This window comes from Miniopterus natalensis, chromosome 7, assembly GCF_054644295.1.
Source record: "Miniopterus natalensis isolate mMinNat1 chromosome 7, mMinNat1.hap1, whole genome shotgun sequence".
NCBI lineage: Eukaryota > Metazoa > Chordata > Mammalia > Chiroptera > Miniopteridae > Miniopterus > Miniopterus natalensis.
This window is the reverse complement of record NC_142087.1, coordinates 60,362,814-60,592,783: the sequence shown is the minus strand read 5'-3', so window position 1 is coordinate 60,592,783 and position 229,970 is coordinate 60,362,814. Positions and strand designations below refer to the sequence as shown.

At 47.6% G+C, this 229,970-nt stretch overlaps 2 protein-coding genes across 5 annotated transcripts; both read left to right on the top strand.

Moving 5' to 3' along the window:
* Positions 1 to 31,343: 31,343 nt before the first annotated feature.
* On the top strand, positions 31,344 to 72,365 carry ST8SIA5 (ST8 alpha-N-acetyl-neuraminide alpha-2,8-sialyltransferase 5). Of its 3 annotated transcripts, XM_016225122.2 has the most exons (8): positions 31,344 to 31,501; positions 40,621 to 40,728; positions 53,413 to 53,505; positions 62,694 to 62,780; positions 66,024 to 66,168; positions 69,831 to 69,943; positions 70,680 to 70,772; positions 71,897 to 72,365. In XM_016225122.2, the coding sequence occupies exons 1-8, from the start codon at positions 31,371 to 31,373 to the stop codon at positions 72,363 to 72,365; spliced, it is 1,239 nt and encodes a 412-aa protein (XP_016080608.2). In that variant the 5' UTR covers positions 31,344 to 31,370. The 3 variants fall into 3 exon arrangements, with proteins under 3 accessions (XP_016080608.2, XP_016080609.2, XP_016080610.2); XM_016225123.2 differs by lacking the exon at positions 40,621 to 40,728; XM_016225124.2 differs by lacking the exons at positions 40,621 to 40,728; positions 53,413 to 53,505.
* Positions 72,366 to 88,971: 16,606 nt separating this feature from the next.
* Positions 88,972 to 225,063, top strand: LOXHD1 (lipoxygenase homology PLAT domains 1). 2 transcript variants are annotated; one of them, XM_016225120.2, is made up of 41 exons: positions 88,972 to 89,101; positions 93,136 to 93,250; positions 99,550 to 99,630; positions 101,477 to 101,661; positions 122,478 to 122,576; positions 128,174 to 128,322; positions 135,739 to 135,862; positions 138,177 to 138,427; positions 139,514 to 139,649; positions 140,220 to 140,380; positions 141,389 to 141,475; positions 141,901 to 142,036; positions 148,110 to 148,264; positions 149,715 to 149,875; positions 155,446 to 155,522; positions 156,364 to 156,560; positions 158,947 to 159,139; positions 162,869 to 163,029; positions 165,208 to 165,670; positions 166,140 to 166,294; positions 167,650 to 167,783; positions 171,863 to 172,032; positions 172,901 to 173,005; positions 176,643 to 176,771; positions 177,911 to 178,075; positions 180,932 to 181,113; positions 185,719 to 185,835; positions 186,518 to 186,680; positions 190,014 to 190,168; positions 194,372 to 194,581; positions 194,702 to 194,837; positions 197,076 to 197,284; positions 198,090 to 198,275; positions 201,675 to 201,802; positions 202,959 to 203,076; positions 203,998 to 204,172; positions 205,810 to 205,995; positions 213,759 to 213,929; positions 217,908 to 218,040; positions 219,384 to 219,542; positions 224,583 to 225,063. In XM_016225120.2, exons 1-41 carry the CDS (start codon positions 88,972 to 88,974, stop codon positions 225,061 to 225,063), a joined length of 6,828 nt encoding a protein of 2,275 aa, XP_016080606.2. The 2 variants fall into 2 exon arrangements, with proteins under 2 accessions (XP_016080606.2, XP_016080607.2); XM_016225121.2 differs by lacking the exon at positions 198,090 to 198,275.
* Positions 225,064 to 229,970: the final 4,907 nt, after the last annotated feature.

Sequence of the window (229,970 nt, the reverse complement as noted above, 5' to 3'; positions counted from 1 at the left end):
GTTCCAGAAACACCTATATGTAGATATCCCAGTGATTTTTCACATAGTTTTATTTGCTCTATGAAGTAGCCCATTGCTAGGCTACCTATCCCAGTCTTACAAAATATTGACACTTGAAAATCATTTGCGCCTAGGGCTAGGCCTTAGTAGTGGCCAGCTCTCTTTTCAAGCTCTTCCTGTAGGCTCCATTTTGGCCTTTCTGAGCTTTCCAAAGCCAGCAGGACCTCCTGATCCAAAGGCAGTCCAACCCAAACTGGAAACGCGGTAAGGCTGAACCAGCTGGGCCAAACTTGGCTGATTTCACTTTGTACTCTTTCATGTTTCCAGTCAGATCTTGGTGTTCTAAGGGCAGCTGTGGGGGAAGGAAAACAGATTGCTCTCTTCAGGTGTTTAAGGGGTGTTTTCTCGATTGGCATACCACATCAATTATTTCCCAGCTGCTTTTTATTTTCTAGTGGCTTTTAAAACTTATTTTGAATTCTCAAAGCTTAACTCTTAAATGAAGAAGTGTTGTGTTAGAAATTGGAATATCCTCTTATTTTGGCCTTCATCAAACTATTCAACAAGCATTCAGTATGTTTGTGTGTGGAATGCGGTGGTAGAAACGATCTGGTCCCAGACTTCAAAGGACTTACAATCAAGTTATCAGAAATCAAGAATTCTTCCCTAACAGTGTGCTCAGAACTTTACAAAAATGTCTCATTCCTTACAGTAGCACTTCAAAGGAAAGTGGTATTGTCCCCATTTTACAAATGAAGAAACATTTAGGTAAGTTTTGCAGTGGACTTGGGAGTCTGAAATAGACCAAACCCAAAAGCCCTTTGACAGAATCGAAGTGGCATTAATTAGATGTGGTCTTTAGGAGACCGATAAGAGAATCTGGACATCAGTTATGGGAACTGATCTCAGACATGGCACAGGAGTAAGGAAAGGAGGCATACTAGAGCCATTTCAAAGGAATACTCAAGATCAGTGCGAAGCTATAGGAGCAAGGGCTGAGTCCATTTCTCAGGCCTGACCAGCCAGGCCAGTGGTGCTGTTTACAGAGACAGGAGGCAGTTAGAATGGACATTAGTCTTTCAGGGGCGACAGTGGTGAGTTTGATAAAACCATGAAATTCCAGAAAGGAAGAACCCATGAGACTCAGTTTTGCTGCAGTCTTTCAAGAAGTGCGAATTTTTGCTGTCCTCCGTTTCACTCTCACTTCTGTGTATATTCTAGTCACACCCAGTTGACCACCCACCCGCCCTCTCTCCTCCCTAAACCGTGCTCAGCTGCATCTCAGCCTTTTCACTTTTCTCGCCCCTGCCTTGCCATAACAAACTTGGTTGTCACCTGAAGTGCTACCATAGCCTGCAGCCCTCTCCAGTGTGGTCTGTGTTCACATTCCACGCGTATCAAGAGGTGGCAATTGCTGCCCTTTCTATCATAATTTCTAAATTTTTCCCAAGGCCTCTGACAAATATCGGCCCCTTTGCAGCCCATGCCAAGAGGTTATATTTTCAGCTACTCTTACCAAGTAACCAGACCACTCCCTTTGACTTGCTGAGGACTTCACTTCCTGACTCACGGAGGTACTATTTTCAGTATCTTTGTCCTTACGGATGTTCCACCCAACAGTTTAGCCTGTGACCTCCAACATTTTGTTCTACTGAAACTCCCCACGGCCATTTCACCCCTTGCTTTCTCTTTGAACATTTCTTCGGACCCCTCCTTCAGAGTCACCTATCAGTCTTTTGACTTGGGACTGCATGTTCTTTTGCCCATTCTCACCAATTGCACATAGCACTCCCATCAGACGACCCAGTACTTCAGCGTGGTTTCTTTCCACCTGTGCCTACCTTCATCTTTACTCCTCTATTTGAATTTCAGAGGATGATGTAGGCCTGTCATCTTCAGGACCTTCCTCGATCAGACTTTCCCTCTTCCGTGTCTTTCACCTCTACAGTTTTTGGTTAAAAAAGTCTCAGTCATCAAGTTTTTAAGATTATTATGAACCAGGCATTGTATCAGGCACTTGGGACACAAAATAGATAGGTACCTACTGTCACCAAAGTGTGTACTCCAGTAGAATATGTAGATGAGTGAAATAGGGAGATTAAAACGCAGCAGTAAAAGGCTAAGCATGAGGCAACTAACTGATTTCATGGGAGGAACATGCAAGAAGGAGCGGGAGAGTGGAAGTTTGTCAAGTAGAGAGGACTGGAAATACAATGGCTGGATATTTGTTCAGGAATATTAAGTAGATAAGAAAAGGAGGGCCTTGTAAAGCAGTGAAAAGTCGTCGAGTTCAGTCATTAACAGTAGTGAGCATTTACTGTGGTATCCCCGTTTTATAAACGCAGAAACAATCTGAGGGTAAGTTATTTGCCTGAGGGCAAGCAGCTTGTAAGTGGGGAACCAGGCATCAAACCCAGCTTTTAACCACAAGAGAGACCTTTCCTGATCATTCTATCTAAAAAGCAGGTGTTTCCTAACCTTATGACTTCACTGTGTTTATGTCTTATATGGCACTTACTACAACCTGTGTTTGTTTATATATTGTTTCATTGTGTAGTGTCTGCTTCCCTACTAGATTGTAAGCTCCATGAGGGTAGGGGTGATACCTTATTTCACTTGCATCACAGAGCCTAACATGGTGTGGTGCATAGTAGGTGCTCAGTAAATATATGGGAATGAGAAAATGGTGGCTAACTGTATTTGACTTACGCTGTCTGGGGAAATCATTTAATACCTGAGTAGCAGGTGTTCACCAAGAAGGGAAAACAGGAAGTACATGGTAGAGGTGAAAGGTGCTGAGGAGTTGGGATGAAGTCAGGGCACTGACCTAGACTCTAAGATCTTACAGGAGCAAGGCCTGGGGGTGGGGGATTGGTGGTAGGGCAGTGCACACAGTGGGGATAATGCGTTAGTATGTGCTGCATTAGATTTGAAAGCCTCAGTGACTCCTTTTAAACCCAGCCTACTCTATGTATAAGGCTGAGGGAATTCTGCATGTAATCTCTATATACCAACTACCACTCATCTAGGTCAGGTGTGCTACACTGAATTACACAAGACAGCTGTAGGTGTAAACATTCTACCATCCATCTCAAGGCTAACAACTTGACCCAAGTCATTATTGGGTTCAATACTTTGGCACTGGAACAAGAATCAGTTAACCTGATGTCTCTGGAAGTCATGCCCACATGTCATTAGATGAGCTACAGGCTTGTCCTACCATGGGTGCTGCTGAAACCACGAAAGTGCAACAGCTCATCCAGAGAAGTCGGAGCATAAGAGGAGGAGAGCTGGAAAACCAACATGAGGAGGTTGAGAAGGAGCAGTTGCCGCAGAGGGGGTGTATCACTCAGGTCTGCGGTGCCATCACAGAGGCCAAAATAAGAGTATTTCAGGAAGAGAATAGTCAGTGAGGTTAAAAGTTTTTTTGATATAATGTAAAAGTTTTTAAAACTTTTAGCATATTATATATTGCATTGTTATATATTAAAAACTTTTACATTATATTGCAGAAACACCATAATTTGAATCTACCTGAGTGATTATGACATCTTTATGTAAAGAAAGAAATTAAACTATGACCCATTGATTGTAAAGATGTAGCCCATTAAGATGTAGGAGAGAAGTGAATATGCATTTTAGAACTCAAGAATTATGATAATCTAGGTCTTCCTTTGGCTTTCCCAACCAGGCCAAATCTAATAATTCCCTCAAGAACAGTTTCAGGGGAACGATGAAGGTTGCTTCCAGGTTGCAGTGGAATGAGGACTGCAAAGTAATGGAGTGGGCAGGTGTGGGCAGCTGAGGCGCTGGCTGTGATGGAGGGCGAGGCTGTGGCAGTGGGACTGTGTGGTTGAATTTTTAAGGACAGGAGCACCTTGGGCCTTGCGTTTAAATGCTAATTGGATAGTGGCATGGAATCCGCGGGGGAGGTGAAAATGCAGGGAGTATGGGAGGGGTTGGCCGAGATCATCTGTACACTTGGGTTCCTGAGCAGGAGGGGGAAGCTGGGATCCATGTCAGAGGCAGATGAAGGGATGGGTATGGACACAGGCATGTGTGTCATTTGGGTGGCAAGAGTTGAAAGTTGTCATCCAATGGTTTTGCGTTCATGTCTGAGAAGCAAGTGATGTGGCCAGTTCTAGAAGTGGGGAGGGCCTGGTCCTTTGAAATACTGGTCCTTGAGAACGAGGGAGAGTGGACTTGCAAAGCACAGCAGTGAGTTGGACATCACAGATTTAGAGTGGATCCCTTTATCTGCAGGATTTTTCTTCAGCAATGCTCACTGTTAAAGCCTTTTTATTCAGGGTGGGGATTTTGTCAAGTGGATGCAACAGATGAATGACAGGAATAACATCTTGGGGATGCTGGCAAGTAGTTGACACGATGAAATCACACGCCTGAAATTATTCTTGCTGAAATAAAAATGCGCACGTAATTGTCAAGTTCCGTGGACTTGACTTTTACTAACTTGAAAATCTGCATTTGACACACTCCCTTCCATTTCTTGGTGTTTGTGAGAACAGTTCTTTTCCTGACTTCGTCAGGAACTTCTTTTCTCTCATTTCTCCCTGGAAATGTAAATGTGGGTGTAACATTGCTTGGTTAGCTGCCTTTCCCCAGCCACTTGACCCACGTGGAATGGTCCACACAGCCATTCCTCTAAAACATCCAGGAAGTCTAGGATGTTTTTTGTTTCTTCTTTTTGTTAACCATACTATTGCAAATGTCTAGAGTAGGTTTTGCTTTCAACTAACTATGCTCTTACACTTGAAGTGAGTTTCTTGTAGACAGCATATAGTTTGTATTTTTGGTAGCTTCATTGAATTATAATTTATATATTTTTTTAGTTTGCTAGGCTGCTGTAAAAAAAAAATTCCACAAATTGGGTGGCTTAACAACAGAAATGTGTTTTCTCACGATTTGGAGGCTGCAAGTCTGAAGTGAAGGTGTGAGCAGAGCCGGTTCCTTCTAAGAGCTCTGAGGGAAGGATCGGTTCCAGGCTGTCTCTTTTTGGCTTATATGTGGTCATCCTCACCCTATGTCTTGTCTTCTCTGTATGTGTGTCTGTGTTCAAATTTCCCCGTTTTGTCAGGACATTAGTCATACTAGATTAAGGCCCACCTTAATGACCTCATTTTAACTCAGTTACCTTTTTAAAGACCCTATCTCCAGATAAGGCCACATTTTGAGGTACTGGAGGTTAGGACTTCAACATACCTTTGTGTGTGTGTGGGGGGGGGGCGCCCAGTTCAACCCATATCATATACCATACAATTCACTCATACAATCTGTACAATTCATTTGCTGCTAATATAGTGTGCAACCATCATACAATCACTTTTAGGACATTCTCACCCCCAAAAGAAACCCCATTTCCATTAGCAATCGCCCACCCCCAATTTCCTCATTCCTCACACCCCCAGCACCAGGCAACCACTAGTCTACTTTCTGTCTATATATTTGCCCCTTTTGGACACAGTATATGTGGCCTTTTGTGTCTGGCTTCTTTCACTTAGCCTAATGTTTTTCAGGTTCATTCATGTGTTAGCAAATATCAGTACTTCATTCCTTTTTATGACCAAATAATATTCCTTTGTATGCATACACTACACTTTGTTTATCTACCAGTTGTTAGACATCTGGTCAGTTTCCATCTTTTGACTATTATGAATAATGCTACTGTGAGCACTTGTGTACAAATATAATTTTTATTTTCTTCTATGTACTTTGGATTTAATTTCTCCTCTTTTTCTAGTTTCCTAAAGTAAAAGCCTAGATTATTGATTTCAGATATTCTTCTTTTCTGATATGTGCATTCAATGGTAAAATTTACTCTAAGCCAGCAATTTTCAATCTTTTTCATCTCATGGCACATATAAACTAATTACTAAAATTCTACAGCACACCAGAAAAAAATTTTTTTGCCGATCTGACAAAAAAAAGGTATAATTTTGATTCATTCACACAGGACGGCTCTTGTGTTGGCTGTTGTCATATTTTTATTTGACAGTCTAAGGGAAAAGAGGTCAGTGCCCCTGACTGCATAATCAGGTACTGCATGTTTTAAATATTCTTGCAGCACACCAGATGAAAACCACTGCTCTAAGTGTTGCTTTTTGCTACATCCTATAAATTTTGATAAATTGTATTTTCATTTTGTTAAAAATATTAAACATTTTCTTTTGAAACTTCTTTGACTCATGTTATTTAGAAGTGTGTTGTTTAATCTCCAAGTATTTGAAGGGGGATTGCTATCTTTTAATTTATTGACTTTTTAATTTTATTGTGATCTGAGAGCATAATTTGAAGGTTTTCTGTTTTTCAAAGCTTGTTAAGCTGTGTTGTGGCCCAGAATGTGGTCTATTTTGATTAATGTGTCCTCTTTCAAATAATTATACACCCTACTCCTCCCTCCTTCTCTTATGATATTGCTGTTACAGTGGCACCTCGGTTTTCGAACGTCTCCATTGACCAACATTTTGGTTTACAAACATCTTAAACCTGGAAGTAAATGCTTCAGTTTTCGAATCCTCCTCAGAAGTCAAACATGCCGCACGGCTTCAGCTGAGTGCAAGATCCTGAGGCCTAGCTGTCGGCTGTTGATCCCTTGGTTTTTGAACATTTCAGAACTCGAATGGTCTTCCAGAATGATTACATTAGTAAACCGAGGTACCATTGTATTTAAGTTATCATAGCTATAATCACTGAATATTTTGTTGCTGCTATTATTTTGAACAGACTGTTCAAATAAGAATAGGAAAGACAAAATATTTATTCTACTTTCATGTATTCATTCTCTAATGCCTTTTTTTTTTTTTTTTTTTTTAAATGCAGACCCAAGTTCTTGACCTATGTAGCATATTCCTTTTCCTTTTTTCTGATTTTTTTTTTAAACATTTCTTGCTGGGAAGGTCTGTTTTCAGTTTTCAAGTAATTACCTTTATCTTTCTATGTTTGAGAAAGTTTTTATTTCTTACTCACATTTGAAGGATAACTTTGCTAGGTACAGAATTGTAGGTTGGTGGTTTGTTTTTACAACACTAGATATTTCACTCACTTTCTTTTTGCTTACATAGTTTCTGAAGAGAAGTCCAATGTAATTCTTATCTTGGCTTTATAGATAAGATGTTTTTTATCTTTGGCTTCTTTCAAGATTTTCTCTTTGTCTTTGATTTTAAAAATTTGAATATGTTATGCCTACATGTGGATATTTTTAGTATTTATCTTGCTTGGTGTTCTCAGAGCTTCCCAAATCTGTGGTTTGGTATCTGTCATTAATTTTGGGAAATTCTTTGTAATTATTGTTTCAAATATTTCTTTAGTTCCTTTCTCTTTTTCTTCACTCTCTGGTATTCCCATTATGTGCATGTTATATATTTTGTAACTGTCCCACAGTTCTTGGATATTCTGTGTTTTATTTTATTTTTCCATTATTTTTCTCTGCATTTTAGTTATGGAAGTTTTTATTGACATTTCTTCAAGTTCACTGAGTCTTTCTTCAACCATGTCTAGTCTGTTAATGAGCCCATAAAAGGCATTGTTCACTTTTGTGACAGTGTTTTTGATTTCTAGCATTTCCCCCCAGTTCTTTATTAAAGTTTTTATCTTTCTGCTTATATTGCCCATCTGTTCTTTCATATTGTCCACTTTTTTCATTAGCTCCCTTACCTAATTAATAATAGTTGTTGTAAATCTTGGTCTGATAATTTCAACATGTCTGCTGTATGTGAGTCCGGTTCTGATGCTTACTCTATCTCCTCAAACTGGGGTTTTTTTGGTGTTTTGATATGCCTTGTAATTTTTGGTTGAAAGCCAGACATGATGCACTAGGTTAAAGGAACCCAGCACTGGTTCCTTCAAAGTTTTCTGCTCTTGAGCTTCTTTTCTGGTTAGTTGTTATCTGCCTGTTCATCTCTCCCAATATTTGGGGCAGTGTTTTCAATGTGTTACTAGTTATCTGCTGGATCTAGGAAGAGCTGTTAAGTTTGTTTAGTTTTTTTCTCATTAGAGTGGGAATGACAGCTTCCAAGTTCCTTCCATGGTGGACTGGACTCTCTCCAACTTTTGAAGGAGACTGTTGGCCTCTCCCACATTCCCAGTCCTTGTCCTGTGGCCTGAAAATCTCTTGAGGAGGAAAGATGGGTCAATCATATGGCTCATCTGCTTTGTTTTCCCATTTCTCTGGGATCACTTTCCTTCACTGCCAAATGTCCAGTATCTTGAGAAAACTATTATTTTATGTACTTTGGTTGTTCATTGTTTTAGATAGAGGAGTAAATCTGACTCCTGTTATTCCACCTGAAGCAGAAGCAGCAGGTTTTATTTTCAATGTAATAGTTAATACCAATTTTCCTCCCAAACACTACTTATAGCTTTATTTCCTGGACATGCTGAATACTTTAAGTAAATAAGAGGAGAAATAAATAAAACACCACTTTCACTCCCCAGTGGATCTGTGTATGGGTCAAATTTGGCAACATTGATCTTTGGATAACCCCGCTTCCCTGGTCTAAACTCTTTTCTGCATTGGTTGTACTTCCTTTTGGCCAGGATATGAGAGCCCACAAGCCTTTTCTCCCATCTGCCCTCACCTCAGAGTCAATCCTTTTATGCCATCAAATGATAGCTAAACTCAGAAGCATCCCACCTATGTCATAAGTTAAAAAAAAATAAAGCCCCAGCAGTATGATCAGTTCCTCATAGGCATATTATTTTAATGGGGGAAGATGTAGCAATATTGTCATTCTAATTTTATTTCATTCAGATCATTGTCATAAAAATGTTCACATTCCTAACAATGTTAGGAAATAGAATAGGTCGGGTGATAACTTTTTAAGGCTTGTTTTTTACTTGAAAAATGCTATCTTAATAATAATCTTTCTGAAAAATAAAATCATCATAATTTTAACGGTCAGAGTATTGGCATGTTTAGCAATAGTGGGGTCATATTTCTATGCATTTAGCTTAACTAACTGCAGATGTTATATTCAGATGTTACAGCCATAACTCTGCCTTTAGGAAATTGACCTTCATATGCCAGAAAATCAAATGGAACACCATCCTACAAAAGTATCCCTTCCATTTCACATACTCATCACATGCTCTTTGCTCCTGTGTAATGTTTTCTGTAGAGAGATAACAGAAAGCTAATTGAGTTTTCTAGAGAAGTTGATCAGAATGTGTCTACTGCTGAGAGCTGGGATGCATAAAGGATGCAGCTCTAACAACAGATGCACCCACTGTCTGTAGAACCACTACAGGTGTACACTTGAAAAGCACAGGAATTCCGACTTTTTCTATTTTTCATAATCCCAATTTTAAAAAATCATATAGTGCATTTATAATCGCATATGTTGCATTATCTGCAAATTTTATAAATACATATGGCCAGGTGAACAGAGTACTAGGGCCCCCCTCTTCGGGCTCTTAAAGGAGCCCTGGAGCTTAAGCTCCTCCAACTTCATGGTAAAGCCTCCTCTTGAGTTAGAGCTTTTCACTGGTACCCTACCCTGGACCCAGGATGATGCTGAGTTTTCAGGGGAATACCTGAGAAGGAACTGCACTGAGCCCTGCTTATCAGGGCACATGGTCCTGTTAGGGGGAATAAAATATAATACCTCACAAATAAGGAACACAGACACAATCTCAAAATTGACATCTAGGCTCTAAGAGAACTTTGAAGGTGTCTCTGTCAATTTGGGATGATATAACAAAGTACCCCAGACTGGGTGGATAAGCAACAGAAAGGTATTTCCCACAGTTCTGGAGGCTGGAAGTCTGAGGTCAGGGTGCAGCATGGCCAGGTTCTGGGAAGGACCTGCTTTCGGGTTGCAGACTGCTGGCTTCTCAGTCTGTCCTCGTGGTGAGAGGGAGCTCTGATCTCTTCCCTTTGTAGGGGTCCTGATCCCATTCATGGGGCTGTTTTTCTTTTATCTTCTAACCACCTTCACTATTTGCCAAATTTCTGTACATGTTTTGGTCTATTTTTGTGCTCTCTGTTCTGTTCCATTAGTAATCTATCCATTCAAGTGTCTCTATCGTACTGTTTTTTTTTTTTTTTTAAAAATATTGTTATTGATTTCAGAGAGAGAGGAAGGGAGAGGGAGAGAGAGAGAGAGATATCAATGATGAGAGAGTCATTGATTGGCTGCCTCCTGCATGCCCCCAACGGGATCAAGCCCGCACCCCAGGCATGTGTCCTGACTGGGAATTGAACTGCGATCTCCTGGATCCTAGGTCAATGCTCAACGGCTGAGCCATGCCTGTTGGGCTCTACCACACTGTTTTAATGATTGAGGCTTTATAATGTGTTTTAATCTGGTTAGGCTATTTCCCTCTTGTGCTTCTTTTTCAGAGTTGGAGAAAAAGGTTTAATCAGAGTCACACATTTATGTAACCTGGACTTAATTTTTCATGTCCATGGTTTGCAGATTTGTTCCCCCCTTGCCCCTGGCCCAATTCTCTTTTCTTCCTCTTTGGTGAAACTTTTTCTTTCCAATTAAACCTTATAAGTAAATGAAGAGGAGTGGCGCAGGTGAAATATGGTGGGCACTGAAGCCTGTAGAAACCTCTGGTTTTGAAGAAGGGCCTGAAAATCATGACCCGTGTACCTATTCTCATGCTGCATCGTAATCTGCTAGAAATGGAGAGCGGTTCTTCTAAATAACTACAATCGATATTATCTTTATATCAATAGTTAACATTTTGTCTCTTCTTTGTAAACACTCTAATTAGTGACTTAATAGTATTTTGTTACCTGATGTCTCTCTTGTGTCGTCTCCCTCCCTCCCTCCCCCCCCCCCTTTTCTCAGGGCACAGACCCAGACCTTGCCCCATACTCCCTGAGGACTAGTGTTAGGCATGGCATGATTTCAGAGCAAGAGCCTCTTAAAGACCTTTCTTACTTATTAATGCTTCTCATTTCTTTGTTTCAAGAGGGAAAAAAAATATCCTTTCATGACATAAACGATACTGGCAAGCATTCGTGCGAATGAGCTTTACTCCAAGCATATGCGAATGCTTTCTTCTTTAGACAGCTACGAAGCAAAAAGCGAAGGAAACTGTAGAGGCCACTGAGGGGGCCATGATCACAGAAAAAGGAGGGTAGGTATGCAGCAGGCCGGGGATTTCACAGCCTTGTAGCGGCCTCTTGTTATCTTTCTACCTGAGTGTGTGCAGAGCGAGCATCGGCCGATGCTGGGGCCAGAAAGGTGTGGTGTATTCTTTGATTATGAAGCTTCATTTTTACCTAAGAGTAAACTGGCCTGTTCAGCCATTATTTAATCCAGCCGTCTACTGTATGCAAGGTGCTGTGGGGAGTATAGAGATTTTTACAAAGGGATGTTTCCCTTAAGGTTTTTAAGATTTCTTGGAGAATAGGCACAACCTTACAAAGAACAAAATGGATAAGTTCACTAGAAGATAAGGTGAAAACCGGAATGACCTTGGGCATGATGATGACTTGTAACACACAACATCAAAGGTACAACCTGTGAAAGAAATAATTGATAAACTGGATTTCATTAAACTTAAAAACCTCTGCTCTGTGAATGACACTGTTGAGAAAATGATTCAAGACAATGACTGGGAGAAAATATTTGCAAAAGACATATCTGATAAAGGATTGTTATTCTAAATATACAAAGAACTCTTAAAAACTCAACAATAAGAAAACAAACAACTAATTTTTTAAAATGGGCAAAAGGCCTGAACAGACACCTCAGTAAAGAAGACACAGATGTTACATAAGCATATGCAAAGCTTTTCAACATCATATGTCATTATGGAATTGCAAATTAAAATAACCTATTGAAATGGCCAAAATCCAAGACACTAACACCACCAAATGCTGCCAAGGATGTGGAGCTACAGGAGCTCTCATTCACTGCTGGTATGGCCACTCTGGAAGACAGTTTTGGTTTTCTTACAAAATTAAACATACTCTTACCATACAACCCAGCAGTCATGTTCCTTGGTATTTACTCAAAGGAGTTGAAAATTTATGTCCACACAAAAACCTGCACATGGGTGTTTATAGCAACTTTAGTGGTGATTTGCCAAAACTTGGAAGCAACCAAGATGTCCTTCAGTAAGTGAATGGATAAAGAAACTAGTATTTCAGACAGTGGAATACTATTCAGCACTAAAAAGAAATGAGCTGTCCAGCCACGAAAAGACAGGGAGGAACCTTAGATGCATATTACTAAGTGAAACCACTCTGAAAAGGCTGCATACTGTGTGATTCCAACTATATGACATTCTGGGAAAAGCAAAACTATGAAGACAGTAAAAAGATCAGTGGTTGCCAAGGGTCAGGGGGAGGGAGGCAGGGCACAGGTGATTTTTAGGGCAGCGACACTACTACGTGTGATATTTTAATGGTGGATATATGTCATTATACATTTGTCAAAACTTATAGAAGGTACACCACCAAGGGTGAACCCTAATACATGCTGTGGATTTTGGGCGATGATGTGTCAACATAGGTTCATTGATTATAACACATGTGTCACTGATGGGGAATGTTGACATTGGAGGAGGTTGTGTGAGTGGGGAGGGGATGGGCAGGGGTATATGGGAAGTTTCTGTACTTTCTGCTCAATTTTGCTGTGACCCTAAAACTGCCTTGAAAAATAAAGTATTTTTTAAAAGGCAGTGTACACAAGCAAATAGTTTAAACATCAGCTTAAAAAATTGCATGGAAATATGTCAACTCTCAACAGTTGCCTCTAAAGAAAGGAATATTGGGTATGAAAAAATGAATCATAGACCTAAATATAATACCTAAAACTGTGAAACTTACAGAAGAAAACAGGGAAAATATCTTTATATGTGTTAGGCAAAGATTTCTTAGATCAACACAATGAACATTCAGTAAGAAAAAAGATACATTGAGCTTCATCAAAATAAAGTTGTTTTTAAAGCAGTGTCGAAAAACAATGAAAAGATGAGTTACAGACTGAGAGAAAATGTTTGCAAAAGGCATATACATACCCAGGAAATAACTTCAATATATGTGTGTATATATAACCAAGAGTAAGAAAACAAGCCAGTCAGTTTTTAAGTGGACTAAGTAATCTGAATGGAAATTTCACCAAAGAGTAGATATAGATGGCAAATGATCACATGAAAAGTTCTTCAACATCATTAGTCATTAAAAATGCAAGTTACAGCTACAGGGAGACATCATTATACATGTGTTAGAAAAAAATTACAATACCATGCTGGCAGGTCCAACACTCACACATAGCTAGAGGGGATGCAAAAATGGTACAGCCACTTTGGAAAACAGTTTGGGAGCTTCTTATAACATTAAATATACACTTACAGTGTGACCCAGCGATCCCAGTCCTAGGTATATACATAAGAGAAATGAACATTTGTATTCCCATTAAAACCTATGTATGAATAGTTCAGCATTTTTATTCATAATTGCCCTAAACTCAAAACAATAGAAATAACTTTCAACTGGGAAATGGATAAACCGATACATCTGTACAGTGGAATATTTAGCAATAAAAAGGAAATACCGGTGATCTACAAAATAATATGGGTGAATCTGAAATGCATTGTTAAGTGAAGGAAACTAGGCTCAAAAGGTTACATAATCTATAATGCCATTTATGTGACATTCTGGAAAGGGTGAAACTACAGGGAACAAAGCAGATCAGTAATTGCCAGGGGATGGGGGTGGCAGGAAGGATGGACTACAGAGGGGCATTTGGAATTTGTAGAACTTTATTTTCATTTTCATGGTGTTTACACACTCTTTTGTTAAATCTCATAGACGTGTATAACTAAAAGGGTAAATCTTACTGTATGTAAATGTGGTGGTTAATTTTATGTGTCAGTTTGACTGGGCTAAGGTGGGTGTAGAGAAAGGAGAGAATTTAAGGAATTGGCTCTGGCAATTGTGGGGGTTGACAAGTTCAAAACCTGCGGGTAGGCTGGCAGGCTGGAGGCCCAGGGAAGAGTTAATGTTGCAGCTCGGATTTGAAGACATTCTGAAGGCAATTTCCTTTTCTTTGGGAGGTCAGCCTTTTTTCTCTTAGGTCCTTCAAGTGGTTGGATGAGGCCCACCCACATTATGAAGAGTAATCTGCATTATTGAGAGTCTACTGATTTAAATGTTAATCTCATCTCTAAAAATCCCTTCACTGAAACATCTAGAATAGCATTTGACCAAGTCTCTGGGTACTGTGGCTTAGCCAAACTGACACAAAATTAACCATCCCACGCAGCAAACATCGACTGAACATAACGTCGCTGATTCAGCCGTGAAGGAGAGAAGGGTCGCTGTTCTGTTACCCCACAATCTGGTCAGGTACAGCAGCGTGCACACATAGGCGCAATGAGTTCACCCTGCAGGTGGGCGCGAGGGAATGGAACGAGGGAAGGCTTTTCAGGGGAGGTGATGATCGAACTGTGTCTTGAAGGCTTATTCTTGTATTCTGCTTGACACATAGCAGGTGCTTAATAAACATTTGTGAATGAAGTTGGGAGCCATGGAAAGAGGTAGAGTAAGACGGTGGTAATCCTTGCTGAGGAGCTGCATGCAGTGGAGCTTGACTGATGGATTTTAAACAGTACGTGAGGTCAGCGTTTAAAAGGCAGGTGGCAATGTGCAGAATGGACTGTAGGGGCTGACTGGAGGCTGGAAGAACAGTTCAGTTCTGCATTTGACCAGCATGACATAAACAGGCGGCTAACTAGCCACCGGCAAGCCTAATCATCAAGGGATGGAGAGGAGAGAGGTTTAGGAGGCAGGACTGAACGTTGAAGAGGCTCCAGGCATGGACCCCACACGGGAAGGGCCCTCACACACCCTTATTTTACAGATGAGGACTCAGACCCAGAGGAGGGAAGCAACTTGCCCTTGGCCACACAGCACTCACAGCATATATTGGACCAGAACCCAGGTCCTACCTTTGGTCTGGTGCTGTTCCAGGGCCAGATGGCCTGTGTTCGCTCTCGCTCTGCTGACCAACCTTGTCCTCAGGAAGGTTTCCAGTGTCATCCCAGCCTCTATAGTGGGAGGCAATCCCCCAGGCCTCTGCACTCTGCGCCACCTTTGGCTGCAGAAGGAAAGGCCTTTGCGCTGAAGGTTGCAGAGCCTGTGGGGATGGTGATGGGGGAAGGGGTCACCTGAGGCTTCTGGGGCGCAGTCCTCATTCTGGAGCAGGTGCCTGCTCTGCATGACTGCGAGGCTGACCGGAGTGGCAGCTGTTATTTTAAGTAATTCATGTTGGAGGGAGGAAGTGACAGAGGAAAATGTGAAAATAAGTAGCTCTTGCAAGATGTATGTGACAGAGGAAATGGAATACGAAGACGATGAGGCGCATCTGTTATTTTTGCTCCTTTTTATAGCATCCTCTAAGTCAGACTTTTCACAAGAAGTAGGAGCCCCTTCCCTCCTGAGTGCTTTCCTGGCCCAAGCCCTCACTGGAGCAACCAGGAAGGCCAAGCGGGCATTTTCACGACTGTGGACACCGTCCCCTTAACATGGAGAAATACCGGCCTTCTCTCTGCAGTCATTTTTCCTTTTTTGCGAGGCAGATGGTGTGCCCAGTGGCCCTGTGCCAGTGGGGACTGGTGTAAGTGGCGGGGAGGGTGGAGCTGATGGATGGAGCCAAATGATTCTGAGCTTTTGTCGGGGGAGCTGGTCTCCTTTCTGAGGCCCATCAGCCGCTGCAAGGAAGGGCTGGAGGGGTGCACTCTCCCTGAAACAGCCCCAGTCGGCCTGCTCCGGCCTCCCACTTCCCTGCAGGTGCCTCCTTGGAGTGAAACGTCGAAGGCTCTGGTTGGAAACAAAGCATCTGGGAGAGTGTATATAGATTGAGCTGCTTGCTCTCAGTGCCTTGGCGCTTGTAGGTGCATTTCTGCTGCTGGGCGCTAAGCTTTCTTGTGGGATCGGGAGGAGCCGCCTGCTCAGGCCAGGGTGCGAGTCACCCCTGGTTGGGGCTGGAGCCGCTTCAGGGGACTGAGAGGAGTCCAAGGACAGGTGAGAGGGCAGACAGAGGCAAGACCTCTGCCAGGAACAAGGGCGGAAGCGTGCTTCAGGAAGGCGACTGAACACTTGGAAGTGCCCTGAGGCACGCAGGAGAGAGGAGAGGGGCGTGTGGGGCCCAGGGGGCTGGAAGCTGCGTGTCTGCAGGGTCACCTGCCAGCGTGGCAGTGGTATTTTCTCCGGCAGTGGGGACAGCCTGGATGTGGAAGCGATGGTGAAGTCATCAGTGGCTGTGGATTGGCCAGGCAGGTGCGGTGGTAGGACCATCCTCCCCACTTCTCCCTTTTATTTGGGACAGGAAGGATGCAGGGACCGGGTGTGGCCCTACGACTAGATTCTGGCTGATAAGAAAAGGTGCTGGATGGGAAGGCTCTAGAATGGGAAGACAGACTGCCGGGGCTCTCCCTTTTGTTCTTCCCTCTTCCTCCGTTGTGCTGTCTGGAATGTTGACACCATGGCTGGAGCTCAGGCAGCCATCGTGGGATATGAGACAATGAGCTAAAAATGAGCGAACAGCAAGAGAAGAGGAGCATGGGTCACTCTCCCACCTCTGGACTAGCTAACTATGGATTTATTTTTTTATGTGCTAGAGAAAGAAACCCTATGATTTTAACGACTTATCGTTTTGGGTTTTCTAGTATATGCCACTGAACCTAATCCTAACAGAAACAGACTAAGTACAGGGAAATTGTGGGTAATTATAAGGATATCAGTAAAGTGATTGACCGGGGGGTGTTAACCCAATAGGGAAAGAAGCCAGGAGGTGGCCGATACCCTGGAGAATGGGGCACCAGCCCTTGGGACAAACAGAGCACAGTAGGTCTTTACGAATGAAGAACAGGACGTTGAGGTTAGAAAGTGAAATTTCTGATTTTACAGTTTCAGAGTTTGCTTGACAAGATGTGGTCACAGTAAGTGCTAACATTTCCTACACGCTTCCTATGCAGCCTGCTCCCTTTTAATTAATTAGCGTGCCTAACTTCACTCCTCACCATAACTCTGGAAGGTAGTTTCTCTTTATTCACAAATAAAGAAACTGAGACTTAGAGAGGTCCAGAAACAACTGCGATGACAAATCTGGTAACTGGCTGAGCTGGCATTAGAACCCAAGCCTGTGACTCCAGGGCCCAAGCTCTTAGCAACACCCACTCTTCTGCCTTGTACCGCACTGGGGACCACAATCGAACCAGCACAGAGAGGTGAAGGCCTGTGCGGTGGCTGGTGGCCGCATCTTCTAACCGCTCAGTATGGTGGCCCGAGGTGAGGTTGAGGGGAAGGGAGTGAGCCGCAGTACCAGACATTGAGTTTTCAGACCAGGGCGAGGAGAGGGTGGTGACAGGAACCTCGAAAAGGTGCAAAGGAGCTGAGATCTGGCCATCCAGGAGCTCACCAACCCTGTCCCTGGGCCCTGGAGTTCAGAGGCTTGGAAAACAACACCCCACAGTGTGAGTTAGATTGCAGCTGATGCAGAAGGAGGGTGAGCTCTAGAGCCAGATGCCCTGGATTCAGATCCCATTTCCACTCTTACGCTGAGTCATCTCAAACAAGTAACCCAACCTTCTGTGCCTCAGTTTCCTTGTGCATATGGGCACAGTAATAGTTTCTACCTTGTAAGACTGTGAAGATGAAATGAATGAACACTGCACAGTGCCTAGCCCATGGTGAGCACTTGGTACTGTTGATGTTGCCATTTCAGAGCTTCATGGACAAGGTAAGGACCTGTGACAGCGGAGCAAGGTGAGGAGGGGCTTCCAGATGACAAGGAGAAACCATGGAGCTTTGCTAAACTGCCTCCCAGGGAAGGCTCTCACCCTTGTTCTCCGGACATCCGTCTGGACACATCCCTAGGTCTCTCAGGTTACTAACTTGTCAGTCTTATGTTTCTAATATGAGAAAAGAGCCTGGCAAGTGTTGCTCAGTGGTTGAGCATCGACCCATGAACCAGGAGGTCACATGCTCGGGTTTCAGGTTTTGGGTTCCATCCCCAGTAGGGGATGTGCAGGAGGCAGCCGATCAATGACTCTTTCATCATTGATGTTTCTATCCCTCTCTCCCTCTTCCTTCCTCTCTCTGAAATGAATAAACACACACACACACACACACACACACACATATATATATATATATATATTTTTTTTTTAAAGACTCAAGCCCTTCTAATTAAATGTCTGAACATCTTGGGGAGGGGAGGAGTTTTCCTCTGAGCCCATGTATCACCCAGCACCTGTACCGGGGTCATTGTCTAATAGTATCTGTTGGATGATGGCACGAACTACCCCAGCTTTGACAACATGGCCAGGGTGGGGCCCAACTGGTTCACTCCTCATCCTGCCAGGAGCCCTGATTGCCAGCTCCGGGCCTGGTCTCTGTCCTGGCTGCAGACACTGCCTTGGCTCTGACTGCTCACATTCTGTCTGCCCCTGGAGGGTCTCACCCACTCTTTGCAGGGCCAGCTATTTACTCCTTTGGGCCTGCAGTTATTATTAGACACCATTGGAACCCAATCCTACTAAGGGAGTCGTTTTTATTAGCAAGTGTCATAAGGTTGGCATCTGTGTGTCTGTTTAGGAAAACTTCTGGTGAGGCTGAGATAAGTTTTAGTGAGGATCACAGTGAATCTCTTAAAGAACCAGGCACCCCTGGGCCAAACAAACATCTGGATGGCCACAGGACTGTGGGCAGGTCCGGATTCCCTCCTGGGTGTCGGCAGCTCTGGGCCAGGAGGGTGCAGCTCCAGGTCACTCGTTGGCCCGGCCTCAGAGCCCAGGTCTCATTCTGCACTCTGCTGCTGACGTGCTGGGTGATGCTGGGCAAGTCATCTTGTCTGGGTGGGTATCATGGTGTCCATCTGTGAGATGTAAAGAATGAATGTTGCTGGGCCGGTGTTGCTCAGTTGGTTGAGCATTGTTTCACGCACCAAGAGGCTGCTGGTTCGATTCTCAGTCCGGACACAAGTCCGGGTTGCTGGTTCGATCCCCAGTAGGGGGTGTGCAGGAGACGTATGATCTATGTTTCTCTCTCTCCATCTCCCTTTCTTTCTCTCTAAAATCAATAAAAACATATTAAAAAGAAAAAGAATGAGTGTTGCCTGCCTCACAGTGCCTAGCACGCCACAGGTTCTTGTGGGAAGGACAAGAACCAGCAGGTTTGACCTTCAGGACAGCCCTTGGGATCAGAATTAGAGAGGCTGCGTCTCTTGCCCAGACTCACAAAGCTAGTGAGCAGAGGAGCTGAGATCCAGATCTTGATGAGTTTAATTCCAAAGGTCATGGTATTTTCTCTGTGCCAGAAGGTAAAACAGACTCAAAAAATTACCGCCTCCCAACCTCCCTCCCCCAGAGTATGTGGGAAGCCTGGAAAGTGAGGTGAGCAGAAGAGATGATGGGGTTAGGGCAGAGTTGGGAAGGAAAGGGGACAATAGGAAAGGATTTCAGATGACACATTAGCTTGGGAGAAGCACCAGGCAGGTTCTGGGGGCTGGCAGTTTCTTTCTTTCTTAGTGGTAGTTACATAGGTGTCTTCACTTTGTGATAATTCATGGAGCTGCACACCATGATTTGTGCACTTTTCTGTACATATGTTATAGTTTCTTAAAAGGTTAAAAAGAAAATAGGAACTTTGTAGCATACAGTTCTGGAGTCCAAACGTATTTTTAAAGTTCATACTCATACTATTACATATGCAGCTCTCATCTTAATCTATTCAAATGACATTAAAAGTCACCTGTAAGAATATGGACATATCCAGGTAAAATTCCCAAGAGTCTGGGTGAACGTACAGATCCCAGAACTGAAATTCTGGAAATTGCTGACCCTTCCTGTGGGCGACTAGCTCCTAACATGGAAACAGCCATTGGTCACAGGCCCTCCATTTCCTGCCCAGCTAGGAGACTGTTTCCTTTAGCTTCCCTTGAATCTAGATTAACTACATGACCTAGATTAGCCAATGAGATGTGAGCAGAAGTGTTAGCCGAGACTTTGGGGAATGTTCTCAAAGGGAGAAAGACCCACCTTTCTTTATCTCTTCCTCCATCTTGTTAACTGGACTTTAGATGTGATGGCTGGAGCTCTGGTTTCTACCTTGGAACATGAGGACAACTACATCCTTAGAATATTAGAGTAATAAGCTAGAAGGAACCCAGGTCGTCAAAGGCTTTTTCAAATGGAGCCACTCTCCTAGCCTTGGATTGCTTCCCTTACAATATCTGTTATATGACAGACCAAAAAAAAAAGAAAAGAAATTATCTATTAAATCTTGTCATTTGGAGGATTTTTGTCCCCTCAGAGCTGAACCTGATTCTAATTCATACTTCCCCCACGAAAGACACGGTGGCCTTTCCTTTTCTTCCTTGGGCCTCATGCTTAACCAAGGATCTCATGGGAACCCACTCTTTGACAGGCTCCAAGTCAAAAAGCCAAGAGGTCATTCACCACTCTGAAAAATGCCACTAACCACTTCCTGCCATTAAGGCCCCACATGAAAGTTGAATGGATAACTCAAGTGGAATGATTTTATGGGATCCAGGGAGTCTCCCAACTACCCCTTCCACATACATGGTGCCTGAAATTCCATCTTTATAAGATTATATAGCTATGAGAATTCCTCCTCAAATATTAATGAGTCTAGGGAGGAGTACATCATTTTAGCATGAAGTCATTATCTTAGAAGTAGAGACTGAGTTAGAATTTTAAAGATGAATGGGATCTTGGGGGATCACTTAGCCCAGTGGTTTACAAGCCCTCACATTCTGAGATGGTGCCAAAGGGCTGCCATTTAGGCCAATAAGGGGCGTGAGGGGAAGACACAGGGCACAGGGCTCCCTTTTGCTTTGAAGCCAAGTTTTCTATGCTGAGAAAAGTTTTAGAAACCACATCTCTATTTTATAGGCCAAAGGCCCAAGGTTGCCAATAGGTTAATCAAACCTGAATTCAGATGGCCTCTTAGTAGCAGATCCAGATCTGGAGTTTAGGTTTCTGCTTCTTACAACTGTGTCCTTGCCACTATTCCATACTTCCTTCAATTAGCTTCAGAGTAACAGGTAACCCTCAGACAGCTAACCTTCAGGCTTCCTAAGTGTATTAGGAAGATGAGAGATGTGTATTAAGGAGATGAGAGAGTGAGACTCAAGACATGGAAGTTTTGGTGGGGGGACAGTGAAGGGAGCAGATCCTGGCCTGGGCTTCTGTGGGGATGTGGTGCATCATGGACAGCACGCAGCCCTGGGCACATGCAGTAGTCAAGTGCTGATGGGGACAGAGGGAAGCCACAGAGGACAGCTGGCCATTGTCATAAATTAGTTGAAACTCACCATTTATGAAATCACTGCCTCTATCTCAGGACATAGTAAATAATGCTGTTTACCTTAGAAATGTGTAACTTTATAGTTTACAAAATGCTCTTACATTTAAACTTCAAAAACTCCTTTGAGAGAAAGTGTTATATTTTCCAGTATGCATGTGAGGACATCAGTGAGTTAGAGAAGGTCTTTCACAAGCTCACAACGCTGTGTCCTAATGCATGTCTCCTCTTGACTCTGGTCCTGAGATCTTTCCCACTCTCCAGGAGGTGTCAGCCACTCTCTCTAGCTTGTCACAGCCTTTGCAGCCAAACTCTGAGGCTTTCAGACAACAAACAATCTGTTTCCACACTTGTAAGTTGCCTGGCTTCTTAATGAGCTTGGTGTGTGTGTGTTTGGGGGGGATGGGCAGGAGACAGGGCCATGGTGACCCTGTACATGGTTCTGAAATGTTTCTGGGATGCTGGAGGACACATCTCCCCACTCTCTCGTTTCTCTGTCATCAGCATTACTGCACCACAGCATCCGTGCTCCATTAAAAGGAGGAAAGGGGAAACGAGTGGAAAAAAGTGCTGTCCTTGATGATGGCGGACATGGGGGTTAACTCTCCAGCATCCCTTGCATCTCCATCGGTGTAGCAGCAATATGATTTCTGGAAATGACCCCCGCTCCTGGGACAGCGGGGTCTTAGCAGATTAAGCCAACAGTGATAATCCCATTCTCTTGTCAGTGATTGGTGCAAGGACCCAAGTGTAAGCCAATCAGCGCTTGGCATCCCTCTGGTGATTGTCTCTCCCAGGTTGGGGAGAGTCTCTCTCTCTCTCTCTCTCTCCCCCCCCCCCCCCAGTTACTGCTGGCAATCATCATATGACCATGAGGACAGCCACTCTTAGGTAGAAGCCCACATTTTAACTTAGGACCTTCAGATTATGAGACTGACGCTCTGCGCATTGTGCCAAGAGGGCCATTAGAAGCCTACACTTTATTTATTTTCATTTTTAAGCCTTGTCCAAGGTATGTTTATTGATTGGGGGGGGCGGGTAGAAACATTGATGTGAGAGGGAAACATCAATCAGTTGCCTCCCGTACATGCCCCAAGTGGGGATTGAACCTGAAACCTAGGCAACCGGATCATGCCCTGACCGGGAGCTGAACCTGCAGCCTTTTGGTGTACGGACACGCTCCAACCCGTGAGCCACCTGGCCGGGGCAGAAGCCTATACTTTAGATGGCAGAGCAGAGGATGGAAAGAACCTGGGCTCTAGAAATACTGATTAGCCAATTGTGGGGCCCACCCCACCTCTAGTTTTTCTGAGATGTGGGAAAATAAATTTCTCTACAGTTCCTGTTACTTTAGTCAATTTTAATTGACACACTGATCTTCAGGACATGAATTCTGGACACAAGGAACACAAGCCATATTTATGCTCGGTCGTTCCTGGTGGCCGGGGCATGTATTATGAGACAGCTGGTCAAACACAGGGGGCACTTTACCTATGGAAATGTCATCCTGTGATCTCCAGGCTGCACCTCAAAGGTAAGTGAATCCACGCTAACATGTTGATGGTGGATAATGGATTATGATTTATCCGGCCTTTGTAGACATAATGCCTGCACATGGGAATGACTTTTACTGGGACTGTTCAGGTCAGTGGGCAGGACTTTTGCCCGGGGCTCTGCATATCACATGGTGTGGACCAGGGATAGCAAACTGCAGCCTGTGAGCCAGCTCTGCTCATGCCCACTCATTTCTGTATGATTTGTACTTTCAGACTGCAACAGCAGAGTGGGTTGCAACAGAAATCATGGCCCCAGAGCCTATAGAATTTACCATCTGGCCCTTTCAGAAAAGTTTGCTGACCCATGGGTTAAAGCATTGTCTACTTGGCCTGTAGGTAATGACAATTTGGGCAAGCCCACAACATAGCAAGAGAGGCTGGCCTATTGGTGACTACATTTGTGGCCGATGATCTGTTTATAGGATGTTCAGGCAGAATACACCAAATCTCTTATTTTTTGTGTATAAGTATTGACTTGTTGGATGACAAGAATTTTTTTTAAAAACAATCCTATTTCCGCCCGGCTGGCATGGCTCAGCAGTTGAGCATCAACCTATGATCCTGAAGATCACAGTTCGATTCCCGGTCAGGGCACATTCCCATGTTTTGGGCTCAATCCCCAGTGGGGGGGACGTGCAGGAGGCAGCCGATCAATGACTCTCTCATCATTGATGTTTCTCTCTCTCTCTCCCTCTCTCTTCCTCCCTCTGAAATCAATAAAGATGTATTTTTTAAAAATAAATAAAACAATCCTATTTCCACTAATTCCTATTATAACACCAGGTGTATGTTCCTCTAGAAAACCACTCCCTGTTAGATTGCATTGAAAATGTGTGAGGATGTGGTTAGAGGATGGTCACCTGTAGGTTTCTGTGCAGTGCTCTGAGTGCAGTTCTCATGAACATGACCTTTCTTGCGGGCACAGATGATACTTCAGTTAACTTTCTCTCCATAGGGAACACTAGAATATACATGAAAGCTTTCAGAGCCTTTTCCAACAGCAGGGTTTTCAAAGGAAGGGAGAAAAGAATGTTTTTGCACCAGGAACCTGTGGAGCAGAGGGAACCTCAGAAAGTGGCAAAAAAAAAGTGTTCCAGAGACAAACTTGGAGGCTGCCAGTGTCAGTGGAGCAGCCCTAGGTGACCACCCTTATGGATTTCCATGCATGTCAAATCAATTGGATGAAGAGGCAGTGATCCTCTGCCTCTCCCCCTTGCCTCTCCCCTGGAAGGAGGCAGAGAGTTCATGTTCAAGTTGGTACAATGAGGTGAGGGCCGCGGCAGCAGGGAGGGGTTTGATGCTTTCAGGGAAAGGAAGGATAAGCTGTTACTTCCATGCCTTTTTAGCCATTTCTCCCTCAAACTCTACCCTATGAACCTACAGATTGATTTATCTAAAATGCAGATGTGATCACATCATTTCCCGACTTAAAATCTTGCAATGGTTCCAGGGGTAAAATCCCAACTCCCTCTGTTCTGGCTCCTGCGCACCCAGCCGGCCCCATCTCTCCAGCCACACTGAGCAGACTGCCCTACGTCTCCCACTGCCAGCATTTGCCCACAGTGCTTCCTCTGCCCAGCTCACCTCACCCCACTCCACCTGGCTGACTGTCCTTACCCATCACAGTTCAGGCCACCTTCCTTACCATCCTGCTCTCTGCCCACCTCTCCACCCCTGCCACCCCCAATCTGGGTTAGAAGAACACGTATCCCACTATGGGGTATTATCTGCCTTCTTCACTGCACTGCAAACTCCTTTAAGGGCACAGACTATGAACTGCTGAACCTCATTTCCTTGACATATCACTCAATACCTAGCACACAGTTGACACTCCCACCATGTCTACCGAATGCCTGGAGCTTTTATTTAGAACCTAGAACGCGGCAGGATCTTTTAGTGAAGTGACACATACTTTGCTGTGGCCGTGGTACTAGTGCTGGGAATCTCCTGTCGTGCTTTAGACGTGGATGATCACAGTGGAGCACTCATCCCCCTTCTCTCCTCAGGTACCCAAGGGGCATTACACATTTCTAAGCAGCTATTTATAGGGCATTCTTTTGAAATGCTAGACTGTATAGACCACCAACAGAACATGCCCAGGGGCCTGCACTGGATTGGAAGTGACAAACACTCCCTCGGCTGGATTCCTCAGTATTCTTCCTCAAAGGGCAGGACCTGATCCCAGGGTTTCTAACTCGGGCCTCAGCCTTTACAGTGAGCAAAGGAGATTCCAGGTCCATTTTGGCCACCCTGTAATCTAAATGTCTTCTGAATGACCTTATTTTTTTTAAATATGTTTTTATTGATTTTAGAGAGAAGACAGAGAGAGGTAGAAACATCAATGAGAGAAAGACACCAGCAGGCTGCCTCCTGCATGCGCCTCACTGGGGATCGAGCCCGCAACCTGGGCATGAGCCCTGACCGAGAATCAAGCTAGGGGCCTCTTGGTTCATGGGCCGATGCTCAACCACTGAACCACACCAGCCAGGCGTGAATGACCTTATTATAAACAGTGCCTCTGTTCCTGGCTACCTGTGGGAGTCTGACATACCCATGCGGACATGAATCTTTCTGCACTGCAATGCATTGGATGCATAAACCATTATAGATTAGTAATAATAATAATTATTATTATGTCTCTACTCTTTAACAAACTGGATAAATTGGGGCAAATGTCAGAGAGGAATACCTGGGAGGTGGTGCTAAGACAGAGGAGGCTGTGAAATTAAGAAAAGATAATATTGAATGTCAACTATAATTGAAAAATAAAATTTAAAAAAGAAAATTTTAAAATTTTAAAATAAGTATACAGAAATTATTTTAAAGGGGAAACAAAACACAGAGGAGGATGTTTTTCAGATTGGGGACGTGAAGGTCAAAAGGTGACTTCATATCCGTGTTCAAGGTTATTTAATGTTATTTAGAACACAACTCGCACTTCATAAGGGAACCGAACAAAGGGGTTAAATTATAGTTCTATTTGGTCATAATAACTTACTGAAAACAAGGCTGATGAAGTAAAATCCAGTGTTCGCAGTTGACCATGTCACTGCAAACCCTGGCTCTCTGGATTATGGGGTTTTTCAATGGGCATTTCTGCTTAGTGGCCGCAAGACCCCCTCTTTGCAGACAAAGTGTCCTCAAACCAGGAATCAGCCTCTTGAAGCTTACCTCGTTAACACAAATATAATGAGACACAAGAACAGCATGATGTACTTATCACAAACTCCTTGAACACGTGGGTGGAATGTCACTTACATAATCTGGCCATCTGACACAAAACCTGGCTTTCTTAAACCAGTAGAAACCTCCAAGGTCTTTGTTAAAAAGGAATCTTTCCATTTTATATTGGAGACGAGGCTCACAGCATGAGCGATGCCCATCAGTTATCCGTAATTTAGCAGATTGTGCCAGTGTTGACATTTGTTCTTGCCTTAATTGTGTGTGAGTGTGTGTTTTAAACAATGACGCAGCTGTCCCCATTCCCGGCAATTAGGATGTAAAAATGGTGTTCGCTGACTCTGGCATGGTGATTGCTTATGCATGTGTTTACTCCTTTGTTTGCAAGGCTTTCTGAATGTTTGCTGCAGTTTTACAATGTGAATATGCTTTTGGCTTAAAATGGAACCCAGATCCATATTAATAGCAACAACGGGGACTGCAGACCTCCATGTTTTAAGATCTTCGGTGCCTGAGCCCCACAGATGCTTGTGTTTGTGTGCATGCCAAAGATGCTTCTTTGACTTGCTGTGAAGATAGTCAGAATTAACACCATTGGGACTAGAAGAGCAGTGTCAGCAGAGGTGCACTGGACAATGCCGATCATTTGCAGAGTAGCAAGTGATCCAAGTCCATCCCACACAGAAGACTGCCCACGGTTCTCACTGTGCGAATGTCAGCACCAGTCTTCTTCACCGCTACCCCATGGGCATGACTTGGCCATTGAGGAGAGTCAGTGCCAGGGTTTAAAGCTGTTACTTTCCCTGGACTATTTTGGCTCTTGGCTCGGTGGGCTTTTTGCTATTAGCCAGTTAATGGGTGTGACCAGTTCCTTATTAGGTCATGACAAGTCTGAAAAAATAACTTATATTTTGGAAAACTGTTTGACAATAGTCATTAAAACTGAGCATTTTCACATACAATGACCCAGACATTTCACTTCTAAACACCAACACCCAGCAGAGATGCATTCATATATTCATCAAAAGACATGCACTAGAAGTTCACGGCAACTCCTGGTGTCCATCAACAGTAGAAGGGATAAATAGGTTATGTGTGGTCCAATAGTGGCATGCTATGCAGGGGTGGGGAATGTCTGGCCCCGGGGCTGTATACGCCTGGGAAATCATTTGGTCTGGCCATGCCAAGGCCTCACCAAAGAAAAGCAGTTCCAACTTTCACATTAGGGGTGAGTTAATTAAGTGTTTGACCAAATATAGCAGGCTAATTTTTAAGTTGATAATTTTTTATGGCCCGTGAATGATGTTATAGATATCCAAATGGCCCTTGGCAGAAAAAAGGTTCCCCACCCCAACAGCAATAAGATCGAACAAACTTTAACCGTATCTATGAAGTATCTAAACTATAACACACAAGCTAGTGTTCTGTGTCTATGAAACAAAGTACCACAAACTATAAACTTAGGGGTGAAAACAAAACATACCAGCTCACAGGTGTGTAAGTCCTAAATCTGGGCACGATGTAGCTGGGTTCTCTGCTGAGGGCCTCGCAGGCTGAAGTTAAGGTGTAGGCAGCTGGAGCTCAGGATCCTCTCAAAATATGAAACGTCCAAACCGGTAGAGAATTTTTATGAGTTTATTTGAGTCAAACTGACAATAATTTCTGGGAAGCAAAATGCTCCAGAGAATGGCAGTTTTACAGCTTATGTTATATATTAGAATCAAAGAAGAAGATGTAAGGGGGTTATATGAAATCCGTTGGTTGTAGATTAGGGAGGCAGGAGAAAACAAAGGGGGAAATCTCTGAGACTGGGTAAAGAGTAAAACGGAGAGATAAATACTTCTCTTACATTGGTGGGTATAGGATGGTTAACAATTAATGTTTACAGCACACGGAGATGGGATTTGGGGGAACAAGATGACTAAGAGGGGTTCTGTGGCCTCTCTGGATGGTGGGCATGCCCTGAAGGATCTGGAAAAGGAAATTACTCTGACGTTCCAAAGGTCTGCTGTCTTAGGTGCAAAAAGTCAATAGACAGGCTCAGTTAAAATAAAGATTGACCTTTGTCAAGGAAGCAATAGGCCTAGGCCGTGACTGCTCACTTTTAGTTAGGAATTTTTATGTCCAGACCATCCTATGTGGTTCCTTTTGGTCTTGGTCTCTGTAATGTTGCCCCGCAGGCCTCCCCTGAGCTTGTCAGGTTCAGTATGTGGCCGCCTTTTTCATCCACGATCCTTTTCCAAGTTCATTCAGGTTGTTAGTGGAATTCAGGGTCTTTTTTGTGAGTGGAGGACTGGCTCTCATTTCCTTGCTGGCTGTGAGCCAGGGGCTGATCTAGGCTCCTGGGGGTCAGCACATCTCTTCCCATGTGGACCCCTCTGTCTTTGAAGCCAACAATGAAGAACTTCCCTCATGTCCATCCCTCTCATACTTCAAAGCTCTTTTGCCAGGAAAAGCCCAGGGCTCATGTGATCAGGCCCACATGAGAATCTCCTTAAAAACCGGGCCTTAATTACATCTGCAAAATGCCTTTACTTTACAGCAGCACCTAGATTAATGTTCCATTGACTAACTTTGAGAAAATATGTGTACAAGAGCGGCTGATGAAATTTTGGGGCCCATCTTAGAACTCTTGCCTACCACGCACAACATGTGGATGAATCTCATGATCAATGGTGAACAAAATAAGTCAGGCACGAAAGTATATATAATGTATGATTCCAGTTGTATGAAATGCAAGAACAAGCAGGAAGCGCTGATCCTTGGAGTTAGAAGTCAAATAGTGGCTACTCTTGAGTCCATGGTAACTGGAAAAGGAAAGGAGGGAGGTTGGGGGGGGGGGAACTGATGTTTTTGTTTCTTGGTCTTTGCCCTGGTTATATGGGAGTGTGCAGCTTATGAAAACACAGATAGTTGTACATTTTTAGAATAATCTGGATTGATTACTTTAAAATAGATTTTTTTCAAGGAAGTATGCATCTGAAGACAACTATCAGAGTGGGTAGCTGATGGGGTGGAGAATAAGTTGGGAAAAAAAAGAACCAATGATACATTGCCTGGAGTGATGAGGATGGTGCCTCATGAACTCTGCAGGGGCGGGCTGGCTAGGTAAAAAATCGGAACTCTGTCAACTTGGACCCGTGTGTGGAACCTGACACATAATCTGTGTGGCCCAGTGCAAAGTGAAGTGCAGGGCCTCCTTGTTCAAAACTTATGAACTCGAAGAGTGGAACATTAAGCCAAGCATGGGGGGTAAGAGTAGGCACTGGTCCTACTACCATGAAGCCAGCCCTGCCTGTATGTATGGGAGGAAGAGCCACATCTCTGATTCCAAAGATTTCTTGCTACTTTGAGCAAATAGAGCTTTGATCCTTTCCACTGTAAATGGGTCAGCCAGAGGCTAGGAGGTGCTAATTAATTGATATGTGCAAGAGCAAGTACTTTAAAAAAAAAAAAATTAGGATTTAAGCTTTATTGATTTGAGAGCGAGCGAGAGAGAGAGCAAGCACCTCCCTTACATGCCCCTACTGGGGTTTGAAACCACAACCTGTGTATGTGCCACTTTTTGGTGTATGGGAGGATTCTCCAGCCAACTGAGCCACATGGACCAGGGCAAGAACAAGCACTTTTTGATGTGTAGGACGCCAAAAAAATATCAGGTTTATTATAATAGTGGACCATCTAAATGTTTGTGTGTTATTTCTTCGATTGGTTAAAAACCCTATCCACGAGCTCCCAGGGCATTTTATTTGATACGTACACTCTTTATAGGTAGCACAAGGTCCATTTCTACCTTGTGAATTCACACGAATGGCAAGTTATGGGTGGGTCTAGTCTAACCGTGAGATTTAACCGTGCCTTTTCTCGGTCTTCCCAATTCAAAGAGGAAACTTGAATGTCAAGGCCGGTGCATTGGAGTCTGGGCACTTCTCCACCGAAGTTCTTTTTCTTGCCGCTGCTGGAGTTTCCGTCCAGTTCAGAGTTGAATCCCCGACTTGACTCTGGAACCTCCCTCAGTGGCGCAGGGTCCTGGGAGGGGGCGCCCTGGGAGGGGGCGCCCTGGAATCATCCATCGAGGGCTCGGAGGCGACGCCGCGGGCACGTGACTCCCCGGCGCCGGGAGACTGCGGTGTCAGTATGACAGGGCTGTCGCCTGGCACGGGGCGGGGTGTGGGGGGGGGGGGGGGGAGGAAAAGGGAGCGCATTTAGGGGTTAGGATTTCTGAAGAGGCGCGACTTGGCGCTGCATGTCTGTGTTTATTTTCCCTGGTGTTCCCTCTTGAAGCACAAACCTTTCTACTTAGTGACTTACTAAAGCTTCGGGAGACTGTGGTACTCGAAGGCGGCCAGCTGCCCGCCCTAAGATTTACGAGTGGTTCCAGGGATGAGACAAGGTCCCAGTGTCTCGGTGACAACAAGGTCTTTGACGAACAGCCAAGAGCTGCCGCTGGGAAGGGAGAGGAGGCCGAGAGCCCCTGAATTTCCTCCCGGTAGGAGTTAGGCGCCCGGGGCCATCAGCATGCAGGAGCCGCGCGCCGTCCTTGAAGGGCTGCCCGGCTGACCTTGCTCCGCGTACTCCGGAGAAATCTCCCCGAGAGCGCGAGGACGCGGCCGCGGCGGTGACTCAGTGCCCAGCGCGCAGCATGCAAATGTTCCCCTCCAGCAAGCCCAGCTCTGCAGCCGCGGCTTCCCTTTTCTGCCCCGTTTTTTAATTCCACGATTCAAACCCTGCGCTTTCCGTCCCGCCCCTCCCCCTCCCCACGCCCGCCAGCCAGACCGTCCGGGTGCCTTGTCCCCACCTCTCAGCCGCAGAACTGAAGGCCAATCTTCGCGCTCTCTCGCGGTGGCGCGGGGATCGGGGGTGGCCCGCGGGCGCAGGGCACCGCTCCCGGCGCCCGCGATCCCGGGCCCGACCAGAGGGGGCGGCGCGCCGAGCTCCGGGGCGCACTGGCGGACGGCGCCCGGCCGCGTTCCTCATTGGCCGCCACCTCCCCGGGAGGGGCCGTCGGGCGCTTGGGGCACCTGGCGTTGCCCCTTGCGGGGAAATCGGCGGATGCCCGGCACTGGCGCTTGGAGGTGAAAGCATAGGAGGGAAGGCCCGGGGCCGCAGCCGAGCTCCCTGCAGCCAGCCCTGCCCTACCCGTCACCCCGGAGCCGACGATGCTCGGATGCCTGCTACGCTGGCTGCACCGACCGGAAACTTTGCCCCAAGTCTCCACCCTCCTGACCGCCTAGTCGGTAGTGTGTTCCCCGGGGCCCCGGAGCCCCGCGAGTAATTGCGAGGACCCCCGGGAGTCCACGCCCCGCCGCGCGCGAACAGCCGCCAGGATGCGCTACGCGGACCCCTCGGCGAACAGGGATTTGTTGGGGAACCGAACTTTGCTCTTCATCTTCATCTGCGCCTTCGCCTTGGTGACTTTGCTGCAACAGATCTTGTATGGCAGGAACTACATCAAGAGGTGAGAAAGTCTGAGCGCGGGTGGGAGGGCTCGGAGCTCGCGGGCGAGCCCCAGGCGCCTGCAGCGCCCGCCGGGCGTCCCTGGGGTGAGTGAGCGTGGGGTCTGCGCTGAGGGCCCCCGACCACCGCCGCGTTAAGTCTGGGTCACGGCGGCGGTGCTGCGTAGCGCATCTCTCCCCCCGGCCAGAAGAGAGCGCCTGCCCAGCGCGGGCCCACAGGGGCCCAACAACTTTGTTCTCGTGAAAAATGGGGGACACGTTAGAATTCTGAGTGGCCACGCTGCCAGTAAATCCATCTGAATGCCCGAACGACCGCAGAGGCCAGATTGGTGTCCCCCAAATCTACAGCGCCGTGGACATTTAGTTGGAGGGGAGGCTCCCCGGAGTGGGAGACTCAAAACCAGAGTGGATTACCTTGCGAGAACTGAGCTTGTGTGGGCCCTTGGGAGAAAAAGCATATCCCTCCCTCCCCCAGGAACGTCGGGTTAGGTGGGGAGTGATAGTGGGCTGAGACAAGGCGACAGGGATAGTGAACTTATAAACCTCCGGGTCTGTGAAATTCACAACCGGATCCCTTCTGAAACAGATGGTCCTTTCTGATCCTTATGCAGAAGGTCAGAGCTGCAGACGAAGTTAACTCTCCCTTTGGGCTCTGCTCCCACCCCACCCCACCCCACCCCACCCCACCCCACCCCACCCCACCCCACCCTACACACCAGCAAACTCCATTAAGAGAAAGAGCAGAAGGAGTTGTGATTCAAAAACTGGGGCCCAGCCTCAGCCCCTCTGGCCGCTCTGCTGGCTGAGGAGAAGGGCTTCAGGTTACTCTGCCTGATTTCAGGGCCCGGGAGGAGCTCGGCCCTAGGGATAGATCTGCTCAGATCAGAACCTCCTTTGCAAAAAGCCCACCTCTCTTTTCTGCTGGAGGTTTTTTTCTTTGCTGTCAGTGTCTCCTTGCTCTCACTGTCCCTCCCCTGGGCTGATAGAAAACAAATGCCTCTCTAGCTATGTAAACATCCCATCTCTTCTCTAAACTTCCAAATAATAAAATGGTTGTTCTCTTTCATCCTTTGGGTTTCACATCAGTCATTTGTGCCCCCCAATCTGGGCTGCACTGGGAGCGGAGAGTGAGGATTGCCGCTGGGTCTGGTGCTCATAGCAGGAAAGCCCGCAGGCCATCTTCCCCTTCCATGTGTCAAGGGTGGGGAATGTGAGGCCCCTTGTCCCCGACATTGGCTTCCAGAATGCCACTGTTCCTGACTGTCCCAGGGAGTGTTTCGTGCTGGAAGGCAGTTGATGAGCATGGTGCTGGTGGCTTTAAAGGACATTCCCAGAGAATCTCCTGGCTTGCTGGAGCCCATTGGGCCTGCTTCCTGGCTTGGTTACTGTCCTCCCGCCATGTCCCTATGCAAGGACAGCTGGGCCCCAAATGCCCTGCTGCAGCCCTCCCCTGCTGCACTTGTTCCTCAGCAGGGTGGCTCTGGGTTCCTGCCCCCTGCTGGCACCTACCTAGAACTGTAGGGGCTGCAGGGACCGTGCTGCCTTGTCAAAGTGGGAGAATATCAGTGACCATGGCAAATGCCAGCTCAACTACTATTGCTTGCTTTGGCAAGCCCTCCCTGGTCCTGGGTGGGCGGGCTAGCTGCCCCGAGTTCAGCAGGCATACCAGTTGCTTCCCATCCTCCCTCATACAGAGACCCTGGACTCCTAAGTCTCAGATGCCACCTCACCCCAGCCTTACTCCAGGGACCTGGTTATCCATTCAAGCAAGCAAAACTTGTATAGGCCTGATTCTGGAAGGGTGCCAGAATGATGTGGTCCTGGTGTTCAGGGGGACTGAATTCTGTTTGGGGGAACAAAATGACCACAAATGAAATAGTTATGAAGTAAGTATTAAAATGTCTGAGGAGGGAGGCACCATTGGACTGAAGTAGTTAGGGAAGGCTTCCTGGAGGAGGTGGAAACTGAGTGGGCCATTGAAGGAAGGAGAAGATTTGGGTAGGTAGAAGGGAGAAGCACATCCAGAACTAAAGAAGGCAGCAGCAAAGGTGCAGAGATGTGGCACCACCTCTTCTCACCTTTCCCATGTCTGACCCTACCCACACTGCAGCACTTGGCCTAACCATTGATTAGCTCTTCAGGGAGCCACCCTGACCCTGAATCAGGTTCTTTTTCTAACTTCTTAAGTTGGATGCCTATCTCTTTAATTTCCAGTCTTTATTATTTTCTAATGTAAACTTTTAAGTTATACAATTTCCTCTAAATACTTTTCTAGTTATAGTCCTTATGTTTTGGGATGATGATGATGATGATGATAACAACTCAGAATTGTATTGCATTACTGTGTGCCAGGCCCTGGTACAAGTGCTTTGTATATTACCATACTGAATCCTAATAGGTAATAGATACTATTATTGTTCTCATTTTATACATGAGGAAGCTAAGGCACAGTGAGGTTAAGTAATTGTCCAAGATCATACACATAGTAACTACCAGAAGCACTTTCATGATTTTGAATTCCAAGTATTTTCTAATTTCTTTTTCTTTTTTTTAAATATATCTTTATTGATTTCAGAGAGAGGAAGGGAGAGGGAGAGAGAGAGACAGAAACATCAATGATGAGAGAGTCATTGATCGGCCACTTCCGCACACCCCCAACTGGGGTCAGAGCCCGCAGCCTGGGCATGTGCCCCGACCGGGAACTGAACCATGGTCTCCTGGATCCTAGGTCGATGCTCAACCACTGAGCCACACCCGGCCAGGCTCTAATTTCTATTATCATTTTTTTTCACTCATAAATTTAGAAATGTTCTAAAATTTCCAAATACTTTCATTTTTTACTTATCTTTTTGAATTTTGATCTCAAATACATTGTGGTAGGACAACATGGTATTTATGATGCTGATTCTTTGATGTTTGTTGAGATTTGCTTTGTGGTTGATTTTTGTAGGTATTATGTGTGTACTTAAAAAAGTGTGATTCTCTCATTATTAAGTGCAGTATTCTTATATGTCTGTTCAATCAAGTAGTTTTGTGTTTTTCAATCTTCTGTATCCTTATTGGCGGTTTTTTGTTGTTCTGCTTGCTCTATCAATTTCTAAAAGATGTGTGATGAAATTTTCCTCTGTGATAGTGGGTTTACCAGTTTCTCCTATCAACTTTTACCTTATACGTATTGGAACAATATTAGCAGATGCGTACTAGTTTAGATATAGCATCTTCCTAATGAACTGAATCTTCTATTATGATGTAGTGACTTTATTTCTAGTAATGCTTTGAGACGTTTTGTCTGATATAATATAGCAAGACAGCTTCCATTTGGTTAGTGCTTGCTTGTTATAATAATATAATGCCCATTAAAAGAGAAGCATGAATTATGGGGATTGGCAGATGCCCCTAAGGCAGCTACTTACTGGCTTTAGAACTCATCTACTACTTCTTTCCTTGCCAGATCATTCAGCCATTTAAGAAGGCATTTTATACACATTTTGTTATTTTAGTGGGTTTTTGTGTGTGGGAGATGTTGCAGAGCGCGTCCCCCAGAAAGCAGACTCTAAACCAGAGATTAGAGTGCAGCATGTTTAGTATGATGTGTTCTTGGATCCACATGTGAAGAAGAGAGGCTGAGCAGAGGGAGAAACTGAGCTGCTGTGCAGTCCCAGAGAAGGCCCTGGTCACCCCCATAGGGACCCTGGAGAGTTGCCTCAGGGGTGAGGAGGCCGGGCCTTTATGTGTTGAGTTTTCAGTCATGGGTGTGGGGTGCCTCTGGAGGAGGGCGTGACCTTGGCAAGTTGACTTTCCTCACATGAGATGATTCCCAGAGGGGCCAAGAGATGGGGGCTGCCATCTCCCCACACCCCCAGCAGGTGAGGAAAAAAGACCTTCATTCCTGAAGGGGCACCTGCCACAAAGGGTTTTTCCATCTGCCATTTTGCCAAAAATGGAAGCCCTTGAATATCTCCATTCCCTCCCTCCTCCCCAAACAAAAGTCTCACCCCCTGTGATCAGTCTGTACCTGAACTCCCATTCTTAAAGGAGAGCATCACTCCTGTCAGCCAGGGGTCTCTGACCCGAATCACCGCTGTCCTGACGCTGTGCCTCTACCCACCTGCTGTGCCCACTGCCGTGCCTTCCCAGCCGTCTCTCTGCCAGGCCAGATCCTGCTTCTCCTTCGGTTCCCAGCCCACTGTGTCCTTCCCCGGCTCTGAATTCATAGTTCCTGTGCTGTCTGGACTCGGCACATTCCGCCCAGCGCTGCTCTCTTGCTTTCTGTGTGACTGCGCAGGGGACAGTGGCTGAGCTGGGCCTGTTTTGTCCAGCCTTGTGCAGAGAGGACTCCCCTATATGCTGTCTTACCTCCAGCCTTTTTCTCTCCTGCACCTCGGGGGTGTCGATCTGGGCTGCCTGCATGTGGCTGGTGCAGGCCTGAGACTTGAGGATAAGAAACTGGGTCAAGGAAAAGTACAGCCTGACTTTGTGCTGTATCCAAAGTGTATATTCAAAGTGCTGTCACCGCTGAGCCAACTGTCCCCCCACCCCGGGACAGAGACTTTGGTTCCACTGCCCTGAGAAACAGGCACAGCCCCAGGAGATGGGGACCATAGGACAGAGGACTGATGCAGGGCTGGGACTCGGCTGAGGAAGCAAGGCACCAAGGGGACAAAATTTAAGGTGGCTCCCTCTTGGGTGTCGATCCTGTACTTGCACAAGACTGAGAGTGGGGCTGCCCTCAATTTTGGGCCCTGGGCGCCGTGCTTGCCTCATTCTTGTCCTGGCCCTGGCCTGCTGTGTCCCCAGCCATGGTAGATATTACCTTTCTGTCCCTTCCCTGAATGTCCCCCAGAGACACAGTGCTGCCCTATCTCTCTGCTCCCTTGCCCATTTCTCTCTCTAGTCTTTTTGACATTTGCACTTCCTGGACATTTTTACCTCTTAAAGGATCTAGCTTCTCCTCTTTGACTTACCCAGGTCCACTCACTTCTCATCTAATAATCTCTCACCCAATAATTCTGTAATTTAGCTTTTAACCTTATGTGTAGGGATCCTCTCACACACATACTCACATACAGGTGATGGATTTATCCCATAGTAATATTAATTATTAACACTCTGACCTAAGGAGATAATTCTGAATGAGGTTTATTACATTTAATCTTCACAATTATCCTGTTCAACAGATACAATGATCCTCATTTAATACTCAGAGATGGTAACTTGTATGGGATCACACAGCTTGTAAGACCCTTGTAAGAGATGCTTTACTCGTTTCTGAATTCCCAGGACCTAGCAAAGTGCCTGACATTAGTTGTTGAATGAATGGATGCATACAAAGGAAGCCCCAAAGCTTTTTTCTAACCACTAAGGAACATCCCTTACATACCCATTTAGCTTTGTGTCAGGGAAGAGAGGATGCTACTGAAGAATTATTAGGTGTGATTCATGTCTTTAAGGAACTTCCAGAACACTGAAAGAGACACACATGAAAAATGCATTATGCAGGGGCTGGGGTAGCAAGGTGGACCCAGAGCCATGCCTGGAGCTTGTCTGGTTTCTCTTTCTGGACCCCTTGCATGGCTGGGTGCCCTCGTGTGCCCCCTCTCCTGCCCCAGCCTTGACACTGCCAGCACTTGGACTCCCCCAGACCCTTCCCCAGCCACTTCTTAGCCAGGGGCCTCTGCAGAACCATGGTCAGCCTTAGAACCTGGGAGGCTTCGTCTGCTCACCTGCACCCTGGGTCCCTGGCCTGGGGACTCTCTGTCGCCTGTAGATCCTCCACCCACTCCAGTGCCTGCCACTTGCTCGGCCCCTCTCCTCCTTTCCCCTCTGTGGGTGGAGAGCGAGGGCACCAGCCTGACGCATGCCCCCCATTCCTCTCCTCCCTCAGGATGCTCTCACCTGCAGCATCTTTTCTGTTGACTCAAATAAAGGGCACAGGTGAAGCTGGGAGGTAAACCCACTTTCCTTTCCCCCTTTTCTGGGGGGAATGTTAGCATCTGGAGCTTCACTGGGAAATAATGTGAGTGCCTAGTGAGTCAGAGTGAGGACAGGCGAGGGGGACATGGAACTGGTAATTGTGCCCATTCATCCCTCTGAAAAGACTTCCCAGCTGGCAGGCGTTTCCGCTTTGAGCTGGGTGGGAAGGTCGCAGCACCTTCTCTGAGAGGTGTCTTCTGACCACCCACCCAGCTCCTTACGTGGACCTGGGGAGGGCAGAGGACCGTGGGAGGTGGAGGAGAGCAGTCTGGGCGCCCCAGGAAGGGCCCAGCACTCAGACTCCCGGGTGCCCCAGCCGAGTTCTCTGCTCCTCAGAAGATGGGGCCCACCTCCCTCCTAGGTGCCTCTGAGGGACCACAGAAAGCTGGTGCTGCTTCTCTGAACTGATGCCACATCACCTGCCACCTGCCTCTGACTCACGAAGCTCCAGTTGCACGGACCACCTTGCCAGTCCCAGAATAAGCCATGCACTGTCCCCAGGGCCATTGCTGGGACTAGTCTTCTTCTGGGGGCGTCCTTCCCCAGCACCCACCTGCTCCCTCACCACCCACTTCATGTCCTGCTCGGATGTCACCTCCTCAGGAAGAGGACCACCCTATGTGGAATAGCACCCCTTGCCCACCCCAAACCCCTGAGCCCCTTGCCTCCCATTTCTTCTTTCCACAGCATTTCCCACCACCTGACCCATGGCATATTGCGTTGCCTGCTGGTTTATTGTTGATGCATCTATGTCCCTCTGATAGAAATTAAGTGTCACGAGGGCAGGGCTCTTGTTAGTTTGTTCCCTGTTGAACCCCAGCCCCCAGCCTGGCATGGCCGTGCGATAAATATGGAATAATACAACAGCATAAATATTTGATATGTATACATATATAATAAAATAAAAATAGCACGAATGAATAAAGGAAAGATATTCTCAGTCAGCTGTGAGGTACAATGCAAGCGATTTGCTGATTAATAATAGAAGAGTGTTTATGCATTTTATTTCACCAGCTCGCTTTGAAAGAAATGGCTCGTTGCCTCATTTTCTTTTGATTAAGAGAAAGACTAAGCCTTCCCCATCAGCTGGTGGGAAATTTAGTCTATCATTACTGAGGAACCTTCCCTCCACCATCCCTCAGGGTCATGTGAAGGTCATGGAGACTCCCGAAGAACAAAGATGAGGGGACTCCCCAGGCTACCCCAACCTCAGCCAGTCTGCTCACTGTTCCCTGGAGGCTTCTAGGCCCTGGGTCCAGCTTCCTGAAGCCCCTAAGCATCAGTCTTTTGGGGTTCTGCTGTCCATTTAAAGGGAGACCTAAGGGAGAAACCCTAAGCCATCGTAGCGGAGGGAGCTTCCTGGGCTAGAGGAATTTTCTGCTCAGCTGTGGTCTCATCATTTCCACTCAGCCCACCCTAAGCCCCAAGGTCCTAGAATGTCCTAGCACAACTTCTTTCAGACCCCTCACCTCACATGGCCCCAGAGCACGAAAGAAAGCCAAGCTGCCTTCTTGCAACCGGGGAGGGAAAATACAATGAACAGTGCACTAGATTATCCTCCCAGGAAAGTTAAGTACTGATGTTTTGTGAATGATTTTCTTCTTTTATTATTATTTTTTCCAAATAGAGCTACCTCAAGGTTATCCTTGTAATCATAGCAGCTCGGTCATTTGCATGCCTATTGTATGCTGTGTGGAGTGGGAGGGAAAGGGGCTGCACAAAGGCCCTCTGGGCTTCCTCTGTGGGCGCCTTTGGCAAGGGTGAGCATGTCTATTGTGCATGAGGCTGGAGGCTGAGGTCACTGACCCAGCCCCTAGGAGGGAAGACTCCAAGGTGTGCTGTGTGCAACTGACTCCTGGGACAGGAGCCAGAACTTTGGTAGCCAGAGAACTGGACTGGGAGTCAGGACTCCTGGTTTCCAGGCCTCCAGCTGGCTTAGAGGTCACTTCCCACTGAATGCCTCAGTTTCCTCAGCTGTGATGGATGAGGCCCACTTTATTTCCCCTTCGGACTAAGGTCAGGCTCCAGCAAGGTGATGTAAGCGGGGGGTCGCCAGTGTGGATCCCAGGCTGCAAGGAGTATTTAGCCTGCAGTGTTTCAAGTTTGAATGAATGATCAGGGTTGGAAATTTGGGATAGTAAAAGTCTGTGGATTTTCAGCATCTTTTGGGAAACTGACCACAGTGGCATTTTGTGGTGGGGGCCTGTCCTCCCATATGGCAGCAGGGGAACTGCAGCTCAGGCACCTACCCTGGCAGGCAGAGCACACACCCTCACTTCTTCCACTTCCCTCATTCCCTTTATGATCCCCGGAGGCCTGACTTTGCTCCCTGGTGGAAGTGAAATACTTTGTGGGAACATAAAGTATTAATGCCTGGTTGGATTTTTATTGGATGTGATAGCCAGGGTGTGTTACAGTCTAAATGGTCCAAGGAGAACAAAGGTGATGAGTTGTTAAGGGAAAGTGAGCGTATTATGGGACTGTCCCTAACTTCCTGAGTGGTGCAAGGCGAACAGATTTGCTTCTCATGGACAGTCAGGATTCCACTCCCTCGGTCGAAGGCAATTACCCATCTGCTTTTCATCTCTCCAAATGTTGTCGCTAGCCCCTGTCTATCCCGGTCTCCGAGACCATGTCCTTATTTATTCCTTTGCTATCATTTCAACCAGGTTTGGGGAGGGAGCACAGATAACCTTGTTTCGAATCCATTGTCTTAAACCAGGAGCAGTGTCCTTTTGCATTGGAAACCTAGATTTCATTAAAAGCTTTGCAGCGTCGTCTCTGAGGACAGTGCCGGTGATCGGGAGCTTTTCTGGTATAAGTCTCTAGAGGCAGGAACTGAGGGACACACCACATGGGGGATAGAAGGGCACTGTGACCCTGATCTGGCTACGCCTCAGCTTCCCTGAGTGTGCAATGTGTAACCTCAGCTCTGCCAGTAAAGGTGCAATGAAAGGATGGGTGTAGAAGAGCAGAGAACACTGTAAGGGTTTATTATCATCTCATGGTTGGACATCACCCTCATCTCCACTAAGTGTGTGATCAAGGCAATGTGTCACTTGGCACACACGGCAGTATGTGGCTCTCTAATAGACAGGCTTAACCCAGCACATGAGCGTGAGTACCGACTGCCTCGTTCTCTTGCCAGAGGCCTCCAGGTTGGTTGGCAGAATGGCGACCATCTGGCCAATTGGACGGGGCTCTTTAATGTCACGGACGACCCAGAGTCACCCAGCGGCAGTGACTCCAGCTCCAGGTACAGACCCCGGCGAATAACCAGGGAGGGGGAAGCCTGTCCTGGGGTGACTGTGCAGCCCCCGTCCCGTGGCCCAGCCCCAGAGCTGCCCTCAGGGAATAAGCCAGAAAATGGAGCTCATTGCATTTTGGGATCCTGACTTGTCTCCTTTGACATGAGGAGTGAGGGCTAGGACCCACCCAAAACAAAGTAGGGACTCACCGGCCCCCCTCTGTTAGAGATGGGCTGAGGGGGGGTATCCTGGGTCTCAGGCCTCCATTTGGGGTGGGGGCATCCATTCTGTGCCTGCTGCAAGGATTTTGAATATCAGCCTGGAAGTGTGTATAGGTGTGTGTGTGGGGTGGCATCAGGGGTGGGTGTCAGCCATGGGCTCCCTGCTCCTCTGAAATTCCACTGTGAAGGCAGTTCCTACTCTGCCCACCGGTGAGGATGACCTTGGCTGGCTGGGGAAGGACCCCTTTCATCAAAACAGCACTGAGATTTGACATCTTATCATCACATGGTTATTTCTTCTCAATCTGTTGTAGTTTTTGGAGCTAAAATCAGTGATTAAGGGCACTCTGCATGCTCAGCAGTGGGAGTTCAGTAATTATTTGTTGAATGAATGAAAATGGAATATTCTTAGGCAGGAGGCACTCATCTCAGGGAGGGTATTATGGGGGGTTTTTTCCAGACAAGGCAGGATGTGCTCGCTACTTGGAGCTGGGTGTGGCCAGAACCTCCCAGCTATGGGTTTCCAGGGGCTGATTAAATTGTTTTGTTTCTCCATTTTTCCATCTCTAAGTACAGGTTAATTCTCAATCTGTTTCTCTGGGAAAGAGGCCTGAGTGTCTCTTGCTGTTAATATTGACACCAAAACATTAAACCGACCCTGCAGAGAAGTAGTATGTTTTTCAGGGCCCCCCAATACGTATGATTATGTTCAATGTTTTGTAAAGGAAAAGATATGGCTCCACTATAAAAAAACAGTTGGAGGAGGCGTCCACAGACAGCCTCAGGGTGTGGAGGTGGCTGTAGGCCATGGACTGGTATCAGGGTCTCATTCTGGCCCTTTAGGAGCTCAGTTCTTTCCAAAGTGTGTGCTGGATGCTCTGGCCAGCCTCTGGGGTCCCTGGGATGCCACCAAAGGAGAGTGAGAAGTCCAGAGTTGTCCCTTCCAAATGTTGAGGCTCCATCGTTGGCCCTTCTATTGTGTGACCTGCCCAAGCAGATGGGCGAGGGGCGTCTAGACAAGTCAGCAAGCTCTGCCTCCCCGGGAAGGAAGGGCTCAATGAAGAGCTCATCGAGAGGTTTTGGCTAGAAAATGCTAGTCAGCTGAGTAAGATGAGACAGGCTCCTGGGGGGCCATGTTGAGCAGCTTAAGTACTATTTCTAACTCTTCCGACTATGGGCAGCTTTCCTCTTTCCTCCCTCTTTCTGCAATGTTGTCTCTAATTTCTCTGCCTCTCTCGCCCCATCTGTTCTCGCCCTTTCTTTCTGCCACCCTTTCTTGGTCCACTTTTCTTACCCCGTCCCTACGTCCCTATTTCCTGCCTCTCTCCGCCACTTCCCTTCTTTCTACAACCTGTCTCCTGTCCCTCCCCTTTCTTGTCTCATCCTGTCTCAGTGCCTGGGCCAGCCCGCCCTCCCTGTGGGCTGGGCTCCCACAGGCCAGAAATCCTGATGGTGTCAGTTTGGTTTTGGAACTAAGGTGCCCTTTATTCTACGTTGTCACCAGCTGAGTCGATTTCCTTCCGGAAAGCCACTTTTGCACCAAGACTCCCTTAGAAATGTGATGACCACGCGTCCTAAGTTTTTCTGGGACAGTTCCAACTTCAGATCCCAACTTATGGTTGACCTCCACAGTACCCACACCTGGAGAAACCACAATACGTGGGAAGTTATGGTGAAGGCAATTAGAACTGACCAGTATATCCAGGAATTTTTATGCCAGGGTAGGAGCAGCTTGGCAGCAGGTCGGCAGGGCTTGGAACTGGGGCGCCACGGAAAGGGCTGTGCGGAGTGGAGTCACCCCAGGGCACGCCCTCTGTGCCTGCCGTGTCTGATGAGGTGGCGGCATCCTTCACCTACAGAGCAACTCCGCGCCTGCCATGCTTTGCTATGTGTAGTTGTGTGGTGTGTTGAAGTGTGGTACAACCCGTATCGTTCATCATTAACGGAGTTGGAAGGGAAGTCAGGATACAGTACCGTAAATATAACCAGAGGGTAAAGAGGGGCAAAAAAGCAAATGACTCATAAATCAGGAGCCACGAGGAGAAAGAGCAGGTCCCGGTCATCCATCTGGAAAATGGATCACAAAGAAACAGGATCACAAAGAAATGCAGGCGAGTTAGTGCAAGTGAAGGCTCTGGCCAGGTGTTCTCGTTGGACATGAGCTGGGGAAAGTCCAGCCCGAACTGGAGAGTGAGCGAGTTATAAGACATACGTGGACATATAGCCTTATTAATTTCAAGTCTAAGCCTAAAAGTGTTGTCCAATAGCGTCTTAGGGGAAGAGCAGATGGGAATAATTTTTAATCAGCACATGCTTCTATTTAAGTTGGTGCTTTGACGAAGCAGGAAGCTCTTCACAGTCCTCATCGTGTTCACATTATGTGCTAATGTTTCCATCTCCCCACTAGATAGCAATTGTGCCTCTCCATCTTCGAGTTTTCCCCACCCAGTATGGCATCGGCCATGCAGTAGGTGCTCAATAAATGCTACTTGAATAAAAGAAGGAATTAAGCAGGGACCATAGTAAAGACTACTGGTAAGAAAGCAAACTTCAATGTCACTGTCCTTGAATTCTCCCTTAGAGATTTATTCCTTTGGATTAAACCTTGTCCTCTCCTGGCACCATCTTTGAAAATTAATCCCCAGAAAGGGAATACACTTTGGAATCATAGACCCATTCACAGTTTGGAATGATCAGAGAATTTTCTCTTGAGAAGAGCAGGTAGTAGGGTGGTCTGAGACTTCTGCTGGGCAGGGTGGGAAAAGGGAGACTGAGGTGGGGGAGGAGGGTATAGGAGAGAGAAGGCATGAAGGCAGATTATGTACTTCTGCAATACCTGACTGAGAAACCCTCCCATCCACCCCGCCATGGAGCTTCACATTTCTGGGACAGGTAGATGGGGAGGGGCAGGAGAAGGGAGGGAGAGCATTGTCCTCCTGGCCAGCTGAGTGCTTTGACCCCTCTGGGCTGGCGGGTTGCCTGCCTGCCCAGTGACCACTCAGAGGGTAGCAGAAGGCAGCAGTGCCTTTGGTGGTCTTGGTTCCTGCAGGGTAGGCAGCGTTGCACCCCCTGCCTCAGGACATCCCAGAAGAAAAGAGCCCCTGGTCACGGGCTGAGGGCAGCTGAGGCAGGAGTCCCCCAGGCACCGGCTCTCAGCCTGGCCCACAGCCACAGCAAGAAGGGTTTCACTCAGCTTCTGCCAACTGCACCCTGCTCCACATCCAAGTCCTTGTCCTCCCGCCAGTATCCGCCTCCCACCCCACCTCCTCCCTGAAGCCTTCCCGATGGCCCCTTTAACTTTCTGTAAGATGTGCCTGCACAGAGGGCTATTTCTATCGTTATGCACACAGAGAACTCTCTGGCCAGAGCACATAAACCCTTCCGTGTTTGCTCAGGCATTCCTCTCACCCCAAGGAGCCTCCTGCCCTGGAGATCTGGGCTGGACCCTTGTGCATGCAGAGTCTTGTGGACCCTCTGACTTCAGACCAGCCCACAGGTGACCTCGCTGGCTGCCTCATCCGCCGCTTCTGCCAGACTTTGCACAGCCCTGGCCCTCCGGGTCAGGGATTGGATGGCAGGAGGGGGTGTGCAAAGACAACTTAAGGGATATTTTCTGAGTTCTGGAGCAGAGCTGGCCAAGCCGCCACCCACCTAAACTGCCTCTTTCTGGGGCAGCATTCTCCCTGTGCAACTGGGCTTCACGTTGGGATACAGGGGCTTCCTAGTGGGAGGGTAGCACAGCCGGAAGAGAAAAGAGCAAGCCCCAAGCTGAGTGTCCAACACCTGGGCCAGAGCCCTTCTCTCAGGTGAGATCTGCGTGTGTGTGTCTAGCTTACATTGCACAATATGGGGGTTGGAATAGTCATATTTCAGGGCAGGAAGGAACTTGATGGAATTCAATGCAGCACTTTATTATGCTGTATTGAATTGTTCCCTAATTGTTTCAAGACAGTATATAATTAGGCAATAAATTATGTGGGCCAGATGGTGAGTTCTCCAAGAGCTCAGTGTAGAAGTCACTGGCACTTCCGTGGAGGGATGAGACTTAGCTTGGATCTCTCTGGGCGATGCCTGTGGCCAAGCACTCCTGGGGGCTATGTGCCAGGCGCCTTACTGCATTTAATCCTCATACTCAAACCTTTGGGGTGGCTACTGTCATTGCCCCTCTTACAAGTGAGGAAACTGAGTCACTACTTCCAGGTGGTGGTAGGGGGGCTGGAACACACCCCGTCCAGTGTGACTCTGGGGTCCTAGTACTAACGGGCCATGCTGGACAGAGGGGTTCTTCCTTCTGGGCTGTGGATGGGTGGTCCAGGGTTGGGTTGGCTCTCCTTAGCTTTCCTTCCCAAGTCCCCTCATACTGTCTAGTCCTGCCCTCCGCCCCTGGCTGTTGGCTGTAATACAATGTCAATATTGATTTAAGTAGGTAATTATGCACATATTCCTTTCCTATAATGACTATTGTCCTCAACACTTACAGGCAAGGTGATCTGTAGGGTCTCTCATCTTCCTTCTCCTGTTCCCTACTTTTTATCTTGTGTGTCACCTTAGATCCCAGTCCCTGTGCTTTAGTATTTCCTGTTTATTACACAGCCCCCAAGTGCTTCCTTCTACCTACTCCTGGGAGTTGTGCCTTTCAAAGAGGAGCCTTTGGTGGCGAGGTTACCCCAAGGGAAAGAATTGTCCATAGTGGACCTCCAGATGTGGTGACAGCTGTCGGGGGCAGCAGTGGGCCTGCGCGCCTGCGCTGTGGTTGCAGGCTGGCTTAGCGTAAGCCTTTCTGGTCAGTTTCACTTCTGTGGAAAAAGACAAAAATAAATACATAAATAGAGGGACAGAGTTCTTGGGCTCCATCCAGCTGGGAAGAATTTGAAGGATCAGGTTTGGCAGAACGTTCTGGGCTGGGTGCTGGAAAAAAACGAACAAAGATGGCACTGCTTCCGCCTTTCTTCCCAGGCACCTGGCGTGGGCCTCGGGGGCTGACACACGGAGGGGCTGTCTGTGTGGGCAGGGCTGTTGGCACCCTCATGCTCCTCCTGTGGTGTCATTCCATCAGCTCCCTGGGCCCCCTGAGCATTGTGGCCCTTAGATGAGTCTGAATTGAGTGTCCTGAGCAAACAACCCCTTACATGAACCTTTCTGTGCCTTAGTCTCCTCATCTATAAAACCCCCACTTTACTCAGTCACTGGTGGGTTCCCTTAGTGGACCTTCCAGGTAGAGTCTGGCCCAAGCTTCGCCCCGACTCATGGCTGGATGGGAGATGCTTCCTCTTGGGGGAAGCTCAGATGATCACAGGTGATCAGGGCCTCGTCCCTTCCTCACCCCACAGCTCCCCAAGCCTTCCGTTACTCCCTTCAGCAGCCATCACCCATTCTCCCCCCTCTCCTTCTCCTTCATGGCTCCCATGCTTCCAGCCTCCTAGACCCTCTTTAAGAATTTTCTATCAGTCACTTAGCAAAGGCAGGAGGCCACAGAATGGAGTGAGAATGGAAATGAATCGAGAATGGAAAGAAAAAGAGTCTGGGTCTGGCTGGGAGGACCAAGCATGCACCCAATAACCAGTTTAGGGGGTGTTCAGGAGGTAAGGCACCCGAGGCTGTCCCAGTTTTCCGCTCCCTGTTAGCCACACACAGCCCACACCCCCTTCACCAATGGCCATGACGGAGGGCAGAGAAGGCTGCCAAAGGAAGCCGACCTCTGGTCTGTAGGAACTGGGAAGACACAGCGAGGAAGGGTATTGTAGGCAGAGAGACTAATCCAGGCCAGAAAGAAGACCAGATCGCGTCCCTGGCACTGGATGGAGGGAGGCCTGCTGAGGAAGTCGAAGTGAGGAGACTGGTGAGAGTGAAGAGGTCACTAGGATGCAGCTCTTGGCTTGGGTGCCTGGGCAGATGGTGGTGAAACCCCCAGGAGCAGTAGGACAACGTGCTACTTGACCAGAGTGTTTAGACACCTGGAGGCTCCTGGCTAGTGAGCTAAATTTTACTAGGGGAGCTTTTCAGGGCTCCCTGGTCTGCCCCCAAAATAAGGTCACCGATTATGTGCTCTTGTAGGAATGGGCTAGACAGGTGACCTGGGGCCCCCAGAACTGCTGGTTGGGTGAAGGAGGAGTGTCGCATTAAGCTTTGTCCCTGACCCCAGCTCCCACCCCATGGCAGGGATGATACTCCACTGAAGTTCACACTGGGAGCAGATTAGTCACAAGACTATCACAGGTTGTACTCAGAATATCAGACTCTTTAGCCTCAGTTCTGCTGTCTCCAAATAGCTCAGGGGATCCCTGTGGACAGATGAGGAAACTGGCTCAGACAGGGCCGTGGTTCAGGCAGGGGTCTGAGCCAGGTCTCTCCACCACCGGGAGCTGTGATCTGCATTTGTTAACAGCCGAGCCCTTCTTGCCTCTCTCTGCACCTATTTGGGAAGACACTCCAGTCCTTTGAGTTGTCAGGCTGCAATTTTCAGGCTCTGATTCCTGTGTGTTTGCTCTGACGGGTAGTGAGCTGTCTCGAGACTGCAGCTGTTCTGGCTCTAGAAATAGCACAGCTCACTGAAGGGGGCTCTGGGCCTTGGGAGTGGGAGGGGGCTGCTCACTGAGAAAACCCCAGTGACCTGGCTGTGGCTTATCAGAGTCAGAACTTGAGTTCTGGGCTCTTGGAAGCCCAAGATTCCCTTTCCAGTGCCACCATTTACTAGCTAAATGACTGTGGGCAAGTTATTTTACCTCTTGCAGTCTGAGTCTTGGGTATAGAATGGGGAAACAATGCCTGCCTCGTAGGGCAGTCAAGAGGATTAAATGAGACAAAATTAGAGTCACGTATCAGGCTGCCACATGCAGGGTGGGCACTACAAAAGCACCCAGCCAAGGGGCCATGTGGGGCTGAAATCCGGCTCACTCTCACTTGACAAGCCATGTACCTGGTAGGTGGCTTAATTCATCTGGAGAAAAAGGTGCTTTTTCCTAATTTGAGCAGAGGTGCCATGCCCACATGGGTTTCTACCCAGTGTGGGACAAATAAACTACTCTATGGTTCCTGGAGACTCTGCGCCAGGCTTGACAGGACCCCAAAGTTTCCACTGCTGAACTGGGACAGCTGCCCTGCTTCCAGGGCTGGTGGAGGCCTAATAGGCGAGCTCTTGGGCTTTTGTCCCCTTGAACGCTGTCAGGGTCTGGGGAGGAAGGGGAGTGTTAGATGGAAAGTTGAATGCAGAGGCCTCATCCTGTATCAGGCAGTAATTGCTGGGCTCAAAGTACTGTGGCCCCCCAAGGAAGACCCCATGGTCCTGACGAAGCTCTGGAGGGGGGATCAGGCTGACAGGGAAGCCCCCTGTGGGGCAGGCCCATGAGGAAAGGCTGGCAGAATGAGAGCCAGGCTGTCTGTACATTAGACCCTGGCCTGTAAACCTGGAGCCCAAGTCTGGGCGGGAGGAGGGAAATCAGGTTCAGGACCACCAAGGCTACCTCTGTCTTTGGTCTCTGCATTTGTCTGTTCACTTAGAGGAGCGCATCACCTGCTGATCAGGCAGCCAGGCTGTCTAGTGTTGCCCACCAGTCTTGAGGGCACAGAGACAGGGAACAGGACAGATGCAGCCTGGCACCAGCATCGGACTTGGCTGCCGGAAGCCAAGTGGCATCTGAGATGAGCTGGCCTCCTGATCTGACCGGCTGGGACTATTTATACCAGTGAGGTGCTGAATGTGATGCCAGGGTCCCCTCCCCTTGGAGCTGCATAGAGATCATCTTTCCAGAATTGAAAGAAGAGATAGTGACTAACTCACCTTGAAAGGCTAATGGAGTTAAGAAGGTGGGAGAAACTGCTTCTCACAATCTTCTAGCAAGTTAAGGGGAAGCTACAGCTACTTCGAGGGACATTTAGGACTTAAAATAAAAAGGCGTTTACTAGTGATTCTCAATAATAAGAGTCATAACCCCATTACAGAAAAGTATTTTTAAAATCACTTATAATTTTTAAAATCACTTGGAGAAACCCACTATTAATATTTCATTGTCCCTCCCTTTCCCCATGCATTCACATATGTACATATAATTCTTTTTGGTGATCACAGTTTTGTAGCTTGCATTTTCCACGCAATAGTATCATGTGAGCCTCTTCATATGTCATTACACAAAAAAATGTAAGCCTCATTTTTTTATGTGTGCATAATGGTCTATATCCAGACCAAACAGGGATTCCCATGGCTTCCTTCAGAAAACAGTCCTTGGGCATCCTGTCAGAAGCAGACTGGAGGTGATCTAGTGGGGTAGTGCTTCTGGCAACTTTATTTCCTCAAGTCAGTCCTCTTTAGAGATTGATGGAGCAGTATAGGCCCGCTCCCAAAGGACCCAGATAGGATGGAGAAGAAAACAAGGGCTATTAGTTCCATTTTCCAGATGGGAAAATTGAGACTTTAGAACCAGGCATGGAGCAATTTTGATGACTTTGACTTAGGTATCTCCTGGAGTGTTTTCAGGGCTCCTGGGAGAGTAGCTCTGAGTGTGAGAGAAGTTGATGAGGGTATGATATGAGCTCTGTATTGGTGGGTTTGCACACAAAAAGTGCCTTCACAGGGCCTTGAGTGAGTTAGAGGCCAGTCCTGGGAGGGGCAGTCTCTCCAGAGTCAGCAAGTTCCCAGATGTCAAAGCATCAGAAATAGTTAATCCATGGAATCTGTGGTAGATATGGGTGATCAAGGACATCCCCATGTCCATGCAGAACTCAGCGTGGGCTTTATTCACGGGGTGGCAGAAGAGAGGTTTACTAATAGCAGCAGAAGGAGGATCCAGGTGGTGGAGAAACTTCCTGAGTTAATCATCCCTGACTCAGCTCTGCCATCAACCAGCTGAGAGGGTCTGACTCCCTGGGCTTCCACTCTCAGCTCTTGCCCTTTAATAGAAGGAAAAAGATGGGGGAGAGTGAACATGTCTTGGGCACTTCCTGTGTGCCTGGCACTGTGCTGTTTCCCCTGATATTGTCATCAATATCTTATCTCAACCCTGTTGCACAGGTGTTGCATTTTTTTTAATGCTGATTTTACAGATGAGGAAACTAAGGTTTAGAAAAGTGATGGGCCTAGGGAGGCCTGTGAGGGGCAGAGAAGGGATGTGAGCCCAGTTCTGAAAACATCTCTAACTGGCAGCCACTAAGCACATGGCACAGGACTATTGGGGATCATTGCACTGCCTAGTTCCTTATAGGAATGATGTTGGGGATTAAGGAGAAAAGGAAGGCGAGTGGAGGCTGGTGGAGGTAAGGCAGAGATGGCCTTGTGGAGGCAATGGGAGGGGCTAGCTGATCGAAGGGAAGTGCTGATCAGTTTTAACTTCCTCCTGTTTGTGGACCATTAACTCACAGTTTCGATCTGCCTTGGTTAGAAAGTGGGAAATACTGAGGGAACCTTGGTATAGAATTTTAGTGCCAGGTGGGCCTTTAGATACCACCTAGCTAAAACAGATTGTTTTAAGGAGGAGAAAGCAGAGGCCCAGAGAGGGGAAGTGATTTACCCAAAGTCACACAGCTGGTTTAGAGGCATATCCAAGATGTGTCCACAAGTCTCCCAACTCCCTGAGCACCCTAAGATAGGTCTCCTCCTAATGATCTTCTGCATCATTTGAATCTGGAACTTTTCTGGTAGCAGACTGAGATCATGGCTTCAAATGACCCACTGGTTCCAAAGGGCTTGGTGCCACTGGCTCTGGTTGCAGATGATGATCTTTGTGATAAGACACCAGGTCTCACTTGCTGTTGTGTGACTGGAAAACGACATGAGTTAGAGCCAAGGTCATGGACTTTTTGTGTGGCCCCAGACTGACCCTTTGTTCTTAGTTGCAGATAACAGAATCCTTTTTAACTAATTCAAGCAGAAAAGGATTTATCAAGGGTACAACTAGCTCAGAATTGTTGGAGAGGCTAAAGACAGATACCAGGTAGAGCTTCCAGAAATGCCTCCCCAAATTACATTGTGAAATGAGGCCACCCTGAAAGCTGCTGCCTCCGATATAATCATGAAAGTGCTGCCACCACTACAGTTTCCAAGAGCCATGCCACCTCTTCCACATTCTGCACCAGAAAAAAACAATGCTTTGAGCCTTGTTCTTCTTCTTCAGTAACAGTCTCATGCAGGTGCTTCTGACTGGTTGAACCTAAACTTCATCTAGAACCCTAGCTGCAAGAGAGTCTGGGAAATGCACGTCTTTGCTTTCCTGTCTCCATAGTACAGAAGCTACAGAGATAACAAAGACAGAGTCCCCATGTTCACAGTTTGGAAGGGGAAACGGATATATAAACAGACTCTTTTAATACAATGTTATTTGCTCTAATGAAAAGACAGTATACAGAGGAACCCTGGAGGTGTAGGTCAGGAAGCCTTCCTAGAAATGAGGGCATTTGAACTGGGTACTGAAGGATCAATATGAGTTTTCCAGGTGGGAATAACAGAGGAAGAAGTTAAAAAAATGAGGGAAACAGAGAAAAGAGTGAGTGTGATATGTTGTGGATCCCAATGCCTAATTCTTATTAATTCTGCTTCAATTCTTTTATGACACGAGAACAAGGAGGTTACTTATTTTGTAAATAAGAGCCAATTTGTTATATAAAAAGTTCTAATATTTTAAAGTATTATTTTAAATTACTTAAATATATAATTATAGTACTTTAAAATGAACTATTATGTTATATTAAAATTAACAATGCATGTTTATGAATATAATATTTTAAAAGTATTAACTATGAAATTATATTTAAAACACAAATATTTTATTCTAGTATTTTAAATTACTTAAATATATAGTTATTTAAAATTAACTATTAAATTTTATTAAAATTAAAAATAAATACAAACAGAATATTTTAAAAAGTATTAAATATGAAATTAAAAGTTGTTTAGCACACAAATATTTTTAAAAAGAAACTGGTTTATTGGGTAGAATGATTTAGTATTTCTAAAGCAGCCTGTACATAAGTTTGCACAGGTAAGTTAGACATGTGAGAACACGTGCAATAACGGCTGACACATGTTGGGAAGATTTCTGGGAAATACCCGAGGAATGCTTTTATTTTAAATCCTTACTCATGGATTGCAGGGCCCAGGAGCAGCACTGGAGTGCCTCTCCCACTTCTGATTTTCCAGGGCTACCTGCTTCAAGGTCACTGATCCCACATTTACAGTGGCTTGACCCTGTAGGTTTCTTATCCTATGGTGTTGAGGCTGTCATGGGTCTGGTCTTCGAGCTTAATCTGCCCAGCCTCTTCTGAACAACCTCTAGACAGGGGCCATGAGGAAAGGGTGCACCTGGCTTTTGCCCTGGGAGGCCCCACCCTGTCTCCTTGGTTGAGCCCAACAGTGAACTACTGTGTTTTATCTTTGAGGGAACCTTCCCCCTAACTCATCTCCCCACCCTCCACCCCTAGTCAGGTAATGCTCTTCCTTCCTGGGTGTGAGAAGGGGAGGCCTTAAAGGTCTCCTCTCTCAGTGACTGTGGTGAGTGGACAAGAACATCCTTGAGTCAACACGCAGGTTCTTGTTGCAGCTCTGCCACCTGCTATCTACACGACTCTGGGCAAGTGAGTGAACTTCCAGAGCCTGTCCTGATGCTTATGACCATCATTTGCCTTATAGGCTAGTTATAAAGATCAGAAGTGGATGCCTCCATGTGAAGTGCTGGCCCAGCACTTGGTCTGTGGTAAGGGCTCAGCAATCATTGGCTGAATTGGATTTGTTACTCTGAATGAAGCTGCTGATGGGACCCTGAGGTGGCTCTGACATTCCTGGAGCCCGCTGGTGTTGGAAGGGGCTTGGGCTCCTTGGGATCTAGACCAAGCCTGGCTATGCCCTACACTGACAGTGGGACCTGGAGCTCCATCTGTTTAGCCTCAGTTTTCCCAGCTGCCAAATGGGAAGAAAGAAATGTCAGTTTCACCTAGTCACAGCCTGAGTATGAGAATCAAGGGAGCTAACAGAAATGGAAATGCTTGTACAGTAGGAAAAGCAGTAGGTCTCCGCTGTGCTTGTGGCTGTCATGGTGTGGCACTTTCCCAAGAGGAGGCTGAAGGCGCAGGAAAGGGCAGGACTGGCTGAGGCAGCAGCCTCACTGCCCGATCCCAGTGCTGCCTCCTTCAGTGACTGACCACAGAAGAGCCAGAGCAAGAACGTGCCCAGGGCATCCTCCTCCTTCCCCTCGCAGCCACCAACTTGGGACCAAACCTGCTTCTGAACGTCGTGATTTGCTGAAGTGGGGTCATGCTCCCATAAATGCTGGGTAGTGGGGGTGCTGTGAGTAATCACCTACCCAGTGATCAAGCCTGAGGCCCCAGTGGTCCTGGACCTTTCCACCCAGTCACCTGCTGGGTGGGGCTCGTTAGCTCTATTTATTTGACCAGGGCAGACTTCCCCACAACAAGGGTCCCTGAAAGTAAAGCACCTGAAAGTCAGGCCAACTTCTCTGCATAGTGACCTCTGTCCCTGTCGGTTCCCAGGTATTTTGAATTTTACGAGGGCCCTTTGGAATATAACTCCACCAGATGTCTGGAGCTGAGGAACGAGATCTTGGAGGTGAAGGTGCTGTCCATGTGAGTGCGGCCGGGGTGGGTGGTGGGTGCGTGGTGCATGTGGGCTTGGGGCAGGCCAGGAGGCAGGGTGGGGATTTGGGCAGAAGGAGACAGGAACAACAGTGGATCCCGACGAAACAAGAATTAGGTCTGCTTCCCAGGGCCCTGGCATTGAAGAGCTCTGGAGGCCTGCACGCAGAGATGATTGTGTTTTATGAAAAAAATCCAAGTAAGGTCACCTCTGGTGGCTTGGCCTTTCAGTCCCCAGCTCAGTTACCAGTCTCTGAGATTATCATCACCGGCTCCTCGAGTTCAGAAATCGAACAGAGCGCAGGAGCGTCTTACCTGAAATTTAGTCCTTTGTGCCGAGCGTTAAACATCGCCTTCTTACTATGGTTTTTTAAACATTTTATATTAATTAAAAATTTTTATATTTTTAAGTTAAATGATGCAACATTCAAAAGGTACAAAGAGGTATACAGTGAAAAGTCCCCTGCCCACAGCCCCCCAGCTCTCCTCAGAGGCAGCCCTTTATCCCCTGCATCCTTCCAGAAAGTCTATGCAAAACCCACACCTACTTATAGATGTTTTTCACTCTTTCTCCCCCCCCTCTTTTCAACATATATGGCAAAAGAACTGCGCTCTCTCCTCCCCACTCAACAATATATCACCCCTGGCTCTTTCTCACAACCTATGTGAGAAAAAGCACATTACATGCTGCACTTTTTGGCGTGTGTGTGCCTACCCCAGCTTTCCCTCCCTCCTGGGATGGCCATAAATTCAGTAGGCTCATTTAGAGGAATTGGTGTTGTGTTCATCATGACAGGACGTATATTTACTTGAAAACAGTTATATCTGAATATGGAAGAAATGTAGTTTATTGAGGCAGGCAATGCTGGGTGCTCATGTGGACTCATGGGCCCCTGACATGATCCTTGGACCACCGTTCATGGCCCACAGGCAGGAGCCATTTCTCCTTTAGCCATTTGACATGGTTTTCAGGTAGTGTGGGTCATGGAAAGAACACAGGCCCTGGGGTCAGGCAGACCTGGGATCCAAAGCCAGTGGTAGGCCTTACCAGCTCTGCATCTTTATACAAATGACTTAACCTCTCTGAGCCTTCTTTTACCTACAAAAATAGGGATACTCACACTTTGCTTTTAAGGGTTCCCATAAAGACTAGCTGAAATAGCATATGAAAGGAGTAGCCCAGCAGTCCACATATAGAGTAGCACACATAGTAGGTGCTCACTAAGTGTTCATGTGCCTCTTCCCTTTCCTTCCCTCCTCTTTCTGTCCTTTCTGGAACCACCATCATCAGCAGCAACAGCTTTTCTGGGCTGTCATTCAGACTCTGTAAGCTTAGTAACTGCAGGAAATTTCCAAGATAAGATGCAACATCCACTGGCATCAGCTGCGTTGTTTGTGGTCTCTGGACTAACCAAGGAGCTGTATACCCTCTCTAGAGAGAAACATGTGAGGCAGCTCACCCTCCCGTCAGTCCCACCCAGCCTTGGGCTGAGCACACAATGTGGTGCCTGCCCCCAGGAGTTCACAGCCCAGCGGGGGAGGGAGACAAGGGGGTGACAGGGAACTTGACTGGGAGGGGTTTTCAGGCAAGGCTTCTCTGAAGAAGCAATGTTGGTGCTCTGGTGTGAAGGGTGATAGGAGTTAACTAGGCCAGGAGGATTCCCAACTGAGGGAACAGTTTGTGCAAAGGCCCTGTGCCATGAAGGAGCCCGCTGTGTCCCAGGATGTGCAGGGTCAGGGGGCTTGAATGCCACAATGAGAGAGGGAAACGGAAGCAATGCTGTTAGAGGGGCAGGCAGAGGCCGGGCCTTGTGGGTTTAGATTTTGTCTTTATCTGAGGGCACTGGGAAGGGTTTAAGCAGGTGGGGGGGGGGGGGGGGTATGATGTGACTGGTGTTTGATACACTCCACCGAGGAGTTGGGATTTAGTGGCAAAGATGGGTGCCCAGATCTCAGTTAGGAGCCAAATCCATAAGCTCATAAGCAGAGAGCCTTTATCTTTTCCCAAAATTCAGAGATTGCAGACCCTCCAGTGCCGCACTGTGGAAAGCCAGAGCACTGTCATTGAGAGGACACTGTAGAGTTTTGAAAGGGTAAATCGTTCATTTTAAATATTATGAAATACAGTTTCTTCATGGTTACTTCAAGGTCAGCCCCGGAAGACCCGAGAGACCCCGTAGATTGGGCCTCCTATGTTGCTTCCCATTTCTCTCCCCATGTATTTTTATATGGTGGTGTTTGTCCCTGTACTGGTTTGCTGGGGCTCCCATCACAAGGAACCACAGGCTGGTGGCTTAACTGTATTTTCTCACAGTTCTGGAGGCTGGATATCTGAGATCAAGGTGTCAGCAGGGCTAGTGTCTCTTTCTTTGGCTTTTGGAGAGCTGCCTTCCCTCTGCCTTCACATTGTCGTCCTCTGTGTGACTGTGTCCTAATTTCCTCTAATGAGGACATTAGTCACAGTGGATTAGGGCCCACCCTAGTGATGTCATTTTAATTTAACTGCCTCTTTAAAGACTCTGTCTCCAAATACAGTCACATTCTGAGATGTTGGAGGTTAGGGCTTCAGCATATAAATTTTGGGGGAGACACTACTCAGCTCACAATAGTCCCTATCACACCTTCCATTTAGGGAACAAATGAGAAATCACCTGCGCCCTTTGTTTCAAGCCCAAATCACAAATGTGGGGTGTGCTGAGGTTCCTAATGTTTTCCCATGATCTGTGCCCACCTTTGTCCCTTGTCATGACTCATGTTGGTGGCATTTGGTTCTCTTCGTGTTTGGCTCTAGTTTTCATATCTGCCTTTGGGACACCTGCTCTGGTCCCCTGATGAGCAGCTGTCCTAGCTGGTGCAGTCTGGGCCTCCCACCACCCTGTGTCTCTATGAAAGTTGTCCTCTCTGTGAGTGTGGGCACTGGTGGTACTGAGGGTCTGAGAGGAGAGGAGGGGCTAGGGGCTGTTCATCGGGCCTCAGCATGTGAGCCTGATGGGACACTGGGGAGCAGTAAGCTCAGTGCCTCCTTTCCTGAGTCCTCAAGCTGAGGATCAGTGGGGCCTTCAGGGTTGAAGCCGGAGAGCCCAGAGCCCAGCCTCTGATCTGAGTGGCTCTGACACCGCCTGGGCACCTGCGGGTTTTGCTATGCTCCAGCCCAGAGCCGTGAGCATGGCTTATGGTGGAGACTGAGTCATCAGAAAAGGTTAAATCATCATCTATGAATGGAAGGGTCTGGATGGATGCGCTCGAGGCCCTTCCGGCGGGCACACGAATGTCAGCTGGCGTTCTGTCTGAGGAGACGGGGTGTGTGCGACTCGTCTGGGAGCGAGTCCCATCCAACGTTGCTCCTGTCAGTGGTGAAAGGCAGTCAGCCGGGAAATTCCCACACGGACAAGGCCTCGTTCCCTGACAATGTCAGATGCGTGAGGAATTGCGCTGTGATGATTTGTTATGAAAATGCATTGTCCCTGTACATGTAAAAAATATTGATGTTTGAATTTAGTCATTCTAGAGCCGATTTATTTTTAAATCAGCTGCTGCCTGTGTTCCCCTGCCAGCCTGTCTTGCCACACCTTCCCGGGCTTTCTGGGGCGGGGACCCTCACTGAGACAGGAGAGCGACCATGATCATCTCCTTAGTGTTACCATCTCTAGCACATGGCTAGAAAAATCAAGTAGAATACAAAAGCTTATAAAATAATAATAAAAAGTGACAGTCCCTGCCCCACACCCTCCCCCCCAGCCCTGCTCCTTCCAACGCTGGGCCGTTTCTGCTGGTAATTCCTCCATACCTCTCAGCACCACGTGCATGCTGCCGTCCCCTGACTTACCCTGTTTGCTGTCCCCTGACGTCCTGCTTCGGTGGGTGCTTCAGCTCCCTTACCCCACACCCAACCCCTCCCCACTTTTCCTGGTTGAGGGCTATTGCTATTTTTAGTTCTTCTATAGATTGCCTAAGTAACCTGTTTCTTATTCTACTAAATATTGACAGTGTCCGTGGATCCTGTGCTTTGCGAGATGAGGCTATTAAAGTTACCCTGACTTTTTAGTTGCAGCCTCTGCCTTCAGTTATCCATGAGTTTACCTTAAAAGTGTCTGGCCTGGTAACGTGTACATTCTATTTGTAACCGCAGCAAACCTTTTTGGGGTGGGGGGTTTTCTTTATAGGTTGACTCTAAAAGTTGAAGATCAGACAGTAGTGATTCCATTTCCTTTCTGTACATCCCCTCCCCCCCTTTTCCGGAAGCTTCTAATCATTTCCCCCTTGAACTCTCCTCTCCGTTCAGCCGTTTCCCACCCCTCCCTCTCCATCAGCCAGGCACCCCCTCGGGTTTCCCTTCCCCCTCCGGCTTCAACCCAAGAGGCTGCCCTCCCGACAGGTCACAGGCCATCTCTCCCGGACGCCCTTCTCTGCCTCCTTAGGTCGGTGTCACCGGGGCTTAGAGCAAATAGCTGCTTCTCTCTTGGTTTAACCCTTCATTGTGCTTCCACCCTTCTTTAAGCAAACCCCCCAAAATGATGGGTGGGAGGTAAACTTTGGAGTCCCCCTGTGTCTAAATGACTTCATTCTTCCTTATGCCTGAGAGTTGGTTTGGTGGGGTTGGTATTTTCGGTGGAAGTTGTTCCCCACCCAGAGCGCTGCCGAAGCCCTTCTCTGTCGTCTGCCAGCCTCCAGGGCCATAGGAGCGTGATCCTAGTTGTTCCTTGGGAGGTGACCTGTCTTTTCAGATCATGACAGTTCTGAAATGTCCCGATGGTGTGCCTGGGATGCACACCCGTTGGCACCTCTTAAGCTGGGGCTCATGTGCAAACACTTGAATGTTCTCTTAGATTTCTTCACAGTTCCTCCTCCTTACTTTCCTGTTTCCTCTTTTTAGTACATCTAAGAGCTGTGTGCTGGATGTTCTTAGTCGTTCCTCCAGCACTCATGTATTTTAATCTCATCTCTTGCTATCTCTTTGCCCTTTGCTTCTGCTTTCTGAGAAAATTTCTTGACTTTATCTTCTGGTTCATCTAATGAACATTTTCCCCCCAAGAGCTCTTTTTTCGTTCTCAGAGCGCAGTCTGTTCTTATTTTAAGGACGTCATGGCTTCTTGAGTATCTCTGGGGACACTAGTTGGAATATTTTTAAGTTCTATTTCATTCCTCCAATAGTTCTTTCTGTGTGTTTTTAACTAATATTCTTATTTTGTTTTATTTACTTTTGTGTGTAGGCACATACAGTAATTAATATGAAATAGTTTAATTAGATATACATGCTTTTATTTTGAAGAAATTTATGGCAAAAAAGAGTATAAAAAAATAATGAAAACATAAATAGAAAAAATAATACCCATAATTATAACATACCAAAAAAATCAAATATTTTATTTTTTTAAATTTATTTTTCAATTGCAGTTGACATACAGCATTATATTAGTTTCAGGTGTACAACATAGTGATTAGGCATATACATACCTTATGAAGTGATCACCCCAATAAGTCTAGTACCTATCTGACATAATTATGACACCCATATGATTTCTTACATAGTTATTACAATGTAACTGAGTATATTCCCCAAGCTGTACTTTATATCCCCATGACTATTTTAAAAACTGACAATTTGTACTTCTTAATCCCTTTCACCTTTTCACCCATCCTCCCAACCCCCCCCCCATCTGTGGACCACCAGTTTGTTCTCTGTATCTATAAGTTTGTTTCTGTTTTGTTTGTTCATTTATTTTGGTTTTTAAATTCCACATATAAGTGAAATCATATGGTATTTTTCTTTGTCTGTCTGACTTGTTTCACTTAGCATAATATCCATTCATGTCACAAATGGTAAGACGTCATTCTTTCTTATGGCTGAGTAGTGCCCATTGTGTATATGTACCGCATCTTCTTTATGCATTTATCTGTGGATGGACACATAGGCTGCTTCCATATCTTGGCTGTTGTAAATAATGCTGCAGTGAACAGAGGGCTGCATATATTTTTTCAAATTAATGTTTTGAATTTCTTAATAAATTCTCTGTGATCATTTTATCTGATGGTTTATCTTGGTCTGTTTCCTTCAGGATGCCCAGGTGACCCTTGGTTATCTGTTCATATTTAAATGATACAAAGCTGATATTACCCTGAGACTGAGAACAGGCTTTCATTGAGGGTAGGTGTTAAGATTGTTGCTGGCCCTTTTGCTGTGAGAACATCCAGATCTTTTCACTGGGAATGATAATTTTTTTAAAAAGCAGGAACTGATGATCTGATTCATTCCCTCTTCCCCCCTTTGCTTGACATTAAATGTTTGGCTGCTGTGGGGGTGGGCTTGATAGTTCTGGATATGGACTCACAACTGATCCTCATTTTAACACCATGTCCCTTCCCAGCCCTCCACCCACCTTTAAAATTTTCTGTGCATATCAGCTCTATCTCTGGGCTGTGCCATTCCTCCTTAGGTCACCCCTTCTCCTTCCGCACACTTGTTGAGATCCCTGCTTCACTGAGACCCATCCCATTATTCTATTTATCTGGTAGGCTTATATGTTTTTTATTCTTCTGGAATGTTAGTGATATCTGGGATCAACCCTTCATCTTTAAAGATGATCTGTGCATCTGTAAAGCAACTTAGAAAATATTTTTACAACTATTTTCTCATTTAATCTTCCTGACAGCCTTGGAGTTGGGCAGGGCAGAGGTTATTGTATCCATCTTACAGATAAAGCATCTAAGTCTCAGAGGGATTAAATGATTCATCCGAGGTCACATTGCAAGTTGGGGATGGAGCCAGGATTCAGGGTGTTCAGGCCCCAACCTTGGTCCAGAGTGAGACGAGAGCTTTGGAGGCACGGAGAATGGGACTCAGACAGTGGTAACAGTTGAACTTGGGCCCCCAGCCTGCAGTGTCGCCACAGCTGTGTTTCTGTGAGGCACTGGCAGTGTAGGGGCTGCTCTAGGGCCTGTGGGTTGCTGGAAGTAGGGGAGGGAAGCAGTGTATGAGCGAGGATACCACTGTGTAATGACACTTCTCTTCTGATGTCACTTGAGCTTGAGAGATGAGAGCTGCTGTGGGAGGCTTGGGAAAGCCAGAAGGAAGGGTCAAGATGAGAGGAGGGGCTGCTTCCATCTCTTTAAAGCTGCCAAGCAGGTCCCATAGTTAGGAGGTGTTTGAACTGGGTCTGAAGCCCAAGTCTGCCTCGGCTTCCCAAATTCATGTACTTTGTTGCCAACCTACATGACTTTTCCTGCAATCACCCCTCCCCCACCTGACATGTGTCCCCTCTGTAGCTGAGGCTTGCCCTGTTTGGGAACAACATATATCTCCCTGCAATTAAACACAGGGAAACAGCTCTGTGGAATGAACCTGTTAGGTTTTTTTTTTGTTGTTGTTGTTTTAAAAAAATATATCTTTATTGATTTCAGAGAGAGGAAAGGAGAGGGAGAGAGAGAGATAGAAACATCAATGATGAGAGAGTCATTGATCAAGCTCGCAACAGGGCATGTGCCCTGACCGGGAATCGAATCCTGATCTCCTGGATCCTAGGTTGCCGCTCAACTGCTGAGCCACGCCCGGCTGGGTTGTCTGTTTTTTTAATCTTACGGTTAAGCGAGTATTTGCCCTTTTTTTTGAATCATGGACGGCTTTGGGAAGCTGATGAAAGCTTCAATTTCTCCTTGAGATGTGCACAGCGGTGGCTAGACATGAGATTGTGCCTATGATTCAGAGGGCTCATGGGTTCCCTTAAGCCCTTCTGTGGACTCCAGAGTAAGAACCATGGTTACAGTAGTTTTTTTGATAAGGCCCAGCTCCTGGGGGCAGGTCACTTCCCCATTCTTACGCAAACCAGAATGACCTTTATAGAGCTGCCCTCTGTACCACGCCCAAGACCAGCCAGCTTCCGAACTGGTCCACAGCCAAGTGACCCTGAACAGCTGCAGGATGCAGGCCCTGAGAGGGAGAGTGTAGGTGGTGAGGAGAGGTAAGTCATGGCTCTGCTTTAAAGAACTAAGGATCTATGCAGCATTTCTCAGTGTTCCTAAGAAACTCCCGTCTGATGCAGTGGAAAAAGGGTGCCATGATCTAATGTTTTTTGCTGGTTTCAGTCAAAGGGAGAATCCCACATGATTTAGACATTCCTTTTCCTGAGAGCACCTTAGGGTATTACTGGCTGAGATGTTTAAAAACTAAGGAGTGTAAGCCTTGCAGATGGTTGTTCAGACAAAAGCAACACTTCTCAGGCTTCTCATCCCTTCCTTTGTGTCATCTGGAAATTGTGATCTGCCCTTGGGAAGGAGAAAGAAAAGGGCATGCCCTGTCATGAGCCCTACTGTGTGCTAAGCATGGTGTGAGTGATGTACAGACATTCCCTTGGGGAAGCAGTCTCTCACCCTTTATAGACATGTTCTTGGGACGTCTGGGCAGGTTCTTGGGGGTGGGCACTTGAGGAGGAATATTTTAAAATGTCCCCTGGATTTGTTTCAATCAGATATGGTAAGACACACAGTCAGGGAAATGATATTGCGAAGGAAGAAGTCCTTATACTCTCAGACCCCTAGAAACAGGAGGCACAGCCGGCCATCCAGGGCTACATGGGGAAGCACCAGGCTTGGTAGGAGGCAGAGGGGTGAGGGGAAATCTGGGTTGGAGCCTTCATGTGGTTCTCACAGGAAGGAATGGGCAAGGTGGGGTGGACAGGTTTAGGATTGGCTAGTTTGAATAATTTGGGTGGGCTCTGCAGCATAGGGACTGCCTCTAGTGGTCCAGTACCTGGCCCTGGAATGATTAGGGCAGTGAGCTAGCAGTTGGGTTGATGAAGGAGGTGGTTGTGGGTTTGGGCTCTGGATTGGTTGGTGTGCATATGAAAGGCGTGTTTGCAGGAGAATTGTTTGCCATCTCCAGGAATCAGCAACCCCCTCCCCCCCCCCACCAACGCCAGAGCATCAAGAATACAGAAAATAATAGTTAATACAAAGGACCAGCCCAGGATTTGGCAGATGGGGGAGCAGGAAGGGAGCATGCTTGGGAATGACAACACTTGGTCCAGGCTGGCCCTTTCATGGACTCTTTTTTTTTTTTTTAATTTTATTTTTGTTTAAAATATTACAGATGTCCCTTTTTCTCCCCAATGACCCACTCCACCCTGTCCCATCTCCCTCCCCAGTCCCTCTCCCCTCATGGACTCTTTTGTCTTCCACACCCCAAGGGTGAAGCAGTCGGAGCTGTTCGACAGGTGGAGGAGCCTGCAGATGTGCAAATGGGCAATGAACATCTCCGAAGCCAACCAGTTCAAGTACCTATGACTCGTCTGTCCTTTCCTGGGGGTTTTCTTCTTACCATCTTTGCAGATCCTCTTTGTCCTGCAAGGCCCAGTCCCAGGGCATCTCCCTGGAGCTGGCGCTGACCGGGCTTGGGAGTCTGGGCAATGGGGAGGTTCTGACTCAGCACCCAGGCTGAGATGGGCACCTGGTGGGTGTTGTCCTCCACATTGTCACCCCTGCAGCATCCCTGCAAGGTCAGTGGTGTTGTCTCCAATAAAGCTGAGGCTCACTGAGACTCATAAAGGCAAAGGGATTTGCAGGAGGTCTCCAGCAGGCTTATGCATTAAGGCACATTAAGGACCTTCCATGACCTCACCCTGTCTCCCTCCTCACTCCTGGGGCAGGTGCTCCAACCCAGCAGCCCCTCCTCTGAGCTCTTGGGCTCTGACAGCCTATACTAGATGTTTGAGTGCTGCTGTAGATTATTTCCTCACTGCTCTCTAACCAAAATTGACAGATTGTAAGCTCCCAGAGAGATAAGAGTTGTATCTTCAAGTACTCCAGTCTTTGAGAGCTAAGTAACTAGTGAAGTCCACTCTTTTTGATTAATGGTTAACTATAGGGATCCTTTCCACCTTGAAAATCTGTGAGTTTATGGTATTACTTTAGTGCAGGTAGGACTTATTAAATAGAATTGATAGGATCGTGGCAATGTGTGTATAAATTGGATTACAAGCTCATGGAGCCAGAGGCCTCTGTGAGACTGTGGAACCCAGCTAAGGCCTGACAGTAGTTTGCAAAGACCTGCCTATCGTAGAAGTAGAACGTGAACTTGAGTCAAATATAGGAAGAAGGGGAGCAGGTCCAAGGTCTGGGCTGCAAGTGCTGTCCCAAATCCACCCCTTCGAAAGAAGAGTTGCTGTGGGGACTGCACAGGCAGATGCTGCCCCCCCCTTGGGTGGGTGAGGCCTGAGGGCACTGAGGGAGTCGCAGGACGAGGTCAGGGAGATGCAGCAGGTGCTGTCCAGGCTGAGAGTGGACGGAAGCCTCATCAGTGGGATTCACAGTATAAGGAAAGAAATTAATAATAATAAGCAGCAGGAAGACACTGTGGCAGGAGAAAAACAGAGAGAAGGGCCCTTTGGCAGGGATTAGCCAGCAGTTTCCAGGGGAGAGACTCTCAGAAAACTCAGACCCTTCTGGGGTGGGGGTGAGGGACTAGTTTCAGGTGTGGGAAAGAGAGGTGACATCAGGTCTGACCATGCTCTAAAAGGAAAAACCTTCAAGGCCAGTCATCACTACCCTTTGCTCTTATTACAAGCTCATGGACCAATAAAGAGATTCTCAATTCAGGTTTACAGGAACCTGTGCAGTGAAGTGGGGCGGGGTGGAGAGGCTGTGCTAGAAGACGGGCATGAGCATTCCAGCTACAGGAAAGGAATCCTTTACCAAGGCCTTCCCTCACCCCATCGCCTACAAAGCAGACACATTGGCGTACTGGTTTATATATCAGGCACTTGGGAGTTTGGTTAGTATGTCAGTCTCCTACAGTGGGGTACTCTCCAGTGGGCTGACAAGATCAAGTTTACAGACCAACAAAGATAAACAGGTCAGATGCTGGTTTGTCAAGCTGACCCGTGACCCTTGCGTGGCCAGGCTTCTGGCCTTTCCTTGGGGACACCTCAGTTACATTCTGAAACCCCACCTTCCATTGGAAAGAATGTTCTCCATAACCAGTAGCCAGCTGAGCTCCCCTGTGAAATCCTTGCAAGAGATAAAGTCATAAAAAACTACTTGTATAACTTTCCTGGCTTTGGCAACTTGGAGTCACAGAATTTCAGAGGGTCAGAAGAGCCAGCTCTGTATTCCACAGATAAGGAAACTGAGGCCCAGTGAGGGGAAGAGACCTGCCCAAACCCCACAGCTGGTGGGGGCAGAGCAGAAACTAGAACCCAGGCTTTTAGACACCAGGTTGGCAAGCCAAGTTTCCATCCAGGGCCTTGGGTGTGAACTTTTCAGAAAACTCCTCCTGTTTTAATGGTCACCATCCAGGCTCCGTGGGGAAAGTGTTCCATTCCTCCCGTGGCCACCTGGACACCGGATGTGACTGTGCCTAGAGCCAGAGTCAGAGTCAGGAGAGGAAGGCCAGGGTGACCTCAACCCACTGCTGCTGTTTTAGGAGACAGTGTGTCCTCGTGGGCCCAAAGTCCCCAGTATGAGTGGACAGCAATTTGTATCCTTTGTCAAGCCCAGCCCCTCTGCAGCCAGGGCAGGGGGAGCAGGATGTGCCCAGGATCTGACCTCATCACCAGGCCTTGCCAGCAGGCCTGGGAGAATGCACTGCTGGTGGGATGCCAGCCGCAGAACAGAGAAAAACCAGGCTTCTCTGGCTGGCTGACTCCCAAGCTGGTCTCATCAGCCACATGCCCCCTTAGAGGGTGTTTGTTTAAGCCTGCTTGCCTCATCTCAGTGTTCACCCTTCTGGGAGCTCATATTTGAGCGTTTTTGTGAGTGAAAACCACATGGTTCTTTTTTTTTCTTTTTTTTAAATTAAATCATGAACTCTTGAAAACTGGTTTTGGCAACCAGATTCTGTTTTCTGCAGGAAGTCATCCTGAATGACCCACCATCCCAAATTTCTGACCCTCCCCTATTCCTAAACCAGTTTCTAAATGAGTGAAATAGCACATTTCTGTCGACAGTGTGTATCTTGGCTTTTTGACCCCGTCATACAGGGAACACGCCTTGTCTGGAGCCTGATATTGGGGCCAGGAGCCTAAGGAAGAGCTCTGCATTGCTGGGTTTCCACTGGGGCTCCTTTTCCATTTCCATTAGCCTGTGTCCGGGAAGTAGCAGAGTGCTTAGTGGATCCTGATGAAAGCCCAGATGAGGAATGATTTGTCCTGCAATTGGCAGGCATCTGGTTGTCAAAACACCTGTGTGACTGATATGCAGGATCCGGAGAGGCAGGGTCCCTGCCATCAAGGGGCTTTTATTCAAATGGGGAGGGGGTTGGCAGACTATGAGGTGGGTGGGACTCTGGAGGCCAGGGCAGGCAGTGGGGACAAGGCGACAGAGAGAAACCTGGCTCACACCTGGCCCAGGCGCTGGGAGGAGTATGGAAAGGGGAGGGGACAGCATGGGCAGAGGTGTGGGTGGGAAGGGGTGCGTGGGAGAAAATCGAGCTCCCTAGTCTCCCCGAGGGGCCTCTGTTCCTCGGGAGGCTCTGCTCTGTCCCGTGTCATCAGTCTGTCCTGTGTGTCTCCTGCCCACAGGTCCACCCTGTCCAGGTGCTGCAACGCCCCCTCCTTCCTCTTCACCACCCAGAAGAACACTCCCCTGGGGACAAAGCTCAAGTATGAGGTGGACACCAGCGGCATCTACCACATCAACCAGGAGATCTTTCGCATGTTTCCCAAGGTGCTGCTTTGGGCGGGGCGGTCTGGGTGGCGCAATGGAGCTGACCCAGCCTGGGCTCTGTGGCCATGCCTGTGTGGTTTGGCACTGCTCTGCTGTGCCCTGTGCGCCCAGTTGTCCCGGTCCTGGTTAGTCATTCTCTTAGGCTCAGTAGAATGCCTTCTGGGGCTCCTGGGGGTTCTGTCTGGCACAGTGAACTTTTGGGTGACTTTTGGCAAGAAAGTGGTTGTAAAATTTTCGTTGTTGTATTGCTTGTAGAGGACACCTGGAAGATATCTGGGAGAATGGTAGCATTTGTTCCCCACCCAAGGAAGGCACAAGAGCAAAAACATCCACGCAGATGTTGTGTGTGCACGAGAAATCACCAACCAATACAAAGCAAGGCACTGAAAGAGTGGTCCGGTGTTGGATGACCTTAGGTGGTTGTTTTGTTTTTCAAAGCCTCAGTCTGCCCATCTGTAACACTGGGGTTTGGACTAGGAATAGGTTTGGCTGCTTATAACAGAAACTCTAAAATATCAGAGATGTAAAGAAGATAGGCATTTATTTTTTCAATTCATACACAAGAGATCTGGAGGTAGCCGTTCATCCAGGGCTAGCACAGTGGCTCCCTGGTCATGGGGACCACAGAGTGAGTGATCCCTGAGAGTGAACTGCTCAGATCACTGAAGCTTAGGGCGATGAACTCACTTCTGGCCTGATTGCTGCATCAGACTCTCAGGGAAGGGGCCCCTGAGCTTGTATTTTCAGCTGATTCTCATGGTTACCACCAAAAGAAGAGGAAGGTTCCATGGGACATGTTTACTACCACCCCCTGGAGAGTTCTGGGCTCAGGGCATGACTTTGTGAGTCCAGTTTGTAGAAATGCTGATTGGGGGTGTGTTCAGATCTTTCTGGATGACATCTGAGGGCCTGGGCTGCCTGGTTTCTCAGGAGAGTGCTAATGAAACAAGGCCCAGGGTTTCTGGGCATTCTGTTACTCTCAGTGGAGTGTCTGGTAAGACTGGGCATTGTAGGGGCACTGGGGGGAAGTTGGAGGTGTCACATGTACTCTCTTACATCACAGTGCTGGACAACGAGGGGGTGAGAGCCATCCTGACCAGGTGGGTCTTGCAAGGCCTGGACACATGAGGTTGACAGCAGGTGAACTTGCATCGCACATAGGTAATGCCAGTGGGTGACACACAGCTCGGTTATGACATATGGGTCCAAGGAAGGCCATGGGCATGGACTGCTGAGGCCCAGGGAATTAGAGAAGGGCTTGCCAACTATTCTTTGGAAAGGGCCACAAAGTAAATATTTTAGGCTCTGCAGGCCATATGGTCTCTGTCACAACTACTCACCTTTGTCGTTCTTGCACAAAGCATCCTGAGACATGAGTAAACAAATGAGTGTGGCTGTGCTCCAATACACTTCAGTTCCTCTTAAACGCTGAAATATGTTTATATAATTTTTACATGTCACAAAATATTTTTCTTTAGATTTTTCTCCAACTATTACAAAATATGAAATCCATTTTTAGGTCTCAGGCTATGCAGAGGTAGGTGGTAGGTCAAATGTATTCTGTGGGGCCGTCATTTGAGACCCCCTGAACTAGAGTGTGAGACACAGAAATCTTTCCCGAACTTCCCCAAAAGTGTGTATCTCTTTGGGTTTGTAAAAAATAGAGTTTCTCAGTCTCCTACTCCTACTCTGAAGATTCTTGTTACCTGGTTCTGGGAAGGAGCCCAGGAACTCATATTTTCAGAAAGTCCCCACACCCAGGTAGTTTTTGATTTACAGAAGTTTGGGAAACACATAAAAAGCCTTTTATGGTCTCTCCAAAGATGACTTGGTGTTTCTGTTTCTCTGATAAAACTCAAACAGTGCAGTTTCCCCCACTGGTCATGAGACACCTTTGTTTTCCCATCTTCGCCCCCTGGCCCTGTCTCTCCAGGGAAAATGGGCCACGAGGAAGGAGAGTCTCCCATAGACGCTGCCCCATCTCCTTTAGGCTTAGCCCATTTCCGATGATCCTGTTGTAGTGTGATTTTCCATGATGCCCGCCTGGAAGTTAGTCCCAACGGAAGCCCAAGATGCTGACGGGGCCACTCTCCTGCAGGGCGGGCCAGCTGGTATGTGCTGGGAGGACAGCTGCCCAGCAGCCTCCTGGTGTCAGACATGGAAGGGACCTTCGGGGCCATCCAATAATAACAACCTGGTTCCCTTGCTGAGACCCCTCTGTGCTGAGCACTGCACTGGGCAGGCCTTTCACTGACACCAGTGGTTCTCCACTGAGGGATGGTCTAGGGATATTTGGCCATGCCTGGAGACATTTTTGGTTGTCATAACTGTGGAGTACTTTTGGCAGCTAGTGGGGTGAGACCGGAGATGCTGCAGTGCACCAGTCAGCCCAATAATAAGGCATGTCAGGTCCAAGGTGAGAAACAGTTGCCTGAAACACACATTATCATCCTAATTTCACAAATTGCAACACTTTAATTTATAACAAATTTTATAAAATTTACAAAACCAAATCACTGAGAACTCAGAAATCTTGTCCATGGTTCCCTCACCTCATTATGGGGCAAAACCAAGATTGAACTTGGGGCTTATGACTAGGGGGCCCAATTCTGGTTTGCCCAGACTTCCCCAGTTTGACCAAATGTAAGTCCTACATCCCAGGCAAAGTGCACCAGTCCTGGGAAGCTGGGATGTTTGGTCACCCTACCCTTAACTACAGGTCTGTGCTCCTGCCCTATGCCTGCCTAATGACATCTGCCTCAGGTAGCCCACGAAGGAATTGTGACCTCAAATGGGAACGTGCAAAAGCAGGTGTCCCAAGTCTCAGGCCAGTATTTGCTTTTTCCTCCCAATTGGCCTGTGGTCCCTTGAAAAGCACGCCCAGGGAGACTTTGTGGGCAGCCAGTACCCAGACAAAGGTAACCCCTCCCCATAGAGGTGTGCCAAGTTCAAAGCTCTCTGAGAAGCTCACTCCCAGTGCTCTGGTGAATGTCACCATTACTCAGGGTAAGTCCTAGGCTCCCCTGTGCTCAGAGCTCTTTCTTTGTAGAGATTCTGGGTGTCCCAGCCTCTTACTGGTCCCCTGACGTGGCCTTGCTTGCTCACCCCCAGTGTCTTGTCCCTGTTGCTGCCAAGTCCTGGCATCTATCCCAGTCTATATGACCTTTCTGTCCCAGGCCTGTGTCCTCCTCATGGAGCAGAGAGAGGCTCTGCACCTTGCCCTGAGCTGAAAGGGGTGAGGTTTAGGGCTTGGCCCCAGGGTGGCCCTGCACTCATTTCTGCTGCCATCATCCCCAGAACATCTTCATTCATCATTAAAATATGTATACTAACAGTCATAAAACGCCGAGCTTCCAAACATGGCGAAAACCAAAGGCAAGCAGGGCTAGCCATAAGCTGTCCTCTCTTCGCTCTGGAAACCTAGAGCAACCCGGGGCTTACTGGAAAAGGCTGTGGAGACCTGGCTTCCGGGCCCAGCTCATTTGTAATTGCCTGTGGAACTGAGAACAAATCTTTTGACCTCTTTTCTCATCTTCAAAGTGGAATAACCACTTTTCTCCAATGTTCCCTACAAGGCTGACTCACAGGGCCATGAGGAGCAGAGGTGGACGTGGGTATGGAGGTGAGAGCACCTGGTGAAAGCTGTGACCCTGTCTCCCCAGGACATGCCCTACTACCGGTCCCAGTTTAAGAAGTGTGCAGTGGTGGGCAACGGAGGCATCCTAAAGAACAGCCGCTGCGGGAGGGAGATCAATAGCGCCGACTTTGTCTTCAGGTAAAAGAACCACCCTGGTCTGCACCTGCCACTTCTGCCCCCACAGCCCCCCCCTTGTGCCCTTCCCTTGTGGTGCCCCACTCCTCAAAGCTGCCCTTCACATGATTAATGCCCTACTCTCTACCCTGCAGACCCTCATGCTCTGGGCCGTCCCTTCTCCTCTCCAGTGCTGACCCTTTGGGCACATTATGGAATGTCTCAGGTCCTCAGTCTCCACATCTGCATAATGGAAGCAAATGACAACAGATGTGAAGCTACTGAGGACTCATTGGAGTCCTGTGCAGATCTGGTTGGGTTCTAGTCTTCCATGGCAGTGCTTAGAACCGGGGTAGCCTTGTAGCTGGCACCAGTGTGAACCTCACCCTGGCTTTTCCTGAGCTAGAGACTGGTCCTTGTATTTCTTCTTCCTTAGGTAGAACCCCTTCTTATCTCTGGGGATCCTCACTTACGTCTTTAGCCTGGATAAAGAAGATGGGTTGAAAATAAGAGCTTAAAGCAGAGACTTGGGTTGAGGCTGCGTGGGCCCTCACAGGTTGTAGAGTCACAGTAATTGGGCTATTGGTGGGGGAAGTGGTTGAAGTGGCCCCTCCATGCCCAGGCCACAAAGATTCCAGCCAGCTGGCTGCCTCCGCATCGTTCTCTCATGTGATCCTCACCCCTTCCTTCCCCCTGCCCTGGCCCACGTCATCGGGAAAGACTGGCCACATGCCGTTGGGCTGCCTCATCTCTTCTACAGGTGCAACCTACCCCCCATCTCAGAGAAGTACACCGTGGATGTGGGAGTGAAGACAGATGTGGTCACTGTGAACCCCAGCATCATCACAGAGAGGTCAGTGGCCTTCTTTCTAGACCTGTGCTGTCCAATATGGTAGCCATTAGTCTTGTGGCAACTCGGCACTGAAATGGGGCCAGACTAGATTGAGATGTGCCATTTGTAAGTATAAAATACACACCCGATTTCGAAGATGTAATATAAAAAAGAGGATGGTCCCTATCTCATGAAATTTTTGTATTGATTCGATGTTGAAATGATAGCATTTTGAGTACATCAACTTAAATAAAATATATTATAAAAATTAATTGCACCCATTTTTCTACTTACTTAAATGTGCTTACTAGAACATTTAAAATTATATATGCGGCCTGCATTCTATCTCTTTTGGACAGCGCTGGCCTAGACTGTCTTCACCTAGTGATGGGTCAGAGAGCTTCCAGTGTGTGATGGGAGAGGGCGGCTCCCTAGGCAGTGTGTCCAGGCACCACTGGGGAGAAGCCTCCTGCAAAGATCTCAACCCCCACCTGGTTTCCTCCTGGGATCTGTCTGTCTGGGAGGCCTCGGGGGAGGGAGTTAAGGTATTAAAACTCCAACCCCGGCATAGTCACGCCATCCAGCTCAGATGAAGGGTAGGAGGAGGGAGAGTTGTTAAAGCAGGTCAGAGGCCCAGGACCACAGCCAGTTAGCAAAGTGAAGGAGCATTAGACACGAATGAGATGAGCCAACCCGAGGGCTGTTAAATGTAAAGGGAAGATGAGTGAGCGGCTGGGGGGTGGGGGTGGGGGCTGGGGGAAGAGAGGACAGGCAGCTGGTTTGCTAGTCACTGGGGATCTTAGGGAAGACAGTACAGGGGAAGGCCCGGGGAGCTCTAGGGAAAGCCTGCACCCCCTCGCCATTTCCCGCTGAGCCCACCGGGCCAGCCTCAGCCACCTGAGGTAAGCATTGCCCTCCCCTTGCAGCCGCACACTGGCTATTTCTCCCTTTGGGTCCAGACTCTCCTCTCCTGCACCCACTCACAAAAATATAACCGTCCCCAGGGACGGCTAGACGTTCATCTGCTGAGGTGACTGAGATGAAAAGAGGCGGGGATGGCCCGTGAACCAGGGTGCGGGGGTCAGGCAGCCAGGGCCCGGGCTCTGGGCGCGGGAGGCCCACCCGCTCCCCTGCACCCCGCCCAGGTTCCACAGGCTGGAGAAGTGGCGGCGGCCCTTCTACCGCGTGCTGCAGGTGTACGAGAACGCGTCGCTGCTGCTGCCCGCCTTCTACAACACGCGCAACACCGACGTGTCGATCCGCGTCAAGTACGTGCTGGACGACTTCCAGTCGCCGCAGGCCGTCTACTACTTCCACCCGCAGTACCTGGTCAACGTGTCGCGCTACTGGCTCAGCCTGGGCGTGCGCGCCAAGCGCGTCAGCACCGGCCTCATCCTGGCCACGGCGGCGCTGGAGCTCTGCGAGGAGGTGCACCTGTTCGGCTTCTGGGCCTTCCCCATGAACCCCTCGGGCCTCTACATCACTCACCACTATTATGACAACGTCAAGCCCCGCCCGGGCTTTCACGCCATGCCCTCCGAGATTTTCAACTTCCTGCACCTGCACAGCCGCGGTGTCCTCCGCGTGCACACGGGCACCTGCAGCTGCTGCTGAAGGCACGCCGGCTGCCTGGCGCGCCCCGACCCCAGAACCTTGCTCTTCCTTTCCCTCCCGCGCCAGGCAGGGCAGTCAGTGGAAAGGTCCGGCTGAAAGGCTGTCCCTCCTTCAGTAGTTCAGCTTCATGCTTGGGACTTGTGGGTTTGGGGCCGACTCAGCTCTGTGCCAGGCGTCCTGGGCCTCAGTCCGGGCCCTGTGCCTCTGCAAGCGAATAAAGCACATTTCCATTCAATTTTAGCATCCAAGAAAGAAGAGCACAAAGTGTAGCGGCCTTGTCACAGCTAAAGGAAGGCCCTGTGGAGAATGGAAAAGAGGGAGACTGGAGACGGGAACGTGTGAGCACGGGCAAGATTTAATTCAGACTTTTGGGTTCCTGAGTTTTATTCCAACTCTCAGTCCTGATTTGCTGTCTAGAATCTCAGAGCTTAGAGGCCAACCCAGCCACCAGACCTTCCTGTGAAGACAGAGAGGTCCAGAGACTCATCAGCTAGGGCTACACCAACTGACTGAGTCCCTTAAGTGATGCTTATGCAAGGCCTGCGTGTTAGGATCTTTGCAGAGACACCCTCGGCTGAGGAGAGCTGCACTGTTTCAAACATATCTTCAGATGCACACACAGTCTCGGTGCCTCCAGGTTCAATCCTGCATTTGATCTTTTGATGAGAAGGAAATAAACCAGACCAGCCATTTGCACTAAGGTTTTCAAACCAATGTTATTGACTCATAAGTGCTCAGTGATTTGCTTCCTCTCCTGGCTCCTTATTTTCAGCTCTGTTTTAACCAGAAGTTATTTATAAGATCCTTTCCTCTTCATGTTCCTGAATCCTGCAGATCCCTGCTATATTGAGCCCCTGAACAGGAACTGTAAAGCTCTGGGTGAGCCAAGTAACTGGTGAGCTTAGCGGCCAGAAGCACGTCATGACCTCTGACACCAGCATCACTGAAGGGTCTACTGCACAGGCGAGTCTTCCCACACAGCACAGCCTGGCAGCCTTCACACACATGGGCCCACAGGGCCTGGGCTTTGGGAAGTCAGCTGTGTCTAGGCTGAAAGGGGTCAACATGCCATTTCATATCTAAAATTCATTCCCTTTGCTTCCCCCTTGATGTTTCCACCATAATGCTGCCGTGCCTGATAGACACCGTTGGTAAATTGCCTTAGAACTTAGCTTTGTGGGATCATAGACTGTTAGTACTGGGGGGACTTCAGCCCCCTTCCTCCCGTCCTCCCTTCTTTCCTCCTTCCCTCTTTCCCTCCTTCCTTTCTTCCCTCCCTCCTGTAAACATGTCCACAGTCTGTTCTGCTTTAATCTGGGGTTGGGCTTGGGCGTGATGACAAATATGGACACATCTAGTTTTATTGCACTTCACAGATGTTGCGTTTTTTGCAAGTTGCAGGCAAGACCCTCCACCAGCAAAAAGATTAGGACTTACTTTTATTGTGGTGGTCTGGAACCAAACCTGCAGTATCTCCAATCCTGTGGTATCTCTGGCTTCTAGGGCTAGAGGGTAGACCGTGAGCAAATTTCAGCCCCACATGCTGGGTGCTCTGAGGAGGAGGAGGAACTGTGAGAGCACAGCAAGGAGCAGGACCTTTCATCTGATGCTTCATTTTACAGGCACAGCAACAGGCCCAGACAGCGAGAGACAGAGGAGAGTGCAGGTGCTGTCCCGGGCCTCCAGAGCTTTCTTCATCTTGGCTTGTGCTTCATGTTGGTGGGTTGTTATAGAGCAGGTGCTCCGTGCACAATGCTGTTCCACCTTTGTTCTGAGCTCTGGTCCTGACTGGGAAAAAGCTTCAGGCTGCTCTGAGCCCCAGCCTGCTTTTCTGCACGGCAGGGAAGTAGCCAAGGAGGCAAGGTAGGCCCAAGTCCTTGGTAAACAGGGGAAAACTGCACAAGGGCAGGGCTTGGCCATGCTTTCTTAGGTTCTGCCTATGTCTCCCAAGGAAGGAGCTTCTGGGGAAGATTCTGGTTAACTGAGGTTTCCAGCCACTTGTTTGTGGTTAATTGAGCCCAGTTCTTGAACTGTGAAATGTCAGAACTGGAAGGTTCTTAAAGATCATAATATCCTACTTAAGGAAACAGGCCCAGAGTGGGGAGGTGAACAAGGTCAAGTCATGCCTGGGGCTCTACCGAGTGCCTGCTGTGGACAGACCCTCAACCAGAAGCATGCTCTAGTTGGGGCAGTTTGGGAGCTAGATCCTGGGAGAGTCACACACCAACCAGGGTTCTTGCACCAAGGGTGTAGTGGGCTGGTGTCTGTCCAGCCAGGGCCCCTGTAGGAGCTGGGTGTGAAGCATGAAGATTCACTCCATGTAGGAGCTGGGCTTCATGGCTCATGTTCTATTTCTGCCTGTAGGTCTTACAGCAAGTGTCTTTCTCTCCCTTAGGTTCTCAGTTTCCTCATCTAAAACTAGAGGCTTAGATCTCTAGTGTCTCTATAATCTCTAATTTTTTTGAGGCATTCATGATGTATAGGTCTAAGCCATAAATATTTATGATTGTAATAGCTAAGATTTACTGTGCTCTCATTCTGTCTCAGGCCCAAGACTGGTTACTTTCTTTGCATTATCTCCTGTAGTCATTACAGGACTCCCTTAGGTAAGAAGATTCCCATTGGAAAGGTGAGGAGACTGAGGCTCAGAGCGATTCTGTGACTTGCCCATGGTCAGGGACCCAATGGAGAAAACTGCACTCAGGTCTGTAGAACCCCCAAGTCCGTGCCCCAAACCTCTGTCTTAGCTGCTTCCCAGCCAGTGTCACCAGGGCTGGAACAAGAAGGATCCTGATTGAGGTGTCACTGCATGTACTGGTTCCTGCTCTAGGGACAGATGCTCTGGGAGGCTGTCATGGGTCTGGAAGACAGTTTCTGCTTGTAGGTGCTCCCCTCCCCCAACCTTCCCTCTGGCACTGGAAGGGAGCTGAGACCATCTCCACATTTTGCAGGTGATCAGAGATGCCCAGGAAGAGTACACATTAAATGGTAACATGGTGAGTGACTTGCTCAAGGCCACATGGCCAGCTAGTGCCTCAACTGGGATTCACCCCATCTCCTGACTTCCAGCCTGCACTCTTTCTCCTACAGCCAGTGTTTGTAGGAAAAACATTTTCAAAGGCTCAGAGCGACCTGGGCATTGACTCAGAAGCCCCCACCGTATTCCTTGCATCCCTGTCACTATCCCACCCTGCGGTCTAGACTACCAGTTTAATTCTTATTTAGAGGAAATTGATGCTCCACAAACAAAACAAAATCACATCTTCCTTTGTGCTAAATCCACTGCCCCAGGGTTGAAAGGCAGCAAAAACAAGTAAATGACTTGGTGCTTAGCAAAGCAAAAAGGAAGGTGGCTCCAGGTCAGATGCGGCCTCTGAGACCAGTCAGCAGTGCTGCCACGGCAACTCTGCCCGCTTGTCACCTGGGGCTGCAGGGAGCCCATCGACCTTGACTTTGCTGAGCATGGGGAGGAGGCAGGGGCAGTGCTTTCTGACAGTTGAGGGCGAGCACAGAACTGGCTTCAGCCAGGCGCTCAACCAGTATTTATTGAGCACTCATTTCGTGCTGGGCATTGTGCCAGGTGCTGGGGAACTATAATAGTGATGAACAGAACAGCCCCTGCCCTCCTGGAGGTCGCAGTCCAGTGGCTGGGTCCAAACACTGAACCAGGAATTCTGCAGGCACCCATGAGAGCTGTGCTGAGTGAGTGCTACCATATCCGGGCTTGGGGACAGTTATCAAGAGAGGAGGACAACGACATGCCTGAGTAAATCCTGAATTCCGAAGGTCGGCAGGAGAAAGATGGTAATTGCCAAAGCAGTGGATACTTCTCAGGTCTCATCCTTGACATCCATGTGACATGAGACAGGAGTAGCCTCTGGTCTTTGAGTTTTCTCCTCTGTTTCCTCACAAACCACTCCCCTGCTCCCAACTTGCCTCCTGTCTCCCTAAATGCTCCTACTCAGGCCCCTCTGTGGATTCATCTTCTGTGAAGCTACCTCAGGGTTCTCTTCTCTTTGTGGGAACGTTCCTTCAGAAATCTCATCTATTTACAGCCTCATGTCTCTTCTGTCCTTGCATCTTAAACCCCTTCCCTGCAGGCTGGTCCTCTGTCCGAGCATCAGAAACATGCTCACCGTGGCCTCCTGAATGTGTGTACCTGCATGGCATCTCAAACCTCAACATCTCCCCAACTGGTACAGTTAAAAGGACAACCTGGATCCCACCTCACCGCCTGCCACTTACTAGCTGGGTGAGGTCCGAGGAGCTGCAGAAGCCCCTGGAAGCTCAGATGAACAAGGCCAGGTCATCAGCTTCACCAGCCATGGCAAGCGTTAAGTGAAATAGTGTTGCATGATGCCTAGCACAGTGCCTGGCACAGACTAGACACCCAGTGAGCACAGGTTCCCTCAGCCTCCTCCCTTCGCCAGTTGTCCCTTGGTGAATGGCCCTACCGCAGCCCTGGCCACTCAGTCCCAAACCTGGGTCACCCTTTGCTCTTCCTTCTTCACCTTCTGTGTCTCTTTGTTCTGCAAATCAAGCCAATTCTGACTCATAAATATTCCTTGAATTTATTCCCTACTTGCCTGCCTTCTACCCTAAGCTCAGGCCCTTCTGACTGATCTTCTGCTTCCAAAGAATTACCTTCTGATGGAGTCCATTGCCTGCCTGTACCATATAGCCCAGATTCCTCACCCAGACTGCAAGGTGTGTTCCAGGCTGGTTCACTCACTTCCCAGAGACCCTCCTGTCATCTCCCCACCCCAGTCCCATACTCCTCCAGGTGCTGGGCCTTGGTACAGCTGTTGGAAATGCTTGGATTGGCCCCACACCCTCCCTCCCTCTCTCCTCCCCTTTACTCTGTCACTTTTGCAGATGATGTGAGGTTGCGGTCCTTGCATCTTTCCCTCTGTGCTTCTGCCCCAACCATCACTGACTTCTGTTAGGACATCCTGTAGCGCATGGCATGGGCATCTTGTGTCCTTGGCTGGAGCTGTGTCCTTTCCCCAGTGGAAGCTGCCTAACCTGGCTCGCCTGGGTGCCCCCAGCCCGGCACAGAGCCAGGTGTTTACTACAGCAACGGGTCTCTGGTGACCTAATGGGCTCCAGGGTCCAGGAGACCCTGTTGAAAACTGAGTAACACCCTGTGAAATTGTCAGCTTAAGAGAGTCCCTGATTTTTTTTTTTGCCTAGTACCATCTATGTGGGAAGCACTGAGCTGTGTAGATGCCCCCAACTGTCCTCAGGAGCTTGGGGCCCAGAAGCGGACGGTCTGTGTTGTGGTGGCTTGTGGGCTCCACCACCCAGTCTCTGCTACCCTCTTTGTTTCCATTATAATCTTGCTTATCTGCCTCTTGCCTGCTAACCAACCCTCTTTCTCTAGTTCTAAAGAGGGAAAGACATTTTTTTCTCCCTTTTTCCTTTTTCTTCCCTCCTCAAAACCATATAGATTTGTCAGGATCTTGTATCGCTGTGCTGAGGTGCAGGCTGGTAATAAGGGATTTATCAATAGTGACACCAAAATGAGTGGAAAATGTGTTATTTATTGGCTGAGAAACAGATGAGCTGAGCTTTGCAAAATATCTGCTCCAGAGGCCCAGTGACAGCCAGGAGCTTGGGGCTCTTTCCTTGGCGGGCAGGGGATGGTGCTGCTCTGAGTTCAGCACACATCCTGGTTTCTCCCTGAAACCAGGCCACCCCTCCTCAAGGAGGCTGCTAGGGGTTCAGGGTCAGGCAAGGCCAATCTAGGGGTGTGCCGATGGCTGGGGTGTGCCTTCTGTTGTTTGGAGGCCTGGCCAAACCTGGCCAGCGTATGGAGGTGGATCACATCTTATAAGGCATGCTGATAAAGCAGTGTGTACTTCAAAGGGTGGCCTGTAGATCACCTGTATGGAATCCCCTGGGTGGTGCTGACCCCCACCCCTGTACTCAGAGCCTAGGGAGGTGGGGCGATGCCAGGGAATCAGCTTGTGTGACATCCTAGGTGGTCCTGGTGCCACAACAGCTAGAAAACCACGCTCCATATCGCCTGTGGTTCAGTGGCTGCTGCCAGGTGAGGGCTGATGTGTGGTTTGAGATTCAGACTGGAGTCTGAGTGAGAAAAGAGTGCATACAAGAATCTGGCACACAGCCCAACTTCTGTGTTTTCTAGAAACAAAAACATAATCTATAGCCTGCTGTTAAACTAGCAACAAAAATTAACTGCTCAGGAATCTGTAACATTTACAAAATCTGTTTTGGCCTTGACACTATCAAAACTTTTTATTTTTTTCATTTTTAAGTGTGCTAAAACACACATAACATAAATTAACCATCTTAAAAATTAACCATTTTTAAGTGTGCAGTTCAGTAGATTCATATTGTTGTGCATCCAGTTTCCAGAGCGCTTTTCATCTTAAAACTAAAACTCTGCACTTATTAAAAGATACGTCCCCATTTCCCCCACCCCAAGCCCCTGGGAACCACCATTCTGCTTTCTGTCACTGTGGATCTGACCCCTCTAGGTATTTCATATAAGCGGGATCATACAGTATCTGTCTTTTTGCAACTGGCTTGTTTCATATAGAATCACTTGGGTATGTCTCAAATGATGTGAACTGCTTCCAGTGTCCCTATAACAGAATTCTGATTTTGTTTTTGCCTGGGGCAATTGTCCTTGGTTGGTTCCTGGCTTCTGGCACTTTGGCACTTTTGCTGAGGGTCAGAGCAGACCTGGTCTTGCTTTGCCAGCTGGGCTCAGCTGTCGGGCCAGCCAGTGTTCTGAGAGGCAACAGCCCTGCCCATCTTTTCTGCCTTTATATATTTCCCCTGCATAGCCTCTTCATTAAGAAAGAAAGGGAGAAAGAAAGAAAGAAAAAGAAAGAGAAATATATACTACAGCAACTTAGCTCTTGGCACAAAAGCCAGAAACAAGTGACTATCGCTCTTTCCAATTGGGGATGGTGCCCTTGGCAACCAAGTAACTCATTTCCTTCAACAAAATAACTTGCTCAGCTTTGAGGTAAAAGTTTTATTTCCTCTAGAATTGTGGTTCTCAACTCTGTGTGCACATTAGAATCAAGGGGAGGGTGTCCTGGCCCACTGGGGACAAAGCCGGCCCTGTGCTCTGCCACCCCCATCATGGAAAACAAACATGGAAGGTGGTGATGAGGAAACGTGGATCCCGCAGAAATGGGTTGGGGTTCACACCCATTGGCATCATGCTCATCCCTCCTTCCCACCTTCCCTAGGAAAAGGCTCCGAGTTGAAACCAGCTAGTTAGTACCTGGTTCCTGCCTCAATCTCTTCTCCCTCCAACTGGAGGCAGCCCCCCCCCCCATGGTGCCCCCCAGCAGTGTGGGACTTATCCCTGTGGCAGCTCAGAATTCCTCGTTCAGCCACATATTTTACAAGACCCTGAATATCTTGACCTGTTAGAAGAGGAAATGATCGCTATTTTATTGAAACAAAGTCCAAGCAAACCTCACCTCCCAGGACTGCGTCTCCAGCAGGTTCACTCAGCCCCCAGGGAGCCGGGGCCTCAGGGAAGGAAAATTAACTTGGAGCCCCTGAAACCAATGCTATAAAGCTCTGTATCAAAGACCAGACATTTTGCTAACAGCAAAGCCCTCTTGGCATCCGCTTTAATTTTCACTTCAATTCTAGTGAACTTGGTACTGGCTTCGCATAATCAGGCAAACTAAGAGAATGGTAACAGGTGCTCGATACAGCAGAAGGCACAGCTAATAGCCTGGTAGTGATGGCATTGAAAAGACCAAAACTATGTATCTTGGAAAATACCAAGTGCTCTGAGGCTGTTTAGTGGAAGGCAAATATGTCATGATAACCCCGAGAGCAGCTAAGCGTTTCAGGTCAGTTCACCCTGAGATGTCCATGCCAAGCTGAGGTACAAAAACCCTTAAACACCGTTTCAGCTCACTGCGGGTGAGAAGGGAGAGAAGTATCCTCTCCACTTTATAATTATATCCATCCCCAAACACTTAAAACACATTCAGAGCAATCTTGGTGCTTAAAAGCCTAGTCCTCCATTATCTTGTAGTTCCAGTGGCGGAAACAGTTTCATTATCTGGTGGTGCAGAGTAAATGAAATGGGCAAACCTGTGGGACTTATATTTTCCCTCTGACATTGGCGATGCTCTCCTGCTACCCCTCCCCCAGGGCAAAAGGAGAGGACAGGAAACCCGCCTCTCACACCTTCCCACCTTCCCACCTTCCCACCTTCCCACCTGAAGGGGAACTCGTAGTGTGGTCCATGGTCCATGGCTGTGGCCAGGGCAACCTCTTTCTGCACCTCTGCTTCCACCTGTGTATCCTTGTTGCACGTGGGAGGGGGGATCAGGGTCTCAGCTGGGGCGGGGACTGACTCTGCAGTGACTCAGGCCTGTGTTTATTTGTGAATTGAAGAATACGAATTTTTTTCCCATAGGTGAACCTTTCTGCTTCCTAAACACCTTCACCATCCCTTTTCTCACTGGGCCTCCCTGTTTTCCTGAGAGGAGGGTGCGGCAGATAGTGGCATCCCTACTTGACTGAGGCCCAGAAGCAGGACAGAGGCGTGCCCCAGGTCACACGGGGCTGGTGATGGAGCTCTGGTGTTGTGCCCAAGCTTCCAAGGGGTAGGGGAGGGGCTGCGTTCTGCTGGAGCTCCTGGGGCCCTTCTACTTTTTTCCCTGTAGGGTTGTCAGGCTGATCTGGAGTCTGGCCCGGGCCTCAGGCCCTGCCCAACATCTTTGTGGAAGGGCTTGTTTGGTATCATTTCTCTCTACACCCCAAGCCCTGGACATCCAGAGCCAGCAGCGTGGGGTGGCCCTTCTGGGTGGGGGAAAAGGGAGGCAGATGAACTTGGACAGTCACCGAAGGCCACAGGCCTGAGCAGTGCGGGAGTGTGGAGGGAGTTGGCATCAGGCTTGTGATGTCAGCAGCCTGGTGCTGCGGCCATGTGGCAGGAGGCTGGTGGGGTCCCAAATGGCAGCTCCTGCCAGTGCACCTGGGAGCTAGCAGTCCTGGACCCTCTCAGGCAGGACCCTTGGCCCCCGCTGTGACTGGTTTCTGAGCAAGCTCCTCTACTCAAGGTTGTTTTGGGGGGCCAGCTGTTCCTTCCTGGGACTCCCATACTCCGCACACACATTTTAAGGGTGTGGCTGGGGCTTGGTGGCTTACACATTTCCTTTCTGGACCTGACTGCACCCTCTTCAGAGAGCCATAATTCTTCAAAGCCGTATTGTTTGAATTGTGAAATGTGTGTATATGTATTTTTTAAAAACTGACACTGTAACTCAATGAGCATTCAATGGGTTGTTTAGTGGTACATTGGAGTCAATCTTCTGCCTCCTCACTCCCAAAATGAAGCCAGGACAGACTGTGGGGGTCAGTAGAGGAACAGTGGGGATCTCGGCAGCCACGTGCCCACTGCCTGCCTGCAGGTGGCTTCAGCCAGGCTTGACCTCCGTTCCCTGCCTAGGGGCTCATGTGAAAGCAGCAGCGGAGTTTGTCCTTGAGGGATTGGTGGCACCAACTCATCCCAGAGTGGACTCCTGTGTCTGAAGACAAAGTGGCCACGACCTTCATGTCTTCATATGCTCCTCAGCCTGATCCCTCCCAGAATCACACTGCGCTGTGCTGCATGGAGCCTTTCCCACCGGAGGACAGAAAGACAGATGTTCGCTGGGATTGGAGACACTTGATCTGTGTAGAGCTGCACGGTTGCTTAAAAAATCCCTCTCTTGCTCTGTTGATTGGCTCCTTCCCCCGCCCTGGAGACCTGGAGAGAAGTCCTCTGTGCCCTCTCAAGGAGTCTGGGAGGCGGGCTGCAACCATTATCTTGTTTTCATGCAAATATTGTCCTGGGAACAGGGGCTCCCACAGTCTCCTGCAGCATAACTCCAGCTTGTGTGTAGCTGTACTTCAGTGATTCTGAAGTGATGACTGTGACTTAGGCCTCAGAACATAATCAGGGTACTTTGTATCTGTCACTGTGTTTGAAAAGCCCTCAGTTTCCACCCAATAAAACCAGTCAAATGATTCATCTAGCAAAGACTCTTTCGCTGTGGCCATGTGTGTGTACGTGTTTGGGGACTGGGCTGGACAGGTTTGACGCAGACAAGCACAGTCCATTGTGGGGGGCAGCCTGGTCTTGGGAAGAAAGCACAGCTACTCTGGGCAGGGTGGCAATCTAAGTGGGGATGCAGGTGGGCTCACAGGAAGGACCCAGGAACCAGATCCAGACCAAGCTGGTGGAGCGCTGGAGTGTCAGTCCATGGGGAGCAGGAGGGCATGAAATAGGACCACAGGCTGCAATGGAGGAGGAAGGGTCCCTGGTCCCTGAGGGTTGCAGGGCTGCAGAGCAGATGGGGCTTGAGATGTGCTGTCACTTGGAAACAACCCCCACCCTCACCTCACCCCAGCTCTGCAGTCCTGCCTCTCTTAGGTCCAGAGTCGCATCAAAAGCACCTGAGCATTAATTATCCTTTTTTTTTTTTTTTTTTTTTTAAAGTTGCTTCAATGCCAGTTGCCTATTTAAAATAGTATTATATTTTTAAAAATTTGTTTTTGAATTCATGCTCAAAGTATCCCTGGCTGGGGCCTGCCTGGCCTATGAGATGTAGATAAGATGGCTTAGCTTCCTTACATCTGTATTTTCGGGAAGCTCAAAGCCTTCTCTGTGGTTTCTGCAGGGAAGTGTTCATGATGCCCTTACCTCAGCACAGCCCTTTCTTGATATGAATGATCATAGAATGCAGGTCAGAGTGTGTTAGGGGAGATGGGAAAGAGATGGAAACCATTTCCAAACAGGCAACCCCAAGTGGAACATTAGGAGTCCCCAATTCACGTGTCCTTGGACTGCCCATCCACTGGCCAACCTCCCAACGTGGGCACTCCATATGGCCCCAGCCTTAGCCAGTCTCTCTGCCTCCTCCTCTTCCTCTCTCTTCTTTGCCTCCCAGTTCTCATCTCCCCAACTCTCTCTCAGTGGAGAACATGTTTCTGACTTTTCTCTTGGGAGCAGTTTAGGCATTCTCTGGGCACTTGGTGTCCTGCTGAGCCAGGATCTCAGATCACCTTCTGCCTTCAGGAATTTCAGTGCCAGCTGCAAGGCCTTTAAGTATTTCCTTACTACAATTATGAAACGCCAAACACCTGAGCAAGCAGCTGTGGAACCTGAGGATACTGTTCAAGGGTAAGCCCTGAGATCTGGGCTCTGTATTCCAGCCTGTCATAGCAAGAAAAAGAGTTGACGGTCAGGGAAGTGGGACTTCAATACATATTTTTGAATGAATCAATCCATGAGCAGGGGGACAGAAGAAATTGAATGTAGTCCATTTATTTATTTAATAAACACATCAGATGCACACCACTTGTCACTTCATTCAACAAGTATTTCTTTTTTATTTAATTTACTTTTTAATTTAAGTATAGTTGGTGTACAATACTATATTAGTTATACGGTATCAGTTTTAGGTGTACAATATAGTAATTTGACACTTTTAGACCCTACAATGTGATTACCTCACTAATTCCAGTAATCAATCATTTGTCACTGTGTAAACTTATCACAATATTATTGACAATATTCCCCTCCCCCCACCCCCTCTCTTCTGGTGACCATCTCTTTGGTCTCTGTTTCTATGAATCTGTTTTCGTTTTGCTTTGTTTTCAGATTCCACACTTAAGTGAAACCATATGGTATTTGTCTTTCTCTGCCTAAGTTATTTCACTTAGCACAATACCCTCTAGGTCCATCTATGTTGTCACAAAATGGCAAGATTCCATTCTTTTTTATTACTGTGTAATATTCCATTGTGTGTGTCCATATATATATATATATATATATATGGACACACACACATACATATATATATATCCTCCTCTCTACAAATATTTCTTGGGCCCCTACTCTAGGCCAGGCTACTTTTGGGGAGTACAAGGATGAGGAAGCACATGTCCTCTCTGCATTCACAGGACAGAGAGTCTGGCAGAGGCACAGAGGTAATCAAAAAAGCTCACAGCTCAATGTTTAATTGTAGACTGTGCTACAAAAGAGCATACAAGTGTGGCCGACCTGAGATTGAGCCCCGGAGAGCATTCCCATGGAAAAGGGACAGTGGAGATGACAGCAGAAGGGCGAGGAAGGTCAAGTTGTGGGGAAGCAAGTTCAGGCAGAGGGCCCTGTTTGGGGCGATAACTTTGGGACCCCAGAGGAAGAATAGAATGGAAAATAGATCAGGAGGGCTGGACAGAAGCAAGACCCTGTGGGAGAGGTGGGCCTGGTTAACAATTAAAATTTTTATTCTAATAGAATCAGGTAGCTCTTGAAGGAATTTTAAAGACAAGGAATTAGGTTTACATTGAAAAAGCTTCCCCTGGCTTTGATGTGGAGTGTGAGATATCTAGGGACCAGTTAGGAGGCTACTGGCGGTGACAGGACAGGATGCGGTGTGGTGGAGAGAGAGCAGAGGGGACATAGTTGGGAGCTCCCAGGAGGTAGAGTAAGTGGACGAAGGAGCAGATTCAGAGGTGTTCAGAATGGCCGTCAGGGAGTAAAGGGAGGTATCCAAGATGACACTTTCTCAGCAGAGACACAGAAGGCTGAGACACCAGCCCCTCTCTGAGGATGGAATTGCTCAATGAAAGACATCAGAAAATACCGAATTGGAAGTTTTATTCAAGGCACAAAGCTGCAACGGATGCTGTTTCCCAAAGGAGGTGCTAGACCATGCACAAAATTTTCAGACAAATTAGCTGAAAACTAGGTAAACTGTTCTTGGGCCCTTCGTGCAGATCAAAGATTATGAAGATTTGTCAGAGACTTGATAGAGTAGTTGATTTTTTGAAAAGGATTCCCAGAGCAGAGACCTGTGAGCCCTATCCTCAAGGTAGAGGGGTGGGGCTCAGTGCTACCTCTCCAACCCCAGGCTTAGTGGGACCACCCAGTGCGCATGCAGTTGGGGCAAAATGGTTATTTCCCGGTAATTAAAGTCTCCTGAAGAACCTAAATGTTTAATTAACAGAGGTCAAACCACATGATGCCAGTAGGGGGCGTGCGTCACCCACAGTTAAACTTGACTGGCATATTGTCCCTCAGCAGAACAGGGGAGGATCTTTTCTAGGTGAGGATGTTTAAGGTCAGAGATGCTTGCCCATGATGGGAACCTGTGTGGCTCCAAAGAACAAAGCTGCCCTAGGGATGTGAGTGCCAACTGCTGATGTCCTGCATCTTCTGGGAGTTTTGAAAACTCCCTGTGCCCAGGCTCCATCCCAGATCAAGTGAATATGGATCTCCGGGGGTGGGGCCCAGGTATCAGCATTTTTTGGGGGCGGGGAATATCTTAATATCTTAATAGTGAACATTTATTTCTTTTATTTTTTGCATTGTATAAACTTTTCTTTTAAACTAGCTATTTTTAAATCCTTACCTGAGGATATTTTTTCCATTGCTTTTCAGAGAGTGGAAGGGGGAGAGAGAGGAGAACATCGATGTGAGAGAGACACATCAGTTGGTTGCCTCCTGCATGCCCAGGGCCAGGGATCCAGCCTGAAATCAAGGTACATGCCCTTGACTGGAATCGAACCTGAGACCCTTCAGTCCCTGGGCTGACACTCTAACCACTGAGCCAAACCAGCTAGAGCTATATGCTATATGATCCAGCAGTTACACATCTAGGGATTTATCCAAAGAAAACAAAAACACTAATTCAAAACGATATATGCACCACTATGTTCATTGCAGCATTACTAGCAATAGATAAAATATGGAAGCAACCCAGGTGTCCATCATTAGACGAATGGATAAAGAAGATGTGGTACATATATACAAGGGAGTATTATTCAGCAATAAAAAAGAATGAAGACCTAGTGTGTCTCAGTTGGTTGGAGCATTTCCCAGTGCACCAAAGGGTTGCAGGTTTGTTTACCAGCCAGAGCACATGCCCAGGTTGTGGGTACAATTCCTGTTCGGGGCTTGTATAGGGAGGCAACTGACAGATGTTTCTCTCCCACATCGATGTTTCTCTCTCTCTCTTTCACTCTCCCTTCCTCTCTCTGTCACGGGTGGTGAACGTCGGGCCCACTGTATATAGCCTTTGAAGTCATTTGAACTGGCCCTACCAGGGCAACCACAGGCAGGATTCGAAATTCAATAAATCTAGGAGTTTTTTTAATAGCTAATTTTAAGTTGATAATTTTGTATGGCCCGTGAATAATGTTATAAATACCCAAATGGCCTTTGGCGGAAAAATGGTTCCCCACCCCTGTGAGTGTAGATTCAAAAAGCAAACATTCTCAGATGAAGATTAAAAAAAGAATTGAGTCTTGCCATTTGTGACAACTTGGATAAACCTAGAGTGTATTATGCTAAGTAAAAAAGGCAGTGCACGTGGACTCCCGAAATGTCCTCTGCTCCAGGCCAATGGGCTCAGAATGGTATGGTTCTGGAACTCACTTTCCCAGTATATCATTTAAAGTGTGGTTTCTTTCCTGGCCGGGCGTGGCTCAGCGGTTGAGCGTCGACCTAGGATCCAGGCGATCGAGGTTTGATTCCTGGTCAGGGCACATGCCCAGGTTGTGGGCTCGATCAATGACTCTCTCATCATTGATGTTTCAATCTTTCTCTCTCCCTCTCCTTCCCTCTCTCTGAAATCAATAAAGATATATTTTAAAAAATAAATAAATAATAAAGTATGGTGTCTTCTCAGTGCATACTGTTTTTCTTGTGGACACAGCATGCTTTGTTTTAATGGCTGCTTTATAGATCGGCCCACCCTTCCTTCCTTCCTTCCTTCCTTCCTTCCTTCCTTCCTTCCTTCCTTCCTTCCTTCCTTCCTTCCTTCCTTCCTTCCTTCCTTCCTTCCTTCCTTCCTTCCTTCCTTCCTTCCTCCCTTCACTGAACAAATGCATATGGAGACTCTCTGTGTGCCAGGTGTGTTGTAGGTGCTGAGAGCCTTACATCGAGCCTGGGGCCGTGGTCCTTGCCCCTAGGGAGCTCATGGCTGGGAGAGCAGGGGGAAGGTGACAAGTAAACAGGCCCTTACAAGACAGTCCTCCCAGGAAATTGGGAGGATGCAGATGTTTCAGTCTGTCCACTTGTGGCCTCTTATGTGCTATTGTGGGCTGCGTCCCAGAGAGGAAGGAGGGCACAGAGGCTTGTCCTTGCATATGGGAGCTGAAGGAGGGTTTCTGGAACAATCTGAGATAACACTCATTAGCCCCTTGCACCCCCATTAGAAATAGCCATTAGAAGTCATAAGCATTTAGTAAGCCCCTATTGTGTTCCAAAGGCTCTCACTTCCTGATCACTTTTTCCAAGTGCTCAATATGCTTTACTGGGTCATTAGTATCCCCCTTTATGGGTGGGAGAAAGGCCTTGTCCAGGCCACACATCCAAGAGGTGGTAGTCAGACCCAGTTCTCTCCAATGAACTCATACCACCAGGACAGAGGGATGAGAGTTGCAAGTGGTTTACATAAAAATCTTACAACTCAGGTTGTAAGAAATCTTAATAAAATCCTAATTAAGTGTCTTAAAATCTTAATAAAGTAAAATAAGCAAGGAAGAGGAGTCTAGTGACCCTAAGGGAAGTGAGTGTCTCTTGCTGATTGAGGGTGGAGAGGGGCCTCTTGCTCTGACTCAGAATCCCCCCCTGGAACCACAGTGGCTCTGAGGGTTTTTACTATCTCATGTGAGGGGGCAACTGACAAAGGGGGAGCTCTTGTTGAAACAAATGCTGGTTGATCTTGCCCGCCCTGTCTGGGCATTGTGGGGTCACCTAGGAGGAAGCAGGCTTCTCCTGCAAACTTGGCTCTGTTCTGGCAATGCTGCAACTCACAACTCAGTATATGCTTCGTAGGTGGTCTGAGTGCTGGTCAGAGCGGCACCTCTAAAGGGTAGCAGGTGTCCCCTGGCTGAATGGCCACTTCCAGAGGCACCAGTCTTGAGATGGAAGCAGAGAGAAAGAGCAAGAAGGAGCTGGTAAGAACCTCGCCTGCTCGGTAAGATGATCAGAGGTCATGAATAATGGAGAGAAATGGATGCCTCTGAGTCTTGGCAGCTTGGCTGACCTGGGGCACTGCCCTCCTCAAGAAGGTCCCAGGCCCGGGGACATCTTTCACAGCCTTTGAGGCCTGTGAGGCTAGGGGAATCTTTGTGGGGAGGGGCCACCATCTGCCTTTGGGGCTTCCGGAGGATTCCCAGGGGGCCCCCTTGCTGGGAGGCCAGGTGGGAAACTGATGCCAAGAGCTCAGTGTTACCTGATTCTCCATGAAGGGGGGAGAGGGGACAGGTGGGAGGGGCTGGGAGGAAGGAGGGCGGCCTGCTCTCAGTGCCCATGAATAAGTGATGAAGCCCAAGGAGAAACCCCAGGGCAGGTGCAGGAGGAGGTGGCCAGCCAGAGGGTGGCAAGAGAGGGGCGAGGGACAGGAAGGGCAGAGGCGAGACACTGAGGTTCGGCTCAGAGGCCAGCGTGAGGGGAACAGGAACAGCACTGTGGACACGGGGGTGGGGGCCCAGCCAGACGTGGGCACCGGAGCTCAGGGAGAGAGGGCTGCGGGTCTGAGGAGGCGCAGGGAGGTGGCCACAGTGAGCCGACGAGCGCCAGGAAAGGGCAGCCGCCAAAATGATGCCCCAGAAGAAAAAGAGGAGAAAGAAAGACATTGACTTCATCGCCCTGTACGAGGAGGAGCTGCTGAACTACGACTCCGAGGACAACGAGGACGAGCTGGAGCACGAGTACTACAAGGCCCGAGGTGCGGGGGCCCGGCCCGCGGGCCAGGGCGGGCGGCATGGCACCCAGGGGCGTGGCCCGTGCTCTGTGGGAGGAATTGGAGGTTCCAGACCACCCCCTTTCTCACGGATTATCCTGCTGCCCCTGTGCCGCGGCCCTTGGAGCAGATGGCGCAGGCGTTACACCAGGCCCCCACTGCATGAGAGGCAAGGTGACCTGCCCTTTGTCCAGCTTTAGTGGCACAGAATACACTAGAACTGCAGTGCCCACCTCTCCAGGTCATACAATCCCAGGAGCCCTTTTCCAGCCTGGTCTCCGTGCTTCATGCAGAGCCTGATCTGACCAGGCTGTGAAGGGGTACGGTGGGGGGGAGGCCTGACCCCTCATCGGATGCCCAGCAGGGACTGGGGACTTCTTTCCACTGTGGCTAGTGGAGATGGGGCCTCAGGCTTTTTCAAAGAGAGGCTATGGTTCATGGGTGAGGGCAGTTCCTCCAGACCCCAGGGCTTTGTCCTTTCAGTCTCATGGGGCGCATGGGAGCTGCTTTGAAACGCTCCACCTTCTTTCCAGGTAAACTCGAGAAGGCACATCAATCTGTCTCCTGAGACAGGGCACATGAGGGCAAGAAGATGACTCATTCCAGCATCTGAGATCAAAAGGGAACTCGGGGGCCCTTAGCAGCATTTCTAAGGCGGCCTCCTTGGAAATGTTGCTAATGGAGATGACGCAGTGGTGATGATGGGGATATTGATGTTGATGATGAAACAGTGTGGATGATGATGGTGGTGTGATGGTGATGATGTGGTGTTAGTGATGACGGTGTTGGCGATAATGATGATTTTGATGATGATACACCTACTATTTATAGAATGCATATCTTTCATCCAACTGTGGAAGTGTCTGCGAGATCAGTTATCAGAAGTGGAAATGCTAAGTCAGTGAATATGATTTTTGAAGACTTTGCTTTTATTTGATTTAATCCCTACCATAATCTTTCAAGGAAGAAATTATCCCTCTTTCAGAGATGAGGAAATTGAGGTTCAGTAAGAAATGTAGTTGAAACCACATAGCCAGGAATAGTAGAATTGGAATTTAAATACTGGTCCATTTAGTCCCATAGTTCATATTCATTTCGTTGATTGTTTTGTTCACTCATTTATTTCCTTATTCATCTACCTAGGCAGTTACTTATTGGGCATCTGCCACTTACCAGGCTCTGTACTAGGAGCAACTAACTCTATGTTGTTGTTGACAGTTCTTTGTGCAGATGAGGGGACTTTATGAGTTGGGGTCTTCCCTCTGGAGTCAAACAGAATTTTGTGTTTTGCACAATATATTTGTCTTCCACAAGGTAGTTCTTTAGCTATCTAAATTTTTAATTTTTTAATTAAAATTTTAAAGTTGAGAAATAATATATATGCAGCACAAAACTCATAAAGGTACAATGTGATGAATTTTTACATATGTGCATGCTTGTGTAGCTAACCACCACTCAGAACAGGACACAGAACACTTCCAACTTCCAGAAAGCTCCTTCCTTGTCCTTCCCAGAGGCACCAGCTTTCCTGATTCTATCACCACAGATTAGTTTTTTCTGTTCTTGAACTTCATATAAATGGAATCATGCAGTATACTTTTTGTGTATGTCTAGCTTCTCTTTCACTCAACATTACATCTGAGAGATTTATCCATGTTGTGACATTTTATATAATTTGTTCTTTTTGCTGTTGTAGTTGTGTACTATTGCATTTTGTAAATGCATCACCATTGATTTAATGGTGATGAACTTGGGTAATTTCCAGTTTTTTAGCTATTATGAACAAAGCTGCTACAGATCTTGTATACATCTTTTGATGGACACATGCACTAATTTCTCTTGGATTTATAATTGGAATTAGAATTTCTGGGTCATAGGGTAGATATTATGTTTAGCAACCAGGGCTTATAACAATTTACACTCTCACCAGCAATGTATGAGAGTGCCAATGGCTCCACATTCTTGCCAATATTGTCAGCCTTTTTAATTTTAACCATTCTGGTGGGTATCTAGTACCATCTCATTGTAATTGTAATTTGTATTTCCCTGATGAATAGTGATGCTGAGCACTTTTCCACATGTTTAAGGCCATTTGGATAGCCTCTTTTATAACATGCCTGTTTAAGTCTTTTGTCCATTTTCCAACTTTATTGAAATATAATTTACTTTACAATGAAATGCCTCTATTTTATTTTTTTTTATTAAAAAAAATATCTTTATTGATTTCAGAGAGAGGGAAGGAGAGGGAGAGGGAAAGATAGAAACATCAATGATGAGAGAGTCATTGATCGAAATGCCTCTATTTTAAATGTGCTGTTTGATGAGTGTTGACACATGTATATATCTGCACAACCATTAGCACAATCTATATATAGAACATTTAAATGATCCCCCCAAATTTCCCTGTGCCCTCTCAGTCAATTCCTCTACTCCCAACCCCAGAAAACCATATTCTGCTTTTTGTTAAATAGATTAGATTAGTCTTTTCTAGACTTTCATATAAATGGTATTATAGTGTGTAATGTTTTGTGTCTGACTTCTTTGCTTAGCATAATGTGCTTAAGATTCATCCATATTGCACATGTCAGTAGTTCTTTCCTTTTTATTGTTGAGTAGTATTCCACTGTATGTTTATACCACAGTCTGCCTATTCATTCACCTGTTGATGGACACTTACGTTGTTTTCAGTTTAGGGTTTATGAATAAAGCTACTGTAAACATTTGTGTGCAGGTCTCTGTGTAGACATGTTTTGATTTCTCTTGGGTATATACCTAAAAGTGGAGTTTCTAGGTTGCATGGTAAGTATATGTTTATTTTTTAAACAAATTGTTGCCCATTAAAAAATTGTATGGTCCTTTTTTCTTCTAGATTTGTGTGAATTCTTTATATCTTCTGAGTATGAGTCCTTTGTTGGATACAATCCAAGTATCTTCTAGTCTGTGGCTTACCTTTTCATTCTCATGATGGTCTTAATTTTAGTTAAGTCCAATTTATCAATTTTTTTTTTATGATTAGTGTCCTATTGAAGAAATAGCTGTGTACCCTTAAATCAACTATTAAGATAGTTTCTTCATCCCTCTCCTGTACCTTAGACTCTTTTTTCTCCAAACCAAGCATCTCCAGGCCTCTATATCTCCTCTCATGTAATGTGGTTCTAGAATTTTGGCTATGCTGGTCATTCTCCTGTGGACACTTGGCTTGGAAATGCCCTTGTGCATATGTAAGCCATGTGGCTAACACTTCAGGTCCCAGAGTTATCCAAGGGAGGGATCCAGGAGTTGTTTGCAGATCAGGCACCCCTGTGGTGTAGACTATGAAGAATTAAGGCTTTGGTTACCACAAGAGACAGAGAATCATGCAAACATACTGCTTCCTTTCTCCCCTTCACTGTGCCTTGATGTAGACCTTCATTAGAACTCAGGGCATAAAAGGAAAGGCATCCACAGCCAACACAACAAGCTTCAAGGGAACAAAGAGAGAAGAAATCAGTTCCCTTGCCAAAGAGAGAGACCCCCTTGGCAAAGCTCTGCACCACAGAGCCTTGGGTTGGAGTATCCTGAGATTAATGACAATGCCCAGGAGGTCATGGGAGGTGAGGGCTGGCAAGGCAACTGCATTGTGCAGAGGGCAAAGAGGAAGGTGAGAGATAGGTATAGGCTCTGAAGGTCATGTCTAGAAGGGCATCTGTGTGCTGAGCTGGAAAGACCACAGACTGGGCATCTGGAGGCCTTGGGCTGGACTCCGGTATTGACACTGTATAATGTGTGACCTGGGTTGTCCCCTGCCCTACCTGTAAAATGAGTGTGCAGCATTAAGTGGGAGATTTGGGTCTCATAATAAGACTTGGTGTTGGTCTCACCCTGGCTCAGAAGATTGCAAGTTGTAGCAGGAGTTCATAGAGTTTTTTTGTGGCTGGGCATCCCCTACAGGGCTGGCAGGATCTTTGGCTACTCCAAGCCCACATAAGATTCAGGCTGTTTTCTGAGCTTGCCATCTGTCTTCTCCTTTCCTCCTCCAGTGTATGAGGTGGTCACAGCCACAGGAGATGTTCGTGGTGCAGGGACAGATGCCAATGTCTTCATCACCATTTTCGGAGAGAATGGGCTCTCCCCCAAACTCCATCTCACCAGCAAGTGAGTACCAATGGAGCCTGGGTCCTGGGCCGGTAGTCAAGGTTGATGTGATTCTGGAAGCCAGGGGAGAAGACAAGTGAGTCCACAGGCATATTAGTGGTGTGAGCCTCTGCTAACGACATACCATGTGTCAGCTGGGTCTCTACCATTAACTTCCTGTCAACCTTCCTTAGCTCCTGTCCTGATTTTTTGTGTACAGTAGTGCCTACTTTGGATTGTAGAATTCCCAAAAATTCATATTAGTTGTCACTTGATGTGGGAGAATGAACACTCATGATCAAGAAGCCTGGGTCTACGTCCAGCTTTACCACTTAGTTGCCATGTAACTTTGGCCAAATCTTTTGCATCCAAGGCTTTGGCTTTCTTGTATATCATTGGACCTTTGGGGAGAGGATACAAGATCATGCATATGAGGGAGCCATGAGCTTAAACTCTGCACCTACATCTCACCCAGGCAGATTAAACCTGCCTGCCACTCGAGTCAGCACATGCATTACTCATGTGTGTATTTGTGCAGATGTGCTTGTGTGCATATCTGTGTCCTCTATTTCACTGTAACCCATTGAGGGCAGGGGATGTTCTCTTTTCTATTTGGTCCTTCCCCCACCACACATGTGCACACACAGACATACACAGTAACGCTTAGCAGAATCGCTGAATTCCAGAGACGTCTAGGGCCTTACGGATGGTCTGGACAGCTGGCGCTCAGTCTGTGCTGAATGGCACAAGGGACTGATCATCTGGTCCTGGGCCCTCCCTATCCTTCCTTCCGCTGGGGCAGCTCAACTTTGAGTTGTTCTATCCACTGAGTTTCTGAGTCAGACTCTGTTTGCACCAAGAGCTCCACAGCCAAGAGAAATTTGAAAACCACTAGATCTAATTCAACCATCATGGGGAATCTGAGGCCTAGAGAGGAGCAGGGAGCAGCTCAAAGTCATGGAGCTTGTTGGTGGTAAAGCTGGTCCTCAAACCCAGGTTCTTGATGTAGACACTCTCCTTGAGCACGTGGCCTCGTGGCCCTGGCAGGTATGTGGGAGGCTCCCCTGAAGGCCTCCTGGGGCTCCAGGCTGTGACCTCTGGGGTTTATGGCTTGGCACCTCCAGGGGTGCCAGGGGAAGCTGTAGAAGGGTGGGGTCCACAGGCCAGGACATCCCCAAATTCTAGGCTTAGCAGACTGACCAGGCCCTTGTTGCGTGCTTACCCTGAGTGTGGGCTGTGGGTAAAGGCTACAGCGTCGAGGTTGGTGTAACATCCTGTTCTATCTGTTCCTGCAGAACAGGGTACGCGCCTTGTTGTACTGCTCCCCTGCAGAGTGACGCGCGTGTGGAGCCTTTCCCTCCAGTGACGGGGGCCCGGTAAAGAGCATACATGAAATGCCCATCCTCTTTGCCATGTGACCTCCCGGAGGGCTCTCCTCTAGGGAGAAGCCACTAGACCTTGGGGAGTCGGCTGAGTTGGTTTTGAGAGTCCCCAGCCTGTCTTTTTTAAACAAAAAGGACCATTTTCTTCGTTCATGGTGGCTCCTTACTGTCTTTCGTTCTTTCACGCATCCAGTATCCTCAGACTCTTCTCCCTCCCCTTTTTCATTTGTCAAAATTACTCTCAGAAAGGGCCCCCGGGCCACCTTTTAGAACCTGGTGTAAAGGTTGGTCACCGGGAGTCTGAGTTCCACCTTCCTTCTCGCAAGTGTGTGGTGGGGAAGGAGAAAAGGCCTCATGGCAAAGGGGCCTCAAGCATGAGACCTCATGTAGGCAGCCAGCCTCTCCGGGCTAGCCCCACATGCAGGAATCAACAACCCACCCCGCAATTACCCCGCAGGTCTGCTGATGGTATCTCCCATGTCTGCATCATGCTCCAGGTAGGGAAGCAGGGCTCCAATCTGGCTGGTCCCGAGGGCTCTGCAGAGCCATGGGGAGTGGTGGTTTCAGGGATGTGAGCATGTTTTGCAATATCAGTTGTATGCCCCGGAGAGGTGAGGGGTGATGGGTAGAGATGCCAGGCAGGGCCAGAGGGTAAGGAGAGGCCTGCTTTATGCCTCCAATGTCTATCCGTTCTTTATAAATAGCCAGAGCTCAATGAATGATTTGGGATCAGTGTGGCTAGAGCAGAACTGTAATCTGGGCCTTGCATGGTTAAAAGGATTCAGATAAGAGAGGAACAGAAAGAGGGTACTTTAGAAGGAAAACAGCTTACAAAAATCTGAAGGCTTCAGGGCCAACAGCACAGGCCTGTGGGGGCTGGGAGGGGACCTACTGGCTACAAGGAGGGGCAGAGAGGAGGCAGGTCAGAAAGGCAGAGAGGACCAGACTGTAGAAGGTCTTGCTCGAAAGCTGATCAGTGGAGGCTCAACTTACTATGTGTCCAAGAAAGATTAATCTGACCCTGGTAAGCAGATAAATGAAGGAGGAGACCAGAGTCTGGCTGCTGCAAGATCAGAGAAAATGTCTACAAAGAGAATTGCATAGATAAAATCCTCACCAAGACCCTTTCCGTTCAGGATGGAGACTTCCGGTCTGGGAGGGGAGCATTGTTTTCCAAGGAATTCCAGGTCACCCATGTAACCCAGATGCAGATGGCCATGGAGGTCACCGTGCTCTGTGAGACGTAGACACAGTTAGCTCAGACCAGCCCGCTGGTTCCCAAATCTCTCATCTCACTGTCTACTGCTGTTTCCTCCTCACTACACAGTGCCATCCCAAAACAAAGCCATGTGTCAACTGGAACCAAGCTTACACACACACACACACACACACACACACACACACACACACACACACACAGACTACCAGGCTTTTTGGAGCATTAGATTTCACTGATCGCTCGGGTCACCAGAGAGAGTTCACATGGCAGCAGGGTAAACAACTTGCAATGGAATATCATGCCCCTTAGTCTCAAAATTAAGCCACCACCTTTCCTGAAATTTCTCCCTGACCCATTTCTCCACAGCCTCTGGCCATGTCTCTCACTCTTTCTTTCTCTCCTGCTTCTCCCACGTTCTTTTCTCTCTCTTCCCTCAATTCCTGCTCTCTCTTGTGCCTTTTTTCCTAGGCCCCAGGAACTTTCACCTTCCAACTCCCAAATGGCTTATCAGAATATATTTTCAACACAAAATAATTCCTGCTGCAAGAACTTTGGTGCCTGTTGGTGGCAAAGGGTGTGACATGTTCATTTTGATTCCCCATAAGCTGACCTGCACCCTGACACCCACATCAGTTAAGTTCCAACAGCCATGGCTCAGGGGTTTCCTTCTTCATCACCCAGGACTCCCCCAATTTTGGGTCACATGTTCAGAATATGGCAAAAGGATGGGATCTCATGTATCTTCTGCAGCATGGTTCTCTTGTTGAGAATTCACCCTCTGAGAGTGTCAGAGAATGCCTGGCATTTCAGCCTGCTGGCTCTGCCCGGTTGGTGGCTAAAATGCCCTGTGCAACTTGTAAAGGCTCCCCTGGGTGGGGACCCTTGCTGGGTGGGGGGGGGGCTGTGTTCTGCCTTAGCCTTCACTTGCAGATCTACCAGGAGCCTTGGAGAAGACGCAGTCTCCCAGCAGGAGATCTGAAGTAGTCTATTTCAAATGTTTCCTTTGACCAGGGACCCCCTGTCCTTCGCTCTTTCCACCCCACCCCCAGTCAGTTTTCTGAAACCCACAGGCACTTGCATCTGATTCACCAGAAGGAGGAATTCGGAATCTGATCCCCAGTGGGCAGAGGTTGGGCCTTGTTAGGGATTATCCCGGCCCATTCCCAAGAGAAGGGAGTCTGTATAGCCCTGCCTGAATCCTTTCCTCTCCCTCCTCAAAAGAGAGAGACCCCGGGATGCAGAAGGCCTACCTCTTGTCTGCCAAGACAATGTAGGTCTCCATGAACACCGTGGACAATTGCTTTGTCCCCATGATCACCTGGATGGCTGCAGTGTGGTCCCAAGATGGTGTGGAGCCCCCGCCCCCCCCCCAAAAAAGCCCCATCCTCGATCTTTCTCCCCTGGTCTCCCCTCTTCCACCTTGCTTTCTAAAATTTGTTTTCCAAGTGATTATAAAGCACCATGGCCAAGCATTTAACAAACAAGCTGGGATGTACAAATCCACATTCCCTTTGGTCGGTGCACAGGGAATTCTGAAGGCATGGAGCCCCCTCACCAAGTGCAGCTATGGGTGCCTCTCTTCCAAGAGACTTGTCAGAGGTTCCTCAGAAAGCCGGCTGCTTTCCTTCCAAAGCCACACCTCATCCTTTCCTTTCCAAATCAGCCTCCTCTTCCCTTAATCATCTGCATTGGCTGTTTCCCAGATTCCACTCACCCTGAGAGCATGAAGCCAGCAAACCTCAAACTCACTCCAAAGACTTCACCACAGGCAGCTGCACACTGGGTGGAGAGGGGGCTGCTGAGACAGGGGCTGTGCTTTCTTCATAATTACAAAAACAAGACCTGCTCCCTTTGGAAAACTAAAGAATATGTACAGGCCAGAATGAATAGCCAGCCCTTCACGTAGCCTTACCACCTAAACATGATATTTCTGTAGAGATCCCTCAGTCTGTACTGTTTTTAAATGAAGTTGGTGTCCTGTTTTATTGATTCTGTTTGTACATTCTATTTTAACCTGCCTTTTTTTAAAAGACTCCATCATAAACTTGTTTCTGTTTTGTGAAATCTTCTTTTATAACAGGATTTTTAATGGTTGCATAATATTCCATCATATGGCTTCCCAGGGTGACTGTTTCTTAGGGTATTTATTTGAGGTAAAGACTGTTGTCTATTTAGTCTAAAAATCAATTTTCTTGTTTCATATTTTATAACAGAAAACACCTAGTATTAATTTCCTTGTTTCCTACTCACATAATTCTGGTGCACAGGTTTGGTGTTCACATGTTTGTCCCAGTCATTTAACCACTACTTTGACTGTGAAATAAAACACAATGTGTATTATTTACCCCTGGACACGAGAGTCTGACAGGTGCACTCAGCCATCCTAGGAGTGGCCCCTGGTACTCAAGTGAAACGGAGGAGGCTCTGCCATTCTCTCCCCCCCCCCCTCTGTGCCCAGATTGCACCTTTGGGGGCTCTTTTTTCTCACAGGGTCACCTCAGTGTCCATTTCCATCTGATTGCATGAGTTCTGCACTGCTTTAGGGGAGCCATAGGCCCAGGTCGCATGAGGTTCCCACCACCGTAAGGAAACCTCTCCCCAGGGCAGAGTGTTTGCCTAAGTGGGTCTATTTTCAGAGTCACAGCTTCTGAGTCTCTAGAACCTTAAAAGCCTCTGTTACTGAGAGAGTTGGAGCCTTGTTGCCTTGGGGAGAAGACCCTCGACCTCTCTCTTTACTTGGAAACACATTAATGGCCAATAAACAGGCATGTATCTCTGTGCCTTTCTTTCCCCATGGGCTGTGCTGGTGCGAGATCCCTGGCCTGGAGTACGGAGGGAGGTCTGCAGCTCTCAGCCCCCTGTGGCGGCCTTACTGTGGGGGCAGGAGGAGCTTCGAGCAGGCCCTGGCTGGAATGCTGGGGTCCTGGCCCACACAGAAGACGGAGCAGATGTCCACGTGAGATTCAGGCTTTCACTCCTGAAGGACTCCATGGTGAGGCTGCAAAAGCCCTCCTGTGTCTAAGCTGATCGAATCTAGGATGCTCCCAAGGCTGAACTCTCCTGAGCACCTCACCGGGGAACGTCTCAGGTGTACTTCCTTCTGTTCACACGATCTGCAGGATGCCAGATACACACTTCCTCACCTCCCCACTTCCCTGGTTATTGCTTTGGGTTGAGTGTTCCCTTTCTGTTGGAATGGCAGGACCATGGACCCCCACCCAAGGCCCGCATCCACTGGGGGCTGCCATTGCAACTCTCCCCAGCAAGAGTAAGGCAAGAAAGGAAAGGTCAGGAGGCCTGCAGACCTGAGAGCACCATGGCATCCATCACTCCTTCTTTCTTCCTCCACTGTCCCAGCCCAGAGCATCCAGAGGGCACTGGATCATGGCTTTGGAGAGCCAGGGTCTGGTCCCAACTCTGCAATCAACTAGCAGTTCAACTGTTTGTAACAAGGGGCTAATATTGCCCGTTATGCTTGCCTTACTGGTACATGACAAGGATTGTGCTAACCTGGTGTGACATCAAGGAATGAATACTAACCTTCCTTGCCCCCTGCCTCTCCAAATCACATCAGAAAGGAATCTCAGAATGGGATCGGATGCTTATAGCACATCTCAGGAGGGGAACAGTGGAGGAAGAAGGGGAATGCCAGCTCTCGGCTTTCCTCCCGGGCCTGTGAGCCAAGTGCTGATTCTATGCTATGTACCTGTTCATTGCAGGAGCAAATCTGCCTTCAAGAAGGCCAACGTCGATGTGTTCCGGGTGAGAACCAACAATGTAGGCCTCATCTACAAAATCAGGTGAGAGTCTGGTGCCTGGTGAGGCTGGGATGAGATGGGGGCAAGTAGGTTAGGAACTGACTTCCTTATTGACACTTGTGTCAATGATACTTGTGTTGATGACTCTCCTGGTGTCATCTGAAGAGAGACCAAAGGCCCAAATCTTTTCCTTCCACCCTGAGTCACAGTTTTCTAAACTTCTCCATTAGAGATTCAATTCTGAGTTAAGACAAGTTGAGACAATTTTTCACAAACTTGGGAAACGTGCTCCTAGAGACACTAGCACAGCGATTAGGAACAGGCCGAGTCTAGACTGCCTCAGTTCAGATTCCTGCCCTGCCATTTACTAGCTGCGGGACTTTGGACAAATTTAGTCTCCAAACCTCAGTTTCCTCATCTGTAACAGTGGTGAGTACTTGGTGAGTTGTACTTAGAACAGTAACTGGTGCAAGGTGAACACTGGGTGAGTGTCAGAGATGCCAGGATGTCAGAGTGTTAGTAGGAAGATTCAAGATGTTGCAAGATGGTTTCTGACAGAGAGGGCTCCCAATCTTGTCTTGTGAGTGTGTTGGGAGGGATAACTCTCTCAGCCTGGTTGCAGAGGAAGAAGCTTCCATTAATCCTTTTTACACCCTCCCTGGACCCACCCCCACTCAAGTTCAGGCCCATTTGTCAGAATGTCAAGATCATCTGTGGTCTGATTGCACCCAGACTAGGGCCTGTACAGGAGTCAGATGCCACCTCAGTTCAGCCTTGATTTTCATTCTTCCCACTAGGAAACATAAGACCATAAACTCTCTTTACTGGTAAAATAGGGACACATGAGGCCACTGGTACTGGTTGTGTGGGGAAGGGGTTACCAGCAAGGAAGAGGCTCTTACGGGGAGGGGGTTAGGAATAGGGTGTTAGTGTGTGGGGAAAGGCCACCACTAAGTTGAGGTCTTACTATGTGCCAGGCAGAGGCATGCATCCTGTGTATGTCATGTGTGTCATTCATCTGTTGGGGTTGTGGGCTGGCATGATCTGTGCTTGTCCCATTAAGACCTATAAGAGTAAGTAAGGTCTCACTGTGATGGGTAGGGATGAGATGCTTGTTGCAAAGTGAGATCATCCAGGGGTCACATTCTGGGGAGGAAACTGGGACTGACAAGGATGGGGGGACTATAGGAAGTGAGGGAAATCAATGGGGACTTGTTTTGAAGAGCCTGGATCTATGCTGTCCTATATCGCAGTCTCTGGGCCACAGGTGGCTGTTGAGCAAATGAAAGGTGGCTGGTCCACATGTGCTGTGCGTATAAAAGTCACCAGGTTTTTGAAAACGTGGTACAAGAAAAAGAATGTAAAATGTCTCATTAATACATATGTACATGGTTACATGTTGAAATGATAAATGGATTAAATAAAAAGTATTATTAAAATTAATTTCACCAGTTTCTTTTTCAGTGTGACTACCAGAAAATACAAAGCTACATGTGTGGCTTGAACATGCAGCTCATGTGATATTTCTATGGGACAACACCAGTCTAGATGGCTATGGGGGATCGTCTGGTGGTGGGATTAAGAATATCTGGGGAGTCCAGGGGTCTGGGAGAGGGGGAAAGCTCAAGACGGTGCTGCTGCAAGCATTGGCAATCCTGGGTGTTTTTTAATGGGAGGCAATATTTCCTTGCATGCGATGTAACAATGTAACATTCATCAATAAGCACATCTACCTTGCAAAGGATCCCCATTTGGTAGATGAGGAAACTGGGGTTTCAGAGGTAAAATGATTGACCCTTTCTTTGGAGTAAACATTTGCGTATTCCAGCACGGAAGGAGAGTCATCTCTGATCTGCCAATGATGGTGTGGGTGTCTGCTTCTGCCCAGGATCGAGCATGACAACACAGGCTCAAACTCCAGCTGGTACCTAGACCGTGTGATTTTGACGGACACGAAGCGGCCTCACCTCCGTTACTACTTCAACTGCAATAACTGGCTGAGCAAGGTGGAAGGCGACCGCCAGTGGTGCCGTGACCTGTTGGCTAGCTTCAGTCCCATGGACATACCCAGAGGTCAGTGTCCGGCTGACTCGCCCGCCGTCCCTCCCTGCTGGGGCTGGGCTCACCCAGGCCTCTGTCTTGCTCTGGGCAGGCCCATCACCCCTTGCCACCCTCCAGGGTCTTCCTGTTGGCTAGGGCCCAGGTGAAGCCCCATCTCTTCCTTGTGGCCTTCTCAAGAGCAAGCTTACATGGGAAGTGGGGAAATGTAAGAGGACCTAGAAGCACAATAGAGGGATGGGAGGAGTCCTGAACACATCCTGTTGTTGATGGGTATCTACTGAGGGTCCCCTTGAGTTCAACGGCAGCGTTCCCTACCTTCCTATTCTGTTACCTTCCTTCTGGTGTCCAAGGAAGGTGAGTTACAGCCAGGGCATGGTGGATGGGAATCAGAACTTGCTGCTTCCAGCGCTCCACCATGCTGCTCCTGACTCCTGATTTTTATGAGTGAAACAACTTATTTCAAGTGCATATATGGCCAAAGGCCTTAAACTCAGTCATATTAGCTGAAGAGGAGGCAGAGGAACAAAGCATGTCCTATTTTATCTCCTCTATACCCCTTAAAGCTCTGACCTCACCTCACTCCATTGTTGAACATGCTTTTCCAAAAAGAGAATAGCACACATGAGTATATTCATCATCAAATAGAGTCATGCGCCATCGGAGGGAAAGGCACTTGGCAGCCAGAAGTGACTTTCCCAAGGTCACAACAGAAGGCTGACACGCCCCTTGGATTCTTCTTTCCAGCATGTACCCTTGGTCTCCAAGTTCTACCCTCTCTTGCAGCCCAGCTGGGCAGAAACAGACATATCCTCTGTCCCAATGGGCTTCAGCCCTGTTTCTCTTTCTGCCTCTGATTTCCTACCTATCAGCTGACCTTGAACACTTGCCTTGTTCTCTTTGATTACCATCATAACAACTTGCAAATTTATTCTTTTTTTAAAAAAAAGATATGTTATTGGTCTTTTATTATAAAAGCCAAATTTGATCATTGCAGAAAAATGAGAAAATAGAGACACACAAACATGAAAAAAGAATACTTGTAATTCTATCACCTGGAAGAACATCTAGTAAAGCAGGTGACATTTTTGTGCACTCATTTCTAGTCTTCTCTATGCATATATAGTTCGAAAGAATAAGCCGTAAGGAGGAGAACTTCGGAAAAAATCACCATTGAGAAAGAATTAATGTAATTCAGTGGTTCTTCAATTTTCCACAAGAATCATTCAGGGTAGTGTTTTCTTGTCTCTTAAAGGGAAGACAAAGACACCTGTTGATGCTGGGCCCCTATGCCTTTATAAGCTGGGGGGCACTAGGTTTTTAGTGTTTCCAAGATGGGTTCTGGAAAAAGGAATACAAAATGGGATACTGAAGTATTCAAATGACTGCATTGGTAAACAAAAGGCTAAGTTTCTTTGCTTTTCACCTGGAATTATATGAACTTGGTTTTTGATTGCTACCAGAGATCTTTGATGATCAAAATGGGAAAGACAATTATTTCTTTATCCATGCAGTTTGATAGGTAAAAATATTTCAAAACATGAGATGTGGGCAATAATAGAAGGAGAAGAGAGGAAAAGGGACATTTCAGTGTATATTCCACCCCCTTCCCAGCCTCCCAAGGGAGGGTGGATCCTTAGGTGGCCTTGTTCCTTCTCCCCACCTCCAAGGGCATCTCCTGACATTCTGGCTGAAATCAGCTGGAACTTTCTCTCATGCTTGCTCCTCAGGGAAGGTAGGTGTTCTAGGCTGACTGACTGACCCTTTGACCGAGATGATCAGCAGATAGCAGTGGAGGTGGAGGGGACTGGACCTTGATCAGGTTTCTAGATGGTTCATCCACAGGGAATCTCACATATCCTGCTTAAAGACACAGGCATGTGGGGAACTGACCCTACTTGGTGCAGAAGGTGAGCTCAGGAGCACTAAGACTGCTCCCTGGACCAGGACATCACCCTTACTCATGGCACATGCCTCACATTTACTATGGAGGTTACTTTTTCCTCTCTAGGCTTCTCTTTAAATGTAGTTTTTGGGAGAGGCACCCAACATATTTCTAGCATTTTGAGGTCAATGGCCTGGTCAAGACCCCCTCTTCCTTCATGGAGCCCACTGGGGAAAAGGTAGGCATGAGGAGTTTCCCAAAAAAGGAGGTAGAAGTTGATTAACTCCCAGTTGTATGAATGGAGGAAGCTGGAACCAAGTTAAATTTCTTAGTTGTCCTCAACTGGCTGGTAAAATTGCTGCCTCTGGTACCAGGATCAACTCAAATACTTCACCATTTGGTTTTCTTTGGGGCTGATTGCCTGGCCTTGGGGATCTGTTGCTAGGGCCTGGGGAGCAGGGTTCGTGTGTCCCCTCAATCCATTGGAGGTTCCCATACCTCAGCCACTCACATTCTACCTTCAAGATTTTTGCATTATTTAAGACCACTTCCCTTATTATTTATTCTTCTTTAACTCACTTGTTGCAACTTTGTTAACTTGTACTTTTTATTTTATTTATTTTAATTTTATCTTTATTGTTCAAAGTATTACAGGTGTCCCATTTTCTTCCCAATTGACCCCCTCCACCTCACTACCACTGCTCCCCAGGCCTTCACCCCGCTATTGTCTGTGTTCATGGGTTACACATATATGCATATAACTTCTTTGGTTAATCCCTTCCCACCCTCCATCCCCTTCCCTCTTCCCTCTGAAATATGATCATCTGTTGCATGTGTCAGTGTCTCTGGATCTATTTAGTTTGTCAGATTCTTTTGTTAATTAGCTTCTTCTTAACAAAGACCCTTCAATATTTCGTGCAGTGCTGGTCTGGTGGTGATGAACTCCTTTAGCTTTTCCTTGTCTGAGAAGCTCTTTATCTGACCTTCAGTTCTAGATGATAGTTTTGCTGGGTAGAGTGATCTTGGTTGTAGGTTCTTGTTTTTCATCACTTTGAATATTTCTTGCCACTCCCTCCAGGCCTGCAAAGTTTCTGTTGAGAAATCAGCTGCTAGTCTCATGGGTGCTCCCTTATAGGTAACTAACTGCTTTTCTCTTGCTGCTTTTAAGATTCTCTCTTTGTCTTTAACCTTTGGCATTTTAATGATGATGTGTCTTGCTGTGGGCTTCTTTGGGTTCCTCTTGTTTGGGACTCTCTGTGCTTCCTGGACTTGTAAGTCTGTTTCATTCACCAGGTAGGGGAAGTTTTCTGTCATTATTTTTTCAAATAGGTTTTCAATTTCTTGCTCTTTTTCTCCCCCTGGTACCCCAATAATATGAATGTTGGGCCGCTTGTAGTTGTCCCAAAGACTCCTTATACTATCTTCATATTTCTGAATTCTTTTTCTTTTTGCTCTTTTGGTTGGGTGTTTTTGTTTCCTCATGTTCCAAATTGCTGATTTCATTCTCAGCATCCTCTACTCTTGATTCCCTGTCAATTATTCTTCATTTCAGTTAGTGTATCCTCCATTTCTGATTGGTACTTTATTATGTCATTGATGGTCTCACTTGTTTTCTTAATAGCCGTGCTAATATCCTTGAGTATCCTTATAACCATAATTCTGAACTCTCTATCTAGTAGCTTGCTTGGTTCTATTTCATTTAGTTCCTTTTTTGGAGATTTCTTCTGTTCTTCCTTTGTAACATGTTTCTTTGCCTCCACATTTTGGCTGCTTCCAGGTGTTTGTTTCTAGGTATTAGGTAGAGCTGCTATTTCTCCTGGAATTTGTAGAGTGGCTTTGTATAGTAGGTGTCCCGTAGGGTCCAGTGGCCCAACCTCCCCAGTCACCTGAGCTGGGCCTTCTAGGTGCTCCCCTGTGTGGGCTGTGTGCACTGTCCTGTTGTAGTTGAGCCTTGGTTGCTGTTGGCGTCACTGGGAGGAATTGACCCCCAGGCCAATTGGCTGTGAGGACCAGCTGCAACTACAGCCAGAGAGCTGCTGTGCTGGAGACACCCCTATGGAGCAGGATTTATTTCAGTGGAGCTTTGGTGTTTACTGAGTGTGCCCCTTGAGTGTGTCACTCGTGGATGTGGTAGGGTTGTAATCCAGCGTGGTGGAGTCTGACCACCAGGTGCACTGTCTCTGGGGCCTCCCGGGAGGTGCAAAGTCAGCCTGTGCCAGTGCGTTTCGGAGGGTCACCCAGCGTGAGCTACACAGCAAACCGTAGTTGGCTGCTGCTTGTGCTGGGCTTGGAGGTGCCCAGGAGAGGCCAAGCTATGAGCCAGTGCAGGCTGCCGCTAGTGCCAGGCCTGGGACCACTTATCAAGCCGTATGGGGCCCGCTGCTGCTTGTTTGAGAGATTTTAGGAAAGTCCTAAGCATGAGGCTAGAGAGACCACTAGAATAGAAAAGCCACTGGAAATGGCTTGGATGAGCCTGCAGATAGGGCGGGGCAGGGTCTTCAGAGTCACCAGGGTGGGGCCAAAGGTGGGAGTCAGGTGCTGGCGATTCAAACATGGCGCCCGCCTGCCGGCTGTGTGCGGGGAGGACACGCCAAAGGAGCCTTGGCCTCTGCCAGCCCTTCTGCCTGGGAGGAAGCCGCCCCTTCACCTCTTGCCCGGATCTCAGGCAGGTTAGTTCCTCCCCGAGTGTCCCGGGTCCTTTCAGGCTGCTGCCCGGCGCTGGGCTCAGAGGGAGCGTCCGAGTGAGTCCGTGCCGGGCCCTTTAGGAGGAGCTGCTGGGGCTCCTGCAGCCTCCGTGACCCTCAGCCACAGTCCCCGCTGGTTTCACAGCCCGGAGCTGTGGGGACGTCTCTTCCAGGCCCTGGAGCCCTGGGCTGGGGGCCTGCTGTGGGGCTGCGACCCCTCACTCCTCCGGGAAACCTCTGCCACCAAGATTCCCTCCTGGATTTAAACCGCGGCACCGGCTGTGGGCCCGCCGCCACGTCTCGGCGATTCAGCCCCGATCCGCCCACGTCTCCACCCCTCCTCCGGTCTCGTTGCTCCTTCAGTTCCCTGGTTGTGGGGTTCCTGTTCAGCCAGATCTCAGGAGGCTCTGAGTGATGGTTGCTTTGCATTTTAGTTGTAATTTTGATGTGGCTGCGGGAGGCGGCGGGTGCAGCGGTTACTTACGCCGCCATCTTGTTCAAGGATCCTGTACGTTTATTTTTAAAGAACGTGATATCACTACCAAAAAAAACCCTGTTATCATTTGCTCTAAATATCAGGTTTACATTTGTACATATTAAAATGAATATGCAACTCGAGATAACCCTTCTGTATCACCAGAAACACCCAGCATACTGCCAGGGGTGTGCAAACTGGCCTCGGGGAAAAGCTACCAGCCTTGATTTGGGAGGAAGGGAAAGCAGAGACCAGGAGGGACAGGAGGAGGGCTGGGAAGATACCTGGGCTCTCCTCTTCAAGAGTCTTTCCTTCACTTGCCACACCCCTGGGTGTGAGGAGGTGAGAAAGGGCCAGTAGAGGTTAATTACACAGATGAGTAAACTGAGGCCCAGGGAGGTGGTGACTCATTCAAGATCAACCAACCAGTCACTGATGGAGCTGGGACTACAATTGGAGTCTCCTAATCCTTGGTCAAATGTGCTTTTTACCTGCCTCTTGGGCAGGGCAAGACTAAGGGCGGATAGTCCAGCACCTCGGAGATGAGAGCCTGAAGGATCATGGCTAGGGATCATGGAGATCAGTTGGACCAATCTCCTACTGTCACAGGAATCCTTTCCATGATATCCCCACTGGTGGCCTCTCCAGCCTTGGTTTGAATCCAGCCTTTCTTGAGCGGTGGACAGCCCCAACCTCTCAGTGCCACCCATTCCACTATTAAGTAGCACTGGTTGTCAGAAAGATTGGCCTGAATATAAACCCCAGGCAGTCTCCCCAAGACTTCTGCTTGTCTGCTCCAGTCTCCCGTCACAACACAATGTACGCTTTCATGTCAGCCCCTCGGCTGTGTGAAGACAGGCTTCTCCCCTCTCAGCATCACATCCCCAGGTTCCTCAGCCTTGCCTCTTGTAGCATATGCCCAGTCTGCCTCCTGCGTAGTTCTGGTTCGTCATTGACTCTCAGGAACATGCGTCCTAGGTTAGAACCCTGTGTTCCGATGGGGCTCATCAGATCAGAGGGCAAGGCCACCCTGATTCCACTGTCCTGCTTTTTATTTTTATTATTGTAAAATACACATATTATTACATTCACCATCTTAGCATTTTTATGTGCACAGTTCAGTGGCACTAAGTAAATTCACAACATGCACCATCCCCACCATCCATCTCCAGAACTTTTTCATCTTCCCAACTGAAATTCTGTACTTATTAAATAATCACTTCATATTCCTCTTCTTCTAAGCCCCCAGTAACCTTTATTCTACTTCAGGTCTCTTCGTATTTGACTACTTAGGAGCCACATAGAAGCGGAATCATGCAGTATTTATCTTATTGTGACTGGCTTATTTAACTTAGCATAATGTCTTCAAGATTCATCCACATTGTAGTATGTTTCAGAATTGTATTTTCTTGTAAGCCTAAGTCACATTCCATTGTATGTATATAGCATATTTTATTTATTCATTCATCAGTCAGTGGACATTGGATTGTTTCCACCTTTTAGCTATTATGAATAATACTGCTATGAACACTGGTGTAAAAATATCTCTTTGGGTTCCTACTTTCAGTTCTTTTGAGTTTATACCCAGAAGTGGAATCACTGGGTTGTATAGTAATTCTATGTTTCACTTTTTGAGGAACTGTCATATTGTTTTCCACAGCAGCTGCATCATTTTACATTCCCACTGGCAATGCACAGAGGTTCCAATTTCTCTACATACTTGCCAATACTTGTTATTTTCTATTTTTTTAAAAATAATAGCTATCCTAATAGGTGTGAGGTGGTATCTCATTGTGGTTTTGATTTGCATTTCTATGATTAGTGATGTTGAGCATCTCTTCATGTGCTTATTGGTCATTTGTATGTCTTCTTTGGAGAAGTGTCCTTTTTAATCTTTGTTGTTTTTGAGTTTTAGGCATTTATCCAGTATATATTTATGAATATTAACCCTTCATTACATATGATTTACAAATATTTTCTACTATTCCATGGGCTGCCTTTTTACTCTGGTGATAGTTTGTGTTGATGCACAAAAGTTTTTAATTTTTATGAAGTCCAGTGTATCTAATTTTTCTTTCGTTGCCTGTGCCTTTGGTGTCACATCCAAGAAATCATTGCCAAATCCAATTTCATGAAGCTTTTGCCCCATGATAAGAGTTTTCTCCTTGAGTGTTTTAGTTTTAGCTCTTATATGTATATCACTGATCCATTTTGAGATAATTTTTTATATGATATAAAGTAAAGTTTCAATTGAAGTCTTTTGCATGTGGATATCCAGCTTTCCCAGAATCGCTTGTTGAAAAGACTGTCCTTTACCCATTGAGTGGTGTTGGCACCCTTGTTGAAAATCATTTGACCATATATATGAGTGTTTGTTTCTGGGCTCTCTGTTTTTTTCCATTGGTCTAAATGTCTTCCCTTATGCCAGTATGACACTGTGATTATTGTAGATTTGTAGGAAGTTTCGAAATTAGGATGTATGAGACCTTCAACTTTGTTCTTCCTTTTTAAAAGATTGTTTTGGTTGTTCAGGGCTCCCTGATGTCCTGCTTCTTTTAATGCAGCCTAAATTTTCATGAACTGTTTTTAACAGTGGCAATATACCATACTGACTTTGCAGTCAAAGGGCTCTTATTTATCTGGAAGAAAAGATGAAAATGCTGCCTGCACCCCAAGTCTTCAGTTCTTGCTAAGGACCTCAGGCTGCTGGAGAAACCTCTTGGATTCTTCTGACATTCCCACTTGAGTCAGCAGGAGTGGGTGTCCCAGTCTTGACTTGCTGGCTTCCTCTCCACATTTCAATGGAATGGTCCAGACAGACATCACACTTCCTAATTAAGACTCTCAGGCATACATGCACACGGACAGGGAGTTAGCAGCCGTCCCTATGCTCGTCTCCTCTTAGAATGGTATCAGGGGTCCTGGCACTTTCTGGGGGCTGGGGATGTTGGTAGCCACTTTTTCAGAATGACTGCAGTGGTTATCCCTGGGAACACAGTCTTGGCTACCAAATTGCTCTAGAAGTGTAGTGAATTTTCTCTCCTGCCATCTTCCTCTTGGCATTCCCTCTATTCCCACAAATGCCTGACTTCCTTCCTGGAGGATTTCTTCCATCCTGTCTGGAATGGCTCACTCTCTTGACAACCCAGAATCCAGAGGAGCAGGATAGCTACATTGACATCTACACATGGATGTCAGCTCCTGGACAGAATCTAAGCACTGTCTCCAGGCCTTGAATTGACCTATGATCACTAAGAGCTGCCGTTGGTGATGCCCCCCTGAGCTGCTCTTAGAGGCTGAGTCTGGGTAAGGACATGGTCCTTGTCCTCAGAATGCTCACAGTCCAGTGGAGGACACAGATTGCCATATACTAGGCACCATAAAGATAGTAGAGGGCATCACAGTTCAGAGCTCCATATCTTAAGTCATAGAGTCCTAGGTTCAAATCCCAACAATGCCATTTACTAGCTACATGACCTTCGGACAAAATATTTCTGTAGCCTGTCTTCATGTGCATATGCTTTACAATTAGTGTCTTATTTAAACTCCAGGGGACCCCTAGGTGGTAAGGTCTATTATTATCTCCACTTTGCACCTATGATGGAGATTGAGGTAAGTATGCACAGACAACCTCTCACCTCCTCTGTCGCCTCATCTCAGGCTAGCAGCTCCCATTTCTCTACCTGTTCGCTCAGATTGTGTTGGCTCCAGTGTCTGGCAGGCGGTGGCTCTGAACGCTGTTCTCTCCAGCACAAACCAACCATGAGGAGGTTTCAAGGAAAATGGGACTGAGGCTTGAGGGACAGGATGAGATACCGTCTCCCCACCTACTCCCAGATGGTGGAGCAGAAGCCAGATCACTGACAGCAGTTTCTGGAGTTCAGGCCTTGTCTCATCAAACCCAGCAAGGACCCAGTAGGGCCCTCTCTCAGGAGCCCCAAGGGCCGGCCTGCCCGCTGCCTGGGTGGGTTCTCCTTGCTCCCAGACTTCTGTCTCAAGTCGGTTACAGAGAAAACCTACATTAATACATATGCTAGGAGCAGAGGAAATATCAGGGCCAGCACCTCTTCCCCTCATCTGCTCTTTTTTATACCTTCCTTCAGTTTTCTCCATGCCACCCAAACCCACTGGGTTTAAAGTGCAGTCTCTCTGGAAAGCATTGCCTGCTCCCTCACCTTGGCTTCCCTTGCCCCTGAAAACTGAGAAATTGAAATCTGTAGCATCCACTGTAGTGCAGTGACTCTCAGTGAGGCTCCCCCACCTTAACCGTAGTCAGGGATGTGCAAGGAATCTCCTGGGCAGAGAGGAAGAACTTTCTATCCTGCTCCCTGAGATTCAGACTCTCTCTGGCTGAATCACCGCAAGAATGAGTTACCGTGGCTGATGGGCTGGGTTGTAGCCCAGGTACTTTGAGATGGATAAATGGCTGAGATACACCAGATCTCAGGGACTGCTATTTGCCTCTTTGGGTGCTAGCTACTTAATGTGTCTATCTGGTCTCCCCAGCTAGTGCAGACTCCTATGAGGGTAACACTTTCACTGGTACTTGCCAACTTGGTCATTGGGACTTAGGGACCTGGGTGAAGATTGGTAAGAAACAGGTTCGTGTGTGTATGGTGGAGGTCACGTGTAGACACACCCACTTATGAAGACCAGCAGAGAGCTGAATGGAATAAGCTGTACTGGAGGGAGGAGAGCTGACCTCTAGTCTCACCCCTCGATCACTGTGTGTCTTAGGTAAGTTACTCGTCCTCTCCAGGCTGCTCCTCATCTTACCAGAAGGTTGTAGTGGATGTTCTCTGAGGTCCTCATCTCACTAGCTTTCTCTGGTCTTCTGCTAGCTAAGCGTCTTCTCATCTCTACTGCTTGGCTCTAGGTGTCTCCTGTCCACTGAGTTCACTCCCCCTACCTTGATGTTGTCACTTTTGGTGTGACATTCATGGGGCAAAGCTCCTAGGTGCAATTGATAACCACTCTGCAAGTTGCACCAGCTGAGAGCACAGGACTACCCATCCCTTTCTTACCTGAGGGAGGCTCAGGGCACATTCTAGAGGCTGGGAGTGGGGCGGGGGCAGTATTGAAGGATGGGGGGATGGGAAGGAGAAGGGGAGAAGGTGGGGATGATATCTGAGTTAGACAAGGCAGGATAAGATGGTGTGATCTCTCTGGGTAGATTTGAAATGACCCGGTATTGGGTCTTGGAGGAGCTTGGGCCAGGGGCTGTCACCTGGTAGTAGGTGTGGGTTAGGCTTGTTTAGGGAAGACCCTGCCTGGCCTTCTCACTGTTGATATGATGTCATTTCCTGCCTTCTGGCCAAGTAATTGTCCCCATCCCAGAGCCAACCCACAAACCCTCCCACCTTGAAAAGCATTGAGATGATCACGTGGCTTAAATTAGTACTGAGCCCACACCACATTGCTCAGGGAAAGCTCTGCCAACTTGGCAATGAGACAAGCCTCTGAAGCCAAGAGCTGAGTTCCAGCTGGCCTGGGGGCTGTTCACACCCCAGAGCTATCAGTTCCCAGGCACAACAGCTCATCAATGTTTCAAACCCAGATTCTGCCAACAGCAGAGAGGGCCTTTGCTCTCAGAAGGGCCCAGTTTGTGGTGGGTCCTGTTTCCTCCCCTGCCAGCTGGGACCTGCTCCCTAGGCCTCCTTAGGGATAAGCTTTTTTCTAAGAAGCATTTATCTTCTTTGGTGGATTAATAATAAATATGGCTGCAGCCAGTTTTATGTTATGCTCCAAAGAGATCGAGGGGCTGGTTGTTGGAGAAAAGAGAACTAGATACCAAACGGTATAGCCAGTGCTGGGGCTGAAAGCTGCCTGGAGCCTGGGAACAGGTAGAAATGGGATTGTGTTTGTCTGACACAATCACTGTTTCCATTCCTGGTTGTTTGATCAGGGTTATAATTTCATTGCAGCCCACACTGTGCTACACAGTGATTATCACACAGCTCCAGATGTGCACCAAAACTTAGCAAGACGATGTTGGGCACAGTGCCCAGGGTGCATTTGAAGAAAGGAAGGGACAAGAAAGAAATTGTGATTAATGTATTAGGGGCATGGGCAAATTGTGTTACCTGCAGTGGATTGCAGACCTGCCAGAGGACTGCATGGTGCAGAAGCAAATGCAGATTGAAAGCATCCTGGGTGATTGATGCAGAAAACTCCCATCACAAGGGCTCTGCCAAGTAAACTGACAGGCCTTAGGAAGAGGACTTGTTCCCAGATTTACTGGATAATACCAGAGAGTAATTAAATCATTAATTTAAAAATATAGCTCTCCAGGTCACAAAGCACATGGGACTATGCACCCTGAGTTGTAGTTCTGGATTTCCCACCCAATAGTCATGGGACCTAGGGCAGATCTCAGTTCTTCTCACAGTCTCAGTTTCTTCCTCTATACAGTGGGTGCACTAGCTGGCCTGTTCGGTCTTTTCAGGACTAGTAGAGTGTTTATCTTCACAACCAAGCAGAAAAGGATGGGTTTGGGGCCAGCCCTCCTCCACAGGACAAGAGGAGGATGGCTTTTGGTGCCCTCCCTTACGCTGTGGATATGCCTTCCCCATTTTGTCCCTCACCCACCCCAAACATTATATTCTTCTGCATGAGCTCAGTCTCTGGACCCTGTACTCTGTGGTCAAATCCTGACTCTGCCACTCTACCAGTTATGCAAGCATGAGCCGATGCCTTAAGCTCTTTGTTTCCTCATCTGCAAAATGGGGATAACATTAATTCTCACTCATAAAGTGGTTGAGCTGATTAAATGGGGTAATAAATATAGAGGACTTAGTGCAGTGCTGGACATGGAGTAAGTGCTCAGTAAATGATGTAAGTATCACGGTGGTGGTTGCTATTCTGATGTTTCCCCGTCTTCTACACTCAGGCTTGCTCTGACTCTGAGATGCACAGACTCAGGATTCTGGCTTCTCAGAATGGGAAAGGACTTTGGGACTACTTAGTGCCAGGCTCAGCCTCTAGAATCTGGCAGGCTCGTCTAGACAACTGGGAATAGACTCATGACCTTGATTGCAGTTGAAGCCTGCAGGAAACCTTCCTTCCCAATCCTATTCCCTCTCCCTGATATTTCTCCTTAATCCAGCTTGAGTGTTATCCAGGGCTCCCTGAGCTCTGGTTGCTGTGGGTGAGCTAGGAATCATTGTTTCTTAGAACCCTACGAGGTGGTCCTGGGCCCACGGACTCACAGCGGTGAGGGCTTCAGGGTGGGAAGAGCCGGGCCAGGATGCAGCACTCTCCTTCTCTGAACTTCACAGCAGCTTCCCGCCCACCCCATCTGCTCCCACGTAGCACTGCAGAAAATCATCACCGGAAAGAGTGGGAAGAAGAGATCTGCTTTGAATGAGGCCCCAGTGAAGAGTATCAGAGAATTTTAGAACCAAAAGGGACCTTATCTACCCCACCTCCATTTTATGGAGGAGAAAACAGAAGCCCAGGGAAGTTAAGTGACCTGCTCTTGGTCACCTGGGCTCAATATGCCAGCTCACGCTCCTCCAATGTCATTCAATGATTCATTGGGTGTTTACTGGGAATCTTCTATGCACCAGACCATATGCTCAAGGTAAATATGTAGGAACCTAGATTATACAGGGGAGAGAGTCAGGCCAATAAGTAATCACAGTGCAAAGGGAGAGAATGTTCTAAGTGAGGGATGACCAATGGAAGCCAATGGAAGCATAGAGGAAGGGGAACTAGGAGGGCTTCATAGATGAGGTGATGCCCAAGCTAAGACTTCACAGTTGAGAAGGAGTTTGCTAGGCTTCCATACAGAATGAGGGCACTTGGGGAACTGAGGACTTTGATGGCACAGTATCTCATTCACACAGCTAGAAATAGGCCCTCCAACTCACAGCTTCACTGTGGCCTCAGCAGCCCGCTGCCCCCCTGAGACCACTGCCTGTCACGTTCTCTTTTAACCCAGCAGCCATGGCCTTTGGGGAATGCATGAAATTGTATATTTGCCCTATACTTGGTTATTTTGATTTTCAAATATGTGTTTATAATAACTTTTTTTTTCTATTTGTGGAAACAGCACTTTCTCATTGCTGCTTTTGTATGTTGAAAACCCAAACATATAATACAGACATTGCCTTGGTCCTGATCCAGCTGTTGGTATCCATTCCAGCCACCTATGGTTTCCTACTTGACCCTCCCTTGAGCTCTAAGTGTTGGCCAGAATGAGCCAAGTGAGAGTCACAGAAGGGGTTCCCACCTGCCTGGGGCTGGATGTCCACCTGGTGGCTCGTGTGCCTTTTTAATCTTCCTCCATTTAACCTCAGCTCTCCCTCCAGCCTTATAGCCACTTTGACCAGCTCAGAGGTTCCTGCTGCCAAAGCCAGCTTGAGGGTGTAAGAGTGGCTATTATGTGCACAGATTTTCCTTAGGTGTGTCTTATAGGCTAGCAAGAATTCCAACAGCTTCTGGACTACAGAGAGCTTGATTTACTCAAGCACTGACTTTGGGTGACTTCAATATTCACTTTTCAAGTACAAGGGAAAACATGGCTGTTGTTAAAAAAGATTTAAGTATAAATAAGCAATAATAATAAAAATAATAAAAAATTTCTGTAATCCCATCACCCAAAGATGATAAGATGATAATAGCTAATTTTTATTGGTCACTTAATCTAAGTCAGGCTTCTTTCTTTTCTTTTCTTTCTTTCTTTCTTTCTTTCTTTCTTTCTTTCTTTCTTTCTTTCTTTCTTTCTTTCTTTCTTTCTTTCTTTCTTTCTTTCTTTCTTTCTTTCTTTCTTTCTTTCTTTCTTTCTTTCTTCCTTTCCTTTCCTTTCCTTTTCTTTTTCTTTCTTTTCTTTCTTTTTTTTCTTCTTTCTTCTTTCTTTCTCTATCATCTATCTATCTACCTACCTATCTATCCATCATCTATCTAGTCTTCACAACAACTCCAAGAGGGAGGTATTATTTCAATTTTATAGACAAAGGAAACTGAGGGATAAGGAGGATAAGAAATTTGCATATAATTGATGGAGCCAAGAGTAAACATAGAACCTTGAACTTAGTGACTGTTTAGGCTATCCTTGGAGACACTCCTGTTAACATTTTGGTAAATTTCCTTCCTGTTTTTTTTGGGTGTGCATGAATGTGTTAAACACTACATATTGATTTTAAATGGTATTGTATTACAGTCAACTTTGTGACAAGGTTTTTTTCACTTAATGCTATATTATAGCATTGAATAATCTTCTAAACCATTATTTTAAATGACTGCATGGTATTCCATAATTGGGTGAATATCATAATCCACCCCAGCAATTCCCCATTTTGGATAGTTTTAGGTTGTTCTTAAATTTTTTTTATTAACAATGCTCTGATAGACATCTTTTTTTTTTTTTTTTTTTAAATATATACCTTTATTGATTTTAGAAAGAGGAAGGGAGAGGGAGAGAGAGATAGAAACATCAATGATGAGAGAGTCATTGACTGGCTGCCTCCTACAAGCCCCCTACTGGGGATTGAGCCCAAAACCCAGGCATGTGCCCTGACCAGGAATAGAACCATGACCTCCAGGCCTATCAACCACTGAGCCACACAAGCCGGGCTGTGATAGACATCTTTATAGCTAATCTGTGAACACAGTTACTTCCTAGCCCAAACTAATTGTTATGCACAGAGATTGAATCGTTGGTTCAAGGGGTTTGCATGATGTTAAGGCTTTTGACACATTACTCACCAGCCTCCAGGAAGGCTGCATGAAGCTTTGTTACTCAATGAGCATATGAGAAGTGCTGGTTTTCCAGCGCTATGGGAGGGTAAACTCCAGCAGTGGAGTGGACCCTGGGTAGAAAAGAGAAGAAATGGACTCAAAGAGGCCGGGGTGCAGGTGGAAGGGAAGGCTCTTCTGCAGAACAGCAGGAGTGAGAGCCAAGGAGAATGACTGAGGGGCCTGCAGAAATAGCTTGTGGGCTTGGCGATGAATTGGATGAGGGGGGTGAGCATGATGGGCTGAAAGGAGTGAAAGCTTATCTACTCCATGCTATGTTTCAACACCTGAGAACATCAGGCTTGCCTTGAATAGTTTCTTAGGAAAATACTAGCTGTATATTTATTTGGGGGTGATCAAGGAGTAGAATGTTTTTTCTTGATTACCTCTTATGAGCAACTATTTAATGACTAAATGATGTTTTAATGGCGTTGTGTAACTGGGCTCAGTTGAGGTCAACCCATGGTCTGTTTGAGTATCTGTTAAGTGCCAAGTAAATGACACAGACCCCAGGAGCTCTGGAGTCAAACACTGCAGGCTTGGAAGGTGGGGTTCAAGCTAGACCCAGACAGTGGCAGTGTGGGTGAAATGACAGCTGAGAACCTTCGTGTCCAGTCCCTTGAGTCCAAGTTTGGGCTTCATCCTTTCTAACTGTGGGGACTTGGTTAACTTTCTTAGCCTCCTGCTTCCATTGCCTCATCAGTAAATGGTGACATTGGTAGCAATCAGGTCTGTGATGCTGAGGATTAAATGAGATAATAGGTGTGACTGGCCCATAGTAGGTCTTCAGTAACGATCAGAGGCTCTTATTATTTTTATAAGAGAGATTTTGGCCTCTGGACCTGAGAGAAGGAAGAGGAAACTTTTGGGGGACAGTATGGTGGAAGGGTCATTGGTCAGTGCAGCATGTAGCATTGCTGCTCATCCTTGGGTTCCTCTGACCACCCCGTCCCCATACCTAGGTAGGCTTGAGTAGTCTTCCCCTGGCTAGGGGAAGCCAATTCCCCTCATCCTCCATCCCCAGGGCAGTCCCACTGAATTTCTCTCCTCCCACGAAGCACCTGTGATATCTCACTTCTCTGCGTCTGGCTCTCAGTGAGCGGAAGTGATGGGTGTCAGGGTGTGAGCCATTGCAGATTGGAGGGGGGAGGTGTAAAATCCAGCCCAGTCATCTCCTTCCTCTCTCTCCCCACTCCTCACCTGCCAAAATAAATAAAGCCACGATCTAATTACACAGGATCTGAGAATGGGTGAAAGGCAAGGGAAAGAAACTCCGTGAATCAGTTCACCACCAGTTCATTCATGATTCTCTGCTTCTTAAAAAAGCCCGGACCACGTGAGCTTCTTTCTCTGAGGCTCAAATGCTGGTGGTTGTGGGATGGTCCCTTCCTTGGCAAGTGGGATGGAGGCTTAGCTAACACAGTGTTTGCTTGACTTCTGTTGTCACGAACACGATGAACAGCTCAGCTGGCTCATCTGTGCATGTGGTACGGGGATTTGGGGGCTCCAGCCCCCTCATGGCTGTGCCTCCCCCCGCCCCAAGGTGGCTCTGTGGAGATATGTCTTGTCGCTACAGTGTGCTGACTGTTCCAGACAGTGCAAGGGAGGCTGTGGGGGCGGCTGGCACACCAGACGCAAGAGGCATCTCGGGCCTGCCATTGCCTGTCTTTTCTGGAAGCCCACGCAGGCAGTTTCCGGCTGGCCTGCAGGGGACAGATTTCTTCTTTGGTAGGAGCAGCCTGTGCTTTGCCATGGGGCTGGCAAAGAAAAAATATAGGCAAGGTTGGGCTTGTGTATCCCTTGGACAAGGCAAGAAGGACACAGACCACCCTCTGCTGTGGCCTTGAGGCCGGCAATCTGTCTTTTTTTAATTTATTATTAATTTTAAAAAATATATGTTTTTATTGATTTCAGAGAGAGGAAGGGAGAGGGACATCAATGATGAGAGAGAGTCATTGATTGGATGCCTCCTGCACCCCCCACTGGGGTTCGAGCCCACAACCCAGGCATATGCCCTGACCAGGAATCAAACTGTGACCTCCTGGTTCATAGGTTGATGCTCAACCACTGAGCTGCAATCTGTCATTAGGCTGCAACTAACTCCACCAGCACAGAACCTCAGCCCAGTTCTGGTGTTTGGAAGGCACCACATGATTAACCTAATCTCTGGTCTATATCCCTTATTGTATACTTTTCAGATCAATGCTCAAATTAGGTTGGCCTCTCTGAGCTCACACTGACCTTTAGTACAAGAAGGCCACTGCCTGAAAGGTAGGGTTGCTGGGTTTAGCTGTGCAGGCTGTGCACTGCACAAGTGTGTCTATGTAAGGAGATAGTTGTAGATTTTTGCATTTATTATGACAATTATCCAACAGATGGCAGTAAAGTGTCTTGAGGAGGGGATACTTTTTTTCTCATTTGCACAGAGGCACTGTGTGGGCTAATGCTGGTCCTTCTGAAAGGCGAGAGAAAAATTAGTTCTAGGGAGAATTTTGTAACAGATAATATGCCAGATGGGTAAATCATAGGCCAACCTTGGCTTGGGCAACAATTCCCACGATCCATTGTGAGACCCTGTTTCTCCCATGCTTGCTCAGGAAGAATGATGACCTCCTTGCTAGCCCCTCCTCCAAGTTGACCTTCCTTCTTCTCCTCATCTCTGCTCCTTGCCTGCTCTCAGCTAAGCAGTGAGTTGAAGGAACAATGCCTCAAGTTGAAGGACTGGTGCTTCCATTTGTCCCCACCTTCAGGAAACTCCAGCCCAGGGTCCTTCTCACTGGACTCGGGAACTACAGGCTCAGCTGAGGCACATAACATCATGGACTCAGGGAAAGCTGGCCCTACCTGCCCACACTAGGCACAGAACATGCTCTTCTCACCCCCTGCACCTCGACAGAGAAAGGGCAATAGTTCCCCAATCTTTGGAGCCTTGCACTGCTTAGCTAGTGGTTAGGATGTGCTGTGATGATCCTGCAACCAACCGCTGACCACCCCTGCACCAGGAGGCTCTGCTCCCATTCCAGGCCACAGGCACTGAGTTGCCCACAGTATTCTACCTAGAAACACACACACCAATGCCTGAGAGCACAAGAGAGCTTAGGGCAGGGGCCGGCCAATTTGGCCGTGGGCCAAACATCGCCTGCTGCCTGTCTTTGTGTGCACCTCAAGCTAAGAAAGGTTTTTACATTTTTAAAGGTTGAAAAAAAAAAATTAAAACAAGAATATGTCATGACACAGGAAAGTTATATGAAGTTTAAATGTCTGTGTCCATAAAGTTTTATTGGGACACAGCCATGTCCATGTGATTTTATGTAGATTGTGTATGGCTGCTTTGGTGATACAATGGTAGAGCTGAGTAGTTGAGGCAGAGACCACATGGCCTGTAAGGCCTAAAATATTTACTATCAGGTACTTTACAGGAAAAGTTTGCTGACCCCCGGCATAGGGCATGGGAGGCCATGAGGTATTTGGGAAAGAGCCCCGGATTGGGAAACAAGAGACCTGGCTTTGAGCCCCTCTTGCATCGTTTAGCAGTTGTGTGACCTCGGGCAAGCCACCTTGCCCTCTGAGCCTCGGTTTCCTCATCTGTAAATGAGAATATCAACAGTACCTGCCCTCCTGTATCTTGTGGCCATTGTGTGGATCAGGGGACTTCAAGGACATGCTAGTGCCCTGTGAGCTGCAAGGCCTATGTGAATGTTTAGCATTATTTGCCCTAGAAGGTGGGTCAGCCCTGGCTTTCAACTATTCTTTCTTCTCTTCTTTCTCCCTTCTGGCCTCGGGGCAGGGCAGGGATTTTTAAAATCCTCATCAGAGGATATGTTTATGGATTTTAGAGAGAGAGGAAGGCGGGTGAGGGGGTGGGGAGAGGGGGGCGGGAAAAGAAACACTGATCAACTGCCTCCCATACACACCTTGACCGGGGATCAAACCTGCAATCTAGGTATGTGCCCTGACTGGGAATCTGCCCCACAACATTTTGGCTCACGGGACAATGTTCCAGCCAACTGAGCTGCCCAGCCAGGGCAGGGCAGGGATTTTACTGGCCCTCCACCTCTCCCTCTCATTACCAAGTTCCTGTTACCAGGAGGGCATTTTACCCTCTCACTGATCATCATATCTGGGGTAGATTCAACATATCAAGGCCCACTTGCCCTCATTGAAATTCTGACCACAGGAAATCGTGGGGCCCTCGCGTGACCCATGGGGAGGGAGGTTTGATGCACTGCGCTGACAGTTTGCCAACCGGAGAGAAGGGAGCCCTACTTTTATTCAGCTTGCTCTTTCATCGATATATGCACTTAATTGCAATTTAAGGTTGGCACGGGGCCCTAGGCTTTGCTTGGAAAATGGCAAATCAGATAGTGAGACAGTCTGGGGTTCTGCTTGAAGAGGAAATGTAAAAAAAAAAAAAAAAAAGGGAGGGAGAGCACTAATTTCATCAGCCTCATTGTCACTCTATGGGACCTTCTAAAGAGCAGCTGTGAGGTGTGGTGCCCCGCCCCCAGTATGACTGAAGGTCATCTGACCTATGGGGATCCTGCCTTCTGCTCTCTACTCAGCCAACTACATGGGGACCTAGGGCCCCATTTTGCCATGGAAACATCTGAGAGTTTAGAAGACAGTCATTCCTGTGCCAGAATTGACTTCCTCCTGCACTGTGTTCACCTGTCTTTCTGATCCCTGGGCACAGCCTTAGCCAGAAAGGCCTGGAACCTCCTTCCCATCTCAGCACTGCCTGGCCTCTTGATCCCTGACCTTGGCCATCTCCACATTTTCTCACTCTGTCCCTGATCCTCTGCTTCTCCGCATTTTCCCAGTACAAGGTTGCTGTGTGTTCCCAAAGCCCTGTGTGGGATCCTGTTTCCCAGGCCTCATCTGCACAGGCCTTGGGTACCTCCCCCATTTTCTAAGATGCCTCCTTCATCTCCTGGTTTCCCTCCTCAGTCTGCAGGGCTGCCTTTCCCAGTCAAACATCTTGGAATTGCAGATTCAAAAGCACCCTTAGTGTTCTCACATTCTCTCACCACTGGCGTTTTCTCTACAGTGACCCTGACAGATGGCTGTCCACCATGTGCTTGGCACATAATGACCATCTACATGTCTCTAGGGACGGGAAACTCATCTCCCCAAGGGCACCCCATTCCTTGTTGGATAGCCTTAGCCACGAGAAGTGTTGCTTTTTGTGAGCTAAAATATCCTTCTTTATTATTCAACCTGCTAATTCAAATTCTGCCTTCTGGAATGATTCAGAATGTCTGCCACTCCTTCCACAAATGCTTCCCAGCCCCCTCATCCGTTCTCCTGCTTCCCTGTGCTCAGTGCCCTCTGGATTCCTATTGTCCCTTCTAACTGATTGATGTTCAGCAGTGGCCTTCAGAGACTCCCCTGGTCCCCACCCCACTGTGGAATTACTGGCCATGGGACCCTGGGCATCTTACCACCCTGCAGACGGATCTTGCCTCTATGTGAAGTTGAGCCCTGGACTGGTCCTTAGGATGTGAACCAAAACAAATGGTTCTCAGTGGCCCTGCCAGCAAAGGGAAGAAAGAATCAATCTTTCCCCTTAACCCTGTGGGAGGGCGCTGCAACGTGGAAGACCATCAAGAGCACGGTCAACTCAACATGGTCAAGGTCTCCTGGTTATTTATTTATTTATTTATTTATTTATTTATTTATTTATTTATTTATTTATTTATTTATGTTTTTAAATATATCTTTATTGATTTCAGAGAGAGGAAGGGAGAGGGAGAGAGATAGAAACATCAGTGATGAGAGAGTCATTGATCGGCTGCCTCCTGAAGGCCCCCCACTGGGTATCAAGCCCCCAACCTGGGCATGTGCCCCTACTGGAAATTAGCAATGACCGCTTGGAACCAATGTCAGACAACCTCTTTCTCGCTCAGTTATTGACAGTGATCATGACAATTCATGTATTACTAGAAGGAAGGGGTATGTGTGTGTGTGTGTGTGGTAGTTACTTTGGGGCCTCTGTTCTCCTCTCCTTAGGATCCTAATGAGCTGAGGCTTTCTCTGTTCTCATTCTCAGGTAACAGGTATGAAATTAAAGTATACACTGGTGATGTCATTGGTGCGGGAACCGATGCTGATGTCTTCATCAATATCTTTGGAGAATATGGAGACACAGGTAATGAGCTTGAAATTCTTCCTTTACAAACCACACCCAGAATTGCTTCTTAGGTGGGCTGTTTCCTACCTTCCTTGCGGAGGAAGGCAGCCCCAGTCTTCTCTAGGTTCTTCTGTGGAGGGTCTCTCTTCTTGCGATGTGGTTTTTCATGGGCTTTCCTGGGCAACAAAGTGCTCATTTTGTAAAATTTAAGTGTGTGATGTGTTTTCAGAATAAGGTGTGCTTGGGTTTTGGCTTGATTTAAAATTGTCCTGCATCCTAGAACAGATCCAGGTTCCACATCACCAAGGAACTCATTCTTATTTACCCTCTTTCTCTCCCTAAGCTCCATGTCCATCTTGAGTTATATTTCAGGATGTGGCATGGCCTAATTCAGTGCAGTGGTTTGGGGCAGACCAGAATGGGGCCAGGCATAGGATTAGACTTGGCCTCATAGATGGAGTAGGAACTGAGGACACAGACACAGCTACAGGTGCTGGGAGGAAATTCAGGGCAGAGGAACTGAGACAGGTGGCTCTGCCCTGCTTCTGCCAATTTAATGGAAGGCCATAGGAGTCATTAAAACAACTGAGACTTGTAAATTCTGGACACAATATATTAAAAAATTCAAAGTGCATTGCTGAGTGTATAAGGAAAAAAGAGAAGTCTCCAGGTGCTTGAAAAGAAGAGGGAACTTAAAATATTAGCTATGAATTGACGCTGTGGCTCTTGGAAAGAGGGAGCTTTCACATTCAACAATCTACATGGTGGATTTTATACCCATTTGAGGTCAGAAAATGAGATATTGGCCCTTCATGAGGCATGATATGCAAAATAAGAACCACACATAAAGCCAGGAGTCTTGGAGGTTCACAGGAACATCTTCAGTGAAAAAAGACCAGGAAAAAATTTGCTTATCAGTACAGTAAACTTACCTCTGCAAGAGCTCTAGATTAAAAAGATAATTGTTGAGAAACTGATACCTTAGGCTTGCATCACATGTGGACTTGAGCTTTGATTTTACACTACAAGTGTGCTTTGGGGACTTCCTCTCCCCCAAATACAGAAAATTGGCTCCATGCTAGTAATGCCCTTGAGAGCTTAGCAGAAGAATTGAGGTTCGTACAGATAAAGTACTGAAGATGAGTTCAGTTTCCAAAATCACAAAACACGCGCACAATTCAACATAGCTAAGCATCAATAGACACAACAAACAATGAGATTAGCAACACTCCCCACCCCCTTCTGAATTTCAGATAATAGAGTAACTTGAACAAAGCTATACCTTAAGTATTTTAAGCTGACTGTCAACATGAAAGATACAATTGAAGAAAATAACAGGCACTGTGAGAAATACAGCAAACAAATACAGGAAATGAAAATATAGTGAATAAATATGGCTTCTTAATGGGTGGCTTAACCAACACAATTAGAAACTATTGAATAGAGAATTTGTAAACTATAAGAGAAATATGAGCAAAATATTCAGATGTAGCAAAGAGAAAAGAGGTTGGAAAATATAAATGAGAGGTCATGAGACATGGAGGAGGGAATAAGTTCTGATAGATGCTAAGCAAGAGTCCTAGAAACAGATAGAATATGTAAGAGGCAAGAGAAAATATTTGGAGAGAGAATGGTTGAAACTTCAAAACTGAGCAAAGATATGAATCTTCAGGTTAAAGTAAGAAAATGAGTCATTAAACAGGATAAATAAAAACATCCACATTTAGATACATCGTGGTGAAAACAAAGGCAAGAGAACAGAGTTTGATTCTGGCCAAGGGCTTATACCTCAGCTGCAGGCTCAATCCCTGGCCCCAGTGAGGGCACGTGCAGGAGGCAACCAATCTATGTTTCTCTATCACATTGATGTTTCTCTCTCTCTCTCCTGCTCTCTCCGAAAAGCAATGGAAAAAATATCCTCTGGTAAGGATTAAAAAAACAAAACAAAAAACCCCTCAATCCATCCAATAGAAGTCAGGAAACGAGGAAATAGAAGTAAAGAAAAGGCATGGCTGAAAGCAAAAAGTAAGATAAATGTATAAATAATCACAATAAGTAGAAATAAACTAAAACAATCAATTAAAGGATATATACTCTCATATTAAATGAAAATAAATAAACCCAGTTTAAATATGTGATACAGAAGGGCTAAGAATAAATAAGATGGAATAAAGTATTCCAGGAACATATCAGCAACAGGAAAGAAGCTGGCATAGCTATAGTAGTATCCATCAAATTAATCTTTAAGGGAAAACACCTTGTTAAATATAAAAGTATATTAGGCAATGACAAAAAAACCCAATAAACTTGGAAGATATAATAATTCTGAACTTGTATAAACTTAACAGCATATTCCAAAAATATGTGAAGCTAAAATTAACAAAATTCTTGGAGAAACTTGATAATCATAGTGAAAGATTTTAATACAACACTCAATAATTAATAAGTTAAATGGATGAAAATTTAATATGGGTGCAGAAGACTTTAACTACACAGTTAATAAGCTTGATTTAATGGAAGTATGTAGATTCTTGCATCCAACTGTAGAGAACACACATTTTTTTCAAGCACATAATGATCAGATACTAAACCACAAAGCAAGTCTTAACAAACTCAAATGAGTCAGTATCATAGAGACAACATTCTTTGATTATAAATAAATAAAATTAGAAGAAACTCTAACCTCTTGCTCCATTTAGAAACAAACTTTATTTTTCATCAAAAATAACCATCATTTACAAAATCCAGGAGAATTTTCAAATCATTAGATCCAATGAGACAGAAAGTTTAACAAAGGTACTGGATATCAGATTAATATACAAAAATTAATAAAAACAAGTGAACATTTAATTTAAAAATATGTGATTTATAACAGCAATTATAAGGTACATAAGAATAATTCTAACAAACGAGTTTTCTGGAAAAATATAAAATTTTATTTAAGGATATTCAAAAATACCTAAACAAATGGAGAAATATATTATTATGTTCATTCATGAGAAAAGACTCAAATTCATTATGAAGTCAAATTTTCCCAGGCTATTCTATAAATACAATGCAATTTTAATCACACTCCAAAGGGCAATATCCTACAACTTAAGCTGCTATTAAAATTTATGTTCTTAAAGGAGTATGTATTGCCAAGACAATTTTGAACATTGAAAAGTATATTAACAATATTAATAATATGGGGATATTTACCCTGCCAGATATTAAGACATTGCAGATCTCTAAAAACTGGAACAGTGTGATATGGATAGAGGACAAACAAATAAACCAATGGAACAGAATAAAGAATCTAGAAACACTCACAGAGGCAGTATTACAAATCACTGGGAAAAGAATGAAACAGCCAGTTACTGGTCTTCAGTTGGCATACATTAGCCCATGCATTAGCCCATGCGAACAATTGTCTTACCGTATGACAAAGGATAAAGTTGGATTTTTTTTACCTTTCACCACACACAAAAATAACTTCCAGATGGGCTAAAGACTTAAATGTGAAACAACTCCATGAAATTTTTAGAAGAAACTTTAAGACAGAGTCTTTTTTAAAATCTCATTTCAGGATGGAGTTTCTCGAACTATTCACTAAAAGGAAAATATTAATAAAGTCCATTAGAACAAGAAAAATGTTTGCAGGATAAAAGACACCATAGACAATGGAACAACCAGAGAAAGGCAACAAAATATATGAACAAAAAAATTACAGAAGAACAAGATCTAAATTATATATATATATACCAATCTCTCAATAGATATGTGAACTATACATGCACACATATATGTTCAATCTCTCAAAATAATCAAGGGAATGCAAATTAAAGCCACAATGAGATACACTGTACACACACTAAAAGAAAATTTAAACATATACATGTTAATAATAGTTGTAGAGAATGGGAACCCTCATGAACTGCTGGTGGTAACTGATGTAGTACAACCATTTTGAAGGACAATTCTGCAATACCTAATACACTGAAGGTGAGGACACCCCAGGGCCCAGCAACTCTGTAGGTGTCTACTCAGAGCAGTTCTTACAAACGTGCAGCAGAAGGTAGGGACAAAAGAGCCCATTTCAATGTTATTTACAATAGCAAAAAACTAGAAACAACCTAAATGTCCACCAGTACAAGAATGCTTCCATAGTAAAGTTTGCTTCATTCAATCACTAGCAGTTGGACTAATGAACCAAAGTTTCTAGCATCAACAGGGAAATCTCAAAAGCATAATATTAGCTGAACAAAAGCAAGCTGCACAAGGGTATGTGATGATGATGTGATGATGATAACGGGAACACTAGCAACAACCCCAGTCACTAACATAGCACTTGCTATAAGTGCTTCATTTATATAAATTCAGTTAATCCGCATGGTAGACCCTGTGAGCTGGTGCTATTTTATCGTCTCTATTGCATAGCTGAGGAACTTGGAATGGAGAAGTGCACTATGACACATTTGTGTAAAATTCTAAAACATAATAAATAGTATAGTTTCTTTATGGATACACACATGTGTAATAAAAATGTATGGGCTAATGCATGCCAACTGAAGACAGTGTTTGAGGGAGCGAGTGGGGAACAGGGATGGACAGTGAGACTAGATCTATCTGTCATGATTTATTTCCTTTAAAAAAGAAAGGTCTAAGCAAATTAGACAAAATGTTAGCAACTGTATTAATTCTTAAATCTGGGTGGTAGGTATGTGGAAGTCATGTTATTTTCTATATGGTTGAATTGTTGCAATTTAAAATTTAGAAAAATTTAAAGAACTAAATTTTAGAAAAGAAGGGAGGCAGGATGGCATAAGCAGAAAGTTGGTGCTTAGATGGGGCTGGAAGGGTTCATATGACCTTCGACTTGGAACATAATAATGGAAAATTGCAAAGTAGAAACAACAAGTTAGAATGAGTCCTAACTTAACTGTGTGACTTTCCGCAAGGTGCTCGACTTCTCTAAGTCTCAGTTTCTTCACCTGCAAGACAGAATTAATAGTACCTCCTTCTTGGATTATGGAAAAGAATAAGTGAGGAGGAAAAAATCCATGTTAAACAAACAGCCAAAAATCCATGATGATAGTTCTTATGGCTGTTTTCCAGAAAAGGAGTCAGACATAAGGAAATCCCCTGGCTGCTGTCAGGGCCCCTGCCACAACACCTACACCCACTACTATGGCTGTGCTCCCAATTCAGAAGAAGCAAGGCGGGGCCTCAGTCTAGGGGTGGGGGTGCTGGTTGGTTTACTAGGATGGGGACTCCGAACTAAGACAAAAATCAGAAACTCAGTTATGGGCCCTGGCACCAGCCACACACCAGGCAGGTCTCTGCCTTGACTGGAAGTTGGACGGCTTTAAGGAGCACATAGATCTTAGAGTGAAGTTAGCCTTGTTGACTTTTAAAAACATTTAACTTTACTTTTAGAGCAGTTTTAGGTTCATAGCAAAACTGAGTGGAAGCTCAGAAAATGCCCACATGCCACCTGCCCTCCCACTACAAACCCTCCTCCCCTAGTTGACTTCTGAGACCATCCTTCAGTGGACAGATCGCTAAGGCGTGGAGCTGGCTCTTTCTGCTCCTCTGATTTCCTTTGTAATTTTCTTGCGTGTCTGTGCGTGCAGGGGAGCGGAGGCTGGAAAGCGAAAAGAACAACTTTGAAAAGGGAGCTGAAGACAAGTTCACGCTGGATGCCCCTGATTTGGGGCAACTGATGAAGATCACTGTTGGCCACAACAACAAGGGGAAGTCTGCAGGTTGGTTCCTGTCCAAGGTGGGTTCAGCTGCCTGTCTGTGATCCCTGTGCCCTGGGAGGGGGGATTCTGGCTCTTCAGAAGGTTATATTTCAGCCCTAACTTCCTTCTCATGGTCTATCTGCCTCCACTCTTCTGCCTTAGCCCGCTGGCCAACCATGCTGCCCTCCTCATATTGCCAAGACTTTGCCCATGTTACCGCCATCCTGGAAAGCCCAGTTCTCTCATTTGAAGCCTGATCATCCTTCAAGGCTCTGCCATGAAGCTTTCCCTGCCTCTGACCCACCAGAACCTCTCCCTCCTGCGACTGTTTATAACACTCCCTGCTTAGAGCATTCATTTGGCCCTAATCATAGGCATTCTTGTGACTTATTTTGGGCTATTGCTTTATACCTCAAATTTCTGAATCTCAGGTTTTTCACAAAGTTACAAATCAAAAAGATGACAAAAAGGCTTCTGAGAAGCTAAAACATATCTGGTCCAACGTTTGTAAGGAAAGCTCATGCCCTTGGCTCTATATTGCTCTGCCCTCATTTTGAAGGAAAGAATCCTTAGACTCCCATGCACAGCCTAGCAGGGGTGGGGAACCTTTTTTCTGCCAAGGGCCATTTGTATATTTATAACATCATTCGCAGGCCATACAATATTATTAACTACCTGCATTTAAACCTATGGCAGAAAATTAGAGCTGTAAAGAGGCACTATAATAGGTAGGACCATTGAGAATTGTAATAAGGAGTCATAGAAGATATAAAAAGCCCAAAGAATATTAAAAATTGATGGAAGTTTGAGGTCATTTAGAAAATGGGCTACCAGCCCTTTGCATATATTTCCCTTAGTCACAAGGCTATCAGTATATTTCAGCTCATCACAGAATGATAGGAAAAGGTTAATGTATAATATATTTTTCAAAAAGATCTTATTTCTTGAAACAGAAAACCCTCAGATTTTTAACAATTTGACTACAGAGAATGAAGCTATCTGATAGTTGAGTTTTTGTTACTACTCAACTTCATTTATCTTCTTGTGTCAGTTAGAAAGGTATTTGGCTGTGAGTATCAGAAAATCAAAGTGCAATGTTAAACAATTAGGGGCTTATTTTCTCATCTCACATGAAACCAGCTGTGGTCAGCTCAGGGCTGGTGCAGCTGCTTCCTTTCTAAGACACCTGCTCTCTTGCTGCATCACCATTCTCAGCCCTGTGGCTTTCATCCTCCAACTTGTTGCCTCATGGTCACATGATGGCTGCTGAACCTCTAGCCATCTTATTCATATTCAAGGCAGGAAGAGAAGGGGAGACCAAAAGAGAAAAATATTTTTTTTCTGGTAAGCCTTTCCTTATTGTGAGAGAAACAAAACTCACCTTGAAATTTCTGCCTGCATTTCATTGGCCAGGAATATGTCATGTCACCACCCTGGCTGCAATGGAAACTGGGACATCAGGAGCCTAGCTTTCCAGTCTTTATAATAGAAATAGGCTATGAAAATGGTTATTGTCATGGATGTTGAGTGAACATCCTAGAGTGTTCTCTCCAAAACTAGCTTGAAAGTTCCTTAAGGGCACCTCCTCAGCGCTTGGTATGGGACAGGGCACTGAATCAGTGAAGCGAGGAATGGCCAAGTCTCCTTTGGAAAGAGGAGGGCTTGTCTGGCCCTTGCAGCAGCCATCCTGGTGCTGCACAGGATGGCAGGAGGCTAAATGCTGGTTGGACTGGAGAAGAAATGGAGCAGGAGTCTAGACTCCAAACACCCAGTGCACAGACAGAGGTGTGTCTTCAGGGAGGTTTCCTGTTCATCTGGGCAGAGGCGGGAGAGGAGGCAGGTGCGTTTTGTGACCTCAGCCAGGATGGGGCACAGAGCAGGTACCTGGAAGCCCAGTTCCTTCATCCTGGGGAGGAAGACAGTCTGGGTGAAAAACCAAGGTTTAGTGGAAAGAGCAACAAGGTGCACTTGAAGTCCAGGTGTGACCATGACACTGTCATTGCAGCTGCACTTCATGAGGCCAGGTTCCTTCTTGGTCACATGGGCCCACTCAGCCAGTGTGGCAGGTTCACACCCCAGAACAGGACCTTTTGTTATCTTCATGCTCAAGGAAAGGGCAGCTTGGCAAAGTGTGACATGTGGGGGTGAGAACATTTTTGCCCTCTGCAGCTTAAATCTTGTTTTATTGCTTTCTGAAATTTGACATTGAGGCCAAGCAGACTGTTGTTTCTTTCTGGACAACCTGTTTTATGGTTTGTTTGTTTGTTTTTTCAGCCAGGAGGCCTGCGGGACTTTTTCTTGATATTTTTCATTCTAAAGTCTTGCCAGAAAATGCCCAGGAGTAGGGCCGTTGGTTCATTCACCCCCCTCCCTCCCCATTAGAGAGCTCTGCTCTTCTGATTCTTTGGAATGGCATTTTCTCCCTCCCTCCCCTTTTCCTTTCTTTCCCCCTAATTACTGTTTGCTGTTCAGGAACTATTTGAAACCCAAAGGCCAAGCACACTGCTTTCAGTGCAAGATTGGTTATTCAATTTGGGGCCATAGTATGTACGTGGGTGAGTTCAGGGCCTGGTAGGCAGGTCCCCATCTGTCCCCCCAGAGTCAAGGGGGGTGCTCCTCTCAAAGGTTCACTGGCTTTTCAGAAAAAGCCCTAACAGCCTATATTTCTTTAACTTAACCAAACCAAAATGCTCCCTGGGGATAAGACAAAAATAATTCAAGCATTTTGCAGGTCAGCGTGCCTGGATTTACTAGATATTTTCCTGAGGGAAAATTGTAATGAGAAAGGGGGAATGAGAGTCCTAGGTCTCAGGCAGGGTGTGGACAGGCTGAAAACCAGGGACTGGGGGAGACTCAGGGCCACCTCTGGCCACTTTCTGACTGTGCCAGGGGCAGCCATCGGAAGCTCCTGCCTCCCCCCATCGGGTATCCAGGCTGTCCCTCCCCTCGGTTCACTCTGATTGATCTGCTTGCCCTCAGCTCCCCAGAGACACCAATTAAAGAGGCTGTTAAATTGACTGCATTTCCAGATTTCACACGTGCTCAGAAAATGCTCCCATCTTCCAGGTTACCAGGCTGGACTTCACATGACAACCACTCCTGTGGTATTTGTGTTTAAGGCTTTGGTGGGACAATTCTAAAAGCCAGTATAATTAACCCCTTCATAGGTCGTCTCCCTCCTCTTCTGTCTAGTCAATGGCCTTTGTGTGTTTCTCAGCTGGGGCTGATAGGCCTTGGTGTGACCGACACATTCCTTCCCCCCCCCCCCCCCCCCCCGCTCTTGGCCTGTTCCCCGGCTGACATCCTCCTTTCCCCAGGCCTTACACATGGCTTTGGTCCCCACATCTGGTTAACCCCACAGCTGTGACCAACTCAAATGGTCAGTTCAGTTCAATAATCACATCAAGAGATCAACAATCACAAGATGGAACATTATGCTGCCAGTGGGCTTGCCCTTGGCCCATCAGCTTCAGTAAAGAGACTTGCTCAGGACCCCACAGCCTTTCTGTGGCAGGACTGGTACCTACCCCAGGCCCCTGGACTCCCAGTCGGATTTGTCTATTATGCCATGTGTTACAAAGTCCAGAATCGGGTGGATGGCCTGCTGCTTGCTGTGGGGAGTGTTAGTTAAACTGGCACCACTGGCTCTGATAGGAAGAGAGACAGAGGCTCATGGAGTGGAGTGCAGGGACCTTGAGAAGCCCAGTGTGCCCTCATGTTACCAATTAATATGCGATATTCAACAAACATTTACTGGGTGACTCTTATAGCCCAGGCCCCATGTTACCAACTGCAGCTGTTGCAATAAACATGGTCCTGCTTCTAGAGATAAGGCAGGTCCTTAAATCATTGCTTACTTGCTATAAGGCAGGTTCTTACTGTAACCTCATACTTCAAAATTTCATGGGAAGTCTAGTTTTCAATGAACAAAAATTCTGTCCTTGGGGGTCCCACAAGTGCTGATCAGACCACGTTTCCCAGTTTGAAGGTCAGAATACAGAATGGCCTGACTTTAAGGCAAAGCAGGATGAGATGGGAGCCTTGAATACAAACAGATGTTGTGGGGGTGAGTCATATTCTGACTGGGCATCAGAAGAGACTTCAGGGAGGGTCCACTGGAGTTGGGCCGTGAAGATGGGTAGCAGGGGCTGGGATGTTGAATAGATCTGGGCTGGGGACAGGGCTCAGAGAACTGAGAAGTGGTGTTAGAGGGCTGGGTGAGGGCAGGTCTTTACTGAATGAGGTAGCCTGAGGTTGTAATGAGGGAGTGGGTATATGGGTGGGTTTAGAGGAGAGGAAGAAAGTGTAGAGGAAGAAACGTGGGTATTAGGGATGTCACCGAATGCTGCCACTTACAGTTACTTCTATTTATGGTATGTTACAAATTATGTGACAGTATTTTGGTGTGTTGAGTCAAACTCAAAACATGTGGGGAAGGGCAACCCTGTGACAGGGAGGATAAGAAGATCCTACCTTCCTTTGCTGCCTCAGTTTCCCCCATAGAACATGCCCTCGTTCTTCCACAAGCCCAAGTCTCTTCTGCTAACTCCTGGATATTGAGATTTATTTCAAAGTGGGTTTGTAAGTTTCAGACGTTTCTCACTTTTTATCCTGTGTCAAAAGTCACCTGTCCTTTGTCCCCTGGTCTTAGAGCTCTAAAAGGTAACCACAATTCAATAGTGGTCCTGGGAATGTGGCAATGGTTGCTTACAGGAGAATGCACCTGCGTTTTTAAGGGGAAGAGTTAAAACTTGAACACAGAGACTTGTTTTACATTCCTTTCCTGCCCCCGTGGCTGGTTCATGGAGGGCACACTGTGGGTCACTCGGGGTGCTCTCATCCCAGGGGCTTTGGCACACAGCGGGCAGGAAGACCCTTCAACCACCCAAGCTGCTCTGTGTGAGGGAGGGGTTTATTTCTTGTGCACAGAATGGGCCTCCCCCCAACCAGATTATTTATGTAAAATTGGTGGAAGTTATTCCAACATAGAGGAGGGAGAGCTGACATTCCACAAGAACTGAGAACTTACTGACTCCAAGGCCAATTCCATGTATTGGAGATGTGTTTACCCCCCGTCAGGGAGGGCACAAAGGTCCTGAGGCCCTGGGTCTGTTTGGATGTATCTGTGAACCATCTGGAAAGAAGTGGCCCCTGCTTAGCAGCTCCATCTTTTGTTGCTCTTGTCCTGGGGTAGTTTATCCTTCTTGGCTTTTTGTTTTTGGTGGTCTTGCCTTGTGACTCTGCTGTGTCCCTGCTGCTGCACAATACTGTGGCTGTCACCAAGGACAGGCTCCTTCTCTGCTGCCATCTCACCTCGAGGGGCTCATGACCCCTGGTCTCTCGCCTCAGGAAAGGCAGTGCTGTCTGTGGGCTGGTCTGCAGTCTGCAGGTGGGGAATGTTCCTCCGGGGGGAAAATAGCTCTTGTTTTGTTATTAGCTTATTGCTTCAGTCTGTCTGTCTGTCTGCCTGGTGCGTGCGTCCATTCTCTCTCTCTCCCTCTCTCTCTCTCTCTCTCTCTTCAGGTGTGCCTTGCTATCATTCATGGTGAAGAGTGTTCTGCAATTGTCTTTGCCGTAACGACAGAATCCATGGAACAGTGGTCTGGAGGGAGCACCACCATTTCATTCCGTTAGCAAAAGCATGTCTTGAATTCTTAAAAGGGACTCCATGAAAACCCAGAGATGTCTGGGCAACTTGTGAGCAGAAGTGGGAAAGCTGCTCGCTCCTCCCTCAGAAGGGGCCCTTGGTAATGCCCTTTTAAGCAACGGGCTGAGCCGTGACCCCTACCTATCAGCAGAGGCCAGAATGCCCTTGAGAGAACTCTCTGTCCCCTTCTCCCTGTACAGTCTCGATACCTGAGTGCCTGCGCCAGTTCCCACCTCATCCCACTTCTCTGCTCCTTCCCACTGTACCAGTCACCATTTGCCACTAGATATGCTCCAAAATGTTCCACCCTCCAGGAGCCAGCTTCCTCCAGCCTCGTCTTGCAGACTTTGAGACCAAGAGATGTCATAAATAATTGTCCCCATGTTTCAACATGCATCTTGAAAATTTCTGGAACTGTTCACAGACTTCTCTACTTTCTGCATCAATATTTAAGCTGTTCTGTTCTCCCTCGGCCTTTCTTGGCTTTTTGGTACTTTGGAAAGTCTAATTTGTAGAGTCTTGGTTGTTATTCAAGTATTCATTCCAGCGCCTCTTCCCTTTGTGGTCAGGCTATGCAAGCTAGTTTTGTCCTATAGAGGTAATTTAGTGGTACATTTATTCCTCAGATTAGCTGAACTTCTCAATCAGGAATTTCCATCAGAAACCAGACCAGTAGAAGCCCTTGACTGATGACATCTCTGTGAGCTGTGAGGGAGTTTCCTTTGCTCTTCAAACCTTGGCTGGTACCCTAGTCTGTGAACATTTGAAGACAGAGACGGTGAGTCTGTATTAGGCATATTAGTAGACTTGACAGCTCATCTGATAAACTAAGCCCTGTCTTTCTTTACCTCGCTTTTCCAACTCTGTGAGAGTCTGTAAGGGGGGTTAGGAAGCAGGCTGAAACCTGGCTCAGGCCCTCAGTGACTCCCTGATCTAGCCTCAACCCTGGGAGATGAAAGCCATGAAAATGTGCAGATTGATGAGTTGGGAGAGGCTGGACTTCCATTGCAGAACCCCATGGGCTGTGCCGCAGCGGTCTCCAGGCACTCAGCTTTAAAAGTACAAACATTTTTACTTTCCCACTCCTGTCTGTCACCAGATCTTCTGCCTGCACAGTGCTATGACTGGAGGACACATTCTAGTTATTGACAATTTCACTTATTTTAGAGGGAATTTTCAGCTGGCTCTTTCTGGAACATTTTGGGAGGGCCCCTCAGCTCCTTGGTTATCTCTAGAGGACACCTGATCTCACCCTGCCAACTCAGCTCACCTGTGAGTGCCCCTCAGGAAGCCTCATAGATGGCCGATTCCACCAGCCTCACTGTCAATGGCTGGCATTTTTTGACCCGATCACCAGATCCTAGGATTCTGGGTGCCTGATTTCAGGCTTGCAGTTTCCTTTGCATAGGCTCTACTTGTCACCAAGGTTAGAATCCAAGCTTCATCAGGTAAGGAAAGTGACTATCTTGCTGTCTGCAAATCCAGGCTTACAGTTCTCACACCCCAGTCTCACAAGGCACATCCTGCCAAGTGTTTTGCATTCAATTTCAAAAAATGATCTGCGGCAGAAGAGGAAGCAATGGCTCAGACATTCAAGTAGGGGGTAGTTGCCAGTCAGCCCTGTGTGACTCTCAATGTTTAGCAAGGTTTTCTTGGCAACAGGTGTGTCCTTGTGATGAGTTTTCCGTGGACCACTGAGAAGATGAGAGTGTATTCTTAGAGTACACTCAAGGAATGGAGGGTTTGAATTGGCTTGCCAGGTGCATCCTCAATGACACTTAACATTCCTTTCCTCTCTTTTTCTTAGATTATGATTGAAGATATTGCAAACAAAAGAAAATATGACTTTCCTCTGAACCGCTGGCTGGCCTTGGATGAAGATGATGGCAAAATCCAAAGGAATATCTTAGTGGGCGGAGCTGAGACCACAGGTAGAGCCAAAGAAAGAGGAAGCCCCACTGGCTAATATTTCACTTTCCGCCTGAGGCTCAGTGTTCTTATCTGTTGGCCTGGAGGCCTGCAATCAAGTGGGAGCCAACTGTGTCTTCAGACAACATTCCTCCTGCTTTTGAACTTGTTCTGTTTCTCTGAGCTGCAGTCTGGGGCTCAGTTGATGCCAGGGGAGAAGGGGAGATGCCCCTGAGCAGACACTAACTGCCCAGGGTAAAAGAAGTCATCAGTGGAATGAAGCCAGAGCTCCTGATACATGTGGGCATTTATGAGGACATTGTTTTAACTCCTCCCAGTATTGAGTACTTACTATATGCCAACCCTCTGCTAGGCACTTGACCCATTTCATCTCCTTTAATCCTCACAGCAGCCCTATAATATAGGAACTATTATCGTTACCATTTCACAGATGAGGGAACTGAGTCACACAGAAGTTAAAAGGCCTGCCCAAGGTCCTAAGCTAGACTAGGCCCGCCTCCTAAATCTCTATGCTGTGTGAATTCCATGGCAAACCTGCAACTCTCAGCATGGAAGTTTATGGAAGTTCCAGAAAAATCTATGTAAATTAATGCACATATGAGAATGTGCTGTTACAGAACCTCCCATGGCTTCCACTGCATAGAGGATATGTCCAGTTCTGGGGCATAGTATACAAATTATTCCACAATTTGGCTCCAGCTCACCATATCAACAGGATCTTTCAACGCCATCTCCCACCACTTCCACACACTGTCCCTCTCCAGCCACCTCATCACACACCCTTCACTCTTTCCTTTACCTATACCCCCTCCTCATTCCCCCCTCACCCACCCACGTGCCTTCTCTCTCCCCTCCCTTCTTTGCTTGCCTGACTCCTGCTCTCTAACTTCGGAACATGCCTTCTTCTCAGCCTGTAATGCCATTTCTCTTCTTCATGTTTCCCAAATCCCTGCTTGCAGTCACTTCCTCTGAACCCTCCCCTACCTCCTCTAGACAGGACAATTCCTCCCTTCTCTTGTTCTGGGCATTCTGGGCAGACCCTGGACACCAAGAGCTCCTCTGCTCCAGTGCTGTGGCATCTTGGCCTGGCCTGACCTTCATTAGGTGTAGCACAAGTCATTTGTAACTAGAGTTTGCAAATTATTTTCCTAAAAACACACCCTAGAATGGATTTAACATAGCCCATTTCACCACGATGCCATTACTTGCCTCCAGTGGTAGAGGGAAGGGAGAAATGGCAGCCAGAGACTGGGAACTGCTGGGCGCTGAGGCCACAGGAGTATGTCTTGTGTGAGAACACAGTTTGTCTGTGTGTTTTGGAGAATAAGCTGGAGACGCACTCATTTAGGGCAGGGGCCACTCCTTTTCAACTCACATTCTCCCAATACCTGGCATATCACAAGCGCTCAGTAAATGTTTGCTGACCAAAAGAAGATATAAAACTGTGAATGAATGATGCATCTATGTGCTATGCACGTGGTTAGCTTCTCAAAGAAGTTTGGGATCTTCATTTCTCTGGGGCCCAGAGGTGAAGATGGAGGTGGGGTAGGGCCAGGGGTAAGTAGGAGGAATGAACAAGGACCAATGTGCCATTGTCTTATACTCTAGGACAGAATGAAAGAATGAGGCCAGACCTTAGCAGAGGTTCCTGTCCAGTTGTCTGTCTTGGCGTTTTCTCTTACTCTGTCCCATCTCGGAGTTTCACCTTCCCTTGCTGGCTCTCCCCCAGAGCTCCATCTCCTTATAGTGCCTCCTGACTGCCCCACACCCCACAGTGTTCTCTCCCTCCCCCAGTCTTCCCTCATGCCAGCACGTCAGCAAGTGAAAGAAGACATTAGTGCCCTCTATTCAAAGTTATATTTTTAAGTTATGAGCCAAAGAGCAAACTAAATGAATCAGATAGCCCTGAATATAAATCTCTATTAATGGAGTTGACTATTACAATTAAATTAGACATAACAGAGTTTATCCGGCAGCTATTAATAATAAGCACATGATAATTAACATTAATAATCAGTACTATTCTTAGCTAAACCAAGTTCCTCCTCCCCTTTGTTAGTTTCCTGTGATTAGGCCCGGCAGCTTCCTGTAATAAGACCTGCCGTTTATCCCCAGAGGTAGACGCACTGACACACAAACTCTGAAAAAGATAAAGTGAGGTCAAGAGGCTGTCGTCTAGGGGAAGGGGACATGGAAATTGAGGATGTTTGGAGCAGGGAGACCCGGGAGGTGGCGGCCAGGTAGGGGGAAGGTGGGCACAATGTTGTCATCAGCTGGCACTGAACCCTCTTCTTCCCCCTCTTGTTTCCACACCAGCTGTCTCCTACATTGTCACCATCTTCACTGGGGATTTACCTGGGGCTGGGACCAAATCCAAGATCTACTTGGTCATGTACGGAGCCAAGGGGAATAAGAACAGTGGGAAAATCTTCCTGGAGGGCGGTGTGTTCGCCCGCGCGCGCACGGACATCTTCCACATCGAGCTGGCTGTGCTGCTCAGCCCGCTGAGCCGGGTCTCCATCGGGCACGGCAACGTTGGCTCCAACAGGGGCTGGTACTGCGAGAAGGTAAGGGATGCGCCCTCTCTTCCCGAATGTCTAACTACAAACTCGAACCCGCTTCCTGCTTCCTGCTTCCTTTGGATCAGTCACTGAGCACGGGGCAATCCCTTTCACTGGGCCTTTTGGATGGCAACATGCCCATCCACCTTGTCTTGCTAGTGGTCAGGAACGGGGGCTGCTCTGTACGTGCACCCAAGGGCCAGACACGAAGCAGGCCATCCAGATGTGCTCGGCCGGTGGTTGTAGACTCTCCTCATTCCTGATGTGGTATTTTGCTTCAGTTTATAAATCTCTCAATCAACAAGTATTTTTAAATATATATTTGTATTGTGGTTACTTATGGTTTAAAGAATATACATAACAAAAGTGAGATACAATACAGAGAATTATAAAAAGAACAAAAGTCAATTTTGTCTACCACTGGACTTAAGAAATAGAATATTCCCAATGCTCTTGAAACTCCTCTGTGTCCTTCCTCAGTCATATAATTCTCTCTCTCCCAAAAAATCATACACTATTATGAATTTTGTCTAAGTGGATGTCGAGAGAAGATTTTATAGTGTTCCAGGAACTTTCCTTGGGACATCTATAATATGAGTGGCCTGGGCTAGACAGACTTCCATGTTCTAACCCATGAGTTTGGGACTCAGGTTCAGATGGAGAGGTTTAGGAGAGAAGGTTGGGTGAGGCTCAAGTCCAGAAAAGGGCAGTTTGTTTTTGTATTAAATTCCAGATATTAAATACCTTTCATGTGATTGGCCTTTTTTTACAAGACAAATATAGGGAATTAATTTAGTGTCCTAGTTAATTTGGTTCAGGTTGAGATTTTACAATGCGCATAAAGAAATACTGTGTTTGAAGAGGTTATTGAGTATAGAGGAAAACGTTTGCAATCTGGGCTGGTAAATTGGAGGACGGGTGATACCTGTTTGGGAAGATTTCTTGGAGGAGGTATTTCTTGATCTAAAATGAGACAAGCAATGGGAAGAAAGTGTCATTCCTTCAGGGCCCTAATGCAGATGACCCTAAACGTGGGGCTGAGGAGGCTGCTGAGCATTGCAGGGTGTCCCAGCTTGTGGTCTGCTCCCCCAGGTGGTGATTCTGTGTCCCTTCACCGGCATCCAGCAGACCTTCCCTTGCAGCAACTGGCTGGACGAGAAGAAGATGGATGGGCTGATTGAGAGGCAGCTCTATGAGATGGTGTCTCTCAGGAAGAAGAGGCTGAAAAGTAGGTGGAAGGGGCCCAGAACCTGGTGACCTCTCAGACAGGGCCAGGAAAGGCCAGGATGTCAGGCCACTGGGAAAGAGCTTCAAGGGGACCCACTCTTGCTTCTCAAGTCTCCTCTGGAAAGGAAGAGAGAGGTCCCCCCAGGGAGCTTAGTTCTCCAGGGTCTAGGCCACACACCTGGCCCCAAGGCTTATGCTCCAGTGTCCCCAAGTTGAATTAGCTGCCGTGATGGGCTAGATGTTAAACTAAAATGGTTCAACCCAGTGCGTTCTGAATGCACCAGACACAGGGTGGTTGGACTCAACCCTTCTCCCTATGTAAACACATGAACATGCTTTCTCCATTAAAAGAAACATTTGGCACCCTCTTTCAAATAGCAAGGAATCCTTGGCTGCCTAAAATTGGCACTTGTTATAACGGGCTCCTGAGAGTGGGACACACCTGTGTATAACCTGATCACCTTTCTTTGCTTCAGTCCTGATCACCTTTATTTGCTCCGCTTCCCCACCAGTACCATGAAAATCTCTTTACTTATTAAAGTTTTTGGTGCAACTTGACCTGTCTCTGCAGAATTCTCTTGGTCCCTGTGGGTCTGGACGACTGACTTAAAGAAAGCTGGTACCAACTCTCCCATCTACATCCAGATTTATGGGAAGAAGGGGCGGACGGATGAGATTCTCCTGAACCCCAACAACAAGTGGTTAAGACCGGGCATAATTGAGAAGTTTAGGGTAGGAGAGAAGTGTGACAGGGTGGGAGGGAGGAAGGAAGAAGGGGCATAAGAGGCATTGGCCATTCGGGTTTTCTGAACCAGGGTTGCATGAGGTTTGAAGACAAGAAGGTACAATGGAGACTTAAGGTCCCTGTAAGGAGGGCCACCTTTGATCTATAGATAATGTATTAAATGGGGTGTGTTTTAGCTCTGGCCCTTCATCTGAATCAGACAGTCCAGAGCTAAGCCTGGGGCAAGCCAGTGTGGAATGGCTGTGAGCACCTGGGAGCCCAGCCACTTGGGGAATCATTGTAGCCCAGAGATCCTGAAGACAGTGTCAAACTGCCCGATCTGAACTGAATTAGAGAGTGAAGAGCAAATGTACGGGAAAGTGTAAATTTTAGAACATTTTAAAAGAAATTCAGCTTTAAAATTTCGGTATATATATATATAACTAGAGCAAGGCTTGTTTTGCCAACAGAAGTGCGGCACTGACCTTTAGGTAAGAATAATTTGTAATTTGCTGCTCTCTTCTCAGAGCACCCCACTGGTGCCTCTATTATACCACTCAGTTCATTGCTCTTTCTGTATTTGTCTTCCTGGCTAGACTGCAAGCCCCTAGGGAAAGGGCATGACTGCTATATTGATCTTTTTGTCTGTTTCAATGCCCAGCAGAGCTCTGCGGCTGTGGGCTTGTACTAATTTGCAGGGCTGCCATCTGGATTTTGTTCCTGGAAGTTTATTGCTTGGAAGATTTTCTTTAGTCTGGAACCTACTGTGGGTCAGTTATTTTTGTTCGATTTCATTAGCTCAGACTGAACCCTAGCTCTACCCAGCTAGTCGCCCTCACATGCCACTGGTTACAAGGGCATAAGAGGATATGGTATATGAGAATGGCTTGAAACAAACTCATCTTCATTGCTAAAGAAATAGCCCAAAGCAGGCAACCTCCAGCAGGGGGTCAGCTATGAGGATAAACATACTTCACTTGCTATGCTCACTCAAACCTTGTTATTTCTCACCGTAGTTTGAGCTCCCGGATCTCGGGATGTTTTACAAGATTCGGGCATGGCATGATAGGATGAGTCCTGGCTCTGGATGGCATTTAGAAAAGGTGAGATGCACCATCTTGGGGGTTGGGAGGTGGTTGGGAGAGAAGCCAGAATGGTCCATTTCTGATGAACCTGTCACATAAGTTTGCTTTGTATTTGTTTGGAGTGAGGTTGGGAAAGGGTTACAGTGAGACATGAATTTGGACACTGGACACAGGGACTTCCTGATGGGGAGGAGACCTCCAAAGTTGACTAAGAAAAGGCTCAGGTGTTCAGTTTTGACTTGCACTCTGCCCCAGCACCTGACTGCTAGGCAAATGTGAGGCTCAGGGGACCAGAGGGATAAGTATTAGTCTGGCACCTACCTTCCATAAGACTCATCTCTAGGGAATGGCCTTGGCCTCCTTGAGATAGCAGAATGAGGACCACAGGGCATGGATGAATATCTTTGGTACACCCACTTGCTCATCCCAGGACTTCATTCCAGATGACCTTGATGAACACTCTGACCAAGGACAAATATAACTTCAACTGCAATCGCTGGCTGGATGCCTTTGAGGATGACAATGAGATCGTGAGGGAGATAACTGCAGAGGGCCCAACAGTGCGGAGGATAATGGGCAGTAAGTGCTTACCAACTCTCCGTCCTGGGGGAGGCAGCAGAACACCTACTTGGTGCGCCAATGGGGGTCTGGCCAGTGAGCTGATAGTCTTGGCCACTGTGATCATCAGGCTTGCTGTGAGTGCCAGGGTGGCTTTAGAGGTCCAGCCTCAAGACCATCTTGAAGGAGCCATCTCCAAAGCATGATGCCAGAGCTCTATTGTGATGGATGTGAGGGATGGAAGGGAGATTCATGGGCCTTCGCGTAGTTATGAGGGAATGAGAAGAATCTGCACTGAACGGTATTTCTCTAGAGCATCCCTGAAATAAAGGAAACATCCTCTTCAAATTATGCCTGAGATGCTCCCCAAAATAGAAGGCTGGATCTGGTAGCCATGCTTGGCTGCTCCTGATGGGTCCTCTATTTCTATTTAAGGCCAGTAGGAGAGGGACAAAGCTGTTAATCTGTAGTTCAGTATCCACATTCAAAGAGGTAAAGGGAGATCATTTTGCCTCTAGGTTATAGTAACAGAGTGTTGGCAAATACACAGCGCATGTCCTGTCCTTTTTCTTGGCAGACATTACTGAGTGATCGCAGCATTCTCTGCCATTGAGTCTTAAATGAGCTTCATAGCCCTCAAAGAGCACACCAAGCAGACATTAGCAATTGATCAGAATTGGCACTTAATATAATTAACTTGTTTGTTATCCTCATGGTAGTTCTGAATTTGTTTAGTAGTAAAATAACATTGCAAATTTATGGAGTTAAGAATATATAGACAATGATGTCACTCATAGTTCTAGTAGCTCTTATAAATATTTCCATGGTGTCACTTAGGTGTTTACACATCAGTAGAAACTCTGTATATATTTGGTGAAATGATTTGAACAGAGTTAAATACTCAATAACAGAAATCCCAAGCAGCAAATATCTAAAAAGAGATCAACCAGTCTGTTTATCTAATTAGGCAATGCTCGCAGTTAGCACTACTTTATGGTTCCTCTTTATTTTTAATTAAAACATATAGCTATAGAATATTTGTGCTCAAGGGCCCTTAAAATAGCCTGATGCAGATAAGGAAATTCTTGTCCCAGATTCTCAGTTAGTTAGAGATGGAGTTGGACAAAGAACAAGGTCTCTTGCCCTCCTGGGTTAGTGACTTTACCTTGCCTGTTCTCTTTCAGTAGTATTTTCTTAGAAACAAGGCAATTATCTCTGCATAAATAACATGATTCTGCCCCAAATTGGGACTTTATGTAATACGTAGTCCATCAAGTCAAAAGTGCATCTGCTCTTACTTGATCTGTCCCCTTTCTGTGTCAGAATTGAGCCCACAGATATAAACAATGGGGAGGGAGTCTTGGAACCTAACCACTTTCTAAACCCTTCTAACCAACTGTCATGAATTTAGGACCCACACATATCACTTTATTTTACTTTAATTATCCTTTAAAGGCCCTACCTTCCAAACACAGTCACATTCTGAGGTACTGGGGGTTAGGACTTCAACATGAGTTTGAAGGGGAACACAATTCAGCCAGCCTATAACAGATATTATCTCTCAAAGTGTGGTCAAGGACTCACCATATATCAAAATTGCCTAGAGTGTTTGCTAAAATGAAGATTCCTAGGCCCAACTCCAGATGTGCTGATTAGACTCTCCAAGGGTTATACCTGGTAATCTATGTTTTTAATCAAGCATACCAAGTAATTTTTATGCATATCAAAACTTCAGAGCCTTTTTCCTGCTTCTTTCATCTGTATCCTGGACCTTACCCATGGGGTTCATCTCCACCTCCCACCGAACCAGCCACTCCCCACTGCCTCACTCAGGATCACCCCACAAAGCTGTACCTTCTCTGAACTCCGTGACCCTGCCTCTGACCCAAGATCCTGCCCTCCCAGCCCTCCCATGACCTTGGTGACACTCCATATCACCCTTGAACTCTTTCCAGCCCCTTCTTCCCCACATTGCTCCTCATCTGCCAGGAGCTGACCCACCTGTGGGTGTGTGGAAGATGGGTTTTAGGGGCAAACCTATAAACAGTCATCCAGGGGGGAAAAAAAGAGGTTCTGAAATTGGGCAGGGATCAGATAGACTAGAGAGAAGATAAATTCAAGAACTATTTGGTAGCCTGGCTGCGTGTGGCTCAGCAGTTGAACATCGGCCTAGGATACAGGAGATCACGGTTCGATTCCTGACCAGGGCACATGACCGGGTTGCGGGCTTGATCCCCAGTTAGGGGTGTGCAGGAGGCAGCCGATCAATGACTCTCTCATCATTGATGTTTCTATCTCTCTCTCTCTCCCTCTCCCTTCCTCTCTCTGAAATCAATAAAGATATATTAAAAAGAAAAGAAAAGAACTATTTGGTAGGACTTGGTGAGTGAATGCTGTGGAAACACAGTGGTGAGATAGCTTCCTGGTCTGGAAGTTGGGAGAACTTGGAAGATGAAGTGGCATCTGAGCTAGGTCTTCATTGGGTAGGGGTTTGATCATGTGCCGGTTGCCTTCGGGGGTGCTTAGCAGTACTTTGGAGCCCATACCAACTTGGATTTCTTTCTCTCAACTGCTCTTTCTGATCCACATAAATTTCTCTTGTTTGGAACACACCTCTGTCCCCACTTACCTCTACAGGAACTCAGATCTCCTTCCTTGGTCTGGATGCTTCTTTGTAACAGTAAGTAGAGCTGGTGACAACATGCCACTTCCCCAGTCGATACCAGGGTATAAGGAATAAGGTGCAGGGCTTCCTGGGAATCCCTTAAGCGGAGTCTCACACTCATGTAACATGAGTAAAAACCAATTTAAAACCAATTCTCTAAGTTTGAAATTGTGTGTTCCTAGTTTACTTAAAAAATAAGGGCCAGTCAGAAAAACAATTAATGCTGAGTCTGAGAACCAAGGAGCTCTGAACTGATGAACGCAGACAGGGAGACATGGACAAAACATGCACGGGCTCATGATTTATTTCCTCCTTGCCGGTCCCTCAGGGGCTATGTGAGATGGTAAAATCAATGAGATCAGCTCTCCTGTGCGTATCTAGCAGAAGTGATTACATAGCACTGATGAGTGGGCAAGAGACAGCTGGACTGGAGTGCTGCAAGTCATAGTTTCTTGTTAATCAGGCTGAGCTGTAATTTTTAAATTAAAGTACAAGAGTCTGGTACTTTAAAGCCTTTTACTACTGATGGTTAGCAATATAATTTTTAAAAAATATGTTTTTATTGGTTTTAAGAGAGAGAGGAAGGGAGTGGGAGAGAGAGATGGAAACATCAACGAGAGAGAAACATGTATCGGCTGCCTCCTGCATGCCCCCTACTGGTGATCGAGCCCTAAACCCAGGCATGTGCCCCAACCAGGAATCAAACCAGTGACATCTTGGTGCATGGGCTGATGCTCAACCACTGAGCCACACTGGCTAGGCCAATATAATTTTTAATTGTCCACAGACTTCTTGCCAGTAAGGAGCTTAGGATCTCAGTGGCTTGTGGGCTGGGAGGGACCCCTAGAGAGGATTGGGACCCCTGAGAACATCCAACTGAACGAACCTAGAGTTCTGAATGAGGAGGGCTGGAATTCATAGGCAAAGGGATTTCTCCATTCCCTCATCAGTTTGCTTCTGGAAATTGCTCAAAAGTTCCAGCTAAAAAGGCAAAACCGACTTTCATCAAAATTAAGATGGAAGCGAGGCTGATGTTCTCTTTTCCCTTCTGTGCTCCCATGTTTCACTCCAGTTAATGCCATTCATTCCTCTTACTGTCATTCTTTGCCTTTCCTTCTAACAAGTACTTTTGCTATAGACACTGTATCTTCATAGACCCACATGTTTAATGGTCAAATTTCTTTTCAGCTGTCTTTGTATCTCCAAATAAAAGTACATGTACTACTGGGGGGAAAAACACACACCTCATTTGTACATTGAATTAAACTTCCTGCTGATTTGTCTTGTTCTGGCTGTACTCCATCTTCATTTCGATGGATCATCAATGAGTAGTGTCCATTTTCAAAAAACTACAGCTTTATTGAGTTGCAATTTATGTACAATGAATCCTCCCATTTAAGTATACAATTCAGTGGCTTTTAGTATATTGATAAAATCATGCACCCATCAGCACTATCAGATTTCAGAATGTTTTCATTGCCCCCAAAAGGTACCCTATTCCATTAGCAGTCACACCCATCTCCCACCTCACTCCTCAGTCTCTGACAGCCGACAATCTATTTTTTGTCTCTATAGGTTTGTCTATTCTGGACATTTTATATAAATGGAATCAGACAATATGTAACCTTTTGTGTCTGGTTTCTTTCACTTGGCGTGTTTTCAAGGTTCATTAACATTGCAGCATAGGTCAGTGTTTTATTGTTTTATTGTTGAATAATATTTCATTGTATGGATATACCACAGTTGGTGGACATTTGGGTTATTTCCACTCTCTGACTATTATGAATAATGCTGCTATGAACATTCAGCACACATTTTTGTGTGGACATATGTTTCCGGTTCTCTTGGGTATATACCTAGAAGTGGAATTGCTGGCTCCAAGGTAACTTTTTGTTTAACTTTTTGCCCAAACCAAAAACCTAGGAATCATCCCTGATTCTGCTCTTTCCCTCAGTCACCTGCCCAATCCATCACCAAGTACTGTTGCTTCTATCTCAAAAATGCATGTCTAATCTAGCTCCACCTTCACCACATCCCTAGTCCTAGGCACCCTCCTCTCCTTTCTAGACTACTGTAACTATTCCGCTAACTGGCCTCTCCGATCCACTCCTTGCCCTACAATCAGCTTTCCACATGGCAGCCAGAATGCTCTTTAAAACATAGATCAGATACTGCCTTGCTTAAACCCCTCTAATGGCTTCCTGTTGCATGAAAAAAGCAAAACAAAATAAAAAAAAAACAAGGAAGCCATACTTCTTACCTTGACCTGTCCCACATCACACGTCCGGCCCCTGTCCTCCTCTGGGCCTCATCTCAGCCCACTCTCACTCCCTCTTCTCTAGTCGCACTGCCCTTCCTCTGCTCCTGGTGGGCACACTGCTCATCCAGCACCAGGGCTTCGCACCTACGCGCACTCTCCCCTCAGAGCTCCCCGCAGCTGACTCCTGTCATTACCGTCGAAACATTACCAGTTCAGACTTTATTTCCTTTACCAAGCTTCTCTGCACCTCTAAATCACCTCCCCCCCTCGCTGCACTCCCCACTTCTGTTGCACTCTGTCATGACTCCACAGATGTAACCCAGACATTTCCCCGCTCATAATTCGTTTCCGATTTTCCTGTCCATCCCTCGTCTCCACTCTTCCACTCTCGTGGAAGCTCCATGGGAGAGGAGTCTGTCTGTCTTGCTCACTGCTGAATTTCTGTACTTATTACGGCGACTCCCACCTACTAGGCTTCAGCAAAGATATTATTTTAGGTGAAAGATAAGGCTGGGATGTGCAAAGATGCGGGTCCGCCTCCTTCGTGGTACATTTTCAACATAGGAAGAAACTGCCGCCCATCCCCATGGTGGCTGCATTTTGTGCCCCTTCTCTCTGCTTGTCTTCCCGACATGTCCTTAGCACTGGAGAGTTCTGAAGAGAAGGGGAGGCTCAGTTCTGGTTCACAGAGTAAAGATATCTTACTTGGGAAGACAGGACACACACGAATTGGAGAGAAACCTAAGGCAAAAAGGTCTACTGGGTTGGATGGAATCAAATGCCAAAATGTCTGAATTAGACCTGTGGTCCCCAAACACTGACAACTCCAGTCCCCTGGGGGAGCTTGTAAACAATGCAGTTTTAGGGGTTCCCACCTCTGGAAACTAAGACTTGGGAGGTCTGGAGTGGGGCTCGGGAATCTGAATTTGTATAAGTTTCCCAGGGGATTCTGATGATGGACTAGAATTGGGAATCTCCTGTCTGTCTAGGACAAGGATTTGCAGATATGCAGGGACTTGGGTGGTAGGAGATGGGATTTGATAGCTGGGGAAGAAGCAAGTGAGCCCAGATGAGAGCTGGGGGAGGCCAGGCTTAGAGGTGGGGAGCAGCAGGGCCAGTGCTGGGGAACAGGGGCTGTCAGCCAGTGGTGCCCTCTCTCTGCCTGCCAGTGGCCCGGTACCGTGTGACTGTATGCACAGGGGAGCTTCCAGGCGCGGGAACAGATGCCAGCGTCTACCTCTGCCTTTATGGTGATGTGGGGGACACAGGGGAGCGGCTGCTATACAACTGCAAGAATAACGACGACATGTTTCAGAAAGGCAATGTAAGTTACAGCAATGAGCCACCCCCCACCCCCAACCCCACCCCATTCCTGAGCCCTGCTCTTCACTGCTCTGTTGAGCAGAGCTGACGACTGGAACTGAGCCATCAAAGAGGCTTGCTCTGGGTGAGGGGAGTGGGAACTAACATGCCTGACACCCACTGGGCTCCTAGGACTATCCAGCTGGGAGCTGGAGAGCCACCCTGGTGGGGTCGTGGTCCCCTCCCCACCCCTGAGCTCTGGGAAGAGGGCAGAGCAGAAGGACACTGGGGAGGTAGGAACAACATCTGTCTTTCCTCAGGGGTGGGCAGGCAGGGAAGGAAGCCGGGCACCTCGCCTGTGGACTGGCGGACACAGGCTAGCGGAAAGCTGGGCCATCTGAGGGCCAGTGCAGGAACTTTGCACCCTCCACGAGGCATGACCACTGGGAGCACCTTTTTTGTTTCCTTTTTGAAAAAGAAACCAGGAAAGACACTATACGTAGGGTGGAAGAACTGGATTCTGCTCCTGCCTCGTTCCAAATATACTGGGCAGTCCCCTTTGTTTTCTTAACTATTAAATGGGTTTACTGGGAGGCCGCGGGAGGTAAGGGGGCAGGAAGATCTGGGGGCAAAGCCAGCCTGTGGCCAATCATTCCATTCTCCTGAGCCTCAGTTTCCTCATTTCTAAAATGTGAGAAGCGATATCTGCCTGTGGCTGGCTGTTGTGAGGATTAGGGATAACAGATGCACTGCCCTGCCCTGCCAGCAGACCTGGCCCAGAACACACAGTAGGTGCACAGTAAGGAGTTGTTGCATGAGGCTCAGGTTGCGTGCCAGGTGAAGGGGATTTGCAGGCCTGTCCTCTCCTTCCTCTGATGCTCTTTTCTTGGCAAGGACAGGGCAAGGCCTGGAATGTGGGTGTAGGTCTCTCTCCACACTTTTATATTCTTTCCTTCTGTATCTCCTGACCCCTTTGTCCATTAACCCTGCCCTCCATGTTCCTGTCCCTGGAGGCCCTCAGGTATGCTCATGTAGACTTGGCACCTCTCTAGCTCCTACTGCCTTTCTGCTGCCTCATCGGCAGGCGAAGCTTGTAAAATACACAAGACCACCGGTCCCCCTCCCCACTCAATTCTAATCACTCCCCTTCTCGAAAGGGGATCAGTATCCTCCTATAGCAGGGAGTCTGAGGAGATTAGCCAAGGAATCAATTCATAATAAATGGTTAGTGCCTTCTGACAGCTTAACGTGTTCTTCCTCCAGGGGGATCTGCCTCTTAGGGGATCTTAGGGAAGAGTCATCTTTTATCCAAAAAATACAAATCTCAGTTGTTGAACTTGACATCGAATGATATTCCAGTGGGAGAAACTGGGGCTCTGGCTTTGCTGATTTCTGGGCCTGTTTCTTCCCTTGGCGTTTGGGTCCCAGGGGAGCCACTGTCGCACTGGCTTCGCTCTCCTCCCTCTTTGAAGGCCGACGAGTTCACCATTGAGTCCGTCACCATGCGGAAGGTGAGGCGGGTGAGAATCAGACACACCGGTAAAGGTGGGGGCAGCGGCTGGTTCCTGGATCGGGTGCTGGTGAGAGAGGAGGGACAGCCTGAGAGTGACAACGTGGAGTTCCCATGTCTCAGGTACGCGAGTCCTGCCTGCTTTTAATTTCCCAGCTCAGGTTATGGGCCCTAGTTTTGGGAAAACCTAGCCCTACGACCAGGACCAGGGAGCAAAATAGTGGCTTAGGGATGTAGTTGGTGCAGAAGAGAGATGGCCCTGCTGGTGGTGCTAGACCCCCCCCCCCACACACACACACACAGGTGATGACAGAGCAGTGTCCCTGTGTGGTGCCACTGTGTGTATTTAAGTTCCAAAATGTCAGCATTTTTTCATGATGAAATGTGACAATTTCAGAATTTAACTGAGAGTTACCTCAGAGAGTTACACTCTGAATCAAACTTTTGAATCAAAGGTGTTTTTTACTTGTATAGACTTCCAACCACATCTCTTCCCTGTTAGTATCTTTTAAGACACCTTACTCTGTTTTCATTACCTTTCCCCAGCTTACTAGTGAGGTAAAGTTTCTTTTCTTTTTTTCTCAAGTATTTGGATTTTTTTTTCCATAGCCAGTTTGGGCTCCCCCTGACTTCTAGAAGTTCCTGATAGAGAATTCTTTTATTTTATTATTTTATTTTTTTAATATTTTTAACTCATTTTTTAATGCTCACCCAAAGAGTGAAGATATTTTTTCCACTGCCTTTTAGAGAAAGTGGAAGGGAGGGGGGAGAGAGAGAAACATCAATGTGAGAGAGACACATCGATTGGTTGCCTCCCACAGGCACTCCTACTGGGGGCAGGGATCAAACCTGGAACCCAAGGTACATGCCCTTGACCAGGAATCGAACACCTGACTCTCTAGTGCGTAAGCCAATGCTCTTACCACTGTGCCACCCCAGCCAGAGCTCATAGAGATACTTTAAAAATGAGGAGCAATATTCGTGGTTTTGTGTGCTGTCAAGTTGGCCCCCCACATTCACCTGTAGCAGCGTCTGGGAGGTGTACGCAATGTGCTTAATTTGAGGCTCAGGAATGCTAGTCTCTGCAAATTCCAGGTCCAGGCTGGTCCTGCACCGGTGGATGACGTGCTGTGTATCCAAGCTCACTTCATTAGGGCTGGCCCAGGCTTCCTGATGGTGGCTGTGCTAAGACAGCCCAGCCATGAATACATTACTCTTTCTCCATCCACATACACAAATGCGCTCAGGTGCACACACATGTAGTCAGACACACATTTGCCACAGCTGAATTGCTTACCACCCTGTGAGCCCAAGAAGAGCAGTTTCCATGCCAGGGAGGGCCACTGATGATCCCATGTGAAACTTTTGTGTCCATCACAAAGGTCTCTAAAGTCTTTTAAGTTTAACCACTCTTAATATCACAAGGGATTACATTGACTAGATAAGTAATGATGCAGGCGGTTCCAAATAAGGGGAACTAATAGAAAGAGGCTCAGAGTTAGGGTTGGGGAGACCAGGGAAGGCTTCCAGGAAGAGGTAAAACTGGACCTGGGCCTGAAAGGAAGACCAGAGTGTGGATGGAAGGTGAGGAGAAGGGAGAGTGGGCCAACTAGGCCGGAGGAGTGGCATTTGGCACGGGGCTGAAGGGGGAGTTGAGGGGTGCCCTGACACAAGGAGAAAGCAAGAGGAGAAGGGTGGGGTAGGAGAGTTTGGTCTCTCCTTGGATCAATCACTGACTAGTCTGCCCCCTCCTGGACCTGGACGCTGCCTGGCTGGGATGCTGGATGGAGCTGCATTCATTCCTTTATTTCCATTCACTAAAAAGATATTTCTTAAGCACTTACTATACACCTGCTTCCTGTTCTCATAAAGTTTCTAGCCTAAAACATAAACTAAAGTAAACAGTTGAATTTTAAAAACACCATAATTACAAACTGAGAAATGGGATGAGGGCAGTGCACAATGGTGGCGGAGCCTGGTGAGAGTGGCCACACTGAGACAGGGTGGGTTAGGGGTGGAGATGGTGGGCGAGGTCTGTCTGCAGAGGGGACATCTAGGCTGACTTCCTGAGGGACAAAAAGAAGAGTGTCAGAGGAAAGAGCTTGAGGGTTCTAGAACTCCAGTCAGACCAAAGCAGGTGGACAAAGGAAAGGGCCTCCAGGTGAGGTCAGAGGTGGACAGAGGCCAGTGTCAGGCAGGGCTTGGTGGGGATCTACCATTTTGGGAAGTTCCCTCTGGTTTCTGGGTGGAGGACAGGCTGTAGTGGGTCCAGCGAGGAAACAGGGAGACTGCTAGGAGCTTTTGAGGGGTCCATAATGATCTGTACTATTTTGCTAGGGCTGCAGCAACAACATACCACAAGTTGAGGCTTAAAGAACGGAATTGTTGTCTCACAGTTCTGGAAGCAAGAAGCCCAAAATCAAGGTGTTGGCAGGGCCATGCTCTATCTGAAGGAGCTCTGAGCAGGTTCTGCTCTGGACCTCTCTCCTAGCTTCTGGTAGCCACAGGTGTTCCTTGGCTTGTAGATGGCCACCTTTTCCCTATGTCTCTTCACATTGTCTTCCCTCTGTACACATCTGTCTCTCTGTCCAAATTTCTCCTTTTTATAAGGACACCAGTCATTTTAGGTTAGGGTCCTACCTAAGTACCTCATTTTAACTTGATTCCCTCTGTAAAGACACTAATTCCGAATACGATCACATTCTAAAATGCTAGAGGTTAAGATTTTAATTTATTTGCTGGGGGGACACAATTCAACCCATACCATGGCACCTTGGCCCTTGTTGGTGGCCGTGAAGGTGGGGAAAGAGCTACACCAAAGATGGAATCTAGAGGTAGGGTTCACAGGACTTGCTAACGGGAGAGAGGGGAATCGGAGGGCCCAGGAGCCTGCCTTTGGTAAGTGGGTAGATGTAGTGCTCTTTCCTGGAAAGGGAAGCCTGGACAGGAAGGGTCGAGGGGCAGGGCTGGCCTGGACTCTTGAGGTCTAGTTGAGGTGTGTTAGGTTTGAGAGGCCTGTGAGGTGAGTAGGCAGTCGGCCTTGAGAAATAAATTCAAGAAATGAGAGCTTAGAGATGAAATTTAAAGCCAGAGAAATGGGTGAGATCCTTTAGGAAGAATGTAGATAAAGAACATGGTGAGGATTAAGCCCTGGGACAGGTCAGGAAGAGGAGGGGGAACCTGGGAAGGGGATGAGGGGTGAAATTGTAGTGTCCACGCTGCCACACGCATGGTGCAGGGGGAGCTTAGGACCAGGAGTCCAGCCACCTACCTGCTGTGTGTCTTTGGGAAAATGTCTTAACTTCTCTGGTATTCTGTGCCTTCTCAACCAGCATGTGTGTTATGGTGATGGTGAGGGTGAAATGGGGTTGCACTTTGAAAGGACCCAAGTCTGCTGCCGGTGATGCCGATGATGTTGACTGCAGGGCAGAACACGAGCTGAGGCCCCCAAACACCCCAGAGCTCTCCCTTCCCCCAAATACTCCATGCACCTTTTAAAAAATGGATTCTTATATCTTGCTGGGGCATGTGATGATGGCATTTGCTGACTTAGGACCCAGGAGAACTTTGAAGAGCCTGTGCTCACACATTGCTTCTTTTTTACCTGAGCTATTATTTTAACTGCCTGGGAGAGGGAGACAAACCAGGCCAATTTACCGAAATCTCCCTGCCAGGATCAGGGAGTGTTTTAGCTATGGCAGGTGTGTGTTGTGTGTGCATTTGTGTGTGTGACTGCAGACACATGCATACTGGCACATTCTTGTGAGCCCAGGGAGAGTCACAAAACCACCAGCGACTGGCTTGTCCATTTAGCAACAGTTGACTCTGAAACCAGGCTGAAGTGTTCGAAGCTGAAAGAAAAGGCTATATGTGGGAATATATATTAATATCCTGCAAGTATTGAGGTGGAAACTGAAATGACAAGTCATGGTTTCCTTTGACAGCTGGGGATGGCCTGGGGATGGATAGGTGGTGGAGAGAATGGAGAGAGGTGGGATGTTCCTATGGCTGAGGGCTGGTTGATTTTCCATCCTTTCTGTCCCTCGGAATGCGTGGCCAGGGCTGCTTTCCACCCTTCTCTGCAGTCTCCATGTGTGTGGGAGATGCCAGCATGACTTCAGCAGCAGAGACAGAGGGGGAGGCTCCTAATGGGTTGATTTGAGGGGCTCTTGCCAGCAGTCTCCTGCTCCCAAATATCTCTCCCTTTCCCTTTGGTGCTGTCATCAATGCCTAGAATTCCCCAACTAGATCTTCATGTCTTAGAATAGCAAATGTTTTTTGATGTTCTAGATTCACAGCACCAAAGCCCATGGGAAGTGTATCAACTTGGTTGTCAGCTAACATTTTAATGCTAGCTAACAACCAGCTGACAGCAAGGTCCGTGGGAATATAAGATAATGTGCTTGGGGAGGGAGGGAGGGAGGGAGGAAGAGAAGGCATGGGGCAACCACAGTACTGCCTGCATTGACCCCTGGGAGGGGGCAGTACATTGACCCTGAGAACTGTGGTTCGGTGCAACCTGAGCTCCATATCAAGAGGGCAGGTGAGGAGGCAGTGCCTGGGCTCCCTTAGATACTCCTATGGCCTGGGAATTGCCCCCCTCTCAAAAGTATAACAGGAATGGGCTGCAAAAATAAGCACCAAGGCATAGGCAAATGGGGAGACAGTTGGTCAAGATGCGAGTATCTTGGTTTCCTCATTGCCCTGGAGAGCAACAAGGGTGTTTCTTCCACTCATCACCCCATATCATAGACCATCTTGAGTACGGGGGCTGAGACAACCTGTGCTTGTGTGATTGATTTCTCAGACTGGGTCTCTGAGCTCACTGGGAACGGTGCTTTTCAGGTGAATTCGTCCAGTGTCTTTGCTGGGGGATGACCAGCAGAGAGCTGGGTCCATGGCCCACTACAGCAGATTGATTAGTCAGCTATCCAACCGCAGCCCTGCAGGGTCCACGCCAGCTCCTCCGTGTTGGCAAATCTCACGCATCCTTGAGGATTCAGATCAAAGCCCCTTCACCACAACCCTTTCTCTTTTCTCTAAATTCCTGTTGCACCTACTCTGGTCTAACATCCATCCCCATCTTGGTCTTCAGTGCCCTGGTCAGTCTATCCTGTCTTCTTAGCCAGACCGTAGGCCCTCTAAGGGCTGGGCCGTGTCTCATTTATCTTAGTGTATCTCCTCTGTGTTCTCCCCACCCCAGAGCCCTTAGCTCAGTGCCCGCACAAGGTGGGCTTTTGGGGAAAAGGTGGTTGTTTTGATGATAACGATGTCCCAGGTGTTCGTGGTGTTTAGGACAAGCTTGTTTACCATGATGGCCAAGGTCCCACATCGAGTGATCCTTCTACCTCTCCGGGCTCATCTGCCAGCACCTAACCTTTACTCACTGCAGTCCATCCACACTGGCCTTTGGTCAGTTTACCCCAGCCTACGTTGTTCCTTCCAGAATACGCCTCCCCTTCCCCTAGTTAACTCCTTGTCACCCTTCCAATCTCAGCCAAACATCACCTCCTCAGGGCAGTCCTCCCTCCCCAGCCTGGGTTGGGATCCTCTGTTCTGTGCTCTAGTGGAACCATTTTCCTTTGCTTGAATCCAAAGTGCTGGTCTCCCTGGCGACTCTGCACAAACTGTGTGATGGTTGGTTGTCTGCCTGCCCCTCTCAAAGAGCTGACAGCCCCTCATTTGCCCACCAGGTGGCTGGACAAAGATAAGGACGATGGGCAGTTGGTCCGAGAGCTGCTGCCCAGCGACAGCAATGCAACACTGAAGAGTAAGTTGTCCCGATGCCCGGTGATGGCTGGGCCCTGGGCGCAACAGGCGCCCTCCCTTGGCTGCACAGAAGCAAGCCCTAGAGGGGCTTCACTTCGTCCCTGGGGAGGGTGGAGAGGAAGAGGCTCTGAGGGAGGGTCTGGAAATCTGTCTCTCCACGCTGTGCACACAGACTCTGTGGCCCTGGGGGTGAGGCCGTGAGAGCATTTGGCCCTCTGTTGATTAGATCAACAGAAGCAATAATGCTAAAGCTAACCGGCTTCTCCTTTCCCTAGAGGTTTTGTCCTTCCTTGTGCATGGATGATGCAAACCTTCCTGGGTAGCGTCAGGGCAGTGTCCCACTTATCAGCAGGGGGCTTTAGGTCCACATTAGGACTTCACTCCTGGCTGGCTACTGACCAGCTGTTGACATCTTGAGCCAAACGCATAAGCTTCTGAGGCTTCGAACCCTCACTTATAAAGCCGAGGTCAGAACAGTTAGCAATAACACTGTGTATATAACGCACTAAATACTGTTGGCAAAGGTCGACGCTCCCTTTTCCTCCGGTACCTCGTCCGTTAGACGAGAATTGCGTCCAGTCCTTTGTCTCGTCCATGTTAGTACTGCATGCTTTCCCGCTCTGACACGTTCACACGTGGGGGGCAGGCCAAGCAGGTGTCAGAATCTGATGTCGCAGATGAGGGGACTCCACAGGGATGAAGGGAGCCCTGTCCCAAGTCACAGGGCTACTTAGAGAAAGCAAGAGTCCCCCCTGGTTGCAGACCACCTTCCTGCTCCACGCTGCTTCCCGACGCCCTGCACTAACCCCCACCCTTCCTGCCTCCTGCCTCGGACTGTTCAGACTACCGCTATCACATCAGTTTAAAGACGGGGGACCTTCCTGGGGCCAGCACCGACTCCACAGTCTACATCAAGCTCTATGGGGATAAATCTGACACCATCAAGCAAGACCTTCTTGTCTCTGACAACAACTTGAAGGACTATTTTGAACGTGGCCGGGTGGACGAGTTTACCCTTGAGACCCTGAACATTGGAACTGTAAGTCTTCCGAGGAGCACATGGCAGCATCTCACCTGTTCCCCTGCATATATCTATCTACATGTGGATACACACACATACATGCACAGACACACACAATCACTTGCTCACACAGATGAACTTATTTTGAAGGGGGAAAAAAGCCCATGTGGGAGTTAATGAGGTATATTATTTTCCAGCTATGCCCTAGAGCAGCAGAAGATATGTGAACAGTGGTTAAGCTTCCCGAGTACTCACTCTTTGGGGATGGGATGCATGTATTTAGTGTCTGTAGACCCACCATTTCCTTTACCTCTGTAGCCAGGACCAGTGGACCTAGGTTCCAGACACTGGAGAAGGGGACACTGGTGTGCAGGGAAGGAAAGAGGAGGACTGAAGAAAGGAGCTGAACACACTTCCTAGTTGCAAGCCTGAGTGTGGGTCAGTGTCATTCCCAGGAAGCGTGTTTCTGTGTACACTCCCAGGCCACATCTGAGAGATTCCGCCTTGGGAGAGGGGACCCGGGAGTCTCTCTCTGTCAGGGCTCCGGGAGGCCCTGCTGCAAGGGGTCTGAGTGCTTCATCTGGAGAAGCATGGGCCTAACTCCCTGGACCTGAGGTTGGAAATATTTCTAGAAACATCTGAGCTGGGCTTCGTGCTGCCACCTGCCCCTCTCAGGGTGTGGCTTGTGGAAATTCAGATGGCAACAAGGTTCCCATCTACAGCTCCACCTCTCCTGCTCCCTCCCCTCTGGGCAACCTCACCCTATTTCAGGTGCTTCATCAGAATACTGGCTGGGAAATGACCTCAGGTCAGTTGTGTATGCCTTGAAGGCAATGAGCTTCTATCAAAATTTCTTAAATCAAAATGTATTTACATTTTAAGCTGAGTTAATAATTGTAGAGTGAAATGCTGTTCCCTATTCTTAGGATTTCTAGCAGCAGCTGGAAGATAAATTGGACATCCGAGGGAAGGGGGAGGGCATCTGGGCCCTTCCTTGTATTTCTGAACCTCCCCCGCTCAACAAGCAGTGTGACCAAGAGGTTAAGAGTGTGGGCTCTGGCTGCCCACTGCCTGGGTCTACAGCCCAAGGTTTCCATTTACCTACCATGTGTAAATTACACCCACATGCATATAGTAAGTGCTCAGTAAACACTAGCTGTTATTCACTAGTGCCACGTCAATAACTATTGCTCCAAGTCAGGTGCTAGGTGTGGAATTGAAAGACAGTCCCTGCCCTTATTGAGCTTCCTGTCATATCAGGTAGAAGACACTTATCTCTGTCTTTATTCTTTCAGCAGTCCCTCCCTAGGACTGTCACAGTCCCAGCACCACCGAAAGACAATGAGGCTCTCCATGTCCCTTGGCATGCACCCAAAAAGCTCTCAGGCTGTTTGTACACAGTTGGTTTCCTCCCAATGACTGCAGGGGACCTGGCTACATGCACTCAGTTATGACAATGTTTCCACTACCAGCTGCAAAGAGGCACTGGGTACTCATAACAGTGAGATCAGGTCTGACATGGCCAATTTTCTAAATTTGGTGTTTTGGCACCAGACTCATAGCTAACATTACCTCTCCAAACCATCCCAGGGTGAATCTGGGGGGCTGGAAGGGATCTCAAAGGCTATCTGATAATTCCATCTGACATTAGAATTGCCCAGTAAACAACATTTTAAAAAAATGTAAAAGCAATTTGAACACTGAAGAGCCAAGTACATATAAGGATGGTAACCTGATCATCTATGTGATCATCTATGTTGCCTGTGGGCAAAGCTGTTACAATGTAAAATAGCAAAGCAAGTGAAGAACTGAGTGTTATTGGAAAGAGGAAAATGTTCCTCCGGTCCAAGAGGGAGAGGAGGAATTGGACAGAAAATGACAGCACCCTGAGAGGCTGTCCACATATTCTGTCACCTATAGGATGGATGTGTCGAAGAAGAAATGCAGAAGCACATGCACCAGTGTATTGTTTAAAACAAAACTAAGCCACATCAGTAACATGGCTACCAGACACAGATGGCTAATATTTGGCATGTTTGCTTTCTTTTGAAGTCACCTCATTATTATTAAGTGCATATTAAGTACCTGCCTAACATTACTAAGTATATACCTGAGCTTTCCAAGTTCATGCCACACCTCTTCCCCCACTTGCTTCTCACATCTTTCCTGGGAGGTGAGCTGGACTAAAGAGGAAGGAAAGGAGACTTGGGCAGGAGAGGTGGTGCCCTAGCCCACCAGCTGGCTGATGGCAAACAGGACTCAGACCCAGCTTCTTCCCTCACCTGAGAAACTGGAGGTGGGGCTGAGTCACAGTTTGTGCAGGTGTTTGGGAAGGTAGGGATGGAGGCATGGAGGTTTCTGGGCACCGACTCCTTGCTCACCTGCAGCCTGGGTTTCCTTCCAGATCAACCGGCTGGTGATCGGGCACGACGGCGCGGGCAGGGGTGCCAGCTGGTTCCTGGGCAGTGTGCAGATCCGCGTGCCCCGCCAAGGCAAGCAGTACACCTTCCCTGCCAACCGCTGGCTGGACAAGAACCAGGCTGACGGGCGCCTGCAGGTGGAGCTCTATCCCAGTGAGGTCGTGGAGATCCAGAAATGTATGGAGGTGGCAGGGGTGGGGATATCAGCATTATTTCTCTGTGAGGTGGGGTAGGGTAGAGGAAGGACTATGGGGCAACTTGGGTCTTGTCTTCAAGGGGGAGTCCGAGGGGAGAAAATGGGGGCTTCCAGTTGCCACTGGTACCATTTTCTGGGAAGGAAGAGGGCTCATTGTACAGATGGGGAAACTGAGGACTCATAAGATGAAACATTCTGTTCTTGGCTAAAGGCAGCAAGTGACTTCATAAGAAATGTACATTCTCAACCCTGTGTACAAGAGGACATAGTCCATGTCTTCCCCCGGGAAGACTGGCTGAGGAGATTAAGCTGTTTATTTATTCAATAAATATATATCAATGTTTCTCTGAGCCAGCACTGCCCTGGGCTCTGTTGGGGCAGCCATGAGAAAAATAAAATCCTGTCCTCATGGATTTTACATTCCACCAGGGGAAACAAACAATAAATATACACAACAATGCCAAGTAAGAGCTGTGATGAAGAAAATGAAGCAGGCTGAGGGGGTTAGCAATGGCATGGGGGTGGGGGCCTTGATGGACAGGGTGGTGACATCTGTGAATGAAGGTGAAGTTCAGGATGATCAGCCACTCATTGCACATAATGCAAGAGCCATAGATTATGGTAGGGCTCAGAGAAACAAGAGGTTTTCTAGAGGGTCAGGAAGACAGTGGAACCAAAACCAGGCACAAAGAAGGTCACTTTCCTCACCTCTGCGTCTCTACATCTACCCTGAAACAACTTGCCCAAGGCTCACTTCCACAGGAAGCTCCCCCAAGAAGGAGCCCCAATCCAAACTCACCTCCTCTTCCGGACCCTTTGTGTCTTTTGTGTGTGCATTTTCTGTCCCCAACTAACCTGTGGGTTCCTTGAGGGCTGTGTCACATCACATTTTGTAGTACCTGCCAGTGTGAAGAATCAACTCCTTCCCTCTTTTTATGAATTAGAACTCGATTTCCAACAGAGTAATACAGGTACTAGTTAACAGCAAAAAGGTGAAAGAGCAGGAGTTCCCTTCCCTCTACCTCATCCCCCTTCTTCAGAGGTAACGACTTTTAAACTGCTTTAGCTTTTTCTTCTGAAATTTATCTCCACACTTTAAATAATCTGCTTGTCAATTTCCTGATTTTTCAGCCATAGACATTAGCTACTGACTCCCTACTTTGGGAGAGGAGGATTTAGGTCTTTCAGCACATATGCATGTACACGAGTGTGCGTGTACGCCTACACACTTCCCCTCCTTCAACCTTCAGTAAAATTAAATCAATATTCAATTTTTACCTTATTATGACTATGCAAATATCATTCACTGCTGAGATAGCTTCTATACGATGATTGTATTTCATCTTTTGTACAACTTTCTGGGTTTTTTCCTGGAGTTGGTGATAGCCTCGTTTTTTCATTTGCGTAGTTTTCTATACACCCATCTGTATGTCTGTATACCCATCTATATGCCCACCTATCTATGTAAGTGTGCTTGGTCTGCCATAACAAAATAACACAGTCTAGGTGGCTTAAACAACAGACATTTATTTTCTCAGTTCCGGAGGCTGGCAGTCCAAGATCAAAGTGTGAATAGTTTGGGTTTCTTGTGAGGCCTTTCTCTTGCTTTGCAGATGGCTGCCTTCTCACTATGTGTTCACATGGTCTTCCCTCTGTGCTTGGGCATGTCTGTGTCCTAGGCTCCTCCTCTTATAAAGTCACCCATCATGTTGGATTAGGCTTTAACCCTAATAGCCCATTTTAACTTAATCACCTCTTTAAAGGCCCTATCTCCAAATACAGTCCCATTCTGAGATACTAAAGATTAGGGTTTCAACATATGACTTTGGGGAGACACAGTTCTCCCATAACACCACCTTATCTCCATGGCTCTAACAAAACTAAAAACTTGTGCATATGTTCAAACCCAACAGGAATCCTGTTGATTTCCTCTCTACCTCTTTCTTCCCCAATTCCTGTCTTAAGACATTTCTTTAGGAGCCTCTGTCCTGCTCTGTAGGCTGCCACAAAGCTGTCCTTTGGGGAATTCCTTTTTGCCATCTTTTTGGAAATTCCTCTTTTTTTGGTTTCCCACTTCCTGGGTTTCATGTCTTCCTCTTCTTTGGTTTATTTCCTCATGTCAGTAGGACACTTTCTCCTGAGAAAAGGTGCATGGGAGAGAAATGTTGAGACTTTGCTGGTCTGCAAATGTCTTTCATCTACTCTCATAGTTGATCAATAGTTTGACTTGCTACAGAATCCTGAGTTGAACTCATTTTTCCCTTAGAGTTTAGAAGAAAATTTTCTACCATCTCCTAGCTCCCTGTGTTGCAATTGAGAAGTCTGATGCCATCCTGTGATCCAACACTTTGGGGCTTTTTTCCTCTCTAAGAGCTTATAGGATCCTATTTCTATCTCTGGCATTCTGAAATTTCATGATGTCCTCACTGCCTTTTGTGATTTTAGTTTCATCCATTGCTCTTGGAACTCATGGGCTTTTTCAATTGAGACACATTTTTTAGTTTGGGGACTTATTTTGTATTATTTCTTTGATGACCACCAACTCTCTGTTCCCTTTGTTTTCATTAGAACTGAACTCTTAGTAAGATATTGGACTTCCTCTGATTTTCTAGCCTTTCTAAAATTTGTCATTTTGTTCTTGGGAACAGATTTCCTTTTTGTTCTTCAGAGCTGTTCTTGACTTTATCCTTGCAGTGGAATATTCTATTTCAGCGACCCCATATTAATTTCCAATAGCGGGTTCTTGTTCTCTGATTGCTCATTTTGATTTGTCCTAATTTTGTATCATCCTGGCTGCCTATTGTTCTGAGAACCAAGGGACAGAATGGGGTTGGGGGTTCTCTCCATTCAGAATGTCATCTTTTACCATACCCCCTATTGTCCATGTGCTAGCCCACCCTCACTCCCAGCTGAGCCTGGTATTTCTAGTTCAACTTCTTCAAACTCACAGCTAGTCCTCTTGTTTTCAGCCCCAAATTTCACACATTGCTATGCTAATGGAAGATCATCTTGCTGAAAATAAAAATCTTCACTTGAAAAAGAATATCATGTTATTGTCTTACAGCATTGCTGAGAGGGCAAGTCTTATAACAGTCACTTTGAAATTTTATGGCCTCATAGTTCTGGAAGGCATTTCCCTCTCCACTGGGAGGTGCCCTCTAGTGCTGTGTACCTATAACACATTTTCACCCTCTAACAACTTGGTAAAGCCATCCTGAAAAATATAGACAACTCTGTGTGTGTGGATGTACCTGTTGGTATCATCTGAAATGTATATATATTTAAATAATAATTATAATTCCAAACCCTTGCCCTGTACTGAAAAAAGAAACAAACAAACAGCCTTTGCTTCCTTCTGCCCCATGGTGTGTATCCAGGGGGAGGCACACAACCGAGAGTGCCAGCTGGTGTATTGACTACTCCGCATTTCTGGTTCTGGAGGACACATGTGGTGCGGTGGATGACTCAGTTTTAGAGTCTGATTGCTTGGGTTTGCCATTTCTGCCACCTACTCAGTTCCTCTATGCCTCTGTTTGTCCACCTGTAAAATGGGGATCATAGTACTTACGCGTGATATTGATGAGAGAATTAGAGATGATGTCTGTGAAGCACTGGACACAAGTACTGGCTTGGGAAATAATTTTTGTTACTATCATTGCTGTTGTAATGATTACTAAATGTTCTATTTCTCTCCCCACATGCCCACCCAGTGGTCCACTATGAGGTTGAGGTTTGGACGGGAGATGTGGGCGGCGCCACCACCACTGCCCAAGTCTACATACAGATCTATGGCGAGAAAGGCAAGACAGAAGTGCTGTTCCTCTCCAGCCGCTCAAAAGTTTTTGAGCGGGCATCCAAGGACACATTCCAGGTGTGTGGGGGGAAGGCCAACAGAGGGCCCGGTGAACGCCTGAAATGGAAGGGATTGGACTAGATCAGTGGTTCTCTGGCTTCTTATTAGACTCACCTGGAGAGCTTTAAGAAAAAATTGCTCCATACCCTGATCAGTGAAGTGAGAAATTTCTGGGGATGCTTTGAAAAGCTCTACTGATGATACTAATGTGCTGCCAGTTCTGAGAAGCGATGGAGTAGATAAATCTACTTTAGCAAATTTTGGCACTAGGCCTCTGGTTCTACAGCTCTGTTGGCCTGAGGACAGGGCCATGCGTCCCAGGCAGGATACTAGGAGGCCATGGGGTCTCGTGGTGGTGCTTTGAGTGCCCCTGGGCCCCAACACTCCCCTTTGAGTAGAGGAGAAAGGAGATGAGGATATGGGCATATCGTTAACAGGAGAGGAAGATGCAAGGATGGTGCTCTTTGGGGGACACATGAATATTTGATACAGAACATGTGAGAGAGAGTGTGTGTGTGTGTGTGTGTGTGCGCGCGCACATGCATTTGTATTAGGGAGCATGTTCAGGCTGGTGCTCTGTGTGTATTTGTGTGACACAAGCAGCTGGGCCCTCAGCAAAAAGTCCTAACCCAGTGCCCAGTAGAGAAGGTCTGGGCTGAGCTGGGCCAGCGTTGCCGGTGTACAGAATGCTAGTGCTGGATGGGGCCTCACTGAGTCAACCCCTCCATGCACTGCTGAGGAGGTGGAGGAGGCCCTCGCCTTGTACCTCTCTGAGCCTCAGATTCTTCCTGGTTCAAACCTGGCTTTATAATACCTGCCTGGAAGGATCGAAATAGTCAGTGTCAGGCAAAGTGTTTGGGAAACGGTAACCAGTCATGGAGATGTAACAGAGCGGCACATCTAGATGCTGACCGACTGGCTGGGTATGGTGGATGCTTTCACAGCTGGGCAGACAGATGGGGGAGAGGGGACAGAAGCAGGTCTCCCTGGGCAGGCTGACCACAGGGACACTGTGACCTGGAAAAAGCTGGAAAGGAGATCCAATGTGCTGGGAAGAGACTCAGTAGGTCAGAAGCCCATCCCCTAAGTAGCTGAGAAGAAGAAATTCCTCTTTCCCAGGGATCCTGGGCTCCACTTGGGCTGGTAATTTTCTCACAAAGGTGGTTTTGGCTGCATTGTGGCTTTATTAACAGAGAATCAGAAGATCTGAGTTTTCATTTTGGTCTGGGCTCCAATTATGGGACACTGTGCAACTCATGGGACAGTCCCAGGCCTTGGTTTCCCTGGCATGTAATTGGGAGAACTGGTGAAACTGGGCTTTGAGGAGTGTCAAACACTGAGAAGAGGGCAGGTCAGCAGGATGCTGAAAGACTGATGAGACTGGCAGGGGCTCCCTGAGTTTTGCAGGAGCCAGACCTCACCTCATTGTGAGGCTTAGAATTGAGCGGCTGATGGAAGGCCTAGGACCTGGTCCCCTGAAGAAAAGCTAAACTCACCCACACTGCCCTTTGAGCCTGTGCTGGGCCCAGTGGGGGAGAGAAGCGAGAACAAACGGCCCCTGCTCTTAGGAATTCCCACTTGGGAGGACAGAGGGCAGCTCATGTGGATAAAAAGGATGTCCATTCAGGCCAGGACAGGCCAGACCAGGCCAGGAGCTCGGCTAAGCTCTGGGCTCCTTCCGAGCTCTCCTTGGCCTCTGGCAGCATGGGTGAGATTTTTGTCTTTCAAAAATAACATTTTTGTGTGTGTGTCTTACAAAAGTCATATATGATTTTTAGGTCACTGAAAAGCACCAACTGACAAGTATGTAAAAATTAAGCTCAGGAGCCTGAGCGAATAGGTTTTCGTTAGAGGTTGGAATAAAGGCACTCTGGTGAGGGAACTGTATAAATAAAGATGTGGAAACAGGAATAATAGGAGAGAGTGAGATGTGCGTGATTAGTGTGATGTGTGAGTGTTTGGGGGGGTGGGGGGGGAGGGAGAGAAGCAGGGAGATCACCTCAACCACCACAGGGGTTTAGAAGGAAATAAATGTGGGAAGGGGGGGGCTAGGCAAGAGGTCCTGGAAGGCGGGCGGAGAAAGCAGGGGGTGTGCCGGAGTGGGAGCCGTGGAAGCCTCCGAGCTTGGAGGCCCCGAGCCTCTCTCCCTGCGCGGGGAGGACGCCCGGCCACCGCAGTCACCCCCTCTGTGCGCAGCTGGAGGCGGCCGACGTCGGGGAGGTGTTCAAGGTGCGGCTCGGGCACACGGGCGAGGGCTTCTCGCCCGGCTGGTTCGTGGACATGCTGTGGCTGCGGCACCTGATGGTGCGGGAGGAGGAGCTCACGCCCGAGGAGGAGGCCCGCAGGCAGAAGGAGAAAGACAAGCTGCGGCAGCTGCTCCGGAAGGAGCGCCTGAAGGCCAAGCTGCAGAGGAAGAAGAAGAAGAAGAAGGGCAGCGACGAGGAGGGTGAGAGCGAGGAGGAGTCCTCGTCGGAGGAGTCCTCGTCGGAAGAGGAGGAGGAGGAGGAGAGCGAGGAGGAGGAGGAGGAGGAGCTGGAGCCGGGCATGGAGGAGGTGATTGAGGAGTACAAGTTCGCTCCCAACCGCTGGCTGGCACGGGGCAAGGAGGACAGTGAAATTGTCGTGGAGCTGGCGCCCTCCGGCCGGTCGGGTCCTGAGCGTAAGCCTGAGCGGGGGTCAGGCAGCCCCCCCAAGGACCCCAGGGACCGGGCGCCACCTAGCTGTCCTCTCACAGGGAAGCCCCAGGGGTGGGCTCCCATCGTGGGTCCCAAATAGCTCCCCCAACACGGGTCTTAAATGCCACCATGGACAGGTCCCTGTCGGGGGTGAGCATTGCTCTTGTCCCAGGGCTCTCCGGAGGAGCCCTGATATAACTCAGCGATAGGGACATACGGTAGGAGGGCTGATGAGGGTGAATTTCCCCAAGACTCATGACCTCTTGGGCTTTACCGCAAAAAAGAAAAAGTCTTGGGTAGAGAGGAGGGGCAAATTCGGTTCCAGGTCAGTGTAGATGGGGGGTATCTGTAGATACTTCCAGCTTCCACCACCCACCTGGGTCCCGGAGACTGAGTCTCAGGCGCACTCAGAGGCCTGGGTGTCCTCAATGTTGCATCTTTCCCTGTCTCCAGCCAACACCTACCAGGTGCAGGTTATCACGGGGAATATACCCAAGGCTGGCACCAGTGCCAACGTCTTCCTGACCATCTATGGCGAGGAGTACGGGGACACAGGCGAGCGTCCCCTGAGGATTTCAGACAAGTCCAGCAAGTTTCAGCCGGGGCAGGTAGGGTATGGACTTTCTGGCCCTTGGGTAGGTGATTGGGACTCAGAGAGAGGGAGCCCTCTGGTGGTTCCCACAATGACTGCTGTGTCCAGCAGTGAGCTTCGTCCAACCCAACCAGCTGTGGAAGTACCAACACTTTTGGTGGAGAGCATGAGAAAGGTACAGGTGGGGGTCCAGCTCCACGAAGCCCACAGGGACTCCCTCACTGGAGGTAGTATGGGCAGCAGGCACTCAGGTGCTGAGTAGGTGGAGCAGGGGTTCAGGAAGGAAGTGTGACCATAAGATGGTGCTTTGGTGGAAGGAGAGATGTAAATGGATGGCCTTGGTGGATGAGTATGGTGTAGATGTCCAAAGATAGCAGTGAGAGGTGTTCTCCGAAGACAGGACCTCACGACAAAGATGTGAGAGTAGAAATGTGGAAGGCCAGTGTAGGACAGTGAGTCTTTGCTGCTGGCTGCGGTTAATGCTGAGCCATGGTGGGTGCTGCCTCTAGGAAGCTTGATGGGACCAACCTAAGGGGTGTGGGGAATGAGGGCCTTGAAAAACCGGCTGAGGAACCTGACTGTATCCTGAGGCAATGAAGCCACAAAAGCTTTTGAGCACTGAAAGAAATGCACCCACTCCCTCTCCCTAGTGTAGTGGGAAAAGCATGAAAAATACAGCTGTCATCTTTATCCTTAGAAATTGCACAATATCCTCTGGACAGAAGACTATACCTCATCTCACCTTTTCCATTCCTGCCCTCATCCTAAAGCCAGGTTCCTTCATCAACACAGAGGAAGAAAGAACTAAACCAAATTCCTTAAAATACTTCTGGCCTCATTACTAATTTATTTCAGAGACCCCTGGTTCTTCTTTCAACTCCCTTCCCATGACTTGAAGATCATGGTTTATTTCTGTTTCAGTACTTTCCTTGAAAAAGTATAGCTACTATGATCTGGGGTCAAAGAGTTTAAAAAGTTATAGCTAAGAAGATCTCATTCACTTATAGGGTCCTAGTGCCATCTGTTTCCTGTTTCCTCCAGTGCATATACATCCACTCGCACACATTCTGTCTTCCCACCTCAATAGCGAGCAAACCCAGTACTTCTGTTTCTGTAAGTCTCTTTGGACTTACACTTTAGCTCATAGCAGGTACTTGATTAAAATCTGTGGTCGAAGGGGTTTATGCACACATGTGCACACACAGCACACACCCATGCAACAGCCACCCCTCACACACATATCTCACAACATAAATCTGGGTGCCTCTTGCTGGTTTGGGTCTTACAGCAGCCTTAGGTCCTGGGAGGGTGAAGCTCGTGGCCAGGTGGGGAGGGTGCCACCCCTCTGAGTGCTACCTTGGCCCTTCCCAGACAGACACCTTCACTGTCTATGCCATTGACCTGGGGCCCCTGACCAAGATTCGGATTCGCCATGACAATGCGGGCAACAAAGCAGGATGGTTCCTGGACAGAGTGGACATCACCGACATGAACAACGAGATCACGTGAGTGGGGCTGGAGAGAAGGAGGGTAGGCCATGCCTGACACTAAGATAGTCTTGGAATGAGGGTTGAGGGTGGGGTGGCTGTGGTGTCTGAGGGTGGATGTAGCAGGGGGCGTTGTAATGTGGGTTTAGCCCAATAACTAGCTAGGTGGGCATTGCCTCCCTCCCTTCCCTCTCATTGGGCAGCCCCCTGGAGCTCCTTGCCTTCTCAGGTAACAGTCTGGTAGAATGTCCAATCTGGTTCTCGAGGTCCATCAACTCAGAAGATTAGGTTTTCCTTCCCTGCTAGACCATCACTGGCCCATTCTCCATGCTCAGACTTAGTCACCCATACGTCCCTCCATGTATAAAGTGACTTCCAGAGCATTGTTCTAATATTTTAGACCAGGGACAAGCAAACTTTTTCTGTAAAGGCCAGATAGTAAATATTTTAGGCTTGAGGGCCACTTGGTCTCTGTCACAACTATTCTACCTGACTTTGCAAAAGGAAAGCACCTGTAGATGACACCTAAGTGAGTGACTGTAGTTGTTCAAGTAAAACGCTATGGACATCAAAACTTGAATTTCATGTAATTTTCACATGTCACAAAATATTATTGTTCTTTAGATTTTTTCCCAACCATTTAAAAATGTAAAATCCATGCTTACTGTGTGGGATGCACATAAGCAGGTGGTGGGCAGCTTTAGCCCACAGACCACAGTTTGCTGGCTCCTGCTCAGGAGTTACAGCACCTACCGGGAGCTAGGTTGGGATGGGGGTACTGTTCTCCCAACAAGTAAAGGAATCACCACCAAGGGAAGTGAAACTGCAGCCCCAGAATCAAATTGTGTCAGAACCAGGACCAGGACTCCAGCCCATCAATGATGAATCTGCTATACAGTATTTCTACCAATAGGTCACATTGCCTCTTGGTCAAAAGGAGCCAAGGGGCAATAGACATGAAAGAAGGCTCTGAGATGTGGTAGGGGGTGGGATGGGGAAGCAGAAGGGAAAGCAAAAAAGATCCTAAGTGGGTTGTGGTGCTGCCCAGGGCCTGCCAGTGCCTGGAAGGTAGTGGGCACCCAATAACTACATATTTGTTTAATTAAACAACTTCTTGGCCTTTAGCCTGTTGGAGCATGCCCTCTTCCTGGGCTCTCCTCTATGCAGGGCAGGGAGTGATGAAGCTCAGCCCATCTCCCACCTCCATCCTGCCCCAATAGCCCAAGATTGCTCCAGATGGGGACACTGAGGCACAGCTCACACATGGCCTGATGTCATGGATTTCCATGAGGTCATCGTGATGGTGCCAAAGAGCCATAAGACAACCCCAGAGCTGGGATCCAGGGTCCTGGCCTGGGGTAGATCCTCTGCCAGGAACTTGCCAGGTCAGCCTGGACAAGTTGCTCCATCCTCATGGACTTTCATTTGCTCTTCTGATAAATGGGCTTAATGATGCCAGCCCAGCTTACTTCCCAAGATGTTCTGAAAATCTAAGGCATTTAAGCTGAAAAGGATAAAGTGTTGCCAAAAACGTAAGGACAGGGACAAGCTGTGAACACCGCTGCTTCCCCTTGCAGCTCTGTTAGGGTCAGTTAAGTCTGCTCCATTGATTTAGCATTTCTGAGCCAGCCCAACAATTTTTAAGTTATTGCAGTTTTATAATCTATTTTTAATATCTGTCATTACCTGGCTTCTTTTTATTCTTTAAAAATATTAGCTATTCTTACCTTTTCAAATCAAGACATTAAGTGATTTAAAAAAAAACTCCTATTGGAATTTTTATTGTTATGCCATTAAATGTATGTATGGAGAACTGCATATTTAGAATATTAAGTGCTACCCCCAAGGCACACATTTCCATTTACCCAAGAATTCCTTTAGGTATCTCAGTAATGCTTTATAGTAGTCTACACACAGCCGCTACACATTCCTGTTAAGTTTACAACCAAGTATTTTATATTTTTATCACTCTTGTGAATGGAACCTCCTCATTACTCATCTCTCCTCTCCATCCTTTCTTTTCCCTTCCTTCCTCCACTCCTTTCTCCCCTCACCTCCTCCTCTTCCTCGCCTCCCTTTCTTGCTGGTGTTGTGGGTTTACATGTCTTTGTTTCCTTAGTATTGAAGCAACAGTAGGGGCTCTGTGATGAGCCGGCTCCAACCATTTGCAAGCCAAGGGGGACCCCAAGCAAAGCCTGCTCTGGGAGACAGACAAAATTATGGAAGTCCAGGGCCACAAAATCGGAGTAGCCAATCTCCTCTTTCTATTTTGGAGGGGTGCCATCTTCCCTGACAGTGACTCAGGCCTCCCATGACCTTGATTAGCTGATGATAAGGGTAAGTGAACATTACTTCATACCACTGCTGCCCTGGACCCAGCCACCTCCCTCCATGCAAACTGGATGGCCTTGCCCTTCTCTGCCTCTTCAGAAGAGCATGAGTCAGATCCCCATCTCCCACCGTTACACCCCCTGGTCAAAGCCTCGTGATGGTCCCTCTGCTTCACCCAGGCCCTCCCGTTATCTACAGCAGTTCAGCCCTCAGGGTCATGTCCCTTCTCCTCTCAACTACCTGCTGAGGCTCCCATTTCCCTCAGGGAAAGACCAGAGCACTTCCGGTGGCTGCCTCACGTCCCCTTCTTATCTCTCAGTCCTGGGCCCCTCTTGCTCACTCCTCACTGTGCCTTGAACCCAACAGGCATGGTCCTACCTCAGTGCCTTTTCATGTGCTAACCCCTCTCTCTGGCACTCTTTCCCCCAATGGCGCACTCTCATACTTCCCTAGGCAGGTCTCTGTTCAGGTGTCACCTGCTCAGTGAGCACCCCCACCCTGGACCTTTTATTCCTCCTCTCTGTTTTTCTCCATATCTCTTATCATTTAACCTACAATAAACTGCTATATTTGGTTACTGCTCCTCTCCTCTCCCCACAATAGAATAGAAGGTCTGTGCATAAGGTAATAACTCCATCTGTGAGTTTATTGCTGTATTCTCCCCAGTACTTAGAATCTTCTGAGTGCTTGGCACATGATAGGCATACCACAAATACTTATTAAATCAACTTATGAATAAAAGTTATACGTGATGTATTGAGTCACTCATTAATTCAACAAATATGCCATGCTAAGTGCGGGGGTGAGGCACAGGCTCAGACTCCCTCTCTGGAAAGCTGTGTCGATGCAGGAGGCAGATGCATTAGGGTGAATTCCCTTCTCTCCTACTCTTGACGTGTGTAGCTTTGGGGAAGTCACTCTGAACCCCAGTTTTTTAGATAAGCAATGATTAATATTTTACTACAAGTATGTCCCAGTATTATGTAAGACATACTTATACTAAAACATTATTCATTGCTTATCTAAAATTCAAATTTCACTGGGAGCCCTGTGATTTTATTGGTTAAATCTGGCAACTCTTTAACTCAGAGAGGTAAAGAAACTTGTTCAAAGTCACATGACTCTAAGTGGCAGAGCCAGGATTCAAGCCCAGTCTGGCTCCAGAGGCGAGTGAGTCCTTAATTACCCCACTCTGCTGCCTCTCTCAGGCCTGGTCTGCCTTCTCTTCCATCCGGCACCTCCACTGCCCTAGGCCTGGCCTCTACATAAGAAATCTTACTTGGACCTCCCTTCCTCAAATGCCCCAGCCCTCTAGGGTGCCAGTTCCTTAGCCACATTCTTCGTACCTTCCAAAAGCAAAATTGGGTCGTTGCATTCAAATTCAACACTTCTGAGCACCTTCTGTGTGCAACCCTCTCTGCTAAAGTAGTTCTGGCTAGCACGTTAGCTCCAGAAAGGGTTGGAACAGCCCCCTCTTCTTCTAGACACCTCCAATGTGACCCTGCTTGAGGGTCTGCTATGCTCCAGGCTCTGTTACACAGCCATTTTCAGTGGGCTGACTGGAGACGCGTCCCCATGTTTATTCTCTGCTAGAGGCAAGTGACATTACTGGGGTGACTACCAGGCTAGGTAGGATGGGGGGCTACGCCGTGGAGGGCAGACAGGGGAGCATTTGCCCTCCCGAGGGCCTCATTTCTCAGCCGTGACTACTCCTTTGGGGGACCTTTCCTCGGAGATGTTCCCAACCTCTCCTCATTCCCCTGCAGGTACTACTTTCCCTGCCAGCGCTGGCTGGCAGTGGAGGAAGATGATGGCCAGCTGTCCAGGGAGCTGTTGTCAGTGGATGAGTCCTACGTGCTGCCGCCGAGCGAGGAGGATGAGGAGGGGGGCGGTGGTGAAAACAGCCCCCTCGACAGCATGGGCCTGGAGCAGAAAGGTTTCCTCAACTTGGGCTGATTTCTTCCCCCCAACACCCCTCCCCCTCTGCCTCTCCCCCATCCTAGGCCTCCCTCCCCTGTGAGCTCTGGGCACTTCTTCCTCTGGCATTCTACCTGTACCGGCCTCTCACTCCCCCGTGGCAAGAAGGGGGGGGGGGAGGGTGAGCATATTCCCACATATCTAGCACAAGGCTGGGTATATACAGTGCAAGGCATGGGGTGGGGTGGGGTGGGGTGGGGTGAGATGGGATGGGATGGGATGGGATGGGATGGGATGGGATGGGATGGGATGGGATGGGATGGGATAGGATAGGATAGGATAGGATAGGATAGGATAGGATAGGATAGGATAGGATAGGATAGGATAGGATAGGATAGGATAGGATAGGATAGGATAGGATAGGATAGGATAGTTGTAGCTGGTCCTGACATGACCTTGTATTCTCCCTTCCACGCATATTAGAGGATCTCAATACATTTTTGTCAAGACAAAGAATGAACTTTCAAGAGTTCTATGACGCTTGTGCTCCCTTCCTTGAAATTCAAATCCCTAAAAGTCTTTCAAACCTTGAGGAATCAGGCTAGGGCTCCTGGAGAATGAGCCTCTGACCCTCACAGTCACCCCAAGTCTCTCTTACAACTCTATTGGTTGAGGGCTTCCTGTGTGACTTGGAGGTGGGGGAGACCTCATCTCTACCTTCAGGAAGCTTCCAGACTAAAGGCAACTGCAGAGCAACACATCCTGCAAGTAAAGCGATTCATAAGAATGGTGAACATGAACATAGAAACAAACTCAGTATGTTTCTCTCTCCCTCCTTCATGGGAGGAGCAATCTGCCACTCACTTCTCCACACTTCTCTCCTGCAGACAAATCTACCACATTCCAAGTGACCATAAAGACTGGGGACAAGAAGAACGCGGGCACAGATGCCAATGTCTTCATCACGCTCTTTGGCACAAACGACGACACTGGTGAGAAAACAGTGCGGGTCTGAGGTTCACCCACATTGTCCCCAGGGAGACTGGAAGACTTGGCCAAAGGTTCCAAGGAAATCCTGGCCTTGTGTCTCTGTCTCTCTTAAAAAAGATCACCTTACCCTTTATTGTTTTATTGTAGTTTATCATGGGAAGTACACTTAACATGAGATCTATCCTCTTAGTGTGTACAATACATTATTGTTGGCAATAGGTATGTGTTGTACGGCAGATCTCCAGAGCTCATTAAACTGAAACTTTATGCTTGTTGATTAATAATTCCCCATCCCCCCTATCCCCAACTCCCGGTAACCACCATTCTAGTCCTTGATTTTATGAATTTGACCATTTAGGATACCTCCTGTAAGTGGAACTATGTTGTATTTGTCTTTCTGTGTCTGACATATTTCACTTAACATAATGTCCTTAAAGATGTTGCATACTGCAGCATGTCCTTGTTAAGGGCTGAATAGTATTCCATTGTATATATATACCATATTTTCTTTTCTTTTTTTAAAATGTATCTTTATTGATTTCAGAGAGAGGAAAGCAGAGGGAGAGAGAGAGATAGAAACATCAATGATGAGAGAGTCACTGATCGGCCGCCTCCTGCACACCCCTGACTGGGGATCGAGCCCACAACCCGGGCATGTGCCCTGACCGGGAATCGAACCCCGATCACCTGGATCCTAGGTCGACGCTCAATCGCTGAGCCACACCCGGCCTGGCTATACCACATTTTCTTTATCTATTCATCTGTCAATGGACATTTAGGTTTTTTCCCACATCTTAGCTATTGTGAACAGGGCTGCAATGAACATAGGAGTGCTAATATCTTTTTAAGATCCTGATTTCAATTCTTTTGGATCTATACCCAGAAGAGGGATTACTGAATCATATGGTAGTTCTATTTTTAATTTTTAAAGGAACTTTTATACTATTTCCCATAGCAACTGTAGCATTTCGCATTTGTCCACATTCCCACCAACACTTGTCTTTTGTTTTTTTTGATAGCAGCCATCCTGACAGGGTGAGGTGATATCTCATTGTGGTTTTGATTTGAATCCCCCTAATGATTGGTGACAGTGAGCACTTTTTCATTTTCTGTTGGCCATTTGTATGTCTTCTTTGGAGAAATGTCTATTTAAGTCCTTAGCCCATTTTATAAATTGGGTTATTAGTTTTTTGTTATTGAGTTGTAGGAGTTTCTTATATATTTTGGAGATTAGCCCCTTATCTGATACATGGTTTGCAAATATTTTCTCCCATCCTGTAGGTTGCCTTTTCACCCTGTTGAGTGTTTCTTTTGCTGTGCAGAAACTTCTTAGTTTGATGTAGTCCCACTTGTTAAATTAGTTTATGTTGTCTGTGCTTTTCGTGTCATATCCATGAAATCATTGCTAGACTGATGTCATGAAGCTTTTGCCCTATGTTTTTTCTTAGTTTTACAGTTAGCTTCAAGGGTTATGTTTAAATCTTTAATCCACTTTGAATCAATTTTTGTGTATGGTGTAAAATAAGTGTCCAAATAAATTCTTTTACCTGTGAATATTCAGTTTTCCCAAAGGATACTGTCCTTCTCCCGTTGTGTATTCTTGCAGGCCTCTGACTCATGACAGATAGCGCACAACTAGCCTCATCAGAGAAAGGCAGTTCCTTTTTCCTTAAAAATCTCTGTGTGAGGTGGCTTGTCCACTTGGGTGGTGAGTGTTGCTTTCTTTGGAAAAGTGTGGCTTTCTTCCTAAACCTTACTAAGGCAGTCCTACTGCACGTCAGGGCAGAGAACCCCCTGCCCTCTCTCCTGTCCTTCTTGCTGCCTCTCCAGCCCTAGATGTATGTGGAAGCCATGTGAATCATCTTCCAGGTAATGTCCTCACCCCAGGTAATGGTGACTGATCCTATGCTCAGTCTTTTTCCAGGTCTTTCTTAATGTTTTTACCATTTCCTGTGTCCTTCCTAGAGACATCACTCTATTTGCTTTTTAAAAGCATAACAAAGGGGTTTCCCAATCCAAACAGTGAGGGGTCTCTTCTCTGTGTCTTCTGCCAGCTTTCTCTTTCTGTTCTAATGGTAGCGGTAACCCTAAATCTAACTCCACTCCAATAAGGAAAATGCTGGCTCTTTCCAACATCACAGCCAGTGGGGTCCATGCTACTCTTAATATGAGATGCTCAGGGAATTTAGAGTCATTTGGTAGCCTCTGCCTAGGTACTCAGAGAAGGTGGCATTTAGTGCTGGGGTCAGCCATACACTTGGGCTACCTGTCCAGCCATTCTGTATGAGTTCAGAGTCAGTACCTCAAGTAATCATTATATTTTCTCAAAACCTTGTGGGTCCAGAGCCTTGTGCCAAACACCACTGAATAATGAATTCAGGGACCTATCCATGATCTTGGGGTGCTCATATTCTAATACAATGGTGTGGTGGTAGAGCATGGACTCAAGCTTGACTGATTGGCTTAAATGTCTGCCATACCACTTACTATCTGTGTGACCTTGGGAAAGTTGCTTAACCTCTCTGTCCCCTAGTTACCTCCATTTGTAAAATGGAGATTAAATTAGTATGTGTCTTGTAGAGTTGTGGATTTAATGAAATTTAACATGCAAAATATTTGATACACAATGACACTCATAAACATTCATTATTCTTATTTAATAGATTAGGTAATGTACAATAAATGAATTAGGTCATAACTTACAAATGTATGTCATTGTGATAGTTACTGAACCATAGGCCATGGAATTGAGGCTCTCTAATAACTACTTTTATTTACCAAGGGATTTCTATGTGTTAGGAGCATTCTTGAGCACTCAGCAGTCTTCATCTTATTTAATCCTCACAATAGTTCCGTGGGAAGGCATCAAGACCACTCCTTTTGACATTTGAGGAGATCAAGTCTCAGAGAGTTAAGTAGTTTGCCCAAGGCCACCCAGATGTTAAATGGCAAAGCCAGTCATTGAACCAAGGTCTGGCTCATTTCTATGCTCTGTCTGTAATGAGTCTGTATCAGAAGACTTTCTACCTGGGGTGGGCTCAGAGCTGGGCTCGGGGGTAAGGGAGCTTGAAGACAATGTAGTGCATGCTGAGGCAGGAAGGGATGGCAATGACATTGAGACTACTTCAGATTTCAAATTGATGCCACGGCAAGGTCCCAGGACAGGTTGTATATGTGAGATGGCTGGGGGGGGGGGGGGATTGGAAGCCATCCCTTCCACATACCCCATCCTTCAGGGGACCCCCTGTTTCCCAGGGAGCAGGGGGAGGGGGATTTGTCACTGGCTTCTCCCCATATGTAGAAACGTGAGGGGTATGGAAGGTGAGCAGACATGAACTTAGGGCCCCACCACTTTCTCCTGTATGATCTTGGATAAGGCACTTGGCCTCTTGGTGTGTCTCCTTTTCTTTAGATACAAACTGAAAGTAAAAATACATACGTCAGAGGGTTATTGCGAAGTTCAATAAAAAGATACACACCAAAATAAAATATGCCAAAGGTACTCAATGGATGGTAATTGCAGTCTAAAATTGATGAAAATTCAAAATTGGGTCATGAGGAAAGACTAAAAGGGGTGAACAGACTGGGTTTAAAAGGTCTCAGCGCCAGCCAGTCATGTTGACATCACTTGGTCGGCAGGAATGACCCTCCTGAAATCCTCCAAGACCAACAGCGACAAGTTTGAGAGGGACAGCATCGACATCTTCACAGTGGAGACGCTGGACCTGGGAGATCTATGGAAAGTCAGGATTGGCCATGACAACACAGGTCTGACTCCCTCCCCTCTGTTCCCTGCTAAGAACACAAGGACCACAGACAGGTCCCAATGGGTGTCCGGGAAAGAAGCTGGGGGAAATTTGGATGTCATCTGTCTTTCATAATGACACAACTTCTTAAATCCCTTCAGCCCAGTGGAGCCCTGGCTGCATGCAGAGATTCTGATCTAATTGGTCTGGGGTGGGGCCTGGACACTGGTAATTTAAAAAACTTTTCTTAAATCCCTACTCCCAGTAATTTTAATGTACAGTCAGATCTGAGAATCCCTGATCTAGCTCAGTGGTTCTCAAATCTGAGTGTGTATCAGAACCATCTAGGGGACTTATTAAAACACAGATTTCTAGGTCCCATCCCCAGAGTCTTTGATTCAGTAAGTGTGAGTGGCACCCAAGAATTTATATTGCTCACAAGTGAGGCTGAGGCTGCTGGTCTGGGGACTCCACTTTGAGAACCACTGATCTAGCTAATCCTTTCTAGAACCCATGGACACTATTGCCAAAGGATGTGCCCAAGTTTGTTTTTTCTGGGTAAAATTGGACTCATTCACTTGGTCTCTAAACCATGCCTTCTAAGCCTGTGAAAGGAGGCCCTCCTCCTTGCACCTGGAACTGAGGGACAGGGTGCTCTGCCTGGCTTCTGTTGCCTTTTTTAAGCCTGAGTTCTCCTTTACCTAGGAAAACATTGGTCCTTCACTGATTTCCCCTCCGCTTATGAATCACAGACTGAAGCCAGGGGGCTGGGAGTATCATCCCTGCCCTGGGGTGAAATTAGGGTCTTTGTTAACAGTCTCTCTTTGGCATCTAGGGGCTTCCTGTTTGGAGCGCCTTTCACTCTGGACAGTGTCCTCGCTTCCCTCCCCTCAGACTCTGCCCTCCTGCCATCTCTTCTCCATGCTCCTTTGCTCTTGCTAATTTCACTGACAGCAGCCTGCAGTGCGATCCAGCATTAGCTGGGTGCATGTTTCTACAGGAATCATTTTAACAACGCTGTGAGCAAAAGGGATGGCATGTTCATGGTGGAGCTGTAGGCATCGGCTGTTGAGTAGAGAAGGGTGTTTGGAGTCCCTGACGTTACCCATAGGAAGCCACCCTGTAGAAGTTCTTGATGGGTTGTGTCTCCTCTCTCTCCAGGCAAGGCTCCAGGCTGGTTTGTAGAGTGGGTAGAAGTGGATGCCCCATGTCTTGGAAAGTGCATGACGTTCCCCTGTGGCCGCTGGCTAGCCAAGAATGAAGAAGATGGGGCCATTGTCAGGGACCTCTTCCACGAGGAGCTTCAGACGAGGCTGTACACGCCATGTAAGAATCGTACACAGCAATGCTGACCCTGTTTCCAGATCCTATCACCCGCCACTGCAACTCAGTTCCAATCCCTCCGCCAGTGTCCACTCTGGGCCAGGCCACCTTGGAGACTTGAGTCTCTCCAGGAAAGAAAATGTGGGACTTAATCCAAACTCTACCAAAAAGTAGCTGGTGACAGCAAGCAGAGAGCCTGAGGCTCAGTTTCCCTGCCTGCAAAACAGAGATATTAAAGCAGCATGGTTGTAAGACCCCAAAAGGAAGGAAGATAAAGGTCTAACTGTGAGGAATTATTATCAGCCCCATCACCTGTCCCCATTTCAGCCATTACATGCTAGAGAAATCACCGCTATAGATTTTATCCTGATTGGGGACAATTTAAAAAGAAGGCAAATTTAATTCATTTACCAGCTAAGGCAAAAGAGGAAGGGGAATAATTGGGTGAAGTTTTGGCACTTCCCCTCCTCTATTGTCATCAGAAAGAATGCATTAAGTGTTTCTATACATACAGGTAAATACTGGATGCTGGAACTCAGCTGAAGTCAACCAAACTATACAAACCTGTCTGGATATGCTAAAAGCTAAACTAAACTCAGGGAGTACAATTTTTTTAAACAAAATAATCAGAGATATAAAATATTTTCTCCAAGCAACTCATACTTAGTATAAATCAGTGATCAACAGGATTTTTAAATTTTTATTTTTTTGCCTACAGCAATTAAACTGGCAATGGCCAGATCGTCAAAATACTTTCTGGTAAAAGCCTAAAATAAAGAGACATTTTCTTCTAGTGAAGTCTTTGCATATACAAAGCAAATTATAGACGCAGCCTCTGCCCCTGGGATTGGCCTGCTGTCTATGATGTGCTCTCAGGCTTGAGAGGTGCACACAGAGCTGGCGGCGGGATTGGGTGGGAACCTTCAGGATAAAAGTGCTTGTTTCTCCCTCCATTCCCTAGGACAGATCTTGCTCTTTACAGGAAAAAAAAAAAAAAGAATTTGTATGGCTTGACTTGTAATATATTCAGTTTCAGCCTAATATTAAAATTAATCCATCTACTCTTTGTCTTACACTCACATTTGTCAAAAAGGAAAAAAGGGAGCGGGCAGGAAAGACCTGACTTTTCGACTGATGAGCTATAGAGGCACCTTCAAAGTGCAGCTCTCCCCAGGCGGGAGCACAGAGAGCAGGGGTCTGCTCCTCAGAACCTACCTCCCTGATAGGAAAATGTCCTGGGGGCCCAAAGCCAGGGAGCTCCAGGGGCTGGGGGGCTGCAGTTCAGGAATGGTGGGAACAGGGCCCAGCCATCATCATTGGGGACCTAGAAGGAATCAAGGCAGTGCATCAAGGCTGCCCGATACACGTGAAACCACACAGTAGAGACATATAAATAAGGAGGGGGCTGCTGTAATGTCTGAACTTACAGGCTTCATGGGGGAGGCGGGACACAGCATGGAGGCCTGAATGTCAGCATCATGTCATGTCAGGGCTGGGAGGAACCTTCATCCTCAACCTATGTCCTGAGGATCCCAGGTAGTTGAAATGGGTGTTTGAAGGCAGTTGGTAGGAGGAGGGGAAGGGCTGAGAAAGGACATCCTCTACCTGCCAATTTATCCAGAGAAGCATCCTAGCTTTAAAAAGTCAAGTTTTTTCCCCCAAACATTCTTTATAAATGTATTAATAAGAATTCTGCAGTGAAGGAAACTAAAAACCACGGATCTGGTTAAACCCCCTCATTTTATAGGCAAGGAAACTGAGGCCCAGAGAAGTATAGTCACTTGCCCAAGGACACACAGCAGCAACTCAATGGCAAAGGCAGAACTAGAAAACAGGTAGCAAATTGGAGCCCAGACCGAGGACAATGCGGATGAAGGGTGGGCTGTTCCTGCCCAGATATTTCCAAGGCTTCTCCCACTGCCAACTAGTTTTAGGAAAGCTCAAATCCATTGCCAACTTCTCTGCTCAAAGCCTCACAGGCCGTAGACCATGGAGAAACCAAAGAGGACTGAGAAGAAGGGACCCTGCATGCTGCGGAGAGGGCATCATGCCTGAGGGCCTGGAAGAGTCGGGACTGTGTTCCCCCTTAACCCACTGGGGAGGGCCCTGTTCAGGCCCTCGTGGGACCAGCAGTCACCTGCATAGGCGGTCCTCCCTGTGGCTTGTGGGTAGGCAACCATACTCACCTCCAGGTCGTGACAACAGCTCCCAGGGAGGTTGGCCACACAGGATGTGGGGTCAGACATGTCTGGGTTCAAGTTCAAGTTCCACCACTGGCCGGCCCTATGATGTTCTGGGCCTTAGTTTTCTCACTTGTAAAACTGAGTACAACAGCACCTACTCCGTGGGGTCACTTTGAAGGCGAAAGGAGATAAGGAATGGACAGTGTTTAGTATGGAGCCTGGCGTATAGCAAGTGCTCAGTGCATGAGAACTATTACTATCACAAGTGTCGGTACAGCAGTTCTATAGAAAGGTAACTATGATAATAAATGAAAAGCAAACTCTTTCTTGGGACAAGGCTGTGGCCACCTGTGGGGAAGCGACTTCTGAAGTGACTCCTTTCAAGGGTCAAGATCACAGGAGAGGGTACATTTTCTCCTGAACTGTTCTCTATGTTTTCCTTTTTTTTTTTATTGTGACCCATAGTAAGTATACACACTTATATACAAATACAAGTTAAAATGGCACAAAACATTTTACCTCACTGTGAAGTAACCACGTGAAGGCCCAGGTCCCTGGGCAGCAGCATCCCCTGGGAAGCAGTCTGGGTGGTGGTGCTGTGAAGAGCTTGACCTTGCCCATGTTTGTTTTCTATTCTCACATCCCCTCTGGTTTTCCCTCTGTCCCCCACCCCCAGTTGTTCCTTACGAGATCACCCTCTACACCAGTGATGTCTTTGCTGCTGGGACAGACGCCAACATCTTCATCGTCATCTATGGCTGTGACGGCCTGTGCACCGAGCAGAAATTCCTGTGCACCAACAAGAGGGAGCAGAAGATGTTCTTTGAGAGGAAGTCTGCCTCCCGCTTCATTATGGAGGTATTCGGGTTCAGCAGGCTGCTGGGGAGCCAGGAGTTGGGGCATGAGGTGGGCCCAGAAGACCGGTGAGGAGGAGCCCTGCGTCCAGAGGCAGACACATCTTTCACCTTGATGGACTGCTGTTAGTGAGGAATACAGGCAGTTCATCAATCTCTCTGGGCCTCAGTACATCTGAGAAACTAGAAGGATGGTGAGCCTCACCCTGTCCCTTCTGAACTGATGTCAGGATCAAAGGCCATAAGGAGTGGACAGGGCTTGGGGAGACTCGAGGCACAATTTCAAATCCACCAGGGCCGTCTCCAGTGCTACCAACAACAACAGACATGTATCCATGGGGAGAGCCTGGCTTCCAGACTTGCTCATTACATACTTGAGTCTCCCACTCATCCGCCCAGCTACAGCCAAACAACCTGATACAGAACACTTCATATGCTTCTCGGGGCTCTGGTTGGTTGATGTTTAATATGGACATAGGTCAAGGCACCTTGGTGTCCTGTACACTTCAACTCAGTGCCTCCCCTGTGCACTCGGTGTGTTAGATTGGGTGGGAGAGACAAGAGAAGGGGAGGACCCCAACTCTGCCTGTGAGGATCTTGCGCTCCAGCTGGGGAACCCCTGAGCTCCACACAAAGCTAATGAGAGAGTCTGGTGATCATCATGATAACTGCTCCTGTGGGTTAGAAGGCACTGTCATAGGGCTTTTACCAGATTAACTCAACCCTCACAGCAACTCTGGGTTGTGACTATCCCTGTTTGAAGATGGAGAGACGGAGACACAGAGTTTAGTAGCTCACGTAAAATCACACAATGAAGGCACAGAGGAAGCAGGATTCCAACCCAGGAAGACTGGCTCAGAATATGCGCTCTTAGCCCCTGCAGGACACTAGTCCATGGGGCGGAGGGCACAGGTGGGGCTGAAGGAGCCTGCTGTGGGTGTTCAGAGAAGGGAGAAGCTTCCTGGATGTGGTGGCTTTGAACTGGACATGAAACTGGGCATCAGCAGGGACAAGGAGGGGAGGTATTCCAAGCCAGGGGAACATGGTGGCCAAGGACCACAGGTCAAAATAACCACAGCATGTGTTTTGAGGTTTGGCCAGAGGGGACAGAAGGAGAGTGACATGACTAGGGTAGAGGACCAGATGAAGCAGGATTTAAAGGACACAACTCTGAGGGAGAAGAGCTGGAGTCTCAGGAGCCTGGACTCTCATCACCTTTGGAGATGTGGCTCTTATTTTCTGATGGGAAACAAAGTCCCAGAGCCCCTTCCTTCTTCCCTGGCTGGTGTCTGTCCCCGGGGACTCCCTGCTCCCTTCCCACCTCCTCTGGGAGCAGACAGCACTTGTGGGAAGGTTGCCACCCTGGCGGAATCTCTTAACTAGGGAACTTCAAGGCTGATTCATTTATCCACACAGAACCACATCTCACCCACCCAAGATGTCTCGGTGCGTGAGTCATCCCAGCCTGCTGCCGTCAGTGGCTGGGCTGTGATGACACCTCAGCATGACTTCCGGGGAGTTTTATCAATGAAGTCCTCAGGAATAGGCAGCTATAATTTACCAGTCATTTGTTGCTATTTTTTTTTCTTTTTTCTTTCAAACCTACCTGGGTGTTGGGGGTGTACGAGAATTTGGACACACATGAAAAAGCTTTGCATCCCTTTCTCTCCATTTCTCTTTTTTGACTGATCTTCAGGTTAAGAGGATGAGCACTGGATTGCGAGCCCATAGACCTGGGTTCTGGTTCTGGCTTCAGATCAGCCACTAGCTCATGAGCCAGCCACCCTGTCTCCCTGTGGCCTCATCCTAAGACACGGGAATTGGCTGGGAAAGTGGCAATAACAGCTTGCACTTGTTGAGCCCTCCCCATGTGCCAGCCTTGTTCTAAGCACTTGATGTGTATGAACTCAATTAATCGTCATCGCCATTCCAAGAGTTAGGTGGTATGATTACCCCATTCTACAGCTGAAACGGCACAGGAAGGTTAAGTAACTGTCTCATGGTGTCAGAATTACAGAACATCCGAGCCAGGGTTTCGACTCAAGCAGTTCAGTTCTAGAGCCTCCTCTGCTTAACTCTTTCACCTCTTGGAAGAATGCTAGGGTCTCTTCTGATTCTGGCGTATCTGAGTTATCCCTGAGCCCACCATCCATGGCCAATGGTCCCCTAAAGGCCTCCTTGCTCTGTGAGGGGTCATGGTGGAGATGGCCTTCCAGGCACAGCGTGTGTAACTGGGTAGCTGAATGATTAAGGCTACAAAATACCGTCAAAGCAGAGGTCCACACATCTCACAGCTCAGAGATGGATGGGAAGGAGAAACAGGGGCCCCTGGACAGAGGGAGGGCAAATGAGTCTTCACCTCCCAGTTCTGCCAGGCAGCTCAGTGTCCTCAAGTGGAGATTCTGTGAGCCAAGGATTTCACCCATAGCCTCTGTGTTCCTCCCCGCTATGAAAGAACAAGGCCCCACTTTAAAATGTCCACTGATCTTTATTTAATGATTCAGAACGCCCCTAGGGGGCTTCCAGGCGACTCCGCTTCTCTGATGAAGCTGGGAGAGTTGGCAGGTGGGGAGCTGGGGCCTGAGGCAGGGTAGCAGAGGCAACAGCAGCTGGAACGCTTGTTAATTCATGGTTTCCAGCAATGTGGTGCCATGCAGGTCACCTAGAAGGACAGAATGGTTGACAAAAGAACCATGCCTGCAATCTTAGACCTAGAAGTGACCTCCAGGGGTTACCCTGCCCATGCCCCTTCCTTCAGCTGACATTAGGCCCCCCCCCCCCCATTTTATAGATGAGGAACTTGAGGTCCTGAAGGTCAAGCAGTTTGCCTCAGATTACACAGCTCATAGGTGGCAGAGCCAGGGTTGCAATTGAGAAGGATGAGGGTGGGGTAAGAGTGGAGGAGGTTCTTCAGAAGGTGCTGACGGGCATCATCTGTGGGTGGATGTGTGAGGAGGGAGGAACCTGAGTGGAGGCTGCACCAGTTCATTCAGAGGTCACTTCTGTCTAGGGCTATAGAGGCCTCACATTTGATGAATGACTCAATCATTCAGATGCCACTCACTCACCAAGAGCCCTCACTCCCCCAGAGCTGACTATGCCATTTCCTGCTAGCACTGAGAGCTTGGTGGAGCAGGCCAGGCAGGCAGCTCTGCAGAGGGACTCCCAGGAAACTCAGGTCTGCACACACACACACACACACCCCTCAACACCCCCCACCACCACCACCAATTGTTGAATCAAACCTCAAGGCATGAATTCCATGGCCCAACCGTGAGCCAAGACACCTGGGTATTTCCTTTTCCCCCTATTTCCTCATCTATTTCTTACCGTTATTGCCCAGATGCTCATAAGGGTGAGGCAGGGTGTGGATGGATATATATAGCACCATTTCAGAGGAGAACATGACTCGGGAGGCTTGGGGGAGACCCAAGAGGCTCCTGGAGGCCCTGAGGTAGCAGCATGGTAGAGAGAGAGCCAGGGAGGCAGAGGCCAGCTGACGGGATGACTTTGCCTTGCCCTCGCTGCCTCCTTAGAGGGCTCCGAGAGAAGTATCAGTCATTCCCACTGAGTCCCTGCCCTGTATCCTGTGACATAGGCTCCAGGCAGGAGAGAGGAGAGATGAAAGCTCCTGAATTTCAGGGACTCACTATGGACCACACGTGTCAACAGTCAGTGGGGCTTTCACGCACCATCGTGGTTAATGTTCAGCACTGCATGTGAGAGAACCTGGCTGACTTTATCACACCCATTTTGCAGATGAGGAAATACTCATTCTTTCATCCTTTCAGTTAATACTTATTCAGTACCTGGGTCACAGGCTATTTCTAGGTTTTAGGGAGCCTGTCCTGTGACTTTCAGTGGTGGAGGAGAGGATACCACACAAATAAATGCCAGCTTCCAACTGTGGGAGTGCTCTGGGTTGGGCGGGGGGGGGGGGGGGCAGTCTGTAGGATGCTGTAAGAACCTATCATGAAGAGATCTGACTTTCTCAAGGTGGTCAGGAGGCTTCCTTGAGGAAGTGATCCTAAAGCTGAGACCTGAATGAAAAGGTGGAGCAGACACTGGTTTAGGTAAACAAGAGGAGGGGTAGGTAAAGCATGTGCAAGGGCCCTGTGGTAAGAAAATGTAGTTTGAGGGACTGGAATTTGAGGGATGTAGAAGAGGACTGGCTAGAGAAGGAAGGGGTTCTTAGGGGGCCAAGGAGAAGGTCAGGCTGGCAAGATAGGGCATGGGCAGAACCAGAACTCATCTTCTGAAACCCAAGTCAAGTTCTCAAGCAGGAAATGAGCTGCTACAATGATAAGTCATGAAAGGCAGAGAGATGGGCTCCATCATGAAAAGAGGGGACAGCTTCCCAGAGGTTGATTGAACTGAGATGACTGAACTGAGACTAGGCTGATTTTACGTGGGGAGAGGGGAAGGGAAGCATGAACATGGCATGTGTAGAGGTCTGGCTTGGCTGGACAATGGGGACATACTGGGAGAAAGTGACCCCTGGAAGTTCAAAAAGACTCAAGGCTAATGCCTTGGGGAGGCACGTTTTTGCTCAGGTTGTTCTTTCCTTGACCTGTCAGACAACATCTGATGCATTTTCTCCTATCCAAAGCTAGAAGACGTGGGAGAAATCATTGAAAAAATTCGGATTGGTCATGACAATACAGGCATAAATCCTGGGTGGCACTGCGCCTACGTGGAAATCCGCAGGCTCCTTCCAGATAAAGATGTGAGTGTCTGATTAATCTGTCCTCCTGTTTCTTTTGTCCCTTTCCAGAAGAGATTCAAGGCAGATTCATTATAAGAACCTACAGCCTTGCTAAATTAAGATAAAAATCTTCTGAGAAAAATTCCCCCAGTTCACTCAGAGTGTAGAAGCCAACTCAAGTCTTGGGCAGAATCTTTTAGAACTTGGTTTAGGGGTCAAGGAGGAGAGTCTGGGCAGCTGTGTCTCTGCTCCCCACCCCAAGGCCATACAGGCGTGCCCTTTCTGCTACTCAAGGTCAACCCACAGGAAGAAGTCCACCTGAACAACTTGGAAAGCATTCTGAAACTGCTGAATTCTAAATCTAGGAGGCAGCCCTCAGCCATGGCTATGGATATGAGTGACTTGGGAGCAATTTAAAAATACAGATCCCCTCCCCCTACCCTTTGAATCTGAGTCTCCAGGATGGGGTTCAGGTATTTATCATTCAGTGACTCTGGGAAGCCTGGCCTTCAAGAACCAAAACCTGATGTGGTTGTGTAAGACTTGATCTGCTAGAATTAGGGCAGAGCTGTGGCTTTTGCATTATTTATGGGGCTCCATGACCCTTGTCCTTGGTCCCCAAGAGTGTTGGCATGCTGATGAACCACTGAAGTTGGTAGTTTCCACATTAAGGGCTAATTTTTCTCTTGTCTCTTCACCCCAGGGTACGGAGACTTTTACTTTTGCTTGTGATCGATGGCTTGCCACCTCGGAGGATGACAAGAAGACCGTTCGAGAACTGGTTCCTTTTGACATCTTCACTGAGAAATACATGAAAGATGGGTCCTTAAGGCAAATCTACAAGGAAGTGGAGGAGCCACTGGACAGTAAGTGTGTTGCGATTGCTTTTATCACCTCCCTTGTAGGGCACCTGCCCTGTGCCAGGCAGAGCCTTTACACCCAAGAGGAAGAATCTATTATTATTATTATTTTTAAATATATCTTTATGGATTTCAGAGAGAGGAAGGGAGAGAGAAAGAGAGAGAGAGAGAAACATCAATGATGAGAGGGTCATTGATTGGCTTCCTTCTGCATGCCCCCCACTGGGGATCGAACCCGCAACCTGGGCATGTGTCCTGACCAGGAATCGAACCTCGAGCTCCTGGATCTTAGGTCGATGCTCAACCGCTGAGCCATGCCAGCTGGGCGGAGGAGTCTATTATTATCTTCATTCCGTGGAGGGTGCAACTGAGGTTCACAGAGGTTGCATAACCTGCCAAACTTCACACAGCTAATAAATGGCAGGGCTATTCTTCAAAGTCTCGGCTGTCTCATTGCAAGGTTTGTATTCAAATCTTTCCTGGTCTGACAGTGTGATGATACATCCAGATATGTGTTCTCCTGTGCCTGCATTATCCTGGTCCTGGCTCTCTCTTTCCTCTTGGTTTATTTGGCTACGATCTGTGTGGCTGGTCCTCTCTGCTCTTGCTGGATCCAAGTGTTGCAACCACGGATGAATCCGGAAGCATCTTGGATGAATCTGTGACTGGAGCTGCTGTGTATTTGTTCTCAGGGACTGGGTGCAGCTTCAGAGTGTCCAAGGTCATGGGCTTCTTTTCTGCTTGTGCCAGTTAACTTTGCCCATTCCTTAGGGCTGGGGCTTTCTCTGCAGGATTTGCATCAGCCAGATCACACACTCTGTACTTCTTCCTTTGCTGTCATACTACCATTTTCTGGTTCTCTTCCTACCTCTCTCATGCCAAGTGGCATTGCTCCAGGCTCAGTCCTTAGCCTTCTCTTCTTTCTTTTTACACTGTGTGAGTGTGAGTGAGCACACACACACACACACACGCACACACACATTCTTCCTGGACCACATGGATGGACTCACACCTCTCTTTGGACCAGCAATGTTATTGTCCATGTCCACCCCCATGTTATTTGCTGCTGGTCAGCTGTGACTAAGCTTTAACTATGTCAGAAATCAAATTCACCTGCAAAAAACAGACTTTGTGCCACTGATGACATACAAAAGAATACTTTTGTATTTTATCTTGGATACAAGATCTGAGATGCTCTGAAACCTTGGAAATCCAGCTTATATTTGTTGCACTGTCTTCTTGAAAAAAAAAACAACAAAAAAAACTGGAGTAAAGCCCAAGATTCCAGACCCCATATGGAGCCAGGGGGAAATAAAATAGCTCTAACATTTCCTTTAATCTGAGTTGCCACACTTAGAGATAAAAAAAAACAAAAAAACAAGTGTTGCCTCAGTAATGTGCCTTTCCCTATGTATATCTTTTTCTCTGAATTTTCTTTGTTATTAAACCTGGGGGATCATTCCCTTTTTACTTGCATCCCAGAGGACACCCTGGAAAGCCGTCCCAGCGGCATCCTTGGGCTGCTCCGTATTAGCAGCATGCCGCAAACCTACTCTGTGCTTGGCCGTGTTTCTAGGGAAACATCTTCCCTCCGAGAGCTGTGTGGCCTGGGTGGGACGGGGAGGGAGGACGATCCAGAAATAGCCAGATTTGACTGCACAGCCGCATTGCTCAGCACCCAGAAGCTGAATCAGTTTTCCTAATTCCCGAAAGACGGAGAGAGCAATGGGGGTGGAAGAGGAGGAGCAGGAAGGCCATTTAATCACAGTTCCTGGTGACATGGCACCCCGCTCTGGGACAAGGGCTCCTAGAGAATATCCTGCCCAGGTGCGGAGCAGGGCTGAATGCATAGCCAGGAAACAGATGGAGAGAAACATTGGGGTGCGGGGAGGGAAGGACAGTCAACTGTTATGTCTAAACTGAGACAAAATTCCTAATGTTGCTCATGTCAGTATTAACCAGTCAGGCTTGGGTAACATTGACTTTTAAACACCAGAGAAGGTTTTGTTTTGTAAGGCAACCTGTGAAATGCTGATGGGATTCTGCACAGAGCTGAGTGAGGTGGGTGTGGGGGGCAGTGTGACTAGTCCTGGTTCCTGTCCTTGGGGGTGCAGCAGGCCTCTGAGAGCCGTTCTCACAGTGCACCTATGAGGTTCAGAGAGCAGAGTGCTGGGTGGGGCTATGGAGACGGGGAGGATGGGTAGGGAGAGGCTTGGAAAAGGGGGTGCAAGAAGGGTGGACCTCAAGTTCAGGTGTAAGTGTGTGATTGTGGTCTAGTCCAGGTGGACGTGTCCCCTAGGTGACAGAGGTGTGGATCCAGAGCACAGGAGGGCACTGGAATGGAGATATGGACTCAGGGAACTCACAGAAGTCAGCACCTAGCACTTGTAGGGCCAGAGCTGAAGGAAGTGGACAGAACCTGGCAACAGTGGCATGGGGTGGGGGGCAAAAGATCAGGAACCATAGAGCTGCTCAAGAAGGAGCCTCCAGAGACGCAGAAGGAGAGCAGGGGAGAAAATGCTGTGGAATCCAAGGGAAAATGAAAATAATAGGAGCCATGTGTGGGCATCAGTGTGTTCCATAACCATGGGTGTGAGCAATTCACATCCCTTCTTTTCTTCTTTTTTTTTTTTTTTGTTAATCTTCACCCGAGCATGTTTTTTCTATTGGTTTTTAGAGAGAGTGGAATGGAGGGAGAGAGGAGGAGAGAGAGAAACATCAATGGGAGAGAGACACCCTGATTGGTTGCCTCCCAATCAAACCTGCAACCCAGGCATGTGCCTTTGACCGGGAATCGAACCTGGGCCGCTTCAGTGCTCTGGTCAATGCTCTAACCACTGGGCAACACTGATCAGGGCATAACCTTACTTTTCTAAATTTAATTAAATGTGGTTCTGAGCCCACTTGCAAGGTTGGTAAGAAAGTCCATCTCAGTTCCTACAGGGAGGGGGCTCCCTTTCCTAGGGTCTTGTCAGAATCCGAAGCTAGTGACTACGAAGTACACACAGGTCAGGCAGCTCCTGGGTCTTTCCCCCTGGAAGCCATGGGTGGCTGGGTGGCTGGCTGGTTGAGGGGTGCTGGGAGAAACCTCCATCCTTTGGGTCTTAGAGGCCTCCTGTGTCCAGATCAGATAGGTGAACTTCCTACTGGAGAATTCATGTGGAGCTGTAGCAGAATGTGTGTCATTGAGCAAATAAGAGGAAAACATTAACTCCTCCTAGAGGCCTGGGCCAGAAGCCTGATACCTCCTACAAATCCAGTTCCCCTAAACCTAAAGCGATGCCTTCCTTTTCTTCCCTTTGTCTGTCCCTCTGTCTGTCTGTCCATGTGCCTGCCCAGTTGTGCTGTACTCGGTGCAGATCTTCACAGGAAATGTTCCTGGGGCAGGAACAGATGCCAAGGTCTACATCACCATCTATGGAGACCTGGGGGACACCGGGGAGCGGTACCTCGGCAAGTCGGAGAACCGTACCAACAAGTTTGAGAGAGGAACGGTAGGAGGGGCACTCGGAGTTGAACCCCTTCTCTTCTCCTCCCTGGAGCCAGCTCTTCTTGGTCCCAAGGCTGTCTCAGAACTTTGTGGGGGTGTCAGGAACCCTTATGAAGGCATTTGCCCTTGCCTTTCCCCCTGCAGAGGGCTGGTCCTCTCTCTCAGACCTGGGTCCTGCATGTGGGGTGTGGGTGGGGCTTGAGCAAGCAAGGGGCCTGATTGAGCCCTGGGTCACTGGCTGTAAGGGACTGGGTCATTTTCAGAGCCTGCGGCCCACTGCAGGCGGGTCCTGAGTGTGGAGGTGGTACGTCCAGGGTAGTGAGGCTGCACCCACAGAGGCTTGGACTAGGGGCTGGAGGCTGGTTCTGCCGTCAACTCCTCATCTGGTTGAATTTCTCTGGCCTCACTTTCCTTATCTGTAAGCTGAGGAGGCTGATGGGAATCACCTTGACGGTGTTGTGCAGAGCCCTGGGCAGTACAAGGCCCTTGGAGCCATGGCAGGGTGAGGGGAGCAGATGGGCACCTTCTCCCCCCACACGTGGACCCACTCTACCTGGCCTATTTATCGGGGTGCCAAGCAAGCCCTCTATTAAACAAAGTGCTCTGTGGCTAAAGAAGGGCTTGCAAACCATGCAGCCTGATGGTGCCTAAGGCCCTGCCAGCTCTGACAGTCTGTGGTTTTGCAAAAAGGAAGAAATCTGTCCAAATGTCCCTTCCCACCAACTCTCCTTCTGTCTCCCAGCCCACCTCCTCTTGCTCTTGTGCCCTTTCTGCCCTAACCCCTTCACTTGCTCCTCAGCTTCTTTTCCATCTCTCCATTCACCTAAATCTGCGGGAAATCCCACAGGCCAGGCTGTAGCCACAGCATGACCAGAGCAACGTGATTGGCTCCTAACCCAACCTGTGGTCTTGCCTGTGGCCACGAGCGTATGGGGATTTTGTACATCACCCAGGGGGTGTTTATTGGGGCCTCCTTAAGCCTGACCCTCAGCCAGCATGACCTTAGTGCTGAAACATTTGCTGCAGGTGAGGAGGGAGTTAGCTCTGGGACAAGGAAAGCAGGTGTCATCTAAGTGGGTGTGCAGCTGGCTGGTGGCCCCATGAGCCAGTCCACCTGGGAGGAGCCCTACCATGACCACTAGGTCGCAGGGGAGTCAGGCCTGAAGGCTCCCATTCATTTGCTCCACCATACACATAAATTGTTTCCCTTTAGCTCTGGTTACTGCTTCTGAAGCAGGAATAGCAATGTGATAGCTACTTAGACCGCTGGGCTGAAAAACAGGTCAAGACGTATGAAAGAGCACTTTGTATCAGAGAGAAATAATTTCACACACATGCACACACACACACACACACACACACACCCCACACCGGCTCACTCACACACACACACACACACAAACAGGCTTACACACACACACACACAGACTCACATACATAGGTTCACTCACACACACAGGCTCACTCCCACACACAGGCTCACTCCCACACACAGGCTCACACACACAGGTTCACTCGCGCGCACACACACACACGCACACACACAGAGGATATAATTTCCTTGCACTTGTAAGGTAGTTAATAGGAAGTCTATCTGTTTTGGAAAAATGGGATGCCAAAGGGGTCAAGTGACTCTTTTGGTGTCCCTGACTCTATAGTAAGGACATGATCACCAGACTCACTCACATGTGCTGCTGTGGAATGTGGCAGTGCTGAGCAGTGGTCTGGCACCCAGACCTGTGGCTGGGGCCAGACCACCTGAGTTCAGATCCTGGTTCTGCTGCTGACTAGCTATGTGATCTTGGGCAAGTTACTTAGCATCTCTCTGCCTCAGTTTCCTTTGCCATATAACAAGTTAATTTAATTAAAACACATGAAGTGCCTAGGACTGTGCCTGGCATGAAGCAATCTTTTTGTTAGTACTGGGTGTTGGCAAGTCTTGGGATAGCACACCTTTCCCTGCCTTCACTGGCGCCTGGAACTGATGACTGGTAAATGCCTGTAAACAACCCTGTGTGGCACACAGCTGACAGATACATTTTTGTTCGTGGCTATAGCCACAGAGCCTGGGACAGAGCGGGCACAATTAATATTTGTTAAGTGAACAAATGAATGAAAGTATACATGAATGTAAGGCAATCCATTCTCCCCTGTGTTCAGTCAGATTTTCTTCTCTCTTAGCAATTGTGATATCACAACAAAAGTTTTACCTCCATTCTGCCCAATCCTTTCTCTTCCTCAACTCTGGTTTTGACATCTCATCAGGGGAGCTGCAGCCACTGCTGGCTCTGTCACTGTTTATGTGACTTTAAGTTCACTGCCGAGTATCTAAAAGCTCCCATTTCTCTAACCACTTGCTACATAATCCAGGGGTCGTCCTTGACACCCCCGTCTTCTCAGCACCCCCTCCCCACCCACATCCAATCAGTCACCAGGTCTTGAAGATTCTCCCTTCTAAATAGAGGTCAACCTGGTCAACTCCATCTCTACTCAGTCTTTCCTTATCTCACCTAACTTATTGGATCAGCCTGACTCCCTGCTCTAGGCCCCTGAAATCCAACCCATCCTTGGGCTTCCCCACTTAACCTGTTCAAAGCTGATGGAGTCACTCCCTCACTTCAACCATCAGGGGCTTCCCACCCAACCCAATCTGGCCTGAGCCCTCCATGGGATTCACAAACCTTCACTGCTGCCAGCCTTGAGTGTGCAATGCCCCTTCCAGACCCGTGAGCCCCATGTTCCAGATCACCCCACACTCTCTCCTCTCTCCTAATCTTCCCAAGGCTTTCCTCTGCACCCATGTACATGCGTCCATAAAAAATGTATAATGCTATTTTGTTTTAATTTTTTGCATAAAAGACATGTATATGCATGCTTCTTCAGCTTGCCTTTGATATGCAATGGGACACTTTGGAATTCTTCTGTCAGGATATTCAAGCATAAATAAAGCTGGCTCATTCTTTGTAACCACCATACACATAACATTCCACACATGACACTGACATAGCTATTTAGCTGTTCCCCGAGCGCTGAACACCCAATAGCTCCTAATTTTCCACTGTAAAAATGATCCTGCAACAGACATCCTTGCTTACCTATGAAAGTGTCCCCCCAAGACAGATGCAAAGAAGTGGAATTGCTGTGTCATAAGGTGGGCCCATTTTTGCTCTAATGAACTCAGTCACTTGCCATTGCCCCAGGCCGGCACGAGTCCACACCTGCCCTCAGCCATGTACCATTCACCTGCAGATTCCTCAGCCTGAAGACTGACCTGCCCTGGCTGCCTGGAAGGCCCAGGCCCCCAGCTTCAGCTTACTGCCACCACCTGGAGAATCTTCCCAGCCCTGCCTCTAGTCCAACCACAGGTGGCTTCTTCCACCTCTGGGGCTGTCCCAGGAAGGAGCAGAGGTCATCTTAGAGTATTTATCTCTGAGTTACCAGGGCTCCACACAATGACTCAGCACATCTTTCAGAAGAAAAGTGGGTGTCACTCAAGGTTACCTGCCCCTCCTCCCTAGGCTCCTACCTGCCACAATCAACTTGTGCTTTGACTGCACTTTACCTAAGGCCTAGAGCTCCACATCTTACTGAAAGCCCCCCAAAGAATCCAATTACCCAAGAGTGTAATGTCACTTTCCTAAAGGTGTAATCAGGGACACAGAGGAGGGCTTTATGTCACACCCTACACAAAACCCTCCTGAACCACATTCCAGGTGTTGTCCCCTGCGCTCCTATCAGCCTTGCTTCCACCAGAGCCTGCAGCCCAGATGGCTGGCTCCTCCAACTGCCTCCCGGCTTCCCCATGGAAATTTCAAGCCCCTCCCATCATTCAGAAGGCTTCTACCTCTTCCTCAGCTCTTACCCTCGTCTCCAACCTAAACTCAACATAACTAAGGACGCCCAGTTACCAGGACAGGGCAGGGCACCCTCCCCTGTCCACCCCCCTCACACAGCTCATCAGAGTCCATCTTCCAAACACGCACGGGGATTTTCCCAAAGGACCTGGATTGCAAAACAGGGCTGCTGTGCAAGTGAGACCTTGGACCACCAACACTCCAGTTAGAGCTTTGGGCCTGGGGGGCTTCCCAGCTAGGAAGGTCTGCTTAGCTCAACAATTGAGGGGTATGGGAGGTGCTGGATGGATGGGGGAGGAGTGGATGGAGATGGGGAGCACTCCCACCCAAGCCCCCACATCTGGACTCCCCAGGCCGACACCTTCATCATTGAGGCAGCCGACCTGGGCGTCATCTACAAAATTAAGCTCCGCCATGACAACACCAAGTGGTGCGCAGACTGGTATGTGGAGAAGGTGGAGATCTGGAACGACACCAACGAGGACGAGTTCCTGTTCCTATGCGGGCGCTGGCTGTCCCTGAAGAAGGAGGACGGGCGCCTGGAGAGGCTCTTCTATGAGAAGGTGCGTGAGGCAGCGGGGGCTGGGCTCAGCCAGGCCTGTCACCATCCTCACCCCGGGGGAGGCCCCATGGGCGGAAGGTGCGGGAGGACGACCAGGCCTGGGTCCTGCTCTTCCCGAAAGGAGTACACCGGGGACCGGAGCAGCAACTGCAGCAGCCCGGCCGACTTCTGGGAGATCGCCCTGAGCTCCAAGATGGCCGGTGTGGACATCGCCACGGTCACCGGGCCCATGGCCAACTACGTCCAGGACGGCCGGGGTAAGCCAAGCAGAGGGCTCGGAGGAGGAACGGGCACGTGGGAATGTGCTTAAGATGTTCTCGGGCTGGCCAGGCCTCAGCCCCACCGTCATCTGCCTTACTCCAAGCGCCGCATGGCACCGCCAAGTGGTGCTCAGACATTGGTGCCCAAGGGGCCTCGCTGGTGAGGGTGTCTAACTTGCTATCTAACGTCTTATAATTTACACACAGGTTTCATACCTATGGCCTATTTCCATCTCCACAACAACCCTCAGAGGTGAGAGGGCAGGGTTAGCCCCCTGTACAGATGGGGAAACAAAGGCTAAGAGGAAGTTAAACTGATGATGCCCTTAATCCACTGACCCACCACCAGAAGGGTACCATGGTAAACTCTGCCCTTATCCAGACTCTCAGGATATAGATTTAGCCCAGGGTACCTAGTACAGAGCTAAACTGCAGCAGTGAGAATCCCTCGCATGCTAGTGGAGCATCACAGGAAGGAACTGGCCACACAAACTGAAGGCATGATGTGGTGGAGTGGGGGGAGAAGTCCTGAGCTGGGTGGTGTGTTTTTTTGAGATTTAAGTGCCATTTCTGGTTCTGAAAATAATAATGGGGCCATGGACAAGTCACTCTTTGGCTCCTGTTTTTCTCTCCTCCAAAAAACAATATTGTAATCCCCTGACAAATTCCTTTTGCCAACCATATTTTTGAGAAAGGCAGTTCTGTATTTCTCTATTGGACATTTAAATGTGCACTGCCTTTCTGTTCAGTTCTCTTAAGTGTAGAGCATGACACCACCATATTCCTCTCCAGGAGACCATGTGGTGGGTGTGTGGGGCTGGGCAGAAAGCATCAATCATTGTATATTCTACCTTCTCTCCATGTGAATAAATGACAGGAACTACAAGAAAGTGCTTCTCCTTAATTAAGTACTGTGCTCAACTTTGGAAAGGCTAACAGGGCACTCTTTATAAAGATGAAACAAGGTCATGGGCAGGTACAGAAAACAATACAGGTAATCCTAGCTAGGAAGGTCTGGCTTGGAAACTTCAAAAAGATACAGATTGTACAACCATAACCCACTACACCAGGGCAGCCTCTTCTAAGTTATTGAGGAAGATGAGCTAGAAGAGTTTCCTACTTGTAGCAATTTGTACCTGTAAGTGACGGAGACCTGGAGATAGTGACTTAAATAATTGAGGGACTTTCCTTTTCTCTCATATAGAAGTTCAAAGGTAGGCAGTTGTTACTGATATAACAGCTCCAGTGAAGTCAGAGTCCTGGGCTCTTTCAACTTAATCACTCTGGCAACCTCACAAGTGGCTTCCATCCTAAAGGTTGCCCTTGGTTCCAAGATGACTGCTGGAGCACCAGCCATCACATCCACACCCCAAGCAGAATGAATGGAAGGATAAGAGTCAAAAAGGTGCTCCACCGTGTTGAGTCAGACCCTTTAAAAGAAATTTCCCCAACAATATCTGCTTACATATCATGACCACCCCTAGCTGCAAAGAGAATGAATACTGGGTGGGCAACTAGAATTCTATGCCACATTGCCTGAGCAAGTTTTCATGATTAGTCTGGTTTAGTGGATGGAAATGGATGTTTCCTAGAATTTTCATTTACCATGTTACATATATAATACTATTTTGTTGTTCTTCTCTACAGTCCTACTTTCATGAGACCTTGGTTTTGCCAACTTCATTTTTGCTGACATAGTAAGCTTTTCAGGCATCCCCTGTACTTGGGGAAATATTATTGTTCTTACCCTACTTCAGTTAGTGCTAGGTGCAACTAAGTTTTGTGTGTTTTTTTAAATATATACTTTTTTATTTCAGAGAGAGGAAGGGAGAGGGAGAGATAGGAACATCAATGATGAGAGAGTCATTAATTGGCTGCCTCTTGCATACCCCCACTGGGGATTGAGCCCGCAACCTGGGCATGTGCCCTGACTGGGAATTGAACCATGACCTTCTGGTTCATAGGTCGACACTCAACCACTGAGCCATGCCGGCCAGGTGCAACTAAGTTTTCATGTGGCAAGGACATTCTTTTTGCTCTTCACTTAGGAGTCACCAATTCCCTCACTCCTTGGAGAGCAGACACTCACCATAGATAAGTCACCAGTCTGGAAAGCTCCCTTGCACTTTGTCTCGGAGGCAGGGAGACAAAGTCTCCAAGCCTCATTTCCAAATCTACTCGCCTGCCCTGGTCCACCTGGCCTGTTATGAGGCTAGGCCCCCTGATCTCTTGCAGTCATACCCTACTATGTGTCAGTCACCACTGGGAAGCAGAAGGACGCAGCCACCGACAGCAGGGCCTTCATCATCCTCATTGGAGAAGATGACGAGCTCAGTAACCGCATCTGGCTGGACTATCCCCGGGGGAAGAAGGGCTTCAGCTGTGGCTCTGTGGAGGAGTTCTACGTTGGAGGCTTGGATGTAGGCGTCATCAAGAAAATAGAGGTGCTGGCTCCTGGGGCCTCGGGATGGTGACCACCCCCAGGGAAGGAAGAAGCTGATCTGTACATGGGTGGGAGGGGGAGTAGAGGGTGGGCAGAGAAACTGACTTGAGCCCCACCTCAGACCAGGTAGCAAGGGAAGACCTCCTGGTCTCTGTCATCAGCTTGAGTCACCCACCCCACCAGGCCCCAGTTTTCCACCCACCCAATGGGGATACCTTGTGTATTAGCTTTCTATTGCTGTGTAACCAATGGCCACAAATTTAATAACTTAAAAGCACACAAATGTATTATCTCACATTTTCCTGGGTCAGGATGTGGTCTCATCTGAGGTTTGGGATCCTGTTCTAAGCTCACTGGTTGTTGGTGAAATCGATTTCCTTGTGGTTGTAGGACTGAGGCCTCCAGTTCCCAGAGACTGCCCTCATTCCCTGCATGTGACCCTCTCTGAAACATGTCCCATTTGTTTCTTCAAGGCCAATGAGAGAAGATGTCTTCTGCTTCAAATCTCTCTGACTTCTTCCATCTCTGACACCTAGACCCTCGTTTAAAAGAGCTCACCTGGTTAGGTCAGGCCCACCTAGAATAATCTTTTTATTAACTGAAAGTCATCTGATTAGAGACCTTAATTATATCTGCAAAATCCTTTCCCCTCATGGGAGGGACTTGGGTCAGTGAGTCCAAGCACATTGGAAAGAAGCACCGAGGAAGGAGACTGAAGAATGGGGAAGGGAATGCTGAGAAGGGCAGGGAGGGCTTCCTTTTCAGTTGTGCTCAGATTCTCACAGCCCCAATGTGTCCCCTCACAGCTGGGCCATGATGGGGCCTCCCCTGAGAGCTGCTGGCTGGTGGAGGAGCTGAGTTTGTCTGTGCCCACCCAGGGCACCAAGTACACATTGCGCTGCAATTGCTGGCTCGCCAAGGACCGAGGAGATGGCGTCACCTCCCGGGTTTTCGACCTCCTGGATGCCATGGTGGTGAACATCGGGGTGAAGGTATAGAGAGGGGCTGTGTGTGTGCATTGCACAGCAAGAGCAGTGCAAGTTGGGGTTGTGGAGCAGTAGGGAGATGGATGTGAGGGAAGCAAGAAACTCATCACTGGGGCACTGGCTGAAGCTGCAGCCTGGTATACCAGCCAGATGCACTTTGCTTGGAGCCAGGAGACACAAGTCTCTTCTGGTCTCCTGCTGTGTGACCTTGGGCAAGTCATTTGGCCTCTCTGGGCCTTGGCTTTCTCATATAGCATATGGAAATAATGCTTCCCATTCTGTTCCATGTAAGATCTTAACTAATGCAATCATGAACAGTCCATGTGGAGCTTTGCAAAGTAATTGCTCTACATAGATGCTCAGAGTGGTTATTCTCCAAGTATGCTCCATCAACACCAGAGAGACGGTGATGGGGACAGATGGCATTTGGGATTCTGTGAGCCTCTGGGTCTCAGAGTGTAGTGAGAGCTGTCTGCGCAAGACCCCCCTTAAGTGGAAAAGGCTGGAAGGCAGGAGCTCTGCATTCCTGTCCTGGCTCCACCTCTATCTGGCCAAATGACTCCAGATGAGTTATATAAACTCACAGGTCAGTGCTGAGGCAGCAGGCAGGATGCCTGGGTGCTGGTGCCCAAGGAAACCTGGCCAGTTGGCAGCCCGGAGGCCTCTAGTTCATGTGACCCCACAGGCTTCTCTTTCTCTCTGAAAAGCTGTGGAGTCAACAGAAGTCTTTAGCTCTCATCGCTGCTCCTGCATCCAAACTAATGGGCTACTAGATTTAAGTCAGAAGCTGTCCCACAAAGGTAAGAAGAAATCACCCTGGACCTGAGTGTGCGCTGCTATATTGTCTATGGAAACAGAAGGAAGGGCTGAGTTATGAGCTGTAAAAACCTTGGCAGGGCCCAGTCAGACATGGCTCAGCAGTTGAGCATCGACCTAGGATCCAGGAGATCGCTGTTCGATTCCTGGTCAGGCCACATGTCCAGGTTGCGAGCTCAATCCCCAGGTGGAGGTGTGCAGGAGGCAGCCGATCAATGACAACTCTCTCATCCATGATGTCTCTCTCTCTCTCTCTCTCTCTCTCTCTCCCTCTCCCTTCCTCTCTCTGAAATCAATAAAGATATATTTTAAAAAACAAAAACAAACCTTGACAGGCTCTAGCCAGTTTGGCTCAATGGTTAGAGTGTCGGCCTGTGGACTAAAGGGGCCTGGGTTCGATTGCAGCCAAGGGCACATACCTCAGTTGCAGGCTTGATCCCCTTCCCAGTCAGGGCACATACCGGAGGCAACCAATTGATGTGTCTCTCTCACATCGATGTTTCTCTCTCTCTCTCTCTCTCCCCCCCCCCCTTTCTTCCTTTGACGCTCTTTGAAAAGTAATGGAAAAAGATATCCTTAGGTGAGGATTAAAAAAAAATTTAAAAACATTGACAGGCAGGAGAGTGGATGCCTGCCCCTCCCCTGTGTGAGAGCCAGAGGACAAAACTTTCTACAACATAGACAGCCTCCCTCCCCTCCCCAAACGTCTCCATCTGTGGCCAGACGGTCTGTGTGGGTGAGCACACAATTCATCCAGGGACCTCTGTCCTGACCCAGTTCCCAGCGTGCATGTGGGCGTGTGTGGGCCCGTGTGTGCACCCCCCCCAGCACGCGTGCACACCCCACTCAGTTCAGCGGCAGCTCCCTCTGAGCTCTTTAGTCCATGGAAATCAGGACCCACGTCCCTGTTATCCATGTTACAAAAGAACACAGGTTTGTCACTTTACAAAGAACCACAGGATTCTTTGGGCTCACCATCTCCCCATGATGTCTGATATCAGACAGAATTACAAAAGCCTTGTTTCTGTGTTTCTTTCTGGAAACACGCCAGCGATATAAAAAAGATGTGTCTGGGTAAAGGAGAGAAATATAAACACAGAGAACATGGGAGTCTGGGGGGAGCAGCCTTAAGGGGCCAGTCTCCTTGGGACCACGAAGCACTCATTTTGATCATTCGATTTTTCATGCCTGTCTGGATAAGAGCAAAAAAAAAATCAGCCTCCTTCTTTCATTCTCAATAGCACCGTGCCCATCACAGACACCCTTGTTAGAGCGTCTAAGCGGATTTTCCAGGCAAAGCGAGAGGCTCTTCAATTACTCCCTCTGCAAACCTGTCCTCTGGGCCAGGCCTGAAAATACTACTTCTAATCTTGCAGTATCATGGCAAAGGTTCTAGCTGCTGCTTGACAAGCACACAGCATCCAACAGGCATGATCCCTGTGATGAATAACTTGCACTCTGAGTTCTGAAGCCTCTGATTAGTGGGTACCAGGCGCCTGCACAGGCGAGAATAAATACCATGTGGCAGCCATAGGGGAAGGGAAGGGCCAGATATGTGCAAAGGAGATTGTTAGCCTGGCATTTTCTCGGCCATGTGTGCAAGTCTCTCCTGAACCTTTGGGGCCAAATTGCTAGTCCTTGGGCGCCTGGTGAGAGGGAATGGAGTAAGAAGCCAGGACTAGGAGACACCCCAGATCATGGGTGAAGATGACCCCTTTTGCCACAAGGCTGCCTCTCAGAGGAAGAACCAAGGCAGGGGCCTCAGTGAGGGTCCTGGGAAGGGCAGGCTGTTCCCACCCCCTCTGGTGGAGACAAAGGGAATATATCCTCTTTGCAGCAAACCTCAGGCAGAAGGGCAAAATCCCAAGTTAAAGAGAAAATCAGATGGAATAAGTGGTTGTCCCACTTCACAAGTGAATGGAGGCTGAGCTCCCTTAAAGGGCACCCCTGATGAGTTCCTCACTCACTGGTGTTCAGGGTGTTTGTTGGCTGCAGCATGAAGGAGGGACAGTCACCCAGAGCTGCTGCTGCTTCTTGAGGCCATACCATGTGGCAGGCCCGGTGCCTGTAGCTCTCACAACTCTGCAAAGTACTTGTCCCCATTTCACTGTAGGCAAAGCAGAGGCTGGCAAGGGTGGAGAAAGCAGAGGCTAGCAAGGATGGGGCCTCTGCCCATGTTCAACAAGTAGCAGGTGGTGGACCTGGAATTCAAATGGAGCTCTGGATGGCTCCCAAAGCCACTGTCCTGCCACCACGTGCTGCTAGGATGCATGGACTTAGGTTGGGATTTGGGGTTCGATTCACAAAGGAATTGGTTAATGCTGGGACTCTTAGTCATGTTTCTGCTGCACACACGTTCTCTATCTGAAACAGAATTCCCTCTAGTACTAAACTGGGCACAGTGGGGGACATAAAGTGACAAGGTCTGACTCCTGCTTTCTAGTAATTCACAGTTGATTCAGGTGGAGGAACTCTTTTCTGAGCCACAGAGCTTGGAGGGAGTGTCGTCTTGCCCTGGTGAGAATGAGGCAAGTCGATAGGGTTGACAGGTGAGGCCAAGGCTCAGGACCTGCATTCCTCTCATGGCAGGAGCTCTATGAAATGACCGTGTGGACGGGCGATGTGGTTGGCGGGGGCACCGACTCCAACATCTTTATGACCCTTTACGGCATCAATGGCAGCACAGAGGAAATGAAGCTGGACAAAAAGAAGGCCAGGTATCCAGGGGCCACCTCTGCCCCTTGCCCCTCACACATCTAGTTGTCCACTTTCTAGCCCCACCCTGCCCTCAACCAAATGAGTTGAGAGATGACTTGAGAGGAATCTCCAGTATGTGATATGAGCTCGACCAGGGACTGCTTGAATACCTCCTTCAGTTTCCACGTGACCAGAGGGACAGACTGGGCTTAAACTGGAGCAGGAGGGGTTTAGGGCAGATTTTAGGAGAACATTTTTACTTTTAATAATCATAAAGTGCACATGAGCAAGTTACCAACAGAGATTAGGCTGCACTGCTCTGTCCCCCACTGCCTTGAAGACTAGAAGTTAGTTCTCGGTTTGCAGCATTTGCAGTCCCAGCCCCCGTGGCTGTGGCCTCTGTTTTTAAAAATATGTCTTGTATTCAAGAAGGCATGGCAATTGCCATGTAATGTCACATCTTCAGTGCCACCTGCATTACCCCCAGCATCTGGAATCAGTCAGCAGTCAAGCAATCAGTGAGCATTGAAGGCCGCATTATATGTGCAGCACTGTGGGAAGATCGTGAGGAGTAAGGATAGAGCATCTCTGAGATGATGAGGTCATTCAGCAGGAAAATTGTCATAGCAACAAAAGCAATGCTACTTTCTACTTCCCACTCTCGGGCCACTGCATTCAGTTGTGCAGACTGCATATTAAAAAATGTGAATGGCACCATCTAGAGTTGTGCAGTGCACACCCTGCCCCACCTTTTGTGGCAGCCCTGTAAAGCTTTGCAGGCATGAAATTCCTCTTACATTTCAAGTTGATTTCACATCTGTTTGGTCCTGTGACACTTCAGTGAGATTGCAGGGCTAGTGTCACTCTCCCCAGACTACAGATGAGGAAACCAAGTGTCAGAGAGAAGCCGGGCCTGCTTAGGTGGCTAACAATGAGATTAAGACCCAGAGCTGTAGGTCTTGATTCAGGACCATTTCTACCAGTCAAATTCACTTAACCCAATGTTTGGGGAACACATCTGGGGTGCAAGAGACAGGCTATTGGGGAGTCAGTGGGAACTGAGAGAGGCTGAGTAAAAGCCTGTTCTCTCCTTACTCTGAATCTGGTCTGTGACACTACCTGGGCCCCTCACCACAGCCAGCTTCCCTTTTCCATGCCCCTGCTCTCCACTCCCAGATTTGAGCGGGAGCAGAATGACACCTTCCTCATGGAGATCCTGGACATCGCTCCCTTCACCAAGATGCGGATCCGCATTGACGGCCTGGGCAGCCGGCCCGAGTGGTTCCTGGAGAGGGTAATGTGTCTGCACCCTCACTCTCCTTCCACCCACAGCCCACACCTTCTTCCTGCTCCTTGGGTTGTCAGTGAACCTTGATACAGTGCAAATGTCACCTTAGAGGGTTATTACACAAACCCAGCCTGTACAATCCAATAGGCCCCTTTGACGTGAATTAATTCGAGAACGTAGTTTTATTTCTTTGTGTCTAGTCAAAATGGAATCAACTGCCAGAGAACCCAGCATGCACTGTAGCAAGCAGAGACTTGGTGTGGGCTTCTTGGAGGAAGTGAGTTGGGAGGAATGAGAGAGGAGCAGCAGGAGCTGGGACAGCAAGAGGCTCTGTGGTGGGACCTTTAAGCAGCACACAGCAAGGGAGCATTGGTGTCCCTGTGATCGCCCAGTTAGGTGGCTGCCTCTTTCTCCATCTTGGACCTCTACTTCCCCTGAATCAGTCCTCTCATCCCCCATCCACCGAAGACCCTCTGTCCCAAGCCCCCTTAGGGTCCTACACCCCTCTTCAGCCATTAGCGGATTTTTCTTGAGCCAATAATATGGTGCCCACTCCACGGACAATCTGGCCAACTTCAGTGCACTAGTCCCAGGTGTTTGTGGCTGACGGTGGCTTGGTTGGTCCATTTTCTGTCTTCCATTCAGCAAACATTTCTTGTGCACAATCTGGGAAACATGTTTGGACAAATTGTTTATTTCCAAATCCCTAAACTAGGGTAGTCATGGCGGGGGTTTCAGAACCTGAGCGAGGCACACAGGGCAGGGTCTTTGCCCAGAGAGGGTACTTTCCACGTGCCCGGAGTCAGAAGAACTCCTCTCAAAACTGGGATTCTGGGTCCTTGGGGTTCAGCCAAAAGCATTGAATTTGCCGATGGGAGGCTAGTGGAGGTGACGGAGGGTGTTCCCACACCGGGTCCTCTCACCCAGATCCTCCTGAAGAACATGAACACTGGGGACCTGACCATGTTCTACTACGGAGACTGGCTGTCCCAGCGGAAGGGCAAGAAGACCCTGGTGTGTGAGATGTGCGCCGTCATCAACGGGGAGGAGATGATGGAGTATACTTCCTATACCGTCTCAGTTAAGACCAGTGACATCCTGGGTGAGTCAGGTCCCCTTGCCATCTTCCATTCCCACCTCCCACTACTCTTGCCCCTCCTCAAGTTCTGGCTCAGACCCTGGGCTCTGGTCAGGACTTTTTTTTTAGATGGCCTTCCAAAAGTTAGTCAATCCAAGTCCTTTCCACAGTGTGTCACTTGCTGTCTGGATAGAAGTGTTTCCTCTGGGTGACTGAGTTGGCTCTTCCCCTTCCTCGGAGCAGTGGGGGAGAACATTATCGAGCAGCATGGTCAGCACTTTTGAAAATGAAGCTCGATGCAAAGGCCCTGTCTTCCTGCTGCCTCCCAATACCCCTCACCCAGGTGCCCTGCGTCTCAGACCCCCGCGGGTTCCTTCCCACGTCCCTGCGCTTGCCAACCATCTTCTGTGTGCCAGTTTTGGCCTAGGGTTTTAGGATGGAGATAGGGCTTGGGCCCTTGTGAGGTTGCTTCCTCATGGTCATGGAGCAATGACAGTGAGGCTCTATCAGCACATGTGCTGGGAACCCAGAGGAAGGCACCTTACCTAGATGGGGATAAGGGACAAGAGTCATGGAGGGCTTCCCAGAGTTGGTGCCAAAGTCTAGGCCAGAAAGCCACTGAGGCAGAAGGGACACCAGAGGGAAGGCCTTCCAAGCAAAAGCACTATTGTGTGTAAAGGCCTGGAGCTGAAAGGGAACGCACTCTCATCATGGAGGCAATGCCTCCGACTTACCCCCCACCCCACACCAAGCCTGTTCTCCAGGAACTATTGCAAGGAATCTGGCACACTCATTTACACTGATTGCAAATGGCTACTTTAGAATTAACCTGTTAGCCCTGTTAGGCCTGGTAGTTTGCATTTTCAACAGAGAAGCATTTAGCCAAAGAAATGAAGCTCTCATGGTAAAATCTCAGGCATAACAGATGGGTCCATACAACTGGTGAAGTTTGTTTTGGGCACCTGGTGAAGTTTGTTTGGGGTACCTCCCTTCTTCCTTTTCTCCTCACAATGGAACCTTTACTCTTTTTGCATAAAGTTCCAAGTGTCTACCTGTTTTCAAGGCCCTCCATCCCCTCATGATGCACTCTCAGAAAATAATTGATAAGTTTATCAATAACCACAGTTTTTGATACACAGGGTGTGTATCAAATAAGCTCCACAGGGTCACCTCTTCCAGACGCATTTTCTTTTTAACTGGGATCAATACCTCTATTTGGCTTAAACAAATGATATGAACTCCAGTGTAGTATATCAATGAGAGGTAGGTCTGGGGAACAAGAAACTTTCCTATTTCTTCTGAACTCACAGTGTGTGGGAGGAGGCCTGTATTTCTACACTGTAAAGCCAGTCTACATGGCATGCCTTGTAAGTGTGGGCGTATTTCCCCAGAACTAGGTGAATTCTTGTACTAAACCATTTACACTTGCTAACTGGGACTCCAGTGAGCCCACCAGCATGGACAAAGCCCAGAGCTAAACGAAGGATAGAGTAGGAGACCCAAGAGCTCCAGGACACTAACCAGTCCTTTCCAACCTCACCTTGGTCTCACTGACTCTGAACTTGCCCATATGCATGCCTGGCTCCTCCAAGGATGCCAAAGCAAGAGGGCTGAGTGTCAGAGAGGCCAGCACCCAAAGCCCTTGTCTTTTATGCTCACAGGTGCAGGCACTGATGCCAACGTGTTCATCACCATCTTTGGGGAGAACGGAGACAGCGGGACCCTAGCCCTGAAGCAGTCGGCCAATTGGAACAAGTTTGAGCGGAACAACACGGACACGTTCAGCTTCCCTGACATGCTGAGCCTGGGCCACCTCTGCAAACTGAGGGTCTGGCACGACAGCAAAGGTACCTCCCGCTCAGGGTCAGGGTGGTGCAGAGGGCAGGCCTCAGCTCTCTGCCTGAGCCCTCCCCAGGGTGGCAGACAAACTAAAAAGTCTGATTGCCACCATGTTGATGTTTCCATCAGTTAAAAGAGCCAGTGTTTCTGGACAAGTTTAAAGATGAAGCTCAGTTCCTCCTGCTTTCTCTCAGGGTGGTGAATGGTTCTTAGTTTTCTGTGACATTGGAGCACTGTCTTCCTAGTTCAGACATAAAAATTAAGAAAAAGAAAAAGGCTATATCACCAAATTTACTTCCCATGGATTTTCTATAAAGGATTGTGCTTGTTTATTTACAGTGTCGAGTCTAAAATTAGTCAGATTCACTTATAAATACAAATGGTGGAATAGGATATAAGCGAAGCGAGAAATTTATTTTGAGCTTTGAAGTACCCGAGGAAACTTAGTCACATCTGCATGTGATGAAGTTCATGGTCTCAATGTCTCTTTGGTTATACTTTTGTTGTCTTCAGACCACAATGACCTTTTTTTTTTTTTTCCCCTCGCCTTGGGCATTTAAGTTCTATTTTACTTAATTAGAGAAGAATTGTTAAATACTAAATTTTACCTCTTTGAGATATACTGCTTTCTTAATTCTTACTGTTCTAATGCATCCTCCTATCTTCCATTGAAACTAGCCTCTGCAAAGCTGTCTGCTCAAAGCTTTCTCCAGTATTTCTGAGTCTCCCCACAAGGTGGCCCAAAGCCTTTCTGACTTCGTTTGTCCTTACTTCTTCCAAGTCCTACTGGTGACCACTATGTCTGTTGTGGTGACTGATGAAACCCGGCTTGGCCGTTGGAAACCTCTCTTCCTAAAAGAGCTGGACTATTTTGCTTTAACATGGGTTAGACAGTTAAATACTTTCCATAACAGAGAATAAGCTTGAATTAGGCACAGAGAAAATAGCCAGCCTTCAGAGCAATAAAATGACAAATATTTGCACAACAGTCTACAGTTTTCAGATCTCAGTGTGTCCATTTAGTCATTCATTTGGCAAACATCTACAATGTTCACTACATGTCTGATGCTCTGTTAGGTATTAAAGATAGAAACATTTGATCCTGACAACATCTTTGTGAATTACTACAGCAAAACCACTTTGCTATCTCTCTTTTCTACAACCAGAAAGTATGGAGTCCCTGTGAGGTTTGAATGTCTTACTCAGGAACACACATCAAGGACACAGGATACAAAATCAACATCCTGAAATCGGTGGCATTCTTATACACCAACAATAAACTCTCAGAAAGAGAAACTAAAAAAACAATACTATTTACCATTGCAACTAAAAAATAAGATACCTAGGAGTAAACTTAACTAAGAATATAAAAGACCTGTACTAGGAAACCTACAGGACACTGAAAAAAGAAATAGAGGAAGATATAAACAAGTGGAAGAATATACCATGATCGCGGATTGGAAGAATTAATATCATTAAAATGTCCATACTACCCAAAGCAATTTATAGATTCAATGTAATAATTCCTGTTAAAATACCAACAGCATATTTCACAGATCTAGAACAAACATTTCAAAAATTTATATAGAACCAAAAAAGACCCCGAATAGCTGCAGCCATCTTGAGAAAAAAGAACAGAGTGGGAGGGATCACTTTACCAGACATCAAACTGTATTACAAAGCCACTGTAATCAAAACGGCCTGGTATTGGTACAACAACAGGCATATAGATCAATGGAACAGAACAGAGACCCCAGAAATAGACCCACGCCATTATGGTCAGTTAATATTTGACAAAGGAGGCAAGAGTATCCAATGGAGTAAAGACAGTCTCTTCAATAAGTGGTGCTGAGAAAATTGGACAGGTACATGCAAAAAAATAAAACTAGGCCACCAACTTTCACCATACACAAAAATAAACTCAAAATGGATAAAAGACTTAAATGTAAGTCATGAAACTATAAAAATCCTGGAAGAAAACATAGGCAGTAAAGTCATAGACATCTCATGTAGTCAATTTTCATTGATACATCTCCTAGGGCAAGAGAAACTAAAGAAAAAAGAAACATATGGGACTACATCAAACTAAAAAGCCTCTGCACAGCAAAAGAAAACAGCCTCAAAATACAGGAACCCCACGGTCTGGGAAAACATGTTTGCCAAGGATGAATCTGGTAAGGGGCTAATTTCCAAAGTGTACAAAGAACTCATATTGCTCAGCAAGAGGAAGGCAAACAACCCAATTAAGAAATGGGCAAAGGACTTAAATAGACACTTCTCCAAAGAGGACATACAGATGGCCAAGAGACATATGAGAAAATGCTCAGCTTCACTAATCATCAGAGAGATGCACATTAAAACCACAATGAGGTATCACTTCACACCTGTCAGAATGGCTGCCATCAACAAATCAACAAACGACATGTGCTGGCGAGGGTGTGGAGAAAGGGGAACCCTAGTACACTGCTGGTGGGAATGCAGACTGGTGCAGCCGCTGTGGAAAACAGTACGGAGGTTCCTCAAAAAATTAAAAATGGAGCTGCCTTTTGAGCCAGTGATCCCACTTCTAAGAATATATCCTAAGAATCTTGAAACACTAATCAGAAAGAATATATGCACCCCGATGTTCATAGCAGCGCAGTTTACAATAGCTAAGATCTGGAAACAGCCCAAGTGCCCATCAGTAGATGAGTGGATAAAAGCTGTGGGACATTTACACCATGGAGTACTACACAGCTGTAAAGAAGAAGGATCTCGTACCCTTTGGGACAGTATGGATGGACCTGGAGAGTATTATGCTAAGTGAAATAAGCCAGGCAGCCAAAGACAAACAGCACATGATCTCCCTTATATATGGAATCTAAAGAACTTAATAAACTGATTAACAGAAATGATTCAATGATATGGAAGCATGGATCAGACTGAGGAATCTCAGAGGGATGGAGGAAGGCGGGTTGGTGGAGGGGGAGAGATTAACCAAAGAACTTAAAAAAAAGAAAGAAAGAAAAGAGAGGGACACAGCCAAGACAAATCCAGGTCTTCTGATGGCAGGTCTGATGCCCGTCCTGGTTCACCATGCTGTGTGCCAGTCCATCCTGCCATGCCATTCTACACCCTCACCCAGTCACTGTGCCAGTGGGTCAAAAAAGATGAGGAGATGAGTGCAGATTCTTCTACCTCTGTTCACTGTGTCCCCATATAGGATTGTTATAACCGTGTATGGAGGTGTCTTATGTAGAAAAGGGTGTAGTGGATGGGGGTGCTTCTTCCTCACCTGTCTATTTGGATGTCATTATGAGTCTACAGGGGGAAAAAGTACTTGCAGAACATTCTCAAAATATCCCTAATCAATCTCTCCTTTTTCCCAAGAAGGAAACAAAACAAGAACCCTGAATTTTTTCCCACCCTCTCACCATCCATTGTCTTAGGACTAATAGCAGGTTGGGTGGTGGTTGAGAGTCTGATGCAATAACAAGGGTCATAGTCATTAAGACCATCTTCTGCTGCAGATAGTTCACAAGCTCAGGACGAGCCTCTGCCCATGACACTCAACAAATGGATCAGTCAAGACAATCACTTCAGTATTTAAATAGGCTGCCAGTGGCTCAGTAAAACTACCAAGCCCCATTGTGTGTGTCACCATAAGCCTTATGAAAAGGATTTAAAGGATCAGATTAATGGTGGGGTGGGAGGGGGTCTGCCAACCCTAATATCCATTGCAAACAGTCTCCTGTTGCAGTGTCCTCACCAAAGGCAAACCATTGTGTAGGAGTATATTCCCAGGGATTGTGCCCCTGCCAAAATCAGAAAGAAGCACATTGTACCCATGGGCTTCCAATCCTCTGCTGGGCTACCAACACACACCAACAAGATATTAGTACCCTTGAGGGCAGAGGGCCATGCAGAAAGAATCTGCCTCAGAATTTGCTGCTGGATAGAAAAGTATTTGAGGCCACTTGTCCAGGATAAAACACGCCAAAGCAGAATGCAGTCCCATCAGAGAGCCTGATGTCAGTAGGGTTAGCTGCAGCAGCTTAAAGTCCAGTGAGGCCAGGTGATCCAGAATTATATTCTCAAAGTGATAAACTCATTGCTTTAATTTTTGCAGCTGGGGCCTCCATAGTCCTGCAAGCAGTTAATTGGGGCTCAAAAGCCAACTATATTCCTCTACACAGAAAAAAATCATAAGAATCTAGACCTAAAATCATCATAGACTAGTTTCTGTCATAGCTCTGGACTTGTCATATAATTCCAGCCACTTAGACCTCAGCCAACTCCCACCATGCACCCTGCAGTGATTACATCTCCCTGTTTGTGATTAGCAAACTCTGAGTCCTCACCTCCTCACTGAAAGTTCTTCCTATTTCCTTACCTAACCAGAACCCCTCCCAGAACAGTCATCATATTTGTAACTACATGCTTATTCTGTCTCCTTTATCTGACTATCATCTTCTTGAGTCCCATTGTCTTCCTCATTGTTCTTTCCCTAATGTCTGCCACACTGCTGTGATATAGTAGGGACTTGATATAGTTTTAATAGAATTTATTTATATCCCTGTTTCATTCCCTCAGATCCATGCCTGTCTTTTTACGACTCAGTCACAGGGAACCTACATTTCTCCAGGCTGAGTTTTTCTTTGTGCCTTAGGACTTTCAAAAATTGAGTTCCTGGCCATGAACTTCAGGGCCCTGACTAGGTCCTCTAATGCTGGTGTCAGTCTCTGACACTGACTGTGTGCATATCTAGACTTTCTCAGTTTTCTTGATGTATTTTTCTTCTATGCAAAAAAAAAAAAAAAAACAACAACAACAACAAAAACCCAACAATTCCTTTTATCTCATCACTGTCAAAACCCTGATGGAAAGAGGTGGTTCAGCACCATGGACAGCTGCACACAGTCCTTTAGTTGCCAGGCTCTTCAAAGACCTTGATCCCTCCCTTGGAAAGGCCAAGACTATGGGATTGCCTTGGCCTCGTAATGGCCCTTTGACTTAAAGAAATTCTGAGTCATTGATATTATCTCTTCCCTTTGTAGGCAGAGAAACAGTCCTCCTCCCGTTCAGCCAGACTTTGGATCTGAAAGTAGAACCATGTCATTGGCAGGGAAAGGAACATTTTGGTATCCTCATTGAACCCAGGTGGTTGGGATATTAGCATCAGGAGAGGAACAGGAAGCCCAAGTTCTGTGCCTAACTTCCTCTTTACAGTAACTTTCTCCTCCAGGGATGGAAGTTTAAATGTTAATATAAGCTAAGACAGCTAAACATGTCCTTAAGTGCTCTCTATGCCACATTTTTTCATATTTAGTTTAAAATATTCAAGCTACATTATGCTTCCCTTGCCTAGAAATTTATGAGGACAACTATATTTTGTTTCAGAGTTTTCCACACACAAGAAAGTTATGGATCCTGAAAAATTACTGTGTAAGTCAGGTTACAAATGCTTAGTTAACTTAATAGCATAGCAATCTCTCTTTCCCTGAATCTACCTTTTAATCTTTTTTTGTTTATCCAATATTGGTTCTTTTTTTATTAAAACATTTTAAACATGTACAGAAGTGAAGGGAATATTATAATGAACTTCCACATACTCATCACATAGATTCAACAGTTATGATTTGTCATACTTGCCTTGCCTTTTTACTTTACTTTCTTAGTTTCTTTCTGGTTGCTGGAAGATATAAAATCAAATTCTAAACCTCATGTCATTTTATCCCAAACCTAATTACCATGTTTCTCTTTTTAAAATGGACATTTTCTTATGAAATCACTGTGCCATTTTTACACTTAACAGTGTGTGTGTGTGTGTGTGTGTGTGTGTGTGTGTGTGTGTGTGTGATCCAATTTTCATCCTATATACAAATTTTCTTAATAACATAAAAATGCCTTTGTACTTTTGGTTTTACCTGAATCATTATGCAAACAAGGTCCACACAATACATTAGTTGTTATGTCTCCTTATCTCTTTTAATGCAGAGCAGTGCCTACTCCCTTTATTTTTCTATGCCATTAACTTGTTGAAGGAATTGGGTCCAGTGAGCTGTGGAATTTCCACATTCTGGACCTGTTTGCTTCTTCCTGATGCTGCCGCCTCTTTGTTCCCCATATTTTCTACAACCTGGAAGCCAGTTCTCAAGGTTTGATTAGATTCAGGTTCAACTTTCTTTGGAAAGTATACTTCATAGGTGGTATCAGAAGTACTTTAAAATTGGACCTGTGTACTTCATATTACACCAGAGCAGTCCCGCTCCTATTGATACTCACATGGAGTAGTGTATCCAGGGACTGTCAGCCTGATTGCTCCATTGTGAAGTTCCCCCATAAGTCTTCATCTAATGGCTTCATCCAGTGATGATCTATTAGGGTCACAAATGGTGATTTTCTAATTATCACTTCTTATCCACGTATCAGCTAGAATTCTGTCAAAAAAAAAAAAAAGTCTCTTGGGCTATTTGATTACTGTGAAATATAGTTCATAGAGGAAAATCAAGATAAATGATTAATCCTTCCCTTTAATTCCAGTTATACAGAGAGCTCTTATAATACTGAACAAATTATAACACAAGAGTGTTTATTTTCTAATTCATCTTGCTCTTCTTGCTTCCTCTGAAATGAATACTCTCCTGAAATGAAGAATTTTTTTTAACCACAAAATGAATTTATATGTTTTCTCTTCACTAATATAAATTCATAGAAATGTGAAGGACCTCAGAAATAATCATCATCATAACCTGTCACACCACTGGGATTTCTCCCTATGTGTGGCCCTTTGGCTTTTTGAGTTCTCAAGGACATTGAAGGGTTGAGAGTAACTGAACCGGTGCATGGTGCACACAGCATGCGGCGCACAGAGCAAATGCACATTGATTCATACGTGATGGCTATAATTTGAGGGGAACACTTCTAAAGAAATCCCTGCCAATTATAGTGGAAGCACCTGATTACTTGATATTAGGGCAATATGTGTCAGGTTTAGCAACATACCCTAAAGAAATAGCAGCTTATGACCCCTCCTGTGATTGTCAAACAGCAAATGTTCTCAAAATCATAACATATTTATTCAACACTCATTCAGCAAATACTATGTGCCAGTTGCTATGCTGGGGGTTGGGGAAACAAAAACAAGTAAGACCTGGTCCCTGCCCTCAAAAGCTCATGATCTGGGGAAAGAGGCACATGTAAACAAGGTGGTCAGGGAATGGCCAAGGCAGCTTCAGGATGCTGTGGGAGCAAGGAGGACAACTGATGCAGGCTGAGTAGGCAATGGGGAATGTTCAGGAAGGCTTACTGGAGGAGGTGATGCCTGAACTGATTCTATAAGGATAATGGGTGTGAGCAAGGTGGATACTGGTGTCAAGGAGTCATAGGATTTATCCTTCAACTTTATGAACTCCAAAAGGTCTATTTCTTGGGTCAGAGACCCCATTGTAAATCTGAGAAAGCAATGAGCCCTAGTCCTGGTAAAATGTCCCTGTATAATTAATTATAGCACAATTTCTCAGTACCCATAAACTGCTTAAATCCCATACACAAATCCTCTAAGGGTTCATGAACCCCAAGTTAAGGATTTTTTTTCAGGAGAATTATATTCTCTGGGCTACAGGAGCCCTCAGAGATCATCTAACCCAACCCTAATTTCATCAAAAAGGAGACCAAGGCCCAGAGAAGACAAAGAACTTATCCAGGATCAAGCAGCCAGAGAGGGCTGGGGGAGTGGAAGTCTGAGAGGGAAGGGGAGCACATTCATTTCCTTGCAATCTCTTTCCCACAGGAATATTTCCAGGATGGCACCTGAGTTATGTTGATGTTAAGGATAACTCTCGTGATGAGACTTTCCGCTTCCAATGTGACTGCTGGCTCTCCAAGAGTGAGGGAGATGGACAGACAGTTCGAGACTTTGCCTGTGCCAACAATGAGATCCATGATGAGCTGGAGGAAACCAGTACGTGGGGAAACCGGTGGGCTCAGCCTTGCTGTGATGCCTGGGCTGAATCTTCAGCTAAATGAGAATTAGCTTAGGAGGGAGGTGGGAAATGATGTTGACAAATCTAAAGAAGAGACTGTTACAGCTAGAGGGGAATCAGATGCCCAATGAAGGAAATACTGGTGGGAAAGTACATAAGTAAACCCCGAAGTGTTGCTTGATAAAACCCAGAGCAGCCAAGATACTGGTACCAGATCATGGCCCTGAATCTCAGGGACTAATTAAGTAGGAGCAAAATCCACCGGAGACAAGTTCACCCTGTCCTGAGGGCTGAGCTGGGAAGTTTGGTGTGAAGCTCTCTCTGGTTTATTTTTATATCATGGACTCCATCCAATTGATGCCTGTGGCAACAGCTGCCAAATCGAGCCTCCTTGGAAACAGAATGTGTGGGGGGAGCCAACATCTTCATCAGCCACTTTCTCTTTGGTGCTTTCCTCAAAGGATATTTAAAGGGAAAGAGTAATTGCTCCATAAGGTGGGTGACCATCAGGGAGTAGGGAGGTGTTTCTTCAATACAAATGCCAGTGTCTGGGTCCAACAGAGCAAAGAAGGCTTATCAAAGGCAGAGCCCAGTGTAAAGAAACTATTTTCCAACCTTAGTTATTAACATAACACTAGCTGTAGTAAGAGATAAACCCTAAATCTCAGTGGCTTACCACAACAAAATTTATTTCTCACTCGTGTAACAGTCTGGTGTTGGCGTTTGGCAGGAAGTCTTCTACACTGTGATTCAGGGACCCAAGCTCTTTTCATCTGTGTCTCTGCAATTTTCAACACCTGGCTCCCATATTTCTTGTAGAAGGGAAAAGAGAAAGCTTACTCCCTTACCTTCTCTAGCACAGGGACTTACTTTCAGCTGTGAGAACTAGTCATGTGGTTCCACCTCGATGCAAGGGCACCTGGGAAATGTAGTCCCTGGCTGGACAGCCCTTCCTAGCAAACACTACACTGCTGAAGGAAACATGGATCTTTGGTGAAAAGCCACCTACCCATCTCTGCCACGCCATCTAAATTACCAAATGACGAAATTAACTTCTTTGAGAGGTACTGAGCATTGATGTCCCTGGGAGCATTCAAACGAGGGCCAAGCACCCATTTGTCAAGTTATCTGTATGAAGATTCCTGCACTAATTTAGAGGGTGGACTCCCAGCTGCTGTAATTGCATGTACTGAGGAGTTACTGGGTGCCCGGTTTTAATTTAGCTGCTACAGTAATGCACACTAGTTGTGACCCCTAGTTGATTTGTATCAACCTTTGTACATATGTTAGTCTCTCTGCTCAACTGTAAGCTCCTAGAAGTCAAGGACAGAATCACTCGTGTCTGCAGCCCTCTGCAGCTCTGTAGGCTTTGGGACTTAACAGGTGTGCAGTTAGTTAGTACTCAGTGAACAGAAGAAGGTGCACTCCTTCTCCTTAGAGCCTCACAATCTTGTTAGAAGGAGAAACTTAAGCCCCTTATGCAATAGGAACACTTAAGCCCCTTACGCAGTGCCCAGATGAGCAACAGAGGCTCCTCAGGCTATTGGCGTTCAGGGGAGGAGAGATTTGTGAGGCTTGGAGCATAATCACTGAGTCTGCCTCACAGATTTCCTGCCTAACAGCTGCTAAGACCTGCGGGATTTGGGTTGGCAGGGAGATTGCAAAGGGTAGGCCGCATGTGTGTTAGTTCTAGAAGGATGCATATGAACTGGAGATGGGAGAGCAGGGGCCCAGAGCCCAGGAAACACCGGATCAGTCTGTCTTTACAAGGAGCCTGTAGAGGGCATAGTGGCACCCTCTTACACTGCCCATCAGAGGACAGACAGCCACCTCTTTGTCCTCAGATGGAAGTTCATCCTAGGAGAACCAAGGATGCAGCTAGAGCCAAACAGCCAACCCTCAGCTACCTTTATTTAACCATTTGGCAAATACTTATTGAGCACCTACTAAGTGCCACAGCTTATTCTGAGTTCTGGGGACACATTAATGAATAAAACAGAGACCCTGCCCTGTAGCACTTACATTCGGTGTCTGTGACCCAGGGGGCACCTCTGGGCACCCAGCTTGTGAAAACAAACACCCTCTCCCACTTGAACAGAGGTTCGTATGTGGGAAGCGCCCCACACCCCTGTTTCCATTAGGTCCTCAAGCCCCACTCCCTCCCCATGAGCCAGGGCACACCTCTCTCTCATGGGTAAGGAAAACAAAAAAGCCAGAGAGGTGAAATGACACACCGAAGGCCCATTGGTAGCCAGCAGGACCCAGGTGACCTGAGTCCCAGCCCAGGACTCTGAACCACCACAGGGAGTCTTGTCAGGTTGAGCCTGGCTGGCACTCCAGACTGATGGATTGCCCCACCTCACTTATCCCCCTATTTCCTGCCTCTACCTCTGATGCTTGTTAGCAGTTCTGGAAGCTGCTTCCGGCCCTCTGCAAGCAGGTGTCACTGCACTTGATTCTAACGTGCAGCTGAAGCTGAAAACCAGTGGCAGTCTTGAAATAATACTGACGTCCAGGTCCTACCCCTAGAGATTCTACTGTAATTGGTAGAGGGTAAGGCCTGGACAGTAGGATCACATGCTCCTTTGTGCACGCACACACATGCACACACGTACATGCATGCATACACACGGACGTTCACACACACCTGGGAGGACATAAAGGTCTCTCTCACTGGGACGTCCTCCACCAGGGCCCATGCTTCCCTCTTTACAGCTCCCCATTTTCTACTCCCCCTCTCTTGAAGCCATGTAGGCCTGTCATCAGCCCAAATACAGTCCAGCTGATGGCCTGCTCCCCAGGGATGGAGATGTCACTGCTTTACCAAGCAGCTGTTAGAAAACAAATCTTCATATTCATGTTCTTGATGCTTCCATCCTTTGGCAGTTCCAATGAGGTCAAGCAGAAAACTTCAGGAGAGGCTAGGACTCTTGGCTGTACGTGTCTGAACCCCGGCACTAAGCTGGCTCCAGCAAAATGGGTGTGTACTGGTTCCCAGAACTTGGAAGTCTGAGGTGGAGCTGGCTTAGACTTGGCTGTCGAGAGGCTGAGCGATTTCAGTGTTGTCAGTGGTTTTCAGTGTCTCTGTCCTCCTTTTCCCCTCACAACTGTTTCTTTCTCCACATCGTGGGAAGATGGCTTGCTGGCCACCCCAGCCCCACAGCCTTCTAGCTCAACAGCCTCCATGGAAGGGAAGAGAGTGTCCCCCAGAGGAAGATTCTGATTGGCCAGGCGAGGACTCTCAGCCCCATCCAAACCACATGGCGGGAGCTCCCAGAGTAGAGAACGGTCCTGACAACATGAGGTGGGGAAGGTGATCAGGCACAGTAAGTGCCACATGCCCTCTAGAAGCCCAGCTGTCCTCGCCCTGCCACTCCTCCACAGCATCACATGCCCTGCAGGACAAACACCTGCTTATTCAGCAGCTGCTCACACGACATGGCATTGGCTCCTCTCAGCATATTCTGGATTGCTTGTCCATCTCCCTCTGCAGATGCCATGCCCAGAGCACAGGCAAGATGTCAAGGGTTTTCTTCTCCCCGCTCTCTTGTCCTGCCACTTGAGCCACACTCATGCCTCCGGAGCTCGCTATTCTTTGCCTATGATCTTGCTTTGCATCTCAGGAGCTCATCTTCCTGGAGAGCCAGGCCCCCCAGCGTCTCTGGAAACCTGCTTCCTGGAGGCAGCTGTGGCTGTTGCTTCATTCCCAGCAGCTACCATGTTCCTCAGGCAAAGAGGCTGCTACTATAAATAAAATGGGAACATCATTCTAGCCCCCAATCAGGGCAGGTTCTATTTATAATGCCTCAATTGCAGCCATTTTAACCTGCCCCCTCCCACGCCAGGTTTGGTCTAAGATCAAACGTAAGACTTGGAGGGAGCAGCCCTCAAACTCCTGCCCTGATGGTGGGTGCTGCTTCCGCTCCGCTGACCCTCTCCCACCTTCTCCACTGCAGCCTACGAGATCGTCATAGAAACAGGCAACGGAGGCGAAACCAGGGAGAACGTCTGGCTCATCCTGGAGGGCAGGAAGAACCGATCCAAAGAGTTTCTCGTGGAAAATTCTTCTAGACAGCGGGCCTTTAGGAAGTATGAAAACGGGAATGGGGGTGGGTGGGCTGGGAGGATCAACCCCAACAGTGGGAACATAAGATATTAATGGGCTTAAACTGCAGGTGCTTATTGAGTACCTACTGTGTGCTGACTCCATGGGAGCTCCTAGGGAACAAAACAGGAAATTTATAAAGGGAAAGCTAGGAGGGGACTGCCATTTAAAGAAAGCTCACCATAAGAGACTAGAACTTAGTTATTCCAGCCACACACACACACATAAATGGTAATTCTGTAATGTGATTGAGGTGCTAATTATCACTGCAAAGGCAATCATAGTACAATATATGTTGTGAATTTAACGTGTTGTACACCTTAAATTTACACAATGCTATATATCAAATATAGTTCCATTTTTTAAAAGTTAATGGAAAGCTACAGTAACAATTAATTAATTAATTGACTGATTAAAGAGACCTCACTATGCAGCAAGACCTAGAATCACTGTAGACATCTTCTGTCCCATGTCCACCCAGACAAGGAACTCACAGTCCAGTTGAAAAGAAAGACATCCACCCATAAAATTGCAAAAGAATCATAGAAGACAACATAGAATTAAGTTCTAGTGAGAAGGAAGAAGGGAGGAGAGAGCCTCTAAGATTCTTTATAGGAAACTCAAAATTGAGTCTTGTGTAAAGGGGCCTCTAGTCACCACTCCCGGTTGGCAGACACACCCTGGAAAATCTCACCTCCTCCCCTATATCGGAGCCCCCTCTGAGCTGCTCAGATGCCCACTTCATCTCCCCACTCTCTCCAAAAATCACTTAAATAAAGTTTCTCCCTTCCATAACCCACTCTACTCTTATTTAAACTCCCTCTATGTCAGGGTGAAGTATGAACTCCTTTGATTGGCACTTATAGACCACAGACTGCTGCACCCCACCTCCTTCCCATTGCATTTCCCTCACTGAACCCAACCTCCACCCAAGCCAGCACTCCCCCAAGAAGTGTCTGCACCTCCCCATCCCACTCTTCCCATCCCATGGCTTTGCCAAGTCGGGTCCACGTTGGAGGACTCTTCCCTCCCTCTCTCATCCCACCACCCCCTCATCCAGGGTACAGGGCCTCACCCACCTCTCAACTCCTTGCATTGTTACCATCCACTGGGACCAGGCAGCAGGCAGGGCTTTTTAATGGTGACAATTGTCTTCTCCCAAACAAGTCTGAACCCCTCAAGGAAGGAGGCCTGATGTGAGCTCTTGCTTGCTATTCTTTCCCTATTCCTCAGACCAGAGCCTGGAACACAGTAGGTACTCAATAATTGCTTCCTTCCTTCTGTGGGCATGGGTAGCTCTCACTGGCCACATCTTTATGTCCTGCAGGGGGACCACAGACACATTTGAGTTTGACAGTGTCTACTTGGGGGACCTTGCTGCCATCTGCGTGGGCCACCTTGCCAGGGAGGAACGGTTCATCCCCAAGAGGGAGCTGGTCTGGCATGTCAAGACCATCACCATCACAGAGATGGAGTACGGCAATGTGTAAGTATGTGCCCCCAGCCCTCTCTCCCAGCAGGAGACTGAGGCTGGACCATGGGCAAGACAGCATAGTGCAGGGAGGTGTCCCCTATGAGGAGTGTCAGGCAGGCGTACCGGTCTGGAGCTATCTGAGCCATAGGCCTTTTATTCCATGGACTCTTTGGAGAACACCGAGCAAGTCAGACAGTGCCAGACAGCAGAGACTTTCCCTCTCCTCCCCTCCCATCACTGTGTAATGACAAAGAAATACAGTTTTGAAGCCTGCTGCTTCCATGGTCATAGTGAAAGGCTGCCATCTATGTGGGCAGGGTAGGGACAGGGACAGCTGGGGTAATGTCAGGGCTCACCTGCCTCTGAAGACCCTAAATAAGGAGCTTTGCATTTCCCCAGGGCCTTCCTGGGGATTCAGGCATTTTTGGAGGATTAAGAGTCTTAGTTACCTGGGTAACCATCCACAGTTATCAGTCTGTCTAATTAAAACCACTTGGTAACCAGTTGGAGACCAGAAAGAGCCTGAGGTTCTGGAAGGCAGGAAATATACTGCAAAGGAACCAGGGGAGGAGGAAGGGGAAGCTAAGGGCAATGCTTGCCTCAAGGAGGGTGAGCCTGAGGAGTGAGTGAGAGCCAAGGTCACAACTCATGCTGGGACACTCCCCCAAAACTGCTGCTGACCCCTCAAGACCTTTGTGTAGACTTTTGGGGCTGGCCCTGCCCATGGCCACACCTTTTACGATAAACACACTAGACAGAAGCAGCAGCCAGGTGCAGGTCTGCCTTACCCAGGCAGGGCCCTCAGCTGCAGGCTCCAGCCTTCAGGAGCCCAAGCATCTCAATGCAGTCTGTCCATGCTCAATCTGAAGCCTGCAGACCCCTGGAACTGGCCCCCTTTGGGAACTGGGCAGGAAAGGGTTCTGACTTTGGGACTTTTCTCTTAGCCAGCTCAGGCTGCCATAACAAAGTACTTAGGACCAGGTGGTTCAAACAACAGATATTTTTTTCTCACAGTCTGGAGATTGGAAGTCCAAGGCCAGGTTGCCAGCATGGTTTGGGTTCTGATGAGGCCTCTCTTCCTGGCTTGCTGCGTCCTCACTTGGCAGAGAAAGAGAGAGAGCTCTGGTGTCTCATTCTCTTCTTTTAAGGGCGCTAATTCCATCTTGGGGTCCCCACCCTCATGATCTCATCTAAGTCTAATATCTTCCAAAGGCCCCATCTGCAAATACCATTACATTGGAGTTAGGGCTTCAATATGTGAGTTTGAAGGGGACACAATTCAGACTATAGCTGCTTCCTTCTGGGGCTGCATTGCTATTTGTTGCTCTGTTAGAGGAGGACCAGCTGGGGTATAAGAGATCCTGTAGGAGTCACTAAGCATGGCTGCTTGGAGCAACACAGGTGAGGACTTGAGAGCTGGGACACAGAGGTCTTAGAAGAGTCAGTGACTCACCCAGCAAGCCAGGGTCAGGTCAAAGCATCTTCTGCAACCGGTTACTGTCTCCCAGCCACAGGGAACATGGTTGTTGATACTGCTCCTCCGCAAACCCCCAAAATAAACCAAACAAAACACTGCTAGATGATACAATAATAAAATAAAGTGGTCATCCCTTGAGTTAGCTTTAAATGGACAATGTTGGCTGTGAACAAGAGACAGCCAAAGATCTCAGCACCCGCCGCACCTTCCGGTCTCGGGTGGAGGGGAAGCGGAGGTCCAGCCCACCGTCCTGGGCTGAGCTGTGGGATTTCTCATCCAGTGGAAAGAAGCAGCTGCTCCCAGGAAAACCTCTTTTCCTCCACCTTCCAGAATGTGGCCTTTTGTCATTTGTCCATTTGTTAGTTTGTTGACTGATGGGGAGCAAGGGATGTCCTAAGGGCAGGGCTCTTCCAAAAAGGGAGGGGGGTGCAGGGAGTCCAGACCCCCAGATACTAGAGCTGCCATAGGTAAGCTGTGTGGCCTCAGGCAATAGCCCATCACCTCACTGTGCCTCAGTCTCTCCTTCTGGGAGGCGATCTGATGCTCTCTAGAGTCTAGAGGTAGGGGAAACACAGCAGGGTGCCAGTCTGCGGGCTCTCAGAAGTCCTACTCTCGCCCACTGCCTGTGTATGTCTCAAGCCTATGGCTTCTGGGGAAAGACAACCTCTCCCCCAGAAATATCACCTCCATCCAGAAGGGGGACTGCAGGCACGTTTAATCATTGTGACGATTGGCATGTCACCATTCTAGCACGTACTGGCATTCTGCCATTATAAAAGCCACTACATAGCCCTGTATATGCATCCATAGTTCCTTCCCAACCACCACATTAACTGTAATGTTTGGCTTTCCATGAGCTGCAAATGAATTTAATCTCAAGTTCTTATGGACACGATAATCTCAGATCTTCATCTTCCCACCTTTCCCAGCTCTGGCTCCTCAGCAGCAATGTGTGTTACTTCTCTGACCAGTTTGTTCTTGCCTGTCACTAACATCCTTAGGATTTTGGTGGAAGGACACACAGAGAGGCTTGTGTTTCTTTCTTTAAGACTCAAAACAGCTTCATTGTCCTATCCCCATATCATATATATATATACTACATAATCATTATAAAAATTCAAATAATACAAAGAGAGAGTGTAAAAGATTCCCTAAAGCCCCACCATCCGAGGCAACCGCTGTGAGCATTTGGTAACTTCATTCTCTCTGGCATTTTCTAACATCTCACGTACACACTGTTCACAGAAGTGTGATCATATTCTACGTGTTTTTTCATATATTCAGTTTCTTTTGTGTTCGTTTCTGTGTTTGCCTTAACTCTTGCTGATGCCCTTCCCCTCCTTTCCAGCGGCAACAACCTGATGCATGTCCTCCCCAGCTAGAGGTTTGACTCCACAAAGCCCTGAGGTCCCAAGACTTGGTGATCTTATAATTATGTCTATTAGAAAACATCTCCTTATAGCTACACCAGGGAATATTTTTCAGCCATTAGAAATAATGAATTAAATATGTACCAGATGACTTGGAGCAAGTCCCAGGAAGGACTGTTGAGTGAGAAAAGCAAAAGATGGGAAAACATGTATTGCATGATGCCGTTTTGTAAAGGGACACTGACGTCCCACGTGTGTCTATGGGTGTGGGTCTGGGCAGGGTTGGGTGAAATGGAGGGGAATTCGGCAAGATCCACCTGCAATTGTGACGGGTTATCTGAGGTGACCATGGGACGCTGACGTGGAAATGAGGGAGAAAAAAGGAGCTACTGCCAAGCAAAATGGAGTGAATTTAGAAAAACATGCATATGATCACATGATTTGTGCATTTATATAGAATTATGTATATCAGTGAGCATATGCATAAAGAAATACACTGTAAAAGAATCCTTAAACAAAGAATGCAAGTGTCCCACCCACTAAGAAAGTGTGCTTCATAACAACAATCCAGACTTATCAAGATAAATTGGGGGAGGACAGAACTCCAAACAGAATAAGGATGTCCTGTGAAGGGTCTTTAAATAGCTGGCTCTTCAGCAGCCGGGCAGGCTGGCTCTAGGCCCCGGCTCTGGGCCCTGGCTCTGGGTCACCTTGAGCAGTGACGTCCCTTCTCCAAGCCTTAGTTTCCCCATCTGTGAAATGAGATGATGATGCCTGCAACTCAGAGCTGTTGTGGGAGCTAATGAGATGCAAGAATGCAAAGCCCTGGCATTTAGTAAGTTTACAGAAAACCAAGTGTTTTTGCTGTTCTGGATTTTCATCTAAAATGGGTTTGATTTTCTACCCTGGGCATGCCCTCTCAGGGCTGCATTCCTGAATTCATTAGCCAGTGCCAGAATTGTTTATTTACAAAGCTGTTCAAAGTAGCAATTAGGAGTCAGAAGAAACCATAGCAGTTTAATCCAAACCTCTGCCAATGGGAGTTGCCAATGGGAAAAATCAAGGTCTGGGTGGGAGATGTGACTTGCCCAAGGTCACACAGATAACAGGGCTGAAGCAGACTCCAGCAGGCCTCCTTACATCCTATGCACTGTTTTTCTGCTGTGCCCTCTGACTTCCTCCCTGGTAATTATTGGACTCATTGCCAAAATTGGGGAGGTATGGGGCTAGGGAGGTGTTAGGGAGGGGATTTTCTGGTCCAAGACTATTTCTCTTGGCCCTGAACTTGCTTCTGCTTGTGGTGGCTTCTTCAGTAGGGGACTTTCTCTTAACCCTTGCACTCTGCAGTCCATGAGCATGTGTACACACACACACACACACACACACACACACGTGCACACGCACACAGTTCAACTCAGCCAAGTGTGAGGAATTTGGGAGCACATTCCATGGCCATGTTTCCACTTGGCTTTGGCTGGGATTGTCACTCTGAATCCTGCAGCTGCCTCTGAAGGTGACAACATCGGGTAAAAACATTCACCAGTCCCTTTGAGGGAGAGAGGGGATCAGCATAGCTGGTGTGGAGTGAGCTTAGAGGAGAAAGGCAGGTGATAGGTCAGAAAGATAAACACTGGGAGGACGGTGAAATCAAGTAGGGTCTTGCAGGCCTTTGTAAGGTGGCGATTTTTATGAACCCTAGGAAGCCATTGAAGGGCTCTGAGCAGAGGAATGACATTCTTGGGCTTATATCTCCACAGGGTCTCTGGGCTGCTACATAGAGAACTGACCATAGGCAACAGAAGCAGGGAGACTGGGTGGGAGGCTGATATATTCCAGGTGGCAGATAGTGGTGACTTGGACCAAGGGGCAGCAGGACAGATACTGAAACACTGCCCACTTTTCCAGGAGAGCTGATTCTCCTTCTGTTGTAAAGGACAACATATTGGAATTGGCTGGTGGATAAGATATGGAGTGTCGGGTAAAAATAAGAGGAAACATTTTTTAAAAAAAGGCAACTGGAAGGATGGAGATGCCACTCTGTGAATGTTAAGATAAACAAGACTTACTCATGTTTTAATGAAGACATTTCCAGCCCCCATATCCTGTCACCTGGGAAGGAATCACTTATGAATGTCCAGGGGTCCTGGGAAAGGGTGTGAGCCTTGGCTGGTGTCACTGAGCTTCCCCACCCCCTCCCGCCCCCAGGTACTTCTTCAACTGTGACACTCTGATCCCCCTCAAGAGGAAGAAGAAGTACTTCAAGGTGTTCGAAGTCACCAAGACGACCGAGAGCTTTGCCAGCAAGGTCCAGAGCCTGGTGCCGGTCAAGTACGAGGTCATCGTGACGACAGGCTACGAGCCAGGGGCAGGCACCGACGCCAATGTCTTTGTGACCATCTTTGGGTCAAACGGGGACACGGGCAAGCGGGAGCTGAAGCAGAAGATGCGCAACCTCTTTGAACGGGGCAGCACCGACCACTTCTTCCTGGAGACACTGGACCTGGGCGAGCTGCGCAAGGTGCGCGTGGAACACGACAGCAGCGGCCACTACTCGGGCTGGCTGGTGGATAAGGTGGAAGTCACCAACACCAGCTCCGGAGTGGCCACCATCTTCAGCTGCGGCCGGTGGCTGGACAAGAAGCGCGGAGACGGGCTCACCTGGAGAGACCTCTTCCCTTCCGTCTGAGGGCTGGAGGCCCTTCCTCCAGCTTCTCACCAGCTGCTCCCAGCCGCACCTTCCCACCCCCACCTTGGCTTCTGGCAGCCTTTTCCCAAAGCCTCCTGGAGCTGAGGCTGGGGACCAGAAGATGGCATGTGACACTGTGGACCAGAACTTCACGGTCCTTCGGAGACTAGTGGGGTCCTGCCCCTCCCCAGTCTCCTGGACCTACAGGAATCATCAACACGTGTCATAATCCATGACTGCACAAAAATAACTCTTTGCATTTTCTTTTCCAATAACAGCGGTGACCAGGCTGAGACTGCTGCCGGGTATGGGTGGGAAGTTGAGCTTCACCCAGGGGATGGAAGTGAGGAAGAAGAGGCCATCAAGATCGTGTATTTTAAGCAAAAACTAATTAACACTTTTTTCCCCAAAAAAGCTGGGCTAATTAAATTATTACCAACCACACCCCACAAAGAACTCAGCTAGACATCTGCTCACTAAAAATGGACCCTTTTCCCCAGTTTCAATAAATCCAGCGCAAACGGAGAAAAACATCAGGAGGAAGAGTTTTTACCTGGGTGGGAGAGGGTGGGGAGGGAATTTTGAGCTTGTGAAAAGGTATGTGATTCTTTCCATCACTTCCCAGAGAACGCGTTGCCAAGTGCCTGCTGGTTGCCCCAGCCTGTGATAACACAGAGGAGACCTGAGCAGAAGGGATGGGGGCTGTGCCTGGAACAGCCTGGCCACTGCTGCATTCCGGCTGGGAGGGGAGAACGGGCCTCGGGGCTGTTTAGCACCTACTGCCTGTGGCTCTCTGTGGGGAGTTGGACTGAGAGCTGCCCTCAAGGCGGTCCCGACTTTGATGGAGAAGCAGCAGGAGAACTGCACACTCGTGGCAAGTGCACCAGCCCCTTGACTCCCCTCGCCACACAGTCCCTGACTGACAGTCACAAGGGGATCAGACATCACACAGCAAGAGTGCAGCAGAAGGGAGTGCCCCACTTCTGATTTTTTGGCAGTGAGGGGCCTGAACCCACGTCTTCCTATAGGAGGGCACCCCAGGAAGGGCTCCCACCACCCTGCTGTGTCCCCTGTGCCCTCCGGCCCATACAGGTGTAAATTCTTAGAAGGCTTTATGGCTCTGAGGCAAGTTTCAGGGAAGTCTAGGAGACTCTTGGAGAGCTGCCAAGGTCGAAAGCACTGGCTGGGTAGGCAGCCTGCCTGGGCGTGAGCCCCAGCTCCACCTCTCACCCACTGGGAGACCTTGGGCAATTTATTTCCTCTCTCAGGCCTCAGTTTCCTCATCTGTGAAACAGAGGGAATGATAGTACCTGCTTGGCAGGTTATTATGAGGGCTAAACGAGTCAATATGCCCACAGGTTTACCCAGCACTTGCACTGAGGGGTGAGTATGCCCATCAGGTTAAACAAGCAGGACTCAAGGGGACTGTGCTGTGCTGGGGAGGAGTAATTATTGAACAGCTTTATTGTTCCTTTTTCTGTGGCCCGCTTCTCCCTCTGTCCCTGGATGGAAATTTAGGCAAGCCTCACAACTCTTCCGGACTCTCTCAGGTTGTAAAAAGTCCAACAACCACTTTAAGTCACCCAGTCCATCTCGATTCTGTAATTTAAATGTATGGCTCCAATATGAATTCCAAAATGTCACACTCAGAATTGAGTCCCCGGGGTGCTGCTGTGGTCAGCATCTTTCCCTCCGGACTGGCAGGTATTTGCACCCTTCCCCTCACTGCACTTGTGTGGGCTCTTTCTCAGTCCCGCCTCCCCCTCCACGGTCTTTTTTGTTTCAGATCTGGGACACCCTCAGCTGTTTCCCTAGGTTCCCAGGGCCTGGGCCATTTCCATCGTGGGCAGTTGCCCACAGTTCCACGCCCAGCCTGTGACCCTCCAACTATGAGCACAGCGTCCTCTCTGCTGTGCCGCGGCTGGGGCTGTTCCCTCTGCTTGAAGTCTCCTCGCTCCCCATCCACCCCTCCTCCCCACCGGGCCGTGAGGCCCATGCTGGGCCAGACTCCCTGCTGTACAGCGGGGCCAGAGAGGGCCTCTGACTCACTGAGTGGTCTACAGAGAAAAGCTGGGCTCGACTGGGCCATCTGACGCCCTTCACACTCTATGGAGAAGGTTCTGGGGAGACATGCATTGTGAGGGGGAAGAGATAGGCAGGGGCCTGGAGTCCTGGAGAATTCCACATCTGTCAGGCCGGTCTCCACAGCCCTCTTCTTAGGGCCAAGCACCACCTTTCTGGAGGGGTGCTGTTATATTGCTGAGGGCCCTACGGTCCTTTCTCTACCCAGGCTGAGCGGAGGCTATAGGTGAAGGTGAGAGAACCACTTCAAGGTCACTGGGGCGAGGGGAGAAAAGGTTGACTCCCTGCTGCACGCTGCTGTCACCTGGCTGCTGCCCCCATGCTTGTCCTCTGTGCTGAGGCAGGAATGAGGGACGCCCATGGAACCGCCAGGACGGGGCCTCCCTCCAAATCTCACCCCACGAGCCCCTGGCCAGGGTTCTGCCTTTCAAGTCTGTCTCTGCCCTGCAGGCCAACTCAGGAATCACCCTCTTGGCAGGGCCAAAAGCAAAGCTGAGATTAGGGAAAGCAAGCAAGGACCCTGGGTTAAAACTTGAAGGAGGCACTCAACCTCAGGCTTGTGCTAAGGCAGGCCTGGCACCTGAGAGCGAGGCCTCCCTCACCAGGGCACTTGCTTGCTTCTCCCTAGTCCTGGCCCTAGCAGAAAGATATTTTTCTACCCAAAGTTCCCACAAAACTATGTACCCCAACAGCCCAAATTCCGGGGCTGAGACCCAACAGCTAGCCATGGTAAAGGTGAACAAACCCCTTCTCTTGCAAAGGTTCCCCTCAGCCCATCTCACCCCAAAGCCCCCGCTGCTGACAAAGCCCTTGGTCATTGATGGGATGGTTGGCCATGGGCCGGTGCTGCTGGAATGTCACCTCTCTTCCCACCAAGACAGAGCCCCCTCACTAGAGCTCAGGGTGAGGAAAACAAAGGAAGGTATGGTTTCTTCCTCCCCCAGCTCCTCCCTTCCACTCCTGCAGTCTTAGCCAGAACTGCTCATTCATTCCCCAGACCCCACCCCCAGCACTGACAGCTGCTGCCCTTGGCAGAAGAGTCTTCTGTTTAAGGATGGCTTCTTGAGTGACAAGGTTTTACATCAGCTCCATTTTTCCTCACCTGATTTAGAGACAAGCCTACATGAAAGAATATTTGGAAAGAACCTCGATTGTACTGCTTTCAAGTAATTGCTAACCTAGTACTAAATAAGTATCTCCGGGGGTCTATATCAAAGAAAAGATTAAAACTCATTTGCAATTAGCACAAGCTATTTACATACAAACGGTTGTACCACAGTCTAAAAAACACTTTTGCTCTTAAGTGGGTTAAACAAAAGCCTTCTGTTATTATTTTCTCAGCTCTGGCTGAACAACCCTTTTCTTCCAAGATTTTGATAGAAGTAAACTCAGTCAGTTCAGATACAACCTTTATGAACCTGGTTACGTGGGGTCACACTAGATGAGGTCAGAAGTACTGTGGGTGCCCCTCTTCCTACACACCCCTGTGCCGCGTGTCCTCCTTGAACTGGCACCCGCATTACTCCCAGCCCCTTGGCAGAGTGTGGCGCCAGGCGTCCACCACTGGCAGCACCCAAGTGCCTGAGCGAGGACCGGGTAAAGGGCCTTCAGAAACAGGTGGAGAAGCTCGGCCTGGGAAAAGGGAAACAGAGCCTGTGGGAAAGAAGGAGGTTTGGGACAGATGGGCTTTGAGAGTGAATGCCTTTTGAAATGAGGAAAGAGCATTTTAGCCCTAAATTTAACAAGGGAAGTTTGGGTAGTGGCACCTAGATGGTGGGGGAGGTGGTGTTGATTATGAGCTGGAAGGAAGATAAGACTGTATTTCTGGCCTAGGGGTCTCAGTGGGACCTGGGAGTGAGGTGAGGATAGTGTGGTGATTAATTTTATGTGTCACTTTGGCCACTGGGTGCCCAGATTAAACATTATTTTGAGGTGTGTCTGTGAGAGCATTTCCAGGTAAGACTAGCACTGGACTCCGTGGACTCAGTCAAGTGGATCAGCCTCCCCAACATGATTGGGCTTCATCCCATCCACTGAGGGCCTGAATAGAACAAAATGTCAGAGGAAGGGAGAATTTGTCCCCTTTCTGCTGCCTGCTTGAGCTGGACATCAGTCTTCTCCTGCCCTTGGACTAAGACACCATCGGCTCCCCTGGTCTTTGGGCTTTTGGACTCAAACCAAGTTACACCACCAGCTTTCCGGTCCTCCAGCTTGCAGATGGCAGGTTGTGGGACTTCTCTGCCTCCATAATCACAGAAGCTAATTCTTTCTGATGATAAATCTCCAGATAAATAGAGATATCTATCTCTATCTCTATCTATCTATCTATCTATCTATCTATCTATCTATCTATCTATCTATCTATCTATCTATCTATCATCATCATCTATCTATCTATCTATCTATCTATCTATCTATCTATCTATCTATCTATCATCTATCTATCTATCTAATCTATCCATCCATCCATCCATCCATCTATCTACCTATTGGTTCTGTTTCCCTGGGGAGCCCTGACTAACACAGACAGACTCTGTTCCTCCCTAACTTCCTGGGGGTCTTCACGGTGACAGTCTACACGGTCACCAACTACACAGAGGATGAGCCTGCATATTTTCTGAGAAGTCCCTTTCCTCCTGGGCACTGCAGTAGGAAAGTGGGGATTAGGAAGGCTACATTTGTCCACGTAGGGGGCAGGACAAAATCCATGGAAAGAGAACCACTTCACCAGCCCCCAAAATAACTCAGGCCTTTCCTCCTATGGGAACCCAAGGATAATGGGGGGTGGGGTCTATAAATAAAGACCCAAACTGGAAGGAGCCTAG

What these genes read in the sequence shown, in the direction of transcription:
- ST8SIA5 (XM_016225122.2), top strand. Translation starts at nt 31,371, where the DNA reads ATGCGCTACGCGGACCCCTCGGCGAACAGGGATTTGTTGGGGAACCGA. An exon ending in GAGGTGAAGGTGCTGTCCAT is followed by an intron (nt 53,506 to 62,693) that starts GTGAGTGCGGCC and finishes CCACACCCCAAG; the next exon opens with GGTGAAGCAGTCGGAGCTGT. An exon ending in TCTTTCGCATGTTTCCCAAG is followed by an intron (nt 66,169 to 69,830) that starts GTGCTGCTTTGG and finishes CTGTCTCCCCAG; the next exon opens with GACATGCCCTACTACCGGTC.
- LOXHD1 (XM_016225120.2), top strand. Translation starts at nt 88,972, where the DNA reads ATGATGCCCCAGAAGAAAAAGAGGAGAAAGAAAGACATTGACTTCATC. An exon ending in TGGAGAATATGGAGACACAG is followed by an intron (nt 122,577 to 128,173) that starts GTAATGAGCTTG and finishes CTGTGCGTGCAG; the next exon opens with GGGAGCGGAGGCTGGAAAGC. An exon ending in CGGCCGGTCGGGTCCTGAGC is followed by an intron (nt 165,671 to 166,139) that starts GTAAGCCTGAGC and finishes CCCTGTCTCCAG; the next exon opens with CCAACACCTACCAGGTGCAG.